The 288,358-nt window shown below is 39.6% G+C and overlaps 9 protein-coding genes and 1 long non-coding RNA gene across 17 annotated transcripts in view; 6 read left to right on the forward strand and 4 right to left on the reverse strand.

Moving 5' to 3' along the window:
- LOC110368807 (cartilage intermediate layer protein 2-like) overlaps positions 1-7,372 on the forward strand; it is a 7,543-nt gene extending 171 nt beyond the window's left edge. For both annotated transcript variants that reach the window (XM_036147331.1, XM_036147332.1), the window contains 5 exons: positions 3,468-3,497; positions 3,668-3,839; positions 4,935-5,044; positions 5,162-5,334; positions 6,942-7,372. In XM_036147331.1, the coding sequence (XP_036003224.1) occupies positions 3,468-3,497; positions 3,668-3,839; positions 4,935-5,044; positions 5,162-5,334; positions 6,942-6,974 (518 nt within the window). In that variant the 3' untranslated portion in view covers positions 6,975-7,372. The remainder of the gene's footprint in view (positions 1-3,467; positions 3,498-3,667; positions 3,840-4,934; positions 5,045-5,161; positions 5,335-6,941) is intronic.
- Positions 7,373-31,667: 24,295 nt separating this feature from the next.
- LOC105929548 (glutamate receptor ionotropic, kainate 2) lies at positions 31,668-130,574 on the forward strand. Of its 2 annotated transcripts, none has more exons than XM_012867386.3 (16): positions 31,668-32,270; positions 63,773-63,940; positions 65,518-65,781; positions 69,484-69,665; positions 71,966-72,019; positions 73,327-73,500; positions 99,159-99,302; positions 100,110-100,217; positions 100,362-100,475; positions 100,578-100,784; positions 103,426-103,649; positions 108,870-108,988; positions 111,933-112,150; positions 115,874-116,099; positions 119,464-119,714; positions 126,968-130,574. In XM_012867386.3, the coding sequence occupies exons 1-16, from the start codon at positions 32,147-32,149 to the stop codon at positions 127,130-127,132; spliced, it is 2,742 nt and encodes a 913-aa protein (XP_012722840.1). In that variant the 5' UTR covers positions 31,668-32,146; the 3' UTR covers positions 127,133-130,574. The 2 variants fall into 2 exon arrangements, with proteins under 2 accessions (XP_012722840.1, XP_012722841.1); XM_012867387.3 differs by having other exon boundaries at positions 65,518-65,775.
- An 11,248-nt stretch (positions 130,575-141,822) lies between these two features.
- On the reverse strand, positions 141,823-180,712 carry lin28b (lin-28 homolog B (C. elegans)). 2 transcript variants are annotated; one of them, XM_021318853.2, is made up of 4 exons: positions 180,146-180,712; positions 171,278-171,477; positions 153,699-153,886; positions 141,823-149,309 (listed from the first exon to the last, which is right to left on the reverse strand). In XM_021318853.2, the coding sequence occupies exons 1-4, from the start codon at positions 180,165-180,167 to the stop codon at positions 148,997-148,999; spliced, it is 723 nt and encodes a 240-aa protein (XP_021174528.2). In that variant the 5' UTR covers positions 180,168-180,712; the 3' UTR covers positions 141,823-148,996. The 2 variants fall into 2 exon arrangements, with proteins under 2 accessions (XP_021174528.2, XP_012722731.2); XM_012867277.3 differs by lacking the exon at positions 180,146-180,712 and adding an exon at positions 172,203-172,440.
- On the forward strand, positions 153,905-162,475 carry LOC118566156. 2 transcript variants are annotated; one of them, XR_004932849.1, is made up of 3 exons: positions 153,905-155,933; positions 160,715-160,860; positions 162,229-162,475. It is a non-coding gene; the product is annotated as an uncharacterized LOC118566156 (long non-coding RNA). The 2 variants fall into 2 exon arrangements; XR_004932848.1 differs by lacking the exon at positions 153,905-155,933 and having other exon boundaries at positions 160,386-160,860.
- Positions 180,713-184,252: 3,540 nt separating the features above from the next.
- LOC105929556 (prolyl endopeptidase) lies at positions 184,253-193,783 on the reverse strand. Its single transcript, XM_012867396.3, has 14 exons — positions 193,554-193,783; positions 193,187-193,261; positions 192,062-192,195; positions 191,834-191,964; positions 191,445-191,654; positions 191,135-191,256; positions 190,924-191,029; positions 190,467-190,658; positions 189,803-190,000; positions 187,695-187,798; positions 186,483-186,714; positions 186,255-186,386; positions 186,016-186,172; positions 184,253-185,217 (listed from the first exon to the last, which is right to left on the reverse strand). Exons 1-14 carry the CDS (start codon positions 193,689-193,691, stop codon positions 184,923-184,925), a joined length of 2,226 nt encoding a protein of 741 aa, XP_012722850.2. The 5' UTR covers positions 193,692-193,783; the 3' UTR covers positions 184,253-184,922.
- Positions 193,784-210,471: 16,688 nt separating this feature from the next.
- On the forward strand, positions 210,472-219,214 carry prdm1c (PR domain containing 1c, with ZNF domain). Its single transcript, XM_012867426.3, has 7 exons — positions 210,472-210,676; positions 211,955-212,212; positions 214,578-214,697; positions 215,646-215,898; positions 217,155-218,155; positions 218,288-218,416; positions 218,545-219,214. The coding sequence occupies exons 1-7, from the start codon at positions 210,650-210,652 to the stop codon at positions 219,118-219,120; spliced, it is 2,364 nt and encodes a 787-aa protein (XP_012722880.2). The 5' UTR covers positions 210,472-210,649; the 3' UTR covers positions 219,121-219,214.
- Positions 219,215-223,045: 3,831 nt separating this feature from the next.
- On the forward strand, positions 223,046-233,897 carry xkr5a (XK related 5a). The gene is made up of 7 exons (XM_012867343.3): positions 223,046-223,292; positions 224,403-224,586; positions 224,755-224,939; positions 225,031-225,243; positions 227,487-227,656; positions 227,876-227,987; positions 230,005-233,897. Exons 1-7 carry the CDS (start codon positions 223,157-223,159, stop codon positions 230,943-230,945), a joined length of 1,941 nt encoding a protein of 646 aa, XP_012722797.2. The 5' UTR covers positions 223,046-223,156; the 3' UTR covers positions 230,946-233,897.
- Positions 233,898-235,816: 1,919 nt separating this feature from the next.
- Positions 235,817-247,529, forward strand: tram2 (translocation associated membrane protein 2). Its single transcript, XM_012867344.3, has 11 exons — positions 235,817-236,025; positions 238,947-239,010; positions 239,224-239,333; positions 241,036-241,152; positions 241,297-241,355; positions 243,094-243,178; positions 243,379-243,449; positions 243,625-243,729; positions 243,844-243,987; positions 246,490-246,644; positions 246,765-247,529. The coding sequence occupies exons 1-11, from the start codon at positions 235,906-235,908 to the stop codon at positions 246,839-246,841; spliced, it is 1,107 nt and encodes a 368-aa protein (XP_012722798.1). The 5' UTR covers positions 235,817-235,905; the 3' UTR covers positions 246,842-247,529.
- Positions 247,530-247,805: 276 nt separating this feature from the next.
- On the reverse strand, positions 247,806-256,466 carry efhc1 (EF-hand domain (C-terminal) containing 1). Its single transcript, XM_036147333.1, has 11 exons — positions 256,437-256,466; positions 256,006-256,265; positions 254,054-254,275; positions 253,677-253,964; positions 253,404-253,559; positions 251,299-251,485; positions 250,970-251,187; positions 250,712-250,852; positions 248,356-248,569; positions 248,046-248,198; positions 247,806-247,864 (listed from the first exon to the last, which is right to left on the reverse strand). Exons 2-11 carry the CDS (start codon positions 256,069-256,071, stop codon positions 247,842-247,844), a joined length of 1,668 nt encoding a protein of 555 aa, XP_036003226.1. The 5' UTR covers positions 256,072-256,265; positions 256,437-256,466; the 3' UTR covers positions 247,806-247,841.
- A 147-nt stretch (positions 256,467-256,613) lies between these two features.
- LOC105929540 (protein eva-1 homolog A) overlaps positions 256,614-288,358 on the reverse strand; it is a 119,090-nt gene continuing 87,345 nt past the window's right edge. For 3 of the 4 annotated variants that reach the window (XM_036147334.1, XM_036147337.1, XM_036147336.1), the window contains 3 exons: positions 265,122-265,250; positions 261,565-261,720; positions 256,614-259,168 (listed from right to left, as the gene is read on the reverse strand). In XM_036147334.1, the coding sequence (XP_036003227.1) occupies positions 258,789-259,168; positions 261,565-261,720; positions 265,122-265,250 (665 nt within the window). In that variant the 3' untranslated portion in view covers positions 256,614-258,788. Of the gene's footprint in view, positions 259,169-261,564; positions 261,721-265,121; positions 265,251-266,652; positions 266,781-288,358 lie in introns of those variants that run through there. The other variant, XM_036147335.1, reaches the window with a different exon arrangement.

Consider the following 288,358-nt stretch of genomic DNA (forward strand, 5'->3'; position numbering starts at 1 on the left):
TAATTTAGCAATTTCTATTTTTAAATCTGTGATGAAAATATATATTTATTTGTGTGCATGATTAGATTTCATATACCCTTGATTTTGTATTAGTTTAGGATGGTAATTGTGGCTTAAACATAAATTGTAGTTGAAGGGATAGACCTTGCATGTTGAAGGTAGAGTTAATCCCAAAGTTAATCATACCTGTGGCAGATTAAGAATTTAAAAAAATGCCATTTAGCAAAGAAGTTTGTTTCTGATAAGAAGTGAGACAGGTATATCATCTGAAATATAACAACAATGCAACAGGAGTATCAATGTTCTCCTCTTTTTATTGACATTTTCATGAAAAAAGTCAAAAACTCTTTATACCGTTCAGGATAATCACTTTTTGCATGTTTTGCTGGTATCTTTAACCATTCAGATTCTGAGATTAACTTCAGGAGAAAATGGAAGGCTCCATTTGCTATCCCCCTAATCTTTGGCTGTACAATTACTGTAACAGTTTCAAGTCAAGACTTAGGACCACTCCATTATTATTTCTTCCGGTCAGAAAAAAAACGTGGATAAAATTAAAAGATTACCTGAAACCTAAATCTGCAATGAATAGTAATCATTTTGAGTTTAACTGTAGCTTTGGAAAGCAACCTCTGGGTTATAGAGTTTGACGTCCTTAGAGAGACAAAATACAGTTCCATATCAGAGACTGGAGGCATAAAGTCACTCTATACTGTACATGGTAATTTTACAGTATTTACACTTTGCTGTAGGAGAAGCAATATCCTACCTGTTGGTTTCTCTGAAAATAAGGACAATAGATGCCACTGTGTCCCGGCTGATATTTGGCTGTACTCGTTCACCAGCCTCTCTGTATGATAGCCCGTGGTTTATGACATGGACAATGATAGTGGCTCTTATTTGATCAGTTACCTTAGCTCTGGTCCTTCTTTGAGCGCCACCACACATTCTTACTCCTAACCCTCTACCTTGCCCCACTCCTCTCCCTTGTCCTGGTACTCGTCTTCCTCGCTCTCGTGCAGGCATTTCTTTCTTTCTTTCTTTCTTTCTTTCTTTCTTTCTTTCTTTCTTTCTTTTGACAAGACTCATGTTGGGCCTGTTACCTTAAGGCCCCGTCTCGTTTCACCCGGTCGATGATTTGGCCACAAGAGAAGAGACAGTGAATTCAGAGGCAAAAACAGTTTAACATATATTTATCACAATTTGGAATTCCAAAGTGGGAGACACTTACAAGTTTCATTACCGCCGCGGATACCTTAACCTTATCCCAAAATGCTCTGCCCGAGTCATAAGAAGTGTCTCAGTGCTTACACGTTTGTATCATGCTTTTTAACCCACGGGCGGCTCCAGAAGAGGGCCAGACCAACCCTCCCCTGAGCTGCCTCTCAGTTTAGTGCAGACACTACAGTTTTTTACAATTGCTATAACACATTTTTCAATACTTTTAACAATTTTTACAGTCCAAAAACTTTTAACAGTTTTTCCAAAACTCTTAACACAGTTAGCACTACATCCACATTTGTAAGCTATACGTTTAACACATTTCTTCTTGCTTTAACCCATAATGCATACAATTAACGCAAATTAAAAATGCTTAAACTCCTTTTACACACCGGCTCAAACAAGACCAAAACAATAGAATTTTACAGCCAAATTTACCAATGCTTTAACACTGTATATCAGAACAGATAACACCACGTTCTAAACCTAACCTTACAGGCTAAAGTCAAGGTGAACAACTCTTCATATTGAATTGAAACACAAATATATACTCTGTATTTTATTCTATTGCTAATGAGAAACATCTGATTGAAGTTATGCAGTTGTTGAAATCACAGATAATTCCCATCTAGGAAGCACACTCAAGTGTTGATGTTCTTTCAATCACATGATCATATGCTATAAAAGAGGACTCTTTGGGCTGGTCTTGGCTGGAAAAGGAACAATTTGGAGCAACACAACATAAGAAAGAAAGAAAGAAAGAAAGAAAGAAAGAAAGAAAGAAAGAAAGAAAGAAAGAAAGATCTCACATTGGAGAAATTCACTTGTCACATCGGCTCAATAGTCAGTCAATAGTCAGGAGTAGGAAAGGGAGCATCGATTATATACAGTGGATCAAAAAGGAAATGAGAAAAACATAAGAATATAAAAAAAAAAGAATACAAAAGAAGTCGGAGTAGGCAGAAGATGTCATGTGTACTTCCTCAAGAGTACACACACATATATATATATATATATATATATATATATATATATATATATATATATATATATATATATATATAGGTAACTGATCAAATAAGAGCCACTATCATTGACCATGTCATAAACCACGGGCTATCACACAGAGGCTGGTGAACGAGTACAGCCAAATATTAGCCAAGACACAGTGACATCTATTGTCAATATTTTCAGAGAAACCAACAGTTAGGATATTGCTTCTCCTACAGCAAAGTGTAAATACTGTAAAATTACCCTTTATAGTATTAGAGTGACTTTATGCCTCCAGTCTCTGATATGTAACTGTATTTTGTCTCTCTAAGGATTCAACGTCTACCTCCCTCAGGGGGCAGAGGAAAGCTCCTGAATGAATATATATATATATATATATATATATATATATATATATATATATATATATATATATATATATATATATATATATATATATATATATACATGCACCTGACACATCTAAAATAATGCAGTTTCTGTAATTTCAGCTGATGATAGTGTTTTTTTTTTTTGTCATTGTGTTATGATTGACTAAATGTTTCTGTTGGAAGAGAACATGTGTTAGTGTTTTGAATAATTATTTAATTTTGAAACATGTTTACAGTGTTTTGTTAGTGTATTGTTGTATTTTTAAAATTAGTTTTGGAGTTTAGTTTTCGATGTGTGAATTTGAACATGAAATTAACAGTTTCGCCAATTGTGTGTTTTAGGTGTGTTGGTGCGTTAAGAGTTTAGGAAACCTGTTAAATGTATTGAAAACTGTGTCATAGCGATTTTAAAAAACTGTAAGTCTCCAGGCTCTCATAAATTACCGTGTCATGTGGTGGCTGGTACAGCTTGCTGAAGTGCACACATTCTCATCCTTTTAGGTTACTGGGTTAAGTTGATATCTGTATTACTTTAAAATACACTATTATCATATAAGTGATTATATAGTTCCATAAATATGGAACTATATAATCTTTCTTTCTTTCTTTCTTTCTCACGTTGTGTTGCTCCAAATTGTTCCTTCTCCAGCCAAGAAAAAGAGTCCTCTTTTATAGCATATGATCATGTGTTAAAGCAAGAAGAAATGTGTTAATAGTATAGCTTACACATGTGGATGTAGTGCTAACTGTATTAAGAGTTTTGGAAAATTGTTAAAAGTATTGAAAAATCTATCATAGCAATTGAAAAAAACTGTAAATGTAGAGACTAACACTATTTGCTTTCTTTTTTTTAACTCTATTTAGGATTGCAGTGCTATCATCATACCAACTTTCGTAAGTAGATTACCTTTTTGTTTTCTGAGAAGTGCTTTAGATCTCATTTAGAGTTCTATTTTAGCGGTTTCACCATCTTTATAGGCTGCATCTCAATATGCAAGGTTAAATTAAGTTTTTCATGGCTTTGGTTTCTAAAAAATTTTTTTTATTTACACCCTTGTTTTCAGAATGCTGGACTCAATGGTTTGACATTGATAATCCCTCTGGAAATGGAGACGTAGACAATCTTAACAGACTGCAGAGAAGATATCCTGGAAAAGTCTGCCCAAACCCATCAGATATTGAAGCTAGAACTCTGTCTGGTCTGACTCCACAGAAAGCAGGGGACATCATTAAAATATAAGTTTATAAACCTTTTTCATGAAAGGAAACCATTAACAGTATGGAAAATCAACAATGCATAATTATTGTTCTCAGGAATTTAATATAGTAGCTCTAAAATGTCTCACCTTTGTTTAAATGATGGGTTTTTGTGATATAGTTTTTTTTTTTTTCTTCCTTCATGGCATGTGTCCTGTATAATTCAACAGAAAAACAAGCTATTCTGTAAGGGGGAGTGGTGGCCTAGTGGTCAGAGCAGGATGCTTGCATCCTGGAGAGGCTGTACGTTCCCTGGCTCAAATATGTGACATTTGCTCATTTGGATCCTTCAACTAAAGCCATACTTTGCAGAAAGATCATAAAATATTAAAACCTTCTCATTGCAGTCTGGAGAAGCACGCAAAATATCCACAAAAGTCATATTCAATAAATTTGAATATTATTAGAATGTTCATTTATTTCAGTAACCCAGTTCCCCATATGAAGCACATTATATAGAACAATTGTACACGAACGGATGTTTTCAAGCCCTAATTTTTGTTAATTATGATGATTTTCCGCTTGCAGCTGATGGAGACACATTTTAGATTAGAATGTTACATAAGACCAACAAAAAAAATCTTTTTGTTCCAGAAATGTGGGCCTCATGAAAAGCTTATTTCAAATATGCTTAAAGGTTACAATTTTCAAAAGGTACATGTAAAAAAATTGTCTCATCTAAAGATGTTTTCTAATGTATTAAATATGGCCATTTTCATCATGGTGCAGTAAAGATAGTCATCAGTGATACTGAGCATATACCCTATTGGACAACGGAGATATAACCTAAACTGGAGGTTTCTCCAAAATGAATGCACATAATTTATGGGCTAATTTGCGTGGATTTACTTGTATGCGTGAATTACTTGTGACTTTTCATTAAATAGGCCTAGAAACATATTTAGTGGGCAAACTCATTCACACACTCCTTTTTTATTGTTCTTTCTGTGCATTAGTCAACTTTTAGGTTTATTTTAGACTTTTCTTTTCTTTTGCATTACTTACATAATTTAAGGAGCCAATAGTGTTCCTTTCCATTTAGTTTCCATGTTAGTTTGGGTTTTATTCTTCCAGAAGTGACACAAACACAGGATTGATCTGCAGAAAGAGGGACCAACCTGACAGGCGGTGTGCAGATTATAAGGTTCGCTTCAGCTGCCCCCCTCCTTACTGTGCTGACACAGGTAACATACAATGAAATGTTATGCTGTTATTGAAAAGATTGTTTTTCTTCTTTTTCTTCTTTCACAAAACTACCATTTAGAATGGGGTGTGCGTTTTGCTTTCTTTGTTTGCTGTAGTGTGTTGGACCAGGTGGTACGACAGAGATGATCCTTCTGGAACTGGTGACTGGAAGACTCTGACGGCTCTGCGAAACCAAAACAGGGGAGACATTTGCAAACAGCCTCTGTACATCGAGGCTGTTACCGCTGACACCTTGACTCCCGCTATCAACACGGGAGAAATTCTATGCGTAAGTTGCCTTGAAAATAAGTTTTCATTTGTATACATTATGTCTTATGGATGGGTTTTACGTAGTAAGTTGTGCAGCCTTTTTTCATAGTAGTTTGGATGATCCAAAAACAAACGTAGAACCCATAGAATAACAAAACAGATGTAGGATAACTGATTCAAATAAACGCATGAATAATTATGACAAATACATTTTGGCAGAATTCTTTGAAATATCATAAGTCTGTATTAAACGAAATAGAAATTTGCTTTGGTGAAGAGTCCAGTTCTACTGCTCTGCCTACCAGTAAGTCGTCCGGGACCTTTGGAGCCAATCCAAGCTGTTACTTGCTGAACTCTGGGTTAAACTGTGAATAGATCCCCGATCCATCTCCAGCAGTCGTTGGGTGAGAGGCGGGGGGTACTCCCTGGACAGGTCACCATTCCATCACAGGGCAACACAGAGAAAAACAGGGCACACACCTAAGGACAGTCTAGATAGACCAATTTAAATAATAGCCATGTTTCTGGACTTTGGGAGGAAGCCAAAATATCTGGGTGAGAACCCATGCATGCACAGAGAGAACATGCAAACTCCATGCCGAAAGACCCCAGATAAAAGCTGGGATTCAAACCCAGGACCTTCTCGCTTCAAGGCAATAGTGCTACCAACTGTGCCACTGTGTGAAGAATTGTTCATCAAATTAAGAACATTATGGACAACCCCAAACATCCTTTTGATCAGACTGTTGTACAGCAAGTGACTTCAGTGAGAGGCTTCTCCAGATGAGCTGTAAGACAGACCGATACAACTCATTGAAGAAGCCTGCATGATATGAGTTACACGAGTATTTTATTTTTTTGTGTTGAAGTATTTTTGAATTGGAATCATATGGGGCATTTTATGAGCCACTCGAGACATCCATGTCTTGGAAATCCAAAATCAAACAAGACCGGAAATGGTTAATCCTACATGCAAATCTGAACCTGCTGCTTTTATCTTTAAAAAGGCACTTTTTTAAAGTAGACAGACATTTCTCAGTTTGGGTAACCACATTATGACACATTTGTGTGAGAAACTCTTGGTAAAAATGCGAAAGAGGAAGAGATTGTTGTCTTTTTAAAGCATGCAGGTCTGAAGGCTAGTCAGTTTACTCTTCAATACCATACCAGTGACTAACAGCATGCACTAAATATCTAATTTGAGGTGGGGGGATTCTTTTCATGTATTTTTGAATAAGTTTGGCCAATGATCATGCTTACAGCAACAGCATCATATTGATTGATGGATTTAAGCTTTATTGATCCCCCAAAGAAAGTATTTAATTTGTCCTAGCATGATAAACAACAATAAAAACAAAATAAAACCATTAAAAAACCTTAATGACACACACACACGTGACCTTTCAGCTGTGCCAAATGATCTAAAGGAAAGCAGTCCTTCAAAATCCTTTGAGAACAGGTTGCATTTCATTTCAAAATGGCTCTTTATCTGCCCTTGCTGACAAATATTTTTTCAAGTAATGATCTTTGTTTTTATTAACATACCTAACTAGACAGAAAGCCTTGTTTGTTGTTTTTCTAAGCCATCAGGTGCAATTATCACTATCTGTATCTTCTGTTTTCCAGGTACAATCCAACAAAAGGCTTTATTTGCCATAAAAAGGACCAGACGTCTAACACCTGCAAGGACTACAAAGTTCGGTTTGGATGCCCGTGTGGTTATTGAGCTACCAAAATGAGAAGGATGGAAGACAGGGAAATGGAAGTTGAAAGGAAGAAAACATGTCTGTTTGAGTCTAGTTAGAACAAATTTATGGGATAGGCGTTAATAAGCCGTGTGCTTCAGCCTACTCCTTTTTCAGATAATGATTGTAACATTTTCTGTCTGTGGTGATCTGGTTTATTTTCAAAGGTGTACTTATCTATCAGAAATACACCATTCATTCACAAGTGACTATATGTTTTGGGTTATTTTTGATTTAAGCTGAAGATTTTCCTTTGTTCAAATGATATGGGGATACAGTTTAACTGCAAATAAAATAATTGTTAAAAGCAAATCTCATGTGTGTCCGCAAGTTTCAATCCAGTTTGCTTACTAAACTAAAAATGTCTGTGATAAGTGAAAGCACACCATGCACCTTCAGGTCACACTGACACCAGCGCTCTTGAGGAAGGTGTTCAAAAACGAAGTCATTTGAAACACAAAAGAAGTAAGAAACTTGAAAAATGGATTCTCCACAGACACTTGCCACTTTCTTTCAAGGTTCTCAAACTGGGTTATTTAACTATCACTGAGGGGGTATTTTAGTGGTACTCAGAAGAAATGCTGGTATTAGCTTTTTGAAGGGTAAATGAAAACAGATTGAATGTGATATAGTTAACCAGGTGCAAAGTGCTGCTTCAATTTAACACCATTTAGGTCTGAAATCTTATCTAGGCCCTGGGTATGGTATAAATCTAGTAGAACTGTGTTCTGGAACTATGTTGGCTATCCATTGGAATTTATCAATTTATAAGCTCATTAAGTAGGCTAAATACAGTTAGCAACACAAGCTAAAAAATAGTGTACTCTTACACAGTTTTCACTTTTAAAGGTGCATAGCTGCGCAATTTGTCGTTTTACGCTTTGGTTCTGCCATACCGCCGGTACATGGTGCTATGTCTGTTTATATCTGCTCATTGTGCCCGGTGCTGGGTTTATTTTTATGCTCAAATAGGACTATCAATACACTATCAAGACGGACGCATGGTATATAAAACCTTTTTATGTCATGATCAAACGTTTTTTGGGCTTTTTTATAGGCGTATGATATGGCTATTACCTTTAAAAGCTGTAGCAACATCCTCGCTAAAGGTTTAATATACTGTGTACAAGAAAGATTTAGAGAGATAAAACTAATCGGAAATGTAATCAAACAGTAGATGTTTTTGGACTTCATCTATCACTGGCTCTTATAAGCAATGAGTGGCCAAAATAGTTTTCTGAAGTTGCCATTACTGACAATTCCTGGATTTTTTTTTCTGCATTTTCCAACTTGAGGGACCTTTCTCTTAATCCATTCTGTTATTATTTTCTGCTTAAAACTTGAAAATTTCAACTTTTGAAAAACAATGCTTAAACTGTTAACAACGCGCTAATGTCTGACAATGTTTTTTTTTCTCCCAGTTTTTTTTTTACTTTATATGAATGTAACAAGAGAGTGATTGAATCCAATTGTCAAGAACAGAATCAGAGAATCTAGAAGAGTAGGCTGAGGCGTGTATAAGTAGGTGAATGACCAGGTGACCGGACTTGAAAATGAATTAACTGCAACAGCTGGAGCTGATCTTGAGAAGGGTGGTGACTGGAAGTGGACTGAACTGATTGGTTAATAGCTGGTGGCAGAGGAGTGACAGGCTACATAAAGAAAACTCTCAAGAAGCCCAAAAACTAAAAAAAAAATGAAACCTAAACTATGACACCAAGGCCTGTTCTTTTGGTTTTAAAATGTCTGTGAAGATGATAGTGCAAAACTTAGTGTTTAGCTATGTGGTGATAGCTTTAAAATATTTTATAATCCCTGTTAACGATCTTAAACAGAGAGGGAGACAACAAGTGATAAAATAAAAGGGAAATGCTGGATCTAGTAAAGGTAACGATTCATTAACTCCGCATGGAAAACACCCTTGGTAATGTTAAGTGCTTTATCAACCATATTATATACTGCATATGCAGTGGTGGCTGGTGATAAAAAAATAATTTGGGGAGCACAAGAAGTCAGATATTATCACCCAACAGTAAACTCTACGTGAACATGAATATATCTACAGTCACTTGTATGCTCCTGGATTTTTTAGTCCAGTCTGCCCACTCCAATTTCCTTTATCTGCTTTTATTCCTCCAGCAAAAGCCTCGTGATATCACTATTTTGTAAATAAATGGCAAAATGTTCTTTTACTGCCCCATTCTCTCCTGTCTTGTGTTTATGATCTAACTCTTCTTTTTGCATCCATATGTTTGAATGACATTTGTGCATGTGCATCTAAGATGCCAAGAGTGTGACTTTGAATTACAGATATCATGAATTATTCTGATTGGATGAAGAATGACACAAAAAGCATTGCTTGACCATGGGTGCAGAAATTTGCACCCCGAGGTGCTTCTTTGAGTTTAAGTAACTACGGTAATTAGAGAACAACTTGGACACCAACAGTTTTACGATGTACTTACACATTTATAACTCCAAAATGTTCTGAGAATGCTAACACGTGAATAGTCGGATATATTTTATGAAAGCACAGATGTGATACATGTCTTAGTTTATGTTCACTGTGCCCACTTAGAGTCCAGTCCTCAGAATTTGGCCAAAGGGTGAGGTTTTGGCGGCATGGTGAAATCCAATGTCATGCCTTGGCCATCGGTTAGGCTTTAATTTCCATCCTATGATCTGTGCCAAACTGAATATGATGGATCTTAATCCAGCTCTGAACAGATACTCAGTCAAAAATGTGGTGGGCATGGCCAAATTCTTTGAGATTGCCCCTATAGGGGCGCTGAAGGTAATTTAGACGGCTTGTTAAAAGTGTCGCCCAGTGGATACATGTTTGAATGTAGAGACATGATGGCAATAAGGTGCTGGATATCCATGGTCACGTCCCAAGATAGAGCTGCACCAAGGTGCGAGAGCCGCCAAGTTCTCCTTGCAGCTTTAATTGGAGTTGTCTTTTCTTCCCCAGCTAAATTTATTTCCATTTAGAGCGTAACATAGTTTGCTTTCAGAGCAGAGTTAGTGTAATAACCTTCCCCTCTGCTCTCCAGCTTAAATAACACCACTGCTATGGTTGCAGCAAAATTGCTCCTGGCGTGAGGCTACACTCACATATGAGCTTCCAGACCCAGAATGTACTCACACAATCTCACACAAGTGCACATAAACAGTAAGGAGGGCTCGGGAACACAAGATGATTCCTGCAACCTGAGCAGCTTCAACATTTCCTCGGGAGATGAGTTGTAGCGATAGGTGCTGAGCAGAAACTCACTGTGCATTGTACAGAATGTGAAATGAGCAAAGACAACTTTTCCACTCTCTGCTTTCAGAGAAGCTTGTGTTCTTTGGGTAGCTTGCCAGGCTTGCATTGCATCAACTGTTCTGCATTTGCTGGCATTTAGCTTTCAGTATCCATGCCTGTCTTACAGTGAGCATTCACAGAACAAAGGAAATATGAAGAGATGGTGAAAGGGTAAGAAGAGTGGATGCAATCTGCTGACCTCCACCCCCCTCCCTCAGCAACTGTATACCTTTATGACAAACTTGAAGAGGCAGATTCCGACAGTGGTGGTGAAATAAAATGAAATACACGTAACTGAAGAGCAACATAAGTGTCGAAGCTTCAGAGCATTATGGCACTCTATTCTATTCCATTAATCTCCCAATATTCCATGTCTGTGAAGGCCTATTTATAGACCAGGACATGATTAAGTGGTTAAGCACTGTGCCACAAAGGGAACCAAGCTCATTTTCTCTTTTACGTCCTCTCTCTCAGTTACTTTTTCTCTACCTACATCCCCTTCTCTCTTTTTTATTCCTGTGTGACTTCAAATTCTTTTTTCTTCTCACCTTTCTCATTCTCCTTCTGTATTTGTAAACATAAACTATATTTTACTCCACATTCAAGATTGCATAGTAGCTGTCAGTGAATGTCTGTTTGTCTCAAAGGGTAGGGATAAGCTCTTAAATTCCATTTTTCCCCATTAGGCAGCAAGACAAAGGGATTAACAGAAGTGCTAATTGTGATGAGGATATGCAACGTGAGTGACAGCCTTGACTTAGGAAGATGAAGCTCCCTTCCACCAAGTTTTCATCACTCCGTCAAGCTGGATCAAGACTGAAAGGTGCCCAATGAGTTGGGTACAGAGTAGGAGAATATCCGCAGAGGGAAACCTGCTTGCAAGGTGTCCTTGAGTGGAAGTAGAGCACAGCACAGGATAAATTGTTAAGCTCATTTTAATGTGCAGAGACATGATTAATGGAGGAGTGGAGAGAAGAGGGGAAAAATGAAGAGAAAAGAGGAGTGACCTTAGCCAGCTCAAGACCGTTCTCTTTTCTTTATTTTTTCCCTTCGCACACTAGTGAGGGCATGCATGAGATGAGTCCACTTCTTTTTGTTTCTACACTCAGGCTCTATCTGTTGATCCCCACCCTTTTTTTATTTTGTAGAGGCTTACATGGCAACATATTTCTGCAGAGTGGATCTGGCACAGGGCTTAATGTAAATGCTGAAGACTTCCATAACAAGTATTTGTCTATTTTAACCACTTCAAGGATTTGTGTGAGAAAAGGAAAAAAACACACACATGAAGCCTGTGGTGTCTAAAGTGTGAAATGGAATGATCTAAATTAACCCTGAAGCTGCAGCATCAAAATGTTCATCCGTCATACAGAATTATTTTTCACACTTCACTGGTAAAAGTATCCATAGCCCCTGAAATTGTCCAAATCCAATGGCATACAATATGTCATACATTTATTTCCCACCCTCTTTATTCTAATACCCTTAACTCCACATTTGTGTAATTTAGTTTCAGAGTAAATGAAGCTGTTCTGTAAAGGCCTCAGAGGTTTGTTAGAGAACATTAGTGAACAAACAACATAAAAAAACAAAGGGGTGTTTAAAACAGGGTGAGGCTGTAAAACAACATCCCATGCTGTAAACATCTCAAAGAGTACTTTTCATCTCTAGAGATGGAAAGACTATTGTGTTATGCCATTAGGCCTGGTTTTAAGTTATTTAGTGTTTAATAAATAACTCTCGTCTGTTAGGTATTGTCCAGTAAATATCAACCCAAACAGCTGATTTTAGGACAATAATTGATAGGAACGATTTGGGCACTGGTGTTCTTTTAACAGCAAGCTGCTCTTCAAGTTCAATAATTTACTAACAGAAATAAATGAACATCCAGAGAACATCACTATAGGATGCTGTTTATCTGAATTAACACTATGTTTCAATCAAGAAATCCTCTCTACTAGGCTAGTGAAACTTAACTAAACTACTAAGCAAAATTGAGAAAAAAAAGAAAATAAGAAATTAAAGAACCAAAAAGGACAAAATAAAAATAGTTGAAAAGCATCATAAGATTTGATTCAGTGAATCCTGGTTCACCGCAGATCCAAGTTAGAGACCCAATGTTCATCTTAAAGAATATGGAATGATGTTAAATTAGTTTAACCAATTTAGAACAACATTTGGTATGTGTTTCAACCCGTTTACAGTGCAAATGTGAGTTATATAAATCCTAATTTGAAGAAATAACATTTTAAAGAATGATTTGCTCAGTAAAAATCAATAACCCAGAACACTTGCTTTTATTAATAAACTTAATGCTCCAGGAAATAATTAGACTCAACTTGGGAAGCTAGACGTTGTAGCGGACGATGACCGGAAATGATGTGTGTCATGAGCGCATCCTAGACGAGTTTACATTAGTTTAATGAGTTCACCAAAGTTACACAAACACCATTAAATCAACATTAATTTTCCCTATTAATGCTGTAATAACGCTCATAGCACTATCAAACGATGGCAGAGCTAAACAAAAACCAGCATTAGGGTTTTTTTTAAAAACATAGTTATGTTTAGTAGGAAGTAACACTAATGTTACGTGGGAAGCTAATAGCGCTAATGCTAGCGGGAGCTCGGCGCTAACTTTTAAAGACTTTTAAGACTTTGGTCGCAATGAGCGGACCGGACAACACAAACATTAATATCCCATCGGTGTATAAAACCCTTATGGAAATATTTTTTATAACCATAAAACACACTCAAACCACATCGACAAAATATTGTTTCAAGGATGCTTGCTGGTGGCTTAGAGACCAATTGCAGCGTGGCCAGGGGCTTTATACAGTGGCCCCCTGCTGTGAGAACATTTCCCTGGTGCTTATAAAAAGTCTCTTGTTTCATGTGGCTTTCAACTCACAGTCCGATCCATCCTACATGGCTGATTGAGCAACGATGGTACATCTGCAAATCTACCAAGAGAGTGTCCCCTGAAGCCAACAGCCCAGGCAAATAGACCATTAATCAGAGGAGCAGCCAAGAGACCCGTGGTAACAGTGCTGTGATCAGGTGGGAGAAGTTGTTGACAGGAAAACTATACCAAGCAATCCTTTCCACAAATCTGGCCTTTAATGAAGACTGGCAATATCAATGTCAACTTTATTTATATAGCACATTTAATACAGATTGCTTGGTCCAAATTACTGTACAGAACAATCACAGTGAAATAACAAATACACAACATGGAATAAGAATAATCAAAAATAAAAAAGTTAATGGATCAAGAAGTAAGATGTTTACTGTAAAATTAACCTAAATCATTTTAATTTGTTACCTGGGATGGAAGTAACATTCCCTATAAACAATTAGTCCTCTCTGTCAATAATGTCTTAACCCCTGTCCCGTGGGATTAGTTTTACCTATGGGCCGCATGTGATTTGTAATAATTACAGAGATTGTCTCTTTAATCCCGTTTGAATGTCCAATGTCGGTAATTTGTAAAGTAAAAGTTCTGCTGCAAATTACCTACTATATTTTGCTGAACTCTGAGGCCCTGTGATAAATGATCCAGCAAAATATAGTAGGTCATTTGGGGTGGGATTTTTACTATACATATTATTGACATGGACTGGATTAAAAATACAGACAATCTCTGTAATTATTACAAATCACATGTGGTCCTTAGGTAAAATTAATCCCATGCAAATAGGGCTTATTAAAGGCATTGTGTATGTGTTGCTCAGATTTTAACCACTAGAAGTGTCATTATTACTGATTGTTCCTTTAACAAAAGATAAAAGATAACGGGCTATCTATTAGAGCAGGGGTTCCCAAAGTGGGGGTCGGGACCCCACAGGGGATCGCCAGAATCCTTGTGCGGGTCGCGAGAGGACCCAAATGATAATGCAAAATTTCTGACTTTACAATATCAGAGATATACTTGTTTTAATATAGCAGATTTATGCCTTTAGTCATGGAAACAGATTTATTTTTTTTCAGAAGTGTATGACTTTTCGACATCAGAAGTTTTTTTTCTCACAAATATATAAGTTGTTTTGTGGAAATTTGCTCCTCCATGGAAAATTATTTTCTTTAATCAGGAATGACCATAATACGAATAATTTTCGTTTTGGGATTTATGAGAATAAAGTGATAATATTAGGTGTACAAGAATAAAAACATTATGAGAATAAAGTCATGATATTTTGAGAATAAAGTCACTCAATAATTTCAAAGTAATTTAGTATTTCTATATTTGTGAAATCGATATCAAAGTATAACTTTACATGATATTCAAACAATCCTCATTTTAACACAGGGGTAGACTGCACTTGTAAGAGTTCTCATAATATCACTATATTCTCGCAATTTTATAACTTTAATCTTGTCATTTCCAGAAAGAACAAAAAAAAAACATTGTCACCCTGCCAAAAGGGTGTCTCTGGCGCTGTTATTTTGGGGTTGCAGGTAGAGAAGTTTGTGAACCCCTGATTTTGCGGTTGTTAAAGGCTGTAGAAGAAAGTTTCACCTTACAGCAGGTCAATCACCATAAATACAAATTCACAGTAAACGTTTCATATTTTTACTGGCAAAAAATAGAAATCATTCTCTCATTTTCCTTCCACTAAACAGTTAAGTGCTGTGAAAATTTCAGACAGATCCATACGTTTTCAGCCATAGTTATTTGCAACATCCTAATTGCCACGTTTCACACTATTTAGATGTTTCTTTTTGTCAGTCCAACACCTTTTGGTGCACCTACATCCTTGGCAGCTGATAAAAAAAGACCCTCCGCTGCAGCAGCCAGTACATGTTCCTTGAGCTATTTTAAATAAATCCCTCACCTGGTACTTTTGATCATTCTTAAATCCATGCGTCAAACACAGTTTTAATCTAAAGACACACATTTATCGTTTTTATGACGTTGTAAATTTGATTCATGCTGGATTACGTCCAAAACGAATGCTTTTCCTTCTATCATTGAGCAGTGGAAAACCAACTTTAAATCCCTCTTACCAGAGCGATAAGAGCCTAAAAAGCTATTAGAGCATGACTCCTGAGAGATGAACAAGACAAAAGGCGTGATGCCTTTACCTTTATGGAAGGTGGGAACGGTACCAGGCTATTTTCACTCCAACAAGTCATATTAGTTGTGCCAGCTTCTGCCTTTCAGCTTCTCCTGTGCTCTATCTCTTGGGCACATTTTGTTTCTTGTCACACTAGCTGATCCCTCGATTAAAAACATTGAATGCTGAGAGGGTGTTATCCCTGTTCAGAGTTTTTGATCCTCGGTGTCTGGGGTAACTGCTGGGCCCTCTTATCCCTAGCTGAAACAGTTGATCCCTGGATCTTTGTGGAAATGATTGCAAGACTGAAATGGGTGCTTAAACATGCCAAGTATGTTTGCCTTGCCTACAACCTCATGGAGAAAAGCAATTTGAGGTTCACATATTAAATGACTGTAAGGCACGATTCTAGCCAAATATTCCCCGCTGACTATGTGGAACATCAATCTAAATTCAATTCAGAACTGTTTATAAATGCAGTTCACAACCGATCCAGTTAATATCAAGTTCTATAGAATACAATTCAGCCTAGATTCAACTGTGATGCAATACCACCGTTTAGTTGGATGCAGATCCAAATAAATATAATCTCTGGTAGAAGCCTGGGAGCTTGAGCTGTGTCTTTGCTGTTAGGAGTCCACTCTTTGAGACGGAAATCTTCTGTGTTTCTCCAGGTGCCTGTTGGACCTATCTCCTGGTTGGGGATCACAGCTCTTAGTGCTCCATTGACTACGAGCACTGCTGTTGCCTTCACCCACCATAACTAACTCTTTCCTGAGTTCTTGATATTTCCCCAGTTTCTTGTGTTCTCTTTTCCATATGCTTCCATCATTAGTGCAGTATTTTCCCATGCCTAATCTTCATGTTATGACCTTATTCTGTTTCCTGGATTTCCCTGCCTTGCCCTTGTCAGACTTCTACCAAGCTTTTGATCTCTGGACCGCATCCTTGTTTTTGCACCCTGACCTATGAGCTTTGCCTTACGTTTCAGATTTGTCTGGCTACTTCTGATCTTATATGCCCTGGATGCTTAGCAAGACTCTGCCCTTTTACCTGACAGGCCTGCTTTTGCCACTGCCTGGACAAAAACAGCTTGCTTCTGCAGAGGTTCCATTATTGTTACGTCTATCAATACCTTTAAAGTAAATGTAGCTCAAGTCTTTTTTTTTTTTTTTTCAAACTTTTCTTTGGTAGAAATTACAGAAATCTCTAGTTATGTAAATGTCTTAGCACTGACATTCTCTTTCCTAGAAGAATAAAAATGATATGATACAAAGGTCTATTTCTTTAGGCCACTGGCCATTAGGCCAAATGAGGATTAACATTTTTACAGATAATGATGGTAATGGTGGAAATAAATCTCCAAAACTCTAAGTTACTCAACTGACATAATGAGTGGCAACTTGGGGTCTCTGAGCAACAACCATATATAGTTGTATTGGAGTGATCCCAGGGAGAAGTATTTCCTGTCTAATCATTACAGATGTGAATGTTTGGAAGATGCAAAACTTAATTTTAACTGGAACAACATGGTTTGGTTGAATGAGATTAACTAAGAACAAAAGGTCTAAGGAAATGATCAGAATCAGAATCAAGTTTAATCGCCAAGTAGGTTTGCACATACAAGAAATTTGACTTGGTGATGATGGTGCAGACAGAAATAAGAATACAATAAAATAAAGTAAAATTGAATAAAATCAATATATATACAGAAATAATATACATTCAGTAGACTGTGCGTCAATGTAACGCAGAAGCTTGTAAGTCCTGAACGGGGGAGAGAGACAGTGTCCAGAGTCACAGGCGGCTTTTGGCCTTGTTCATAAGACCGGTAGCAGACGGGAAGAAACTGTTCTTGTGGCATGAGGTTCTGGTCCTGATGGACCGCAGCCTCCAGCCAGAGGGAAGTGACTGAAATAGTCCATGACTGGGGTGCGAGGGATCAGCCACAATCTTCCCTGCACGCCTCAGAGTCCTGGAGGCGTACAGGTCCTGGAGAGATGGAAGATTGCAGCCAATCACCTTCTCTGCAGACCTGATGACACGCTGCAGTCTGCTCTTGTCCTTAGCAGTGGCACCAGCGTACCAGATGGTGATGGAGGAGGTGAGGATGGACTCAATGATGGAGGAGTAGAACTGCACCATCATTGTCCTTGGCAGGTTGAATTTATTCAGCTGCCGCAGGAAGTACATCCTCTGCTGGGCTTTTTTGGTGAGGGAGTTGATGTTCAGCTCCCACTTTAGGTCCTGGGAGATGATGGTTCCCAGGAAGCAGAAAGACTCCACAGTATCAATGGTGGAGTGACAGAGGGTGATGGAGGTAGCTGGGGCTGAGTTCTTCCTGAAGTACACAACCATCTCCAATATTTTTACAGCGTTGAGCTCCAGGTTGTTCTCCCTGCACCAGGTCACCAGATGGTCAGCCTCGCACCTGTAGGCGGACTCGTCACCATCAGAGATGAGTCCGATGAGAGTGGTGTCGTCCGCGAACTTCAGGAGCTTGACAGACTGGTGACTGGAGGTGCAGCTGTTGGTGTACAGGGAGAAGAGCAGAGGAGAAATAACACAGCCCTGGGGGGAACCGGTGCTGATGAGCTGTGAGTCAGAGTCATGTTTTGAAATGATGCAAAACAGAAAGATGAATTGTGGAATAACCCCCTCTGTTCCCAACATTGTGGACTGTTATTGCAAGTCCAAGGTGGTCGTGTTGTTAAAAAAAGGATTGTAATCCATATTAACCATGGGGTTTCTGACAATTGTGCCACCAGTGATTTATGGGAAATATTTGTCTTGATGTGGGTTTCAATTCAATTCAATTCAATTCAGCTCAATTCAAAACTGTATTGATCCCAAAGGAAAATTAAATGTTTGTGTAACTCATAGGGGTTTCTTCAACAGGTTGTAGTAGATGCTGATTGCTGCGGGCAGGATGGATCTCCTGTTGCGGCCTTTTTTTCAGCGGATCTGAAGAAGCCTCTGACCGAAGACACTCTGATGTTGTACTACAGTCTGATGAAGAGGATGCTAAGGGTTGTTCATTATGTTCTATTTTATGAAGAATCCTTCTTTGCAAAGTTTTCTCCAGAGGTTCTAGAAGGGTCCCTGGAACATCCCTGGCCTTCTTTATAAGCTTGTTGAGATTCTTTAAGTCAATTGCTCTGATGCTGCTACCTCAACAGCTGATGGCAGAGGAGATCACACTCTCCACAACAAACTTATAGAAGATATGCAGCATCTTGCTGCAAACCCTGAAGAACCTAAACTTCTTCTCGAAGTACAGTCTACCACGTCCCTTCTTGTAGACAGCTTCACAGTTGCATCTCCAGTCCAGTCTGTTGTCCAGATGAACACTGAGGTATCTAAACTCCTCCACCACCTCCACTTCTTCTCCAAGGATCGTAATTGTGTTGGTCCTATTCCTATTTCTCCTGAAATCTGTTACCATCTCCTTTGTTTTATCCACATTCAAGATTGTTTTGTTGATGATTCTTTCCACACCATGCCATAAAGCGGTCCACCAGCTCCCTGTTCTCCCTGTATTCTGTCCATCTCTGATGCATCCAACGACTGCAGTCATCTGACTATTTCTGACGATGACAGGAGTCTGTCTGTTATTGGAACCTGAGGTGTAAAGAGTAAAAAGGAATGGTCAGAGTACAGTCCCTCATGGTGCTACTGGGCTACTGACTACCTGGTTAGATACTCAACCCTTCAATCTCACAAACTGAGGTGTGTTTGTCAGATGGTCTCCGATCCAGGCCATTTTTAAGGCCTCCACCTGAGTCTTCTGGAGTTTCTGACAAAGCAAGTCAGGCTGATTTCTGTGAAATGCACTGGAGAAATCAAAGAGCGAGATCCTCACAGTCTGCCTTGTCTAAATGACAAGGCAGACAGCCTTGGATAACCCCCCCCCCCCCCCCCCCCCCCCCCCACACACACACACACACACACACACACTGAAGAAATGTACACATATATAAGGTTTGTTTTTTTCTGTTTGTTCCTGTGTGAAGTCCTGATTGTGCAATAAAAGATTAATAAAAAAATTAAGAAGGTATTAATTATAAAATAATTGATACACTCCTAATCATTGCCATTATATCTTGCACTATACACAACATGCACAAACATGTAGAGTAAACACTTAATTTCAACAATAAGAAACCTTCAGCAGAACCAGGCTCCATATGAAAGACTTTCTGCCACATCCAGTTGGGTTTTCTGTTTCAAACATCCAAATGAGCTAATAGTCAGCCTCAGGAGACTTTATCAACAAAGTTTCAGATCTACACGCCTCAGATCTGTTTGTCACTCCAATTCCACTTATTATGAACGTCAGAGATGGAGATATTTGGCAGAAATAAAAGTTTATTGGAGGCGTTTCTGCAACAAAATCCAAAGCCTAGAGAGTTTTTGCAGTTATTTTCCAATTTGTTTCTCTGCAGGAAAACCTTTGGCACGCACCAATCCAATGGGGAAAGTCATTTTTTGCAAGCATTGCCAAGATTTCGGCTTGAAGGCCGAACCATGAAGGCAGACAGATGCATTCGTCCACATTCTGTCTGCTCCTGTCTTGCAAATGCTTGCTCTCTCTCTCTCTCTCTCTCTCTCTCTCTCTCTCTCTCTCTCTCTCTCTCTCTCACACACACACACACACACACACACGCATGCATACACACATACAAACACACACTGGGGGTTGCTTCCTCATCGTTCACACAGAGAAATGCCCTGTAAGGACATCCTTATCCAGCAAACCAGGCTCTGCTGGATGCTCTGCAATAACAACTCCAGCCGTCCACCATCCAATCAGTCGGGCTCACTGCTGTGTGTGTGTGTGTGTGTGTGTGTGTGTGTGTGTGTGTGTGTGTGTGTGTGTGTGTGTGTGTGTGTGTGTGTGTGTGTGTGTGTGTAAGTGTGTGTGTGTTTGTTTGTGCGCGCGTGCGTGCATGCGTGCTTGTGTTTGTGTTTGTATGTGTGTGTGTGTGTGTGTGTGTGTGTGTGTGTGTGTGTGTAATGTCTTTTTCCAAAGATCTGAAACCAGAAAGCACAGAGAGTATTTATTTCCCCAACAAGAACAGAGACATAAACAACTCATCCAAAAGGACTTTTGAAAATGAAAATAGAATTGAATATAACTTATTTGTGGTCAGACGGGTTGGGGGTTCTGATAGGAGAATCCCAGCATCTCATTCAAATAGAAATTCTTCTGTTGAAGTTGGAATACATATACTGAGAGTCATAAACAGAATGAAAACTGATGTGAACAATTTCTGTGTAATGACAATTGACAGTGGCGGATTATGTTGCTGAAAACGTTTAAAAGTTTCTGTGGATATTTACACTAGGCTTGAGAAATGGGTCAGTCTTTCAGTCCATTAAAAGTTTCAACTGTTTGGAACTCAATCTAAAACTTAAACCACCACAAACTTTTTCAGGCATCAATTTGAAACATAATGATGTTGTAATTTGCTTTTTGAATTAATTATATTTCCGTTTGCAGAAACTTGGACCCAAAACTTTGTGAAAGTGAAAAAGATTCAAAAGTCTAGATCCATAAAAAAATTATAACATGTAATTGTTGGTTATGTTTCCTTTAACTTTTTTTAACTTTAAATTATAATGCTTTAATGACATCCCTGGTATATATGTCTAGGCAAAATACCTAACTAGCAGTCAGAATATATATAGGGAATATTTTCTTGAAATTTAATTTTGAACTCTTAATGATTGCGCATTACAGACACCTTAAAATCAGCTTAAATATGACTCCAGCATATTCATAGTTATCCCCTGCAAATAATAGCTTGACTTCACCATATATTTTCTGTGATTAAGGTGTTTATAAGGTATACTACTGCTACAACTACTGCAATACTTTTTATTATTATTATTATTATTATTATTATTATTAGTAGTAGTAGTAGTAGTAGTAGTAGTAGTAGTAGTAGTAGTAGTATGTAAATGGAATTGAAAATATAATGGAAAACATAGAAAAAACAGAACAAAACTATCAGAATTAAGTAAAAGCAATAAAAATCACCAAGTAACCCCAAGTTCATCTAAAATGGCTGCTGTGAATTAAAAACCTAGTAAAGCTTTAGGAATAAACTGTTTATTTGCGCTTCTGATAGTTTGTGTCTCAGTAAACCGGCAGCGCTAATGGAACTATACAAACTCTATTAGTGAACAAATGCTAACTATTGTGGTAATGGCTAATCAAGGTCTGGGTAAACTTTATTATCCCTGAGGGGGAGCAGTCACATAAAAACAAGCACAGAACAACAGCATTAAAAAAGAAAAGGTTTGTGTTCATCCCCACAATGTGAAGTTCATTATTCCGAAAGCACAGCAGCAGAAATAAAAGATTTCCTCAGTCTGTTTGCTCTACATCATGGCATCCTGTACCTCCTTCCTTAAAGTAGCAGAGAAAATTATTTCCATAAAGGATGGCTGAAATTAAGATGATTTAGCTGAGATAGAAGCTAGCACAACAACAGCTGGCAGATCTCAAAGGTTTCCTGATTTGCATCTGGAACCAGGGTTGCCAAGTTTTGAGTGAAGCATGTAGTAGGAGGGGGTTCTTGGTGGGGTCAATGATAGAAAAACAGTATGAACAAATTTCATACAGTATCACATAGCAACAACCAAAAAAATAAAAATAAACACCAAATGTTTCATTTTTATTTTTGCAATAGGTATTAAGGCTGCTAAAATACTCTCAACGTCAACATAAGCACTGGATCAGAAGCCACTCATAAGCTTTTATGAGCAGTGCAGCATGTTTATTTTTTTCTTCTATGTGTACTATACATGTCAAAGGGTTTTATATATGGTATAGATGTCTGTTTTTCAGATGGAATTCAAAGCACAATATTTTGATCACGGCTTTTTTCTTGTGATTAGCGCTTGTAAATAGATAATTTTTACTTAAAGGTAGAGTCAGCTGTTTTTCAGGAGGTTACTCCAAGTCCCTTTTTTAATATCTGCACATGCTCAAGACCGTCTTACCTAGCTCTTACGCTCCACAGGTGTATCGTGTGAAAAAATCTCCCAAATCCACTCTGGTCTTATTTCTTCATGCTTAAGCCTTTCTCTTCTTCCCGTAGATGACAACTCTCAGCCATATTCAAATTATATAGTGTGAGCAGCGGAGCTACAATAAACGGCGAACACAGAAGCTAACGTCTAACCTAACCGGATACGTGAACGCTAGATATGCGCAGCCAGCAAGCGGAAATTAGCAAGGAACGTGCATACACACTGGCTTTAAGTGAGCGCGTCATAATTGTTAGCAGGTGAGACAAACAATGCAGAAGGCGATATGGGTGAGAGCAGGAGCAAAACTCTGACCAACCCCTGCCCTTCGGTGGGAACAGCGGTGATTGGTCAGATAGATAGATAGATAGATAGATAGATAGATAGATAGATAGATAGATAGATAGATAGATAGATAGATAGATAGATAGATAGATAGATAGATAGATAGATAGATAGATAGATAGATAGATAGATAGATAGATAGATAGATAGATAGAAGTTTACATTTAGTGGTTATCTACCTTTAGATATCTGCTGTCCATGGACCCTGCTCAGTTTTGGTGACATGTCTTCCAGTTCTGACTTGCGATGCAGCTTGAACACAGCATTATTCTAGTTTATTAGAAAGCAATTTACTTTCTTAAGTAACTTTTCTTCAATGAAAAATGTGCATAGGAAATACTGACAAGATCTATCTGTAGGATGCAGCACACATTAAATGTTTCTTATAATCACTGAAAGCCTGAGTAAAACATTCTCTAAGGATAAAAAAATAAAACATTTGATTTTTCTCCACAACAGTGTACCACTGATTCTACAAAATTTCTGCCCATTAGGCAGATGCCAGATAGCAAGCTCACTCAGCATGGTGATTAGGCCTACCTTTCTCAGTGTCATCTTGCCAATCTGTTCCTACTCTAATCAGAGTTTGTCTTCCCTTCCTCCAAGAACCAGTTGCATGCTTATGTCCCGGTTCCCACGATCCGGTGCTCTGCTTTCCTGCTCCTTGGATCTGAGGAAGAATTCCTCTGAGGTCACTGTATTTAATCTCCTCACAGCTCCTCAGATCATACTCCTGAAAACTGATGCTCTCACCACTAAGTAACTTACCACACGCTTACCTGCCTGTCCACCCTCTAATGCCATCTGTTCCATCGCACATCTTGTCCTGGAAATAAAATAAAAGGGACACTGCATTACTGAGCTACCAAAAGCCACCGCCTGTCGATCTTAGATTCGGTGGGTCTGCTCACTTCCTTCTGGACTTCTTCATTCATCGTCAACAGTATGGTCTTGTTGTCCTCTCTAAATTCATTATCTGCCGCCAACCACCCAGAGAATAATCACTTGCCTCTCCTCTTCAGTGTCCAGTCACAGCGTCAGCAGGAACGCGCAACATCCATAACCTGACCAGTCATTTGCAATAAACCTGTTAAACATTCATGCTGTGCCAGTAATTGTTGTCCTCACCAGAGTCGAACCTAAAACAAACACGACAGCTTGTCATTGTGTTTGAGAACAACGCATTGAATATTATCATACCTCTCACTTTTGTAATGATGCCATAAGCGTTTCTGTTGTAGTTAGAAGTTACAGATGGAACTTCGAGTGCAGTACCAGATATAAGTCTGCCCCACTGCAGTCGCTAGCAGCAGGGATCTGTGGGCATTCGTCAGCACTAAGTGGAAGTGACAGTGTGCAGAGAGGTCCTAATTACTGTCTCACTTGACTAATTGTCGTCTCTGAAGAATGTATTCCCACTGAGGACCCTGGGATTTTTTTGAGAGCTCCGCTCAAGACGTATAGACCTTCACCACACTGTGTTCAAAGGCATTTCCACAAGTGGTAGATGTAAATACATCAAACTCAGAACCGCTGGAGTGAGGCACACACACTGCAGTGCACTTGCTTGAGGACCATCCAGAGTTGGTACAGCAGGAAACAGGAACAGGGTTATACATTTTGCATGTGTGGAGAAAGTGTGTGTATTTCTGTGGGGTCTCACCAATTTGTTAAAACGTCCTTAGCCACACTCATCCTGACAAGATGAAATGAAGCCATCTCTGGCTTCCGCAAGCCAAGGATGTTAAAATAACCTGTGGCATTCAGAATAATGCAGAGATGAGCCTTTAGTGCAGGCGCAACAAAATTGAATGAATCTCTTCTTTTTCAGGGTCTTACCATTCAAAGTGCATCAGCTTTTCGTTTCCATGGTTTCCTTCTCTGTGCCAGTGCTATCTATCCACCAGTCTGCCTCTGAGAGAGCGAGGGAGGGAGTGTAGTGCAGACAGAAGGAGAGAGAACACTTTTCGCAGTGGATATCTCTCCTTTGCATAAAGTCCCCTTTGCATTAACTTCTCTGTGAATGGAGTTGGAATAAATGCACCAGCCAGCTCACACAGATGTCTCTGTAGGTTACAAGTGAGTGGGTGTGTATGAACTCCTCTAATTTGTGCTCTCCTTCAAAACTGACACAGTCTGATCGTGGATGCAAATAAAAGATCATCCGTCAAATGGCACAGGGGTATTTTCCTATTAGCAACAACAATCTAAAGGAGAGGGATTCATCTCAGCATCTCAATGAGGCAATTTGCCATTCCCATATCCCCATCTTGTCTAAACATTTTACACAGTTATCACATCCACATTGGCGTTTATAGAAATAAAAGGTTTGTAGCTTTTAAATGGCAATAAAGATTTTCTGACACAACTGTGAAGAAATCATGTATATGATAATAAATTATATTTTTACTGGGCAAAACCATACAGATTTTGATTTATTGGACATTGTGACCAAAATCAATATAAAAGTGTTTATTCTTAAGCTTAAACTTATCCTTATCATTTCAATTTGATTAAAGCAGTATTTAAAATGTCCGATGGGATCATTCTTAAAGAAGTTAATGAAGCATTGGATGTTACCGAGTCCTTCCAAACATGTGCGTTACATCAAAATCCAAATAAATATGACAAGTTATCAATCCTACAGCAAAACTTTGCTGTAGGATTTTATGCTTGCTAAGGGAGAATGTCCAGAACCAGGGTAAACCTTCTTTATGTTTATTGACAAGAGTTTTGTCTACTTTATTGTAAAAAACCATGACGGTACCCCAGTTTAATGACTTGTTAATAAAAAAGTGACTCAGCCGTCACAGGACAGCAACTCTATGCATTTAAGCTGTGGTTAATGACGTGTTGAGGTACGAAGCATCAGGCTTGGAAAGAAAGGGGACTTAAGTGTATCTGAATGTGGCATAATTGTGCCACTCAGGCTGGTCTGAATATTTTTAGATAACTGCTGATCAGATGATAATTCAATTCAATTTGATTTTATTTATATAGCGCCATTTCACAACACCTCATCTCAAGGCACTTTACAAAGTCAAATTCAATCAAATCATACAGATTGATGAAAATGTTTCCTATCTAAGAAAATCCAGCAGGTTGCATCAAGTCTTGACAAGCAGCATTCACTCCTCATGAAAGAGCGTAGAGCCACAGGGAAAGTCATCTGCATTGTCGATGGCTTTGCAGCATTCCTTTATACTGAGCATGCATGAAGCGACAGTGGAGAGGAAAACCCCCCTTTAATGGGAAGGAAAACTTCCAGCAGAACCAGGCTCAGTGTGAACGGTCATCTGCCTCGACCTACTGGGGGTTAAAGACAGAGCAGAGACACAACGAGCACAGAAGCACACATTCATCCAGGAACCCTTTATACGTTAGATGGTAATAGCATGTGATCTGCCTCCACTGGATGGCGTCACAGCTAACGGAAGGCCAGACCAGGTGTACCCACTATGAATAAAAAAATTACAGAGAACAAAAAGTTAAAAGTTGAAATAACAACAAACAATGAAAATTGGAGAACAGTAGGGGAACTCAGCAGAGTGAGAAAAATAGACCCTGATGTCCTCCAGCAGCATAACTACAGTAATAGCTCAGGGTAACTTAAGCCTCTGTAAGCTTTGTCGAAAAGGAAGGTTTTAAGCCTGATATTAAAAGTAGACAGGGTGTCTGCCTCATGGACCAATACTGGGAGTTGTTTCCTCAGGTACCTCTCTTGGATTTAATCTCTTGAATTTACAGACAATCATCTGGAAAAAGGGAAATTATCAAGGGAGCTGTATTTGTCTGGATGAAAATGCCCCCTTGGTATCAGAGGTCAGAGGAGAATGAGCAGACTGCATCAAGATCATGGACGAGATGAACAGTAGCTCTACAGCAGCATTGAAATAATTGAATGCATAACACGTTGCACTTTAAGATAGATGGACCACAGCTGCAGGAGACTAGACTAGGTGGCACTGCTTTCAGTAAAGAACAGAAGAATACAAAGCCTTTAATTCACACAATCTTACCATAATTACACAGTTACACAATGTCATTAGAATGTGTTGCCTTGTCTGATGAGTTCTGATGTCAGCTGGGACATTCAGACACTATGGCCAGGATTTGATATCCACGTTGCCTTTTGTAAATGCTGCTGCTGGTGTACATGTAGGGGGATAAGTTCTGGCACATTTTGGGCCCCTTAACACTAATTGAGCTTTGTTTAAATACCATGAGCACTCTGTAATACCTTATAACCATAGCGACCCCATCTTTTACAAGGGCTAGGTAAGAGATGTTTTATATTGTGATACACCCTCTATCAGTTCATTAAAACTTTTTTCTCTCTCGCTTTGTGAACAACATTTATGTTAATTCTTAATTATTTGTTAAATCAAAACCAACGCTGGCTTTCCCACTTACACCTGAGGGCAGTTTAATACCTCAAGTCAATTTATCTTGCATATTTTCGCACTGTCGATAGAATCTGTAGTACCCGGGGAGAAGCAGATATGTTAAGATATCCCATAATGCTGGGTAAACCTTTTTTTTCTGGGGAATACATGATTGCACCCACATTAATCATTGAACAAATGCTATGATATTACTAAATTCAATTCAAATGAATTCAGTGCATTTATGTTATATTTCACGTTAATAATAAATATAAATGAATTCATCAAATATTAAATGCAAATGACAAACATCTACTTTGAATACAGATCTATATACAGATCTATATAAATAACAAAAATCCAATAATATACACCAATTTTATTCAGTTACATCCATACCAATTTAATCCGAGTTATAACACATTACAATAAATGATTTTTTTTGCAATTAAAAATGTTGGGTTCAAAGTTGCTAGAGTGGTTAACTTTACTACAATTCCCTAACCTAAGCAGTCATGTGGTGTGTACCTTTCCAACATGGTTGTTGTAAAGGAAATACTCCCATTTAACAGGAAAAGACCTCCAGCAGGACCCAGCTCAGTGTGAGCTCCAATCTGCTACACCTGACTCAGGGTTTAAGAGGACAGAGCAGACACACCAAAAACACAGACAATATAGTTCAGGAAAACTTTCTAGGCAAAAAAAAAAAGACAGATTTTATGGGAGCAATGTATCTATCAATGGCTTCTTTTTTTCAGAGGGAAACACAGCTAAACAGATTAACTAGTCAGTAGTTTAATCTATGAGATGAGAGCCGGAGTACTTATAGTAGGTGGCAGCAATAGGCCCTCAAAGGCCTTTTGACAACAAAAGAGACAAGGTGCATCAGTAGAGAAAGTAAAATTAAGGATATTGACAGCAATATCTCAGCCAATAGCCCCATCCACAGCTAAAGACAGAAACACTTGGCCAGGAGTACTTTCTATAGAGAGCAGTTTGTCACCACAATAATTGATGACAGGGCATAATTGAAGATTAGTAGGAGAAAGAAGCAAAGTCTGGAGAAGTGGTAATTACATTCAGCAACATGTGTCTATAACATCATAACTATTGATAGAGCTCAGATTAACCCAAGATGCTCTAACTAAAAAATGCTTGCTCAAAAAGGAAAAAGTCTAAGTCTTGAAAGTGGAAGAGGTGTCTGCCTCATGATGAGCTATAAGAGCAAGACAGGGATGTGTAACTGTTGCTAGAGGACTTCTACTCAGAAAAGTCTGAAAATGCAAACCTGTTATGTTGAGATAACATGAATGAACTGTTGTTACTTCAAAATGAGCCTCCGTACCACAACATAGGGACATAAATATGTTGTTGTTTGAAATATAGCCAGAAAAGTAGATTTTTTTTTTTTAAGTATTGCTTTTCTTGGCTTTGTGGATGTGTTTTCTCTAAGCTCAATAAGGATTCCTTTCATGCTGTCTAAGGCTCTGCTGACTTATATGAAAACCCCAAATTTCTCCATAATTATGCTAATGGTCCAGATGGTAGCATGATGAGTGCCATTCTCTTTGATATTCACACACTTCAGAGTGCTGGTGTGCAGACCCACGCACCCCGACACAGGTTCAAAGTCAATGTTCACACCACCTACTTGATTCCATGTAATTACTTCGTTTTTCCTTTAGTTCATACAAGCGCCCTCTCCACTGTTAAATGCATTTGCTGGTATTTGTTAGGGGGATTTGACAGATCATGTGAAGTACAGCGCACTAGCACTTCAGCAAAAAAAAAAAAAAAAGCAATGATGACGAGTTTATTCACATACTGTATTTGCATTATAATTGGAATTCAGCAGGGAAATAAATGCAAACAAGTGGCCAGAATAACCACTGCATAAACCTACTTTAGTTACATCTTAGTGGATATTTTATATCAGCAGAGATTAAGTCTCCAAAGATGATTTAAATACAACGCTGACCATCCATAAATACTAATAGTTTTTTTTTTGAGTGTTTCTTCACCCACAGGCAAGTCATTCACACTTGAACCTCACAATGACTGTGTTCATCCACGCTTGGACTGTGGTGGCGCCGATCAAAGAGCTTCTTTCACATCCCCGCAGGGATTAAATAGCCATCCATCCACTCAGGGCGGAGGTGCGCCGCTGTACCTTTGCCTCCAGCTGATGCGCTGGCCTATGAAGAGCTGGTCATGGGGGCGGACACTGATAAGGTGCATCCAGATGGCCTGCACAAGAGTGACAGATATGCATCTTCTCAGTGCAAAGACATGCCATAGAATGCAGCCTGTTTGAAAGAGCATTAATCAGATAGAATGTGAGAAAGGCTCCAAAGATGCTGGTGAAAATCAGACAGCTTTTCAATGTCACAAATAGCTTTTCATACAGGAAAAATGCCACATTCTAAAGAACTCAAGTTTGTTGCCTGGGAGGGTTTTAAGTCTAAGTGGAGATATTTGCATATGTTAAATATTCAATCCTTCCAGCAGCTTCTGTCGACATGACAGATTTGTGGTTCTGCCAATTTTAACTGGTCTCATTCCACTCCTCCCACACTGCTGGGTAGAAGGATTGGTTATTGAAGTTCCATAAAGGAGGTTTTGACAGGGAATTTCTGAATGGCAGCAACATAAAGTAGGCCTACAAAGTTGAGTTGCTGACATCTATAGCCTGCAGTGCGGTTATTCTGCACCACACCTTTTGTATAGGCTGCTTCATCTTTCCCAGATGTGAACCTAAGCTAAGACAATTATAGGGTATTGTTTGCTTGCTTCAGCATAAAGCATTGCAATGCCTCTTTCCATGGTGCTGAATGGTTAACAAACAATTGAAAATACCATTATAGTGCCTTGCAAGCAAATGTATACCTTTAAAACTGTTTTTCATTTTGTCATGTAAGGAATAATAAACTTCAGTGTATTTCATAGGGATATTATGCAACAGAAAAATCAAAAGTAGTACAAAAAAAATTAAGTGGAAAGAAACAACCAGAATGTAGCATGTATTTGTGGTGTGTCCCTTGAATCTGATACAATTAAATAAATAAAGACAATGCAATCAACTGCTGTCTGATGTTATCTGACTAGGAAATAGAGTCTGGCCGTGTGTAATCCAAAGCCAATATAAACACAGCTGTTCTGTGAAAGCCTCGAGGTTTGTAGAGTCCAAGGAACACACCGGGCATGTCAGGGATAAAGTTGTAGAGAAGAGTAAAGCTTGGTTGGGTGTTAAAACACAATCCCAGGTCAATCCATCAGGTTGAGCTCAGGTCAATCCATCATTCAAAAGTCTAGAGAGTATGGCACAATTCCAAACTTGTGGCTGTCCTCCTAAAGTGAGAGATTGGACAATGAGACCATTAATCAGAGAAACAGCCAAGAGGCCCACTGTAACTATGAATGACCAACAAAGATCCAAAGCTCCGATTGGAGACTGTTGACATGACTATTAGTCACCCATGCCACAAACCTGGTGTTCATGGAAGGGTTGAAAAAAAAAGACATAAGAGGTGATGTTTACAGTTTGCCAGAACCTAGGCAGATGACTGAGCAAACATGTAAATTGTGCTCTGGTCAGAATAAACCAGGTTAGGTAGGTAGAAACCAAGCAGTATACATCATCTCTAACACACCATCCACCCCATGCAACGTGTGTCAAAATTGATGCTCACAGAAACTCACCTAGAGGTGTTTGGCAAAGAAGATTCAACTTTTTGTTTTTGCTAGATGTGCAAAGCCGGATAAAACTTATTGAAGAAAAGCATTGAAGTGTACTAAGTACTAAGGAGGGTTAAATACATGTGCACGCCACACTTTTCAGTTTTATATTGTTTTAAAAATTAAGAGCATGGAGATAGACACTAGGAATGTCACAGGTATAGAATATTGGATGGATGGATGTTTCCTTTGTCTTCCACTTCCACGAAGGGCCATTTTGCACTGAAGCTCGTGGTTTTAACATCGTAACATTTTGAAACAGTTTAATGGATAAAGTAAAATAAAATAAAAAGTGTTTGCAAAGCAAAAGTTGGAACAGCAACCACAGAAGAACGGCCACTTCAGAAAAAAAAAATTGGTGAGCATATCTTTTGATCACCCCACCGTATTTCGCGTGAAGGATTTTCTTATTTCATGGAAAAGACTCAGATGGTAGCTTTGGAATCATTTCAGAAGCTTTGCTGTCAAAGGGCCATGTGCGTACTTTGCATATTCACCCAGCTCACCAACAGTTCAAGTGCCAAGTTGTAGGAGGGCTGTATATGTAGAATTAATTAGGTTTTCCACTCTATCCCCACTCTTCACTGATACTCCATCACTCTCTCTGTCTCTCCCTCTCTTTTCGCGTCTTTGCATTTTTCTCTGAGGATAGTCTTCTCTCTCTCGCTCGCTCTCTTTCTCTCTCGCTCGCTCGCTCTCTTCCTCTCTCCCTCTCTCTCTCTCTTCTGCCCTCTCGCTCACTCGCGCTTTCCGTCTTTGTGGCGCTCGTTCACAGCACCAACCTTGGCTCGACGTCAGAGCCTGTGCAGCAGTGCAGTATAATGGGAGAGCAAGCAACACAGAGAGCCTCATAGGGGGGCTGCATAACGCTGCTGTATCCTCTGCTTGGCGCTCTCCTGTAGCCTCTCATAAAGCCCGTGCTCGGGCATCCCCTCCTCTCTGCCGGATCCGTACCCTTCGACATGGATGTCCCATCATCCCTCGACCCCGAGGATACCTGTTTCTTGGCGCAGTGAAGAGCGAGACGGACGAAAGGAGGAAGGAATCATGCCGGGATCGCGAATGGATTTGGGGAAAGCGCGAGTGACCATGCCGTGATCTTGCACATCCAGGGCCGCCGCTACCCCTGCTTTTGCCCAACAGCCGTAGACGAATCACGGGGAATCAAGCCCGCCGCGCACCGGGGAGGAATTATCCACTGTGCATTTGCTTTGAAAACATCATGAAGATTACCTCCCATCATCTGATGATAACCGGTCTCGCTATCAGGTTCAACCTCAGGCTGATCCCGCTTCTGCTGCTGTTTCTTGGATACACTCGCGGGATGCCGCACGTTCTCAGATTTGGTGAGAAAACGTATAATCTGTGTTGCCAAGTCTACTGGTCACAACGATAAGCACGATCAGATATCTTGTCTGATGCTCGTATTTAGACTGTGGGTTTGAGGAAGGAAAATATGCGACGCGCTCTGTAAAATGTTACGTTTTAATGATGTGCTTTGCAACTTGACTTTATAATATAATGTTTCGGGGGTGCACAGAGTTTTGTCACGGGCAGAACTCCGTGTTTGGGTTTTCCATGAAACTTGAAATCACTGTCACGCTAACTCGGAGAGACGGTACAGTAAATCCGAATGAGTATGCAACAGTTCCTGGCTACGGACTGCAAACGAAACTCGAGAAGCAGCGCTTTGAGGCTTATATTTCCTAACAGGTATCCAACCGGGCATCTCTGCATCCCCGTGGCCCTTTAAAGCCCCGACTCCACAGCATGCCCGCTGCATTGAAGGTTCCACATGTAAACATCACCCCCGGGGCTCAGAGAAGATGCAATATGTGCGCCTTGCGGACGCTCTTCAGGTTTAATTCCATTAACGCGCCTTGCATAAATTCCCGCGGTTTTGCGTGTACTACTGACATAAGCATTTAAACTGACTTCAGATAATTTGACTTCAGTTTGTTTTGAACTTAATGGAAACTGACAGCTTGTAAATAATATCGATTGCAGTCGCCGCTGGAACGTTCGTAACTTCAACGTAGTAAAGCATGTGCGCATAAAGCAGAAATCAGACCTCTCCAGGCTTCTCCTGGTGCCTAATTAGATCCTTATCTCCCAGGATGGAAATTGGAGAGGGCTCCTTGTCTCCATCCAGTCGCTTTATTTACAGAAAACATCTCGGAGTAACAGATAAAGCGGATGTCATGTAGTGTTGACAACGCATCCTTTAACAAACACCCCCAATATCCTCCCCCACATCCCCCCCGTGGGGGTCCTGCTTAAGAATCAGGTTGCGTCCACTATAGTCGCCGCTATGGCAACGGGAAGTGCTTATCTTCCTGCTGTATTCGCATCCCGATGAGTGACTTCCAGTCTCACACTTTGTCTGACGGATGCCGGTCATTTATTTTAGATCGTTTTAAAGCAGTCCGTTTTATTGCAGATATGGTGGGATATATGAGACACATCAAGTATTTTACGCTTTAAAGCGAAAAATACCACTTAGACCATACCTTGCCTACACTAATCAAACAAACTGAGCATTGTATCAGTGAAATTGGTGTAACATATTGCACACTTTTTATTCGTGTACATTTAAATCTGTATTATTTATTTATAACAGTTAAAAGGTATATTTATTTACAGAAATTAATGAGTTTCCAATTATTCTGTTTTATACTGAATTAAACTTTAGACACAAAAGTCAACATTAGCAGTTTTTTATTTTACTAAGCAAATGAAAGTACACATAATCTTCATAATCAGTAATTCATAAACACCAATTTATTCAGTCATATCACAATGCATTACTCAGTCCAGAACAATGTTTTCCTTTACATACATTTGAAACCCACAAACTCAGATTAACCAAATACACCATAAAAAGGGAATTTGAGAGGTATTAAACATATGCAATTAAAATTATTTAAATATTGACCACATATTTTGTTTGTAAATGTAATTTTCAATGTACTGCATGAGGTACTATATCTTGGTAATAAATACTACCTAAACGTTTTGATTAAAATTTAACTGCAGATGTTGGTTCAGCTGATTAGTATTCTAATTTGGGTGGTGTCAAGCAGAGAACAGTAAGTTCTCTGCTTGACATGTTTAAATGTGTAAAAAATTAATATGTTTAAATGTGTAAATTAATGTAACTTTTAAAAGTTCAGAACTGTTGTAACACATGTGTTTGAGGAAGTTTCTGTGCTTTTCAGTTGGTATCCAACTATAAATAGTTTCCTAATGGTGCTAATGCATAGCTAAAGTTAATCTTTAGTTTGACAACTTTTCTTTTGCTTTTCCACAAACCAGTTTTCATGTTTTGTTTTATTTTACAATGCTGTGGATAAACCAGATGAGATAAATGCTGAAAATAATTATCATGTAGCATTTACCTAATTTGTTTGAATAAGTGCATTTGTTAAATTTGTTAAATTTTAATTATTTTATTTAGTTGTCTTATTGTCTTATTGAATGAAACCAATTATATTGGTTTCATTCTATCTGTCTCACCAGTGGATGCCTGATTAATAATGATAGAGTTATCCAGTTGTAGTCATCAGTCTACAGGATCTAGACAGATCCCACCCATCCTTGCAATGCACTATTTGTCACACTTCCATCAGGAAAACTATTCAGAAACAATAAATCAAAAACTACCTGACTGACTTAAAAACTTAAAAACTGACTTAAAAATGTCTTCTTTCCCAAAGCTGTAAGGGCTATCATCCCCTGCTGAGGTGGCGATTAATAACCAACAAGCCAAGTTCATAATCTGTTACCTGTTAAAAACTCACGTCTGGTTACACAGGTTTCTGATCAGACAAGAATAATTTACACTATCTCTTACTTGCAAATGTGTATTCTCACACTTCAATCTCCCAGGGACTGTCGGGTTAGACATCCATGCAAATTGCACAATTCTCCAACTAAGTTGTAGACCTCTGTCTGACTTTTCACTTGAAAATGAGTCCATTAGCTGCTAAGGGCTATTTGCGCACTTAATTCCCACAGGAAGTGTTGTTGGCCAGAACAATCAACTGTTAAAAAATGGAAAGATCAAATCTTGTGTGTCTGTTGTGTGTAATTATGTGCATTTTGAATGGGTTTCTGCCTCATCAAAAAATTGCATTATAGTAACACATAATGACAATAAAGATTCTTGATTCTTGATCAGTGCACACGGATAAGCTTTATGGAAGACAATTATTCCCCTCTTTCTTAACGTAAAACATCTCTGTTGGGTTCTTCTTAGTAGTGGAATCATGACTAACAAGCACATTCACAAAGTCACATGACGTCTCCTCCATGTTAAAAAGAAATAAAAAAAGGATATTTTTTTTTTATTAACTAAATTACGGTATTACTGAAAAAGTCATACAATTTTAACTACACTTACAAGGTTGCAAGCAAACATTTTATCTGACAATCACAGCTAAGAGCTGCCATTTATTGGCCATGAGTGCATCACAGTTAAGAAGCTCAGCTTGTTAGCAAGTTTCACTTTGGCATTAGCACTGTTACTAAATTAGTGAAAACTGGAATTGTTGCTCTGACAGAAACTTTCTCAAAGACAAGTTTTATGACAGTTTCTGTCTTTTGAGTGTGTATTCACTGATTAAACATCCCACATGCTTATATTAAGCTTATTGTTCTCTGCTGGACACCACACAACCAATGAGGATTGAGTGAACCATCATCCCGAGGTTAATTATAAATAAGATTTTAGTGTATTAATTGTTCCCATTTTAATGTAGTGTGTTTAGAAATGAACCATTTCTTAACATTGCATCTACAAAACATCATAGGAATGTGTGTCATTATGTAATTTTGATGCCTTGAATTTAAACCCTACAAAAATAATTTTGTAGTGTATGAATCAAAGATTTCATAAAGTTAAACTTTATTTAAATTTATGATTATGCTGTCAGTACCTGCTGTACCAAACTTGTCGCATCCGCTTAGGTTAAAGAAAAAAATCCGCAGGGCATCTAGCATCAGTTGTCACAGACGTGACCAAGTGAGATAAGATTATTATTCATGCCACTGATATCTTTTGCACCAAGGTTAAGGCTAATGCTTGATTTCTCCTCCCCTGGAGCAGTTGTAGTTTGCGGTTGGAACACATCTAAAACCTGGGTTTGTCTCTGTCCATGGTTCTGAAAGAAAGGGGGAAAAAAATCCCAAAGCTGCTTGTTCAGAACCATGGACAGACCCCGTATTTTCAGCACGACTATTGCTGAACAGAGCTTTCAGTCACATTTTGTTGTGTTTGTGTTTTTGTGGGAACCACTCTCTTTAGAAAAATATGATGCTGTTTGTGCTTGCTGGTCCAATATCTAGTTTTAGGAAGAGACTGATGTTTTGAATAGCTGTGTGTATATGTGTATGTAAACAACTTCAGTCAAAAACTAAAATGCACATGTCAAAATGAGAAGAAATGCAAAAAAAAAAAAAAGAAAAAAAAGAAAACCAGGTGAAGCAGCAGTCATTTCCAGAGCCTTTTGTTGTCCTGCAAGACGTGCTTACTCAGCAGGATAATTCCAGCTGCTCCTACAGGAGGCCAGCTGAACGAGGAGGTCAGCTCCCCCGAGTCTGCCTGTTTCCTTCCTTGCCCCCGTGCTACATTCTGTCCAGACAGGCAGCTTGCATTGTGCAACTGCTGTTCTCTTGTCAGACTGAAACCTTTACACACTGTAACACCACAGCACAGTCAGGCTTTTGTATTCGCAGCATCTGGCTCACCAGGGTAGAGTGACAAGTGTCAGAGCAAAAAAAGAGAAAGGGGGAAAAAATGGCGTTTGGGCCACCAGCTGCAGGCAAGGTAGCTGAGCCTATTCCCAAACAGAATTGGATTTTTTGTTTGTTTAATGTTTAAAACATGGAAGATACTTAGTGTGTAAAGGGCTTACAGAAAATTTAATCAAACACCTTGTAAGAGTCGATTCTCTCTTTGACAGACTCACGCCAACCAAATAACACTTTGCAGTGCTGCTAAGGGTCTCCTGGATCCAGAAGAAAATATCCTGTTCCACCTGAACAGTCACCACAATCAGAAATTTAGCTTCTTACTCTCACAGACAGCTGAACATGGATGTGAATTGGATTAATTTGCAAGCTAAGCTGTATGAATGATTTGTTTTCTCTGTTCACTATCTTCCTGAAATAATTACTGAAGTATTTCATGTGGAGCAAAATCTTTCTCGGTTGTTGAACTTTACCTTTGAGATTTATAAAAAAAAAAAAAAAGGAAATTAAGTGGTGAAGTTGAGGTAAAGTTTGTAACATTAGAATCGTTGAAAGTATTTGGAAAACAAACTGACTCGTTATTTGCTTCTTCTTTTTTTCACAGCCACTTTGTGCAAGGAAACTTTATCTCAGTACACTTAATACACTTGCATTATTCAGGCTACACATTTTCTATGTGTTAATAGCTCCATACCTTTAACTTTTAAAACTATGGAGGTACACATTTTTAATCACAACCTAATGTCTTATTGTGTTTTGCTACATGTTTCTAGTTGACTATTAATTTGCTGCTGATACACCAAAACTTCACAGCTATCCTATCCTATTACAAATTGTTCTATTCTGTTTTACTTATGTTCTAGTCTTACATTTTCTATTCTAATCTGTATTGTCCTATCACATTCTTATTATGACATTCTGTTCTATTTGTGAAACAAAAGTAACATCTGGTGTTCAACAGAGTATTGAGTAATCGTGATACTCATGTCTCTTAATTGTGATATAGAGGAAACATACCTTACCCAAAAACCTAACTGTTGTGTGTTTTTTTTTTTTTTTTTTTTTTTTTAATCGTATGGCCCTCGGCTTGCCAGTGACTGTGACGTTGAGTGATAGTATTATCGCTACCATCTGCAAACACCATTGGCAAAACCAATTTGTCTCTGGGCTGTCAGCTGCTGGTGAAATCATTGTTGACTCATAAATGCTCTTTTTTCTCTTCTTCATCTTCTTCTTCTGTTTACATTTTCTCTGTATAGACATATGCTGGATATATTTCAGACAGAAATGCAATCATTATTTTTCATTTTGAAGAAAGGAAAAAAATCAATTATTTTCTTTCAGTCAACTGCCAAAAGACAAAAATCCCCTCTGGTGAAAAGGGAGGGGGGTTCTGACTTTCCTCACAATGCCTGCACCATGATATGGGATCTTTTATTGCATTTCTAATAATAAAGATGCTTCATCCTGTGAACTAAGCTGTGGTGCGGTAAAATTATAAGGCTGTGAAAGAGTGGTGGACACAAAATCAAGAGGTGCTGGTCGCTAATTGACTTTATTTGCTTTCGGTTTCTGCCAGTCTGAATTATCGGCAGGCTAGAGTTCAGTTGAGGATTGTAAGAATTATGGATAACACCCAGCGCCCTGGCCCACTGCCAGCATGTTCACAGCAAACCCATTTAAATACGCACAAAGCTGCTTAAAATATTCATGTGTCACTTGGCCTCGCTGTGGCTTATAGAAATGTGAAACTATCTCTGCTGGCAAATGATTTCCATGGTTTAAAAATACCCACTGTGGGTTTCAAGAACAAAGAGGAGATCTGTCTCACATTAGCATGCAGCACCACACGTGGACCCGAAGCACAGAACTATCTAGATGGATTTTTAAAACATGTTTACAGTCCCGACTCTTTGAAGGTCTCGCTGTCATGCCTCGGTTACGAAAAAGCTCGACGCTGATTAATTCTAGGGTGCGGATTGTTACAGTTCTGGAATGGCAAACATCCGTGAGGTATGAAATTAGTTTTCTTGCTGTGCTAAGAATTAAGCCATTTTTGCAGATTTACTAGCGTCATTTTTAAAAGATTATTTACATAGGAGCTGGCTTTAGCTGATTGACCTTGTCTGCGGCATAACATCCTCCTTTTTTTTGAGAATCAACTAGAATACACATGAGACCCGTGACTCCCCCATGTTGTTGGCTTGACTTCTGTGTTGGATTTTGCTTTTAACAGCCTTTCACTCACTGTCATCATCGCTCATGAATTCCTGTGCTAGGGTTAAGGGTTACATGCGCAATTGTTCTGTGAACTGTCCCTTGAGAAGAGCGCCTTTCTGCCTGTTTGTCCCGCTTTCACCTAACTGAAGGGCAGAGCTGAAAGAGCTAACAAGGAAATATTCCATGTTTTTTTTGTTGTTTTCGTTGCTTATTTCAATACATGCAGAGCTGTCCTTCTCCTTGTCTTTCAAAGGGAAGTGATGGCGAACACCAATGTCATGGATAGGTGTAAAAAAACAAGAGTTTTTGTTGGAAGGGGGGTTTGTGTAGAGTGTGAATGAAAAGAAAAGCAGTGAGTGTTGAGGCCAGCAGATACAGAGTAAAGATAGATTAGTTTGCCTCAGAGCAGTCCACTCTCAGCCCACTCTCAGTTGTGGTCTGTTATTGCCGTTTTCTTATGGCTTTTTGCGAGGAGAGACAGAAAAGGAGAGAGGAGTTTGCTGTGGAAATGTGGTGGGAGGCCAGGAGTCATGCACTGCATCTCTGAATAAATGTCAGCGGAATCGTATTAGTGAGCTGAAAATTTGCCTGTGACTACAGATACAGATGAGATGACTTTAACAGAAGAGAAATACGTTGGTAACGCTAATGTCCTTGTGATTCGTTTGAAAAATTTAACTGTCGACGTGTTTTTATTAGTCTTTATTAGCAGTGTGTCCCGGACCCACTGTAAACTGTAAAATGGTGGAAATCAATACGAATCGAAACGCTGCTAAGGGGAATAATGAACAAAGTAGCGAAAGAATCAGGCAGCAAAAAAAAATAACAAAGAGGCAATGCCAATTCCCAGCTGCCGCCCCCTTTCTTGTCACACATTCCCTTCGGTGGGAAAAACATAAACAAATGTGAGAGAATCAAACATAGGTGTGTACTGTAAGTGTGTGTGATTACGCCAGAAATACATTTATCTTTAAATGACAATTAATTAAATAATTATTTGTTTTATGCAGCTATTTGATCAAGGCAAAAGCTACAGTTAACTGATTTCATTTACATTCAGGTGTTCATAATGTTCTGTCAGATGTTTAAATATGCATTTTAACAGAATAATGTACATTTGCATTCAGACCCCTTTACTCTAATACCCCAGGATAAAGAATGCCCCCAACTGAAATCAGAGGTCACTGACATAATAAGCAGAGTCCACATCAGTATGAATGTTGCTGTTTTGTGAAGTCCTCACATGTTTTTTATTGCATATGGGTGAAACAAAGAACCCAAAAATCATAAAGATCAAGGAACACACCTGAAAGATCAGAAATATATATTTTTTAGATTTATAGCATTGTTCGCTCATAAAGCAATACACCAGGCTTTGAGCCAAGGAGCACCGGTTAATCTACCATTTAAAAAACATTTAAAAATGGAAAGAGTGTGGCACAAACTCAAACCTACCTAAACGTGGTGGCCCACCTAAACTGAAGAGAGCAGCAAGGAGAGCACTAGTCAGCAAAGCACACAACAGGCCCAGGGAGTCTGTGGAGGAGCCAAAGAGCTGCACAACCTATACAGCTATAAGTCTGATCTTTCAAAATGTGTACCAAGATGATTTTTTTTATTTCATATAGTTACTCAAAATGCTACAGTGTAACATTAATAAACATGATAGAATTTTGTGAATGTCTCGAATTTAACAATTTAGCTTGTTTCCCTCTAGAGTAAGAAAGACAAGAAGATGAGAAATCCTTCATTGTCCAACAATGGGGGAATTTGGGCATGACGTGGCAAAGACACAGACAGAGTTACACACAGTTTATAGTAGTAAAAAAACAAGCTAAAGTTAGCTTTAAAGCAGCAGAGGATGCACTTTATCAAAAATGGCAAAAATAAAAGTACATGTGTAAGTAAATATTCCACAGCTATTGATAAAATGGTATACTTGGGTAAAAATAAAAGAGAAAATATTCAAGTTAACAGTGGGAAAAAAGCCTAATTACAGAACAATATTAAATAATATGAAATATGCATGATAGTACCGCAGCATTTCAAAGTAGCTAAGGCACGTGCAAGTGTACCTTAGCAACTGAGACTGTAAATGATTCATGATCAAACCAGAACCCGTGCAACCATTAGCATGTTGTAAACATTTATTAAGTATATTGTGAGCAGCAGAGATTATAGAATCTGACAGCCCGCTGGGAAGAACGACCAGCAGAAGTGCTCCTTAGAGCATCTGGGGTGCAGTAGTATGTCACTAAAAGCAAAGCAACAGCTCCATGCATGGGGTGGGAGACATTCTCCATCAGTGATGAGATTTTCCTTACTATCCTTCTGTCACCTACCACCTGCTCTGGGTCCAGGGGGCATCCAGGGGACAGAGCTGGTCCTCATCATGAGCTTATGGAACTGCTTCCTCTCAGCTACAGTTAAGGTGCTGCTCCAACAGACCACACAATAGAAGATGTCTGATGCCACTACAGAGTCAAAGACGGTCTTCAGGAGTGCCCCTTGCAGTCAAAAAGACCTCAGTCTCCTCAGGAGGTAGAATCTGCTCTGTCCCTTCTTGTAAAGAGCATCAGTATTATGACTCCAGTCCAGTTTATTATGACTCCAGTCCAGTTTATTGTTCAGGCGAACACCCAGGTGCTTATAAGAGTCCACTATCTGAACATCAGTTCCCTGGATGTTCACCTGTGTCCGTGTGGTGGGCCTGCGGCTGCGAATCTGAATGAGTATGCTGCCCAATAAAAAGGAGACATATTAAACAATAAAATATATATGCAATAGATGGAGTTTAAGACATCACCAGACCAAACAGAACAAAAAAATAAAAACACCAACAAAATAAAGGATCTAAGAAAAGCTAAGCGGTTAAAAGTGTTTGCAGTTTTGGAGTTGCCTTACACAATGTTAAAGATGAGTCTTATCATACAATATTAAGACAACTCTGTCAAATCTGGTGGTAAATCGTTCCAATATTTACAGCCTTTTACAGATAGCACATTTTGTCCAAATGACGTTCACCTATGTGGTACTAAACTGTCCCCTATAGTGGTGGTCTTTGTCCTAAAACCACCAACCAGTCCTATGTTTAAAAAAAAAACTCACATAGAGAAGAGGGAGAATCCATCCAAAGTCTTATGTGTAGAACAATCTTAAGTTAATAGAATTCTCAGAACCCAATAATTGATTTTGTGCTCCTAAATGTTACAGTAGTGAAATTGTAAAAGCTTTTAATCAAAAGCTTTCATAGTTTTCTTTAACAGTGATCCTATTATTTTTAAAAATTGTCTACTTATTGAATAAAATTGTGCCGATGCTGTCATGTTTCTGTAAAGTTTCCTGAGACACATGCAGCACCAGATTCAGAGCTCAGCATGTACCAGATAAAAGATTTATTTACAAGAAGGAAACAATGAATAGTGCACCTATGGGGTCTTTCGTTACAAAGCTTCAGTGGTGTCTGGAGGAAGAGAGGTGCAGTTAGATGAGGCGGAAGATAAGATGAGAATGGATCTTTTAACTGAATGACTGAATTGAATGGCTCACTGTGGTGCCATCGGTGGATGACACTAGGAGAAGCCGGGATCCTGGTGGTAACCTGAGGGTGCAGACTTCACTACCTGAATTCATGTTTCAGGAAGGATTCTGATATGAGCGGCGCAGGTGGCAGTTTGAGATCCAGACAGAGATGGAACAAGGAGGGATTGGAGATTGGGCAGGCAGGTGAAAGCTGGGGACACTGCAGCTGCAGTGGACGGCTGTGGGAGAAATGTGGAGAGAGATCCGTCATAGAGAGGTTTGCAGAAGAGACCTGGCTTGGCTTGGAAACCAACAGGAGGAAAAATGGGAAGCACAGAGGGCTCAAGGAAAGAGCTTGAAGAAAGGTAAGATACGGTTATCCTCGGAAAACACTCAGGCAAGTATGAAGTGGGCTTGACTCTTTCAAGAAGGCTGAGCATCAGGTAAGGTCCTGTGGTCCAACAGCACGTTAAATCCTCAGCAGCCAGATGAGGGTATTGCAGACAGGTGTGCTGTCTCCAGTCAGCAGCCACGCCCTCCAGCAGAGATCTTCTGCTCAGGAAAGAACTCAACATGCACACAAATTAACACGCTCACACCAGGTACGATACGGTAATCAAAGATAAAAGCAACTGTTAAAAAAAAAAAAACACCCTAAATGCAAACAAAGATATGTGTTACCCCTGCACATAATCCTCAACACACCTCAACATCATTATCAGCACATACTGACCCATAGCAGTGGCAGCATCACACTGGAGGACTGCTGTTCTTCCGCAGTAAAATGGAAGATGATAGAGTTGATAGGAAGATGGATTGAACTAAATAAATAAATGTGATTCTGGCAGCAGACTGAACCTGTTATAGGCTGCAAACGTTTTGAGATTTTGATAGAGTTTCACCTTCCAGCAAAGACCCCCCGAAACAGAAAGTCTTAGCTACAAGGGCATGGTTAGGATTAAAGCACATTCTAGTGTTAGGATGGACCAGTCAAAGTCCAGACCTAAGTCCAATAAAGAGTCTGTAGTAAGACTTAGACATTGCCAAACACTGCTACTGTAAGTCTGATCTGATGGAGAACGGTCAAAACGTTGAGTCTCTAGATGTTCAAAGCTGGTTAAAGGATATCACATAAGAGCTGTAATTGCTGTGAAAGGTGGTTCTGCAAAGTGTTGAGTCCGGGTGGCTGAATACAAAGGCATGTCCCCATTTTAAGATCTTATTGTGTGAAGGAAGAAAACCCTTTTCCTTCCAACTCAATTTTGTTTTCACTGCTTTGTGCTGCTCTTTCACATAAAACAACCCAAAAAAATATTAAAGTTTTTTTTGTCAAAAGTGATAAAACATTTTTTTTTAAGCCACTGTATTGTACATATCCCCAATTCTTTTAGGCTTCCGGATTGACTGTAGTAAGTCAGGGAAGGACGAAGAAAAAACCTTTTCTGTTATGAAACCCTATGAAAGTTCTAATAAATGTAAAGATAAGTTTAATTCGTACTTGCTTAGAGTAATACATTTGGCTTAATAACTGATTGCTTTTTGATAGTATCTATTAGTATAGTATACTATTGTATCGTATATAGAATATATAGAATATATATATATATATATATATATATATATATATATATATATATATATATATATATATATATATATATATACATACATAAGCTTCAGGTTTCCTGTAAATTGAGGTATCACCATGTTTATTCCAAGCACACAGCCAGGAAAAACAAATCTGAAGCCCCACACACCTCAAATGAAATCTCTGACGTCTAAACTATGCAGGATTCTAAAGTCAATCGATTACAGAAAGCCCTCTGGCTCTTTTTGCTATGATGTTAGACTCTGATCAGGTTGGGTTATCACTCTGCAGCTGAATAAAGCTCTATGAGGACGAGTGGCGCAACAGACTAAAGGCGAGAGGACATAATTCAGGCTTCGATTGATAGAAAAAGCTTGTTGGAGGTGAGAACATTTCTCTGTGTGAACCAAGGACACAGGGAGAAATATGCTCTGTGGGGGCACACACTCAGGCAGGATTTACTTAAAATTATGTTCTTTGAATCAGCGTGGTGCCCCTTTGTCTAAAACACACAAAGGCTATGCAGAATGTCTCCCTCCTTCAACCTTGAAGATATTTTTCTTTACTTTGAATTGTTTTTCTTGGAAAAGTTGTATGTGTTTTGCTCTCCAGTGTTTTTATTTCAAAGAAATTAGTAAATGGATGTGTGAAATTAGAAACGTGAGGAAACGTGTTCTTTAGACAGTTAATGCAACCATTAGAGAACATTTAAACACTTATATATATGGGTTAACAGTTTGTTAACATTATTTATGTGGATTCACAGTTTTTTGTTTAGATTTTGCATTTATCCAAACTGACCAACCAATGCATTCTGCTCAAACAAAAGCTGCTCATGACAAAAACAGGTGGAATATGTAAAAATAGCATGTGATCCCATGACAATGTGATTAACCATGTCCAATTTTCATTTGCATTTCCACATGTGAATCACATGTAAAAGAAAGAAAAAGACATGGTCTGCATATGTCTGGATTTGGAGACATTTTATTGGCATGTGTGAAGCTCGTCCAGCATAAAACCCGAGTCAGTTTAATGGGATTACATGTGCACCCCAGGAAAACTATATAAGAACATGAGGCCAACTCATGAAATCCATGGGATTGAATAAATTGCCTGTGTGAACCCCGATCTGGCATGTAATGCCCGTGGACTTGCGCGTTAGACGTTCTGATTTTTTAACACTATTCTATTTATAATGACCACCAAAAGCACTTTTATTCTCTAGATCTCATCACTGTGCTTGACTCATGACTGTTTCTACATTAGCTTAAAAATGCTCCGATTGGTGTGCAGCTTGGGGTTCAATGCCTTGCCCAAGGACACTTAGACATGAAGGAGGTAAGCTGGAATCAAACTCATAGATAGGCGATTTTTTATTGAATATTACTATGTAAAAGACACACAAAGAAACCTTCCACAGGTGATGGATCCTCCCACATGAGATTTGACATGTGGAAATTATAGTTTTAATACTGTAGGGAATGTCTGCTACATGTTAAATGTTTTCATAAATGTTTTTTTTCCATATAGACAGGTGTTTTGTGTTAACATTCATAAAGCAGCTGAGAAAACCTTCCACCTGTGAAAGGTTTTCTCACATGCCTATCATGTAGATAATATGTAGCAACATGTTAAACACCTCATACTATTGTATAGTAACATTTGAACTACATGGCAAAGCATTCCTCAAGTGAACTCTTTTCCCACATTTGCCGTGTTGAAATTATATTGTGTAGCAAAATGTGCAAAAGTAGGCTACTCCATATGTAAGACATTTATTTCACTTTTTACACGTTTTGCTATAATTATTTACATCTGTGCTTTTTGCTGTCATTGCTTGTGGAGCAGGCTATCATAAATCAATAATGAAAACGCAATATCCTTTTTTCTGGTAAACAAAATTGCTGTAGATTAAAACAGACATGGTCAGAATTTTCCTTTTGCACACAACCTTTTGATTTTCCATCAATTTCATCCCCGTTGTCTCTCTTTCCCTTACCCTAAATGATCTTTGTTTACAGAAAATAAAGTAAGCACACACATTGTTTTCTGAGGGACTTCATTATTTTGTCTGCTCTTTTGATCCATCCGCCTCTGGCTATTTTCGTTGCAAGAGTCACGCAGCAGGTCTCGTTCTTTTCTCTCACTCTGTGCTGCTTTGCAATTGCTTGTGCGTTTGTAGAACAAGCGAGGAAAAATTGACACACCTTTGCAGCTAAAGTGTACCCGCAGCTCTGATCATGAGCTAGCTTCTGAACAACATGGGAGGCTGATGAACCCAGACCAGAAGCTGACATTTTCCTGCCCTGCGGCAGAAACAACGGGGAGGGGGGGGGGTGCAGGTGTCTGTTCAGGTCTAATGGGCCATCCATTCAGTGCTTTAATTGAGTGTCTTTTATCTGCCTCTAGTGACCTCCTTTATTCTCAATTCTTCCCTCTTCGTTTCCTTCGCTAATCCATTTTTCTGGGTCCCACCCATCCTCCCACCTTTTCCTTTTTCTTTCTGTGCCTCTAAAGTCTATAATTCTTCTCCTTGCAGTTGCCACAGCCCCATCTTTTTTCAGTTTCTAGTGTCACCAAAATCCATGGTAGCTTGTTGTTTTCTAGACTCATCTGACAGCTTGAGAGGAGACAAAATGAAGACGCGGTGCACGTTCAGCATCAAAATGATGCCAGCTTTACTTTTACCCACTTCTATCCATTTGTCCTTCAGTGTCCTTTCACTCCCTTTGGCTCTCAGCTTGTCTCCTTGTCCGTCCCCTACTTTGTTCTTCCCCTTTTTACAATCAAGCCATGCTCCTGTCTGTCCTCTGGTCTCAGTGTTCTCAAAGACAATGGCACAAATCCTCATTTGACATGCACAGTGGAGACTTGATTTTTTTCCCCCCTTTAAATCTTAACACTATCCCAGCTACACACTGCAAGTTTTGCATCAGGATTACATTTATGATGGATCTAAAACATATTTGACTTTGCACATCTTTGTGTGCAAAGATGATCTTTTTTTCTTAAAACTACTTTCCCATTGCAGAAACACAGTGCTTTGGTTAAAAAAAAAAAAAAAAAAAAAAAAAACATTAAACATTTAATTATTTTCTACAACCACAAACTCCAATGTATTTCATCAAGATTTTGAGTAACAGATAAGCACATAGAGTGACATAATTAAGCCATGCAAATAAAATAAATTAAAAACAGTGTTATACCTTATAATGTGTCACAAAACAAATGTATTGCATCACCCTGAGCACCAGTAAATAAATGGCTGGCATATTTTCCAAATTTGTTGTATTTAGATTTTTGTTTTGAAAACTATGCATATTTTTCCTCCCATTTAACAACAATTGACTAATCTGACTCTGTCTATCACCTAAAATCCCCGCAAAAAATAAATTAAGTTTGATGTTGTAATATAGCAAAATGTAAAACAGTTCAAGGAGTGTGGATATATTTGCAAGGCTGTAGCTTTGATGAATAATATAAACAGCATTTCGATTAACTCTCTTAGTCACAGTTTTAATTTAGTGCATCTACAATATACTAACATCTAATATTTTTGGAGCATCATTTTTGTTTTAAATGATATTTCTTGAGCATATTAAAGGTTTTACAGCATGTGTTTCATTGCCTACATGAAAAGGGATAATTATCCCATATTCATGAATCTATATATGTATGAAGATTAAAGATTATACTAAAACGATTAATAAAACCTTTTCATTTCCCACCCCTCTCTCGCTCTCTCCTTTACCCTGTGAAAATCCTGCTGTGAGAATTAAAGAGCTGCCTCCTGAATTAATTCTTGACCTTTGGCTCTAAAGGGAGATAACATCTACCCCACTACATGGAAGAAAGTCTAATTTTACAGACATTTTGTTCCAAATTACAATGAGTGTAATACAGGGCCATTTCAACGAGCAGGAGAACAGAGAACGAGAACACGAGCGACAAAGGGAGCAAAGAGGACAATAGTCTGTCACAATTTGAGGTGGCCTAATTGCAACAGCATAATTTGAACTTTCAGCTTCACGTCACGGTCTGTTAAACATCATAAATATTAGAAACTTCTTATTACAAATTTATCCAGCTGGAATTGTGTGCCTAAAGATTCTACCTCTGTATCATACAGTAACAGCCTGAACTCCCCATGCTTAACTTTATGAGAGTTTGTTTTAAGACTCCGGGATCACTGTTAGCAGAGTCCTTATCCATATTTATTTTGCTGAGTGATGCTGCTCCAGGGTCTGAGCATCCTGGGACGCACCAGACAGTCCATCCTGCCTCGCACTTCTCATCTGCAATGCCAATGATGGTGATTTTATCGCAACAGGGGAAAGCGATAATGAACCAGCGATGCACATGCATAGTCACAGTATTCTCCAGGTTGGACTCTCCTAGCCTGCAGTGGATAATTAGCATCTCTCGCATGTGCTTAGGCTTGATTAAAACTCAGTTTACAGTGAGCAGCGCTGTGAGGTTGCCATCTGTCACCTGCAGAGGCCACCCTGTGATGTGCTCTTGCTTGAGAATGCTGGTTGGTGTGTGTGTGTGTGTGTGTGTGTGTGTGTGTGTTTGCGCGCGCGTTTTGATGAAGGATTGAAAAAGATGAGGCACAGACAGAGAAACGACAGAAACGAGCGAGGCATGAAGCCATCGGAAGCATTCTATTAAATAAGAGTTCTGGGACGCTCCCTATGGGCTCTATATTAGAGCCAATGCACATATTTTCTTTTCACAGCAAAAGCCTCTGACTGCAGTTTTGATGTGTGTATTACTATATTTACTTGAACAATATCATAAGACTGCAGCTATGGGAATACATATCTTTACCGTGTAGAGAGGTAAAAAGTGCAAAAGCTTCAAGGTTCATAGAACACGCAGTTGGGAAGCCAAACATTTTTTTTTGTTCCAAACAAATATATGTTCACTCAACCTTTTTCATTATTATAAAACAAAACATTTCATCCTGCACATGTGATAAAAAGTTAATCAAACTTTAATGCCGCATTCACATTATTTTGCGAGACATACATTTGCAGCAGCATTTAGTTTTGTTGTAAGATCCTTGAACTTGTTACATGTAAAAAAGAAAAAAAAAATCTTGTTTCCATAGTGATGTCTTCTGAATTTAATGTTTTATCAAAACATGTTAAGACAATTGAAAAGGACACATGGAGAAACGAGCCCCCATCTGTATGTCAGATATGGAGAAAGATTTCCAAAATGCCCTATGGAAAAACAACGTAGAGGAAATGTTTATTGAGGCTTGACTGATTTTCCTGAGGCACTGCTGCATTACGCCACCAACCGGAACGGTGTTGTTGTCTGCCTTTTTGTTAGATTAGAGACACTGTCTGGAATTTTCTTTTTGTCAGCTCTGTGTGCTTTTTTTGTGTGGGGGGGGGGGGGATCTCCTCTTTTGTATGAATAAGACTTTGTTTGAGAAGGTGGCTCAATCAGTAAATAAAACTTTTACTGAATAAGGGCCTTGTTTAACCAAGCAACAATATTGCCCTAACAAGAACTCTTGTTTGATGATGTATTTCTATGTTCATTGGAATCTATTATAGAGTTAAAATATTTTAATACCTTTCCCTGTGCAGTGGTTGTTATTCCTTGTTGGATCTTTTTTGCGATAAGAAATTGGCATGAGCACTTTTTGCCACTAAAGCAAGTTAAGTTAATTCACCCAGCATTAATATAATTATCTAAAAACATTATATTATCATTTTTAAAACATCTAAATGTCCTGCTCTATTATCTATAAATGCAGACTATTATATATTATAAAAAATCTAAACGTACCAAACCAGCGTTTGTGAGTGCAAATAGATCACCTTTTGCTAAACAAAAGGTAATCTATTGTGTGTGTGTGTGTGTGTGTGTGTGTGTGTGTGTGTGTGTGTGTGTGTGTGTGTGTGTGTGTGTGTGTGTGCGTGCAATGGCCAACACCAGAAAAGAAAATACGTGTTTGTGTGGAAGCTTCGATCGACTAAATGTACGATTAACAATGTTTTCTGGAAAGCCATTGTTTTATTGTTTCATAAGGTTCCACACAAAAACATAAACTCAAGCGACACATCATTCACGCCCTGCCTCTTTCGATACGGTGGCAATTTTTCCTGAAAATAAAGCAATTTCCTTAACAGCACCAAAGGCAAGCACGAACAAGGACAAACTAAAGAGCATACTTTCTATAAGTCAACTAAGTAGTTTCCTCTTTGAGCCTATGCAAGCCGAATCGATGTGTAGCACTATAGCAGATCCAGGCTTTGACATCAGGTAAAGTTTAAGATTTGTGTGCTTGTGATTCCCACATAAACCAAGGACATTGTCAGTAAGTTAGACACTTTTCAACTTTATGTGTAAAGTGTATCACCAGTATCTGCAACAAATGCATCTTAGCCTGAACAGGTATGCATCACTATGCGTCAAAGTGATGACATTCCTTAATCAAATCTCTTACTGGTGCCTGACCTTTTATCGCTTCATGTCCTGGAGGAAGTCAGATATTCCACTCAATATGAATTGAGACAAACATATTTACACAGAAGTTCTCTGAATTTATTTATTTATTTTTGTTGAGTTGTCAAGTGCTTAAACATGTCCTCTGGAACCAAAGACGAAGCACATCTGCAATAACAAGTAGCTGTAATTGATGTTTTTTGTGTCGTAGACAAATGCTAAAATTTAAAAAAGGTCAACAAGACTGTTAAAACTGCTGGACCAAACCAGAATCACTCCTCATTTGAATGCAACGTGTTTAAAAGCCTAATTTTGTCATCATCAGAGGCCTTTCCTCTCTCATTATAAATACAACCATCCTTGTGTGAGGTTTCTTTCCACATTCAGTTTTCTCCCACTTTTCTCCTTTTACTGCATCTTCTCCTTAAAACTGCTGCCTGCAGACTACAGTATAGCTGAGCTGGCAATAAGCAAATACAATGAAGTCTGCGTCCATTCCCTGGTAAATAAAATAGCACAGGCCTACTGTCAAGAATCAACAAACAATTCTGTGTCTTCGATTCGCCTTTAATTATAATGCATGGAAAGGTTTTAAATTCAAACATTTCAGCTTTTTTATCAAGCTGAGAATGCTGACGCATGATGGTAAATATAAACAGAAGCAAGACTAAACATATTTAAAAACAAACCAAAAAACAATCCTCACAAGCTGGGACAAATGTAGCATCAGAATAATAATAAATTAAAAAAAAGATATTTCCATTTTTTGTCCAACAATATTTATTACAGGGTTTTAAATATCAGTTCTAAAATTCAATTTATTTTATTTTATTGCTGCTAGCTCAGTTTTATTGCCTTCTGTAGTGTTAGGAAATGTTTAACAAAGACAAGGATAAACATGCTTAATAAAACAAAGTATGCACTATCTACTTTTTATGATTGAATTAACATGTCCAAAGTGGCTGTGTCCCTTTAAATGTAAATGTGACTTTTAAACTGCTGATTTTCTGTTAGTTTAAGCAGCAAGCTTTGCTACAATACTAATGCTAACATGCTCGCATAGCTACACAGAAATAATATAGAGCTGGTTTTAGCTGAGCTACTTTATTTTCGACAATTCTGTCTAACAGTACTGTTGCTGAAATTGTATTGTTTGGTTAAAAACATTTTTTACCCTTCCATTTTGTAGCTGGTGTGTATGGGCCCAAAACGTTGCATTTATTCCATTACTGGAACAAATATTTATCAGTGGGGAGCTGCTTAGAGTTATTTATCTTAACTCATATGTCAATAAAGTATAATACAAAGTTTTCCCAATTCATATAGATTGTGCATGAAATTTGAACATTTTAATGGGGATATTCCCCCCTCCCCCCAATTCATCAAAAATGCTTGATTGCTGAGAACTCAGACACAAGAGTTTAGGTATATAGTTACCAGTGATTTCTTAAAATGGAAAAAAGTAGGGATAAACTGAAAATGTGCAGAACTGAAATGCAATAAAACTAATTAGCAAAGGGGCGAATTGACCCCAACCCATATTTTAAACCATCTCTGCTTATGAAAACAAATTTACTATTCCTGTTTTTTATTTAATATTCTTAACTGCTACTTGGTGTGTGTGTGTGTGTGTGTGTGTGTGTGTGTGTGTGTGTGTGTGTGTGTGTGTGTGTGTGTGTGTGTGTGTGTGTGTGACACATACTGTAAGTGCTTTTTTCAATATTTAATATTTAATATTTGATATGAGGTCAATAACGGTTTTTAGCCTGAGAATTTTTCAACAATTGTTGTTTTTTATATTATATTAACTTCAAAACATTTTTCATTTGACCTTTAACAAAATATAATAAAGGCAAGTTTGTAGACTGAACACAGACCTCAAATGCACACGTACATGTAGGTGTGTCCACACAGCAACTGCCGGAAAGATAACTTACATTTTGTAACATCTCTATAGAAATGCACATGTGCACATACTGCAATTTAATATCTAGTGAACTTACATTTCTTCGTGTGTTTTGATGATGCCTCCATAACGTCATAACATTTTGACTTTGAAGAGCTCGTCTAATCTCAAGAGCGGCTTCATATTTCTGTGAAATCTGTGTTTGTCCGCCTGTTCCCGTCGCCAAGCATGTGCTCTTAGCACCCATGCAACGTATTTTCACAGCAGATAGGGTTTCTTTTCAGTCACATTTGCGATTCGAGAGCTGTGGAGGGCTTGGAAACCACCAGTGCACAGAAGTCATTTAGGAATTCAGCAATTCAAGGCCCCTGGAAGTGTGTACTCACAGTTTGGCTCAATTAGTACAAAAAAGGGGTCCCTGCTTGACAAATTAGCACACAAAATGTCAGCTGGTAGTTTAGCACATCCACAAAGAGTACTTGCAAATTAGCACATATTTTGAGGAGGGAGCTGGCACGTTATGATGAACTGAAAGAGCCCAGGAAATTAGCACATCTGTTGCCAAAGATGAGAATTAAAACACGTTACACGATCACAGGTTTCTCTCTTGGAGCCGGGTCAGGAACCACGGCCATGGCAACCATTTCTAATTGTGGATTGTGTGTGTGCTCATTATAAAAGATTGATGAAATTGATCTCGTGGCAACGAACAAGCTAATTATTACACAGAGTGCAGCGGAATTCAGGTATTCCTGAATGCTGCAGGCGTTCACTCTAAATTCCCACATCAGTCACATTTTCCCCCTGGACTCTGGCTGTTTCTTATCCGACAGATTTGTTTAGTCTCAATCATTGCTATGCGTGCTCATGTGTGTTCACACTTGCATCGTCAAGTGTGTTAGTCAGCCCGAGGCTTAGCGTCCAGCAGTGGCAGGTGACAGTCCACTCTAATGTCAAGAGGCTTTAGGTTGCCAGGATTAATTTTGTTCTGGAGGAAACACTCCCAACAAGCTAAACAAGCTGCGGTCGGATCATGCCGTGTTTAGTTTTCATAGTGTATCATTCACCCATCGGCTGTTCGATTTCAGATCTTGATTAACTGACTGATTTACTGTATTATTTATGGTGCTTTAAGTGGAAAAATAAGTGCCGGTACTCCCCCTTTTTTCTGGGGGAGTACTCTCCAGCCAGAGTAAAATCATAGTTAAAGTAATCATAAAATAAAAATGCTTAAAGCATGTTATTATATATAAGCAATATGAAAATATTAGCTCAAGAAAACAATCCACATCTCTCCAGTCTCTCAATGAGCCCAATATGTACTTTTTAGCAGAGTAATGAGGAACTTTTTTTTACTGTTGTAGACAAAAAAATTGCAAAGCATCTCTCACGTGCAGTTTTTCACCAAAGCAACAATAAACGGTAAAAATTATTAATGCAAAAGTAGCAAAGACATGAGAATTGAGCCCATGTTCAGCCTGTTATATCTGCCCTAATTCAAAAATGATTTACTCTGAACTGCAGCGTTAAAGTCGGGTAATCTAAAATAATTAGCAGAAGTTCTGCAGACTTTGAGGATGTTTGGTTTTAATGAGCTCCTCCTAATGAATGTTCCTCAGAAAAAAAAACATTATCACATTGTTCAGGTTCCTCTGGAAAATCGTGAAAACAGGAGAGAAAATAAGTCTAATCCTGAGAGCACTTTATAGGATGAGTCCTAGTTCTGTATTGCACTGCCCAATGTTGCATTTTATTTTTATATGTCATTGTCTCATTTAAATCCCACTTAAAATGTATTGTCTGTTAATTTTCCTCCTTGATAGGTAAATCAGAGTTATCCATCGTGGAAGTATATATGTGCACCATTGTTGATACAAAATTAGTTTAATGCTTTCTCAAGATTTTAATTTCTCCCCTTGAAGTTAGGGTCAGTAATTTTTCCGGAAGTTTCCACAAGTCACTTCTTTAATAACTGGCCACACTCTCCCGCTCTTCGGGGGGATCGAGTCTTAAAAATCTCCCAAATCCACTCTAGTCGTATTACTTTCTATTGAGGCTTTCCTCTTCTTCTCATAAACATTACCACGCGGTTTGCTTCATGCGACTCTCAGCAATGTTCAAAGTCTACGGTGAGAGCAGTAGAGCTACAATGAACGGCTAACCGCTAACCTAGCCGCTAACCTAACCCGATACATAAACACTAGAAGTGCACGTGTACAGGCAGCAAGCGGAAACTATGAAGGAACGAGCACGGACGCTGGTGTAGTGTGAGCGCTTCAGAATGATTGGCATGTGGGACAACTAATATATATGCCGATACCCCCGGAACTTCAGGGATAGAGGGGAATGAAAGCAAGAACAAAACTCTGTCAAATCCATGCCATTCGGACCGAGGAGCATGGATTGGTTAGAGTATTTACAGGAATGCCGCTCCTACAGAAAAAAAAAAAAATTTAACCTCCCTTTTCTGTATACATAATGTATTGACTACTTTCAGGATGGAAGGACCATTTTACCCAGTATTGAACAGGATTACCAACTATAACCTTAACATCAAAACATTAAAAGTTATATTGAAATAAAGAAAAAATAAAGAGAAACACACTGACAAATCCTGTAATATTGTTAATTTTCACGTGGAGAGCACCACACATTTGTGCTCAGGGCCCCTAAATTGCTAGCACCACCCCTGATCTTACAGAGGTGTTTGTGCAGCAGCAGGTTCCCTGTTGGATGCGCTAATGCCGGCTCTGTTTTCTTGTGTTGTGAATGATTGTTAAGAGTTATCATTCCTCTGCTGCAGTTCAGGTCTTTGAGCCCTCTTGGAGCCAGGTAAACATCACAGTCGTGATCATTTTCTTCCACTTTTTCTCTCTCAATATCTTTGGGAAGTGCCTACATCCACTTGAATGCATGCCCAGCATTGTGCACCAAGGCAATTGGTTTCTATGAGACAATTGTTTTAAATAGACAAATATAAGTGCCGGTACTGTGTACCGTTCCATACCGGCCCACTTAAAGCACTGATTATATAGCCTTACGTTTTTATTTGATAAATTGTGCAGCTGTAAGAACAAGTTCAAATATTGGTGCCTTGTATCAAACTGTAACAGATGTAACAGAAAGCCAGTGAGTACACTGACTTCCATTCATTTGTACATTTTATCATATTTCATGTAACTCTTCATCAGCCTACCACAATTTTGTGCAATTATTTGAGAAACAACCTCAATCTTATATCTCAAATTAGTCTGAATCCCATTCCCCGTAAAACCAAGGTTTCCAAGAAGGTAATCACTGTTATTTTCATGTAGATGAGGCTTTGGGCAGACAGGAATCAGTACTTACCCCCTGAAAACAAAATTTTCAGGGGCACTCTTGAAAGTGTGTTTTGCAAATTAACTTGCAATTGTAAATGTTTTCTCAATTAGCATATTTTAATAGCACAATAACCATAAAATGTCTAGTTTGAACTAGTTCAATTTACAGTTTATTGCATTTTGTATAACAATTAATTATCATTAGCAAGCAAAAAATTTGTACAAACTGAATATTTTTCATGAAAATATTTTATCATTAATATTTTTTTAGACAATTTCTTTTTTAAAAACAAGCAAAGAAAATAAATAAATAACATAATAGTTCACAATTTGAACTACACCAGTCAGCTTTGACTTAATAAACACCTCTCTGATAACATCCTGGTCCCCTTTTTGCTGTAAACATTCTGAACCCTTTCAGGCATTGCTTTTAACAGACCACTGAAGGTCTGATTGTGGTATCGGGTACCAAGAATTGACCAGCAGATCTTTTAACTCCTGTAAGTTTAAAGGTTGGGCCTCCATAGATCCGACTGGCTTGTCCAGAGCATCATGGTCATGCTTGACTGGATTGAGATCTGACGAATCCGGAGGCTAAGTCAAAGTCACAAGCTCTTTGTTGAGCACAAACTGCTACTCAAACTGTTTGTGAACCACATTTGATTTGTGACAGGTTGCATTATCCTGCTCCAAGAATCCACAGCCAGAAAATAATCTAAAGGAATGATGGACCATTGAACAAATGTCCACGGTATGCAGCAATGCGTAGATTTGTGCTAGTTGTCAAACTAACACCCACATGAATGGCAGGACCTAAGGTTTCCCAGCAAAACACTGGCCAAAGCATAATATTTCCATCAGCTCTTTTCCCCATAGTCCATTTAGGTTTCACAATCAGTCATAGTCAGTAAATTAGATTGTTGTTGAAAAGTTCATTCAGTTCAGCAAATCAATTAGTAAAGCACATTAAATAGATTACTTACACACAGACATACATTTTCAAGCCTTTATTTCTGTTAATTGAGATGATTTCCAATGTACAGCTGATGAAAGCACAAAATCTAAGTAGCAAATATTGCATCAGACCAAAAAAAAAGAAAAGAAAAAGAAAACAAGATGCAGGCTCTGTGAAAAGCCTGCTTTATGCCTGCTTGAAGGTTGTTATTTACAAAATGTACTTTTAATCTTGCAAATAAGCCTTGTTGGATTGTGTAATCTAATGTATTAAATAATGGAACAAGTCATAACAAGATCATCATTATTAAATATGACATTATAGAACCCGGAGCTGGAGTTTCCCTCTACCCCATCAATCTCTCATGAAGAGAATGTGCAATAACCTTAGTCTCTATTTCAACATTGCCTAAACTTTAAGTTATTGCATATTTTAGAAGTTATGTGGGATATCATCTGTGTTGTGTCCACCTGTGAGTCTTTTTAATATTTTTATGGTAACTATAGTTACTTGCAACCAAAATTGTGTTGTAGCAATAAAATGATAAATAAACATCCTTATGTCCTTATTATGCTTGTAACTGATGTACATGCACCTGATCATTTAATTGATTCTTTAGACTAGCCCGTCTCTTTCTGTGGTCCCGTTCTGATGATAATTGTTGGCACTTTTGGCATAAAAGCAGCAGTTTTAGAGCTGCTTTGACTTATTGTGTTTATTTAGCTATCAACGTTTCTCTTTTGGAAAACTCTAAAATCCTTCCTATTTTTCTTACGTCTGAAATATTAGTTAGTTTTGAGGACTCAATGCACACTTGCTGCCTACAATTTCCCGCCTATTAACTGGTAATATCATAATCAGTGTTATTCACTTCACGTCACTGGTCATATTATTAACCCTGGTCTGTGTACATTGTCAACAGAGGAGCATCTAAAAACTACAGTGATGTCTCGGTTTGGTGTGTGGAAATCCTGTCCTTGGGGGTAATGCCCTGTGGCTTTTAAATGTTTGCATGCTTGAGCAAACCTTTTTCAAACTAATGGGTCATTACCAGGCTCCTGCTGAACTTGGTGACAGGTTTAGGAGATTATTGGACTATTTGGACTAAGTATTTCAAGCATGCTGGATACCAGCCCCTGAAGACCAGACCTGCCCACCTCTAGTATTGGTGGACGTGTTCAGATGTTCAACATTTTTGCAATATATTTTAGTTTGTTTTCTTAACAAGCACCGAATGTTTGTGCTGGAAGATTGACGGCTGCGTACAAGACACACGCAGGGGTAATGAGTCACATATGTTTACGTACGAGGAATCTCATAAAGAAGCGATAACTGATGATGCTTCTTAGATCAGCTTCTTCAGTGTAATATTTTATCCACTTGAATAAATTTCCAGGAGATGGGTAGGCGTAGGAGAAAAAATCTGGTATGGTGTTCCCCCCTAATGTTAGCAGATTTCTTCAGATTAATGGTTCAAGTTTTATACATTTTTTTTTTATCAAATTTCAACACTTTTCATTTTGATATTGGCAAATTGTTTTTTTTTTTTCTGTACCAGCTGCATGTTTCCATTAATTTAATTTTCTCAGCTAGCTGGCTCAAATCCCTTAAAGCTGAATGATCACCAGTGACATGTTTATTACTGATCACTTAACCATTAATTATTACTTTAATAATCCTAACTTTTTTATTTATTATGTTCACCACAATTTTATTATCTCTTGCCAAGCTACCTAATTACCTACCAAACAGACCATAAAAATAGAAATGAAAGATTAAGTCATAAATAATGTGTAGTAAATGAATGTTTGATGTGATTAAAGAGAATTATCTGGAAGCTGATTTCTTTCTGCTTCTTTTTTTTCCCAAAGATATTGATGAATTGATCGTCTTGTGATAATTAAAGTCTTTAATTATTTCTGACATTTCTCCGAGTATCTAATTATATTTCAGGTAATTTCCAATTTCTTGCTGCTCATTTAGGTGGACTGAAATAGAAAAGACCATCACACCACAAAAAAAAAAGAAAAGAATTACAAATGACTATATGTGAAGCAAAGGCGCACTAAGAATGGAAGGGATAGTTTTGTCAACACTATTATTTGGTCTGTTTATATTCTGTACCAACGGCGCAGGTGAGTTTCCTGCATACCCTGTACTCTTCTCAGATACCTTGGGATGTATTTTCAGGTAGAGAGAGAGAGAGAATTGGCCCCTGTGCTGCACGGAAAGGTCACTCCACCACTGTACCAAGGGGAACATCAGATTAATGACCGGGGGTGGCAACTCTCTGCAGGCCTTCATGCATCATGTCCCATTCACCGCCAAACATGTCGGGGAGCACTCCCACTGGGAATTTCAGTGATATTTATGGAGCGTTCCCATCACTTTTGCCTCCTGCCTATTGGCTCTGGGTACTGATCCTCGCTTGTTGAAAGATGGAGGGAGACAGAAACAGGCCATGGGGGGTAGAAGGGTGGGGGTGTTGGGGTGCAGTGGGTGGGCGGAGGTCTTAGAGCCCCTAAGTGAGGGACTTCATACACATACCTGGGCCAACTGCCTCAGGTGGCCACCCTATAGCCCACCACCCTTCTGCAGCAGCACCATTAGTCACGAAGACAGTATTGTCACAATAGCCCCTTCACCAATCTACTGCTCAGAGTCAAATACTGCCAATGTCTCAGCGCCATAGCATACATGAGTCACTATGGCAACACATTTGAATCTCATTGCTCATTGCACTGAGCAACCTTGGGTGGAAGGAGCTAGCTGGATTCCTATTCATTGGTGTGTAAATAACCCTTTTCTTTTAGGAGCCATTTTCTCTGCAAGGACTCAGAGCGCACTGAAGTCAGACAAAAAAAAAAAAAAAAATAGCCTCGGCTTTAACAACTTCTCAGAACAAAATGGGAGCAGAGGAATGTTTTAAATGAATGTGGATTGCAATGTTTTGTTATGATGGCATGTGAAGGATATTTCGGTACTCAAAAAGTTACATCTAAATGGCTCATTTTCATTTAGCAAGCAAACAAGTGACAAAGGTATTTATAAGTTGTTTTTTATTTAACTAAAATGTGTTTTTTAAATGTACTGCAATATATTTTTCTTTCGACTCTCAATTTCTACATTTTTATCCGCCTCCAGACCCATACACACACGGCAAAGCAAACATTGCATACACACATGCAAGAACATCTAAACGCACCGAGACCTCGGGATCAGCTGGCCTGTTTTCTCATCCGGGTGGTTATTCAGCTCATAACTCACTCTGAGCTTTCAGTTGAGCCATAATTTACACCGGTCCCAGCGACTGTGACCGCACAGTTCACACAAACAGAAACACTATTGCAGACACGCGCGCACACACACACACACACACACACACTTGCTGATTATCCCAGCAGTAATTCACTCACCTGCAATCAGACAGACCACAGAAGCAAGCGGGAGGAGGATGGAGGAAATGATGAGAGAGGTAGTATTATTAGACTTTAATCAAGGAAAATACACAAGACGAGTGACAAGGAGGGGGGAAGTCTTGTCAGAGGTTCATGAAGTCCACTCGGGGAGAAATGTCAGATTCATCAGTCACAGCAATCAATGCGGAGACTATTTGATCTAAAAATGTTAATTAAGTATTCAGGGTAAGTGTTGCAAACAACAAAAGATTTGCAGTTTTTGTTTTCTAGCTGGTTATTCAGTGGAAGTATAACCGGTGGCAGTGGACGCACGGTTTTTCTACATCGTCTGAAAGGCATTGCAAACGTATTCATAATCCTCGACCTCTTTTACATTTTGACATTCCACGATCACCAGCTTTAGGGTATTTTCTTTTGAATTGAATGTATCAGACCAACACTGAGTAGTGCATAACTGTGAAGTGGAAGTAATAGGATGCGTGGCTTTTAAAATGTTTTACATCTAAAACTCTGACAAGGCTGGTGTTAATTCAGCTCCGGTGAGTCAACCCTTCACAAAACTACACTTTACTGCAATTACAGCTAAAAGTATTTTCAGGGTGTCATGACATCTTTCAAATCCAAATCCAGAATTTTTTATTTTATTTTTTTAGCTCCTTTCTTCTTCCTATAAACTCTGACCAGTTCCCACGTCCACATTGAAGAAAAGCTGTGCTTGCGCCATGCTTCACTATGGGGACATGGTCTTTAGGTTGAGATGCAGCATCAGATGATCTTCCACATATTATCCGTGTCCACTGTAAGACATATGGCACATTTGAGGCTGCTTAGCTCTCTTTCAACAATGGCTTTCTTCTTGCAGTGCTTCCATAACAAACAGTTCTCCTGTCGACAGTTGTAGTGGATCTCTTCAGCTCCTCCACGGCTGGGCCTCTTGGCTGCTTCTTTGATTAACATGCTCCTTGCCAGGCCTGTGACTTTAACTGGAACTCCATGTTTTGGTAGATTTGTAGCTGTACTATATTACATTTCACACACGTGGCCTCTAATTTCTCTCTATATTTTTTTTTATTATAGATATCAGAATAAAGAGGGCTAAAAAACTAAATCACACCAGACCTGTCACCTTTTAATTTGAAAACCATTCATCATGTTCCTTCCACTTTGGATTAATGTCTGCATTAAAACATGAGATTGTAAGGTGACAAACTCCAGAATGTTCAAGGGGTGTGAATAATTTTGGAAGGCACTGAATGATTTCTGTTAAATCGTGTTCCAGTCATTTAGCGACTCAAAGGAATCTGATGAGCATAATTTAATACCATTATGCTTAGCTTCACATTCAGTGAAATAGGCCTGTGGTGTTCAATGTGCTACCCCTGGGATCTCTTATAATAATATCTATTAGGTCAGATAGACATCGCTTCTCTCATCCTTTATGGTATTCAATCTATTCAAGATTAGCAAGGGAATGTCTACCACATATTGCAGCAGTCTGAAAGGGGTGCTAAAACAGGAAAACTCATTAAAATAGTTCCCTTAATTGCATGTAAAAAAAAAAAGTTCAGAAATGTACCATATTGCTTTGCAAATGTAGCCCATAGCTTCTATTCAGCACTGCAACATCTTTTTCACAGTCTGCGCAGTATATCCATTGACACAGTATAAATGAAAATACCATAAAATAGAGTAAAAGACCCTAAAGTGTGGCTTTACAGTGGTGACAGTAATAAATCTCACTTCTCCGGGTTAATGACATATTCTTTGCCCTCCTGCGCACATTTTCTATCACTCCCTGCCACAGCCACATACTATTTATAGCTACAATGTCCATTATAGTACAACTTCCCCTCTTTCATTTGACCATCTTTTGAAAATGTGTCCGTCTGTCTGTCGATTTTTCAGTCTTACTTACTCGCCACGTCATTGAACCAGTAAACAAGCTTTAAAGTTTTTCAGCTTAGATTTTGTCAATCTTTTTCTCTGCCCTCTGAGAAGACGCGAGTTGTGGATGGACTCCTGAACTCCACTCTCATTCCCAAGAGAGTTTTGCAGAGCTGCTCTGACTGGCCCCTTTCATCTTTTTACTCTCAAACATTCCCTTTTAAGTCTGAATTCCATAAGCTTTCTTAAGATTTTGGTTTACTTTCAAAGGTGTGGTAGAGTGTAGAGATGTCGTTTTTTATTCTGTTTATATTCAGGGGCGGAAATTCAGGTACATCGCACTGAATTCGAATATGCGTTCCAATTAGGCTCATTTGTCAGATTAAAAGTACCTTTTAAAGATATCAGCCTTTACGCAGGTATTAAGCACACTTTGCATTAGGATCACACTTTTGTATCAAAAATGTTTTTATTGATGTGATGTAATCTAATCTTCCTTAGAGTTTAAATGTTGCATTTAAATCTTGTGTATTCATGAGCTGTAAGCAGAAAATGTATTAATTAACAAATTTAAAAACCTGAAGACATCAGTCTGTAGTTAATCTATGATGCTGTATGTTTTACTTAGTGACTTGGTGTTACTGAATAATGTAATTTCTCAATAACATTATCATTTATAGGGATGCGCCTGTAGTTGCCTAACTCCGTTGATGCACATCTATCCCATGTGGAAATATTTTTTCATTCTTTCTAACCCAGTTTGGTTCTGAATTTATCTTTGCCCTTCTCTCTTAACTAGAGGTTTGGACATCAGATGGCAAACTAAATTCTAATCTCACTCAAGCCAAACGCGTTTTGGCTGTGACAGCGATCTACCCATATTTTTAATAATTTATTTTTACTTGTGGTATTTGCTTAATGAATTCCTCCTAAATTAGTTTTGACACGATCACAAAGTGTGCCGCATTTTTTGCTGCTCGGCTCCAAACGTTTGTTGTTTGGGATTGTAAATCACGTTGATGGAACATCTGGAGCTTTAATCATCTCTGTTCAGCCCAAAATAATTGACATGTCTGAAGGGAGCTGTTAGATGCAGACAACGCCTTACTTTGCAGAAGCAATTATTTGTCTGATGCTGAAATGCTGCTTTTCGTACCGTTTGTTGGTTTGTTTCTGTGCATTTATTGGGGTTTTAGATTATTCTGTTTTATTTAGTAAAAGCGTCAGTGTCCAAATTTTGTCTTCATTTGTGATTTGACCGACCTCCTCTTTTATCCTCTTATCCTCACTATTCATATATCAGTTCTGAATTGTTCTAATGGTTTTTCTTTCTCTCATTTATGCTGTGTCCTGATTTATATCTTGAATTTTGTCTTGTTTGGCTTTATTTGCTTGCGTTTTATTGGAAAAAATTGTTCAAATTAAAGGAACAAATGGAAAGAGCGAACCTCTGTGTCTGCACGAGCGAGTTTAGGAAGGGCATCCACCCTTGAACTTACCTCCCAATGCAGTTAATTGCCCATAATTCCACAGACTTCTCCCACAGAATGCAAATTAGCTGAAATCCAAATGTCTTTTCCTCCCAGTAAATCTGTTTTATGCCCAGGTATACCCAAATTGTGAACACAGCAGTATCAACAGTGTGGATTTAGCAGAAAAAAATGCAATGTGCTGCTTACGCTGTAATTGCCTGAATTAAATTGATCATGTTCTTCTATGAGGCCTCCCGTTAAGGAATCTATTGCAATTACAGTTATCTGAATGGACTCTTCTGCAGACTCATTATTTTTCCTCTTTATTTTCTTTTGCTCTTAGGGGGAATATTTGAATCCATTGAGAGTGGCCCCTCCGGAGCAGAGGAATTAGCCTTTAAATTTGCTTTGAACACAATCAACAGGAACCGCACATTGCTCCCAAACACCACACTGACCTATGACATCCAGAGAATAAACATCTTTGATAGCTTCGAGGCCTCCCGGAAAGGTGAGTAGAAAATCAAGAGGAAAGTGTGTGTGAAACTTAAATGTAACTCTTGAAACATGTTTTCATAGTTATTCGACTAGTTAGTATGGTCCCTTTAAATTCTATTGTTCAAAAAGAGCCAATGATTGCTTTTACTTTTATGCCTGAAATATTGAATATTTTCAAGTTACAGGAGAATTTTTAAGATGATAAAAGACAAATAATCTGCCTAAATATTAAATTAAAAGGAAAAGGCATTTGCTGGTAAAGGCAATCACCCAGGGCAGCATGGTCTAAGGGATGAAACCACTACATGAAATAAAACACATCTGTGAGCTGTTCTCTAAAGAGCTTTTCAATAACTTATTGGCATTTCTAACTAATGTGAAATTAGGCACCTCCAGTGTGAAAAAAATACTGCTAATACACTGCAGATAGCTAATGATACTGAGATACTGAGGTGATCTTATTGATAGCTTCTTTACTACCTGTATATATATATATATATATATATATATATATATATATATATATATATATATATATATATATATATATATATATATATATATATATATACAGAATAATAATAATAAAACAGAATAATCTAAAAAATACATATACTTTTTTTTTTTTTTAATTGGCATATTTGCTCATACATTTGTGACCCATTTGTGGCTATAGGACAGATAATCTTTTGCCAAGACAGAACAGTGATTAAGAGCAGTGCTTAAATGTGTTTTGAAATATGACCTTTACGAAATTATTTATGAATTTTAATACATTGTCTGAATCCATGCCACATGAAACAAATTGTCTGACATCAGAGGCACACAAAGTTGAACGGGTTGAATAAGTGATTGAAGCTGCATGTGAATCAAATTTAGGGAATTATTTTAGCACAACAGTTTCAGAGACAAATAACTACTTTAAAAACTATATTCATTTCATAATTATTACCTGCTTTGTAATCCAGGGCGGGAATCACCAGTATTTTTGTGCGTGCGAGATTCAGGTGCAAATAGAGCAGGTCATGGTTAGGTCAGCAGCAGCTGTGTTGCGCCTGTGAGACAGCACCGAGGGAAGTTGGAACTCTCATGGCAGCTCTCGCTGCTGCCTGCTGCACATAAACTCAGCATTATTACAGGAAAAAGTTGCTACACTTGTTGCTAGTCGCTTTTTTAAAGAAAGTGGCTAGAGGGGTCTGAAAAGTTGCAAAATGTAGCAACAAAGGTGCTAAATGGGAATACTGGACTGTCTCTCTAGTCTTCCTTCCTGCCTGAGAGCAGCTTAACACAGTAGCCACTAGCCAGCTTAGCAGCCAGATAGGAAGAAGAAGACGGAATTGGCTCTTCAATTAACAATTTTACTAAATATAGTGGAATTCTGGTGTGTCTGCATATACAGTATATATATATATATATATATATATATATATATATATATATATATATATATATATATATATATATATATGTATATATATATATATATATATATTGATGTTACACTGATTATAACCACTTATAACCAAACTTAGACTCTCGCTAGAAAGAGAAAACTGACACAATGTACCCTTCTGTTTACTTTCACTCCAGCATGTGACCAGCTTTCGCTTGGAGTTGCAGCCATATTTGGCCCCTCGCACAGCTCTTCTGCCAACGCAGTCCAGTCCATCTGCAACGCTTTGGGAGTGCCCCACATCCAGACCAAGTGGAAGCACCAAGTGTCTGACAACAGAGACTCATACTATGTCAGCTTGTATCCTGACTTCTCCTCCCTCAGTAGAGCCATCCTCGATCTGGTGCACTTCTTCAAGTGGAGAACCGTCACCGTAGTCTATGACGACAGCACAGGTACAGGTACAGTCGCTGTCTGTCCTTAACCTCTACATTTACACAATAAAATGTCACAGAATAAAGATAAAAACAAGGAGCAGGTGAACTGCAAAGTGCGACACTGCTCCCGAGAGTTCAGTGAACGCTTTGTAACCTGTCAAGTTAATTCAGAAATCAATAGCTTACTGTTCTGTCTTAGTCCTCCAGGTGCTGCCAATGTCAGTCTTCCAAGAGACTGAACAGCAGCACAGACAAAAAACATAGAAAAATTACCCAGAATGACCCTGCGTCTCTTCAGCTTAATGCAATGCAAAACTGTAGTATGCGGGGGCTGACAACAACCATTAATAACACACAGAGACACTTGATCTCCGAGGGTGGCTATCAAATGTGTCTGCGGACTATTCTGTCTGTGCTGTAACTTTGTGAAGTGGCTCATAATATGCATTTTAAAAGGCGAGTCATATTTTATCTAGAGTACAGTGATATTTTTATGAGGTATAGCATAATCACTCTGGAGAAGATGACAATATTCACATGCTTATCCTCAATTTATGAGCTATTTGGCGTGATGCGGCTGACAGCTAAATGTAAGTAAATTAAACAGAGACACTGTGAGAATCACACTTTAGACATATTGTCTAATGAATTCACTCCCCAGCTCACTCGGAAGGTTAGTGTCTTGTACTTGTAATTTGTAATTGTGCCACTAAATATATAAAACCCTGTTTTCTTGCTTTTGTCCATGTACAGTGCTTTGCATAACAATTCATACCCGGTGAATGTTTTCACTTTGTCATGTCAAGTGATTTATGTTTGTTTTTTTTGCAAACAAAACCAAAAAAAGTGTCCAGTGTTCAGCCCCTTTGAACTGATTGCCCTAAATACGTTTTAGAGCAAGACATTTTCTTCAGTTATCTAATTAGTTATCTAATTAGTTAATATTGTCTCATTGTGTGAACAAACAGCATCTTAAATAGCAATGAGCACAGGAGACAGGCCAGGAAAGGAGTTGTGGTGGAGTTTACTGCTCAATTCATCATCTAAGAATAGGGAGTGAAGTTGTGAGGCACAACTTCAAGCAATACCGTCCACCCAAACTGGCAGGCCATGGAAGGAGAGCATCAATTAAAAAAGCAGCCAAGAGGCACGCAGGAATCTTGGAGGAGCTGCAGAAATCCGTGCCTCAGGTGGGCTAATCTCTTGAAACATCAGTCCTGCACTCCAAAACTCTGGCCTTTATAAAAGAGCATGATAAAGAAAGGCAAAGTTGCAATACAGCAATGAGACCTATTGTTTGTAGTTTGCCACAACTCACAAGGGGACCGATGAGATCAAAAATTAACTTCTCTTTTATGATGGACTGAGCTAAATAAAAGACAACTTCTGGAAGAAACCTTTTTAGATGCTGCACCTGAGACTGGAGCAGAGGTTCATCTTCCGCCTGGAAAATAAACATACAACCAGAGCAACAAAGTAATGCTTCAGATCTAATCATGTGTGAAAATACTCCTGTTAATGCTCGATCCAAAAGCCAGTCAGCGGCAAGATTTTAAAACTATTGTACACAGAGGCTCTTTGTGTAATCTGACTAAAGTTGAGCTATTTTGCAAAGTATAATGTAAAGCTGGTAGAGACATACCGTAGTGGACTTGCAGCTGTAATTGCAGTGAAAGGTGTTTTTTTCAGGAGTCAGGGAGGCTGAATACAAATGCCTCCAGATTCTTCTGCCTTTTTTTTCTGTTAGAATTTTTGAAAACCATATATCTCTCTTCTTCAATGCCAAAATGATGAGCTACTTTGTGTTGGTAAGTCTGATAAAATATCAATATGCCGGGACTGCAGATGAAAATTTGTTAAGAAGCTACAATCTGGTGAAGTACATCTTTACTCTAATAGAGTTAATGTTTTTCTCTATATTGTCCCTCACTACACGAAATAAAATACACTGAGGTTTGTAGCTCTTAAATAGCAAAATAGGAAAAACATTGTGGGGAACGATTATTTTTGCAAGCCGTTATACTTACACGTCACTGAAATAAGTTTCAGCAAACATTTAATCCTGCTGCATTCTGGCACCGTTAAAACCTCTGAACATATCCCAGAAGCTCATCCCACTTGTCACATTATTCTGATTCATCTTCATCACTGTTCGTCACGTCGCTCCTCAGAGCTTGGCACCATTCACACCCTCAATATCCTCAAAATTGTCCCAGAGAGATGCCAACAAATGACCTCTCGCTTTTCCCTCTCTGTCAGTCAGGAGTGTCTCGGCCCTCCTGTATGGCTGGTTGCTATTGTTGTTGTTTTTTTCTTCCTGCTGTTAGACACCTGACTTTCTGAAAAGTGAGACGGTCGCGTAGCCGTGTTCCATAGCCGTGTTCCATAGCCCCGCTCCGCTTCCCGCCCGGTCCCAGTCTCAGGCTGTAATCACACAGCTTCATGCTCCAGGGCCCCGCACCGCTGATTGGAGCCTATCTGACGGCTGGCAGGAAAAACTATCGGAGGGGATAAAATATTCACACACGGCCGTTAGAAGATCCAGGGGGAAAGTCTGAAGGCATTAGCCAGAGCTCACAAACATCCACACTGACAGTGTTTCCCAAACGCTGAGCTCCCTTGACAGATTTTTTTTTTTCCTTGCTTAACACCTCCCAAAGTGTCAGCACGAACAAAAACAGAGAGAAGCAGACATGCCCCAGAGTAGGGATCTACGGGGATTACCTGAGGACAACTATCGGAGGTTTAGAATTCCTTCCTACTGTAGTTCTTTTAACAAGTAGACTTGCACGGGTCTGTTTCACAACAATTTTTCTATAGGCCTCAGGGAGACCAAGCCCTATGCACAGTGGGACCATTAAACTGCTCACACAGCACTTCGTTTAAAAAAAAATAGAAAAAAATAGGCTGAGCTAACTTAAAGTGGTTCCAAAAAAAAAAAAAAAATCCTATCTCTCTCCAGTTCCCTCTCAAACTACCCTTTCTGCTCCATCCATTTTTATGCCCATGACAAGTAATCATCTCTCCTATCAATCCAGCCCCTTTCATCCCTGGACTCTGAAGTTCTTTACCGAGGGAGAAACTCATTGTAATCTCATCACAGAGTCTCCTGGAGAGCTGTCTACCTGAGCGTGCGGTCGAGAAATGAAAGGTGAAGATTGTGGCTGAATATGTGACTGCGGCGTCGGGCTCCCCCAGGGGGGGAAAGAACAAGCTGGGCAAACAGTCTCTCTAGTCAGAACACATCTGAAGTGTGTGTGAAAAGACAGAAGAGGCAGAATTGACCGCGGCTTTCCATCAGGGTAAAATTGAACCCATTCGGCGCTTTTGTGCGGCGTCGTGGAACACAAGGAGCAAATAAACATTTTGCAGGCTGCCGTCAGATTGGAACTTAATGTAGGAGGGTGCAGTCGAGTCTTTTTTTTTTTTTTTGCGCTTTTTCTTTAAAAGCAATGTGGTGGCGTGGTGTAGCATTCTCTTGATAGGTTTGTAGCAGTCTGTTTCCTTGCCAAGCATGTGTAGGAGGATCAATAGAGTGCGGATTAGAAAGGCATGCATATGAGCCTTTTTCTGCTCAGAAACTGATTCCATTTCTTTCTTTTTTTTTCTTCTTATGGCAACCCTTGGAATCAGAGATGCTTCAAAATGGCGACAGATCAAACACAGTATGTTGCTCCATCTTTAAAATTCCTCTTTCATGCTATATGCTACCTTCTTTGTCCGCAGGTCTCATTCGACTGCAGGAGCTGATCAAGGCCCCGTCACGATACAACATTCGTTTGAAGATCCGACAGCTGCCCACGGAGACCAAGGACGCCAAGCCACTTTTGAAGGAGATGAAGAAGGCGAAGGAGTTTCATGTCATCTTCGATTGTGGACACGAGATGGCTGCCTGGATCCTGAAACAGGTGGCGCCACCTCAGTGAAATGGGACACCTTTATGGGCTCGTCACAAAACTGAGGAGCTAGATTTTTTGTTTTCCCAATCATGTGATGAGTAATAATAGGAAGAATTGTGTTCAGCAAAACACTTGCAAATTATTCACCCCGCAAATTTACTATGTACGAACTGAGAGAAGCTAAATTGGTGAATAAATGAGCAATTTTATCATATTATGTTCTGCATTTAATTAAAAAGTTACCTACAGGAACAAAATTTACATAATTTCTCTCATAAAGTCAGGACTGAACACAGAAGCTCATCCCTCATTCATTATGCATAAGTGCTAAAACAATAGTGTGTTCACTTTATTACTCTTTCTCCTGTTGGATTACTCCTCTCTGCTCTGTGCACCTTTATTCCCCTTGTAGATTATGAGATCTTGAGCTCTGACCGGTCCTAACGGATACTCTCAATTACACAATAACGTTTTTTTTTCTTTTATTATTAGAATGTCCAACTCTGCTCACAGGCATCTTGAGCTAATTTAGCAGAGGGTTATTATTTATGACAGATGTGGGGGCTCTTATTGCAGCGAGGTCTTTGGTTAGGAATATTGCACTGTTACAAATCTTCAAAGACCTTTCTCATAAAAGCAAAGCTTTTTCAATACAATCACTATTACGTAATGTATTTATTTTGTGTGTTTATAGGTATCAGTCTTGGACCTGTTAGACAACACAGAAAATAACATTTCTAAGTTAAACATGTAGAGCTAATAAAAACTTAATTTTGGTTATATATTGTGGTTCACTTCATACTCCCATTTTATCTCAACCTACTTACTGATATTATAATACATCAAATTTTTATTAGCTAACTTTGCAACAATCCCTCATACTCAGCATGCATGTGGCAACAGTGGAAAGAAAGTACTCCCCTTTAACAAGAGAAACCTCCAGCAGAACCAGGCTCAGTGTTACAGGTAATCTGGCACGACTGGTAAATAATACACTAAAAACATAGTTTTAATAGATTGTGTTTCTTATCCCCATTTGGACCATTCAGCTCTTGAAATTATTCAATGAACTATGAGAGTTTTTTTATTTATTTTTTATTTTTGCATATTACATGTTTTTAAATTTATGTTAGCAATTCTGAGCAACCTCCTTCTCTAGTAGATACTATTAATGGAGACACTTAATCACATTTTCTTACAGTAAGGGTGGAATAATCAAAACTGATGAAAACAATTTTTGGACAAAAAGGCCAAAACACCCATATGAAACATCCCTAAGACAAGTACAAATTGATGCACCATCAATATAAAACGTCTTGTGGCGGGAGGCTCTTTGCCAGGTATGAAACTACCAAAGCACAAAATTGCAAACCAATGAAATGACTAGCACCCATTACATTTAAAAAAAGCGGTATGAAAGAGATCTTGTCTGCAAGGACGCTCTGTAATTGACATTCTCACATATCTTCAAGGCTTTTGTTTTAGACTAACTGCCTGTTTTTTTTGATAAAAATCTTTCTTTTAATGTGTCTGCCAAAGACGAGGTACAGCAGTTTGCAGGTACTGCATCAAGTGAGAGAGCTGTGAGATAAACACATTTTTATCAGTGCAAATAACACATTTTGTGTGAAAACTATCTACTCTAAACTGCTTTCTAAAGTAGATATTTCAATGTGGAAAGAAGGAGACAAAGAGAGATTGTTTGGTTTCATCTGAAGGCGAGTCCTATGGAGTTGTTCACGGTAAATAATAATAATAACAATAATGACAACAAACTTCAATATAAATGAACATTCAATGAGACAACTGTGCTGTAACGGTTTTAGAAAACAGCAATTTTTTTGAACCACTCAAGTATTTTTGGGGAAAGTGTTTTTTAAGATGTCAGGAATGCACTTTGGACCTGGGTCCAGTTGATCCTGCTGTCAGATTTTCCTTCTCGAAACAAGGCAGCTTTGAGCAGTGTGTACTGCAGTCAAGATACTGACAGGTGGTAACAACCCCACATAACTACATTTAAAAAAAAAATCAAACTAAGACTTGAGGTTTCTGTGAGAGTGATGTATTTTAAGGTTTTTACAGTTTTTCAGATATTTACAATTATTTCTAAGTGAACTGATTAGCAGCAGATTCTGTAGCCTGACTTTAAGTAAATATATGTATTATTTCTTCTCATTATTCCATCAGTTGCTTTATAGCAATAAATAGACAGCTGAATGAAAACATGTTATAGTCAGCATTGCATTCTCCAATGTATTCTTTTAGATGCAAATGTACCTTATACCTCCTGATTCTTTTTTCTCTTGTAGGCCCTGGCCATGGGTATGATGACTGAGTACTACCATTACATTTTTACTACCCTGGTGAGAAAACTGGCCCTTTATTTTACATTTTTTCTTGGATATTTTTCCACTTATGGTTCCACTTGGTAATCTTTCTTTGGAACATTTCCATTTTTTCCCTAGGCATAAAAAAAATGTCCTCTGTTGGAAAACAAAATTCATCTGTCAGTGAATCTGATAGGACTTTTCCGTTACTGAGAGCAAAATTCAACTTAGAGCATTCTGTAGAGGAAAGAAAAGTCACATCCCATTTTTATTGTGCGTGACTCAGTTCGAAGCTTCACTGCAAACTGATAAAGCCAGGTAGCTTCAAAAGGCTTAGTCACTTTCAACTGTGTTGTCGCTGTCACATAGCCTGTACTCTCTTTGCATGTTAAAATCGTCTGAGAAAGTTTAACAACAATGGATTTTCCTAATCCAGCACCACCTGGCCGACCAGAAACCGGGATGTGGGAGACAAAAGCAGGTGGAAACATTTTATTCTGACTCTGGGTGCCACTGATGTTCTCCAAAAAATCTTTGATCTTGCCACTACAAAGATTGCCCACCGCTATGTCCCAGATGAAAAGCAGCACATCTGCACTAAACCCAGAGAACAGAAGACTGAGAGCTCAGATAATAGCCCTGAACAGATGATAGTGTCATCCATTTGGTCCATTATAGCGCAAATGATGCACTATGTTGTTTGGAAGTCCAAGGGAAAGGCTGGAGCCTGCAGAAACCTGTCTGTATGTAATGGGAGACAGTGACAGCAGGTATGTCATTGAAATAGGAAAGAGAATAGTGGTTTTGGCTGCTGAGATGGAAACATGCCCATTTCGAAACCAGCCAATGTTTGGCAGAAAGGGGGCCACCGGGCTGGCCTCAACTACTGTACGCTGGTACCGAGCCATCCGTGCTGGTTTCGGAACAGCAAATATTGACCATGGCACCCGTGTTCCACGCCCGTCACCTGCTGTTGCTCTTTCAACTGTGTTGTTGTGTCCCAGAGACATCTGCCTGGTTAGTTGCCAGATATGCTGTATGCAGGACAGTTGGGTTGTCCTTTCACATCCACATGATAAATGGCACCTAACCAAAAGCCTGCCTCTAACCTTGAAATCCTGCCTTAATCAAGGCTGCTGCCTCAGTATGAGAAAAATATTAAATAAAATGCCCTCAGATAAGCCTCTTAGCTTTCAGTCATTAGGCCAGGACTGCCAATCAGTTGACTTCTCTTAATTATTAACATGAAAGATGTTTGAAAAACTTTTTTTTCCAGATCAAACACAACATTATGCTTTCATCTTTTTCTTTTTCTTTTTTTTTTTTTTTTGTTTTGCTTCCAGGACCTTTTTGCCCTTGATATGGAACCGTATCGCTACAGTGGAGTTAACATGACCGGGTTTCGCATTCTCAACACGGAGAACTCTCAGGTGTCATCAATCATCGAGAAGTGGTCAATGGAGCGGCTACAAGCCCCACCCAAACCAGACTCAGGCCTGCTGGATGGATTTATGACAGTAGGTTTTACCCCCCGTTTTTTTGTGCTTACACAATCCAGACAAAAATGCATTTGTGGCCACAGAATCTTTCTGTCTGAATGACCAAATCGATCGGAAAGCCATCTATAAAGTAATTGTAACTTTGAAGATTTTACGATGCAGGAAATTGTGCTTGTGAACAATCGTTTGTTTCTGTTGATATTATTTTGAAATATTCACTATTTATTTGAGTATGAAAACTGTCCGAGTGTGAGTTGTCAATCACAGGGCCAATGCTGCTGGGTTCCTGGGGTGGGAGCTGGAGCAGCATAAATGCCCTCTGCGTGGAGCTTTGGAGTTGGTGCTCCCGGGTCTAAATGCCCAGTAATGAGCCGGTGTGAATGGTAATAGGCGTTTATCTGCCCTCCTGCCTCTCACAGCACTCCTCTGGGAGCATGGCCAAAATATGACAATCTGTCAGTGTTCATGCAGGGAGAGGGAGCAAATTGGATGGAAATTATGGCCTTGGTTTTTTTAGGATGGCATCCAGAAAAACCCGGGGATAAGGTGATTTGAAAGTGAAAAAGGGAAGGGAGCTCGTCATGGACATTCAAGGTCCCTCTCTGGGTCTGTTGTTGTAAACAGTCAATTTACTCCACCTCCCTCGCAGCACCTTCCTCTGAGACAAACACCCTTTTTTTTTTCTCCAGCAATCCATTCTGTTTTTCTTGGCAGATTTAGAGTGTAGTACGTAGAAATCTGTGCATTGAAAGAAATCTCTTTTCATCAAAGGCTTTCAGACCAGCCTTTGTCTGAATCATGCACAGCTCTTAGTGTCTATTCACACATCAATAGCAACCTTAAGTCTCTTACTTATCATCAAAAATAAACTCCAGCAATGAAAACATATATTTGATGTTTTTGACATGCTTTAATCTAATATATTGCGAGGGTACTGCATCGCACATCGTTGGGGTAGCAGAAATAGATACAAATTCACTAGAGCAGATGCATAAGCTTCTGTTTTCCTCCGTAGCACTTGAATTAAAAACAAGCGATGGGTGCAGAGAGATGAAAATGACGCAAAAAGAGGTTCTTCACCGGAAACAGCATTCTGTGAATTTTAATTGGATTTATCAGCATTGTATAAATAACTAAATAAGATCTTGTGCTGCTTACTGATTTAAGCTAATCTGCTGAAAACATGGTTTAATAATAAATAATTGGTTGAAAACAATCCTGTTAAAGTATTTAGAGCATTGTTCTTTCAATACTTGAGTGGATTCTAAGGGTTCTAGGTAGCAAGCACACTGAGAAACATCTTAAAAGAGAAAGACAAAAAGAACCTGGACTATATTATTTGGCTGATGTTGTTTTCATAACACCAAGACAAAAAAAATGGAACAAAAATTATAAAAGCAATTAGTTCTGTGTTTTTGGTGGAAGGCCGGTGTTTAATTGTGGATTTAATTTTAATTAAAAAGTCAAATTGCAGAGATGTAAGTTGGACACAAGAACAAATATGTCTCATTAAGTAAAAAAAGAAACACAACAATTACTCAACAACACTGACTTCAAAATCCATTATGGCTGCCCGGATGTTGAAATTGTAGCTGCAGACGTACACTGTTTAAGTATTGAATATTTGTTACACAGAATCTCCTGTGTTGGTCGCCATTTTCCTATAGGGTTTCATTACAGGAAATACAAAAAAAAATTGCTTTTATTGGCTTGTATTACTATCAGCAGTTTGTCACATAGCACAGCACTTGCTTATCCCAATGGTTCAATGATAAAGTTAGAGATGATGTCATTCCGAGATCCTAGACTTCAGTTATAAATCAGTGGTGAACAAGATTTTTTTTTTCTTGGTTCAGTGTTCCCCTTTAATATTTAAAAGGAGAAACATTTGTAGAAAAAAAAGACTTTTGATTTACTGGCCCATGTACGTTTCGACTACAGTCATGAGGGTCATGATCGAAGGAACGATATCCCGGCTACAAGTGGCCAAAATGATCTTTCTCTTGAGGGTGGCTGGCTCCACGACCTTCTTGGAGATCACTCCAGGAAAGACCCAGAATTCACTGAAAGGAACTACTGGAGGATGTTGCTGGGGAGACAAGTTTTTATAATCATGTAATTACAATAAGCGAAAAGATATGTTCTTGTACACATAGCAAACATACTTTTTTTGTATTTTATTGCCATATAAACATTTTTATGCAATTATTTTTTTTTTATAAGAAGGTTTAAAATATGATTTATAACACCTTCATGTGACATAGTAGACTTTTGAGGGCTAACTTTATTAAAGGGGTATATATCTTTTCACATATTATTATCAGAAAATATGCTTTTTTTTCGTCACAGAGAAAAGTTTTTTGTTGTTGTTGTTGTTGTTGTTGTTTTTTACTTTAATAACTTTTGGTTTTGCCTGCAGACTAACAGCTCTACATCAGATATAATTAGCAATTTATTTACCTTGTATAGGGACAATGTCAACATTTTTCCACAGTTTGAGAATCCTCACTTTCTGACCATTTAGGATGACCCCATATCACAATTGAACAAAGATACTTCAGGATAAATGTAAAGGAAAAGCACTTCCAAGGATACAATAAATGTATAGCACATTCTAAAAAAAAACATATATAGCTTTTGCCTTTAGTGTAACACTGATTTCTTTATTTTCCTAGCAGATTGCTTGATATTTGTGCTGTAGCACTTTGGCTGAAGAACCTAAGGTTAATGGCGTCATTATATTAAATAGAGGGTGGACAGCAGCAGCCAGCAGGTGACCCTATGTGCCCCTGAACCTTCCTCCAGCCTTTTATTGCTTCTCCTCGATGCCTTGTTCAACGTTTGTGCTGCTCCGGACCCTTGCTGCGCTCGAGGCTTGTTTGCTCTCGTTGGCCAGGCAACGGTTGTGTAGCAATGGTTACCAGGACAACCCTGTACATGTCACCTTGTGATTTCATGAGGGGATTGATTGACTGAGACAGGAGGAGGGAGGGAGGAGTGCGGAGGAAGGTGATAGAGATTGCGGGCAAAGAGGGCTTTGATGACAAGAAAGGCAGAGAATAATGAGCAGGCAGAACAATGTGAGCGTTTTTTTTTTTGTTTTTTTTTTGGGGTGGGGGGGTTGTTGTCTTTTTTTACAACTATTGAAAGTTGCACGCAATGTTTTCTCACATCACAAGGCGTGTGTAAATGTGGGCCTGAGTAAAATCACAGTGACACTCAGTGCCTTTTGGGTGAGGCCCGGGTTTTGTCTCAGGCAAACATACATTCTGAGAAGTCCATCCTCAGACGAGGCAAGCTTGCAGCTAAACAAAACATGCCCAGTGCCTGCCTTCTAAATGTGTTTGAAAGAAATGCTTCTGACATGTTGGAACATATAATGAGAGTGTGGATACTAATTAGTACAATTAGTTTTTTTATATACTGAATGTGTTGCTGGTCTCAGGATAATTGTAGCTTCCAAAAGTGAAACTATAGCTATTCAAGAGTTGCTTTATACAGACAAACTAGAACAAAATGGCACATGAAAGGTTTCGGCATCCTGTTGTCACCCAACCGTTGTTGCTCTTACATTTGTATCACCATCACTAAATGGTGTCTTCGTGATAAAGAAGCATACACAATACTTGCGGAGCAGAAAATTGTAAATGCCCAACTCTTGATCACAATACACATGCACTATCAAGAACAGGAGTACTTCAGAATGTGCCAAGTTTCACAAAATGATTCACCCACATAACAAGTTTTTCAATATGACAGCATATATTTAAAAATATCATTGTGGATTAGGAGACATTTTGTTTCTGTTTACTTAATATGTTCTCATTATTGTATGAAACAACTCTGTGATTAAAACTGATTCTGATTCTGATTTTGAATAATCAGCCATGTTAAAGACATTGTGCTGTTTACACAACAAGGCTAAAGCAATAACACGTTGTCATTCATTAAGGATGAAAGTTTTATTTTTGTTCAGTTTCAGGCTACATACATTTTCCCAGTTCAGTTAACAGATTTTTTAGCATTTCATGTATGGGGCTAGCTTGATTCTAGGGCTAGCTAGACTAACAAGAAAGTTTTGTTCTGTTCTGCTCATCGGTAAAGGTCAAATTTCTGTCACTGTGGCACATTTGAACATCGCAGCTGCTCTAGTGTCATTCGCAAAAACTTCCAAGAAGCTTTCTGCAGCTAAACAATGGGTTTGACTATCTTGCAATCCTACAGGCAATTCTCCCTAAAGGATTACTATCCACTTAAAAATGTAACCTCAGCCACTCCTGCTACCTACTATTTATTATCTACATTATAATAAGTGAGGGGGGGGGTATACGCTCAAACATGGTCTTTTAACCCTTGTTTAAGTTGTATGTTCACCATTGTAATGCTTAGCAATGATTCTGAAGACTGCGTGGCATTTTTAGAAAAATGTTTGAGCAGTCTGAGTGTTTATGCACTATCAAAATTAGCATCACTTATCCATGTTAGCAATAACTGTTAGATCTCTGGGTTATGAGAGCTTATGGGTTGTACAGTGTTTATTCAATATAAAATTATGCAAATAAAAATACACCTGCCATGCATAAAATGAAAATAATAATTCATCTTGAATATCAAGGTATCATTGCCTAACAGCAAGGTTTCTGGTTCAAAGAGCATAGGTATCGCTCACACTGCAAACCACAAATGTCAGAAATTAATTGACAGTCTTAGAATTATCTTAGGAGTGAGTAAATGCATGCAGACTTGTTTGTAAGCTGTTTGTCTTTAAGGTGATTGGACTGGTGATAGATTCAGATTGTGTTGCATGTCTTGCCTGACAACATCTGTGAAATAATGAACATGAAAACAGAGGCAATTCCCCCTTGGGATTAATAAAGCATTTGGAACTGAACTGCTCTGTATTGAGCACCACTCAACCTGGCTGGTGTCAAAAATCTACCAATTTTACCACAATTAGCATGAATCAGTGATCGATTAAACAGATACTCAATAATGGGAATTTATCGCCTGCATCAAACTTGAAAACTCCTGCTGTTTGCAGTCGGTAAACATGCCATGGAGCGGAACCCTTTGTTATTGGACCTTGTCTTGAGCCCACAAAAATCAGATAAAGGTTAAGGACATATTTATTTAGTGGATTAATGTGGACAATCCTATATTTACTTTAATTCCCATTGGATTTAAAACTACTACCTCTATCAAGAACCCTGATGCACACATTTTTCTTTTTATGTTTTAATGTTTTACATTAAATTTTTGTATTAAAGCAATGTTTACATATCAGTTTGCATGCACAATAGCTCTTAGAAGAACATCACATCCAGCCTCTGGTAGAATCGGCATGTCTAACCTCAAAGACAAACACAGCATTGGTATAGGCCATAAATAGCATGATACTAATGGATGTATGAATGTGCAGGGTTACCGCAATGAAGAGGATCCCATCCAAAAATAATTACTTCCTACAAATTTAATGAGATAATTTGTTGGGTTGGTTTACTTTAATTTAAATTCAATAATCCTGATTAAATGAATTAAGAATACACTTACATTTAACTAAGGGGATAGGAAATTGATCATCTTTCCCTTTATGAAGCCTTAGGCACAGTTATTTTCTACCTCAGAATAATTTCACTGATGTCTGCATTTCACTGAGCTGTAATTACCTCCAGAGAGAGCTGGATGTTCTCTAGTGTCATCAACACAATTGAAATTTCTGCTGTAATAGCTCATAATAATGACTTTTATTAATAGTAAGTACACATGGCGGGGACTTCCTTTGGGTCATATGGGGGAATGGGAGAAACATGTTAGATTCAAATGGCATAATGAACTGAAAACACAACAAGCACTTGGGAAAACATGAACATTCACCAAGCTTATTAAGTATTCTACTGTAAAGAATAATCAAACTGGTTTGGGAAAAATACATTTTATTTGTACCACATTGAATAATGAAGCTAATTCATCAAGAGGTTTCATTAGATTAACAGCCTTTTTTGGATTGCTTGTACATATACAAATGTTTCCTATCTGTAAGAGCCTTCTTGTATAACTCTTTGTAGCAAAGTGCCATTTCCCCAGTGGGAAATAAACGGCATGCTGGAGTGAACCTGAAACTATGTTTGCACACACGTACTGCAAGCAGGTTTACCAAATTTGCAGTATGCTGTTTAGCAACATATAAATCCCAATTTATGTTCACACAATGCACTGACCAAGACACAGTCTGCATGTGTGACTGGAGCTCGAGCATCATTCATTTCATATGGGGTTTAATTTCTTTTGGAGCATTGGACGAAAGAGGAAGACAAATAAGAAGAAAGCGGGTTTACTGGGATACTTAGGAGCACAGAGATTGGGATGGGGGTGGGACGACACATCGCTGCATTAATAAGCACTGCTGGGAGAAGAGTGAATGATACCCACAGTGAGTGCTAGAGGAAAGTGCAAGGTGGCAGCTATACACTCCAATTAGGAACTGTTTATCACGCATGTTTAAATACATGTTTGTGCTGTCCTGCAGGCAAACCTTAAATATGCTGAACACATGCTGAAAAAAACGTCTGATTCATTTCCCCATTTGATTGCGTCCCCAAAGGGGAGGACTTGGCTGTAGATTGTTGTAGCATGCAATTGTCTCAAATCTGGCAACTGAAGACACACAAGTCCCCGGATGCTTCATTTAAGCAACATTTCAACCAAATCAGGGCCCTCAGTGAGGGTGTTGAGCCAAATTAGGTACTCCCCAGTCAGTCTGATATTGAACAGAAGATGCAGACAGTAGTTTTGCCTGATATGAATCACTGCACAGATAAACTTAGTACAAAATAAAATTAAGCACTTGGGAAATCTTTTTATCTGCACAAACTGGTTTCAGTTTCTATCCTGCAGCTTACATAAGCTTAACTTCTGGGAAAATATTCACACAGTTAATAGAACTGAGCAGTAGGCTTCGTCATTCTGTTTGATGCAGTGTTTAAGAGAAGCATTAGCATGAACAGGCTAAGCAAGGGAAGGTAGGAGACGGAAAAAAAATACCAGTTTCACGTCCTGCTGTAATAAAATAGATTAAAAAGCCTATCAGATGATCTAACAAAAATATTACATTTTACTGCTGCTTCTAGAATAGCATCCATCTTCAGGGTAATATTTTACTATAAAAAGGTATTTATCACTATGTTAATACTTAGAATAGAATTTATAGTTAATTGATTTCTCATAGCACATATTCAAACAAGGGAAGAAAGCACTAGTGATTTTTTGGGGGGTTAACATTGTTCCCTAATTAAAATAACACTTCAGCCAGACTTAATGTGTTTTTCAAAATAAATTTGGATGGTGGTCTTAAGGATCACATGTCAGAAGGATCACTGCGGAACTAAACGGCTCCACTTAAAGTTGTAGTCAGTGAAATATTGCAAACCTATTTTTTGAGGTTTCATATGTCATTGATGCGTTTAGCCTGCTAGGTGACGGAGTTTATTAGCCACATTTTCTGCTTTGGTGACTAGCCTGCAGTAGGCTGTTTATTTTTCTGACAGACATGCTAAGGCTTAATTCATTCCACACAATCCACTCTGCTATCGCATTGACCGCAAAACCTGTCAGATGTAAATTTAGTAATCTTCACCTATTCATTAGGGTGCGCCATGACTCTCCACAGACATCTGAAGCAATCTCTGGATATTTGTGACTGAACAAATTAATTGAAGTTTTAATCTAAGGGACAATAACGAGCCGTTTCCTTTTGCATTTTCAAGCCAATTTAAAACAACGCAGGGCTTTACAGATGTATTTTATACATTAACGATGGAGCAGCAACAACAACAACAACAAAAATACATCAAAATAAAAATGAGTTCCACACAGGTTCAAAGGTTGATTGCGTCCATCACAGCAGTGTGATCTGCCTCTCTCTGATCCCACTTGGCAGAGAGAAGAATCTTTTTAAGACAGCGACTGGGGAGAGCAGACACTCGATGCCCTGTGCCGGGCATCACCAGCTGGGCTTGGCACGGCATCAACATTATTAGCACCACTGCTGTCTAGGTCCATAGACGCTATTTGTGGGTGGGTGAAAACAGACGAGGGGAAGAAAAGGAATTTGAAATGAAGATTTATGATCCATTTTCTCTTTTTCTTCCCTTTTGCTTCTTTGCAGTTTGCTGCAGAGGTTTGTCCAATTGTTGGCATTACATAGAACTGCTTAATAAACATGGAATAAGAAAATTCAGTGCAACACAAATAGATCAAAAAGATGGGACAAAGTCAAATAGATACTCGAGCAATAATATCAAGTAAATCATAGATGCCTACCCACATGCTCATGTACACTATACATTCCTCAAAAGTAATGGAAGCAAGAACCTGCTGATGTTATGGAGCAATAAAAGCCTTTGCAATCAGGGACTACAACTATCATCAGATCAGTATTGTGCAATCAGCCCCTGGAGGTTAATGCTGTCGGCAGTAGGGGATGAGTGTTATATGCTCACCCTTGGACTTGAGGATATTGGATGGCCTTAGGACCCTGTGGCATGTTATTATCTTTTTCAGGGTTGATAGGCTGACCCTTATGGTTTAGGTTAGGAGTTTAATGCACAACGGGGTGGCTATATAAGTTTACGGTAATAGTCAAAAGAAAATACACACTCTTGGACTTCTAGAGTGGTATAAATAAGCTGGACTTTACTTGATTATATGATTATTTAAATCTAACACAAATGCAAAACTGCCACGCAGATCTCTTCATCAATTACGTTGCAAGCAAACATGAAGCCAAAAATAAAGCTGTATCTGAAAATTCAGTATGACTCAGCAACACTAAATATGTCAAAAACCACATAAAACCCTTAATAATGTTCAGTCTTAATGAGTCAAACATGTTGATGGTCAACATGATGACTAGGCTGTCAATTATTTTACATTAGATCAAGCTTGCCAAGGTGTTATGAAGCAGTTAAAACTAGCAACGTAAAGTTGCAATGAGAAATGTAGTTTTATAAGGGTGCAACAATAAACCTAGCTAATAATAATAATAATAATAATAATAATAATAATAATAATAATAATAATAATGCATTTTATTTAGGAAAGCACCTTTTAGAATACCGAAGGACGCTGTACAGAACATTAATGATAAAACAGTAAACAATAAAAGTTACAGTGAACTTGCAATCACAGAGAGTCTGCACTTTTAAACAGATGGGTTTTGAATTTGGGCTTGAACTGGTAGAGGATGGTGTCAGTATTGCAGATGTCTGGAGGGAGGGAATTCCTGAGTTTGGGAGCAGAGCGGGTGAAAGCTCTGCTCCCCATGGTGCTGAAGCGGGAAGGAGAACAGTGAAGTGAACAGAAGAGGAGGATCTAAGGGTGTGGGTGATGTGAAGAAGATCAAAAAGGTAGGGGGAGTGAGGTTCTGATAGCCTTGAATGTGCAGAGAAGGATTTTGAATTCTATTCTGAATCTAACCGGGAGCCAGTGGAGCTGCTGTAGGACTAGGGTGATGTGATGAAATGAGGGGGTTAAAGATAATGATGATAACTCTGAGGAGGTTCAAATGCAAAAAAGCTATTAAAAATTCACTGTGTTTTCACAAGGTTAATCACAATAGTTTCATAAATTCCAAACTGGAACCAGTTATGTATAGAATTATGCAGTTTAGGTTTTGATTCAAACTGCAAACCAGAGTAGAGAATTGAGATTTGTGGATTAGTGATAATGTCTCGCAACCAAAGCTTACTCACCACAGCCGTCTATCAAATAAAATATTGGGTACAATACTAGCACTTCATTTGTAAAATGAATAATAATATTGCATCTAGTCAATGAAATAATCAACAGTTAAACTCTTTGCAATCACACATATGTAATATATAATGACTAACAAGAAAATAAACTGAGAGAAAATCTAAGGGCTGAAGAAAGAACATTCAGGTTTTCTTTAGCTGATAAAGATTTAAACCTGTAAAATGGTCTCATTAGAAAGGTTAACTCACAAGTTGTGCATTTAATTTGGACTTCCTAATACTTGACAGTAAGGGAATATTAAAAAAGAAACATGGAGGAAGGAAGTCCTATCAAGCCAACTTTAACTGCAGATATAAAGGGGCCTTTTTGGTCAGACGACTGGAGTGGAGCTACAATGAACAGCTAACATCGAAGCTAACCGTTAACCTAACCGGATACATAAATGCTAGAAATGTGCAGCCAGCAATCGGAAAAATGGGCGTTACGTGTTCGCGTCAGAATGATTGGCATGTGGGACGACCAATAGATAATGTGATACTCCCGGAACTTGAGGAAAAGAGGGAGGTGAGGGAAGGACCAAAACTCTGACAAATCCTTAACCTGCTGTCCAAAGGCAGGCATTGGTTAGAGTTTTTACAGGCCTGCAGGTCCCACAGAGAAAATTTTTAACTTCCTTTTTCTGAATACATAATATATTGACTAATGTCAGGATGGAAGAACCATTTCACCCAGTATAACAAAAAGTGTTTCTGAACAGGATTAACAAACTATAGCTTTAACCAAACTGTAAGCAATTCAAAAGATCATCTTGCTGAAAGATGTCAACTTGATTTGACCCAACTACTTGTAAATGGCCTGTACTCGTGTTGCACTTTATCAAGTCCTGAAGACCCCAAAGTGCTTCATACTGCAGTCAGTCACCCATTCCCTCACATATTCACATGCTGGCAGTGGTAAGCTACACTGTAGCCACACCTACCCTGGGGTACACTGACAGAAGCGAGGCTGCCATACAATCAGCACCACCATACACAACGACTGAAACTATCGGAGCGCCAGGTTGAACAGGCAACCCGCCGATTATAGGACGAACTCCCCAGTTCCTACACCACTGTCGCCCCTTCTTCTATGTTGACTAATCACTCAGTCATGGCTATCTCTATAGCTCTCCACTTAATCACTTTTGCACCACTGACTCAGCTCCCAGAAACACACAATAGTCAGAGTTGTTTTATCACATCTACATAGATAACCATGAGGAAAATAATATTTTTCCCCCCCAAAACCTTATATTAATGTTTTCAGAGATTAAACCTTTTCTTAACACCCAATAGGAATATCACCAACTGGAACAATGGGTTTTAAGTCTGAGACATGGACTCCTTCTGAAAGGGACATTTACAAAGGCTAGACGTTGAGAAAGAAAAAGACTGTTCAGTTTAAACCAAGTCTAAATTTTACTAAATCTTTTAAACATTTTAGAATACTGAACACGTCACTTTTGGACAATCTCAAGTGCACAGTCTGTGGAATTAAAAGATGATTTAATGAGACGCTTTACATCTGTGTAAGCATAAGTATGGTCAATTTGTGTTAGTTTCTTAACACTACCTTGGATTAATTAAAAGCAGTGTGATAAATATGTAACTTACTGTCTCTAGGAAGGTAAGAAATAAAAAGGGAAAATGTATCGTTATTAACAGGTAATGGTTGGTCAGTTGCTGTATTATTACAGTTCTTACAAATCTTGCTGTGGGGAGCATTAAATATGTCAGAAAATGTGGTTTCTTTATACCACTATAATTTTATTGCTATAATACACAGTGCTTTTAAAAAGTTTTTAAAAATACATTGTGCTCTATTTTTGTTCTTGTGTTGTAAACCTTGTTTCATGTTGAAGCCACTGACGTTATTGATCCTTAAATCTGGATGCTTATATCCTGGTGAATCTCTCCTTCGATCCCCTGCAAAATGGTCACGCTTTGGCTGCAACCCTGATGTAATTAAGGCTGCCTATATTGTTTACACCAGGAATTAGGTTGGGACTCCCTCCACAGATCTCACACTCCTCCCCCACCGTATTTTCGGTTGCTTCCTGTTCTCTGGCCACAGGAGCTCACCAGATGGCGAGACTCAACGAACTGTTTCGACCATTCGGCAACCCTCCTTCGCTATTTCGCTACTTTTTTTAGAGCTCATCTCTTACTCCTCGTAAGATATGACGGGTTTCAAACCTAAGTGACTCACTGTTTCATCACAGGCGACGTCCTGGCCTGTTTATTCCCAGGAGAAGCTCAAATCTACTAAAGCCTTTCAAACAAAATTTTGGCTGAGGACTGATTGGAAATGATGACAGGCTATCATGTAAAATGGCTTCCTAATCAGATGTATGTTAGGCAAGGTGGCATTTATTGGAGAGGACTCTGAACCGGACTGCACTGCCAGCTGCATGCTTTTGCCTGAGGGGTCATGTGGGACGCCACTGCTCTGAGCAATCCCAGCCTCTTTTGTCAGACCTAATAAAATAGTTAAGCACTGCTATGTATTTGATGTTTGTTGTGTGCAATCATGATTTGAGATATTTTTAACCACGCAGCCGAGTGGCTTGGCTCTAGGGACAGCTGAAGCAGTCTGTCACTTGGTCTACCACACTGTGGTTGTAAACAAAAGGAATTTGCAGATACAGACACCACAGCTTTAAATGCATTTATTGCTCTAATCACCTGACCTTTAGGCCAGGGCAAATTCAATTGATTCATTTTTTTATATGTATAAAATTAATCTCAGACAAAAGAAAGGTGGCGTGGGGCCTGGTTGATCCGGTGGCTAGAGGGCTGCGGGAGCTGCGCTGCACAAGTATTCCCACTGGACCTCTCTTGGGGGGCTGGGGTGGCACTTGGGCATGCAGGGCTCCTGATTCCACACCTGACTCATGCTTGGGGGACCGCGGGTCTGGGGAGGTTGGTAGGCTGTCGCCCCTGGTTCCTGTGGGGCCTCTGCTAAATGGTCGAGAGGACTCTGTCCCTGGCTCTCTTCTGCTGTCTTCTGGGTGGATGCATGGTGTCCCTGCCTCGCCTCTGTGCTCCGTAGGGTCTTGGAGTCCCCTCAGCTGGCTTCTGATGCCCAGAGGGGGGGTGGGGGAGGGGGTGGTAGTTGCCCTCTGCACCCATCACTGAGCACAATTCATTTAAGGCCTACACCAGATGTTTTGAATGTTAACCCACACCCTGATGCACTCATAATACATCAGCTGTGTTGCCCTGTAGTTCTTTCCATCAGTATCAACAGTTTTGTTCCACATCCTTGCTGTTGGTGTTGTGTTGCTCTCTTGTTTTTTGTTGTTAGTTCTGTCTCTGTGCGGTTGTCTCTCCCTGGTATCCCCGTGGTGACCATAGGAGGATTTTTATAGGCTTGAATAAAGCCTCACTTGGTAAAGCACACATGTTTGACAGAAATACGACAGCCAGATTACCATTCTGCTTGCCATGAAGCTGGATATGAATTTGGGGGGGGGATAACACAGTTACATGCAGACAATTACATGCATAACTTCCTGCCTTTCTTTGTTTTTGTTGTTTGTCACTGTTGTTGTCACTTCTCTAGCTCCACCTGCCACCTTTATCTTCTTATACTGCTTGTGTCCTGTCAACTTCTTTTCCTGACTCAGATATGATCAGTTGAATGATTGACTCAATAAATTCAGTCATACAACATGAGGGATGTTTTACTTTCCTGCTTTTTCAGAGCAAAACTTGCTGACATTGCAAAGTAGCCAGAACCTCCATACAGGCTGTCTAAGCTACCTGGACAGCACACATACACACACGCACGCACGCACACACACACACACACACACGCACGCACGCACTTAAAACTGTGATCAGAGAAGTCATTATTTAACAAAAGGGTCACTTTAGTAACATTTAGAGTACATTTCTAGGATCAAAACTGAGGTTTCACAGCTCACTTAGTTTTTGATGACAGTACAGTATTACTCAATCAATCTATGTGTGCGTACATCTAAGAGATTTCTGCTCCCACTGGATCTTTAAAAGCAAAAAAGTCTGCACTATAGTATTTTATCCCTCATTAAAGAGAGGTTAAATCTAGAGTGAAGCCATGAATGAGCTGTCAAATAAATCCATCGACTATCCTGATGAATCTATAACCAAGAGGAGCTTAATGGAGGAAAGTACGGTATATTTGACAAAATCCTTATTAGAATATAGCTGAACCCCATTGGTGCCTTAGCATATGGAAGTGTAAGTATAAAAAACATTTGCATTTCTACACAGAATAAAAAGGGGAGAAGTATTGACACATCCTGCTATTTATCCCACACTTTGTGCAATACTGACTCAGTTCTGTGAAATACTGTAGAGAGCAGCTGGCGAAGGCAAAGAATCAACAAAAGGGATGTAAGGGAGGAGGAGACCAGGCGGATGGAAGGAGGAACCCCAGCAGAACACATTCAGTAAAGAGGCAGAGATAGACAGAGTGGGAAAAGTCACAGGCAGAAAGAGAGAAAGAGAGATAGATGACATTTCTCTGAATCTCACTCCAGGGCTTTTTCTTCCCACTGAAGTGGACTGAAACTGCCTGTTCTCCTTTTTCCACTAGGAGACCCGAGACAGCTATAAAATGACCCATAAATCACATATGTCTCATTTCAGTGTTTTTCAGCCCTTATCTTTTCATTGTCCTGCTTGGACTTTGTCAATGCAGGGACTCAGTTTTCAAGGTCTTTGGCACCGGATTTATGGTGGGAAAAAAAAGAATGTGCTGAATTTCCAGATACAAAAAGAAAAGAAAGCTATTTCCATAATGATCATATCAAACACCATAAAAATCTGTTTCATCGATTCATTTCTCTGTATTTGGGGAAAGGGTAAACGTGATTATTATCAGCATTATCTTGTGGCCATCAGAGTTTTCGAAAACAGAAAAGGCATCATTAAAAACACCCCAGTAGTTAATTTCAGGTTATATTTTCTTAGGATAAACAGAAATGTGAAAGCTTTATATAAAATAGCTCATTTATAAGCTATAAAACCAACAAGGATTCTTTTTAAATGCATTTAACAGCATTGTGAGGATAATGACGCCACATAAATAATATTCAATATAAATACAGTGTTACAGCTTCTTTCCTCATTCTACTGCCTCAGACTGACACACCACCATCAGTATATGATTAATATGTTCTAAGGTTGAGAAGAAATATATTGTGTTGTATGTAGCACTAATCAGAAATAGCTACATAATACGGTTTGTTTGTTTATGCAAATCAATTTAAAATGTAAAAGATGCGTATGTAAAAGATATTATGGAAATGAGTATATATATATATATATATATATATATATATATATATATATATGTGTGTGTGTGTGTGTGTGTGTATGTGTGTATGTACATATACATATATATATATATATATATATATATATATATATATATATATATATATATAATATACACACACACATATCCATTTATATAGATACAACTGTGGCTCCCTATGAATGATAATTAAATAAGTGAATTTCCAGGTTTACCAACATGTTGAGACAATCCAATCTGTTAAACAGTCATACTGCCTGTGGGGAAGAAAAGACAACTATTGCACATTATAGATGCTTTTGCTTTTATAATATCTCTCTCTGCACTCATGTGCAGTGGAACCCATCTGGTTTCAAATAATTGAATAAAATGAAAAGCTTGCTGTTAATTCTGCAAAAGATTTTTGCAGTCACCCCCAATCTTTCAGCTGTAAGGACACAGCACGCACCACCGGAGCTGCTGTGTAATGTAACAAGTCATCATTTTAGTCGGCCAAAAGCTGTTTAAAAGAGGTAATGACCACCAGACTGTCTGCACATTTTTCCCCATGTGACAAGCCTAGAGAGGACATTTTTGCTCTACATAGATTTATAAGGCAACATTTTAGAAATAATTTTGCGGTGGAAAAAATACATCAGGTGTTGCGTGAACGAAGGCGCACTTTTATTAAACTGAAGTCAGTTTAACCAAAACATGTTTTGGATTTGGCTTCACTAGTAAGACCCAGTGACGAGGCTTCATCTTCCCAACAGCCTATGCTCTGTTTCAGTGTCTGTCCCAGTCTGACTCATGCGTGTTGAGAAGAGGCCGCCGTCGGAGCCATACCATCTGTTTACGCACTTCTTGTTTATCCTGCAGTTGACGCCAGAGCAGTTATTTATTACTCTGGCTATACGTTTATTGCCATCATGCTGAATGAATTAAGAGAGCAATCAGACACCTCCCTAAACTGTATTTCATCTCATCCTTGTTATTGCAGATAATAATGTAACAGCTGGCTCCTGATTTGTTTTTGGACAGACAGATATTGGTCTCCGTGTTTTTTTTTTTTCGAACAGATCTCTATTAGCCAAATGAATATATTTCTTCAAAAGTGTAACACATAGTAATGGGGTTTGGGACATCATAAATCTTCCTCGCTGAATTCAGCTTAACTCATTAACTTTACTTTCAATTACCTCCCTGGTCAGCAGTGATAAGGTCCAGATATTTTTCACCAGTGTCCATGATAAGCAACAGACTTTCACTCCGGCATGTTGCTCATAAACAATTCTGGGCACATGTTGTGCACTCGTGGTAAAAATGCCTAAAAGGCCAATAAATTATATAGAATGTGAGTGCTTTTTTTTTTTTTTTTTTTTTGGGGGGGGGGGGGGGTTCCAGTGTCAAGAATTAATCCTTATTTGTACCATTGTCAATTTTTGCAAAATAAATTTAACAGATTTTCTGTATACTTTCTTAGATTTATCAAAGATTTTATGAGCTTCGGATTATTAACCCATGACTTTCCAGTTCCTGAAGGGGGTAAATATCACAGAAATCCATTACTCTTAGCCACTGGCAGCTAGTCTGGAAGTTCACTCATATTGTTTCCTAGTGAGGAAGACGGTTAAGGAGGTAAAAACATGCATCCAAAAGTCACTGTAAGGGAACTACAGGAAAGAGTGGCATGCCGGGGTCACCAAACGAGTTGTTTTGGAGGGATGCTAAAAAAAAATAAAAAAAAAAATAAAAAAACACGTTCTGTTCTACAATCACAAATAAAAGCCTGCGAGTTTGCATTCTAAATGCATGCTTTGGTCAGAACAGACGACAGATGGTTTTGATGTGAAACAAAGGATGAATGTAAAGAATAGCATCCCATGTTCCTTTTTTTAAGTACGTTGGAGATGTGTAATGGTGTGGACCTGTTTCCAAAGCCTATTTGAACTTGCAATTTTTGGAAAAAGGCAGAAATCTGGTTGGCTCCTGCCTGAAAACTGTAAAGAAGTAATCATCAGAACTTACATTGGGACAGTGATGAGAAACATTTTGCTTCTTAACACAAGAATGGTTCATAAGATGCAAAATTAATTGTCTTCCGTGGCCATCTTAGAGGCCTCACCTAAATCCTAAAGAAACATCTGTGGAATATGATAAAAAGCTGAAATTATCAGAAAGGATCCAGGTCTCTGGACAAATTAGAGGAGTTGTGCAAAAGTGAGTGGTCAAAGAAGAGGAAGCGCTAAATAGAGGACAGGGATATTGGTGTTTTACATATTACTGCTAGGGGTGAAAATGCTAGGGGTGAAAATAAATGTGTATATAGCTTCCTTTTATATGCGTGCTGAAATATTTTCCTACGGACAAAAAAAAAAACATTTTTGATGGCAATGCTTTTACTGTGTGCTCGATGAAGCAGCACAAATCCATGCAAACTCTGGAATGAAATGAATAATTACCTCCCTCTTCAATCAAATCATCAAACCCCATAGGTCCATGTTTGATCTGAGGGCAGAGCGACTTCAGTGCCATTAAAACAAAGGCTTTCTCTCTCTCCCTCTGACACACTGTGACTCTGATGCTGGTGGCAGCTCTGCTGGGATGCCTCTTTTTTTTTGTTTTGTTTTTTTGTGGGTTTTTGTGTGCGTTAAATACCTCAACTTCCAGGGTCATGTGTTGCTGTAGCTCGCCTGTGCCCTGTAGCTGCAGCCCAGTGATGCATAGAGAATAATAGCCTCATCCTAATTACATTAGCATTAATCATATGTATTTGATATGTATGAACAGTGGAATTCCATTACACATTATTGCCAGCAGTAAATGCCCACCAGCAGCCAGGTAGTTCGAGAATTTATGGTTGAGAGGAAAGCCTGGAAGAGGACAGCTGTCTGGGAGGAGGTTAGAGGAGAAAGGGATTTTTTTTTTCCCAGGGTGCTGCAATATCCTATGGACTTATCCGCAGATGGAGAGGTGGTGTGAATATTTAAACAGCAAAAATGAATATATCTGTATGAACACACACACACACATACACATGCATATATGAGTTTGCTTCAGTAGAGAGAGGCTCACCTGTTCTAAATGAGGGAACAGCAAGCAACAACTACAAACGAGGTATGCCGATGGGAAGCTTGCAAGTCGGGGGTTTGTCACTTTGTCTTGGAGGGATCATGTTTTTTCATGAGTTGGCACGGTGCATACACATCGTGCTAATTGGTTTTTGCATGTGAGTTTGCATTTGCATGCTCCTCACGTATTACCTTTATGAGAGGGAGAAAATGCGAAGAAGAACAGAGAGATAAAGGGAAGGGGAGAAAGTGAGTTGTTACAGAAAGGAAAATGACTTCAGGACTGGATATCTACTTGGCCAACAGAGGTTTTGCAATTCCAGTTGGTAAGGAGGATGTCTAAAGGTGTGTGTGTGGAGGGGGGGGTAGAGAGAAGAGAAGGATTCAAAGGTTCTTGGTGTCTTCTTTCAGATGTTTTTTTCCCTTTTCTTGGTGTCCCAAAGGTACAAAATTGATTCCACTTAAAGCACTTAAAATGCCCCAGAGGAGCTTTGCTTGGCTCTGTAATAAATATCAAGATAGCTCTTGAATTGTTTTTAAATTGAATGCAATCTGCCAAAGCGGTGAGCCATCATTTCATCTTTTTCCCCCCTTGATCTTCACTTCAACTTGATTTAAGCCTCTTTTTGTTTCTGGCAAACACAGATTTGCGAGAGAATTTTCGTCTCCAAAGTGTGAAAAAAATGATTTTTGCCTTAAAAATAATTGGAAACCGGCACTCAAATGTGATGTATCACCGCCGCGTGCAGTTAAAAGATGGGGAACAGAACAATTTCTAGGAGAGAGAGAAGTCAGAATGCGTAGGAGAAAATAAAAGAATGAATTAAATCGGTCAAACAAAGAGGCCCATGGTGGAGTCAGTGGATTATTTTGGCAAACACAGATGCTTTCAGATCTGTATTTATACTTTGCAACAGCCAATATACTGTCTGCAAATAAAAGGATGCATCTGATCAATCTTTATGAGAACATAAACAAAACCCTGTCCTTTTCAGTGCACAGATAAAACATTTTAACACTGCTACTAACAAACTGTCGTTGTTGCACTTTATGAACCATTTCCAGAGTGCTCATAAAGATATGACTCCTTGCAAAGTTCCTAACTGAAGTTCCTCCATCCTTCCGTTTCCGCTTATGAGTTTGCTGAGTTTTATTTTGAACCAATTTCGCAAACAGTGCTTTGAGTTTCAGTATGATAGGAAATACTTGTAATACTCTGCATTTCCATACAGCTAAAAAAATCTTACGGTGAGATGTGGATAAAAAAAAACGTTTCAGCTGCTCACTTTCTACATATGTTGTTTTAGCTTGGTTTGACCATCCTCTACACATAATTGTTATTATTTTCTACAAAAATGCTTCCAGAGTCCAACTAAAATTTCCTACAATGCTCTCTTGTGAACACAATTGTGTTAAGCAATGTTTTGTCAGAACAAAACTGAAAATATGTGTTAAATTAATTAGTTTTAACATTTGTCTAGCATAATCTGGCTATCTTTTCCTTCTTAGCTCCATAACACCTCTATCCCTTTAAGTAGAGATGGCATATTTGCGGTATCCTTTCGCTCCGCAGACTAATGTGGGGGTGTCTATGCACCACACTAATTTCATCCTTTAGGCTCTTTGCTGAATGGATTTGGGGACCAGACTGCTACTATCAAGAAACCTTGCTGCCTTTGGAAATTTCAATAATGCCATGATGATAATACATTTGGGGTTTAATGATGTATGCATTTTACTGATGTCACTGGGGGGTACATGCTGTCAGAGGATGAATACATTAGCTACACCCTCATCCAGGAGAGGAGAAAATGAGATGATGAAGATGCTCTCCAAATGTGTCCACAATGACAGCATGCAGTAGGCTGAGCACTCACCAGCTTGTTTTTAATCAGCAGTGCGCAAAGGTTTCAGGCGGAAGCAGCTGACGGCAAGCGGCGAATATGGCAAGCCCTTGCGTCATATAGCCGTGTGCTTTGCAACAGCTAAGCGACTCTAAAGGCGTGTTTGTTGTCAGGAGTTGGGATTTCCAAATTCCAAGTGAGAAATATCCAAATAGAACTCGGACTGAATTCAAAATTTTGATGCAAGATTTTAGAAATCCCTGAGCCACCCCCAAGTTTGGTATCCAGTTTGGCTGCTGCAGGCTTGAAACGTTGTCAGACATGCTGAAATAGACAGCCAATTTTCACTTGTAACTATTTGTATCAATAAACCGGACATAGGCAACATATTTTGCATTCTATTTGCGAGCATGTTACTTCAGTGTTTAAATTATTAGAATAGGGATAAATCTTTTGTTATCAGTTTGAATCGCAAATAGCAAATGATACTGCAACAAATCCCCATGTGTTTCAACCACCAGCTGAGCAGACTGACGCCACTCTGCAGAAAAATCTAACTTAGCACATAAAACCAGTAAGTTAAATACACCACAAAGGATTTATCCCACATTAAACTAAATAAACATCACTAAGCATTAAAGCAGGCAACACCTATCCTATGGACTTGACCACAGATGGATAAAACCCAAAGCGCTTTACACTACAATCAGTCATTCATCCATTCACACCCTGACAGTGGTGAGCTATGCTATACCACAGGCAGCAGGCGATTTGGGTGAAGTGTCTTGTCCAAGGACACAATGACTGAGACGGTCGGAGCACGGGATCGAACCGGCAACCCGCCAATTGCAGGACAAACTCCTTAACTCCTTCTTATGATCAAATTCATTGGAACACAATTTTTTTTTTATCATGGATGAAAATTTCATCAAACCTTCTCTGTGACATATAGACAGAAGGATAACATGTAGGTATAATCAGATAAAAGGAAATCATCATTATTATCATTATCATTATAGAGAGCAAATGTTTCCTTCTTGCATGCCTCACATGAAAGTTAAACCTCTGGGGGGGGGGGGTTGTGATAGTGCTGGCATGCACTATGAAGAGCCTGCAGTAAGTCCCTAGATTACATCTCAGGATCTTTGGAGACTTTTTTAGCTTCTTGTGGTCTGCATTTCAGGTACACAGATGGCCATAGCTGTGGATGTTGGTAATTACTGTAAACTTCCTTCGCTGTAGACTATTTTACTTACCCTCATGGTTAAATTCAAATGCTTACAATCTTCTTTCGGAAGGGCTCATAGGGCTCTTTTGATCTTACCAGGGTGTTTACTTTCTCTTCACCATTCGAGAGCACATAAGACTAAAAGTCTGAGGTTTAAACAATGCAAATATCCTCGTAAAAAGAACAAATAACACTGTTCCTCAGAAAATGCATTGTTATGTGATATTTAACAGAAAATATGAAAGTTGTTTTCTCCATTTTATTGTTTAATTTAATTGTTTTAATTGTTTCAAACTATTGCAACTGGTATACGCTTATGTCCAAATATATCAGAGAACACAGACTTTTACCGGGTCTCCTATTATTTGCACGTGACGGTATGTGTATCGTGGCATCCCAGGTTTATCCCTACAGAAGACACAGTACCTGAACACCATCAGTGTTTTGCACCTCATACCACGGTGATTTTATTTTTGTGGCTCATTGCTTTGCTTCAATTCTGCACTCATAGCTGGTCTCAACTGGTATTTTTGTAGAATGAAAGATCTTAAAGCATAGAGTATACATCACATGTGTCAAAACTGTCCTCTGAGCACACATTGGTACATAAACCTTGAAAGTATTGTAATAGGAACACAAATAATGACCTATTTTCATAACAAAGGAATAAAAATCAAAGTCATTTATTTTCCTGGTTTTGTCATATCGAGACCCATTTGAACAGTAAAGCACTTCGTGGAGATTCACAAACAAACAAACAAACAAACAAAAAAACGGCGAAGAAGAAGTTAAAGTTGGTCTGTTAAGCTTTCATAAAATGAATTGTCAGCCTGCTGTCACATATCAAGGCTGCGCTTAAAGCGATCCAGCTGGATTTCAGACTCAGGCATATTTCAGAATCAAAAGTAAACTAAATATAAACTTCCGGGAGGAACTTTTAGACTGTATCTGTTTTTCAGTCAAACAAGCTGTCAGATATTTATTCCCAGAAGTGTTTTTTTTTTTCTTTCTCCATCTGGATAAATTTAGCGCCAGGCTGATTAACTGAAAATTCAGGTCATACAGTTGACAGTAGACGAAAGAACATTTAAACAGATTTTTTTTTTTCTGGAAGGAGAAATCAAGATTGGCTAATGAAAGCTTACTTAGAATGGTAAAATAATTAGCTAAATTAATTAAGTCTGTAAAATAAATAAACTGATGGTGAAAAGTGTATTTTTCTAATAGCCTGTCAATATTAACTGTTCTTGTTATCTTTTCAGAATTTTAGCTGGGTGGACACACACACTCACACAAAGAATTTAATCCACCAACTTGTCTTTAAATAATAATAAAAAGAATAAAAAAGATAAATGCATAACAAACTTCCCTATTAGTCCAGAAAATCTTGCTTGGTGACTGTGTTAAGCTTCCCTCAATCCAATAAATAGAGCATTGGAATGACAGACGGTTTTCATAATCAGCTTTTGTCATGATCGCCACACTGACACATTGCACGCTGGTTCTAGGAGGAAGCAGATATGGCCTCAGCCCTTTACTTTCCCTGGAAAGCAGAGGGGATTAAAGAGTGCAGCGCTGTTTCCCATTCTCTGCCGCTTTTTACATCAGCAGCCACCATCTCTAAAAGCAGAGGGGGAAAAAAATTGGAGAAATTTATCTTCTTCTTTCCTATCCAAAAATGTAATCAAATTATCATTATCTCATGCTGTGGGGTGCAAGACTAATTTCTGTGATTTCCCTGTTACCATTATTAAGGCTTGAATAAACTGTGAGTACAGTGTAATTTTATCCTGCTGGAGCCCTTTCTATATTCCTTCCCTGCTTCGTGTATAAAATAGTTACCACAGGAAACCAAAATGAGATGAGCTGCAACCCTGCACACCATCTCTTACAGCTAAAAATACACATTAGTTGTTGTCCTTAGAGGGATTTTTTATTATTTTTTTTATATTACCTTGCAAGTTAGTCATCAGGGAATTGTCAAATGTGATCCGTACAGAGTATTTGAGCCTGCGTGGGACCATGTAAAAAAAAACGACCTGAGCTGACCTGACCAGAGTAAATGTGGAGTGTCTCAAACTGAGTGGACAGAGCGCACGCAGCGAATTCATGTGTGTGGCAGCTGGAGCAGTGTAAAGAAATCCCAGCATGCCAGAGTAAGGACTTCAGGCTTGGCAAGCTACAGCTTTTATGACTTATTTCCAGAGTTGTGCAAGAGGCTATGGTGGCCAAGTCATGTTACAATCACAAGCATCCATGCGCTTTATTGGCGTCTTATATGACGATGAGAACAAAAATAGTGCATGAACGTGAAGTGGATCAAAAAGTTGTCACAAATAAACATTTGAAAGCTGTGGATGTGAATGCATGTGGATTCAGTCCCCTGTTAATCAGATTCCCCTAAAGAAAATCTGGTTTAACTAAAGGTGTTTAGAAGTCACCTAATTAGTAAATACAGTCCACTTGGGTTTAATATAATCTCATTAAAAATCAGTGGTTCATCTTCTTTTCCATTGCGCCCTATTTGAAGAAGGATAAATGTTCACCCCCCATCCCAACATAATGGGTCAAAAATTAAACTTTTAGCGTATTTTGTTTTAATGCATTAAAGCAGTCGTCCTGAAGATTACCCATGATCCCTTTTAAAATATCTATGGGTTCATTTATAACATATAAAATGGTTTCTACAAACTAAAATGATTCAACATTGTCACACTTTTTTAACTATATAGTATATTATTAATAATATAAATGGCTTTTAGCCCGACTCATATCTGCAGTCAACTTTTAACTATCTATGAACCTCATATGGCAAAAATAATATCAAGCCAGTAATATTAAAGACAAACTTCAGTTACATTAAATTTTGTACTTTTTAAGCCATTTATGAATCATATTCATCATACTACTGACCGCAGGTACAGTCCAAACCGCAGGAGGTGCTGTTGTCACATTTAGAAGGATTTATAAGGCCTGTGTCTTCTGGACAAATAATACCTTCACGCCCCCACTTAGGGGGCACGTCCCACTTCTTGATAAGCAGTGCTGTAAATCAAGCTGTTACTCAGAGGTGAAAAACATGATCACAAAGACCAATTTAACACACCAGACAAATCAAGAATAAAGTTGTGGAAAGTTTAAAGCAGGGTTACGTTATAAAAGATCTCATGGAGCACTCATGGAGAAAGTATGGCTCAACAGCAGTACAACGGAGACACAACCATCCACCTAAACTTAATAGCCTGGCCAGTAGAGCATTAAACAGAACAGCAGCCAAGAGTCTCTTGGTAACACTGGAGAAAGCCATAAATGGCCTGCTCATGGTATGCCACCAAAAAAGATTCTCTAGTTAAAAAACGCCAAAACTAAACTTTTTGACCTAAATGAAAACCATAATCTGTAGCTGAAAACTTAAAATGTATCACCCTGAACACATCATCCACCCAAGGGATACTTGGTGGTTGGCTGCATCATGTGGCAGGGAAGCGATTGTTCTTTTGATGGGAATATTGATGGGGCTAAACACAGGGCAATCCTCCAAGAGGCCTGCAGAAGGTCAACAAGCTTAAACATACAATCAATGGTATAACAGACCGGTTTAGATCTATGCATACTCGTGTGTTAGAATGGCCCATTCAAAGTTCACAAAGAAATTTTATAATTTTTTGCAAAGAACTAAAAATTGACATTGACAGATAGCCGCAATCCAGTCAATCTAATTGAGATGGAGAAGACAGTGGGCAAAACTGTCATTTAGATGTGCAAACCTGATAAGGACATTTCCTTTTATCAAAAGACCTGCAGCTTTAAAAAAAAAAATGTAATTCAAAGGGAGTGAAAAGACGAAGTAACAGCTATTTTTTATTCATAAAAAAACATCTATCCATTTCCTTCCACTCCACAGTTGTGTATTTTTTGTGTTGTTCTATTGCAAAAATGACAGTGATATATATACATTTTCTGGTTGTAGCGTGACATAAAGTGAACATTTTTGATAAGAGACACAGCACTGCATCAAGCAATTTAGTCATGCAATACAATGTGTGTCCTAGTCATTTTTCGTTTTCTGTACCTGTATGTTGAGTGAGCCTGTCTGGTCTCCACTGGTGGCAGTTTTCTCTGGGAAAATGGGCACACCCATCAGGCCCCATTAGTCTTTACACTGACAGGCCAGCCTACCACTGAAAGCCTCTGCCTGGCAGAGGTTTCTGATTGCCTCAGACACTGGTCGGATATTTTTACTAACCGGCTAAGACACAGTGCCATTTGTTCAGGGCATTTACTGCTGGTGATAATTCTGATTTAAGTTCTCCACAAGTAAAGAGAGACAAGGAAGACTTTAAATAGTTTCCCATGTTCCATCTGCAGGTGATAAAACGGAGAGAAGGAAGGTCATGGAGACGGACGTGTCAACAGGTCTTGTAAAAATGTCTGATAATATTACCTTCTTGTTTGCAGACGGACGCCGCTCTGATGTACGACGCCGTTCATGTGGTGGCTGTGGCGGTGCAGCAGTCACAGCAAATCACCGTCAGCTCTCTGCAGTGTAATCGCCACAAGCCGTGGCGCTTTGGAGGCCGTTTCATAAACCTTATCAAAGAGGTAAAATGGCCATCACCTTCAGACGGGCTAACCTCTGCAGCTCTCCCTTCATTGCATGTTTCACAGAATTTCCTTTGTGCGACGTTGTTCTCTCACTGAACAATTTCAACGTTGTTTTCCATAGAAAGCATTTTGTCTTTGTTGTCCCTAGCGGTGATCATCGTAATCTGACGGACGTAAACATCTCAAACATTTCCCAACCTTGACATTCTCAGCGATGCTTTTGAAAATAGGATCCAAAGAAAACACAGCTTTTTCTCACAATAACTACAATTATTTTAGGGATGTTTCATTCTCTTTCCCCCTACATTTTCCCTGTGCTTATCTCGTCCTGTGTTTTTATCAAAGCCTTGCTGTCTCCTTAACTCCAGTCAGGGTCAGCCATTTGCTTTGTTCTCCAAAGCTTTCATTCTGTGGATGGTATCATTGCAGGTAATTTCATGAAGAGCCATTGTTGTAGCTGGACCCCCCCATTCCCCCACCCCCACCCCCAACTCCAACACACACACACACACAAACACCTCATTCTGCTGCTGCCGTTGCTCTCAACGCCCGTCTGTTCCTCCAAACAGCTTTGATGTTAAACTTCAAGCCCAATGAACCACATGCATAATGAACTCTTACCTGTCAAATCTGTCTCTGTTCTCGCTGCTTTATTGTTTCTTGTTATGTTGCATAGACAGAAGGTGAAGGGAGAGCCGGGTGGAATTAAAAATTGGTAGAGAAAATGTTACGTTTAGAAAGGTTGGATTTCCTTCGGAAAAACTATAATGAAGCCATGGGATTTCAGTATATTTCTGCTTTCAGGCTCATTGGGATGGCTTGACGGGACGTGTTCTCTTCAACAAGACCAATGGGCTGAGAACAGATTTCGATTTAGATGTCATCAGCCTGAAGGAAGAAGGGCTGGAAAAGGTGTGTCCTTAATTGGTACTGTTTTGTTTTGTTTTGTTTTTTGGCTAAATGCTATACAAAGCTTTTTTGAACAACAAAATGTCGCTGTCGCTGCTCTGAAGTCACAAAAGGTGATGTGAACTTGACACTAAACGGTTTCAACAGATTGGAACGTGGGATCCCCCCAGCGGTCTAAATATGACAGAGACTCACAAAAGCAAGACATCTAACATCACCGACTCCTTGGCAAACAAATCCTTGCGTGTATCCACTATTCTGGTAGATGAGTAAAAAGCACACAAGCTCTACACACTTACAGTATGGAGATACTACAGTTGCAAGACACTCTGATTTTCATACCAGAGTGTGTTTCCTTGACAGGAGGAGCCATATGTGATGTTCAAGAAGTCGGACAAGCCTCTGTACGGGAACGACCGCTTTGAGGGGTACTGCATCGACCTGCTGAGGGAACTCTCTGGTATTCTGGGGTTTCGCTATGAGGTGCGATTAGTGGAAGATGGGAAGTATGGCGCACTGGACGAGGGCGCGGGCCAGTGGAATGGCATGGTGCGGGAGCTCATGGACCATGTGAGTCGATATTCGTCAGGGTAATGTCCATAGTGTGTATTTACGCCACACACTGGGATCTCTTGTTGTTGTCCCCCACCCCCTCCCCCCTTCTGGCTGGAACACATCTTTTATAAAAGGGTTTCATTTGAAAACACAGTACGTCTTTAAAATAAGATTGCACTTCACTCTTACTTTTTACGTGCTTTCCATGTGTGCCCCGAACAACTGTAATCAAAGACCAAAAAATTGCACATGTAGATGTTACCAGAGCTCTTTAAAACCCACAGGGTTGTGAAATTAGCTTTTTCTTAAGTCTCAGCTTATATTGCTCCTAATTTACATTCACCAGACACTTTATTAGGAAAACCATGCTGATGCATGTTTTGCCTACAGAACTACCTCAGTACTTCATTGCATAGATTCTGCAAGATTTACAAACCTTTCTTAAGAGATTTTGGTCCACATCGGCATGACGGCATCCCACGGTGCAACAGATTTGTCCGCTGCGCATCAGTGACGCAACTTCCCGATCCACCACATCCCAAAAGGGGCTCTATTTGATTGAGATCTGTTGACTGTGGAGATCATTGGAGTACAGGGATACTATCATGTTGAGGAATTCAAACGTTGTGAGATGAAACTTTATCCTGGTGGAACCGGCTATGACAAAAGGTTTACACTGTGGTACGAAAGGCTTGGCCATGGTCACAGTGATATTACTCATGTAGACTGTGGAGTTTAAACAGTATTAAGCTGGTATTCAGGGGGCCAAAATGTACAGAAAGTAACCCCCACATCATTATACCACCATAATAACCACTCCTGCCATTTGAATCATGAAATCAAGAATCATCAGACCAGACAGCATTTTCCAATCTCCTATTGTCCAATTTTGGTGTGCCTATGGGTACTGTAGCCTCAGTTTACTGTTCTGTACTGTTCTGTACAGATGATACAGAACAGATGATACAGCAGCGTCCGGTGCTTCAAGGTTCAACATGTGATATTCAAGCCATTGTTGTCTTTATATAATCTCAAACCAGTCTGCCATCATCTTCTCACATATCACATCAAAAAAGGCTGTTTTTGACAACACAACTCCCACTTACTGAATATTTTCTCTTTTTTGCAAAGCACTCTGCAAGTAGGATAGATGGCTGTACATTGAAATCCAGCTGTTCCTACACCAACACCCATATTGCATTCAAAGTCACACAATGTCCCTTAATTTCCATTTATTTCCCATTCTGATACTCTGTTTGAGCTTCAGCAGGTCATCTTCACCTCATTCAGATACCTAAATGGAGTTGTTGTAATTTAATTGATTAATTTGTTAATCAAACAGGTATACCAAACACAATGGCTGGTGACTATGTATTTAGGATGTCAATTATTTAAGTCTATAACATTATACATGTATTTATTAACAACATACAACAGGCAGAATCAGCCCTTGGAGTATTTACATCTGGCCTTTGATGTTCTTAAGCAAAAACAATGCATTTAATAAAATCTTAACCTTAATCCTAATTATAAACAAAGTCAAGATAAAACATCTTATATGGCTAAATCTGCTGTGTTTGAATCAAACACATCAAAAGTTGTATTTATTACAATCAGTTGGACTAATCTTTGAACTAGGAGACCCAGAATATGGCAAATGGTCTTTATAAAAGGAGAAAAAGTTTAGTGAAAGCTTGTACAAAATACAAGCTGATTTTCTATTTATTGCCTGAGCATTGATAGCCACGAGGAGAAGAAATCAGTGCCAATGACATCAGAGAAAGTCTTGAGTAGGAATTCAAACTAAATAGGTTACACACAGCTGCTGTACGAAATTAAATAATTCTAAAAGGGATTATGTAAAAATACTCAGGCGCAAGTGCTTAACAGCAGCCCAAGGGTCTAATGTTATGTTCAGAGGGGACACAAGGTTAATTTGTCACAGAATAATCTACAGCAAAGACTGTTCCCTCTGTGACTCACCTTTGGCGCAACATAAGAAGGATTAGATGTATTACATGTAATTTCCAGAAAATCTCTGTTTACCTAAAGTGCTGGCATTGCCAGTCTTTTTTCCTTCATAGGTTCTTTGAATCTTCATTGCAATTTGACAGGCCTAAATGATGGAAACCAGTTGTAAATTGCCTAATTATACGACCCGACCAACATATGTGGTTGGTCGGGTTGCTTGGATAGGGATTCATGGAGTTGCTTAGTTTATTGCTTGTCTGTTGAATTACCAATTGTTTGGTCTATCGGTCTGTGTGTTTGATTGCTTGGTTGATTGCTCTGGCGTGAGGTTGTCCATTGGGTTGATGGTTGACTGACCGGTCTGCTGTTTGAATGTTTGCCTGTCAGCTGACTGGTTGGTTGGCTGGCAAAGGTTTTGGCTGGCTGATCAGCTGTGTGATTGTTAGTTATTAGATTATGGTTAGTAATTATATATATATATATATATATATATATATATATATATATATATATATATATATATAAACTAGCATACTTCCTGTGATCTCAACTGCATTCTCTAATTTTAATTATATTTTGAATTCAATTGTATCCCCCATAAATGAAATGTGTATTCTTTATTTTTTTTCATTAATATCATTATTATTATTTCCCTCTCAAAGTTAACTCCATTATCTGATTGCAGAAAGCGGACCTTGCTGTTGCTCCTCTGGCCATCACCTACGCCAGGGAGAAGGTCATCGACTTCTCAAAGCCCTTCATGACTCTGGGGATAAGTATCCTGTACCGCAAGCCAAACGGCACCAATCCTGGCGTCTTCTCGTTCCTCAACCCGCTCTCACCGGATATCTGGATGTATATTCTGCTGGCTTGCTTGGGTGTCAGTTGTGTGCTGTTTGTCATAGCCAGGTAACATGTCAACCCCTCTGATTTCATCCCTTCCACCTATTTTCTTCCAGTCAAGCAGTCTGGCTGTTTTGTTTTGTTTTTCCCGACATATTGTTACTTCATCCTGAACAGCAAAACGGCCTCTTTGATCTATGGTTATAAACAACAATGCCTCAGGACAAATTATTCTCCTTAAATAAACTAAAACCTACACTAGCGTGGTCTCAGGATAGAGCTTGTGTTATACAAGGCAGCTTTCCACAAACACTGGAACCGTAAAACCAGCTGCCACGTCTGAAGTGCAAGAAAAGTGAGGTGTACGGTTATCACTCTATCTTGATGAAACTCTCCCCCTCAAATACCCGATGCATGGCTGATGCAGTGGGATGTGTGTTAACCCCAGGGCTCCTCTCCTTTCATTCCTAGGAGTTAGGGTTTAATGCACATCTCAGCAAATGTTACCGGCAAAATGATCACACGAGAGGAAAGCAGCAACTGTCACCTAAGTTAGTTCAGAATATGCAAATTATCAGCATTTGTTTCTGTAGTGGGTCAGGGTAAGTAATTAGCATTAAATTACTGTTAAATTGACTCTGGTTCAAATAAAACAGACCCTTTGTTGTTTTATTAAATTACAGCCTCCTTTTGTGTGCTTACGCTATGCATTATATTTATTGTGTACCACATCAATCATGCAAATAGACCTGGTCATTTCCACGAGCCTAAAAATATGCAGTCAAACCTGAAATACAAGGTTCTCTACAGTTCGCTGACTTGGTTTTCTCATAATTGTAGTATTGATTGCAGAGCTGCCAGATTGATTAAACAATCCCCCCAAAAGCAGGGTATATTATTTTCTTTAATCCCCTGCAAATAGAGTGAGTGGAGTGAGCTTATGAAGTCTCAGTTTTGCACAATAAAACACTAAACACCTCAATCTCAGCAGGGAATAGAGTCTATGACTCAATTCACTCGCACATTTTTTTCTTGACTGAATACGCTATCTCATTTCAGAGCTCTAAAATAGAAAATAGAAAAAATCAAAAATAAACGCATTTCAATCAGTGGTTTCTTCCAGCTCCGTTTGGCACTGATTGATCTCACCATTACTTACAAAATAAACAGTATTTTCTCAGATCACAAACACGCATTTCCAAGAAGTGACCTCTTCTCCCGAAGAATGGGTGGCTTAAATTGCATTATTACATGTTTACATGAATTACTGGTTGTTGCAAATTTGTAAGTGCTTCTTGGACACCTTCGCAGCGGGTTTTAGGCGCCTTCAATTTTTAATACCCCCCAACAAGACACCGTTTACACTTAGCCCGAGATGGGCAAGACAACAAATCTATAAACCCAGAATGAGAAATTGAATCCAACAAGAAGGTAATGGAGGGAGTGTGTTTTGTGCTAAGATTGTTAGGACAGGTTAAAAGAGAGGAAAAAAAAAGATGGAGAACATTTCTTTTAAAATTCTGCTTGCGATTCAACATGTCCCATGAGCTAATTCTGAGGAGGTGACCTTACGTCTGCCTGTTCCACCCCCACCCCTTTTCTGATTGGTGTGCATGATGCTGCTCTGCAGGAATACAGGCCAGCCACAGGCATAGGTCGTATGGAGCAGCAGCCGTCGGGCGCTGTGCGTACGGAATACACATGTAGGCACAAACAGACACAAACACAATCCAATCAAGGGAGCATTTTATAGATCTACACCCACAACCTTGCCGTCTGCATACATCTTACGTCGCCCTCGGTCTGCCTCGGGCTGCAGCTTCACATTATATGTAATAAATGGGAACAACCGCATAACTGTTTGACTTGGAGATGGATGTGATAGTGTCAACACAAATACACAGCGGCTTCTGCAGAATGCGCGCGAGCTATGGGGGCTCTTGCAGAAACACTCATGCACGAATGAGTGGATGAATTCAAGAATAAAAAGGAGGGAAAAGCATGTGCAAGCAAACAATCTGAAATCCACTTAGCTCCACAAGGCCATTGTGTCATTACTGTTGCCTGTGGTTCCAAGGAGACAGAGCTCATTGGCATTCCAGTAAATCAGGCATCCTGATGGTGTTGACAGGAAGAATTATAGTGTGTCATCACCGCCATTTCCTCACAGAGGATTCTCCAGGGGACAGAATTGCCAAAAGCTGCCAAGGAAGGGCAACATCTCAAAAATGTTGCTGCATTCTGACTACATCTAAAATCAAATAGTTAATGAGGCAACCATGATTAAAGAAGAGGATTAAAGTGAGATCAAATGACATCTCCATACTTATATCTACAGTTATCTCACACAATAGCCTTTCACTTTGTTTCATCACAGATTTCCAGATTCTGGATGTGCTTGTCAGATACACTATGCAACAAACAGCTTGCGGCAATATTTTGAATAATTAAGGGCTGTGAGAGTAAAAAAAGGTAAAAAAAAAAAGAACGAGACTGAAATGAATTCCCCAGCTTACATAAACATTATGGATTTGCGGTGATACTGTCCTCTAAGGGGACAAGTAAAAGCAAACCATGCCAGCATTATACTCTGAAAGCATCAAGCATTCAGTCCTCTTTCCTCCTCCCAGTGAAAGATGACTCACCGGGAATAATCACTTTTTCTTCCCTCCACATCTCTGCAGACCATCACCTGTGTGTTTTTGCACCACCGAAGTCTTAAATGTGCACTCATCTGTGTAATGAGAGGTTTATGCACTGCAACCCCTCCATAATATCCCTCACTTTGTAATTGTGGACAGACTGTTCTTGCTGACACAGTCCGGTCACGTCCTGCATTGACATTTTGATTCACCTGAGGAAGTGTTACACACTGCTTTCCCTAAATATCACACTAATGCACAAGCACTGCAGTCCTCCTGCAATGTCTTAAAAAACGTACTCACATCCATTGAACATTTTCACATTTTGCTAGGTTACAGCCCCAAATTTGAGTATATTTTCTGGTGATTCTTTTGTAATAAACCAATTAGGAGAGGCACCTATTGTTGAAAGAACAATACGTACGTGTTTTTTTTGTTCATTCAGAACAATTTGAAAAGTTGGGCATTAAATTGGGTTCATCCTCCCTTTGTCAAAGCACCTTTTATTTCAAGTTTTCATTGGGTGTGCACATCTAGAAATTAAGATTTCTGTGCCTTCTGCTTTGCAAAATAGATCACACTCGATGAAATTGGATGGAGAACATTTGAGAACAATGATTTTCAAGTCTTTCTATCAAGATGGCCCAGAATGTTGTTCTATCCCTCTTCCCATGAACACTAAACAGATTAGTTGTCCATGCCTGTCACATGCTTGTCAAACTGGTCGAGCGGCCATGGAAGTGGGACCCAAACGGCAGTCAAAAAAACAAAGCAATGTGACATTTGTGGAAGCGTCTTGATCTTTTTATTTTGTAGCCAGCAGTGTAACCAAACAGACCCACCAACACCCATCAATGAACAACAAATGACAAACAGCTTAAATAAAAATGAACCTAAATCATTGGGGTTGCAACAAATGAAAATGGAAAATTACACTATTTACACTAGACAAAGAGCAAACAAAACCATACATTTACAAACGGATGCCAACTGAAAATATTTTAAACACATTCCTATAATTTCTTGAGTACGCTTCTGTTATAATACACAGAGATACGTTCTGCATACTCCCGTTCTCCCCAAGTCCGTACTTCCTGGACGTACTTCGCGTTATCGTGAATTGAGAAACGGCCATTATGAGGTCCTTCCACTGCAGGTGAAGCCACGCCCAGAAAACAACCAAACAAAACAAATAAAAAACAATTTATATCTTGTTTAACTGTTTTCTATTAATGGATTTCTAAAACAATATGCACTCATACATGTAACATTGCCTCATTGTTACAGTGCTGAAGACAAACATGTCCCACAGCACAATTTTGCCGCCACCACTTTTGTGTCCAGGACGAAACGGAGGGTTAGTTTTAAACTATAAAAGGTGTTAGATTTCTTTTCCACTTTATAATTATGTGCTGTTTTATGTTGGTCTATCACACATATCCTTATAGTACACATTAATGTAAAAATAAAGTGAGAAGGTTCTGGCATTATGAATACTTTGCAAACCAGTTTACTTCCTGGTCACTATTTCTGAGGGTATTTTTCTGTTTTTCTTTCTTGCCCATAAATACATATGTAGATAAAAGTTCCTGTTATTTACCTTCTTCTGTTGCACTTTTAAATATCCGAGATATAGCAAAAGCCAGTTTTGAGTTATACTTCTTGATATGGCATTATCTCGTGAAATATCTTCGGCCAGAAAAGCCATCCAAACAATGTGTGTTTCCCTCTGCAGATGTAAAAAGCCACAGTTGACAAACTGGCATCACTTTTCTAAACAATCTAAGTCTTCAAGACATGACCACAGGCTTATTAGCATGCACTAAGTTGCAGAAAAAGCTCCTCAACAGCATTACCTGATGGACCCCTCAACTCTGCATAAGCAATGCTCTCTCTATCAACCACTTCAGCACAAACTCAATCAGTTCCCCATGCTTAACACTAACCCAATCACCTTGTGCTAATGCCGTGCCACTTTTGCTTAGGATAATAAATGGGAAATGTCCACAAGTGACCCGGAGACACCAACAATCTGCCAAGACAGGCAGCAGATGAATGGGGGTAAAAGGGGGAGGTTCATAGGGGAAGCGAAGCCCTGGGGGGTAAAGAGGGAAAAGGGGTTCGCTGTTCGAATGAGAATGGGGTGATAGCGTGAGGGGGGGGGGGTGAGAGAACAGGCAAAAAGCTGCTTGGAAGAATAGGAATTGTTTGTTTTGAAAAGAAGAAAGAACAGGAGCAAAAAAATGTGAGATGCATATTGTACCTGCAGCTGCAAACTGGTGATTGCCGGTGCTGAGGAAACATTTAAACGCTCCAGAATAATGATGGCCAATATCATCATGCAATGGGACATTATCAGCAGTGACGCGGTTATTTCCGCATATTAGTCTGTTCCACAATAAACTGATGGCTTTTGAATATGCCAGTCTGTTGATTTTAATGAAAACACAAACGATTATCTTTTCTTTCTGCGGCAGCTCTGATTTCAATGCCTTACAAGCTGGTTTTTCTTTTAATGAACATTTGCAATTCTTTCGTTCCGGCTTCTTCAAAGTTATGTTTTCCGCCGTGATTTACATCAAGGAATTCTGTGTTCGGCGCTATTTCTACTGACTTTAATGTCTTTCTGCTCTTTCCCCTGTAGGTTTAGCCCCTATGAGTGGTACAACCCGCACCCATGCAACCCAGACTCCGATGTAGTGGAAAACAATTTCACACTGCTCAATAGTTTCTGGTTTGGAGTTGGGGCGCTCATGCAGCAAGGTATTTGCCTCAGCCTGTGGCTACAATTGCTCTGTGGAGCTGAGGCTCTCTGTACCCCACTGTCCTTAAGGGCTGGATTTTTTTTTTGTAAATCCCACTGGCAAGAGAAAGAGATGTCCAAGGATGCTTGGCAGCTTTGTTCACAAAGGTTAAACATTCATTTCTAAATTATTATTTTTTGTCACAAAATAACTACAATCTTCAATGTCCTTTTACAATCTCTAAGAAAGACCAACACAAAGAAACTGTGATTGTGAAGTGGAAGAAAAGGTTGCACGGGTTTCAAATATATTTTTTTATTTTTTTATTTTTTTACAAATAAAAGTTTCAATAGTGTATTAGCCCCAATGCATCAATACGTTGTGGACAACCACCTTTGGCTGCAATCACAATTACACGTACATCTCCAAAACGATTGCAGATCTACAGACTGATATTTTTGCCCCTTCTTCTTTGCATAATAGCCGAGCCCAGTCTGGCTGGTGGGAGAGTCTCTCTCAACATCAGTTTTCAAATGTTGTCACAGATTCTATATGCAATTTAGGTCAGGACTTTGACTGGACCGTAATTACCCATAAATATGCTTTGAGAATAATTATTCTGTTTTCACCGTGGCTGTGTGTTTAGTGTCGTTGAACGTGCTATAAGTTGAAGCTCTGCTCCAGACTCAGGTCCTTTGCTGTGATGGTACGCAATGTTAGTTTTTCCATCACAAGTAGTGATTTACATGTAAGGCAGAAAGGTCAATTTTGGTCTCATCTAATCAGAGCAATCTCTTCCACATATTTGCTGTTTTCCCCGCATTGGCTTGCGGCAAACTCCTAACAGCACTGAAGGCTTTCTTTCTTTGCACCCTTGCATAAAGGTCATATTTGTAGCACGTATGAATTATAGTTGTCGTGTCAATACTCCCAATTGAGCTGTAGGTCGCCCAGAGCTGTTATGGGCCTAATTAGTGCTTTCCTTGCCTGGCCTGTGAGTTCAGGTGGATGGCCATGATAGGTATGTTTGCAGTTGGGCCATTCTCCAAACATTTCCGGGTGAGGGATTGAGCAGCGCACCACTATCTTTTTATGACTGTTGCAACCATTGTAAAACTCTCCACAGCTGTACCCCTTATGTCTGTGTTGCTGGTCTTCATGAGGCTGTTTGTTCGCCAATGTTGTGTAACAAACCTTTTAGACCTTCACGGGACAGCTGCATTTATGCTGAGATCAAATTACACAGAGGTGAACTCCGTCCACTAATGAGGCGACCTCTGCAGGAACCTGGGGCTTGGATTTGATTTTGGGATATTAGAGTAAAGCGGCTGGACACAAATGCATCGAACGTTTGAACATTTGACAGCCTTGTCTCATTTTCCTTCCGCTTCACCATCGGGTGCTAATTTTTGCAGGTCTGCCAAATTAAATGGATAAAATGCATGAATGATTGTGGCCGTTAACATGATGAAAGTGAAAACATCCAAGGATTTGTAAAAAATGTGCTGTAGGTCAAAATCCCACCAAATATTTGTGTGTGTGGTTGCACTGCTAATTTTAAAGCTTAACGCAGAAGAATGGAGTAGAAGTTTGCATAGAAGTCAAAATGATGTGTTGTCTCTAATGCAAAATATGGAGAAATGCAGCAAAGCGTACACTTGGTCTGTTAATATCTTTTTATTTATTTATTTATTTAATAATTTTAAGCCTGTTCAACATGGTGCATACATTCTGGCAACCTAATTACTTTTTTCTCTAAATATTTTCTGTACAAGTTTTTTTTTTTATCAATTAAAGTAATTATCGCAACATCTAAACAAGCGGCAGCTCCGTGAAAAAGCTGTGAGAAAAATACTGAGCTCTACAAACTCAATATTAGGATGTAAATAAGACTTAGTTCAACACTTCTAAGAGCCATGAAAATTATTACATTTAGACAGTAGCTAGCGGCTTCTTTAGGATAAACAAGATGCAGAGAAATAACATTAAAGTAAGACAGTAATAACACCATCTACATTAAACATCAGGTCTTCAGAAAGTAAAGCTCCAACATTAGATATTGTCATCTAGTATAACACTGACGAAACAACTGCAGACTTGGAAAGCATTGCAGCTAAAACACTAGAAAACATCTTTTATGCCCCTTGATTTTCGTAGGAGAAAATCTTTAATGTCACATCAGAGACACATCGTATCACATTTCACAAATTCTTAGAAACTGCTGTTTTTTGTGTCTTCATTTTAGACTGAATTTAAATTTCAAATGCTCTTTCCTCCAATCCTGGAAATCCTGAAGCTAAGTTCGATTGCTGTACTTTTTTTTTTCCTCCTGTCTCTGAAGTTTTGCTGAATAATTTATGCTGTGTGCTTTGGCCCAACTCAGAGGAAAACTTAAAACACACCATTTACGTGATGGCAGCACTAACCTTAATACTTTGGAGATTACAAGACCGTGATTAAGCAACTGCCAATATCTAGTCTCCTCTTCTCTTGCCAGTGGCCTATCAGCACCTTGAGCTCAGTGGGGTGTGGAGTCAGGATGTGAGGTTACCTTGGGTGCATGACTCTCTGGCTCTCACATCTCCACACTGTTCTGAACAATCGATGCCGACTGTGTTTGATTTGAAATCGTTGATTTATGCAAACACTCTCCTCCCAGCAGGCATATTAGACGGTACTTTTGAGTTTCTCTTGCATTAATTAAAGGATTCACTTCTAGATAATTTAGCTTGTTTGAAGTGTTTGAAATCATCTGGTGTTCAGAGTGTCCCTTGAGTGATACACAGTTCAAGCCAGCTGCAGATGTAATGAATCTAAAAAAGACTCAGAGTTCTCAAAGCAAGTTTAATTGACACAGTCATGTGGTGTTTTTTTACATGGTGTTAAGAAGATTAGAGCCACGATGAGAGAATATGTTAATATATTCACGTAATATCCACTCCTGCCACTTCCCCTCACCTCAGGCTCCGAGCTCATGCCCAAGGCCCTATCGACTCGGATAGTCGGAGGCATCTGGTGGTTTTTTACCCTCATCATCATTTCGTCATACACAGCCAACTTAGCTGCTTTCCTCACCGTGGAGAGGATGGAGTCACCGATAGATTCTGCTGATGACCTGGCTAAGCAAACAAAAATCCTGTATGGGGTGGTGGAGGATGGCGCCACCATGACGTTCTTCAAGGTAGCGTTGCGTTACTTTCATTGTATTGTAGTTAAGCTGTTTTAGTCAATACGGTTTTGAAAGGTCCTGGTATGATTGCATGTTTCGCCATTTTTTTCCCTTTACTGTGTCAGTGACATTTTCACTTATAAGAAAGAAACAACTGTCACTGGTTTTCTTTTTCCTACCCACATGTCATTTCATAAAAGCCTTGAAAATGTTTTGCAACCACTTTGAGAATTGACAGTTTTAGTTTTCTTTGGTTTTCTGTCACCCCCCCCCCCTTTTTTTAGTCTACTTTAAGAAAATCGAGTTACATGACATCTGCCAGCAGAAATTTACAGGCTTAAACAGGAGTCGGAAAGAAAAGAAAAAAGATAAGAGAGTCATAATAAACAAGTTTAAGAAAATATTAGACAATTGAATTAAATCACACATGAGGTTTGACTCGTGTAAAATGTGTCCATAATTCATTTAAAACACTTAACTTCCTAGAAAATTCATATGCAATGGTTTGATAACATCTATGAATCATTTAAAAGATTATGTGTATGAATTGGAATTGTTTAAGAAGAAATTCAGGCTGCATATTAAAAGAAAATCTGTTGTTTTTTTCTGAAAAACTTTGGCAGCTGTGGCTACCAGAATTTTCAGCAATAAATACAGTAAAAATGTGAGCAAGGTTACCAGCCCACTTGTATATTTTACAGTAAAAATGTAAACCAGTTTACAGAAAGACCTGTACATTTTACATGACAAAACCATGGACTGCTTATAACCTTTAAATGTAGAACAGCTATTTTCTTTCATTATTATATATTTTTTAGGATTTTTTTGTGGCACCAGTGGCCCTTTTTGTTGAAGATAGGCTGACAGGGAGGGTGGCTGAGAGAGAGAGGGGGAATACATTCGGCAAAGGACTGCAGGCTGGAATTGAACCTGGGTCAGGCAAGACAATGACTGAAGCCTCCGGACATGGGCCACATGCGCTACCCCTGCGCCACTAGCGCGCCCTAATTGTTACTTTTAAATACATAAATTATGATTTAAAAAAGGGTAGTCATGGCACTGGTCATAATCATAATTTATGTATTTCAAGGTCCTTGTAATTACTCACAATATTCGGCAAATATTTGTTTTTAATAGAGAAAGGCCTTTAACCAACATGGCTACATCTTAAAGTGTAACTCACACCAAAATCAACTTTTTTTGCAGATAAACTGGATAAACTGGGCTGGGCCTAAGAGTGCTACTTGTATGTCACTGGGCATTTTTTTTTTTTTTACATTTTTATGTGAAGTTGTTTAGCTCTACAATATTTGTCTTAGAACCATCTTAGTGCTGCCCTCTTAAGGTTGAAAAATGGCAGTTGTAGTTGAATTTTCCTATTGGTTCAAACGGTGCATGCATTCGTCACTATTGATCTGCATTTGGAGGGTAAAAGCTCCTCCATCTCAATAGAAAGCTCTGTGGCAAAACCACCAGATGTCACCCTGGTCACTTCAGATTTCAACAGGTCACTTCCCCTCGTCCTGACCGCTGCAGCAAAGAGAACTGCTTAAAACTCTCACTGCCATCCGTGTCTCTTGGAACCGACCACTTTAGTGGCAACTTCTAAAATGTGTCTGGGAGCGGGGTTATCCCTTTACATTGGGGTGAGTTACACTTGAAGGTTTTACTATGAGGTGTAAACTTTAAAAAAGCAGAGTCTGAAAAACCAACTTGAATCTTCCCTTAAAGGTATATGGCCACGTATGCTTATAAAAAAATACCAAAAACCATTTGATCAGAATAAAATAAGGTTACATACACCAAGCATCCATTTTGAAATTGTTTTGATGGTCCTTTTTGCCCCGAAAAATAATTTGCTCTCCGGCGTGATTAACCAATATAAACAGATGTGGCGACATCTAGTGGCAGTATTGCAGAACTGTCATAATGGCAATTTACTTAACTTATAAACCAATTGTAAATAATGCCGGACCGAACCTGGCCCTCTGCAATGCCTTGTAATAAAGTGGCACCTCGGTGTGATTGAAGACCATTATTAATTAAAAAAAAGCATTCTACAAAAAACTTTTACAGCCTCTTATCAGAACATTTACTCATGTCAATCATCTCTGCGGTCACATCTGAGCCGCGGCAGGTTTAGCGTCCGCTTCAGTGAACACCATCGTTCATACTGTATTCCCAGCGGCATTCCAGCCCTTTCCCTCATGGAATCATATTTTCTTTGCACTTTTTTTCCCCTTGCTATTGGACTATTCTGCATTAATTCTCATAGCCATTAGCCGCTTCCTTGTTTTTAACCCCTGCTGCACATGTGCAATATGTAATTCCGTTAATATTGTACATAAACATGGCAGGCCTTATTTACTAACAAGCTGAGCAAAAAACAAAGCATAAAACACCAAATGAACAACTAATACGGCAGCAGGTGTGATAATTTTTCATAAAAACTTTGTGTGCAACCAGAGTGAGCTACTGACGTATAAATAAAAAAAAGTCAAATAACTTTGCTATGAACCTTTAGGAAAATAGAGAAACAAAATGTTCCTGTTTGCTGCTTTTTGTGTTGCTTCTGTATTTGATTAAATGGATCGCTGAAAAATACTTGCTTATACTGCTGAGAGTAACTGTTCTGCTCAACAAGTTGTAACTCCCACTTGTTTTCCTACCTGGAACAGAAGTACATCACTCCCAGGTCTTTGTTTTTAGCTCCCACAGTAAAGACAACAAAGCATATATAATGTTTGGCTAAAATTTATGGAAAATGTCTCCACTGATTTATGTCCTCAGTAAACCTTAACCTATTCCTGACCTTTATCCCATTTATGTACAGATGCTGATGTCCATTTAGTTATTGTTGGTTCAGTTTAAAGAGAAATACATGACATAACAAAGCAAGACATAAAATATTGGGTTGTTGTTGTGGCAACTGTATTATTCCAAGGCAATAAAAAGAAGCTTAAATTAATTGCTTCAGTTGGTAACCAGTAATTGAATTTAGTGAATTAATTTACTTTATACGTTGTCAAGTTAAACCATTGTAAATAAATTAATTAAATTATTTGTTACCAATTGAAGCATTTCATTAAGGTGTTTCAGCTTTATCTTATCTTATCTCATACAGTAATATTCAATAAGGCTAATTTGTCAGATTAAAAGTACCTCTTAAAAATTACATTTAAGCTGGTATCAAAGATTCTATGAAGACTGTATTATAAAAGTTTTTTATTGGACTGTTATGATATTTTTATCTTCAATGTCATGTTTTCATTAGTTGAAAGTGGAAAATAATTATAATTAACAGAAATAAAGGATTGATAACGTCAGCACATGTGTAATTAATCAATTTAATGTATTTCGATTAGGGAATCGACTTACTGAAATAAATGAACTTCTAATTTATTGAATATGACTGTATGCTAATAATTTGCATTTATGTTCAGTGTTTCATTAAAGCAGCTGCATGTTAAAATGAATGGCATCAATACATTGAAATTAAAAGTTTGAATTTCAGCTTGATGTGTATTATTACTGTGTAGAATATTAAAGCAGGCTATAGTGTCACAATTATTTTCTAACTTTCAAGCTGGTGCCTGATAAAATGTTTTATCTAGTTTTAGCTCATAAAAGTGTGTATTTACAGTTTGTATTTCACTGCCTTTTGCATGAAAATACTTTTTTTGTCAAGTATTAAAAAAATCAGAATGTAATAAACTGCTCTCTGGTCATTTGCAGAAGACAAAGATCTCTACATATGATAAGATGTGGGAGTTCATGAACAGCAGGAGGCAATCTGTGATGGTGAAGAGTGTGGAGGAGGGCATCCAACGTGTTTTGACCTCTGATTACGCCTTCCTTATGGAGTCCACCACCATTGAGTTTGTCACCCAGCGCAACTGCAACCTCACGCAGATTGGTGGCCTCATAGACTCCAAAGCCTATGGAGTAGGAACGCCTATGGGTAAATTACCTGAGACCTTGCATCCTTTTTCTTTGGACTGATTTGTTCCCGTGATGTTATTCATAAGGGAAAGATATGGAAAACAGTACATTACAGATAAAAGTAGGTTTTTGGATAATAATCGAAGCCCCAGAAGGTTCACTTTCATTGTTTTGTTGTTGGTGCTGCTAGAATTGTGATTATACCTCTTTCAAAGTGTTGAGTGTAAATGGATAAAAGAAGAAGTACCCAGAAAGGTTTGATTTATTTATTTTTTGATAGGATTAAATCTTTGGTCTGCCCTCACTGCTATAGCAAGAGTCAGAGTTGAACCTTTGGGATCACCTAAGGCGGGGTCTGCAACATAAGAAACCTCTTGACATACAAAACGTTATACAGCATCTTCCGAAAACATTCATACCCGTTGCCCCGGTCATTGCATTTTGGATTGTAGACGAAACAGCAACAACAGGCATTGCATTATTGTGGGAGGGGAAGAAAATGACAGCCAGTTTTTCATTTCTCATTTAAATAAAAGAAATCTGAGACCCTGGAATAAAATTCAGATTTAGCAAACCATGCAAAAGAATGTGCTCTCATCAGATAAGAACAAAACTGCTTTTTCCCATGGCTTATTTTCAAAGTGCTATGTACCGTGGAAGACTAACTGTACTCACCACCCTGAGCCCGCCGTCCCCATAATGGGATGTGGTGGTGGTAGCATCATGCTGTGCGAAAGCATTTCATCAGCAGGAACAGAGAGGCTGATCAAAGTTGACGGGAAGATGGATGGTGCTAAATACAGGGTAATTTATAAGGCACTCCATTCCCTTTTGCTAATGAGAAGTTGTTTTTGATCATTAGGTACCAACTAAAAGCACTTCAGAAGAAGATTAAAATGGGCACCTGCAAATGTGTCAGCAGCTGGTTTGAGCCTGCTTGTGCCAAAACTGCCATTATGATCCTGGAATATAACAAAGGAACTAGATCGTTCAAATATACGTGTATTATTGTTACCGGGGGATATGCGCACATGTCAAAGCCATGACATACTGAGCCTGCTGGCCAGAAGCTGTAAATACTTGCAGCACCTGTATCGCAGAGGTTAAATTGGTCACGACAAGGCCACAGAGCGCACTTTTACCGGCTTTAATAGTGGCACCTATCACCTGTGATCCAAAAGCCATCAAACTAGAGAGATTAATTTCTGGCTGCCCACATCTGGGTCTGAGTTATGCCTTTGAGTGCGGGCCAGTTATGGATCTGCGGGGATGCAGTCATCGCCGTGATGATGGTGAAGCCAGAAGAGATGCAATTAAATATATCCCCATTGTGGCTGCGTGAGTGCAGCAATATTTACAGTGACGCCCTTGAGATGGACATAGAGAGCCTAAAGATGGGTTCACTGTTCTATTATGTTCTTTTTTTTTTCCATTGATGTGGTAAAACAGAATGGGATAAAATCAAATCAGTTTGTCTTAAATGCATTCAAATTATAATGTCCAATCTCAAAGCAATTACTGATCACTAACACATTTCTCTGCTACTGATTGCTCGATAGGCAAATTACAGCCATTAGAATGTTTCCTTGGAGGTTTTAAGATAGTTAATTTCCGTATTAGTTCAATGGAAGAATAGAAGTCCTGTTTTTTTTTTTTTTTTAGTTTCGTTGTTTTAACGGTGTCTATGACCTAATTTCTTTGCTCACACAACCTGAGGAAACCTCAGCTGTTACATCAACTGAAAAGCTTTTGCGGCTTTAAACCTGAAGGAGCTATGTATTAAATCTTAACCTTTTGCCGCTTCTCAGCTTTCAAACGTCTTTTTGCCCAAAAACACAAATGCGTCATCTTCTGCGCTATCGACTTAAACTGTGATCCTATTAATGCTTGAGGCCAGGCAGTGGTAAGAATGATGGATGTCCTCAGGTGCTGAATATCTGTTATGTTGCTGCGTATGCGCAGAGTGTCGGGAACGGCGCTTTTCCATTTGCCCAGATCCCGCTCTCCATATCCCCCTCTCCAAGGACCCATCCTATTAGCATTTATCCAAGGCCTGCTTTGTTAGGCCATCATTAATCATTTGAAATATGAGAGGAACCAGAACCGGGGGACTTGGAGGCTCGATGGATCTCTCATCTTTAAATGAAGTGGGGGAAATGCTCCTCGCATGCAAGCTCCCTTGCATACACACAAGAGTGTTTTGAGACCTGTACTTGCTGTGGCGTGTGTAATGCATACAAGTGAGGCTAAATATTTCAGGGAAAACAAACTACTGCATAAGAAAAACTCGTTCGCACAAGATGTTGTATTCCAACACTTTCGTGTCAGTGTAAACACACAGAGATTGAAGATGAAAGGATGATGGATGATGACGGATAAATGATAGATGAGATAACGGGGGAATTAGCAAAGAAGGAGCTGACAGGTTAAACTATATCAGGATGACAGACAAAGTGATGCTACCAGCTACCTGGAGCCATGTTTTATTAATTTCTCTCGAGTTTAGCACAGAATGTGTTCATGTTTTAAAAAGTAATCCATTTAAAAATAAAAAAAACACATTTGTTTCTAGCCAGGGCTTGTAATCCACAGAGCCAAGTGTGTAAAACGGAGATGTACAACCCTGCTTTATTATGCATGAGTTTGTAATCACACAAATAGACTAATAAGCTTTTAGGGCAGTGAAAAAGGGAAGCATGAGGGCTCAACATAAGTGTTTTTGGTTTGGTTAAGAGAGGGTGTGCGCACTAAAGCTCTGCCGTGAATAGGAGTGGGCCGCGACTCAGCCGCTGTGTGACAATTGCTCCAGCTTTGATCATGCCAGCACCCGCTGTGCCTCAATGTCACTAAAGTCTGACTCTTTCCCACTTTCCGTGGATTTGGATCCTTTTGTCCGACATGCACAAAAAAAAAAAAAAAAAAAAAAAACACTACAGTGGTGGAATCTTTATCTCCAGTACCCACATATAATCCCAAAACGCATACGTAACCGCGTGATGTTCGCCCCACGGGGCTTCTCTTTTTTTAGGCGCTATTTCTGTCGCATGAAAGTGAGTGCGAACAGCAGCTAATTTGTCAAAATCGACAGTGGTTCTGATGCACAAAAAGCCAAATTATTGTTGCCAGCTCCCTGCACGTTATAATCCGCATGCTGGAGAGATGAGTGAGAATTTTGGAATCACTCTGTGAAAATACAGCTTAGCTGGATTTGAAAAAAGGACTTACGGGAGGGGGGGGGGGGACCTCTAAGAAGCCAACAATAACATGACAGGTTTTATCATCACAAGTCTCAATGTGTTTCACACACCCACAAACAAAACAAGGACGGCACCAGACTCTTAAACATGTTCCCCAGTCTCATGTTGGGATTTTTGTGTCCGCAGGCTCCCCTTATAGAGACAAGATCACAATAGCTATTCTTCAGCTGCAAGAGGAAGGGAAGCTGCACATGATGAAGGAGAAGTGGTGGAGAGGCAACGGCTGTCCAGAGGAGGAGAGCAAAGAGGCGAGCGCTCTGGGAGTGCAGAACATCGGCGGGATCTTCATCGTTTTGGCCGCAGGGCTTGTGCTGTCAGTATTTGTTGCCGTGGGGGAGGTCCTTTACAAGTCCAAACAGAACGCACAGCTGGAAAAGGTATGGGAAACATTTTCCTCAGGATTATAGGAATTGGCCACAATGATAGCCAATGGGTAAAAACGTGCAGGGTCATTGGTCATTGGTCAAAGATGTGTTTGTGTTTCACACTCTAACAGAGCTTCAAATCTGGCAAGGTAATTGTCATGTGCACTGAGACAAAAGACATTCACACTCCAAAAAATCCGGGGGCAGGTGCTCAGCTGCAAAATGACTATTTTAAATTACCAAAATGGCTCCCACGCTGCAGGAGTCCTTTCCTGGCTCGTTTATTGCACCATTTCGTAGCACAGAGGTGACATCAAGCGATGTCCTCTTCATTAGACCCTAGTTTTGCAGTTTCAGAGACACTTTATTCTGTAAAAGTAACCATCATGCAATCAAAAACACGTTGAGGTAAAAGACGTTTTGAAATCTTTGGAAATGGTTTAAAACATACAAAGTGGGTCACTTTAAAATTCTTTAAAACCTGCTTAGCTTGGGGCAAATTGTGATGAAAGATGAATCAGATGTCTACAGAGCTTATCCAAAGCCTGTTAAAAAGCCAGGTTTTTGTGCCAACACGATAAATCATCTCATAACTGTTTATCCCTCTAATATATGATTTACTGTATGATTCAAATACAAAATAAATACAAAAAGCTGTAATGAACTGGTTGCATAAGTATAGCCCCCCCCCCCCCCCCCTCCCCCTAACTATTCATTTGTTGGAGCCTCGTTTTAGCGTTCAGTTTAAGCATTCAGTCTGCTTTAACCAATGACGGCAGTCATCAGTAATAAACAAAGAATGAACGGCCTTCTCCAAAATGGCCATAAAGTCATAGTTTACCTCCACATGTGACAACAATCACTTGTATTCTCTATAAATCTCAATATATTTTTGAAGTAGGGTTGCAAAACAGAATAAATCACCAATGAAAGCTGATACCCTCAGTGAAACATAGTGGTGGCAGCTGCACCATGTTTTTTTTGTTTGTTTGTTGTTGTTTTTTGTCAAGATGGATGAAATTATGAATTATGTTCATTTTCAGTCCTTGGGTGTCTGTTAAAAAGATGGAGATGAAGAGCTAAGTCATTTTCAGCCTCGCAGTGAATCCAACGACACATCTAAATCTACCTATGAATGGCTTCATTAGAGTCAAATTAGTTTGGGAATGGCTTAGACGAGTGCTGGACTAAATAAGATAGAAATGGGCTGTGGGTAATAGATGTCCTCGCAATCTGATACGTTTGGAGAACTTCTGCAAAATAGAGTGATCAAATATTCATAGGTAAAGACGTGGGATGCTGATAGAGTCCTACTAAAGAAGACTGAATCCTCAAATTGAGTCAAAATATGCTTTCACAAAGTATTCGCTTAAGGCTGTCCATGCTTATACAACCAGGTTATTTCCCCCTTTTACTATGTTTCCTTCAAACAGATTCATTTTAAGTTGAATTGCGCAAGGTTTATGTGACGTAAAAGGAGAAAAATTTTGAGATTAGCTATTACGATCCCATTTTTTTACCCCACTAAACCAGGGGTGTGTAAACCTTGTATCTACTCTGTATCTTTTGTTTGACAGGATTAGCTCTCAAAGGGAGCAAAGTAGAGCCAAAACTGGTAAAATAAGTGGTCAAATCATTAAAAAGACATATTTTACATTCAAATTATCTCCTGAACTGCTAAAGCATTTAGGTGAATGTTGCATCGCAGGTTTCTACACTGGCTGGCACATTTTCTTCAAAAGATATAGAGTAAGTCTCCAGGATTTAGCTAAATCCTACAGTCTGTCACACCAGACAAGTATGACTATATTTACACCGAAAGAAGTAGTAATCACTCTGGTTTTCCCAATATTCAATTGTAGGAAAAACATTTCAGCAGAAGATAAAGAACAAAGGGCCCTTTAACGAAGCACCTTGGTGTTCACGCTCTCTCTCTCACAAATTGTTCCGGGCTACAGTCACAATATCATCGGCCATGCAATCTTATATGGCCAAATCACACAAAAGATTAGAAAAGTTCATGGGCAATACACGGAGTAAGCTTCTAATGGGTAATATGTGGCAAGAGTCAATAAAAGTGACTTGCGTTCAGTAGATTTTCTTTCTGCTTTCAGGGTTTCACAAATCGTATTGGTTGAGGTTTTAGATACTTTATCCATTTATGAGAGCCCACAGAGGGCTTCTTATAGAGGAATTTCCACCTAAGCTGTTTTAGTGCTAAACCGGTATTAGTGCCTTCTCAGGACAGCTTTTTTTTTTTTTTCTGTCACTCGAGAAGCAGAAACTAGCAATATATATTGGCACCAATACCTTGCCAGGCCATAGGAAAGGATTGCTTTCCTCAGGGTCAAGTTCATGTAAAACAACAATGAGTTTAAATGCGTTAGTTTCACTTTCAGGTGCACAATTTAGACAATAGAAATTGAAGAGATATGCTTTAACAACAAGGAAAAATAGTCACAAAGGCTTTTCGTCTCTCATCTGCCATCTGTTTTATTTTTACATCGCTCGTCACGATGTGAAATAGATTTAAACTCAGCACAGCGTGGCTTTTAGCGCTACCTTTTTCAGCTAAATATATTAACACTGATTGTGACTCCATTTATAAACCCTGCTGGTGGTTTAATATCCCCTGCTGGCATTTAAAACTCTTGCTCGAAATGGTGCGTGTTACTTACTCACATGTACAGCCTGTTTACGGGCCTAAATATGAGTTGCTGGTTGGATATGCCGCAGTCGGCATTCTAAAAAGGGAGGAAACACAGTGGGGTTAAAACAATGATTATAAAATAGATTGGTGGCATTAAGACCCGGGTTTGCAGAGATGCTGAGATAAATACAGTGTTTTCTGTAGATAAACAGTCTCCCTGGCCAGTGATCCTCAGCAGAAATTGAGAATATTACAGATGGAAGCTGTTAAGACGCAGCTCTCAGTTCAGCCCTGGTGTCACACTGGAACTCGTTTGGTGGTGAAATCCTCCTTTAATTCCCTTGTAGTTCATAATGCACGTCACTTCATGTTTTTTTTTTATTGTAAATAAGACCAAAGGTAACTAAATAGCCACATACTGTACCAGGAAAGACATAAAGCGCTTACAGCTGCCATTAGTGTCAACGAGGCCAGCTGAGTAAAATCATTACCACATTTAAAGATGTCTTTTAATGAGCATTCATTGCATCATTTTTTTTTTACATTGTCTTTCTTCCCCCTCAGGTTATGTTACTAGAGACTAAAAATATTATATACTCCGTTATCCGTGCGCTATTTCAATACACGAGTGCTGATGATTCATCATGCAGAGTGGAGTATGTATTTTAGCACGGCATAATGTGTGCAATTGCATTCCCGCATAATTGCTGAAATCCCTAGATAGCCACTTTTGATTATTTACGTCTCGAGAATTAACAGTGCAGCAGTGTGTTACTTTATTGCCGTTGTAATTATTTCTATCTTGTTTTGGTTCCATTCTGCAGACTGCATATATTCCAGAGCATCTCAGCTATCATTAATCAAGAGCTTCAGGACTGGGTCACAATATTCAGATGATTTGCAAATGGCAGGATTTTCTCGGCTTCCAAGGTGCTTGTAATTTGCATACAGAAAACAAACCTATCCTTTCCCAGCCGGCAAGCCTCCGCTGCTTTTTACCCTCCTCCTTACTATTTCCACTTTCTTTTACAAACTTTTCTACTTTCCTAATCAATCTACTTCTTTATCTATTTATTTATTTATATATATATATATATTCTAGACTGTATAAAAGATTTTGTTCTTATTCCAGACGAAGATATTTATTAAGTAGGAAAAAAAATACCTGGTGCTATCCACTGATATCTATCTCAAACACCCACACACATAAACAAACCAAAAAAATAAATAAATAACAGTGTCATATTTTTATGCACTCGCTTTTCTTGTATATCTTTTCCCCTCCTACACCCTTTGAATTTGAATTACATCCTACATAATTGGGTCAGGAACGTATGAGAATTGGATTTGCCAAAGTTGGTGCAAAGGCACATTGACATTTTATAGGATTTTACAGCACATACATAATTTAGGCAAAACACAATCTCATATCACCAAAGTTACATAACTGCAAGATGTTTTAAGCCGGCTGTCAATAGTTTGGGACTTAATCTTCTCAAGTGGGTTACATGACCTCGATGTGGCGTCATTTTTTCTCTTTTTTTTTCCTTGAAGAGTTGGTTTTTGGCGAGGAGGAAACGGCTGTAAAACACTAATTAGACCTTTGTGTGACAATAACACTGACAAGTGGAATGGTTTAACACAGAATTGTGAATATATATGTTTTTTCAGATTTATTGTTGTTAAATTAGATGTTCAGGTCTTTCCTTGTTGCTACTTGAATCAATATTAGGTTTTTTTCTTGCGTTTGCAAGCAATATCTGTATTACTTTCATTGCTGTCTTTTCCGTCTTTATATTATACATAACAATTGAAGCAGCAATCGATGTCTTAACAAATATTACATCATTATATTGAGTTCTTTCTCTGAAGCAGACAAAAACCAAGTTGGTTATTCTGTTTTTGGCGCCCAAAAAGCCTTACAATGTGTTTGTTTTTTTTAGATGTCAAAAAGAAAAGAAAAAAAACTCAGCCTCTGCCACTTCAGTTTCATTTTCCATTCGTTACCACATATTTTAAGGCTGACAGTTCTGCACCCTGGCAGATTTTATTCTACTGAAAATACAGTGACTTAACTTTATACAAGCAGCAACAAAAAAAAAGAATATTATTTTTACTTACAGTAAGCTGAAATGCTGACAAAAAAAGATTACCTATAGTGCTGCAATTAGAAACCAAAACAATACACCTGAAAGCAAATCTCCTTCTGTTGATTCTGTTGGTGCAGAAACTAGCATTAGCACACAACACAGCTTGCAGCAATTTAAAACACACACGAGCCCTCAGTTGTGGGCGAATGTAGCAGCTGCTAATGTTTTTTCGATGTGGTCACCATTAAGGCAGTAACTTCTGTAACGTTAGTCTGGAGTGCATTTATTTTTTAATTTGTATGCTATGAAGCAAGACAAGTTTTTTTGTTTTTTTGAGGGACTTTTTTTTTTTTTTTTTTTTTTTTTGTGACAATTAGGACATTTGCTTTTATCCAGAAGATAATTAATTGCTTGTACAGGGAAAAATAAAAAAATCTCCATGTCAAAATGCTGGAAAGGCAACCAGCTGATGGAGTGAGGATGCATGGAGCGCAGAGTGGTTGAATATAGAGACTGGGCAGGAAACCTGTAAATCTGAACAGAACAACTATACCACTACTTTTTTAGGGGGGGGGGGTTGTTTTACACCTGTGTGTAGAGAAATGGCAATTACACCTGCAAGGAAGACACTGCTCTGTTTTTTACTTTTTCATTGCAGAGTTTAGGGAAAAAAACAGCTGGATAGATAAGCTCTGCCAGCAGCAAACTTACTTTTGTTCTAATAATGTAGTGCTAGTTTCTTTTGCATAAGCCTCCTGTTTAAGATCTGTTGTGCAACTCTGAGTTAAGACCCAAAGCCAAAATTGAAGAACTAACGATGTTCACTATCAATCAGCCAGTACAGAACATGTGTACCATAGAAACTCTGGTTGCAGGCAGGAAGACAGATATTTCTGACCAGAGGAATTGCCCCGATTTTATTGACAGAGCTTCCTTATGCTTGAAAATTTAGAGAAATTAAAGTAGCTGCTCCCCTCCCAGGTGCTATTTTGATATCCTCATTCTGCAGAAAGATACCCTCTGGACAAGAAAAAGGCAGTTATTGTTTGCATTGAGTGAGCTGGCTAAATAGTTCTCAGAATTAGCTCTTATGATAAAGACTTGTGTGCTATGTGTTAATAGTAAAAATATTAGTTTACTGTAATAGACACACACATTGAGTTTGTTATGAAAGCATTTGACGTGAGAAAAGAGTGGTACCCAATCCGCCCATAAGCAAGTTTTTGAAAAATACCATTTTAATCCAGTAGAAAACATGTTTGAAATTCTTTTGCTAAGTGGGTTATGAATTCGTTTTTTGATTAAGCGTTAAGATTTTAGCATTATTGCACCACCAAAATCCACTACCTGTGGATTTGATAACAGAAACGCCGACTTACTACAACCTGAAACACCCAGAGAATAGCACAGTGTGCTCCATGGCATCTCAACACTTACTGCAGGGTATTCTATTTCAGCCTCCAGAGCTGCTGCTACATATGCCCAACCAGTTCTGAGGCCTGCAAGGGTATGTCATGCAATGGCTGGGTCTGATGGCAAAATGTGGCTCCAGTGAGTGTTTTAATCCAGTTTATTTGCCAATTGTCTGTGTGCTCCAAAGGTACTGACATCCATTTAATCTTTGTCAGATTTTGTGACATTGAAAACCACAAGCCTGAAAGGATTTTATTGCAATTTTATGGATTAAATCAACACAATTTAGTGCTTAATTGTATAGTGGAAGGTAAACGAGAAATTATTTTCCCATTAGGTTTGATCAGCATCCCAGATGAAAAAATAAGGATCGCTGCCACCAAACCATCTCCCAGTGGGGATGGTGCGGCGTGTCCAGAGTGATGAGTAGTGCAAGCTTTCCTCCACACAAATGTTTTATGTGTAGGACTAATGGTTCAGTTTTGGTTTCACCTGACTGAAGCGCCTTCTTTCTCGTGTCGGCTGTGTCTCTGACATGATTTGTGGCTAACTTTGGATGGGATTTCACCTGGCTTTTGTCTTGCCACTCTTCAATAACACCCAGACGTCTGGGATGCACAAATAATAGTTTTCCTATAAACAAATTTGTCACCTTATTAATGTTCTTGCTGCCTGGCCTGTCAGTTCTGGTGGATAACCATGTCTCCGCGGGTTTGGAGTTGTGCCGCGCTCTTTCTGATATTGGACTGAACAGTGCTCTGTGAGACACTTAAAGCTTATGAAATAGTTTGAAAGCCTGATCTGTCATTTCACACCCTTTAAAATTTGCAGTAGAAAAAAAGGAAGTGAAAAAATATGGATTTTATTTATCTTTTCAATTCAGAAATATTGTGCTACTTTGTGTTGGCCTCTTGCGTTAAAGCCACTAAAAGGGATTCAGAGGTTTGTGGTTGTGACGTGAAAAAAAAAACAAAAAAAAACGCATTAAACGCTCTTTGCATTCCACGCCACATCGGCGTTTGGTGATGTTCACTTTGCATGGGTCTCTGCCGTGTGACGTAAAGAATAACAGCCGCTCTACCTTTGCCCGTCTACTTTGTTCCCTTCTGCAGCGATCCTTCTGCAGTGCCATGATGGATGAGCTGCGCGTCTCTCTGAAGTGCCAGCGTCGTCTCAAACAAAAGCCTCAGCCGCCTGCCATCGTCAAGACAGAGGAGGTCATTAACATGCACACGTTCAACGACAGGAGACTCCCAGGGAAGGAAACCATGGCATGAAAACTGACAACACCCCGAAACATTCCCCGCAGAAAAAATCGCTGAGGGGAGACGGGGGTCGAATTAACAAAGACTTAACCACAGGCTGAGGTTAGAAGTAACAGCAGGATTCCTTTTTGAACCACCATGTAGACAGATGTTTCCTGTGGAAATACAGATACCTGAGCAGTGTCACCTCACTGTGACAATTACTTTTTGAAAGGGAGCTGGAAACTGCGGACTCTCTCCCAGGCTGGGCGGGTCAAGTATGTAAACTGGAAATCCGATCCGAGCAGGTTTGGGGCAAAATAATCATAATAATAATATTAATAATAATAATAATAATAAAGAAAAGACGTTAGCTGGTTCACACCAGAAGTGGATTTAAACACACATGTATACACACACATACACACACACACCCATATTGTCATTTGGCACTATTTACTGCTGTGCATAAGGAAAGACTCGGTTTGGACAGTCAGTTCTAGTTTTTCTGTTGATGTCAATGCCCTTTCTCTTACTTCCATGTCTGTGGCCCCTTTCCCTTGGTGGCTTGAGTTGCTCTTAAATCATTTGAATAAACACTAATTTCACGTAAAAAAAAAAAAAAAAATTGAAAGTAGTCAACACCATCTGGTTTATAATAAATGAACTGATGTATAAAAGTGATAATTAGTTTGGAACCATCCATGCCGATCTTGCCAGATTCTGTCATTTTCTTCTATGTGTGCCAAAGTTCTGCCGTTGTGAAGAACTTCCTACCACGCCTGTTTATGTTCGACGCTTCTACACGCAATGTAATTTGTCAAGCTCCTTACTCATGTCCGCCCTTTAAACACGGTTTTCACTCTCTGTATCGGTTGTTGTTTAAAAGGTGGGATTTCTACAAAAAAGTGTCTGTTTTTGTACAAGAGCAACAAAGTTTTGTAGTACTTTGTATCATACGGTAGCCCCTCCTGTGGATAAAATATGTAGCAGATACCAACTCAGCCCTCAGACTCTTGACAACTTCAGCTTCAGGCTCCGACCTGTCGAGTCCATCGCTTTCATCGATGCGAGATTCGGTCTGTCGTCTGCCAGTCTCACGGGGACCAGCAGGACATAATGTTTGTGGACGATGTACTGGATTCTGGTGGGGTAGAGCAATGCAGTTGTAAATGAAGAGATGCTTGAAAAGAAAAAAAAAACATTCAACTCTTGTCCCATCAGACATCAGAGTGTGGGTAATTCCGAGTAGCTATGACGAGTCACCATGAAAGACATGGTAAAACATGCAAAATGTTGCTTTTGTGGAATATAAATACAACCGTAGTTTTGTAAATCTGTTGTACTAATGAGATTTTCTTTTTTTATGGTAAGTCCTAAAAGTTTTATTTTTTAAACTAGTGAAACTAGAAGGTTTCACCTATAAGTATCAGAGACTTAAACACAAAAAGTATGTTGTTTAAACAACACAAATTATATGGACAGACTTCATTAAAAACACATATTTTAAAAGCTTTTTCTTGAAAGAATAGCTCTTTTCAGTTCATACATAGTGTAAATAATGCAAATATGTCTGACTTAGTTTGAAAATTATCACTTTTAGGACTCATATTTAGTGGCATCTGAATAAATTAGAATATTATTGAAAATTAACTCATATTACAATATTTCACTTCATATATTAATAAATGTGGCTTACAGCTAAACCAAAAAATGTTCCGCTTCTAAGAAAAGTGCAATACTACATAAGACACATAAAAAACTATTAATTTTATCCTAGCACCATCCTGAAAAGTATACCGATGTGCTGTAGAGCCACGTGAACTACTCCATCAATGTGGTGTGGCATGTAGGCCATCAGCCTGTGGATCTGTGAAGAAAGCCCGTGTTGTTAATCAGTTTCCCTGCATTGTTGGCTCAGATGTCTCTTATTTTCCTCTAGGTGATCATGTTGAATTTGCTGATCAGTCAAGCTCATTGTTACCCTGGTTATTGAAGCAGGTATTGGTACTTTTGGCAGATCAGGGGCCAAACCATGATGGAACGTGCAATCAACATTTCCAGAGACCAGAAAGAAACATGAAGTGCCCTAAGCTTTCCTGGTAAATAGCTACTATGACTAAGGACCAATACAAATAGATGGCATGGCCCCCCTAAATCAAATCTGAACGGGGAAAATTCATATGAAACAACTTGGATTTTGTGCCACTCTTGATAGCCCTAGAATCGTGAGTCTATCTTTCATTCTGGTTTCCAGGCTGTGGTGTTTCCTGCTTAGTGCTCCTTTGTCTCGCTCGCTTTCTCCTTTCACTCAATTTTGCATTAATCCTCCTGGACATAGCACTGTCTGAACATCCATTAGCATTTACCTTTGCTAACTTACCCTTCTTGTGGACGGGGTCAGTGTTAGCCTGTTAGACAACCGTCAAGTCCACATATCCTCAATGATTTTGCAGCTCTTATGACACCTGTAGTATAAGATTTCTGCATTTCAAAATGAATTCTCATTTTTTATTGGTCTCATGTGATATTCATGATTTTCTAAAAAAAAAAAAAAAGACAAAACTCAATTTTGGACCTATATTAGCTGTAAGCCATAGTCGCAAAATTGCAAAACAATAAACACTTAATAAATCCGTCTCTGTGTAATGAATGCATAAGGTATGAGTGTCACTTTTGTTTTATACAATTACATAAAATTAACTTTTCAGTGATAATCTAATTTACTGAGATGCACCTGTAAATGACCTCAGAAGTGGGCTAGAATGATAGGATGGGGGTGTATTTTGAATGTTGAAACCAGTGCAGCTGCAGTAAATCTGACGGTGGGGTAATCAGGAGCTCCGAGGCGCTCATATGCTGGATAGTAAATATCCCACCTTAGCTCAAAAACCGGGTAGTGCTTCGCTCATCTTGCCTCGAGTGGGCTTCATCATCTTGAGGGCTTGATGTTGATGATAGTTTGTGGGCTGAACAAAATCATTTATCCGCTAATTGTCTCCAGATGTGTGTTCTCTTCATGATGTAATACAACCGCATTTGGTCAAACAACTCTTCCCGTCTGTTAAATCTGTTCCCTGCTGTGAAATGACAAGCACACTTGATAGGTTACTACTCCCACTGCCCCAGCCTTGACCTATTTATTCAATTCATCGCGTTTTCCAGGTGTTAGAAGACACGAACACTTACACGGGGCCCTCTAATGATTGGACATTTAAGGGGTAATTGAATGATCATATAAGAACTGACAAGAGGGATTATATATTTAAGCTTTTGGTGATCTACCAGTGTTGCTTGTCATTTTCCGTATAGCTATATCAAGTGGTGCACACAGAATGAATTCCTGAAAACGATCTTCAATCGATTCCAAAGGCTTAGCGGTAAAAAAAAAAAAAAAAAAAAACAATGTGAGCTCATGGAGTTTGACATTAATGAAAAGGTTTTACAAAAACTGTCATTAAAAATGTCACAACTGTAGCTCTGCCTCATGTTTTTCACACAATTCAAATTACTCTTTGCAAAGAGATCAAGCAGCCAATTGTACTGTTCAGAAGTCTGTGTCTGGCTTGTTTCCGCATTGTTTCCAATGAGCCTGTCTTTCTCCAAATCTTTTTTTTTTTTTTTTAAATGAAGGCTTTATGACAGACTCCAACTTGAGTTCCCAATTCAATGTGTGTTTTTTTTTCAGTTGATAATCCCTTTTGTCTTAATAATTAATTATGAGCTGTTAATTTTCAGGCATAGAAGGCCAGCTTAATGCATTTAATTACCCAGTTTTGGGTCTGTGAGAAACAACTTATCAAAGAGATCTTTCAGATGTATAGACTGAATTTTCTTAAATCAATTATGCCCATTACTAATTATCACAATTAGTCTTGTTTTAAGCAATTCCTGTACTGTATAATCAGGAATTGCTGTAGGTGTTATGACTATTACCCTTTTAAATTATCACAAAACAAATCTGGTCTCTTCTTCTTTTAAGTCTATAGACTCTTCGTAACTAGCATCCGGTGAGAAAGGCACCGTTTATTCCTATTTTATTAGTAGAATCAATAAAAAAAAGATAATGCAGTTTCGTACATAAAATATTGTGATTTTAGTGCCAGCAAAGTGGATCGCAAGAGCTAAAACAATTGCAAATTAGGAAATTATTTCTGTATGTTTTGTAGTTTTATTTTTATTTTCTTAAAGGCACATACTTTACTTTAGACTTTGTGTTTCATAGATATAATGCGTGTTCACATATGCTGTCACAATACAACCTCAAACGTTAATACACTTTATCAAGATTTCTTTTTTGTCATATGTCCAACACAAAGTGCTGCAGTTATTGAAGGTTTAAAGGTAAAGAGGACATGGAGTTCAACATTTTTACGTATAAAAAAATCTTGTCAGTAGAGAGCAGAAATGTACAGATAACACGTAACACGCTTGCTGGACCCAAACTGTCGATGGCTATAGGAAGAAGTATGCAGTTTGATCTAGGAGCCCCCGAATCGCTATATGTGGAATCTGAAAGGAGTCAGCGTTATAGAAGGACTGTAGACACACCCGGGATGACAGAGAGAAAGGAGAATGGCACTGGAGGAGAAGGCAGGCACTGGTATCAGAAGTTGTGACGTGAAAGGAACATTGTCGGAGAGAGGTGGATGGAGAACAGGTGGGTTCCCAAATCCCAAAACTGTTGCACACATTTGTGATGAGCCTCCGTGATCCAATGCTTTGTAGAACTACTTCTCGCTGCAGCTGCAGGTTTTCTGGGTATGTATCTGCCGGCTATGCACGTCTAGAGACAGAAATTGCCTCCCTTTATTGTAAAACAACTCAAGATTAATCAGACTGGATGGAAACTGTCAACATCCATGCTCCAATCTTTTCACAGATTGTCAATTGGAATTAACTCTGGACCTTAAGTGAGCCATTCTAACAGATTAATATGTTTTAAATTAAGAAAATCATTGCACTGTCTGCGTGGTTAGTCGCTACCTCCCACCCCCGGTAAGCAGGTTTTCTTCAAAGGATTCCAGAGTATTTCTATCTTCCCGCCCACTCTGACCAGTTTCAGTGTTCCCACCGAATTAAGGCATCTGCACAACATCACGCAGCCACCGCCATGTTCCACTGTGGCAAATGTGTTTCCAGGGTCTAATTTTTTAATCGTACAAAGCCCTTTGCGTGGAGGAATAAGCTTTAAAAAAGTTAATTTTGGTTCTACCCAGAGCACCTTCATCCTCATTCCACCATTCTTCCTCCTCCTTCCTGATGGTGATTTGCAAACAGTAATATTTGAGCCTTTCTTTCAACCATGGCTTTCTTCTTGCCATACTTACATAAAGTCAGAATTCTTTTAGCACACGACTCTCGTTAATGATTCGGAATAGATTAAATATAATTCTCTGACATGTCCAAAACTGAGATATTGTTTTTTAAGCCTAACACTGCTTTATACCATTTTGCAGCTTGATCCCTTACCTGTCTGGTGTGTTTCTTGGTTTTCAAGATGATGTAGCAGGAAGCGCTGAACATTTTCCTTCTACAGCACATTTACATAACTTCCTAAACGAATTACATTGTGATTGGTTATTGTGGAGTGATAAACCGTGTATTTCTTTCAGCCTGACACCTTTATCTGTCATCAAACCCTTCACGTTTCTCGTTTCTATGCACACGCTGCACAGTATTCTGTGTCAGGAAAATGAGCTTAACAAAGAAAAAAATGAATGAAAATCAGCTTAAATCCAAGAACAAGAGTAAGGAAACCCCCCAAGAACAATTGATAAAGATTACAAGAAAGCTTGGCTCCGTAGAAGCAAAATATGAAGAAAAGAGGGACAAAGCAGCCACCATGCATAACAATGAATATAACTCCTCATAAAATTCTCAAATGTCAGGGTAATTTATTAAATGCCCCATATATTTGATTTGATTCAATCTAAATGAACACATTAGATTATTGCTGATATATTTATAAGTCAAGACAGAACGAAAATTCATGTTCGACAGTGTATGTTTTTTTTTTTTTTTTTTGCACTTGTTCCCAAGCTGCTTGTACATCCACACCCCCGGCTATGCACCTTCCTCTCTGACTCAGACATGGTTCTCTGAAAGTCACAATAAAAACCTTCTCTGCAGCTGCAGCTCTGCTGCCACCACACGAATGGCCACCATGTTCGTCCTTCAAAGTGACAGGGAAGGTCGTGGCATGCTTCAGCGCGTTCAGCAGGGACCGTTTAGTCTGTCACACTTATTTCCATCATATTAAATCTTCTTCCTCCTCTTCCTAAGTGGTCATTGGGAAGGTATCCTTGGATAACATCTTGTTCATCAGACAATTAATAGCGGAGATTGCTTTGTGGACAGAATATTGCTTTCTGAATGTGACTTTGGTTTGTCATACTGATATCATAAGCAAACCAAGTCTGCCAAGAGAGTTTTTTTTTTCCAGAGACGGACCTTGGCCTCTCCGCTCATTTCCTTGTGAGTTTAATGATTCATGATCACAAATCACTGATTAATATCTTGTAAGTCTGCTTGGTTCTTCATAGTTTCCACCAAAGTACTCTTTTTACCAAGTCCCAGGATCTGCTGGGCAATGTTAGAAACCTCGACTGGAAAAATGTATTTAAAGTTGTGATTTGCAGCACTCCATTTATTTGATCTTTTTCCTGTATCAAACCAAGAAGATCTCCGCTTGCAAAGACTTTCTGTCAAAATAAGAAATCAAAATTTCATTCCAGGGTTGCAGTGGTGAGACTCTATCTGGCATACCCTAACACCTACACACACACACACACACCCCCCCTCAGAGCCCACACACAGACACAAATACACCCCCACCCTCCAAGGTTTAATAACATGAGTGTCACATTGGGGGAAAAAAGGAAGCGGGACTATATAAGCTAATAAAGGACCATATAAGTGGGCTCAAAATGGTCTTCGTCTGTGAGAACTTGTGCAATGTGCTCAGTACTGATACATTATAGTGGTGTGAATACAGCACTCCATTATATTTGCATACCTTGCTTTGTGCAAAAAGCCAGCTGCAACAAAGCAGGCTGGATCTGTGGAGCACTGTGCGGCTCATCAGGGTAGGATTCTTTTTTTCAAATGCAGTTTGTGACAGAGCAGCTTTGATTGTAGCATAATAAGAAGACAAGGCGGCAGAGAAAATTAAGAAGAAAGCTAGAAGTTAATCTGCATGATGATGGTGATGAATACGATGCTGTCTCCAGCTTTTTTTCCTTTCTGCATTGCCTTCCCGTCTGCTGGCAGGTTTCCAACATAAGATAGCTGATTCCCTCATTTATCTTAAAAAAGGTGTCTCGCATTCAAGCACAATTTGTTGTGTTTTTTGTTTTTTTTTTTACTTCTTTTTTTACGTCTGTGGCTCAATGAGAAGTTTAGTTGTCTAACAACTGGAAATGCTTTGGTTAAATTCCAGCTTTGATTGCAAGGCACTTAACCCCAAATTGGCATTGTAATCTGTGCAATGGGGTGTGGCTCCAATAAAAAAATAAAAAGTTGATTGGGGGGAATCACTAGAAAAGCAGAAAAGCTATACATGTTAATTTTGTTTCTCAATTATTTAGAAAACTACTTGAAAGCAGTATAAAATAATAGATTATGATGCCAGAGGAACATTTGCCGCATTGTTTATCACTCAGTAAAACAAGGTTTTAGGACGCTAAAGAACAAAGACTTTCATTTATTTCTTCACGTGTAGGTGATGGATCTCACTGTGATTTTCTGCAGTTCAGAAGCCCTAGAAATGACTTGGTAACTCTTTCCAGGCACATAAATGTGACTTTGCTTCTGATCAATTTTTGAAATTTGTTTTCGCTCATGAATGTGAGCCAGGGCAGTGGTCCAATTTAACTTAACATTTCCAGTTAACATATAAAAAGGTGTTTGTTTGGTAAAGCCAACAGTACCATTTACTAGGAAAAAAAAAATCACACCACAAAAAATATTTTTTATGTCTTAACTGGAAATGAAATGCTAACATAAATTGGACCACTGCCCTGGTTCACTGTTTTGAGTGTAGATCAGGGGATAATCATTCAGGTTGTTTTTAGCCTACTTCATTGTTGTCACACAGGTTCTTTTTAAGTGGTTTCTTGATTCTATGGGTCTGGCAATAATCAGGCGAATACGTTTTTCTACAGCACCACATGTTTGTTAGCATGCTAATATTAGCTTTAAAATGCTAATGCCGTTGGGCTCGATTCTAGTGGTACTCAGATGAGCACTGGTTGGTGTCACTCATTTACTATGTAGACATAAATGGAGAAACAGTGACGTACAGCTGATAAATACACACAGTTGAGTGCTGTTGTTTTAGAATGTACCTATGAATTTGGAACTTGGATTTGGGAAAGACATCATATGTAGCTTCATGTTTTCTGAGTTGGATATAATCTCTCTTTTTTTGCCAATTAAAACTGGATCTTTCTGTATTTTGTACTTTTAAACATAATGTGTTCATTGAAGGTCATTGGACTCAAATGCCCATTATTTGATTTGATGAGATTCAAATCACCAGAAGTGCAAAATAAACAAATAAAAATGTCATACTTATGTCCTTCTCACTGCTACAGCCCTGAAAGCTGCACCAGCATGCAGTCCTCTGAGTAAAAATGAAATGTGTTAATTAAATGGGTCCCTCAGCCAATCGAGTGGTGCCAGTGGATAATACCGAAGACATAAAACTAAGAGAGGTTTTGTCCTGTCTCCACGCTGTTTTAAAATGTGTGTCAATTTGTGTGTCTCGAAAAACTTATTTACTGAGATAGTACTTCTTATGCAACATTTGAGAGCCGCTGCAGAAGATAATTCTCTGTCTGTGGACATTTCAGAGCTGTAGAAATGAGGCTTTGGCTTATTCCTGTGAGCTCAGGCTGTATAATGTGAAGTACAATAATAGTGGAATGGCTAAAGGTGATTATAAGCGACACATTTGGGCATGCTCCCCACTCCTCCCTACTAGAGATGAGACAGGAGGGAGAATTCATTGCAATAAAAGCTGGTCCAACATGAAGAAATTAAACCGTCCTCTTCAAACTACACGAATGATTTTTGCATGTTTGCATGTCACCTAAATGTGGGCTTCTTCAGTTCCACACGTCCACGTGGATATAATCTCTCTTTTTATTGGGCAAATTAATTTCAATTTCAATGAATGATCTGTTGTGTCTTGCAGCAATTCCTTGGGTTGTGATTGTAAATCTGAGTGTCTTTTCTCCCAGTGGCAGATGTGTTGTGGTGGGTGGCAGCTGCAGAATGGAGGAGCACAGATTGCTAAGTGATTCACCCTGCTCCTGGCATCTCCGTTACCCCATGAGTCTTTTCACTGACAGTGTTTTCATTTCTATTGGCTTCATGTGTAACTAGCATGGCTTGGTGCTTTGACAGCTCTGTCATGAAAATGACAATTCAGGTCCCCTTGCTTGGAAGTTATTTCCTCTTCCGCGACCCGTTTTGCTGGAAAAAAAAAAAAAAACGGAAGGGGCGGCGACTGAACATGACACAGAGCCGCATGTTTGAAATGGACATGTCGATGGTGCTCAGTCTGATGAAATCCCCAGACTGACGTAACAAATTAGCTCTCCATCCGATGACATATGCTGCACTTTTATGCATACGCCAGAAATAACAGTGTTGAGTGTTGAACCTCTCACATCTCCTGAAGTGCGAATTGTATTTTGTTCGCTGCTGTCAAATCGTACCCTCAAACCCCACCCCCCACCCCCCCCCCCCCCCCCCCCAAAAAAAAAAAAAACAATTTAGTTCTCTCAAACAAATGTTCTGCCCCTACTTCTCCCTTCCATCTGCCTTTGAGTCATTCATAGTGTTGATTCCACCTCTGGAGGAATACATCAGGCATGAGGCCTGCTTCTTTCATCAAGGCATCAGCTTTAAAGTAATTTTCCTCCTCTCACAGGGAGCCAAATGGAGACGAGAAGATGTCGATTCTCTCATCTCTTTGTCTGTCCCCTTTGATCTCTTCCAACATGAATTCCCAATGCAGAAAAAGTAAATGGGATTTTTCGCCCCCCCCCCCCCCCCCCCTTCTCTTTCTCCGGAGCATGGTTGATCATACAAAATTGACCAGAAATGACTCCTAATGACCCCTGTGTTTTACTCGGAAAAGAGAATACCCCCACAACACACTCCTTGCTATCATTACGCCTAGTGCATTTTAGTGATGGATGAATTATTCAGAGCATGCTTGTAGATATAATAGCCCAAAGCGCTGATCCTGGGAACATCTTTATGAGTGTGTGCGAGAGATGAGAAGGATTTTGCGACAAAAGGATGAGGGTTTGAGCGAGAGCACGCATGCCGGCGCGTGTCGTCGACTGTTGCATTTACAGTCAGCAGCTGTGATTTATCTTGTATTCCCTGTGCAGGAGCCCCCTCTATCTCAAAGAAAAGGTTAAAGCATACAGCCTGCAGGCTGTGCTACAAAGGTCAACATGCAGTTTAGGCACGGGGAATAGAGAAAAAAGGATTGAGAAGATATGTAGTCCTTGCCTCTCTTTGGCCTCACTCTACCTCTGATACCCTCAAAAACACTCTCAGCGGTGTTCAAAGTATTTATCCTTTTGTTCTCTCTATCCTTGCCTTCTTATACATCCAGGACTTAATGCTATAAACATAGCTGACCTTGACAAAAAGCCACCTCAAGCCATTGCACTTGAGAGAAGGAGGAATACAATGACGGGTAACTGAAGGCAACCATAAACAGTGTTCACAGTATCCAACCCCTAAAGCGGTGTGCTTAAAGATGTGCTCAGGAAAGAGTCAGCGAGACAGAGCGATGATTAGAAAACACACACACACACACACACACTGTGCTAAACCATTAAAGAGGAGAAGGAGAAAAGAGCGAGGGCTGTGAAGACACACCAGTGCCTTGGTGAGTCAGATGTGTTGAGGTGATTAATCTGTTTTGGCTGTCCTTCACATGCCTGAGGGTGGGTGAATATTTAGCAGTACTAGGCTGCCCCCTTTAGGAGGATAGAGGATACTAAATTTACACAACCTATCATCCTTCACATTGTCCCTTGATTTCACCCTCAGTCTTCAGAGATTTGTTGGCCATAAATTTGATGTTTGGTTTGGAAGCAGTTGCGCATTAGGGTAATTTTTGCAATTTAGCAGTGAACAAGCTTGGTGTTATACCAAAGCATATTTTTCTGTTGGAAAAGCCTAGTCAAAGTCCAGATCTAAACCAATCAAGAATCTATTGCAAGACTTGGTCTTCATGGGTATTCTTCTTCCAATCTGACATAAATGTAACTGTTTTAAAGGATGTGCGGGCATACATTTCAGTCCCTAGATGTGCAAAACTCTTCAGAGACATATACACCACAAAGTAAAATTTTACGTACAAGGCATTTTAAACACCATGCCTCCTTTTTTCCCCCTTTACAAGCATGTACTAGTTTCTGTTTGTCTCCCACATAAAATATTAATATAGTACATTAAAGCCTACTATTTTAGCCTAAAAAATCAGAAGGTATGAATATGATTGCTAAGGAATACACAGAAGTGTGACTCAATGGGTAGAGTAGTTGCATGTGTGTGTGTTCAGTCCATTTAATATTAGAATCACAATTTTTAGATATGTTGCCTTACAGTCAGATTATTTTTAATACTTAAGCTTTAATATTCAATCTAATTAATCCTGAAATGTTACCCAAAGGAATCAGTGATCCAAGGACAAAAAAAAGTACTGCAAACCCTAAAGTTTGTGTCTGTCTGTGGTTAAATCTAATATTGTTTACCCCTGTTTGTCTGCTGTCCTCGCTCACAAAAAAAAATAAAAATAAACTTGCCATCAGCTGCCTACTATAAGCGGGGAAAAAAGCATGAAACCTCCAGAACAATTAAGTTTAAAAACAAGGTCTACAATTGTTGACTTATACTAGAAATCACATCAAAGAACAGATTTGAAAAAGAATAACTGTAATACCAAAACCTTGTTTAGTGTTGAGTAGCAAATATCAGTTTATGATGACATTAAAATGATTTAGATTTAGGAGCATTTCTTACTTCTTTTCCATCCATCGCTGAAAGCATTTAATTCCCAAAGAAGCCCCTTCAATAAAACCAAGTTGGTTGATCAGGTTTTCTCCTTGTCAAACTTAGATGTTCTAAAGGGAAAAGTGTTCATAAAGCTCTTCCCTCTTTGGTGAGATCATTTTCTAGGGGCACCAAAGACCTACAGAAACCTTTGCAGCCTATAATTAGAAAGTTCATAGATTAAGTTTCCAAAGAGAACAGGGTTATTCAGATGGGACTGCCGCAAGGATGAATGGCTCGGTATTAGTGTTCAAATGAACAGTAATGCTAAATTCTGCCTTTCCTTCAATGGAACATTGCTTCAAACCTTTAATTGTTGGAGATATTGAATGGACCTAGTGTCAGCATTAAGCACTGTCCACACTGGGTAACAGCCCTAAATGCTAGAAGAGCCTTTATCCCAGTTTTCATCAAATTGAATTTACGAAACAGAAGCAGAATTTAGGAAGACAAAGAACAAATCTTTCATTAACATCCATGCCAACTGACTTCTTGGTGACCAAAATAAATAATATCAACGACCATGTTATAATTGTATGTGTTATGGTGGAGAATGTTATGAGACTTGAAAGGAAATAGCACCCTATGTAATAGTGTAAAGTTAAAAAAATAAATAATTGACAAAAAAATTATAATTCCTACATATTTAAAAATACAATTATGTTAATGTCCCTGTTGCACATTTCTGCCTTTAAACAGCAGTTTACCCAGAATGCCTTAAAATGTTTCTAGCACGCGAAGCCTTCATTAATCATGTGTTTTGTACTTTTAAAAATAAATGTATTTATAAGTAAGTAGATCAACAGTGACTCCCTAAAGTCTACACATTCCTGCAATGTCAAGTTTTGGTGATGAAAACACCAAAATAAATAAATAAAAAATAAAAAATAATTTAAAATGTCCACTTTTGTAACATTCATCCTGTATAATTCAGTTCAAAACTGGGAAATCTGTTGGAACAACAAAACAAAACAAACAATAAAAAAAATACCTGGTTGCATAGGTAGATAGGGCCTTAAACCAACACTTTGTTAAATGGCCTTTTTATTCAGCATCTGGACTTGGCAATATTATTGCAACACACCTTAAAATAGTTCTCAAACATCTATCAGGTTGTGGGGATATTTCTTGTGCAGAGCTCTCTTAGGGTGATCCCACCCATGTTCTATCAGATTCAGCCACGGAGTATGGCTGCCACTGAAAAAACTAATTGGACACAGGCTTTGACTCACAGATATTAAAGAAAAACCAACCCCGGGGCATGAAGCTGTCCACCATGTTTCACAATCGGCACGGTGGTGTTCCTCTCCATGATGTGTGTTGCTGTTTCTGTGCTAAGCCCACCTTTTGAAGTTACAGTCAAACATGTTTTGTTAAGACAATTTTAGTCAGGCTTAAATGTCTTCTTAAGGGGAAAAAAAGCCCACTGCTTAGCCCATTTATATGGGGAATTCTGGAGATTATTATCGTATGTGAAACAAGTACAGGAATCAGCAGTACAGGCTAATTCCTGCATCACCATCAGTGTGACCTTTAGGCTTTGGCAGTCTCCCTGACTAGTTTCGGTTTTATATTAATCAGTTTTAGAGAAATATCTGATTTTTGTACTGTCCAAGTTGTCCCATACCAGGTACCAGTGACTGCCTTTGCTGTGCCATAGTCATATTCAATAAATTAGAATAATGTTTTAAAAAATAGTTTATTTCAGGAACTATATTCACCAAGTAAACATTATATAGTTTAATTAAACAGAAATTGATGTTTCCAAGTCTTTATTTCTGTTAATTACAATGATTTTCTGCTTTCAGCCAATTAAAACATGACAGTTGAGATTAGATTATTACATCAGACCACTGAACAGTTTTGCTGCAGAAATGTGAGCTTAGTGAAAAGTATGTGAAGGTAAAGTCTGAACACCAAGCCTCATATTTTGATTTAATATGATTATATAATGTGCTGTGAAATATTTTTGTGCTCTTCCTCTGACTGAAGTCTTTCTACAAAGAGGCTCTTTGTAACCTCTCTGCAAACTGCTTTAGCTCGAGGACGCAAATGTCAGGCACATCCAAGGACAACTCGATTTTCTTTACCCTAATCAGGTCTACTAGAACTGAAGGCGGATGTAAACACAGGAAGGCAGAAGAATAATGCACCTTTTTGGCAGATTTATTAACAAAAATATATGTTTTCCTCCTAATAAATGTGTTTGTTTTCCAAAGACTATAAGACACGTATATCAGAAAAATTTTTGCAATTGCTAATCAAAGTCCTCTCTCTTTACATTACAGCAACCTGGTCTATTACCAGGAGTGTGAACACTTAACCACTGAACACATAGCCAGCCCTTCTTTAACTGTTGTTTGGTTTTACATTTTTAATATAAAAAATATCAGTCTGGCTAAAAATAAGTTTGATCCTTGCAAGTTCAGGTTATTTGGAAGACAGTGACTCGTAACCACATAAATATGATCACATGTGTTCAGATTTTTTTTTTTAAATCCCCCACTGTGGGACAATAAAGGATCTTTCTACCCACTTTTGCTAATAAACACACAATTTCTCCACCATCAGTAATGTTTTGGTATAACTCCTGGATGTTTTTCTGTGGAAAAGCAATGACAAAATTCAGTCCAGTATACAGCAGGTGTTTATTTATTTTGTACATTGGGCTTTTTAAAAAAAAAAAATGCCACATTCTTCAGCACTGATTTGTTGAAATAACTATCTCCACAGCTACAATGTATCACTGAATTTGTGTAACAGCTCCTGCATAATGGATAAACTGACCTTGATGTGTGAAATCTTAAAGGTTCCTCCTTTAAAACAAGGTAGGCTTTGTTAGGCTACAGAATGATGCACAGAAGTTTTCAGTCACCGAATCTGAGATTTGTTTAATAATATCGGAGTATCTTGAAGTAATAATACATACTTTAATTATGTTATAATAGGTTTATTTTCCAAATGAAGTGAAACATTAAAGACTTTTAAAAATCTAACCCAGACTTCACAGAAATAAAAAAAAAGCACTACACGTATACTGAGAGTAACATAATGAATGATTTGCACAAAGAGGAACATTTTCCCAGTTCAAAAGCAATCAGCGCTTTAATTTAACAGAAGGAGAGCGTAAAAGACTCTCTCTGGCCACAATGTAGATATGAAAAACCTGTACAAATGTGGAAAAAGTGAGGTTATTGGTACATAAAATCATCTGCACTTAGTTGAATCGAAAGGTCCCTAAGAGGTTCAACGTTCGGCTGCGGCTTTCACACAAAAAACCTTCTGAGAACAGTTTAAATAAAATAAAAAAGGACAAAAGAAACGGCACATCGTGTCTATATAGTCGAGGCAAAACGCGGAGCAGCTGTCCAAGGCAGGAGCTGAGGTATGTGAACTCCAGTTTATCTGACCAGCCTCTGAACAGACACGAAGGAAAGCAGTGAAAGCGACGGTGATCGTTTCCCCGTCCTTCATCGCATCTTCGTACATTCTGTCTGACCAGGAGAGGCTGGTAACTCACGGCTGCGGATACTTAGATGTTCGCATTTGTCATAAAAAAAAGTGAACATTCCAAGGATTTTCAACATTTCAACTTTTGAACAGGTCTTTCAGGCACAGATAAACACGTTGGGAGAACGCATATTTACCAAGATCAACTTATATATAGATTAGCGTCGCGGCCTAGATAAATTAATACTGTTTTCTCTTTTACCTGCTCTAACTTCCTCCCACTTTAATAATTTCAGTAATAAATGTGTTAAAAACAAATACAATTAGACATAATTTAAAAGTTGAGTCAACATTTTTTTGCAGATAAGCTAAAACGCTGTGCTTTCATATATCGGTTAAGTATGATGAGGTGCTGTGGCTTAGAACACCAACAAGGGGCCAATTTGTGGCCAATTTCATCTTATTATCAACTACAATTAATCAAATAAAGACAGCCAACATCGGTGTGTTTTAGGCTACAGAAAAAGGTAGTTGACTCTCTTTGTTTTGGAAAGATGCTGATACAAAAATAAGGAAAACAAATTATGTTTTTTTTTCTCCTTTACTTTAGAAAATCTGGTGAAAAACATTAAAACTTGTAATACCGTTGGGTTTTCTGAAAGGTTCATTGCTTTGTGACATTTCCACTGGCCAGAGCAGTGTTGAGTGCTTTATAAATATAACTGCGTTAGATTTGTCTCGGGAGTCAGAACTCGTCGCTGGGAATAATGCCACACCTGAGTTGAGCTTTTTCTAGTTGTAAGTCAGAAACCCGGTGGGATTTGGTAATTGTTTTGGTTCTAATACTAGTAGCACAAGCCAATAGCAGATTTCTCTCCGTTTCATGTGTTCAAACAGAGGAGAGATATGATCAAAATAGACATTTTACAGCACTATGTATGCTACTGGTTAAATGAAATGTAAACACAATTTAAAAACTGCTGAGAAATAGCATTTCACTTCATTTTATGAACGCAGAGGCCATATTAGGGAATAAATGCAGATTTTCTCTATAAGATCTGACCATCCTAATGAAAATCCTGACTTTAAATTCCATTTTCGTTGAATTACTGACTCGCTGCCTTGAAAAATCCCATCTTGTTCCGTTGTGCCGCTAAATACATTAGTCAGTGTTTTTAGTACTTAATTTCTTTTTTTTCCCTCCTGTTGAATAATGACGACTGACTTTTATGGAGGGAAGTGGGGCCTGATGTGCTTAAGATGTCGTTCTGAGTTTTTTGTGAGCACCGTCTCTCCTCTATTTGTGGATAATGGCTTTGACGGTGATTTCCTGGAGTCAAAAAGCCTTAGAAATCGGTTCATTTAATTTCCAAACTGATAAATGTCACGACTGTGTTTCCCCATCGCTTCTTGAATTTCTTCAGATCGTGGCAGGATGTCATGATTTCCGAGATCTTTTAGCGTACTTCATGTTGTCAGACGGGTTATATTTCAGTGCTTTCTAAATCTTACAGGTCTGACATTAAATAAGATGTGGCTAGTACAAGTGAACCAAAGAAAAGTGATTAATGACAGTTAATTCATGATTTATCAGGCGGGGGGGTTACTTTTTCACACAGTTTTGGGTTGGTTTGTACAGCTCCTTTCACTTAATAAATTAAAGATTTTGAGACTTATGTTCCGATTAACTCAGGTTATTTTGTTTGGGATGATCTGAAACATTTAGATGAGACAAAAAAATAAATTCAAAACCAAGAAATCTGTAAAGGGACAGGCAGCTATTAAAAGCAGTGATAAAAAAAAGGTTAAAGCTAACAATAACACTATATAATATTTGTGTACACATCCCAAAAACTCATTTTTTTTTCATATATGCAACCTTCCTGTCCCTTGTGCAGATCCACCAGAACACAGTAATCTTCTCAGTCGATTGTGAAGCATAATACTGCTTTTGTATGCAATATTTAATCTCTTGAGTTAGTAATCTGGAACAATATTTTCTCTTCATAAACACTTTTAGGAATGTCAACTTAATGAAAACAGATCACCATTAGTACAAAATCTAGTGATTTTCAAGGTAAATGTTATCACGTGTAATACAGAAAGAAAAGAAAAAGATCAGTTTGCATGAATGTAACAATGTTATCAATTAGCATTACCTCTGAGCAATACAACCTTTGATTATCTTGAGCTGTGAAAATGCCTGACTTAGGCCATTACCATGGAGCCTGCAAACAGGTAACAACAGCTATTTGGTAACAAGTCAAAAAGATAAAAAATAAACACAGGCAATCCTTGCTCAAGTGCAAACATATTCTTCTTCTCCTTAGGCAAATCATATCAAGTGGTTACAAAAACAGTTAAGATCAAATACAAAAAGTCCCAAAATAAAAAAAAATAAAAAACAGTTGTAGTATTTTCAGAATGAGTCTCACAACCATAAAATATTTAATTTGTGTATATGTAGCCTGATAAACTGAGGTAAACTCACTGGCTTTGTGCAAAGTAATGGGTGATTTACTCATAACTCGCAGATCTGAGATCTTCTGAAATCTTTACCAATAACTACAAAGTAAAAAAAAAAGAAAAAAAGACACAAACTGTAATAAATGATGGAGAATCAATTGAGAAGCCATATCGGGGTGATTTGTTAAAACCGCATTGTGACACAAAGTAATAAACAACCGCATGGAGGAGGTAAGGAGCTTGTAGACGAATAGCGCTAATGAGGTAGGTTTTTGCTGTAAACAAAAAAAGGAATCGTTTTTCAGTAAGAAAAAAGAAATCATTAAATCTGGAAAGGAAGACCGGGAAATCTGTGGCAACACATACGACTCTAGCGCGAACACCTCGGTTTTATACAGACTTCAAATTAATAACACGGCTCGTTAAAAAACAAAAACAAAAAGAAAACAGCTATTTATAACTCAAGAGGTAGTTGCTAACATCAGTACGTGAACTGGTTATTTGTCTCTTCACCATTGCTTAAGAGTTTGTGGAGTCCGTTAGTGGATGATTCCCAAAAGAATAATATACGCTTGGGTTTTTTTTTTTGTTCTTTTTTTTGTCCATTTTTTTTTTTTTTGGTTAATTCCCTGAGACGAGTTAATCATCCTGAGAGGACCTGTGTGTAAAAATGTAAAAAATACGTCATACAAAAAGATGTTTCCATAGAGATTTAAGCATGAGCTACCTTTTTTTTTTCTTCTGTCAAGCCGCATTTGTTGTCTGATTTTCAACGCACGCACACATTCAAAGCTGTATATTATTTAGAAAACACTTTGTTGCACTTTCAGCAATAAGATGCGCTAATCCTGAAAGAGCTGGAATAGCAAGCACTTCAGCAAGTCTTAATGTTAAATGCCTTCAAGAAAAAAAAAAAAAAAAAAACATTAAAAAAGCCAAACCTCTCTGGTATAAAACTATACCAAAAAAAAAAGGTTGGTTGTCTTTATAGAGCTTTTAAAAAGCAAACATGCCAGTTTGATGTAATTGTACAAAGTTATTTGATTTGTCAGAACATTAAGATACAACTCCAAAGCGACCGTACGTGAACATTGTGAGGAGTCGACTTCAGATGAGCTCTTTTCACATTCAGTATGGTCAGAGAAAGAGTTGTCAGGGTCAGTAAGTGCCACTAAAGCCACATGCTTGGGATTCAAGTTATACCAAAAAGCAACGCAATCCATCCAGCTGTTTCTCCCTCTATCGTTTCTGAGTCTGGAGCAGCAGAGATGTCATCCCATCGTCCCCGGCTGCTGCCGACTGACAAACACTAGGCACTGACGGATGAGGAAAATATGGTTCGATTTTAGTGGAGGAACATCTAAAAAACAAACACTAAGAGAGCAGACAGTATCGACATTCGCTTCCCGAAGGAAGAAGTTGTGAGGTATTATGTAAGTAAAGCAGCTATGATAATGAGGTTATGTTAGAAAACTGCACATTCAAAGTGAGTTTTGTGCTGTGACCATGCAGTGCCTTGCAAAAGTAGTATGCTCATTCAACTTTGACTTTTTTTTTTAAGTTACAACCACGACTTCAATGAATTTTATTAGGATATTCTGTGACAAAGCGAGATCATTTACTTTATTTATTTTTTCTTCCAAATAAGAATTGAAAAACTGTACTGTGTATTAGTATTCAGCTCCCCTTACTCTGACACCCCTTGAAAAATTTATGGCAAACCATCGCCTTGACAAGTAACCTGAGGCTCAAAACTCCCATTGAAATGATATTCCATTCAATTCTAAGGGAGGGATTCTAAATACCGGGCAGTCCTGGAAGACTGGATCATATCTGGAGCAAAAACACTGGATCCTCCGGGATCGCCTTCCAGCAAGACACTCAGCATGAAGTCAGAGCGCCGATGGAACTGGCTCAGATCAATGCATGTTTCATGTGCTAGAGTGACCTATAGTCAAAAGTCAGGCTCAACTCCAGTTGAGAATCTGTGGCAAGGCTTGAAAATTGATGCTCACAGGTGCCGTCAATCCACTCTGACTAAGCCAGAGCAATTCTGCACAGAAGATTGGGGAAAAAGAAACTGCAGTCTCTTCATGTGCAAAGCTGGTGGGGACACACCACAGGGGGTGCACAATATCAGGAAAACATGCCCATACCATACCACTGCTGAATTTTGCAGTGGCAGTATTAATTACGATTAACCTACATTTTCCTGAGACTTTCCATTACAAATTTCCCAACCATTTTCTGTGAGCTTTAGCAACACGCACGGTACCTAAAATATGTTATTCAACCAAAAATTGCATTCAAGGGCTCCTTTGTGATTGAGACCTTCCAAACCCTGGTATTGCAATGGAGACTGCGATTAGATTTGCAGCCCAGACGCACCCTTAAAGACTTTCATCTGCAATGCAACAAAAAAAACTGTATCGACTCACGGAGAGCTGGATACAAATACCCACCAAACTTTTTAAAAACCACTTCTTTGCTGCGTGAATTGAAATATCCGCTACTTTGTGTCGGTTTGTCACATAAAATCCGCAATCGATGCGGTTGTTACATAATAATACACGGAAAAACCTCAAGGGGCGTGAATACTTTTGCAAGGGACCGTATGCACTGATCCGATCAAGAAAGAGGGAAGTACATTTTTTTTTAGAAAGCTGTAACTGTCTACATTGAAAACGGTTTAATAGAGGGAGAATTTTCACACACCAACCAGGATGTATCCCATGCACTTAAAAACAGGGCTGTGCACCTATTTCAGAGCTAAGTCCTTATATATGCTTACTTAACGTTAATATATTTTTAATTATATCTTGCAACTTTACATATATATTAAAAACTACTTTCAACTAAGTACGCAACAACCAAAATGGAAGTCTAATGATAAGGCCTTTACTTAAAATCTAAACTATGATCGAGACTGATTATATATTTGTCTTATATAACAGGTGTCTATCTGTGATAATAGGAAAACAGTGGAGTTAATGAGACAGGGCTCCCGTTTGACAATGGTGATTTCGTTTCCGAGTATCCACACCACACACACACACACACGCTATCTCCTCTTTGTTCTTAGACTTGCGCTTAATCACACTTCAACAATCAGTTGGTCCAGTCTGTGTCAAGAAAGAGATATGTATCGAGGGTTTTGAAATTAGAAAGAACGCACTCTAGCAGCTCGGCGGCTTTTTAAACAACCCCTCAGGAATGCATTAAGTTTCCCCAAAAGATCTGTAGAAGCCAGGCTAAAAGTCCGGTGGGTCTGGATTATTACTTAGAGGGAACCCAAGCTCTTAAGAGTTGGCCTCTAATCCGTTTTAAAATGAGCTACCACGTGTGCTGTGAAGATGCAATCAGGATTTTTTTTTTTTCTTTTTGCCTCAAATGATTCAGCTTACAGTAAAAAAAAAAAATTGTGGCTTTAAGTCTGCAACAAAAGTGGGGAGGTGGTGGTGGGGGTGGCGGCTTTTTAAAATAGCCAACCGTCAGGTCCAAAGGGGGAAACAGGAATAACACAGTCGTCGAAAACCTACACGCAAATCACATTTCACCATTGAGCTGAAAAAGTTTAGCATAAAGAATCACTCCCTGCAGTCACCTTTCCAGCAGTCGTTTCCATAGCTGCACCAGATGACTGCAAGTCAGTCACACACATTCATGCACGTCCGTACCCCGCTGATCGCTGCCACAGCTGTGCTGGTTAGAAAAATAACAATGAAAAGAAAGAAAGACCTCCCATTTTTTTTTTTTTTCACGAGTGTGAGGTAGACGAGGAGGAAGGAAGGGGGAGGAGGGGGGTGGGGGCGCGGCCTCAGGTAACCTTGATTGAGGATAGACGCGAAGGTCAGAGGCTATGCGTTGGAAACAGTTCACCTCTGTGGAACACTTTCAGGATTTCCTCCACCGTGGGGTCCATGTGCTGCGCTGTGTGTGGGGCTCCTCGGGAGACGAGGAGGAGCCCTCCAGGGGAGACGAGCCGGAGCGCTCTTCCTCCTCGGGGAGGCAGAGGTGAGGCCCGGCGCCTGGAGCGGAGGCCGAGGTAGACGCTTGTTGATCCTGAGAGCCTGCGGCGGGCGCCAGCGCCTTGTGGGGACACTGAGCTACCATGTGAGTGATGCTCTGGCAGTAGTGGCATTTCTTTGGCTGGGGGGGCAGGCCACACTCCTTGGCGTGGTGATCCAGACCTCCACAGTTATAACAGCTGCAAACGGGAGGAGAAAAGGAGGGATAGAAGAATGCGTTTTGCAGTTAAATCAGACAATGCGCAGGAATAAAATGTTTTACAACCAAACATCTGAGAAGTGGGTTTGTTATGTGTCCGTTTTCAACCTACATGAGTCTATGGTTGCTGCACATCTTCTGATGTCCCTGTCTCTGCAATGTAAACAAGCGGGGAGTCTTTTGTTGCGGCTAAAATCTTTTCTTCTAGGATTGTTTTGTATTTAGCAAATCATCTAACAATATATACCGGCTAGTTTCCCTGCCTTTTGGGGAAAAAAGCCTCCAAAAATTGGATTTTCTAAATGTTTTAAAGCCCCGATGGTTCATTATCATCAACCAGCAACAAAAGGTTTAGATTCTCTGGATTTTATTTTTGATTCATTAAGACTTCATAACTCAGCCGGATTTTTCAAATAGTTATCAATCCCACAAACATTAGATGTCACAATACCTGCTATTATCAGTGTCACCACAAGATGGCAGTGTGACGTTATTATGCTACAGCAAACCTTAGTTTGACTGAAATCATACACCTTAATGAGAAGATTTGGAGGCCTTCTTCTGGGCAGAAAAATGTCCTCAGTGTTTGCTCTAAAAGATCACAGAATTTTGTAATTTATATTTTTTTGTTCGGTTTTTATTTGTCACGTGTCCCTATTCTGTGGATGTATTGCTTTCATTGTTATTCAAGGTGTTAAAAGGTCAACATCTGTTTTTCTTATGTCAGCTGACATAAACTCTGAACATCATGTTCTTCTCATTTAAGTGGATTCCTCTGTTGAGTCTTTGCTATATCTTCATCCTTCTTAAACAACAAAGCAGCAATAAACCTGCACAGGACAGTTAACCTTCAGCAATTTCTTACAAGCATTATGGAATTCTTTCATTCGTATGGAAAATAAAACAGAGTTTTTCTATTGAATTATGTGTAGTTTTTCTTACTTTATTTGATTTTGACCTGATTCGGTTCAAGGCAAGTAAAGGCTCCAAATTCCTGCAGAATTTGGAGGTAATCCTCCTTCTTCATTATCCCATTTACTTTCTGCAAAGAACCAGTTCCACTGGCAGCAAAACATCCCCAGAGCATAATACTACCACCACCATGCTTGACAGTAGGCATGGTGTTCCTGGGATTAAAGGCCTCACCTTTTCTCCTCCAAACATATTGCTGGGTGTTGTGGCCAAACAGCTCAATTTTTGTTTCGTCTGACCAGAGAACTTTCCTCCAGAAGGTTTTATCTTTGTCCATGTGATCAGCAGCAAACTTCAGCCGAGTCATAAGGTGCCTTTTCTGGAGCAAGGGCTTCTTTCTTGCACGGCAGCCTCTCAGTCCATGCCGATGTAAAACACGCTTGACTGTGGAGACTGACACCTGTGTTCCATCAGCTTCCAAATCCTTGCAGACCTGCTTCTTGGTGATTCTTGGTTGACTCTTGACCATCCTGACCAATCTCCTCTCGGCAGCATGTGATAGCTTGCGTTTTCTTCCTGATCGTGGCAGTGACACAACTGTTCCATGCACTTTATACTTGCGTATAATTGTCTGCACAGTTGCTCTTGGGACCTGTAGCTGCTTTGAAATGGCTCCAAGTGACTTCCCTGACTTGTTCAAGTCAATAATTCGCTTTTTCAGATCCACACTGAGTTCCTTTGACTTTCCCATTGTAGCTTTTGTAGCTGAGTCTAATCACTGGGTCAAATGAGCCCTATTTAAATGGGCTCATGAGAAGTCAACAGCTGTAGTCAATCAGAATCACTTAGAAGAAGTGAAGAGGCCATGACATGAAGCTAATTTGATTGACACAACTCGCTACATCACCAAAGTTGACAAATTTTGTTGCTGTATGTATATTTTTGACCCAGCAGATTTGGTGACATTTTCAGCAGACCCATAATAAATTTATGAAAGAACCAAACTTTATGACTGTTTTTTGTGTCAAACATGTATGTGTTCCGATCACTCTATCACAGAAAAATAAGAGTTGTAGAACTTATTGAAGACTCAAGACAGCCATAACATTATGATTTTTTTACAAGTGTATGTACACTTTTGACCACAACTGTATATGAAAAACGTTGAATTTAGCCTATGGGGGATAATTATGTAGTATGTTTGTACCTGCAGGGTAATTCCTTAGCTGCCATTATTTTAAACACCTTACAGAGAAGGACAGAAGTATACGAGTCCACAAAAGAGCTTCAGAAAGCCCAAAGAGTTTTTCAAAGCGTTGTGCTTTGACTTTACATTGAATCGTCACTAATGAGCTATCAAAAAGACACCTTTTGTCATGACTTATCATTAGTAATTTATTAAATAAAAAAGCCTTTCGTTGGTCTGAAAAGTGCATCTGCCTTTAAAGAAGTAAGGATTTGCGTTTTTATCTTTTTATAGTACCTAAAAAACAGGAATAAAATAATTTTTACATTACGTCACATCATCTTTTCACAATAAACAACAACAAAGTAAATTAACATTATTTAATAAGCAAAGTTTACAGTCACAGACCAATTAGAGTTGGTCTGTGACTGAAATTGTTTTTTTTTTTTTTTGTTTGTGAAACGTATCAAAACTCACAAACGCCCACAATTTAATTATATTAAGACATTAGCAAACCGGATTTTCTTCCAAGGTCAGTAAAAAATACAGACAAATACTTAATATTCCAGGTAAATGGGGAAGATCTTGCCGTCCTTACATTTGTGCTGGATTCAAAACAATAAACACTGTCTTTTTTTCAATTATTTGTATTTCAAACGAATATTTGCTGAATTACAACATAGTTTTAACAAATTAATTTTAATCTAAAAAGAGATTCAACCATGTGGCATGTCAGGTCTAAAAAAGGGAATTTCATAGGCCTGATTAGTGCCTCTTCCTAAATGTAACATTTTCAGATAAATAAAAAGTCCTTTTAATTTTACTGCTATAGATGATTACAATGTTGAATTATAAAACTGAATGGAAAATAATGACAGAATTATCAAAACAATTTGAAATAGACAAGATTGAATGATTGATCTGAAAACTTGCAGATATTATGATTTCAGATATTAACTCGTTTCAGATCTATTATCTAAATATCCCATTAATAACACACTTAAATGTATGTATTTACTTTATTTGCAGATGTTTCACTGTCCAAATTAAATAGATACTTGAAATGTATTCATGTTTAAAAATGTAAACACATACGCGCATAACGAAGAATAATTTACATCTGACAGAGCTGCGGTAGAAGAGGGAGTGAATAGAACAGCGAAGATCTTTGATCTGAACTAAACTAACGTAGATGTTGAGATAAAGAAAAGTCTTACTTCCTCAGTTGCATTTCAAAAGGAAAATTTCCTCTTCCTGAATCAACATGGAAGATAATGTTTGTCAGAGAACGCCTGCTATTTATTTATACCCTAAAGCAGTCTGCCAGAGCAGAGATCCCTGAGTGGTTGTACAGCACAGCAGCCAGCAGGGGTCAGAGTCGCATCGCTCTTCCAAACCGCTCCAGTTACGGAGCATGCGCACTGGGAGCGATGACGTCACAGGCAGCTTACCTGCCATCTCTGAACTCAACACCGGCTCCTTCCAACCTTGCTAGAAGTTAGACACTTGACCTAACACTGGATCAATTATCGAGAATGAGCTGAATTATTCAGCTGCGTAAAACAATCAGGGAGCCTTCCTCTCAGATACGGTTTCAAGGCCTTTACAACAACAACGGCGTTTATGTTCCAAATGTTAAAAGGAGCACCACAATACTCCAGGTGCTTCCCAGTGACAAAGCGAGGCGGAGCATATTTTGTTTTTTGCGTTGTTTTTTTTATGCAAATGTAGTCTTAAAACAATACATTTGCATGTACCTGTCTCTAACTGACAGGGTTTGCTGGACATCAAATGAAAGCCTCGTCTTTCCCTCGGAGGACAGGGAACACGCGCACCTCTGAACACCAGGTGTTGTCAAGGAGCCCCACAGGGCTGCCTGTGACAGATTTTAGCATATCACCCTTCAGGCTGTTACTGGGGATACAAAAAAAAAAGAACGAGTGATTGAGCTACAGAGGCAGAGCGTATTCGTGATCACACCGTCACTAATGTAAAAGCTGGCAAATTGATTTTAAACGGCGCCTATGGCAGTCGAAGAACCCTATCCGTTTCCATTGTGTGCCACACAATAACCATGGCAACAGGCATGTACATTGGCAGGTTGAATAGACATAATCTATAATGTCAGCCCACTCAGAAAGGGCTGGATGCTGTAAGACGTACACTAATGCATATACACTAAGGTTTGGTTATACATGTTTCTGTATGGTAGTCTCATTACATCTCTACGCGTATATCAGATACGGAATAACTGAATTTTAAAATGCTCACCGATCTCCCTTTGGTTTACGTTTCTGGAGTGGGACCTTCCCTTTCGGTCTCCTCTCACTGCCTGCACACGGTCCTCCACCAGGTCCGGTCACCCGCAGGGACTCCAGGCCCTTAGAGGACTTCTTATAGGTGAACTCCACCTGCTCGCCCTCCTTTAAGCTGCGGAAACCCTCCATCACCAGTTTGCTCTGTTGGGGTGGGGGGGGGGGGGGGGATAAAAAAATAAAGAAACAAATAATTTAAAAGAGAAAAATGCTGATAGCTGCTATGTAGCACACAGGGTTCTGCCTCATATTTGTGGAATGCCTGATGTGGTGCGTGAAGAAACGCAGGCAGCCAACAGAATTGGCAGATTTCCCCTTGACCAGCTCTGATCGCTAATATTTTATATGCATCAAAGCAAAGGACTCCCACAATTTTCAGCATAAGAATAAATCAGATATCAAGTTGAATTTGATCACATTTAATAAAAAAAACAGATGCATATTATGCATTAATGCATATCAAATTTATCTTATGATCCATTCTTTCTCTGCTTCATTGAAAAGTACTAATTCTATCAACGAACCAGCAGCAGGATTTTTTTTTCACTCTTATGTGTAACAATCCTTAGAAAACAAATATTGTTTTCATTGTTATGTGTAATCTGTGTGCTTTCTGAGCCGATGTCTCATCAGAAATGTCATTATGGTAACACATAGTGACTATAAAGATTCTCGACAGAAAACCAGACATATTGGTAACAACTAGAAAAAAAAGCCTGAGAAAGTGTGTCCCCAGAAAAATAGGGGTTTTGTTTCTTCTGTTTATTAAATGCATAAAAACATCAAAACCCAACCATTTCCAGCATCAAAACATATCAGCAAACAGCATGTACCTTTTTGCACATCTTTCAAATGCAATAAAAATCAGGACGGAGACGTATGCTTTGATGCATATATTGGAGTTCTCTTGCATTTTTTTCCATTCGTATTCTTTACTACTATGTCCAGCAAATAACCTGGCAAAGGTAATTCCCTATAGGTTAGGCTACAGTTAGCCAGGTTAGGCTACAAAATCTGAATCGGTCAAAATCACAAGATCAGACCTTAAATGACACTGAACATAATTACTGGTCAGAAAAAAGGCTAATTTGGTGAATCTCTTTAAAAAAAAAAACGTGGTTAGTTAAATGCATCAAAACTAAGAACCTTCACCCTTTCAGGCTAATAAAACACATCTATCAACAGCATGTCCTTTGAGAGAGAAAAGGTCCGATTTGGAAGGTCAGACCTCAAAGAAAACTGAAAATGGGTATCAACCAGAAAAAGCCAGAGCTGCATAGCCCTAGTTGGAGGAAAACAATTTGATGATGTACAGCTGGGCAAAGATTCGGAGCTCAGTCACTTCAGTAATCCTGAACATCAATGGGATTCTCATTCAATAAAAAAAAAAAAAAAGAAAGAAGGCAATTTCAATTTCGATTCCGATTCGATGCAGCCAGGCTGAACCTGGATTTATTTTTATTTGCTTTAACCGCTTCATCTTAGAAACCTGGCAAAACCTGTTTAAGTTCAGAGAACAAATTTGTCCTTCCTATTTAAAAAAACAAACAAAAAAAAAACAACTACTAATTGCTTGGGCTTCATCTTCCATCCACTGTTGCATCTGTGTTCAACAACTCCCCACGCGTAGGGGCAAAATCAACACATATATGGTAAGCAATCACCTCATATATTATAACTGTGAACAAACAGCCCCTTAATCAACACCTCCCGAGCCCAAATAACTTTTCTTAAAACATCAGCACCTATAAAACACAAAATAAATGTTACTATGTGTGATTTTTCACACTGCGCACATAAACAAAAAGCAACATCCAGCAGCACGGGCTGAAACGCAGCAAGACAATGGCCTTTCTTTTTTTTTTTTTTTTCTAAAGCATGCTATATCGACATAACATAACGGTCTGTGTGCAGAGTGTCCTTGGTGTGCTCTCTTTATCTACGATTGCAGAGATGCCACTTCCTCTTCCTTCTGCAGCCTTAAAAGATACAAGTCGTGCTGCCGTGCCATCATTTCCCCTCGACGCATTCTCCATCCATCTTATCTACATGATCCCACTTATTGATTTAGTTACTGCACAACCCGCGGACAATGATTTATGTCTCGTTGATCGCAGGCGAAGCGGCAGCTTATAGGCACTGTATCCGTGACCTTCCCCAATCAAGGCGAGCCCTGCAGATCCCGGCGTAGGTAAACACACACACACACACCACACACACACACACACACACCCACTCAGGAGAGCAGCATGCAAGAGCAAGCCTACAACCTGCTATACATCAAGGGCTATAAATAACGAATGCGGGCAATCTGCGAAAGCAACGCCCGCTAAAGAGACAGATGTGTAGGAGACAGGAGGAATAAAGAAAATGAATAATACAAAAAAAAAAGATCTGAACGACTCGAATGTGAAACTGTAGAGGCAAGAGAGAGAAAATGCGCTCGGCAGCTATTTTCTCCCGGCTCAAGTCCACTGCAGTTACAGGAAGCCAAAGGTGATCTATAGCTGTCTTGGATTCGCAAATGAATATACTATACAGGAGGGGGAAATGGCAATGTATACAACAAAGAGGAGCGTGTACAAAATAGCTCAGCGGATGAACCCTCTGCACTTTGATTCGCCGCTGAGGACCAACCAAAGAATGGTTTAGTTTTTTACCTGTGCAGCTGCAGCAGCGGCGTAGGAGTCTTCTTCGTTTTGACCTTTGGGTTTAAACCTGACCGATTAAAAAAAGAACACTATTAAATGGGCGAAAAACTTTTCATCACAATGTTTGTTCTCCAGCGTTGCCCGAATTGTCCCGGAAGAGTCGAAGAAAACGTTTTAAATTCATGATCATTGTTGTCTGATTTAAAGAGAGTAAGCTAAATGACAACGTCTTGAAGGCCTGGAGGAACGCAAATCTTTTTGGATGTAACTTCGACAAGCATGTGAGCGTTTAACTTTAATGTTGGCTCTACAAATCATCCTGTACCCATCATTGTTTCAGTCTTACTCACACTTTATTATTTCCTTTCCCGATCACTGTACTGTTTTACATACAGACAAAGCCCGATTATTCCTGTCTCTGGCAGATTGAAAGTAATCGTTTAATTTTAGCAGCATCTCGCATTTGAATGGAAGTACTATTAATCTTTTGGTGTGGTCAGTCCGAGTCCCGACTTGAATCTGATAGAGAGCCTGTGATTTGTAAAGATTGGAGTGATTTCAAGGAGGCTTTTCAAGATAAAAACGTGAAGCTAAACACTAAAGATATAGTAATGATCAAAACACCAATGGGACTATGCAATTCTGCAATTATTACTATAATAAAAAAAACCTTTTCCATTGATTATTGAGAAGGTTGTAAATTATTCTTGCCAAATGTTTAATAAAAAGTGAATATATCAGATAAATTGTTTTTTTTTATTAATACTCCTTGTATTATCTTGTATTTGACTTGATTGAAAAAAAAAAACATTTTAAATCTAACTTTGCAAGGGGTAAGTATAATCACATACTATGTATTTTTTTTTTTGGTTTTTTTTAAAGCTTTGCCAGTGACAAGATTTTATTGTAGCTGTGGCAAGAAAACCTGAACAATGTATGTTCCTGTTAGGCAAATAAAATAAAAATATTAAACAGAAAATTACATATAACTTTCAACTCTAAATTAAACAAATAATGTTTAGAGTTAAGGTTTTGATTGCTTTTATGCAACTCAATGTTGGAAGGATTTAAAGCTTTGTTTCCAAGATTAGCTTTAATAAAAATTTATCAAACTCAAAGGAATAAGAAGGATTTTGCTTTACTCAGATATTTTTAGAATTTTTTTTCTGAATAGATAAAAAGACCAAGTGACATAAAAATAGAGACAAAAATTGTTAACAAGTACTCAAACTGTTCTAACCTATTTCTAATTAGCATAGTTGTATATTAAATATTAAAGAAAAGAAATTAAACTTTGACAGCCTATGTTTTTTATAATTCTCTTTTTGCTTATGTTATTGAGCTTAACAGGCTATAATGTTGTGCACATACAATTAAAACAGTAAAAAAGACATTCTTTTTTGTCATCTGTAAGAAATTAAATCTTTGTTTTCAAAATATGATTTACAAGTTACAGTAACAAAAGCAAAAGATAACCATTATAACTATAAAAAGCTTTGAATGTAAAAAACAGACAGTGGATTCACCCAGATACCCAGAAAAAGGTCAACTTTTGTATTATTTCATTTAACAGAACTGATCAAATTTTATTTATTTTTTACCTGCTTGGATTCTTTTAAAGCTTAAATAAAAAAGAAATAACTGTTTCTGAATGCTAATCAAGTTAAAATATCTTCCATCTTCTCGACATACACTCACATTACCACAATTTATATAAAGGCTGAAAGTCAATGGCATAAAATATTCACTAAAAGTGGCTTTGCTTAAAATAGTTATTTATTTTCCCTCAGACGTTATTCTTGAAAACTTTTGTACAGCCAAGGCCGCTTTGCGTATTTAACACAGCTCATCCATCCTAGTTGTTCAGGTATTGGATTTAGCTTTGAGGAATGGAATGAGGACCAGGGAATGGAAATGAGCGCGAGGAACAGTTTTGTAGCGCAGATGCAAGAGATGGCATAAAACAGGAGAGACAGAGCGGTGCGAGACCTCCGGGAGGGTGTAGCTTGAAATAACTGACACCGATCTAACTGGTTATTCTGATAATAATAATAATAATAATAATAATAATAATAATAATAATAATAATAATAATAATTATTATTATTATTATTATTATTATTATTATTATTATTATTATTATTATTATTATTATTATTATTATTATGAAAACTTTATTGATCCCTGGGGGATCATTCTAACAAGAAAAAGAAGAGCAATAACAGCTTTAACAATGCTAGTTGTATCAATAATAGCAATATAAATTGCTATATATATTATATTGCTATAAATTGCAATATAAAATAAAGTAGTAGTAATAACAATAATATTTTTAATTATTAAAAAGTAATAATATTAGCATTAGCTAAATATTAGTAGTAGCAGTAGCTAAATATTAGTAGTTATAATATAGCAGTAGCAATAATAAATAATAGTAGCAGTGATATATGAAGTAGCAGTTAGAAATAATAAAGTAGCAATAATAAAAGCAATAATAACAGTAGTAGCAAAAATAATAGCATTAATAACAGAAGTGGTAATACTAATAATATAACTATTAAAAGCACATAACATTCCATAAGTATGAGCACTTCTAACTTTACTTGGTTAATTTAACATGTAATACCATTGCATATAAATACATGTATTAAATAAGCTATTAAAATAAATTATTATTATCTGGAAGACATAAACAAACGTTATAATAAAAAAATAAATGAGGAAATAACCATAGATTTAAAAAAACATTAACATTACAGTTTATAATATACAGCGTATTCTTATTTCTGGGTAGCTAAAATAAAATTTGATTGATTTCCTTATTGCCTTCAATGAACCAAGCAAATGACTGAAAGGCATTCTTTCAGTGGAAATCTATAGAGAGCGGGCAAAAACTTGTGCCCATCCCCCACAAAACGCTGTGAATCATGATGAATAATCATCGACTGGTCTAAAGACCGTGGCACAAGAGTATTTCCTCTTCCTCTCCTCCCTTCGTTCACTGAGAAGGTTTTTTTTTTTTTCCTCCAGGTCAAAGTTGAGCGGTGCATCTCAGAATCCGACACCCCCACCCCCTTTCCATACTCCTAAGTTCCCACAAGACACCATTGAAGAAACCACACAACCCCCTTTGTTCTGCAGTAATGCAGGAAAACACACACACACAAACACACACACACACAGACAAATCATCATATAGGAAGTAGCATCATCTTCACGTCTCACACGAGCGCTGCAGCATGCACTTGCAAGAGCAAACGTAGTAAAGTCTTAACACTTGGACTGAGTGGGACTGTCAGCCTCCGAGCGAGAGCGTGCATACGTTAGCGAGGGCAGGGAAAAGAGGAAAAGAAAAGAATTCGGCGTAATCCGAGTTCCCTCCTCTCGCTTGACCTGTCGGGTGTCCTGACCCGTATCAGTTTACGCAAAGAGGTCAGCAGAGGGCATGACCGAGGAGAGGGAGCGAGAGAACGCCAAGGAGAACATGAAAGACAGAACCATTGGGAGGATACAGAATGTGGGAGTGGCCTGCAGGGGTCTGCAAGGGTGGTGGTGGTGGTGGGCATGGGGGGAAATACCTCCACCACATTCTGTTCAGCTCCAACGGAAGAGCGACGCCTGATCAGCGCCTGCCGTTTGATATTGGCGGGGGTTCCACGGCCAGGTCTGATCAGAAACATCAGCGGTCAGTAGCAGAAACCCTGGAGGTTAGCCATCTAAAAAAAAAAAAAAAACATCCCAGCACCGCCCCCTACCTTACCGGAGCTAACTCAACACTAAACTCTAAGCTGCCAGCTGCCACTATTCAGATATTCACCGAGCAATAAACAAGATTGAAATCTAAGGGCAACACTTTTACATGAGAAATCGGTTAGTTTATATAAAATCGTCGTGAAATACAGGGACAGACTACACCGCTTGTGGCTGTTTAGCAGGAGAAACAAACATCTGGGAGCAAAAAAAACTAACTAACAAAAAAAAAAAAAAAAAAAAAAAAACACCACAGATGCACAAGAGGAAGATGTAAAGAACTATTATTTGGGAATCATTTATATCCTATAGGATAATTAGGAATACAATATATTGCTAGATCCCCAACATAGAAGACCAATTAACAAAACAGACACAGAATGTGGAAGTGGTTCCATTAGCATGTAACAGATAAATAACACAGCAGTATATTGTTGCAGTAGGCTGCTCATTTGGGAGAAAGAAGAATGCTGAGAGCACTTGGAAAAAGACCTGATTAAAATACTGCACCCTGTTTGCTTATTATATACTTTTCTGGGTGTCTACACTTTGTTTTCGCTCTATTCGTAAGCAAACAACGCCATTTGGTGTACATCTACAATAACCAGACCACGTCACCGGAAATACGATGCTGCGCGTGCAAGCAGCGAATAAACAAGGAGGAGCAATGGAGCCGAGCGAGTCAGCAACATCCAGCGGAAGTGCAAAACGAAAGAGGTAAAGTAGCCCTAACCCTGTGGATGAGGCTGGTCTTAGGACCACACCGAGCTGTCTCTTCACTGCGAGGCATTGCAGGATGGTCTACTTACTCCTAAAGTAGCTGCGTCAATTGTCGCCGCCTTGCTTTCTGATAGCTCCCCAGTAATGCCGACAGATGGCACAACAGTGTTTATATCTGCTGATTGTGCCCACTGCAAAATGTTTCAGGCTCAAAAAGGATGAGCAATTGACGTATATTGTTTTATCTGAAGATGAATATATGAGTTTTTGCGTTTTTTCTGGTCACAGTACGTGACCTAAAACATCTTTGGAAAATATTGATTTATTGTATTACTTTATTTTATACTAAGTCCTGAAGTAGGGCCGCCATCTCACACAGGCAGCTATTTGAAGTAGATAAACTTTAGAATATATTTAACAGACGCAACAATATACATACTGTCTAGCTTAATTTGTATAGACCTAATGCATTTGGCATCATTGTACACATACATAAAGAAATCAACTATAAACCATAACAAACATTTTTTTTTTTTATTTGATGATCAGCCCTGACTGATGACCAATGAGTCGGAAGCTCAAAATCTGATCTTTTTCCTTCTCAGAGAGGAGGATGTCACTGAGCGATGAAGGCAATTATTTTCAGCACTTCTGATGTGTCTAATAAAAATTTCCAAAGCTTTAAAAAACCCTTTAAAAGGAAACCGTATTTTATTCAACATGGGGAGACCTGAAAAACAATGAATCATGGCTGCAGAGAAGCAAGAGAGAGCAAGGCTAAAAGCAGATAACGGGATGACAAAATCAGGTTTACCCTTTTTCAGCTTTCAAACTTTGGTGTTCGTATACACATTAAATAACAATTACGCTTGTAGACTTTGAGAAATGCTACTCAGGATAATTCCTTATATAAGAGACTAAAAACAGTTCCACAATCATGTTGTCTTTATTTAAAAAATAATGGTAAGATTCACCGTATATATAGATAATAAAAACTCCACAGGGCAGGAAGACCAAAACAAAATGTTAACAATGGATTTCCTGCGTCTTGTTAAATGATAGGTCTAAAAGAAAAGTCAAGACAAAATCTGCATCGGCACATCAAAGCTTCAAAACGCTGGAAAGAATAATTGGCCACAAAGTTCTTATCGGTGCGGCTCTGTGTCATATTCAGTTATTCTTAAGAAGAGAAATAGCTGAAACAGTGCGGCACAATGGCACAGAACGTATACTGCTGCCGTCATCAATGCAGAATATGTGCTTACCCTGAATGAATGCCTAATGTATGGCCGCATGTGTGTGTGTGCGCTTGTGTGTGTAGAAGGCAGCTTATGATCAATATATATACTCTGACATCCCGGATAGAAATAGCCCTCCTTTTCATCAGGCGGCCCTCGTCATCACCAGGCACAGCAATCAATACAGGAAGCTGTAACGTGAGGGGATGTGGAAACTTGGGAGAGAGGGAGACAAGGAGACCCGCCATCCTCCAACAGCCTCTCTCCAGGGCAACCGCAGCCTCTGCAATGGCTAATTACGGGATGCTTCGAGTCAGAGGTGGTCCACGAGGTGCTGCTCTCCGGATTAAGAGGACAGGGATTGCGTAAAAAAAGGTGAGAGTGAGGGAGATGGTGCTCAACGTGTGGTTTGGGTCCATTAGGCAGCTTTTTATGCACAGGAAATCCTAAGCAGACAAAGCTGGGCGAGAGCATCTGAGATGAAAATCTCACAGTATGATGTACATAAAGGCAGGAAAGAAGATGGGGAAAGGAGAAAAAAAAAAACGACACACACACACACATGAAAGCGGCAGTGAAAACCACCAACAGAGCAGCTCTCATGAAGCCGAGTCCTCCTCAACACGTTGTCATTAGCGGCCCTGACCCTTGAACCCGGCCCAACCCCCATCAAACACTTGAAAGCCTTCACGTCTCCCCGGCCTCAAATTAACAACATCCAACACCCCCTGATTATGACCGGAGCAAATATTTGATCTGGGCCAGGAAGCACTACATCATCTCGGTGCGTTTATCAGCGTGAGAGGGGGAAATGAACCTTACTGAGGTGACTGGTGATAAAACACACAAACGCTACTAACTGCACCTAATCAAACGATGCGTACCAGCCAGAGGGGGGGGGGGGGGTGGTAATATGTCCTATATCCGCTTTGATCATACAAAACAAGCAACTAGATTCTCCATTTTTAACATGTCTACGTTGGGATTATTTGAAAATCTAAAACACGTATCTGATGAGGCTGATTTCTGTTACTGCTAAACACAGTCTGAATCTGACAGATTGATGTGACTCCCCCCCATCTGTCGTGTTTTTTTTTTATATATATATTCGTCGCCATTAAAATGACTTAAAACCACATTTGGCTCGAACTTGACCAAATGTTGGTTTTCACTTGATATCGGATTATGGGAAGAGAATAGTGTAAAGCAGATAAAGAGTTTAGACGTTTTCTTTGCAAACTAATCTCTAAATGCAAACTATGTATTTGAGTCCTTATAGTGACATGTTTTCTTTAATCAAGAAGGTTAAATTACTTTTAAAAATCCCTTTCCTAAATAATCTCCATTATTTTCCTATTTTCAACCATTAATGGTGTGTTTAAAATCTAAAGATTATTGATAAAGTGATTGCATTAGATAAGTGATGTATTTGAAGCAATTACATTATCTAAAAAAATATATATATAATTTTTACTTATATCAAGGATTGCCCAGCAGGGCCGCAAATGTGTGGTAATTAAGTGATTTATTTAAATTAAATATTTTTGTCTAAGTTACATATGTAACATTTATCTTGTCAATAATATTCTGTCTCATGAAATAGCTTTATAAACTATATATATGACAAGTATTGGTCTAGTGTATTACTAAGATTATCATTTTAACAGAACATTCTCTTCTTTTCCTTTTCATTTCACAGCCACATAAGATTAAAATCAGTTTATACAATATCTTTAAAAAATTAAAGACACCCATATTTTTGAAGAATAGAGAAACTATTTTAGCTGGAAAAGAACTTGGATTTATTAAAGAAATAATATATAGAGAAAACAAAAGATGCTAGTCATTGAAGAAAGATGACATTTCGGCCAGTTGCACCTACCTTTTTTCCTTATGAATAAATTAAGCAGATTGTGATGAATATGCAGCGGATGATCAAGATTTCCTCAACCGCATCGCAATTGCACAATTAACTGCTAATTGTCACTGGCCTCATGCTAAAATAACCAAAGTTTTCCAACATTTACTAAACAACAACGCACAAGGCCAATTAACAAATCACAGAGATGCTACCTTGTGTTTGAAGATTTCTTGCCTCAGATTTGCTGTATGCAAAAAAAGTTCAAACATGACCAACATCAGGGTTGGCTCCCATAATCAGTTTAGCTGCCGTCTTTTGTGTATGAAATGAACTGTGACTCGTCTGAAGTCCCTGCACCCCCACCCCCGATGCCACTGTTCCAATTACCAATCATCTCCACTCCATGTGGCCAGCTCCTCAAAAGGAAGTCACGTGACCACTTTTTCCTTCTTCTTTTCCCTTCTTTTTTTTTTTTTAAACATAGAGAAGAGAAGGTTGGGTTGGAGCCGGTTGTGGCAGCGGGAGACATAAAGCCTGATACTGGCTATCTGAAAGGCAGAGATGGGTGGGGTCTGCATGCCAAACGGTGACACGGACCAGAGGTTAATCTCACTAGGGGCCCACTTTAACCTCACTCTCTTGAGCGCTGGAACGTCTTACACCCATTCCGCGTCTACGCATCAATAACAGAAGCGCACGTAGAAATTGAGCACACGCTCCTGGGAGATTTCAGCAAACAAACTGTTTAACATTTCAAACCGATTACAAACAAAGGGTAACACACCCCATCGCCACCCCTCCTGCCTTTTTGTCTTTAAAAAAAAAAAAAAAAAAAAAGAAGAAGAAAAATCCCTGTTTTTTTAAACAACGCCTGAGGAGAGAACACCCCCGGTGCTCCCCTAGGACCTAAGCCACACACGTTCACACACAGGAAAAGAGGTCTATCCAAACAGGGAAATTAAGTAGCACCAAATCTGAGCCATATCAGGAAGCGAAGATGCCTAATTGCTCTCTTGCCTTTCCTAAAAAAGGGAAGTGACAGGAGCGCTGATGAGGAGGCCTCCCAGGAGCAGAACCCGTGGTGGGGGCGGAGGACCCGTAGGTACACACACACACACACACACACACACACTCACACACACACACACTCACACACACACAGTGGGCCTCCCTTTCTTACCTCCCGCTCCTGCTCTCACTCATCTTTTTCCGACCTCTCACTCATGTTTTTCCTCCTCGACCCACCGCTAGCGCCCTCCCTTCCAAAGCCAGCACCGCTACCCCTCACCCACACGTAAGGTTTCCCACAGCCCTCCTCTTTCCCTCGCTGGAGGAAACTCCTCCTCTTGCTCCCCCTCTTTTCTGCCCCCCTTCACACCACTCTAAACGTAACTCTCTCACCCATCAGCCTCTCTGCTATGTATACCTACATATAGGCGGTGTTTTTGCAGTAATACATTTTTTTTTTCCTGTTGTTTCCGTTTCCTATACATTCAACCGAAACAAACCCCGCAACAAAACGATAAGAAAACCGCGTGCCCTCCGTGTCAAACTGAGATTTCTCTAGATATAACAACAGCCTCCTTGAGGACATCTGATCAATATCTCTGTTTCAGACTCTTTTTTTTTTTTTTTTGGACTAAATATAGATTTCAAATCCTGGGAAAACAAGGCCTCTGCATGAACTCCGGAGCCTACACAATAAATCAACACGGTGCAACATGTGGTGGAAGAGCAGGCCGTGGCTTCGTGTGTTTCAGTAGCAGCCTATACTCAAACACATGACACACATATACACTCACAAAACAACAACAATAACAAAACCACCAGAAAAACAACACAAACTGACATTTTTTTTTTTTTTTTTGGACCAATCTTTCTCTTCTACTTCTAGAAATCATCGAAGCACTTTAGGCTGCTGGCAGAAGAGACAGAGAGGGAGGAGTAGCAGAAGAAAATGAATGACTGTCCTAATGAGGGCGCGTTTGAATCCTTTGCAAAGAAACGGGCTGTTTTGCATTCAATATGATGATTTGCTTATGAATGCTTATTGTCTTCCTTTTGTGCCAGATGACAGATGTGTTCTTGTAAACACATAGCTAGAGACTTGGAAATACATTAGTGTGAAAGCACAAGACAAATTCGTTGAGCAGTAGTTATTTTACCAAAATAGGGGTAATTGTTTTTTGTTAATAGGTAAAAAATATATGTACCTCAACGTTGGAAAAATAAGCCCGTACAAGATCTTATATTGATAAAATGTTTCTCTTAGTGACTTTTTTATTGGTTTTGCAAGAAGGGAAGCTTTAAACCATAAAGGATTTAGCAAAAATCCTTTATAGAAACCAAAAAGAATGACTCTAAATGTCAGAAAACCTGTTTTGCTAGATTTACCAAAAACTATTATATTAAAGAATAAAAGGGCGATTTTTAATCTCAGCTCAACAAAACACCTATCACTGAAATTGATATTTTTTATAAGGGCTTTAAAATGAGTATGACACATCCTAACCAACCAATTTTCCTCCATTTCCATACCAAAGCTTTTACAGTCCTACAGTAATATGAACCGCTGATTCAGACAGAGTTTATTCAACTCCTACTCAGCTCTTAAAGCCTGGTTCCTTCACTCTTCTGCAGGCCAGATCTATCTCTAAAGCATCTCAAAACAGCAGCAAAGCAAGGAACCCACATGCATGTGGTATATTTTCTCAATACAAGCAACAAGATAAATATATTGAAGAAAAAAACACACAAGAGGGTACAGTCGTGCATTTTGAATGTTAAAAACAAAAGTGATGTAGAGATTGGCTAAACGCTTTAGATTTACTAATTCATGTTTATGCAATCAGACCCAAATCCTACATCATCACATGCACATGAACTGTAAACACATTATTTTACCTTCAATGTAACTAATGTATTATTCAGACTATAAGGCGCACTTAAAATCCTTACATATTCTCAAAAATTGAAGGTGCGCCTTATAATCTGATGTGCCTTATATATGATTAAATTTGTGCTTACTGGCCTATTTTATGTGCTACAATGCGCTCAAAAATCTGTTAAAATGTGTTAAGTACTGACTTGGTAGGCAACGAAGTCGCTCTGCTCAATGGATATTTGGAGCATTATGGTACTCTGTGTCACTACCTGATCGGAACCCTGAGCTGTCTACAAGACTGCCTGACTGTAATGTCGAAACTAGAAGTGGATTTTTGTATTTTTGCTCAGGCTTAGTTCATACTGCTGAGGCCCGCGCACAGGTACGAGCAAAGCTCAATTTTCACGACTTCTTGGCGGCAAGAACTCTTAACATCGAACTGTTTTATATGTGACACTGTGCTTAATGCACTGAGCTGCTCCAAGAAGGCGGTCGCAAGGACGCGCGGCATCACAGTCCCTCTCTGTTCTCACTGACAGGTGTGCGGTGGGAGCCTGCTGGAAAAGAAACGGCTCTAGGTGCTTAGCTAGCTAATCCCACATTTTACCATCCATTCCGTCGCTTTGTCCCACTGGCAGAAAGGGTGGGAATTGTAGGAATTTGCCACAAGAAATGTAGGCAACAGTACTCTCAACTATGAAGGGTAAAACGTCCACGGAGAGTCAGTGTGGATTCCGCCAAGCTCAAAGTATGCGCACAGTACGCCCGAGTATGTGGGAGCCTTTAGGCAGCCCGCCTCCCGGAGTACGCACTAAGCAACAATAAACCTAGTAAGTTAATTTAATATAAAAGTTACGTTTATTTTGGCTTTATGTTAGAAACGGGGCAGTGTAGTCCAATTACTCTGTCCTCCCGACAGAGACAGATAGAGAGCTGTATACGTGAAGGAGCGGAGTGATATTACACACTTGGGAAGAATATTTAGTGCGCCTTATAATCTAGTGCGCCTTATGGTCCGAAAAATACGGTATACAGGTTTTCTAACAATTGTAGTTAATGTGAATAAATTATTAAAATAACTTCTAGTTGAATCTGTTGCTTTCAGTGAGATAGCAACAAGGCAATGAGAGAAAGTCTATCCCTCACCTCCTCTTTCTGTGTTTAATGGATACATTCATTTACATTTTTCAAGGTGTTTTAATGGCTTTGATTGTTAAATGTTCCAAATATTTATCAGCTTTACTTTGATTGCAAAAGCCACTAAATCAGTGCAAGAACGTCGTCAGAAAAGCTGCAATGATAATTTGAATCCCTATTGCAGCCCCTGCATGTGGAAGCCCTGAGACCATCAGAGATGGCTGACCGTTTTAAAAGGAAACTTAAGTAGCATCTTTCCTGTTTAGCCTGACTTATTGTTGTTAAGATTATTTATTCTTAATTGAACTTTATTCATTTTTAGCTTGGGTTTCAATTATTTTACTTAATATGCTTGTTTATTTATTGATTGCTGTGATAAATTAAATAATGTCGGTTGTTTGAACTCAATTTAGAATTTAAAAGACTTTAGCTCTTTTTTGTCGAGTTCCTTTTGTGTTACTTGCTTTGTTTTTTTATTTCGTCCTGTTTTCATGTGAGGAAAAGCATTCTGTTTATCCGTCGCTGGATATGAAAAGCACTGACTTACTGAAGTGATGTTTGCTGATGCTCATTTTAACGTTATGAAAGTAGGAGCAAAAGAGCCGAGTCCATCTGCCGCTGCACGCAAAGATTCAAATCGATCATCTCTGATTAGGTAAATCTATTCCCAAAGGCTACCATCTAGTTCGTTGCCATTATATTTATTTCTTCATTTATTCATAGCCACACAATAAGAAGAACCTTAGATTGAAACAACCACAGGAAACAGAATATAAAGACTAGTCAGAACTGGATTTAAACTATTCTGTATCAAATACAGATTATTTAAAACACAGCTTAGGTAGATATTTAGAGGATCATTTTAATTTTTGTTTCTTTTGGTGGAGTCTCAACAGAGATAAAACGGATAATAAATTTTCAGTATCTAACAATTTGACCAATCCCAAAGAAAACTGAATACCATGTTAATTTCTTCATAACCGTGTCCTTCTTATAAATAAAGGAGGAACATAGTTTAGTAATAAGATTTACATAGATGGAGAGGATCACATTTATAAAACACTGTAGGTTAATAGCATCACTGTTTGACAGCAACCATTATCAGATAGAATAAATGGAAACTTGTGTTTAGATGCACTTTGAAAACACAGCAAATAACTTTTTATCAATCCACAATTTTTTCCTATTCCACAACTTCAGCAGCAAGGAGTACAATACATCTAAGCAAAAGGATTGTACAGTTTCTTATTGAATTTACATTTATTTAAAACCTCAACCTATAGACAGAAAACTTTTAAATCCTGCCGTGTGTTCCTTTAGTATAAAGTTGCTAAAAAATATGCCATTGTCTAATTCCTTATTTCTGGCAGCAGAGGTTATTACATATGGTTACCACCCAGGGCGATACCTCATTACGGGTGGCAGGAAAAAAAAGAGTTATTTAAACCCTTTATTTTATTTTATTATTGCAAAATCACATAAATCAGCATTTTAAATATGTTTTCCACATCAGGATCCCTTTACAAGCAGACAAGGATTAAAAAAAGTCAATTGGCAAACTGGACAAAATCAGATTGAAATATTTTTTAAATAATTGCATCTTAAAAAGCAAACACATTAAGTATTCACTCCTTTTGTGAAAATATAAAAAAAAACCTGATAAATGTTAAGTGGTCTTTTCGTTTGAATGTATCATAATTTGCCATAATTTTCATGTCATGGAAACCGTAAACACAAAATATGACAATCAAAATTACATTTCCTGTATGACATCGCATATCGTAGAATGTGTGTTTAAGCGTTCAAAGCTCAGTTCATGTGGGGAACTACTCCGTCAGATTTGTCCACACGACAAACTAAAACTGCAAGAAAACCGGCACATGAGCCCCTGTGCAAAGATCCATCCCAGAAGAAAGATGAGCGTTTTCTGAGCACTTGGTTCTTTGGATAATCAATAAATAAATGAATGATAAAGCTGATGTGTGCTTAACTGAAAAAGAGGAGCAGCACACTGAAGATCGTCGCTGATGAGGGAGTTAAGTAGAGTCACATTCAGACTGTAAGCCACATAAAAGTGATGAAATACTGTAAAAAAATAAAAATAAACAACTGACAAGCAAATTTTAAAAAGTGTTATAAAAACACATTAAGCCGTTCAGTTTACACATTTGGGTTGCTTTTCTATTGAACTCCTGACACTCTATTATATGTATGGAAAATGCTCACATGTACGGAATTGAAAATATTGGAAGCAATATATATATATATATATATATATATATATATATATATATATTTTTTTTTTTTTTTTTTTTTTTTTTTTTTTACTTCCAAGGGTCACGTGATTGGTTCAAAGAAGGTGGAGCTTGCCCAGGGCCCCTGATTTCTGGGTTTCCCGGATCATATATATGAGCCCGTATAGTTTTGGTGTCACTGCTAAAATCTTTACCGAGCTGAATACCTACTGGAGCCCACAATAACAACAGGCCAGGGTAAACCCGTGGGACGGCGAACATATGCCTCCCCTCACGCTCCACAGCTTTAAAACTCCTCAACGGGTAACGACACTTCTGCGGGTCTGCAGGACCGTGGAAAGGGGGGCCGGAGTTAACGGGCGAGAAGAGCGTGGAATGAGTGGGAAAACAAGGCCTCTGCATGAACTCCGGAGCCTACACAATAAATCAACACGGTGCAACATGTGGTGGAAGAGCAGGCCGTGGCTTCGTGTGTTTCAGTAGCAGCCTATACTCAAACACATGACACACACATACACTCACAAAACAACAACAATAACAAAACCACCAGCAGCAGCAGCAGCACAGATTTTAAAGAAAGCACAGAGATACATTCTCAACAACATGTTAGCTGGGTGCCAAGCGCGCCGTGCTGCGCATTAAGGGCCAAAATGGGAAACTAACCGTGTCTCAGCCACACAACAGAGAGGGAAGCCAGGAGGGGAGGAGGGAGGGAGGGAGGGGCTGGTCGCATGTGGCCCAAAGAGGAAACTTTACATGTTTTTTTTTTTTTTTTTTTTTTTTCAAGCCCGTGGACAACGTGTGATTACACAGTAACATGTTGGGCAATGCAAAACATCCGGATGATACAACGTAACAAGCAACTGGCTCTCCTGTGGACCCCCACCCTTGCGGGCATGGGTTTATAGAGGGTGTGCGTGTGTGTGCGTGTGTGTGTGTGTGTGTGTGGGGGGGGGGGGGGGGGGGGCTAGAATCAAAACGACCACAATCACAAAGCAGACGTTTGTGTAATTATTTATCTAATTGGCCTTCAACTTACTTGGTGGACGAAAACATCCAGAGGCGGATCGACGGGGCCCCCTTCGCTGTTCGTCATTGATATGAACCCAAAGCCCATGCGGACATTAAACCACTTGCAGAAGCCCGATCCGGACAGGACCTGGGCTCGAGTCTTCCCCAGCTCGGCGCACTTGGCGGGGTCTTCTCCGCCGCCGCCGCCGCCACCTTTACCCGGCCCTCCTGGAAACACGCACACAAACACACACACAGAGAAAGAGCTGCAAGGTTAGACAGGCATCTCCACTGTTTGCATACCGCTTTACACAAGTTGCTTTTTTTTTTCCACCCCTCCGATCTTAAACGTAAAAGCGGGGATTCCCCTATAACTTGCGATGCGAAGTTCACGGGCGGTGGAACATTTCGACACCGGTATTCTCTGACAACACAAACGCGGCGTTCTGTGGGGAGACCCTGGAAAAGTTGCTACTCCGTGACAGAGGAGTGCATCCACTGCTGCCTGGTTGCACAGGCATGCTCTGGAACTTGTGGAGAGGGCTTTTCTGTCCCGTCGTGCATCTCTACAACTCAGTTCCTGCAGTGGAGTTGCACACAAAAAAAGGGGGGGAGAGGAAGAGGGGAAAAAAAAAAAAAAAAAAAAAAAAACAGGCAGGTGTACACATGGGTTCATCGAGCTTTTTTTACTACACGGCTACGCTCCAACAATACGCGTATCTTAACGCAGCCAAACATGGTTAGATACGGTGCTCGGCAAGGGGCGGTTCAGTTTTTTCCTGTGTTTCTTTTTTTTTTTGTTGTTGGTTTGTAATAATCGCGCTGCTGCACCTTGCCTCCGGTCCCTTCCTCACCATCTTCGCTCCCATTAAACAGCAGGGACACACATATCTAGGGGAAGGGTTGGGGGGGTAAGAAAAACAAAAAAAAAATCATAATAATTGTAGAATAACCTTCGGCCATGTTTCCCCGCGGACCCTCTGCGCCCAAGTTGCGTTAGAGAAGCTTCCTCTGCGAAAACGGGCTGCGGTCGTCACCATTAATCCGACATCCTCGATCCCGTCGGTCGCCAGCTTGGCTCGCATGGTACAGCGTGCTTTCTGCCTTTTGATATTTTTGTCATGTCTTTCTCTCTTCCCTCCGGTCCCTTCCTCACTCACACCACCTCTGTCCTCGCTCTACTCCCCCCTCCCTCTCCTCCTCCTCCTCCTCCTCACTCCTCTCTCTCTCTTTCTCTCTTTCTCTCTCTCTCTCCCTCCTTCGCTCTCATTTGCTCTCCTGCTGGCTGTGCCTGTTCCCGTAGTGAGAACACGTGACGTTGTCAATTGCATGCTTTCTTATTGCTGATTTCTATAAAAAGACAAAAAAAAAAAAGGCAACAAGACGACATCCATAACAGTCAGCATAAAGTTATCGCATACATACCGCTATGATTAATCCTGTTTGCACCCCCCCCCCCCCCATATCATAAAATGGGCTGGTGTGGCAACCATGAACCTATTATGCACTCAGATTAGATTAGATGATTAGATGGGGATTAAATTATGCTTTGATGAATGCTGGAGGGGGGGGGGGTGTAATTGGGTGGTGATGGCAACAAGAAAAACAAGGAAAAAAACAAGGAATGAATCAGGAACACAAGCAAATGATAATGCTAATGAAATGTGGCAATTAGCCGCAGGCCGGTTACCGGTGTCATGGCTGATGAGAGGTTTGAAAATGCTATAAAAAAAAAAATACAAATAAAAATGTCCCGGGCCACACCGTTGCTACGGCTTAGAGACGTTATAAGCAAGATGTCAGATAGATAGATTTATTACAGACTCAAAGTCCAAATTATTTTCTCTGCTTTTCCAGGGATGTTGCCTACTTCCTCTGCCTGTTGCTGCACACTGAATAGTCCGCTGGCTGAAAGAGGGCTACACTTTTCCCCTTGCCCACAACAACAAAGACAAATGGGGCTTTCCGAACTTATTCCTGGCTACGAAAAACACAGTGGGGAGCTGAGGAGTGGGCAACGGAGAAGCAGAGGTCCACTCCTCTCCTATCTGTAGCTGCACACTGCCCAACCAGCTGGCTGAATATAGGCTCCTGCGTTTTTTTTATTTTTATTGAATTACACAAAGGCTAAATCGGGGGGGTTTTGAGAATAATTATTTATGCTGAAACAGCCTTTAGCGTGGAAATTAAAGTGGATCGTAGGGTAGCGAGACGCTGCCTCTCCCCCACCTGTTGCTGCACACTTCTCAGCCAGCTGGCTGACAGAAGGCTTCTACGTTTTCCTTCACGTGCAAGAAGGATGGATTTGGCTGCCTAGGGATATTCATTCCCGGTCACAGAAAATCTGGACAGGGTAAAGCGTCGGCTGATTTTAAGCTGGCACCAACAATTAAAAGGACAAATTCAGCCTTTTGGAGAAAACTGTAAAGACGTAGAAAACTTAAGGCGTTCCACCCATTAATCTTACTCCCGTTTTGAAAAAACGCTGTTGGCAAGCTACAAGCTAGTTGGTAAGCTGTTTTCTATTTTTCCTATGGTTTAAAGTCCTTTGAACAAGATGTCATAGAAAGTGCCAAAAGGACTACTTTTATTATTTTATTTTTTTTGTCTAGCTGGTTCCATGGAGCGAAAAGTGGCGCTACGTTGCCCATCCCCCACTTGTTGCTTTGCTGTGCCTGGTCAGCTGGCTGAACAAAGTTTTCTTTTAAAACTTTTTTTCCCCTGAAAGTATTATTTACAATTCATGCCTTGGGGGGAAAAAAAAGTTGGTCTATTGGAAATATCGGTGGCGGCTGAGAACCCAGACTGCCGAGATGCAGAAACTAAATGAGCCCCAATCACGGCTCTTCACTCATCGCTTCAAAACCTCACTTAGTTGCCTGTTGTTTGTCCAAAATGCAGCTGCAAAGCTTTTTGCCGAGCGATTCAGCAAAAAAAAAAAAACACCTTTTATTGATTGCCCGGCTCTGGCTCACCGCTCAGTAAAGAACTCAATTTAAGGTTCTGGTTTGGACTTTTAAAATGCTGTACGCCGACAAACCTTTGCACTTAACTGCATGTTAACCACATGGGGTCCATGAAGCCGACTGGTTAGGGCTTGTTATCACTCTCAAAATACGCCCCCAAAAAAATAAAGAAATGAATCACGGGGACAGATTGTTGGCAGTTATAGCACCTACAATCTGAGAGGCTGCATTTTTATTCACATTTTCTGGATTTGTTTTCTTGAATCGTTCAAGAAGCAGCTGAGGATTCACCTGACCTTAGTTGATTGTATTTTACTTCTTGGTTTGAGGTTATTTCCATTCCCTAAAAAAACACAACCTATCACGGTGTGGAAATCAATGGAGCACTACTTGTCGTTCCTATGAAATGTAGGCAGCTGCTTCACAATTTATGCAAAAAATAAAAGCAATTAGATCATGTTGTGCATTTCCTTTTGTTTAAAATATTTTTGCTAATATCCACCTGGTATGTTTGATCAAATTTAATCATCTCGTGAGAATCTCATACTTCCTATAATTCAGTAATTATTATATTCACACTTTGATTTTCATTTTACAGAAAACCCTCTCTTTGCTACATTTACTTCTCTTTTTAAAGAAACTTCTTTCTGAGCCACTTTTTTCTACCATGATCAGATTTAGATTTGGGTCCGATCGTCCATCCAAAACAGGTATTACCTCACAAAATGCCTCAGATGCACAGAATACACACAGTCCCACTGAAACACAGGCAGACAGCCTTCCCTCATTCGGGGAAATCTGATTTAAATCTCAAATGACGGCTTCTGTTTCGAACATTTGAACCAAAAATAAACCAAACATCCCTTTGATACCTGACGCTTTAACCTACAAAAAGATCAGAGTAATGTGAAACAAAAAGCACGGGCTCGTGTTCCCGACACTCGACGAGCAACCTCCCAGCATCCTAGTGGGCACCAGAGGAAAGCTGAACTCACAGCTTTGGAATGCGAGCAGAAAACTCTGGAAAAACAACCCCGAAAAGTGTCATTTCTGATCTCCGCTTGACAGTTTCTGGCTTCATCCCGCAGGTCGGGGGTTGCTGCGGTAAGCGAGAGATTTCTCTTGCATCATAAGGGGAGGAAAAAGGAACACGCGAAGAAAAGGTTTTTAGCTTTGACTTGAAGCTCGTGCGCTGTTGTCTCGTTCAAACCTCATGCAGGTTTCACCTTCGGTGGGTGCTAATTACAGTATATCTCAGGACTTTGAACTCCACAACAAAGTTTTGTTCTGCGTCTTCAGCGAGCTCAAAAACAGAACTCTGCAGAGAGAGAGAGGAGGAGGAGGAGGAGGAGGAGGAGGAGAAGGAGGAGGAGGAGGAGGGGATGCTTGTGGATCCTCAAGGCCGTACACCAGCTCGAAAACAACAGGCATGAAAAATAGTCTGCTCAAGAACAAACTCCCCCCCATCTTATCTCACACCTAACCCTGGTGGGACGTTTCTCAGGGGGTTATTCCCGGTTGTAAGGAGAGAGGGAAAAACATGTCGGAAGGAATGAAACAAAAACAAGCCCTCATCCCCACCCACCCAGCGCCGAAGAGCCCACCCTCCGGAATTCGCAGGCTTGGCCCCTACCCCCAGCCCAGCCCAGCCCAGTCCAAAACCCACCCCCCACCAGCCCCCTTCGCGCAAAAAGGCCCTGTTTTTGAAGATGCTTGTGGTGGAGGCCTCTGCAGTCACCACAGAATTACGGTTGGGGTCACAGGGCTAGATACCAGTGTCAGATGTTATCCACTCACTCATATCCCCGACAAGAGCTTTCTGATCAGGAGAAGTCGGGGGAGATCACCTCTGTGCTGTTTACTGGTGTGTGATAGAGAATGAGACAGCGTGCACGGGGGCCATGTGTTCCTGGTTAAAAGGAGGTCTTTTTTTTTTTTTTTTTTTTAAAAAGGGAAAGGGAGATTTATGTACATTTCAAGACACATATGTCTAATGTTAGGTTGTTTCAATGGGGGGAAAAAAATAAACAAAACCCCGTTTAAAATAAATCTAGATCCAGAAAACATTTCCTCCAGTCAAGCATTAATGAAGCCCAACAATGGTTCTTTGCTCTATAATCAAAAGCAATTACTAGGACTCGGCTGACATGATGTAACACATTATTCTTTTTAATTTGCTCTCCCAAAATTGTACACTTGTACTGAAAAGGATTTCTTTTTTAGGAACATTACTCTCAAACTTCATGCCAGCCTTTATTATTATTTTCATCATTATTATTGTTGTTGTTATTATTATTATCATTATTTTGCATTTCGGAATACCTTAGGTTTTTGTTTGACACTTGACAAAAAGATTTTAATTTTAGCCTGACTCAGTTCTCCTGAAAGGAAAGAACCAGGAAGCTAAGGTTTCTTTGCATCAGCTGTTTAAGCTAAAATATTACAAAAAATATCTATATATAAGCTTTTATTTTCATTTAAGCAAGATCGGATTGTATCCCAAGATGGTAAAAAGAAAAAAACATAAACTGAAAGATTCACAGTAAACAGATCATCCTTTCTTGATATAAATTCTTACTATTATTAAAATGCCAGACTGCAATCTTAGATTTGGTTAAAACTCAGGATTGGTTTACTAAAACACCTGAAAACAGGTGGTTTAAGCTTTCAGATACACAGATAAATGCTAAGTCAATGATCCAAATCATCTCATTGACTTGTTATGTTTAGTTCTTGTCTTTCCAAGATTTTTCTTATCGTTCCTCCGTGTCATTATGAATTTAAAAAATTAAAAGCAAGACAGCTGTTCATGGAGTTGAAGGAAGATTGGGGAGAAACGGTTAGGTATTAAAAAGCTAAAGCTTTATCCTGCTGTTGAAACATCTCAAGACATTACGTGTCCTTTTTCTATTTATTCTCTTTGATTTCATGTGTACTAAGAAAACCTAATTTCATCCGTTCAGGATTTGCAAATTAAGAAGGACAATTAAATGTCGCACAACTGCAAATAGTTTCTGTTCCAAGAAATGACTGCTGCTGAACAAGAACCAAAATTATTTCAGGTATTTTCATATCCTCTGTGATTTTTATTTGAAGTTTTATGCCCACATTATTTTTTTGCAGCATTTATCTATTTTGTAAATACCAGTCAAATGAGACTGCTGTACACACACACACACACATATATATATATATCTACATATATATAATGAATGCTCTTAGTGCTGCACAGTCAAATTCCTTCATTGTGCATCCAATCGTGGCCAATAAAGCTGATTCTCACGACACTGCTTTACCTTTAACCAATGTGCAATATGCCCTCCACTGCTATCACAGTAAAACAGCCAACAGTTGTACGATCTGTTTAACATTACGCTGCTGTATACAGCAATCTAAAATGTCAACCTAATCGGGTACGCTGCCAGCATTCCATCTTGAAATGAAAAATGCCACTTTTCTGGACTTTAGTAAATTACTTTTTTGGTTTCTATTATTATTATTTTTTATGATTTTTAAATTTGCTTAAAAATTTGCTTTCTTCAATAAATGAATTGGGTTATCCAAGAGAAACATAAAAAGTTGTAATTTATAGCAGTTTGTTCTGTATTTATGGTGCTGTTGTTTTATTTCACAGTAAAACTGTTTTACAGTTTTGCAGTGTTTATTCCCTACTGCATGTTAGGTTAACATTCATTTTACTGAAACACAAAAAATACAAGAGCTGCTGGATCATTGCTGCCAGCAGGTTACTGCTATATTGCTTTTCTCAGCAGCGCATTGTATGCCAACTCACTTCACTGAGAGTTCGTCGATTGTGGAAAAAAAAAAAAAAATCTGCTGTTAAAATGAATGATAAAAAGTAAAATGATGCATATGATGAGATTTAGAACAGACATGTGTGGGAAGATGAAGCCTGGTTGTGCTCATGGAAATTTGCCATCTTACATTTGCGCATAAGGGGCGAGCAAAAATCTCTTTTTCTTTTCAGTCTGGCCAAGAGAATTTTGTTTTATCACGTACAAAACAGCAACAATTAGTTTACACGTCGCTTAACAATAATCGCCACTTATGGTGTTTTCACTGTTAGACAAACAGACGTGAATTACAACCTGAGAAAAAATGTTTTACAATTGTGATATTTTCCCCTTGAAGGGTTTGAAATAAAAATCCGTTACTTTTGTTTTTGTCTTTTCATATTTTAGGCCAGCTGGAAATCATAATTTATTGACCAGTAATAAACAGAACTGCAAGGATAAACTCTTTGGAAGCTGTAATCTTGACTATACAACAAGGTGCAAGGATGCACCTGGAAATGGGTGATGTTTTGGGACACTTCTGCATTTAAGGGCACCTGATAAACAAAGCCAGCCTCCTGAGTTGTTTGAATACCGACCTTCTGAGCAGACTTTGCACTCTATCACCCCAGCTAACCCCACCCAACCCCCACCCCTGCACCCTGCAGGATCCCAGAGGAAATTTGCCTTTTACCCATACGCTCCTGTCAATGTAGTTCAAAGGGTTCATTGAGCCCCGTGTCTCTTTCGTCCTTTTTAGGTGAGGGGTGTTGTTTTTTGTCGTTTACTTCATGCATTCCAGCTACTAATCCCTTACTTAAAAAAAAAAAAAAAAAAAAAACTTCAGAAGGAAGTGTAAACAGTAGGGACCAAGCAGGTCATCTGCCCTTTAAGGTGGATTTTATTTCAAGTAAGTAAGTGACTGATGTGTGAAGTCATTCCCATTCAGTATAAAGTTGCTTTAATAATTACATACTTAACTTCTAAGTCATAGCTTGTGTAAATTTACCTTCATGGAATTTAAAGCAAAAACATTTCTTTGACATATTAGGGAGGAAAAAGCTGGAGTAACAGCTGTTGCATTGTAATAAACATCGCCCTTTGATACGGCAACGGATTTCGTTAATTAATATTTAGACTCAACGAAAAACAATTACTCTGAGATCATAAAAGCACCAACAAAACAAACTAACTTGGGGAACTGTAGTTTTTATGTGTATGATTTAGTTTAGCACAACCCGTCTATCATAAAACTGCACGTTTGCAATCAAATCTGTACTTTTATTTATCTAAAAATTTAGATTGAATTTATAGGTTTTTTTTTATCAGCGTCGTTTTATAAATGCATCTAATGAATCAAACCAGATTTTGCGTTTAGTACACTAACGAACTGGATTTTGTTTAACCAAAAACAAAACATAACGCAAACAACGGGAGTTTCGGCGTGTAAATAAAGGCGTTGAAGATTAGTTTTAGCCCGACGTTAAAGCAAATATGTGAATGAATTGTCGGTGACGTCACGGGGAGGGGGTGGATGGCGGATGCGGCTCTCCACAAGGTGCGCAAAAAAGTCATTTTAAATGAAGAATTCCCGCGATCGCACGAAAATACTTGCTCGCGTCTCTCCGATTGAACATTTCATTATTATTTTTTCGGCTTTTCGTCACAGGAAATGAGCGGACCGTAGGGGCTCATTGCACTTCTTTTCGCTTGCACTTTTTGACGTCATGTCTACCGCTCAACAATCCATTCAGAGTGGGTTTCGCAAAAAAATATATAAAATAAAAAAAAATCTTCCTGGTTTACTTTTTCAATTCTTTAACCTATTTGGAGGTTTTAAATGGAGACCAAATCATGATTGATAATGTTCGCATCTGCCTTATAAATCTGATCTTTGAGTGTTTTCCCATATAAGGGCATGCGGTTTGGTTAAGAAAAAAAAAAGGTTCATTCTGGGCATGTGCGCGCATCTTTGCTTTTGACTGAAAACAGAAGATCTTCTTTATAACAGCAGGTCATTTCAGGTCATTGCGCCCAACTTCACACACATTTGGTGTGCATGGGTAGTTTTTTTTTAACTCCAAAGAATAAACTAAAATAAATAAAAAACAGCTGATAAAGTATTTCTGGACTCACCTGTAGGAGAGGAAGTAGACATGCTCCGTTTTTTTTTTTTTTTCCCCAACTCTGTGGATGAATGAGATTTGTGATCCCCGGCCGGACTTCTCTTGCGCGGATGCTTCAGTTTGAATCACATGTTTAGGCTGGCATTAACCTGCGCGCTACACTGGAGACAAATGACCGAGTGAAATCAAAGAGATTTTCCATGGATGAATATTTTATAGTGAGTCTGTAACACAAGCTGCGGCTGCGCGGCTGGCCGGGCAGATTTGTTGGAAACGTGCTACATTGGACCAGGAGGTGGCTGGCGGGCTGTGGCTCAGTACTGGGAAATCAGCTCCAAGATACTCCATATTCTCATTTCACCTCCAAACTTCTCCCAGTAGGGCTGATCTTCCATGCATGCTTGGAAGGCAACGCGGCTCAGCGCATGTTGCTCCTCAAACCACGAAGAGCCCCAGCTCATGTAGGGTTGAAATTGTGCATTCAGTATCATTCAAGAAGGAAAACGTCCTTATTCGAGATGTCCGCTCAGGAGGAGAAGAAGAAAATCCCTGTCCGACATCATCTACCTTTTAAACCATGTGGAATGTGTGGCCTCCCCCAACATGCTCCCAGTCTCCCCCACCCCTCTTTTTCCCTTGTTGATCATGATCCATACTTCACATCCCCCACTCAGCTCGTCCGCAATCAGCATTCAACCTCTCAGAGGGCTGCTTTTTCCTAGCTGAAGCAAGCATTTGCTCCATAATAGCACCAACAAAATAAAAATAAAAAAAATATCATGTAAGAAATCGTCCAAAAGCAATAGTAAGTTTTTATTTTATTTTATAAAACCACAAACTTTCCCAACTGATCAGTCATCTGCTGTCCAACGACTTAAGGTTATGTCTTTAAACTGCAGCAGCAAAACTCAGCTGCTTTCAGATCAGTAATAATGAAGTGGGAGATGGTGTCAATAGCGCCACCCGTCGGTTCAGCCTGTCAGTATCTGTTAATCGGATGGACGGATGGATGGATGGATGGACGGATGGATGACGGTTCCATATAAGTAGCTACTACTCTAAAACTGCTTTGAATAAAATTGATGGAGCACATGATGAAGATGTTCCACCACGCTCTGCCTTGCGACAAATCTATGATGTTGGGGGGGGGGGTTGGTTTGGGGAGAGGCGTCCTTTGCCAGAAAAGACAATTAGGAGCTTTATGTGGCTGTTGTCATGTGGTGGGAGTGAACCCGAGGACAAAGTGGCATATAAAAGTGGCGTGTTATGAAGGACGCACAGACAGACAATACATAAATAAACAGTGTAAGTAATGAGGTCGACACAGTATAAAAGAAGTATATATTATTAGAGTGGGGGCTGGGGGTGGGCTGGTCAGCTAATAATTAATAAGGCCCCAGCCATTTCCCCCCGGAGCCCCTTGGTGGCGCTAGTGTCTTGATGATGGCATTTCAGGGCACTTTAAGCTTCCGCCGAATAACATAGCATCCTTTTAAATGGCTCCAAGCGGCGCATTATTTATTTATTTATTTATTTATTTATTTATTTATTTATTTATCTTACATTAAGCGCCCCTTCCCTTACATTAGATTTTAATCCACATTAATGAAACCATGAGAGTGTCTAAACAAATGCAACAACTTGGTTCGCAATCCTGACTTTTAGTTAGAAAAGTAATGCGGTTGCATTAATGTCTCGGACGCCACCTAGTGGTCCACGCCCACACCACCACACACGTCCCCGAGGGTACGTGCGTGTGAGCACGGAGGTCGGGCTGCGACGCTTGTATTTATTTATTTAACCTTTTAATACGCAAAAGGTCGCTCCTGCTATTGGTTTCGAGGCAATAACACACGTTTCAAGTTTTTATTATTATTATTATTACTACTGGGAGCCGACAGACCAAAAAAGTCTCACCAACAGGTTTCTACAGCTTACAATTGTTTTGGAATGTTTAGTAATTACATTACAGCTGAATACCAATTGAAAATAATTATGATTCTGTGAGCCCTGAACTGCATACAGCTAATCATGTCTCTCTCAAAAAAAATATTTTTTTTTTTACACAAATACAGATTTCTTATGAAATGTATCAAAGATGGCGTTTGCAAATTTGCTGCTCCTTTAGTAGAGTAGCCTTTCAGAAATGAACCTGATATTTAGAGACCGTCTCCACCATTAACATGTTAAACTGTTCTGATCTTGATTGGTTACATTATGTTGCTATAAGAAGAGTAAGAGTTCATTCAGTTTTAACACAACACTTGAATGCTCTATGAGAAGTGAAAACAGTTCCTTTATTTACAATCAGGTCAAGTTTGGCCATGTTTAGAGGACACGTTGTTGCGATCCAAAGTATATCTTGATCCGGAAATGTTTTTTTTTAATATGTTTCACATCCTTTTTCTGGTTTCAGATTTAAAACAGTTTTACAATTCAATAGAATCAGACAGACACCAATATGATGTGCAAAGTGTTTTCATTAAGTTAATTATTCCAGTTTTACCAGAACAATAATAGTGTGTTGCACGCACTGTACAAGCACCTTACAATAGGAACACCAGTTTTATTTATTGAACATAGTTTTATCTTATTGGAGCCCCTTCTCACAAACTAAAGTTTTATTTTCTGTCTTCTTCTGGGATTAATAAAGTATTCTGATTGAAATTGCAAAGATTTTCATTTTGCATTTAAACTAAATATTTTTTTTTAAATGATCAATTTCACCAGAACACACAAACCTTCATGATTGTAACCTTTTCAGCCCTGAGTCATGATTCAGATTTCTAAAGTCTCCTTGTTTTAATAGGCATCAGAGAAAAAAAACAAGTCTGACGTATTTCAGCTTTATCCAAACGATAAAAAAAAAGAAAAAGAAAGAAATAGCTTTACAGTAGTTGCTTATCCTGGTTTAGCAAAGAAATCACCATTTTATAGAGGGGAGAATAAAATCACCAAGATGAGGAATTTTCTCATATCTTTTCCACTCCTTTTTAGGCCCAACTGTTTTTTACCCAGCTACTTTTCTCACTGACTGAAATGTTGGATAATAAAATAAAACATTTCATATAAACAATCTAAATTCTAACAGTAATTTCAGCGTTAAAAACATTAGAGTAGTAAACAGTTTAGTCTTTTTTGTTGTCGTTTTTAAATGTAACAATTGTGGCTAACCCCAACCAATTGTATATTGACACTGGGATGGTGCAGAGAAGTAAAACTGAAGGTTGTGAATTACAAAATAACCTAAAAGCAAGAATTCTCCAAATGTTTGTTTAACTCTGCAATTTACTTATTTAATGTGTAAATGGGATTTTCCTTTTCAGATCTCAGTGCAGAAACAAATGAAAAGGGTGTGTCGGTTTCATAAGAAATCTAAAAATAAGACTCTTTGCTTTGCCAAGCCTTTTTTCCCCCCCACCCACGTGAAAGTAGGACAAAAGCGTTGTCGTGAACATTAAGCATGTATGATCAGGAATCCTCAAGGGGGACCCTGTGTCGGACCACCCTCATGTGGTGCTCCTCCTCCACGTGTGGGGCTGGTTAAAAGGGCGGCTGGTGCCCCCTGCTGGTGGGTTAAATCATCGCAGGAGCAACAGGTGTACATGCTGCTCATGTCCTCGCCACCATGAAACCGTTGACTGAAAGGCTATGTGCAAACCCAGAGCACTTTGAAAAACATGAAAGGAGGGAGGAATGCGAGTTTTCTTCATTAATAGTTCAAAATGTCTGAATTTTGGATTATTTTTTTTAACCGCTCAGGTTATAGCACATGTGGACACCTTTCAGTAAATGAGATCCCCTGAAAAGATGATTTATTTCAGCAGCTTGATTGAATAAAAAAAAAAAAAAAAAACTCATATAGATTGATTAAACAAATAACGATTTCTATTGTGTCTGAAAATGTTTTTTATGGCTTACACCTAATTAACACCCCAAATAACAGCCTTATAAAAAGGGATTTTCAACCAAAACTATCAGTAATAAATACTTAAAATAAAACACATTGAATACAATGAATGTACGAGCTTCTTTCTGACTCGAATCACTGAAATTAATGAATCTTTTTCTAACCAAGATGCACCTGCATGTTCTCTACAGAATAAAAGAATATCAATCAGTCCTTAAAAAGTTTATTGTAGATCTGGCATTGTGTTTTGTTCCCTTTAACAGGGTAAACAATCAGCACAAGTCAAGAGGTAGAAAACTTTAGTTTGCAAAAAAAAAAAAAGAAGTTTGTAACCGATCTTTACACACACACCCAAACACACACACACACACACACAATCACATGGACACAAACACAAAATGTTATATCAGTAAATCTTCACACAAACATCAGCTTCGCTGTCTACTTGCAGTACACTCTCCCACACAACACTAAAGAACAGGGATATCATTCAGCACCCAGTGGGCTCCATCCTGTGCACAGAGATTTAAATAATACGCATCAGCTATGAAGCTCCTGGAGGACGTACAAACACACCTTAAATAAACATCTTACCTCAAGACTGCAATGGCTGACTGGAAATTCCTGGCCATAATGGCAGTAAAGAACTACAAATATGGCCCACGACCTAGAAGCTGTGTGAGCTGTTTGTTGTATAGGTTTTGTGCTGTTAAAACACTGACGGGCTTATGGTAAGAAACAAAAATATATATAACGGAGCTTGGGTAAACACTTTGGATTCATTAAACATCTCGTTTAAGATCATTTCAATAGTTGATAGAAACAGTCTTCTGAATTAGAGCAAAGGGAAACAAAGCAAACCGACATCAGGCTCATGTTATTTCACCCAGGACAGGTTGAGACAGCGGGCGATGAAGGCGTAGGTGTCAGCCACCTCCTGGATGACTTTGCTGGTGGGCTTGCCGGCTCCGTGGCCCGACTTCGTGTCCACCAGGATGAACAGAGGGTTGGTCTGCTTGGCGCTGCGGCCGACGAGGTGCTGCAGGGTGGCGATGTATTTGAGCGAGTGCAGGGGCACGACCCGGTCGTCGTGGTCTCCTGTCAGCAAAAGCACCGCAGGGTACTGGACGCCGTCGCCCTCTGGGACACGGATGTTATGTAAAGGGGAGTATCTGGGGAGTTGGAAAGGACTGGTTTTTAATAACTGGAAAGAACTACTTGGAGTATCATCAGTAAAAGCAGTAAAAGTCAAAACTATCTATCACTATATTGCAATAACAGAAGGAAATGTATTCAATCATCACAAGAGGTAAGACTGTAAAGTAACAAAAGGACTCCTACTACAAAAATAGCTTAATTATTAACCATTGTTTTTTAGGGATCTTCATAGTTTTACATGTTGGATACATTTCACAAAACCGTCTACCCAAAAACCCGAAGGAGAGAAGAACACAATAAAAAAAGAAGATGGAAGGACATGAAGGAGGGATACAAGGAAGGTAGAAAGGAAGGAGGACAAAAAGGGGTGATGGGTAACAAGTGAATAAGAAAGAATGTGAGGAAAGCAATAAAGATACTATAAAGTAAGGAAGGAAAGAAGGAAGCAAGGATGGATTGGAGGAATAAAGGAAGCAAGGAAGGAGAGAAGAAAAAGGGTTAAATAGGAAGGAAAGGAATCATGTGCACACTGGCAAATGGCGAACAAAATGAAAATAAAGGTTGCATGAAAAAAAAAAAAAAGGAAAGAACACCTTTAACACCTTCATTTTAATCAAAATACTTGTGTTTCCAGCTACAGCAGCATTAAAGTCTAGGGTTCTATGTAGTTTCTATGTGTTTAAAGGTATATAGCCATGTTATATGCCTATACCAAAAAGACCAAATTGCAGCTGATTATGATAAAATAACGCCATATACTCCATGTGTCCGTCTAGAAAGACGGATGGAGAACGCCGGCCGGGAGCACTTACTTAATGAGCCACTCAAACTGCTCTTTTTCTTCTGAACAGCCGAAATCTGTGGTCCACGCGTGGCCGATGGTGAACTTGTGGAACTTCAGCATGTCCATGACGCCCACCTGGGCGACGGCGCAGCCGAACAGCTCGGGCCGCTGGTTCACGCAGGCCGCTGAGGGAGAACGGGCTCCGTTAAACAAGTCCTTCACTGCCAAAGTCTACCAAAAACCCCGTCCGGTCTGGAGCATACGCACCAACAAGCAAGCCGCCGTTAGAGCCTCCGTTTATGGTTAGCTTGGAAGGAGACGTGTAGCCCTCCTTGATGAGATACTCAGCCGCGCACTGGAAGTCTGTGAAGCAGTTCTGCTTGTGTGCCAGCATGCCAGCTGAAGAGGAAGCCCGAATGCGTCACCGTGATTTTAAACATCTACACCAACAGGTTGGAAGATATTAAACCGCCAGGCCACCTTTGTGCTACCCACCTTTGTGCCAGGTCTCCCCGTACTCCCCGCCTCCTCTGATGTTGGCGACAGCCAGAACACCTCCCAGGTGCCTGACGAAGATGAGTCGGGAGACGCTGTAGCTTGGCGTGATGGAGATGTTAAAGCCGCCGTAGCCGTACAGAAAACCTGGATGGGAGCCGTCCAGTTTGATTCCTTTCTTGTGCACGATGAACATGGGGATCTGCGTGCCGTCCTTGGAGGGATAGAAGATCTAACAAAATACAGGAAATGAAACTGTGAGGTGGTGGAGGAGAAGAAGAAGGAAAAAAAAAGCAGCCCCAAGGAGGGCACGGTGTTCTGTGTCCTATTCTGGGCCCGTCCCAAGCCCGGATAAATGCAGAGGGTTGCTTCAGGTACGACATCCCGAGAGATGATGCACCTTGTTTTAGACATTATGTTAACCAACTAAAACGTAATTTGACCATTGATATAAACTAATTTGTCTTATTTTTATTAAGTATATATATAAAAAACATACATACATACACTGTAATGCATAAAAGAGGTCAGCATACAGCTTTTTTTCAACAAACTTTGAAGTTTAACAGGGCAGGTTTTGAACTGATGAACTTAAAGTGTGGCTCAAACCTGAGTGAATGCACCGTAGCAGCTTGCTGCTCTTGAACAGGAAATTAGATTTTCAACAGGTAACTGGAAAACTGAGTGTATGATAGAATGGTTGCTGTTTTATCTTTTCGGAAATACTACGCAGCCTTTGGAAAACCCAGAGTTAAGGTATGGACCTACATTCCCAAAGAAATAAACAAAGAAAACCATTTACAGTATCTAATGCCGAACAACGCTAATCACTAATAAAACGGTGCTGTAATATTTGTCTTCTTTGTAAAATAGCATAATCTGTAAGTTACGGTTCTTTATCATGAAACAGAAACACTTAATTTGTTAACAATAGTTCAAAGCTTTACTAAAAAATGTGAAATCACATCTCGAATTACTTCAGTCTTAATTGGCATGACCTGAAATTCTGTTGATTTAAGAAATTAAAGCAGCTATTTAAGACAGAACTTAAAAAAAAAAGAGAAACATAAGAAACATGGTTGTAAGTTTAGCAGTCTAAAAACAGTGGGGCTGTTTGATGTTATATTTGATCAACTAATAATTAAGATTACATTTTGGACTTTCAATATGTATCCAGATCTAAATAAAGACAACCTCCTTAAATAACGTTACCTGGGTTGTTTGGTAGTCCGCAGGGGTGAAGCCTTTGACGGTGACCTCTCTGAAGACGTGTGGCTGCAGTGGCTCCTTAGTTAGGTCACAATGGTAGATGATAGCTGGGTGAGGAGGGAAAAGCAGCACTTAATGCGTTTCTGAATTACTAGCAAAGCAAGTGGGAAGATTATTTCTATTTGTGGTTTAAATTATCAAGTAATTTGTTTGATGTCTAAATGAGCTATTTTTATAGGAACTACAGGTTTCTAATTTTTTTTTTCTTCCTCTTTTGGTGATATGTGGAAATATAAATAACAAACAATTTTATTTTATTTTTAGAGACAGTCAAGGCTAATAAGACGACTATTATAATGGCTGGGACTGAGGTAAATTGGACGTGCTGCGCTCTTCGGCAACACGTTTGCCATAATCGCCTCACTAATATCCACTGTCCGTGGTGCTGAATATATAAATATAACTCAATTCTAAACAATCGAGTCTTGGGTTACTACTGTAAAGCTTTAATTTATCAAAACACCAAAGCATGCCAAACCAGTACAATAATTACACAAGCAGAGTAGAGTGGCAAACATGCACATTAGTTCACCAGTTATATTTAATTTTATAAACAACACAGTTACAACTGTGTTGAAGAACTAATGTGCATATTTGCCACCCTGCTCACTATTACACTCCTTTTTAATTGAGTAATTTGGTCTTTATGGAAATGGTGCAGCCCATCTTTTAATCTAGATCAGTTCAGCTGAGAACTTCTGCTTCATATCGATATGCACAAATTGGCCAATCTGACCTTTACATTTAAGCTGGGCATACACTGTACGATGTTTTGCCCTTTTTGGGCCGATTCTTTAGTGGTGCGAGAATTTTTTTGGATCTGGCCGAGTTTCAGCTGCATAGTGCGTCCTGTAGTATATAGGGGGTAACGGGGGGCGATTAGCCTCTCACGATCACCTCCTGGACAGGAGTCGTACGGTCGGATGAAAATCAAACATGTTTGAAATACAGTCGTGAGTGATTGTGATCGCATCCTGCTGTTGAAGCAGAGCTACAAGCGTCTACGAGCCAATTTCCCCCAAGCTCGCGCACTGCACATGTGCAAACTGGGGAATAATTCTTCTTCCTCTCAGACAAAAACATAGGAGTGGATACAAGCACGGCAGCGGTACGACGTAGGGTTGCACAATTAATCGCATTTGCAATAAAATCGCAATTAAAAAAAACAAAAAAAAAAAACACACACAATTTCCAAATCACAGATGTCTGCAATTTTTTGCTATGTAACAATGGAAAAAACGCGTCCTTTAGGTGTCGGTAATATGTTTAAAGTGGATTTGCCTCCACATGGAAGGGAAGATAGTTGCAGCAGTGAGATAATCTAATTTTATTACATGTTTTAGAGTTTATATAATCATACTTTTTTTTACCAGAAACTTTCAGGAATCTCACCATGACATTAAATACTGGTCAATCAGTTTAATACATAGACTTGCTTGTTGGTTGCACTTTATGTTCAACCAGGATTGATGTCCAAATCAATTAAAAGCTGTTCTCTTGAATAATATTCTGATTAATAAAAACATTAAAAGTTCTTCTTTTAAATAGTCCTTGTTTACAAACATCTTTATCTAGAGGGCATTTTTGTTGCTTCTGGTTAATGCAGAGAAAAGTCAAAATCAAATTGCAATTTTGGTTGAAATATATCGTAGGCAGAACGCAATCATTTCTGCTCCGCACAGCGATGAAACAGATTCATTTATTGTTGTATATATTTAAAAAGACCTGATAAATTAAACTGGAAAAAAAATGATCACATTAAACTGCAATCGCAATATTAAATTAAAGAAATCGCAATGAGATTATTTTTTCAAAATCGTTCAGCCCTAGTCCGACATGCGGTTTTTGGACGTACAGTGTGAGCAGTCAGATCGCATCAGAGCATCGGGCTCTACAGTGTAAGAGCAGAAATGGTGAGCTGTGAACTTTTAAACCCGGTGGTTTCGTCGTACAGCTTGAGCTGTATCTGAGTACAATGATTGAAAATGTTCAGCCAACTGGCTGCTAGAAGTATACAATGTGATCATTGATAACATCATGGCGTCCTGTACCTGGAGATAGAAAAGAGGTGAAATAGTAGAAGATCTCAGAATCTCTCTTCCGTCCTGTAAAGCCCACTATAGAGCCAACATCCAGAGGGAAGGTCCGCAGCTCCTCGCCTGAGCTCAGACGGTACATCTTTAACACATTCTTCACATCGTGGAGGAAACACACAAACAGATAGCTGGAGTGTGTGCAGGTGGCAAATACTGCGGGAAAACAAGCACAAGAAGGGTCTTAGCATCTCGGGATTAGTTTATATCAACCTTTCAGTGCCTCGCATAACGAGTCACATCATTTATCACATTTGTCAACAGCCAACTTCAGTGTATTTTATTGGGATCATGTGTGATAGATCAACACAAAGTAATGCAGAACTGAGTGGTACAAACAGGACACATTGTTTTTAAAATGTACAAAAAAGTCTGAACTGTGGAGGGTGGGTTTGTATTCTGTACTCTTTACTCTGGTACCCCTAAATAAAATCTAGTTCAACTAAACCAAAGGCCTTCAGATCCAACTGAATGTTACTTTTATTTTATTTTTTATTTATTCTTATTGACTTCCTCCGACTTGAGAGTTATGCACAGCTTGATGCTGGTCTATGACAACAATCCTAGTAAAACACGCTGAAGTGTGTGGCTGTGATGAGGCAGCAGCGCTCCAAAAGCTCACCAATAACATCTTTGTCATGTTGAGGGATAAGCTCCTTCCACTTTCTCTGATCAGGGGCGGCAAAGTCGATGTTGATGAGTCGGTAGCGTGGGGCGTCTAAATTGGTCTTAAAAGTAAACAACGTTCCCTCATTGGTCACGTATTCGTACTCCGCGTCAAAGTTGTCAATTAACTTTATCCATGGCAAAAGTCCTAAACATACAAGGTTTATTTTAAGTGCTGCACAAAATGCAAAACCATAAAACAAATGCAACGGTTGTCATTCAAGCAGACAAAACTGGGCAAACGTTTTCTAATATGACGTCTCTTTGCTGTTTAAAAACATTAGAATAGCTCAAGGAAAAGAGTTTGATCAAGCAAGAGTTACAGACTGTTTTTCTTGACCAAAAAGAAACAAAGGAAACATTCTTGGATAGTATTTTAACTATTGATTAAAATAAAAAAAAACAAGACGTACCTGTGATGCCCTGAGGAGTCGTCTGCAGGTCACAGTACCACAGTCTATTGACCGGATCGCAGCCTTCTCTGATGGACAGCAACACGTAGCGCCCATCATCCGATACCTGCAAATATTCCCCCATCACTGAGCGCCGCCTTCAACATCAATCAGCACTGCTAATCTGTTGAAGTAATTTTTCTTGCTCGCACGAGGGGAACTGGAGGCCTACCTCGGCCCCACACATCCATTTGGGGTGGTCGGGAAATTCGGCACACAGCACGTCCTCAGACTGCGGAGTCCCCAGGATGTGATAGTAAAGCTTCTGATGCAGATTTGTGGAGGTCTCGGTGCCTGGGATGTACAATACGACATTACCCAGAAGTAACAGGACCGAACGGTGGAACATGTTATTAAAAACCTATCAGACTAAAACAACAACAGGCCAAATTAGCTACTAAAGTCTCTTTAAAGTTTCATTCCTAAACCACCCATCTCAGATGGTGTCAGTAAATCGGTGCCAACTAATTTCCCCCCCTCACCGTCACTTTTGCCTTCCTGGTCAGGGTATGAATTGTAGAAAAGCCCCTTCCCGTCATGAGTCCAGGACATGCAGCTAAACTTGACTTGCTCCAGGCGGTCATCCAGAAGCACGGCGCCCTCCACCCGCAAGAAGTGGATCTCTACCCAGTCGGAGCCGCTGGCGCTGGTGCCGTAGGCCAGGAACTCTCCATCCTCCGAAAACGCATAGCCTTGGTCACGTCAGAGGTGGAACACAGAGAATTTGAACAGGCTGGTTCATTTCAAGCTTCAACTAAACGAAAAGCAATGCCATTCCAGACGAACAAAACAGCCATTTTCGTTTTATTACTAACAAAAGACACGCCGGATTAACCCGTCTGAATCAAGTGAGACAATTTTCAATGAATACCTCGGAGAGCAACGGTCCCGTCGTCCGAAAACGTGTTTGGATCTAAGAACACCGTGGGTTCGGCATCCAAACTCTCCTGCACGTACATCACGCTCTGGTTCTGGAGGCCCGTGTTGTAAAAGTGAAAGTACCTAAAAACACGGAGGGTGGGGAAAAGCGTCATGGGACCCGTCCCGTCAGAGTGAAGATTTATACATTTTGTTGAATATCGTCGCAGATTTTCGTCACCTGTCTCCCCTCTTAAACGGACAGCTATACTTTGGGTAGTCGTACAGCTCAGTCATGCGCTCCTTGAAGAGATCCCGCACCTCGCACTGTTCTAAAAACGGCAACGTCAGCTGGTTCTGAGCGTTGACAAAGGCCTGGTGAGAGAGAAAGGGGTTCACACATTGACGATTTATTCATATATCAGTTAAAGCAACCTAAACAGGTTTTTTTTTTTTTTTTTGGAAGACAAAAGGGACAAAGCATAAGGTTTTAATTGCTGACATCAACAAACTGTAAAGATAAAGCTTTTAATAAACCATCGGACTTAACGTTTAATTTCCCTTCCCCCTTGAAGGCTGGATTTATGGAAAAGACTCACAAATGAGCTGAAAGAACATAAAATATTAAAGAGATTGTATAAAAGTGTGAAGAAGAAAAGGGTTTGAAAAATAAAACAAAAAGAGAACTAGTGTCCGTAACCATTTTGTTCATCTTTTACTTGAATCTTGCTAATTATGAATACTTTTATTTATTTTATTTACTGATGATGACCAGTGAGAAGGCTGTTAAGAATTTATAGCTCAACGCTTCTGTATTCGCCCTGTTTTATTTGTCTATCTGGATTTCTTGCATATTAGAGATTCTTGTTTTTGAGTATTTGCTGTTTTTATGGATCCCTGTCATCATCACTGTTGGGTTGCATTTTATTTCTCTTTCTAGTAGGTAGGAATAGGAAAATCTTAAAAACAGGAAAGAAATCTAAAACAAACAGCTTTGTAGAAACCTGAGTTGGCCAAGAGAGCTGCAGTCAGTCTTGCATCTTTATTAGCAGCTAGTTTTAAATAATGATAAAATGAAAAAAAAATACTTTATATTTTATAAAGTGGAAACTTGATCTCAGTCAGCCTGACTTCTGACAAACTGACGACCACAGGTTTGCGGCACCTGTTCTGACTTGATCAGCAAATCTCGCGATGGCTACTATTTAAAGAAATGTTAAAGCCCACTTAAAGGAAATCGCGTGTGATGACTTAAAATGTTACTAACACTTTAATGTGTGAAAGTGGCAGCTCGTTGCTTTTTTTTTTTTTTTTTTTTTTTAAAGCACTTCCTGTGACTGACTGGGGGCGCCAGGACTAAATGTACCTGCGTCTTCTCACTGTCGGGATCTTCCAGCCAGCTGTACGGATCCGGCACTTTGCAGCCATGGTAGTCATCCACCTGAACACAGCAACAATAAAGACACAGCTAGCTAGTAGTCAGGTGCGGGGCATCATAGAAAATAATGTGCTCATTCGATAAAAATAATTATTATCCCGTCTAAGTAAATGTGCAAGTTGTTTACTTTATTATCAACTTATATTTTATTCATCAGCTCCGGAAGCCTGGTTTCAGTCGCCTGGCTAAGCTAGCTAGCATGCTAACAAAGCGACCGCCAACTGGAATGAATGAACCCCCACAGTGATTTAGCTAGTCGGGCTAATGGCTCATAGCGGACCCCCCTTCTACTTACGACAGCCTCGTCGCGGTAAGCCTGGGGATACTGGAAGGGCATTTTGGAGGTCAGTTTTCGACAATGACGCAGCACACAGGGGAGACGCAGAGACTGTATCAGAGGCTTCGAGATGACTATGCGGAGCCTGTGAATCATCCACTCGTACCGGGGGGACCGTTTGCCGGAGATGCGCCGCCGTTCGCACACAGTCAACGAGCCGCGCGGTCGGTTGCTGCGCCGTCACCTCACGTTTGACATCGCCCCCTAGCGGCAGGAAATATAAACACAACTGCTAAGATATTTATTTATTTATTTATTTATTTATTTATTTATTTATTTATTTATTTATTTATTTATTTATTTATTTATTTCAACCTGTGTGTGGTTGGTGTAAAGTACAATCATATATATCTATTTTGTCTCTTGATTAAGAACATTTTAAAATTACACACGAGCACTGGTGAGGACCGTGATCTCTCCTTCAGAAATACTCTGATGACTTTAGTGATGACGAGGCACGTCACCGCGCAGGGTGCAGGGAACTGACGGAACACCTTTTGCATTCTTTTACTTCTGTATCTCGAACATCGAGAAGATGAGAGACAACGAGGGAGGCAACGCGACGCTGGATCTTAACTAAAAGCAACGTTAGAAGGGTTATTCGACCTGATAACAACTCACGTTTCAGTCTTTCAACGTGAAAACCAAGCACGTAATTTTTCTATATCATCAACCTTCTAGGGACTGCAGATGGATATTAGGGACTAATTCTGATACATTTACATGATGGACCAAAGTACTGAAATCGATTAATATGCGTTCTCCCTTTAATAAAGATAATAACAGTAATAATATTAATGACAAAACTACTATTACTAATTCTACTACTATCGCTAATAACTTGGTCTTAGCCAAATCTTTTAAAATGTAAATAAAGATAAATAAAGATAATAACGGTAATAATAACAACAACAATAATAATAATAATAATAATAATAATAATAATAATAATAATAATAATAATAATAATAATAATGACAAAACTACTATTACTACTACTATTACTAATAACTTTTCTTAGCCAGGTATTTTCAAATGCAAACAAAGCAGTAAAACAGGTTGCTGTGATCCACACAACTGTGATAGTGAGATACCCAAATCACTGAGTTTCAGGTCTTTTGAATCAGATTTGAAAAGGAACTTATTCATCTCCAGTCTATGCAAATTGACAAATCATTTAAATATTTAATTCCTCTGATGGAGCAGTTGACGAGTTTGAACAGTGAACATGGAGTGTTTTAAGCCTATCCACATTTGAGCCGGATACCCATTTTTGTTACAAATGGATAAAATATTTCACAAATCGAGACTTAACACTTAAGTAAAAATATAAAACCAAAACTTAAGAATAACAGACTGTATAGTACAGGCAAATTGACAAGACATGAAACAATACTGGTCTACATTATGCAGTTTTCTGTCTCAATCTGGAACTAATATTAAAAAATAACATACAATCTTCTACTTCATAATATGTACTGTATATTTTGGACCAGAGAAGATCAAAGCGGTGTCCCACCATGATTTCCTCCAGTGCTGATACTGTACCACTAGGGGGCACCAATTCCTTTTTGACTACATATTCAAAGAACCAAACAGAAAACGTGTTTCTACTTTCTGAGTACATTTTTTATTTTATGTAATGTATTTATTTTTTGAGGGGACATTCATTTGAGCGCTTGTGCCGCTCCCAGGTCTAACGACACCCTTTGCAGTGAGCCACATTGCCTCTATCAAAAGCTACAAACAGTGGAAATTGCTTTTGCTTCCCTTCTCTACAGCCATCAGTTAGTGCAGCTGCCTCAGGACCCGATGACTCAGAGAAACTAAACAAACTGGATAGCTATCTGTGCTCGGAACTATAATAGAACTCTCAAACCACTTCATGGTAAAAAAAAAAAAAAGTAGAAAGTTACTCAATCTTCTCAACACAACAAGCAACACCTCTGACTGAACATCACTATGAACCAGCCGGGTTTTCTCAGTAAGACCTTTTATGCTTGTTCTAGGTTGCTTTCTTTCTAGGAACGGTACAAAAGTTCTTTCCTGCCCTCCGAACTGGCCTAATGTCACATAGGCTTTTATAGTGACAACTTGCCTTTATGCCCTATGCCCTTTAAGCCCTCGTGTATTTACATGACAACATCAGGTTGTCAAGTAAGTGACTTAATAGGAAGACACAAATGAAAACTGATTATTGAAAGCAAGCCAACCTACGGATGGGACAGTGGATGTTGTGCCCTTTCGGGGTTAAAAGTTTTAAAAATGTTGCAGGGTATCCGTAATGTTGACAGGTCACCCGGGTCCACTGAGAATCTCCATCACTGCTCTTATCTGTCTGACAAGTGCAGTGCAGGAGAGAGGTCAGCCCCTCAACTCCTCTTTCTTTCTGCTCATCATCCTCCCCTCCCTTCCTTCCTCCGCTTCTTGCTTAATCAATCAGTGCTGAATTGGCCGTCATTATCTCCGGCAGCTGCTCTCGCACAATAAAACGTAGGAGAGCAGGGGCGGTTCTAGACCAAATTTACCAGGGGGGCCAAGGTGGGGCCAGTGTTTTTTCACAGGGGCACAGAACAAAAAAAATTAAAAACAATAAAACGGCAATATTTAACTGTGTAATAATATTAAGTGAGTCACTTGTGGCTCTGGAACTGCAGGTTTCAGACCCCTGATCTAGCAGTTGAAAACTTTGCCCCCTGCTCAATACGGCTAAAGCTAAATGTGAAACATTTTAAGTTTTAAATTCTTTTTAGAGTAAAGCTGTATAGGTAAAAAATAATATTGGTCAAAGTGACCAATCAGTTATGGTTTCTTTGCCATTGCAAATAATTATGAGAAGTTTATTTAACATCATGCTTTTAGTACAGGAGCCATAACAGAGGCCAGGGCCATTTCTACAGGGGCATGGGCCCCTGTTGGCCCCTGTCTAGAACCGCCCCTGTAGGAGAGAATACGGCGTACAGCACACATAACTTTGAGAAGGTAAAGGCCTCCTTTACCCTGAATGCTCAGGCCATTTATCTGCGTGTGCACGGTTCAGTAAAAAAAAACTTTATTTGGATGTCACGTTGCATCGGAAAGCTTGTTTCCGTGTCCTGGTGTCACATTTTTTTTATTTTTTTTTACCGTTTGTCGTTCTGAAGAAACGCAGATAAGAGCCCCCATTCAAGTAAAATTGCACAGCAGTGTTTCCGCCAAAGAAAGGCGAGCACATTGTTCGAATGCCGCTGATCAGACAGTCAGATGTTTTTTTTTTTGGTTTTTTTTTTCTACAGAATTCCAGAGTCTTTTTACTTTCACATTCAGGCTCGGAGCGTGTCGGATCCTTCACGCCCTCTAGGCAGTGGCAGTACTGTGCGAAGTTCAGAGGAAGCGACGGTGAGATTCTCAAGTGGCGACATATACTCCTTTGTGATTGCGCGATAAAAAAAGAGAGAGAGAACGAAAGGAGCAGGAACCATAATTAAAAATGAATCACCAATGCCTTTTCTTTTGAAACTAACATTGTGCTGAATGCATTGCCGACTCAAAGCGAAATGAAGGAAGGTAGTTTTAGGGATGACTGTTGGCCCCGGTGTTTCCCCCCCTCGACTCCAGGAACACATTTCCAAAGGCAAAGGGACTCTCATCCAGTTTGCTCATTAGCTGCAGTGCGTCTAAAGGGCCTTTTGTGCTCCGATGCCTCTGTTTTCCTTCACAACCTGAGGGGAGAACAACGCTGAAGTTCTGAATGAGAGTGTTTGAGTTGGCCCGCAGCCTTTTCATGCTCATAGAGGGGGTGGGTTCATGCACTTGTATATTTAACACAGAGCTGGACTGCGCTGGAGGTGTCCACGCGTGAATTACATCTCCTTTTCCCTTTGTTTTCCCCCCATTGTCCAGGGTTACTGGTGATCTGCCCCCCCCACTGGTCGGAAGCACCTGTCTCCGTTGCAGCAGACAAAGAGGGATGGCCACCTGTTGTGTTTCGATGCGAAGGGTTACTACGAGGTTAGGCCAGTCAGAAATCTCTCCGACCGGCCCCTTTGTGGAGTCGCCATCGTTTTGGTTTAAGCACCTGATTAAACATCAACGAGCTAATGATGACTAGCTGATATGAGTAATTGATCAATGAACCAACTCACCAACACGTTTACACAGGCTCTTTCCCATCCGGTACCACAGGTTTACACACCTTGGGGGATCGTACGTGTAGGCAAAACTGGTGATATTCCAGTCGTTTTGTTTTTTTCTGAGTCATGCTCCCAGAGGTCCGCCTCGTTTTTCCGGACACTTCTTAACGTTTCCATATACGTTAAACCGACTGAAACGACCACAGATCTGTGATGTGCAAGGTAAATCATGCATGGCCTTAACAGTTTTATTTTCTGTCTTTCTTTTTTTTTTTTTTTTTTTTTTTTACAGATAACTTCTGCAAAGTGTAGAAGATTTGTATTTCGCAGAGTTAAGGCCTTGTAGAACCATGCTTTGCTGCAGATGTCTCTACCAGCTTTTCACAGTTTATCAGTAGGCCAAAAAGTTTAATTTTGGTCTAATCTGACCCGTTCTCCAATTCCCACATATGCATTTTAAAGCTGTGTTCCCCAAACAGCTTTTGCAAATTGCGCACAGGAATTTTTATGGCATTCTGAAAACGACTTTCTTATTTGCCACTCCTCTGTAACAGCCAGGTTTGAACATTGCACAACTAACAACAACAGCTATCTTGTTGACAGATTGTCTCACCTGAGCTCTGGATCTGTGCAGCTCCCCAAGAGTTACCATTGGCCACTTCAGTGATCAATGCTCTAATTTCCTGGTCTTTCAGTTTAAGTGGACAGCTTTGCATCAGTGCTCAGTTATCTGTGGGACGTTTTAAGACTAGGGTATTGTTTTATTGCCCAGCTCTCCGATGTTCTCTGGCAGACCCCTGAGGCCTTCAGAACAACTAGATTTTTACAGAGATTACATTTCAAACAGGCAGATCATATTTACTAATAATAAGACTTATGTTAGCATGTGGTTTCACTGAATTTTAAGGGTATCTGAGAAAAAGGGGTTGAAAGAATCTGCACGTCACATTTTTTACATGCGATTTTGGTGAAGCTCAAAATCGCAAATAATCAATTACGCGGTGCTTTCTTTTTTTTTTTTTTTTAAAGAGACAGCAAATATGGTGAACTTTTTACAATAATGTTTACTTCTCATGATAAATGTTGTCATCTGAACATGCAGTCTATCACAGACTGTTCCAGAGCTCAGCCTCTCGGCTAATGATAGCAGTCCCAGGGATGTGAACGCGACAAAACAAGTGATAATAGGGACGTTTTTAAACGCAGAGATGACAGGGGACTGCTTCCTGCCTGGCTGTCATTAGCCAGGGCCTGAATAACAGTGTGGGAGAGGGTCAGTACACCCCCCCCCACCCCCCAAACACACACACAAATAAAGAAACACTCAACAGACTAAAGGATGTTACTGTAGCTCCAGGATGATTACAGCCCCCTTTTAAGATGGAGGCAATTGCCTCATGGATGCTCGGACATACTGAATCTGTTTTGTCTGTGCCATCGGGTAAAATACCAAGAATAAGATGCAGTGCTGATCTTTTTGAAACGCAACCGTTCGAGATGTATGGACAGAGCCGGTGTTGTCACCTCCGGATCACGCCGACGAAACGGTGAATGAGGTTCTGTCTGTTCCTACTAAGACACACATTCCTGATTTCATTTGGCAGGAGAACGCATTTAGGAGACACAATGCGGTGAAGCCAGACGGCCCCGATGAGGACAGAAGTTTGGTATTGTTTGCACTGATCATGTTGAAAAAGGAAAGAGCGCACTCGGGTTACTCAAAGCCGCCTCGCTGAAAGAGCTAAGCATAAAAAGACAGTAACAAAAAAAAAAAAAAAAAAAAAAAGACTTCAGGTGTTGAGTGCCTTTGATTGCTCGTGCATGCACTTTGGTCATATTTACACCGTCGAAAGTAACCCAGATGAAAAACTAAACAGCGCTGTCTGAAAACAGATCCTTATCTTTCTGTCAGGGACAGTTTGTTTTCCTCCTCGTCAGACTCGTCAGTGCACTCTTTTCTAATAGCAGTGAGGCCTGACGTCTTGACAAATGTGCATTTCCATATCAGGACACTATTGACACACATGGGGCACTGCCTTTCTTCTCCGTTTTACAAGAACCTGCTAAGTGGGAGAACAAAGCCGAGATGCCACTGAGCTGGAGACGTGGTTTGTAATCATTGAGGTTGAAGTCTGTGGAGACCAAAGACGCAGCGTAGGAATGATAAGTTTCCCCTTGTCATTACACAAACCCCCCCCCCCCAACCACCAGCAAGTGGTCATCTTCTGCTCCGTCTTTGAACCTGACCAGCTTTGCTTTTCTTGGTCTGTCAAAGAACGAAGGGGAGAAGCGACCAGGCCGAGAAATTAATGTATAGCTTGCGTGCAGACAGATATTACCCTTTTAAAATACAAAACAAATACATGTGGGTGCGTCCCCTGTAATTTTGCAGTTGACACCGGGGCTCAGAGACTCTGGTAATGACTGGGGGCAGGTAAGGCTGGAGACAGGTGGAGGACGGAGCCGTCTGACTTGTCCTATGAGGAAGAGTGTGTGTTTTTGTGTGACAGATGCAGACCTAGATGAGCGGACAGACACAGAGGCACCTGGTGATGTCACAGATGTCGTTGAATGATGGTAAATTCCTGCGTTTACGACAGGCAGCACTCCCGCGCTTATTCTCTAACAGGTGCTTTGTTGGGCTTCTTTTATAGGCTCAGGGCTGAATAATGCAGAGAGAATCGTGTGAGATGAGCTCACTTTGTCACAGGGAGTGCATATAAGTCACGCGTTTAGAGAAATGTTGCAGCTACACAAAATGGCGGATTACCAAGAAAGCAGTGGTTGAACATACGTCTTAGCTTTGGCCTCAAAATGGCTCAAGTGAGACCCAGCTAGTGCATAGATAAAAAAATAAACATACTAGCCACCATCGTGAAAATGTGTCAAGTAATTGGATTTCTGGAAATTAATCCTTTAACCCTCTTCCTGATGTTTCATGGCTCACAGTGGAGTTTCTGACTTGAGCCTTTCACTGCAAAAACGGATCTAAAAATAAGTTAAATATTCTTAAAATTAGTGTATTTATCCTTGATTTGAGCAGGTAAATAAGATTATCTGCCAATGGAATGAGTATTTTGACCCCTAAAATAAGATAATTAGACATACTGCACTTGAAATAAGATGATTGAGATGAATTGTTCCTATTTTAAGTGCAAAATTCTTATTCCATTGGCAAATCATCTTATTTACCTGCTCAAATCAAGGACAAATACACACATTTTAAGAACATTTTACTTATTTCTAGTTCCGTTTTTGCAGCGTTGGAACTACTCACCTTCGAAAAAAGCATGAGCTGGTTATCCTGAAAATAAAACATTTCAACATGCAGCAGACCACATGTACTACACAACTACATCAGGCCAAATATGTTAAATGACCAGAAGAGAGGAAATAAAATGCAGCAGGACCGGGAACCAAGTCATGCATTTTTTGGTGGAAAAGAGGGAAGTCTTTGTTTTTTGTGTTTTTTTTTTTTTGTTTTGGTTTTTTTGGTGCAATTCTCTTTGGTATGCTTTCCCAATGAATCTGTGATGTTTGAGGTGGGATCACTGCAAATCTATTTGCAACTTAAAATTATTGACGACTGAAAAGAAAAGAAAATCTTTCACCCCTGACAGATTATTTCCAACAAATTCCTACTTGCAGTGTAGAAATACAACAGAACTGCAACTTATTTCTGTTTTATCTTTAACTCAATCAATGACTAAATGGTCATCTTGTTCACTTCAGACATTTTAGAGAGAGGAAAGCCAAGAAGGAGGAACTTATCTACTATATGTCTATAAATGGCATCAAGTACATCCAAAAGACAATGGCATGTGTTTGCATTTAGCACCCTTTATTTAGCATCCTTTTTTTCTATTCCAAAAAATATTATCCAGTACAACCAAAGGCCTTCAGAAGCCATCTGATTGACAAAAATAATCCATCTGTGTATAATTTAATTTTATATATAAAAAAACAGCTGTTTTTAAGGGTTCAGAGGTATGTTAGTGAACATCAGTGTCCAAACAGCATCACGAAGAGTAAGGAACACAGCAGACAGGTAAGAGATAAAGTTGCAGAGAAGTATAAAGCAGGGTTGGGTAAGAATCAATGTCCTACTCTTTGAACATCTCAGAGAGAATTGTTAAAATCTTAAAAGAGAAAAACAGCAAAACTGCCAGCCTAGATAAACAGAGAAAGGCTAGGAGGCCCATGGTCATTGGCAGGGCTGCAGAGATCCATGGCTCAGGTGGGAGGACCAACATCAATTGTCCACTCCACCAGTCATGCCACCTTTCCTGAATTAAGGAGTGGCTGACAAGACCTTTAGTGTGTCACAAGATATTTTATTAGTTACACAGCCCTTTGGTCAACTGTTGTTTTAAAATCAGCTTTAGAATAAGCTGACTTGACCAAACAGAATTTTCTGGCTTATCTGAAAAAATGTCATGTGCAGGACAACGACCGTACAAATCAAGCCAGAGCTGCAATGGAATAGTTTAGATCAAAGCATACTCACGCTTTAGAATGGCTCAGTCAAAGTCTTGACCGCAATGCAATTGTGATTAAGGGGCAAGTTCCTTTCTAGAGCTGCTGATACAGTGTGCAAAAACAGATGTTTCAGTCTTCAGGTACAGTCACCGGCACTCACGTACTCCAAAAGGCTTGCAGCTATAAATGCAAGAAATGATGGTTCTGCAAATTATTAACTCAGAGGGAGCGGAACAGAAATTTATTTCAGATTTTTCTTTGTCAAAGTATTTACAAAACTATGCATCGCTTTGCTGCTGCACAACCGTGTTGCACCTTTATTTCTGCATCGCATGAAATCCCAGTATGACACAACGATATCTGTGGTTGTATCATAACCTCATGTGAAACTCTTTAAGAAGTATTTATACCTTTTCAGAGCACTGCAAGCTCCTCTGCCAGTCGACAAAAACTCAAAAGCAAAACAAAATCCGGAAAATCTTTGTTAGCAAATTATTAAAGCCGTTTCAGCGCTATGATGTCGCACTTTTCCGTTGTAGCTTAACGGAAAAGCAAGGGACTTGAATATGGGTGAGTCAAAAGAACACAAACATCTGTATTCACTTACTTCCTGGTAATTACTTCCTGGTAATTAAAGTCCTCCCTATACCAGAATTAGTTGCCACAACACGAGTTGCCAGTAAAACAAGATACAAGAAAAGTAACAAGCTTGAATCAACACAAGCTCAAGCTTATTGTGCTAGCTGTTGTGTCAGCTAGCAGGTTGAATGAACTCATTCGACCTGTCTATCACTTTTTAGAATACAATAGAGGAAGCTGTGGCTGTATGCATGCAGGTGTTAGAGTGTAACAACTTTGAGAAGGTTCAAGTCTGTACGGTGTGGATCCAGAAGTTGAGCTTGGATCTGAGAGCGGTGAATGAGATATACGTTGTGGGTCTGCTCTTCAGGGAGACAGGGAGAGGTGAATGGTAGAGACCCAAACAACTAGATAAACACACTGAAACTAACAATGTTTGTGGTTTTGGAGTAGGACTTAGGCTCAGACAGGAACATTGGACCAGTGTGGTGAGTTGAAAGATTTTAATTGAAAACAAAAGGGAAAACACCTACATTAAGACGAAGAAAGAAACAGGATATAGAACATGAGCTGAAAAACAGGCAGCAATCCTGGAAGAGAACATTTCTGAGGCTGAAAAATACTTCGGACTGGAGTGGAGGTTCCCTTTCCAGCCAGACAACAACCCTAAACGTTCAGCCAGAGTTTAAATGGAAATGTTTAGGTCAGAGAAACATCCGGGTATTAGAATTATCCAGTCAGAGCCCAGAACTAAATCCAATTAAGAATGTTGGCGAGACTTGAAAATTTGTGATCCCAGCTGCTTCCCCATCCAATATGAGGAGAAGTATCAGCATATCTAAATGTGCAAAGCTGGTTTATACACACAGCAAAAGGTGACATTTCACCACTCAGTAGGCTGTTTAGCAATGTCTGTAGACCAAAACAGTCTGTTTGACAAGCTACGCCTCTCTCTGCCCCCGGAGTTCCTTGGAAACGTGAGGCCAGTGTTATTCCTCGTTTTGTTTCTTTCCTTATATGACAACTTCTTTGCCAAAGACCATCGTTGTTGTTTTTGTGCTAATAATGGGTCCTGATTGTCTTCAGGTGAACACGGCGGTGGCATTTTAAGGGCAAGGAGGGGCTAAGCCCTGAGTGGCAGCTGTTTACATGGACTTAGAAGCCTGTGCTGCCAGGCCAGGTTGTGAGCAAGACACTGGAGAACAACACAGAGAGATGAGGTGTGACATCATACCATATTCCGTCTAAAAAGTTGCCTTTAGTTCTTCACAAAACCATTTTTTTCATTCTTTCTATCTGAAATAAGGATTTTTTTCATTATTGCGCCTTTAAAGTTATAACTGCTGCAAAAGGTAGTTCTACAAGATATTGACTCGAGGGGACTTAAAGGTGACCTATTATGAAAAAATTCACTGTTTGGACATTTTGTACTTCCGTTTAGGTCACTGCTGCTTGTAGAAACATTGCAATTGCAAGACACAAACAAACAAGCAAACAGCTGTTTTAGACAATAAGCAAACTTTTTGTTGGTGTCTAGAAAACAAGCTGTTAGAAAAACCTGATTATTATGTCACAATGCATCCTTGCAGGAATGGGCTACTTACTTACCATTCAGAAACCACTTGCTGCATCTTTGCTCGTTGTGCAGGAGGCTTCACTCCTTCAGCATCTGGGTCTGCCTCAGGGTCAAAGATGTCCTCTTGTACTATTGTGCATCTGTTAGCAGCCGTTTTAACTTGCATAAAGCACATTGAGTTGTGGGGCACGGTCAGCCCTAGCTTATTTGCATAAAATTAACCCTAACCCTAAAAAACAGCTCATTCTGAAAGGAGCTGAAAAGATGTGAAACCGGGGAGGTGAGATCTCATTATCTGAGTATGATTTTTTTTTTTTTTTTTTTTTTTGCAAATAAATGCAATGAACATGTTTTGCATAGCCCATAGATCTATCCTGAATGTTTTAAAAGAAGTATTAATCGGTCACCTTTAGTGCAAAAGCCACACTTTTCAGCTTTTTTTTTTTTAAATATTGAAAAATTTGTGCCATATCTTGCTGTTCCAAATTACACATTACTTTATGCTGCTGGTCAGTTAGAAATCCAGTAAAATACTATAAAGTTTTTTAATGTATAAAATTTACTATTACTATTACTAAAGCAGAAGACGTTTGCAAAGGTACTGTAACTTGCTGAGAAGCCGGTCCCATTCGTGCTGTGATGTCTGTGCTGTCCATCACCTTTCAATGAACGGTTTGGAAAAGATCCCTTTTATCTGCATCAGCTGAAAGTGATGCCCGTTTCTCGTGATCTCTGTGGGTGGTTTTGGGCAGGTTTAAAAAACAAGACATCTGTGTTGAAGCACAGCAACATTCCTCGCAGCCCTGAAACCCCGATAATAACTTCGGGCCTGTCAACAAGGGATCATCCGGCAATTGAGGAGAGACGGCCGCTGCACTCGGTGGGTGGCGTCTTAGGCACAGTGCTGACATTTATTCATATCTGCACCTGAAGTGATCACAACAGCATCTAGGAGGAGGAAAAAAAAGAGTTAGCCTTGGCACATCACATTTATTTGATTCACTCTCCTCCTGTCATGACAGTGAGGTTTATCTTATCTTAATGAAACCATTACAGTCTGGAAGATTTACATCTTCAAGTAGGGGGGTTTCTCAACCACAGGCACCAAAGAATGTTAAGCAATGGAAAATAAGCAAAACATGAAGCATAACAGATTGTTAACAGCACAACACAGATGTCAGGTGATTAAAGTGTCTCCACAAGATAATCATGACAGAAATTAGAAATAGCTTTTTTTGTTCTGCTCCCCTCGAGTCAACTGCAAATTTGTAAGAAAGAAGAAGCGAAGGTGGCTGCATTTAACGTATCGCCCTTAATGGGTTATAAAACAGGCAAAGACAAAGCTCTCTCCGAGCCCAATCCCGCTGTGGAGGAGGTGAAAAGGAAGGAGCGGTTGCCTTTAGTCCTGCTTGCGAGAAATGACCCGAGGCAGGTACAGGCCAGAGCACGGGAATTACAGAGCTAAGGTAGCCTCTGCCGTTGACAGAGGGCCTGAAAGATACTCTTGGTTTGCGTAGAAACAGGTTTCTGTGTCCAACTGCCATTTATTTACTACTCACTAACAATCATGTGAGTTTTCTGAGAATTGTTCCTGTAAGAAACAAGTTTTGTTTTTACAAAATGCACTTTTGAAGCCGATTCAGTCTTATTTTTAAAAAAGAAAGAAAGAAAAAGGCAACTAGTAAAGAATTTTTTTTTTTATTAAAAGGTAAGTTAAATCTATATTGCAGTTAGTATAATGTCAAACACATATTCTTTAAAAAAAAAAAAAACAACAATCTTCAGTCAGATCAGTAATTATAGTTCCTAAAGCAAATGGAAATATACCAAATCAAGGCCAGTGGAGGACCCAAAGTTCAAAGTGAGACGGATGATAGTGGAGATACATTTTTTTTTCTTTCCAAAGTTTAATATTAAAGAATGGGCGTAAGGTGCAGCATCTTTAGGTGTCCAATTCTTCCTAACACTAAATTAATAAGTAAACAAACTATCAAAGTTTTTTTTTTTTTTTTTACCCCTCCTAACCAAGGGTATCAACAGTTGTGGAAGGCCCTGGATATATTTGGGCAAGAGGGTGGATAAAGCAAAAATCTCTGTCAACTTTCATTTAGAATAATTATAGGATGCAGTTTTAAGGAGCACACAAATGAATGAAAACTTGTTTAGAAAAATAACTTGCACACTTTTTTAGAGGCATTAAATCAAGTGAGAGAAACCATAATGGTTTTGGAGGACTACCTCGTGGAACACACAGCGGTGTCGGACTACACCGCACGTCCCTGCAGGCTACAGGTCAGACGTTAAATGAGACAGCTAACCGTCAATCAACCGGTATTTGTCATACTCAGGAATTCATTCCCCATTTCCTTATGATGTTGTTTGTTACTCTGTTTCGTTTTTTTTTTCTTTGTGCGACTCAACGTCCTGCCATTCTAAGTATGCATTTTCAGACGTCGCGCCAACAAAACCTCCTTCCAGCTAATCAGCCAGGAATACCCACCATCGAAAGCATCCAACCACACGTGGCTGAAGAATCTCTCCAGGGACTCTGAACGACTTCAACTGACGCAAACCCATGTTGTCATATTTGAGTTACCTACACAGGCCCCAAGAGTAATAGATGGAGTGGGGATAAGGTTCAGATAAAGAGGTATTAGAGAGGAAGAGGAGGAGGAGGTGGAGAAGAGATGTGTTGAATAGAAGGTGATGAATGAAATGACTGAAGGCGAAGAGAGAGAGCCAAACAGTGAGGGAGAAGTGGATTTTAAATTACACGGTCGCTCATGTCAGCAGCCGTAATTAGTAGCTTGGTCAGGTGTGGTGAATGGGACAGGAAGCCTGAAAGGAAGAACAAAACAGCATGAAAACAAAGGAGTGTGTGTGTGTGTGTGCGTGTGTGTGTACAAGGAACAGAATCCTGTGATATGAATGTTTCTACAGGGGAGAAAGTAAAAGAGAATAATACAAACGGTGAAGAGCACTCACGAAAGGAAATAAGGAAACAGATTGCCGGCTTGTTACGGTATGTCGCGTGTCAAGCGCGTGGATGACAGGTTGGAAAGTTTGAGATAATTCCTGCAGTGGCTCGCTGCCAACCAGAAACGGAAGGGACTAAAGCTGCAAGTCAGGTTACCAACAAACACAAAGCAGTGATCACGATGTGGAAGAGTTTCTGGCAGTCACCGAGGTGAGGATTTCAATGAGTCATTTCTGCAAAGTGTTTGATACACTGAAGGATTTGTTTGAGCTTTTGCATAAAATACCGCAATCGGAACCGTAGCTTGCAAACAAACTTAGAAGTGTCTCGTTGTATTAAACTGTAAGTTGATTTCTATTCCTTGACAACATCTCCTGAGGTTACTACTAATTATGTTCTGGTTACCTCGATCAAGGCATACCAAAGGTTTTAAGAGTTGCTTCCTTATAAACTGCTGTTCTGCGGACTGAAAGAAGATCATTACATTTTTGTCATGCCTGTTGAACAGATCAGTTCAGCTATTTGGAAATACAGTATAATAACAAAATTATTGTCTCATCTCTTGCCCAAAGCTTTTAAGTAGAGGGCAAGGAGGCTTTCCTTGTTCCTTAAGGAGATTTTGCCTTTAAGGATTATAATGTCCTGGATGACAGAGAATGTACACCCTCATATTGCTTGTCTACTTTTATACACACATGAATGTGAATGACATCAAAATATTAATTCATACCGTTTGATGTGACGTCGGCCCAACCTTTCCAACAAGAACAGCATCAACTCTTCTTATAGAGCTGTCCAAAAGATTTAGGAGTGTGTTTTTAGGAATCCTGGACCGATCTTCCAAAGGCGCATTTGTGAGGTCTGACACCTCCATATAGGCTGAGTAAACTCGGACTAACGTCAAAGGTGTAAAACATCTGTCGGGGATCTTGTTCGCATGCTTTGGAAATTGTGTACAGTTGCAGTCTCACTAGATTAATGTTGTCACAATAACCTCAGAGGCGTGTGGAACGTGTTTGGGCTCTGATCCTAAGATCTGGGTACTTGGAGATGTTGCATCACTCAAATTACTTCCTCTTACAGGAGATACTTTGATTGCTTGGCATTTTCTGCGACAACAAAACATCGGATTAACAAACTGTTGTCACACTGCGCTCCTAAAAAGATCCACCATTCAGTATGGGGGACATTAGCAGAGATTGGGCAGATACTGACCCCCTTTTTGAACAGTCAAACACCTCTCACTGCAAAAATGGAACCAAAAATTTTCTTAAATAAAATAAAGTGTATCTGTCCTTAATTTGAGCAGGTAAATAAGATAATCTGCCAATGGAATAAGATTTTTGCACTTAAAATAGGAACAACTCATCTCTATCATCTTATTTCAAGTGCAGGATGTCTAATTATCTTATTTTAGGGGTCAAAATACTCATTCCTTTGGCAGATGATATTATTTACCTGCTCAATTCAAGGACCAAAACACAAAGTTTAAGAACATTTTACTTATTTTTAGATCCGTTTTTGCAATGCTGGAGTCCAGGGACTGAACCTGATGTTGGCCATGCATATGGTTTCCACTCTTATTCATCAACTGTGTGCTGAAGTCAGGAATCTGAAGGCCAGTTAAGTTGCTTTCATAAAAAAAAACTTGGTCTTTCATGTCTTTATGTACCTTGCTTTACGCAAAGATGTGCAGTCATTTTAGAACAGCATGCAGCCATCTCCAAACTGTTCCCAGACAATTAGGAGCAAGAAATTCTCCAGAATATCTTCCCATGTTGAAGGATTAAGAGTTTCTTTCACTGGAACCAAGGTCCTTGCACAACACCTGAAAAACAGCCCTACATAACAATCCACGCTACATTAAATGTAGCATTTATCACCATAAAGTCAGGCACGTGTCGTAATCTTAGCAGCTGTCAAACCGAGACTCAACCACTGGATTGTGAGACAGGCTCCACTCATCACGCCATCGAACACGTCTTCGCTGCTTTGCACGCCACAGGATACGACACTTTGTGATTGAAGGCTTGGTCTCAGCGGTTCAGCCATCACAAAAACCATCACACGAGACTCTCTATGCTTTGTTCTTGAGCTAATCTGAAGGCCAAATGAAGTCTGGAGGGCTGTTGCTGTTGAGTCTACAGAAAAGTGGCCGCCTCAGCGTCCAATGACCCCACCCAGTGATTTGTGCGACCAAATTGCTGTTGTTCATGATCACTTCCTCTTTGTTTTAACAAAGCTAATATCTGGCGGTGGACTGTTTGGTAGTTAGGAAATTTCATGACTGAATTTATTGCACAGGGGGCATCCCTTTATCATATCATATTGAAATGTATTAAAATCCTGAAATTTTTGTTCAGACTCCAGTTACTTTCTTCCTCATCTTCAATCCAGTCGTGCCTGGTCGTGACAGCATACAGCACAGTGTGTTGTTAACAAAAAAAACAATTTTTTTGTGACAGGTTGCTGGTGACAAATGGCCCAAGGTCTACATTTAATGTAGATTGTTTGCTAAGTTTCCTGTTATGATGGACACGGCACTGGTCCGTCCTTTGAGATTAGGAGACCTTTTTATTTCAGAATGATTAATAGGGAAGAGATATATGAGCATCTTACCAAACACACATTCTACTGAAAATACTGAATGAAAATGGGTAAAAAAAAAAAAAAAAAAAAGCTGCTACAACCTAAAAAAAAAACATTTTGAAAGAACTCCAGAAAGCCTGACGAAATGTTAATCCGGAGCACTTTAAAAGATTACAAGAAATTCCTGGTTCTTTAAAGAAATGACCGAAGACAACTGCACAATGAGTGTCACACGTGAAATGTTTACGTTATTCCAACTAACATTTCAGACAAAGGAAGCAACGCCTCCAAAAAAAAAAAAAAAAAAAAAAAAAAAAAAGATTAAAAAAATCTTGCTGAACTTTTTAAAATCTCATCTGCCCACAGACAGACAGGGCAATTTCAGAAAATGAAGATGCATCTGTGTGATCTGGACATAGCGCACCCTCCTGGAGAAAGCCTTATGCCTCAGGGCAATACAATGACACACACACACACACGCACACACACAACCAGTCCAAGGAGGAGTCATCATGGGGTAAAAAAAAAAAAAAAAAGGAGGGAGGAGGGGGAGGGTGCACAGCAGGAAAAGGTAGTGTATTTCTCTACTAAACTCACACACCTTTAGGTTACTCCTCCAGACTCAAGGGTTTGACTGCGCAGTCAGCCACGCTTAGGTACACCGTGGTCGGCTGAGCGACGGGAGAGAAGAGACGCAGCGAAGAGAAACTTGACATCTAGGAAAGCACAGACAGCCTGCCCTATGTGTGGCTCCTCTCAAGGCTTTAAGGTAAGTCTGCAACATCTGCAAAGCCCCTGATATCAGAATCTGACAGACTGTCTTCTAAGTTGCTTTCTAATTTGGTTATTTTCCTGTAACTGACCGACACATCTCTGTCTCCCAGGAAGACGTGTCTGTCAGAGTTTATTTCAGCTTTCTAAGAGTCAAACAGATACAGCTCTTGACTCATGTCTTGATTTTCGAAAATATATTTTCTGCTGTGTCACTGGGTTGGATGGTTTCAAAGTGAGCTGTCACACTTGTGACTGTCATTCCGAGTCAGCTGTGGCGACACACTTCAGAGGGAAAAAAGGCTGAAACGTCCTTCATAAATATCATCACTCTGCAATTTTATTTGCATCCATTCTCTTTTTTTCTCCCAGAAAAAAAAAATCTGTGGTCTAAGCTTCTCTGAGTTTACATTAGAGGCTGAATTCTTCAAAAAGTTTTAGGTTTTGCCCTGAATTTAGTCTTTTATCAGAGGAGAACTTGCATCACATTGCTGCTTACCAATATTGTGGCTCCTTAACCACTATCTGAGCTGCAAAGTTCGGCGGTTAAGAAAAGCACAAGCTCAGCCCTTTTTGTTTAAGACATCAACCCTCCATCATCTTTTCACTCCTATATATCACCCTGTCATGTAGGGTGCATTTCTTTTTGCGAGGGCTGATCTACTTGACCACATCTTGTTGAGAAGCGCGCGGCAATCAGACAGAAAGAGAAAGAGGAGAACTCTGGTCTGGCGGAGAGAGCGGAGTCAGTGCGGAGGAAGTCGGGTTGATTCGCTGAGCTTGTTTTCTTGTGAAAGTGGTCCTGTTTCAGGGCTGACGTGCAAAAGGAACCTCCACCGTAGCCTCGGGGGTGTTGACTCAGAGAGTCACAGGATGTAAGCTATGGGACAGTGGGGCCAATGGGGCAGAATCCACTTTGAAGTTTGTTTGTCCGGTAGTAGCCGATGGGAAGGAGTCTCATTGTCAGATCTAGGACCGCCTCCTCTATGATATTTCTCACTTCACACACTAGACACTACATCGATGTCAGCTCAAAACTTGGCTTTTCGTGCCACAACTGTTGTGTTCTTGAACTGAAAACGAAAAGGAAATGTGACAGTTGTGTTGTCAGGGAAACCTGCTTTTGTTTGCAATAAGAACCCGCATCATTTGTGGTAGCTGAAAAATTCCTCAATCATGTCTGCGATCCGACAGCCAGCGTGTTTTTAATGATCCTGTCGGAGAACAATTCACAGAGAAATTTTCGCCTTTTTTTTTTTTTTTCATTCTTCCCTAGGCCTCCTCTTCTGAATGCCCCGCAGACATGCTAACCTCAGAGAGGTCACCGCAGAGCATAGAAGCCGCCCCCGTGGCCATTACAGGTACGCAGGATGTAGATATGAGATCATGGAGCGAGGCCGACTTTGAGGAGAAGTGCACCTACATTGTGAAGGATCAGCCTCTGGAGGAAGAGTCCAAAAGCAATGGCAAGACAAGAGCGGAGATATCCTTACCAAGAAACCTGGCCCTGAAACGCAACCACAGCTCTAAAGAAGTAAGTAAAACTTTCCTCCTCAATCTTATCACCGTATGTGGAGATTTAACAAAAAAAAAAAAAAAAAAAGCACGGGACGTTAGCCTCACTGTAAAAACATCTGCGCATAAACGCAGGAGTTGTTTATGTTTTTACAGACTTTCTTTGCGTCACTCCAACATCCTTCCGTCCACTCATCCATCCTCAGGCGGGATGTACTTGACATGTTGTTGTCTAATTTGAGCCTTTCCTCTCTCCTGCGTGTGCGCCGAGGCACAGACGGAGACAATGGCCGAGCCCCCCGGCACTCAGACAGAGGACACTGTGATTAGCAGCTAACGTAGATTCTGATCCTTTTGTTCCAGCGGAAAATTAGAGCCTAGAGCAAAACCGGCGCACGGGGATGGGAAATACCTTCAACGGTCTTTTGAACTGACCAAAAGTTTGTGTCTAGCCTCAGTGGACGACGTTAGGCAGATCAAGAGTTGTGTGGCTGAATCTGTCGACAAAAAGATGTTTCTCAAATGTAGTCAGAGGAAGTAGACCTTGTGTCTATGGCTGAATACCTGCCGTCCCACTTTGACCTTTTAATGAGGCTTTTATCTGGAGTCTTTCAGCACAGACGACTAGTGATGATGTGCAACGCAAGCGCAACTGAAAAAAAAAAGGTATCAAGAACAAAACTAGGAAGATGAAACAGAGTTACACTCATCCAGCCGCACACACAATACGAGAATCCGTCAAAGATGAAAGAGGGAATACATTATCAGTGCTTTTATGCTTTAGCTTTGACAAAACTGTAACCCGGTGCAGATCACCAGTCGGGGGGGTGTGACCGTGACACCTTATCCTTTCTTCCTCAGCCTGATGGTTTGAGACAGAGGAGTGAGTTTCACACCTGGAGGTCACAGAACAACAGCAGTGGTGAAATTTTAATGTGGTAGAGAAGCTAAAGAGAACTCCGCTGACTGGCTTGTTAAATATGCAGCATATTTGGAGAAGAAATACATTGTGGCACCTTGTTCCTCCGCTGTGGAAAATCTGACGAGAAAATCTGTTGCTTTGCCAAAATAAGGCGGGCAGGGGAGTTATGTAAGACGATATAGACTTCTGTTTTGGCTGTTTTGTCACTCTTGTGTGTTTCAGATGGTAAAACCATCTTTAATATCAGACTAAGACTGCCTGAGCAAATACAAAAACTGTTTTTAAATGATGATATAATAATCTGGTATTAATAGACGAAAGATATCGGAACCGACCTGAAATTATTTGAACCTGTAATTGCCCCAAAAACAAAAAAAATGGTGGCGCTCTTGTTTTTGTGAAATGCTTTTAGTTATTCAGCAAATGTAACAAGACACACCAAAATCTTCAACTTTTCCATTAGTCAGTCCGCATAATATTTTCCAAAAATTCAACAAACTACTTTCTGGTAAATATCAGATGGGCCTTTGTCTTCTTTTGGGACAGTCATGGGTTTCGGTCTACGGACTCTACTTTTAGATGCCATTGTTTCTTTCTTATCACTGAATCATGAACTTCAGTCTAAACTGAGGTAAGTGAAGCCTGAAGTGCTTGACGCAATGGTCTTAGTTCTTTTGTTTCTTCTTGGATGAGTTTTTGAAGCGCTTTTAGAGAACTTTTTGACTTCCTGGGAAGGTTCCCTGCTGTTCCCTGTTTTCGCTGCTTGTGGACGATGACTCTGCCTGTGGTTCTCTGGAGTCACAAACCCTTACAAATGGCCTTGTCAATCTTTTCGGATCAAGGAATGTAAATGACTTTGTTTCTCATCTGTTTTGGAATTTCTTTAGATCGGGGTATGACGTGTTACATTTTGAGATCTTTTAGCCAACTCGATATTTTCAGATTGGTCCTTTTTCAGTGATTTCCTGACTCTGCAGGCCAGGCAGTGATCAGCCCTGGGTGTGGTTAGGGAAATTTAATTCAGCTGTCTAAAATAAGTTGGTTAAACACAGTTAAATCGTGATTTAAAAAAGGATGATAATTATATTTTCACAGAGGGCCAAGTTGGTGTTAATGGCATTTTTCCCTCATTTGAAAACAGTTTTTTATTTACTCAGGATGTCATTTTCTGATATTAAAATTTGTTGTTCTAGTTGCTTGCTGATCTGAAAATGTAATTGTGATAAAAACTAATACAAGAACTATGCCAGGAAGCAGTTTGTTCTATACTGTACTCTATTCTTTTATTGAATCTCAGAGAAGCTGGATTGGAAATCCTAACTTTGATCAATCTGACCGTTTTTAAGACTCTGCCGTTTGTAATTATATGTTCATTATTTGATGAAATCAGAGTAGCTGCTCATCTCTCCATTTGTGAACTAATATTTTGTGTGATGCCTCTGCATCCTTCTTTGCTGAACAGGTGCTTGGGGTGTGCAGTAAGGAGTTGATTCCGAAGGGTACCCGTTTTGGCCCTCTCGTTGGCGAAAGCTACACCAGCAAAACGCTGCCAAAAGACGCTGACAGCCGGTACTTCTGGAGGGTAAGTTAGCAACACGTGAGGTTCTGGATTTGGGTGCATGAATGTGAAACGCAAAAGTGTACGTTTCAGAACCGTTCACATCCTGTCGCTCCAGCTGGAGATGTTTCTATAGCGGTGGGGCTGCGCTGGTTTGCAGTTGTGGTCAAGGACAGGCATCCTGTAAAAAGAAAGAGTCTGCTTGCCAATTCTTGGGTATTGCATTAGATGGAGCATTAACTAAGTGTGTGCCACGTATGCAAAAGCGATTGCCGGTACTCAGCACGGCTGTCTGAGGCCACATGCACACATAGGCACACACAGCTGTTTGGTTTCAGTGACGCAGTGGTTCTTCACTCTCTGCTTCTCTCAGCAGTGGTATCACTGCCAGTAAATACACCGTACACATGTCCGCACTTCTCCAGACTCACACATTCTCACACTGACTAAGCGAGGAAGTGGCTTTGAGCCTGAGAACTGTGATGTTACAAATCAGCAACACCCGAGCGTCTTCCGTTACACACACACACACACAGACGCGCACGCTTCGTTGCAATTCAGCAGGACAGGATTGATAGCCATGAAATAATGTCAGGCTGATCAAACCTTTAAAAAACGTTTAACAGAGATGGTCTGCTAACCATAAATTATTCAGAAGCGCTACATCAAAGCGTCAGACAGCAGGAGGCAAAGGAAAACTCCTCGACAACTGTCATAACTCATGGTGGCAGTAGGCGAGATGTTGTACTACAGTCCAGTCATACAGAGAATGTGTTATTCGGTATATCTCCAAGTCATTTACAACACCACAACCAGTCCTGAGCTGCTTCTTCCGCTGAACAAAAATATAACACTTACCAAAAAGAGGCTAGGAAACTCTGACATCCTGATTTTGCAGCGCTTGTGACAGTGTTTCTGGCTCATTGTTACCAGAATTACCTTACATGTTTTTCTTACTCTTTTGTGTTCTAGGTCTTCTCAGAGGGTCAACTTCACCATATTCTGGATGGTTTAAACGAGGATCAAAGCAACTGGATGCGCTACGTCAACCCAGCACGATCGTTAGAGGAGCAGAATCTGGTTGCTTGCCAGACTGGCTTGGACATCTTCTTTTACACAATTAAACCACTTCAGCCAGGTCAGGAGCTTCTGGTCTGGTACAGCCCTGAATTCGCCCAGCGTTGTAACTACCCCCATCTCGGACAACTAGCTGTTGAGAAAAATGGTAGGTGCTTGCGTGGAATCAATTTAGGAAGGACGTTGGAGTAAAATTCAATGGAACTGATTAGAAACCACCCCACTGCCTATACTTTGGCACATATCGGGGTTAGATTGTCACAGCAAAGGGCTCCCTGTCAAACAGCTGACCAGCTGACGCAGCCTTTGTATGGGTGTTAAAAAAGTAACTCAGTCACACCCATGGCCCCTTTGTTGAAACAGAGCACAAAAGGTGATAGAAGAGTCCTGAAAACAGAGAGGGGATTATCTAAAGAGGCAGAACTTACGTAAAATGAGACCGTTTGTAGGATTTTAGGGCTTTTAGTCCTTATTGCTTTATTTAAACACTTTGGTGCTCCCACGGTAGTTGTGACTTCAGGTATTGAAGTTATTCAGTCACAACTTCCTATATTTATTTAGCTCTTAAAAGAAGAGACTTAAGAGGGCTACTTCAACTTTCTGACAAGGTGACCTGCTGTAAGATTGATATCTTACTCAGCGTTAGTTGTTTGTTTGCTAAGAGGTGGAGGGGTAGGGTAAGACGTGAGTGAACAAAAGATAAGGCTTCCTCTGCTGTGCATGGGTTGATGTTAACTGTGTCCAAAGTAGATTAAATGGACAAGTATACCCGGTATTTTGTCTTTCTTTGTTTGCCACTTTGAGTACTTTGTCTAGTCTGCAGCAAGCCATAAAAGCTTCACCCTCAAGCCTTCCTAGCTATTCTCTTGTTCACATGTGAAACTGTAGAAGTCTGGACATTGTAAGCTTACCATCCGTATAGAATTCAGTCAAAATGTCTGTCTTAGTGCTGAAAGTCTTGATTTGTCAAACATTTTTGGAGAAAACCCCCCATCTTTTTCTTAAATCTTCTTTCATGTCTGTCTTGCTTGGATATAAAAAGAAACACATGTATAAATGACTATGTCTCTGAAGCTGTAATCAGGGACTGTATACTATCTGAATTCAGATCAGACCTGTGGTGTTTCACGTCTGGTGCCGCATTTCACAAAGTTCTGTGATGAGATGAGAAACACTGATAGTCACACCAGATACAGCTAATACTGAAACGGTAAAAAAAAAGGTTGAACCAATCCCCATACTCGTGAAAAAGATCATATTGATTTAAACATATGTTTTATGCATATTAATGTGAAAACTTTACAGGTCACTTTCTAGAATCAAATAAAAGTTTGAGCTCTAGAATGTCTAAACTAATTTAATCTGCGTCTAATGACGTCTCTCCATTTTCTATTTGTCTAATAGAGCAGATCCAGCCTCGCGAGAGGACGAAAGGAAAACGAGGGCACACTGTTTCTGAGATTCTCCGAGATGAACCTCCCAAACCAAAGTCTATCTGTCTCAGACCCCAGGACGGTCAGGTGTTTCAGCCAAGGGTCTCAGTTTTTCCCTTTTGTCCCAATATTGTCTACCCAATGCAGGCCAACTTGGAGTCTGCTCATGGCTACAGATATGCTCCTTTGTCATCTTTGGCACCCTACAGCCCAGCTACTGCCAAAAGGCCAGCATTGAACCCGCCCATACCCACTAGTTTGCACTTTGCCCTGCAACCCACTCAACATCCTGGCAAACCTGAACCTCTCCAAGAAGCCTTTGTGTCTAATGATGTTTACTCAACTCTCAGGCACAGTCCTTATCTACTGCCTCACTACTCACTGGGTCCTCTGCCACATTCATTACCATTCTACAGTGAACCACTGAAACCACACTTGAACACAGCATCTGGTTTCCTACCTTTCAACAACCATGCACACTTCCTACATCCCTCAGGCAGTGGATCCAAAGACTTTTCACTTCCATCACCCAATTCCAAACAAGATATCATTCTTCCACAAAAAAGTGAGCACAAAGATACTAATGACCTCTACTCCAAAAAGGTAAACTACCTCAAGAATACCTCAAATGACCTCAGAGACTTCAAATACTCTGCTCCCACCAACGTCTATGCAGACGTCACAGTATCTACCACGGCCAGCTCTCCACCCACTGACATCAATCTCCTTAGAAAACATCGGGAATGCTCACCCCCTGTTGGAATGGCCGTCTCCTCAAATCACCCTCCTTCCAAACCTACCTCTGCCACTCAGGGCAATACTGAAGATGCACTGGACCTTAGGAGGGAAAAGAGAGGACAGCCGGTCATTGGCTACAAGACCCTGTCTTACCCTCTCACAAGGCAAAACGGAAAGATCCGGTATGACTGCAACATCTGTGGAAAGGTCTTCGGGCAGCTGTCGAATCTCAAGGTCAGTATCTTGTCATGTTACCAAGGTTGGAGAACTTAGCCAGCCGTAAACATAAGTGAGTGACAATACTGTGTTTTTGTAGAGTTTACTGAATCTAAAAGAGCAAATATTGATCTCGCCTGCTGTTTTCAGGTTCATCTGCGAGTACACAGTGGTGAACGTCCGTTTAAATGTCAGACCTGCAGCAAGAACTTCACTCAGCTGGCACACTTGCAAAAACACTATCTGGTTCACACAGGAGAGAAGCCTTACGTGTGCAAGGTAAGTGTGTAACTTACAGAGCAATTATTTCACAGCTTGAGTTTGTTTATTGAATGAAGCTAAAGGTTTTAGCTATCATGTTATCTGATCTTGAAGACCAGAAGCTAAATTGAATGCTTCGTTTTCAGGTGTGCCATAAGCGATTTAGCAGCACTAGCAACCTGAAGACCCACCAGCGGTTACACTCGGGCGAGAGGCCTTATCAATGCAAGCTCTGCCCATCACGATTTACTCAATTTATCCACCTCAAGCTTCACAAACGGCTGCATACAGGAGAGGAGACCCACCGCTGTCCTCGCTGCCCTTGTACTTATCTTCACTACTGCAGCCTACAAGTGCACCTCCAAGGCTTCTGCCCTCTGTCCCCCTCAGCATCCCTTAGGCTGTCACCGGAGGAGCTACAGCGGGTGAACTCTGAGATAGAGAGGTTCGACATGAGTGAGGACGCAGACCGGCTCGAAGTTATGGCCACTGAGGCCGAGATGGACAAAGGGAATGTCATTGATCTCATACAAAAGATAGAGAATATTGCCTTAAGCCTCCAGGATGTTGCCAGAGGGAGAGCTAAGCTGAGCATCTCAAGATCAGCAACCGGTGCTCAGATGCGTTATCACAGTCCCGTCGTTTTGAAACCAACAAGCATCAAGCTGGAGTCAGGCTGCATTTCCGAGACTGACGTGCTAATCCAACCCAATGATCCTTAAAGGCCAACTCTGTCACTGTCCTATTTGAAGTAAAGCTTTATCTCAATCACGGATTGCCTGTATACTCTAAAGGGATTTGAGCTCATGAAGAGTCAAGACAGCATGACCTGAGGAAAAAAAAAAAGACTTTAATGATTTAATATCCTTGTGTTTTATATAATTTATTCAATTACTGATTTAAATATAATATGTATCAAGCAGACACTTGCTATATTTTTGTTAAGCGTTTTTAAAACAATAATAAATTATCATCAAAATGTATTTGTGGTTTGACTCTGTAACACTGAATGCTCCTGTTTGTGTGCACATGACAGTACTAATGTTGCATGATTAAAGTGAAAATGACTGTAGAAACATGACTCTAGTGTCAGTGGGCTAAGGGCTGCAATGACGACACGGAGGAAACCTCAATTGTTTGCGCACAGTATACACGCTTGCCTTTGTGAGAGTGCACTCGGCTGATGTGGGGAGTCAGAGATGCAGATAAACATCCTGTTATGAGTCTCTGGATATTCACCAGTAAGTATCACCGCTTCAGCCTGGGAAAAAAAAGAAAAAAAAAATTATATATACCATGAAAGAACACTAGTCTCACTATCAGTAAGGTCTTACTGCACGTTTTAAATCCATATGTTTAAACCATGATCTCAATATTAGTCAGGTGGTAGACGTTTTACCCACAAGTTTAAACCTGAAACTGAACAAATATATGTAATATCATGAATAATCAAACAGATTCAATCTTTCAGAGTAACCTTTCCATATGCACATCTGTCACAAACTTAAATTTCAATAACTGCACCATGTAATAGGATTGCACAATAACCCAGAAACATATTGTCAATGCAATGTAGGTGTTTGCAATAACAAATATGATTGTTTTTGAGAAGTAAGGAAAATGTGTGGTGGCAATGTTTAACAATGTCGTTATCACAGCAATTTCTAATAACTGCAAGCCTAATACTGTGAGATTAAGAAACCTAGGAATATTTGTATGAAAGAAAATAAGTCTTAAAACAGTTTTTTGGGCCACCAGATAGTAAAGTATAAACCAGAGAAGAGTCTACAAAGGATGGGTTTACTTTAGATGTTCATGTGGTCTAATGAATCAATTATGCTTATTATCAACAAATGTCACACACTTTTAAACATGGTTCAAATATTTTAAGAACAATTAAGGTCATGGCACTCCAGAAGTTTAACACAAGCGTCCTTTATCCAGTCAAAACCCTACTTTGATTTTGTTTGGGATAATGATCCTGTTAGAACACGCAACTGTGTCCAAGGTTCAACAATATAACAGTTGATTGGAGATGAATTTAAGGAATTTGGAGGTAGTCATCCTTGATTATTGTTCTATCCACATTGTGCATTGCACCACTGGCAGCAAAACAGCTTCACAAAACAATGCTTACCATCCAACTGACAGTTTGCACTGTGCATGACAGCCTTGGCTCGGAATATAATTCTTGTTGTTGTGGCGAAATAATTCAATAATTTTCTTGCCTGACCTTAACACCTTTCTCTAGAAGGCAGTTGGTTGGTATGTGTGGGCAAATTTCAGTCCAGTTTCAATGGGTTAATTTTGAAGAAGGGGCTTATATTTTGCCCTGACCAACAAACAATTCAGCACAAAAAGGCTACCAAATTACGCTGGTTGTAAGTCTACAAATAGCTCGAGAAAGAACCAAATTTAAATGGGATTTCTGAACAGTTTGCTGCACACAACCAGTCTTAATGATAGACGTGGTTTTCCAAGGGTGCACAGCGCAACAGGATGTCATGGATACAGAAAGTGGAAAGTAAATATGTAAAGATAAAAAAAACCCAAAAAAAACAAGTGTTCCTTTTTTTTTTAAGTTTTTAAACAAAAGATTGCAGGGGAGATTTATTCTAAGTGCCATACTGCCAACATATTGGTTTTTAAGACAATGTCAAAATTAATGTGTAACAAAGTTACAGAGTTAATTGGCACTTCCAAGCCATGTAATGAAGATGCTTTGTGCATTATGGGATTCATAAGAGCAATAATACAAAAAATTAGACTTATATCCTGAGCAGAGAAAAACAAGATTGCGATCCAAGATTCTGATGTCAAGACAAGGTCTTGCTTTAGAGATGTATGAGTCCTTGACATTTGCCCAAAACAAGTCCAGAGTTTTGTTTTCTCTAGTAGAGAAGGTGGCAAACTGTTGAAAAGTTGGAAGTGTAGCAGAAAATGGAGCATGATTAAACTCAACAGATATTGCCACAAACACATTGCGGTATTGTGTCTGTAGCTTAGCAACAACTGCGCAGATGACATCACATGCAGTGTGGGCAACAGCAGTGGAATGTAAGTGGTTGCCAAAATAAATCTGGTCTGGGTAAATAATAATGACGAAAGCTCATTGCTAAAACTTCAATAACCGGGCTGCAGAGACGAAACTTGACAGTATCATGACCTGGATGACACCATCTGTTGTTCACCTATTTAATTTCTGCAACTAGGTACTCAAGATGTTTGACGCAAGACTTACATTCAAGCTCACTATTACTCTTTGTTACCTGTCATTAGACAAAATTTTATACGTGATTTTCTACTATACTTAAAGGAGCCTAGCGCAAGTTCCTGGATTTATGCCGAAGGTTGCCCCCTCTGGCAACAAGTTGAAATGACACCAGTGTTGTACATATGCATGGGAGAAGAGGAAAAGCACCTGCCACTGCGACTGCACAGGTCTTTTGTTTAGAGGCTTGATGTCTTCTGAGTTAAGAAAGCTATAAATATTTAATTTAGCTCGTGTTCTCTTGCTAATGCATCGATTACCGTGGCGACTCAACAAAATAGCCCGGTGAACAGGAGCGCGCAGCGCGTCACACCCATGCGCATGGCCAAAGGATTCGGCCCTCATCACTCTCATAAACTGGAGCGCTATAGCTCCTCCTGGAAAAATTGTAGCAATCCCATGAAAATATTACATTATTTTCTTTTTCATCTACGTTAATATTAATTCGTTGTGATATTTTCCACACAAAACACACCCAACTTCAATATACAATGACCTATTATATTTTGAGTAAAAAAAAAAGAAAAACTATCACAACAACAGGAATTGAACTCTGCATGTGTTGATTAAAAATATTGCCTCGAAAGAAAACAGAGGTCAGACTACGCAAGCTAGCATTAGTGCATCTAACAGGGATCCTGATGCTGCACAGACGCCTGTTGCTGTCAACTTAGCCGCGGAAAGAGAACAATACATCGGATAAAATAAGCTGAGGCCAGACTGTTGGTCAACGGATCAGGTGCAGGTTGCTGCTGATGAGAGAGCTGGAAGTACCAAACCAATAGAAATGAACCCAAGACCTGCTGGAGACTTTTAAAGTAAGCTGACACCTCAATTCTAATGTAGGTCAGATGAAGACTACTGTTTTCTAAATAATTATTAATATATAACATTTTAACACAAAACTTGCTGTTATATTTCAGTTATGCAAAGTACTAAAACTGGCACTGGTAAATAACTGATGGAGTGAAATGTTGTCACAAAAATGCTTTTTGCTTTATCTTTTAGTCTCTGCTATGTATAAATAAAATGTATATCTATATATATACAATATATACTGTAGATATCTGAGTGGCAGAGGTATATATATATATATATATATATATATATATATATATATATATATATATATATATATATATATATATATATATACAGTATATACAGTGTATACTATATATATATACAGTATATACAGTATATACTATATATATATACAGTATATACTGTATATATATATATATTATGCCTTATTTATGTAATAGCGCGGTTTGAACAAATAATTATACAAATACAGTAGCTCAGTTACTGATGCCCCTTTAAAGCGGCCACTGACGTCATGTATTTTGACAGTGGGGGGGGGGGGGTGAGGGAGGGGGGGCAGCCAGCGGGAGGAGAAGAAGAAGAAGAAGGGAGCGGATACACCCGGGGAGAATGATGTCCAGGATCACGTCCGCGGCTGTTCCTCGCTCCCACACGTCGGCAGCATGATCAGCGCCGCTCCCGGAGCGCTCGCCCGCAGGATGCCGTCGGCTGCCCGGCGGAGCGGCTGCTGGATAGCGTGGTGCCAGGCGGTGCTGCTCGGCGCGTCGGCGCTGGTTATCGTGGCCGAGCGGAGCGCACGTAAGTGGGCAGCTAGCTTGGCCGGCGGAGGTCGCCCTCCGAGGGACTGTTATGTATATATATATATATATTTAAAAAAAAATAAAAAAAGCTACATATTCTACTATATAGCTACATTCATGAAAACATGGCGCGTGTCACGAAGCTTTAAAAGCAGGCAGGAGCCCAGTATAAAAGGCAAAGCTGGGACGCAGCTATTTCCAGCGTTAACAGGAATCCTGGGCATTGTTTACCCCAGCTGGAAACTGGGGGGGAACACATGAAGGCAACCCCCCCCCCCCCCCCCCAATCAGGTTCACTCAGTTAATGCTTTAACCACAAATAACATCTATAAGAAAAGTATTTGTGTCATTTCTTAAAATGTTTAATATCCCATACCAATCCTCAACATTTTAAGTCTACAATGTACAAATATTCCCGTTGATGCTGTTCTCCTCCCACCTGGAATCTGTGTCAGCTCACAGTCTCCCTGAACAAGGGGATCAATGAGCCAAGGTCAGGAGACCAGAAAGATGACTGGATCAGGTACAAAGTGGGACTTTGTGTTCTAGCAGGTATACCATTCCCTGCAGATAAAAATACCGTGCCGCTGCTCGGACTCCGAAAACCTCTGCGAATCTCTCCTTTCTGAGCAACATCCGCCTATGAAACAAATATTTGAAGTTTGCATCAAAGTCAGGAGTCAGACAGCGCGGACGTACTTGTCTGTTTGCTCTTTTCATTCTGTGCCGTTGGCAAGGTTCAATGCAATAGATTTTATTTCTGTAGCGCCAGTTTGCAGCAAATGTCGCCTCAAGAACTGCCACGAGACAAACGGATCCGTACAACTTCGGTTCAATCATAGCTGTAAAACGTCAAGAGTCAAACTTTTATAATGGCAAATGGTCAAACAAAATGCACAGGGGGCCAGAAATCTCCACAAGCATGCTTCGTGCATAATGACTTGCCTCATTTCATTCCGGCAATCTGTAATTTACATTTGCGCTTTTTTTTGAATTCCTGCACAAACCTGCATCCTGCTCGTCTTTCGTTTGTTTGTTTGTTTGTTTGTTTGTTTGTTTGTTTGTTTGTTTGTTTGTTTGTTTGTGTGCGCGTGTGTGCATGCGTCAGTGATCTACTGTATAGGATTCTACCTTTGGAACGAGGAGACGCAGTGGGCCGGCCTCACACTCGGCCTCTTCCTTCCCGGGACGGCTGTGCAGCTGCTGAGTGTCAAGTGGTACTTCGACGACGGGGATGAGAGGCGCTGCTACCTCTCCGTCATACACATACTGCACTTGGGCATCTTCAAAAGGTATGACCTTTGCAACTCCGGCATGTCGGGATTTGTTGCATGCGGCATGTTTGGCCGAGACACAACCATTTGCAAGAGTGCAGACAGGAAACAGGATTTTCACATCATTCTGTCATTGAGAAGGTTATCTCTGTTCGGGTATTTGTCTCTGACTCCCTCTTCTGGCAGGTTATGGGACTGCATGAGGTCTGTGCTGCGCATGCAGGGCTCCGTGGCTGAACTTGGCGCTGCTGTCATGCAGCAGGCAGATGTTGCTGCCCTTTGGCTGCTGGAGGCGCTTGTCCTCACGCTGCCCCAGAGCCTGCTGCAGGCGTATGTAGTGGTGTCTACCGATGTGGGGATAATGTCGCCAGGTAAACTGACCTTTAAGTGGATTATTGGCTCACTGTCCCGCTGGAGGCATGACTTTTAATGTCTAATGCTTTGCTTCTGTTTGACACTCAGTGGCATATTGCTGTGGCTTATGCGTGCTGTCTATTTCCTGGGCCCTGGTGCTGTACAGCCGAGCCTGCTGCCTGATTCGGCCGGGCCACTTGGCCATGCCACCAGCAGCCCTGCTGTGCCAGCTGGTCTGGAGAGCGGGCATGTTGGGCGCCAGGGTGACCTGCCTCATGTTCTTTGCCAGGGTCTTCAACTGGTGGGTCTGTGGAGTAGCAGGTGAGCACAAGGAGGGAACGTCCTCTAATGCCGTTTTTTGTCACACCGCAAACACTAGTCAAAGTGTATTTTGCCAACAAAAGCTTCTGTGTACACTTGCTGTCAAATGCTCGAGTCAATCGTTTGGTTTTCCCTTGTACAGCGAGTTTTATGGAAGGTGTTTGTAAATAAAATGTGTTATTATTCCTATTTGTAGAAACACATTTTGCTGCAGGTAGGTATCGTTAAGGATTTATCGATACTACTACTCTTAACGATACTCCTTATCGATCCGGTATTTTATCGGTGCCATTATTGATACTTTTTTAATCAAACAAAAGGGTAAAAAAATAAATAAAAAAACTCATGATCAATGGCTGGTTTATTTTTAAAATATTTGGAACAAAACAAAACAAAAGAAATAGAATATAAATAGGGTTTGTAGCAGTGAAATAGAAATATACCAATAAAAACATTATATAAAGAACTATATATATATATATATATATATATATTAGTGCTGTCAGTTAAACGCGTTATTAACGGCGTTAACGCAAACCCATTTTAACGCCGACAATTTTTTTGTCGCCGCGCATTAAAACACACACACACACCGTTCCTTAATATATATAATGTATATATGGGCTAAAACACTATCTTGAATTAAAAGTATGTTGTAGGAGAGAGAAATGTCTATATTGACAAGACAGAAAAATTATTAAAATATGCTAAAAAAAAAGCATGCTATAAAATTATTTCAAGTATTATATTCAACATTTTCCCTGAATAAAAACAACTGTTATATATATATATATATATATATATATATATATATATATATATATATATATATATATATATATTTTTTTTTTTTTTTTTTTTTTTTTTTTTTAACCAAAAGACAGCAGTGGCTCCCACAGTGCATGAGCTGAGTAAACGAGAGGCTGGCTGTGTGAATCAGACACAGAGAGGTTCCATTTAAGTGTAACAGTTTCAGAGAAACAAAAATACCATTACCCGTTAAAGTTTTATAATAGATTTACATCCTGCTTTGCAATCTAGTGGAAGCTTTGCTCACGCGTGACTCATTTTCAATGGGAAACAGACTTTAAGCTGGGTTTGCTGCCGCAGCACGGCCGTGCTGACTGACTGACTGGCCGACCGCCTGTCAGAGCTTTCAAAGCGAGAGGGGCTCACAGCCGATGGTTTGCTGAAGAGTCGATAAACTCAGAGCAATCGGTGCTTTTACTTGTTGCCAAAGTCTCAAACAACATGAAAAAATTCACTAGATCCATTGCTTGTCACTTTTGAATAAAAACGTCTCTAGAGCGGTCTGAAAAGTTGCTAAATAGTTGGCAACAGTCAGTGTTGATGAACGTAAGCGAGGCGAACATGTGAGAGCAGAGGGTTGGCCCCGCCCATTAGTCCCCTGGGCGTGTGTGTTTCTTGAGGTGGAGAAGATCGGCAAAACCATGTTGTTTCGGTTGGAGTCTTCCTGAAAAAATTGAGTTCGACCTTCAAAATACCTTTAAGAGGACCGATAAGGCTGAAGCTTGTCAGTCCACGAGGACCGTGGCCCCGGGGCCATTTAATACCGGTTTTCAATACCCCCCCCCCCCCCCCCCCCTTCTCCTTCGGATAGCTCAAGCTCATTCCGACTGGCTGGAAATGTTTGTGAACAGGCGATTCTGAGCCTTACCACAGATTTTCAGTTAGATTTAGATCTAGACTTTCCTGGGGCCCTTCTGACACACGGATGTGCTTTGATTGAAACCATGCCATTCCAGCTCTGGTTGCACGTTTGGTGTTGTTGTCCAGCCGAAGAGTGAAGCTCCACCCCAGGCCTCAAAACCTTTGCAGTCCGAAGCAGGTTTTCTTCTTCTGTCCTGTAAAGGAACCGGCGGTCTTCCCATCAGCTCCGACCAGCTTCCCTTTCCCTGCTGAAAAAAAGTGGCCCCGCAGCATGATGATGCCATCACCATGCTTCACTGTGGCCTGTTTTTTCATGCTGATGAGCAGTGTACAAATGCTTCATATAAAATTCAGAAAACTATGTATCCTTTTTTAGCCACTTCACATTCACGCTCTACATTTTGTTGATTCATCTTCTAAGATCTTGGAAAAAAATTGCAAGGCGCTATGTACTTACAGATGAAATTCTAACATTGCTCATGACTTCTCTCTTTTTTTTTTTTTGCATCTTCTGTGCCTCATTCTACTGTACTGAGAATAGGTGATGATTGAGTTTTTGCTCTGCTCTCCAGGTTTTCACTGGCTCACAGCCTCCTTCTGGCTAGTGTCGCAGCAGCCCGACATTTGCACCGGTCACTGGTGTTGGCGTGCCTTTAACGGCGTCCTGGGCCTCATCCACGTCTTCCTCTTCCTCAACGTCAAAGATGGACCCTCACGCTTCCGCATGGCCAGCTTCTACGCTGTAAGAAATTAAGTCGTTTGACAGAAAGCCGCTCCACGTGCTGTATACAGTAGTGTGTCCGGCCATCCCGCTGATCGAGCTGCAAGGACACACGCGCTTATATAAAGCGAAAAAAAAGTCTGCACCGTCATCCTCACCTCGGTGTCCTCAGCTTGCAGTGACGTAAGGCTGTCTTCACATGAGTGATGGTGTGACCTTCTCCTCCTCCTCCTCCCTTAGTTCATGCTCGTAGAGAATGCCACTCTGCTGCTGGCCGCCTCCGACTTCCTGAGCGAGGCATCGTGGGAAAGCATGACCCTTCCCACCTCGGTGCTGTGCAGCTTTTTCCTTGGTGAGTCATTCTGTCTGCAGCGTCTGCCCAGAAGCAGGAATTACGAATGTATCAGGGTCTGCAGAGAGGATCACCAGGGCTGCTAAACTTGCCTCCGTTCAGGACTTGTACGGGTCCGGTGTCAGGGGAAAGGGCCAGTTAGCATCTCTGCAGACCCCACACATCCTGTTGAGACTTTTACTTTCATGTCGACAAGCGCTATTTGCTTTGGGCATGAAGCTAATGTCTCTGTGGGTTTGCTGTACCCACAGAGACATTAGCTTCCCCCAGTCTGTCAATCTGATGAGCAGTAAACAGAGTACCGAGGTCGATACCATGCCTACGTGAAACTATCCTACCGCGTCTTCCTCTTTTGTAAAAACATTTTCATTTTTTTTTTTTGCCCATTTTTATGTATTTATTTTCTAAATGTCACGCGGGGCTCATGTCTAACTCGTCGTTTGTGTGCTCACTTGTCGCATAAAGCTGATTCTGACCAAGATAAGGTTCTTTCTGCAGCTTTTCAGGGCAATTTAGCTGACGTACCCTGATAAAAAAAAATGACAGCAACTTTTAGAATAAGCTTTGTTGCAGTGGCAGTTAATGAAACCCATTGAGAAAAGAAAAAAAAATCCAGACTTTTATTTGAATACATTTATTAAATGTGGAGAAAGTTTCGCTTTCTGGGGCTGATTAGAGATTAGCAATGCACGGGCCATTTTTCTAGGCCTCTCTCTTTAAAACGAGAAAGAAGAAAGAACATGGCATCAAAGCAGGAAAGGGGTGTGTCTCTGTTTACCGATCACAAGCTAGTTGGTGGCGGTGAGGCATTTATACACTGGTTGCCACCCATCAAAACAGCAGACAAAAGAAGATGACGGACCTTTAACGTGTCCTGCAGGCTTCCTTCTCACACGCGATGGGTCGTCAGCAGAGGCGCCGCATAGGGGGTAAAAGTTAGGACAATTCTATAAATACACATGAGCTTTTGGGGATGATTTTGATTGATTTTTTTTCACGGGGCCAAAATGTATGACAGCACCCCTGGTGGTCAGGCCCCACCGCTTTTCGGCATTTCTTTGTTTGAATATGTCCTATTGCCTACACATATCCCCAACCTTAATGCTAAACACCAAGAATATTGATAGGTTATTGAGATGCATGTTGTTGTTTCTTTTATCCCATGTGCAGTTATGAACTGTAAATAACTTGGACAGGCTTTTTTTTTTTTTTTTTACTTCGCACATCTCCTAAATTAAAGCAGAAAAGGTTTCCTTGTCATGTTGGAGCAATAGATGGTTTTTAGCTGCACACTACTGCCTTTGACTAGTAATCAGGACTTCTTGTCACCATGAAAGATGAATATGATGTGACATATAAGCCCAATTTTCCTAGACAATCTTCAACATGGGAAATACAAGAGAGCAGTACATTCAAGAATATTCAAGTATTGGTTGTTCACAGGCGGTGGCATGGCTACAAGAAGTTTGCCACCCACCTAAAGTTGTTTATATCTGCGGTCAGAGATATAATGACAAGGTTCTCACAGTGGAGGCTGGACGAGGAAACAGGTTTATCTTGACGGCACGTGCAGTGAGGAAGATAACGTACACTCCAGGGGCATGAACCCAAGATTGAGCAAGGAGAAAACTCCCACTGCTTAGTATGATAGAGGACCTGTGACTGCTTTTTATTTTCTAAAAGGCCCCTGGCAACATTGTTTGACTGAAGATCTGGTGGCCCATTGCAACAACCTGCATATTGGTAATACTAGGTCCTGGAGCAGGACAATGATCCTAAATGGCACATGTCGCCAAATCGGCACTCAAATCATTCAGCATTTTGTTTCATTATGGTGAAATTAAAAGTAGGATATTTTTTTTTTCTCTTCTGCGATTAAGAATGAACTCTTTTAAGGCTTATTAATCGTTTTATGGCTGCCAATAAAATGGCGGGCACTGTGTTTGAACCGCTGCTTAACACAGGACAAAAAACAGGCACTAAACTTAAACTCTTTCCACTCTCTTTTGCTTCCAAGGAGTCGCCTCTTTGGTTCTGTACTACCGGTTCCTCCATCCCAAGTCCACGGAGATCTCCCAAGGTACAAACCGGCATCAGATGGGCAGCACGTGCATTGAGCAAGGGGAGTCCTCCTTCTCTCTGGGAGACAAAAGCCTGCCCGCTTCTTCGGTGCAGAATCACGGCAGCTTCTCCCTGTCCGGCGTGGCCGGCTCCCTGCTGGAGCACCCGGGAGACTGTCAGGGCCACAGCTCCTGCCCGTGCTTCCACCACCACTGGCTCCTGATCCGCCTGGCCCTAAAGACGGGCGATCTCTGTAAAATCAACAGGGCGTATGGCGCCGGCGGACCGGCGGCCATACTGGACATGGGGGAGTATAACCAGGAGTTTAAAAGCAACGAGGGCATGACCTTCACAGCCGGAGGCAGCTGTGAGGGGCTCTCCACCTCCGAGTCCCAGGGCAAGGGCCCGGCACCGCTCTCAGACTGCAAAGACGAGTTCCAGAGCATGAGCGAGCACACGTCGACCGAGCGACCCGAGGAAGAGGACGACAGCCTGGAGATGGAGAGCCCCATGGGGTCCCCGGCGTCGGATTTCAAGCGCAGCTCCCCGGAGGGCAAGTCCGTTTTCGGAGACAGCCCGGAGCCTTATTACTGCCCCACCGAATCAAGTTCCACCCTATACTTCAGCGCTGACCCGCAGTCGCCCAGCAGCGCCAGCAACCCCCGTTTGGACCGGGACGTCGGGGGTCTGGAGCAGGGCGTCCGGCTCAGCTCCATCCCCAGCGACCCGGCCCTGCACAGAGACGTGCGTGGACTCATGGGCCGGGTCGGACCGCGCTGCACTTCCACCCCCAAGCTGGACAGCGGGGCGTCAGACTCTCCCCCCAGCGTGCCCCATCTCACAGGTCCGAGGAGGCAGCTCATACTGTCCCGCAGAGACGAAGACGACACCTTCTAGCCGTCCGGTGGCGCAGTCAGGGAACTGGTTAAGACCACCCGCTGGTCCGACATCAATAGAGCACACCGGTTTTATCATCTTCTGGGTGTCGTAGGATGAAAGCTGCCGTTCCACCTCTCTATGTCAGTATATTGGTTATTTAAAGCACTACACGCAATAGGGAGCAATCCTACAATAACATCTATTTTTCTCATAACATTAACTATTCTTACAAATGCATTGCTTCCAAATGTCGGAAAGACTGAAACTATCTATGTTTTTTTTTTTTCAAAAGGAAGATTTGATGTCCTGCTGACAGGTATCGTGTATGAGCAGACCTCCCGCTCCACTTCCAATATTTAAGCTATTTTTTGGCAGCTAAACTTCAGTCTTAACGTTTTAACTAATTATACTGTGCAAAAAAAAAAAAGAGAGAGAAAGATAAACTGCTTCCACACGACTGTGAATACTTAATAGGGAAGTACAGTGCCTTGCAAAGGAATAGATGCCCCTTGAAATGTTTTACATTATGTCAGGTTACAGCCACAAACTCCTGCATTTTAGTGGAATTGTGACGTGATAGTAGATTTGTAAAGTCAAAGGAAAGTTATTGATGGTTTTTCACCGCTAAAAATCAGAAAAGTGTGACTTGAATTTGCACATCTGGAGATTGTATTTTTTTTCCTATATGTTTCCCCCCAAAATATAAGATCTTGAATCAGGTTGAATGGAAAGCATCTGTAAGCATCGATTTGAAAGCCTTGCTACAGATTCTCAATCAGTTAAGATCTAGGCCTTGATTGGAGCGTTCTAACACATGAATATGCTTTGATCTGAACCATTTCATTGCAGCTCAGGCTTCAATCATAAAATTGTTTTCCTGCTGGACGGTGAACCTTTGCAGCTTCTAAAGGGTTTCCTTTCTCAGATCCACCTTATTTAGTTCCACCGATGCTTCCATCAATTCTTACTGGAACAAATCAAAGCATCCCCACAGCATGACGCTGGTAGTACCATGATGCCAGTACCAGTACAGCCGAGAGTGCAGTGATGATTTTATGTCACACAAAGCATGTTGGTCGAACTGGCATTCTTCCATATATTTGCAGTGTCGCCCACGTACCTTGAAAGCTGCAATCGAAACTTCTAGCTTTTTCTCAACAACGGATTACTACGGGCCACTCTACAGGACCATATTTGTGGAGAGCACGAGGAATAGTGGACCTGTTAGATTCTCCCACCTGACAGACGGATATCTGCAGATTGTCCAGAGTTACCATAACCAGTTGGTTGCTTCTCTGGTTGATGCTCTGCTGGCCTGGCGTCTTGTCAATTTAGGATAACCGTCTTGAGGCGTTTGCAGCTGTGCCGTACTCGTACTTCGTCCGTATTTCATTGAGTCGTCTGGGCCTATATGCAAATGATGGATTGAAGAGCGTTTTGTGAGATGTTTTAAGTTTGGAAAATCGTTTATAACGTGACCCTGCTTTACACCTGTCCTCTTTTTGGTCTCCCAAGATGCTTTGCGGTCCCTTATGCTCTCCAACAAACCTCTGAGACCTTCACGGAAACAGCTGTTTTTATGCTGAGATGTAATTCAGATACAGATTGAGACAGATTGTCTCAACGGAACTATACCTGAATTTATTTTTGTCTGTTTAAGAAAAAAATGCTTTTTTACGCAATGTATTAAGGGTTGATAATAGCTAATAATAGTTCACTAATTGATTGTGCAATTGAGCAAGTCCAGGCACTCTTTAGTAGGAATAAGCAGCAAACTGGGGAGAACCCGTGACGACTTTCTCTGGCAATGGCACAACGAGGTGCGAAGCCGTTGCTAAACAGCAGCTCTTCCAGAGTGTACGAGACAGGTTACGTACGTCGAGGGCATGTCCAGGGTTTCCCATTGGGAAAAAAACTGTTGGGGGCGGGGCTTACAGTTCAAACTAATCTGTTCTCCTCACTCACGTTTCGAAATTGTGCCGAATCAGGTATAGTTTCTTTAACTAATTAACTGACTTCTGAAGGATAGATTTAGGGGTTTCAGAGTAAAAGGGGGCAAACATAAATGAACAACATAATTTATGTTTTTAGTTGCAGCAAAGCTCAAAAACTGGGGTAGACTTTCACTTTGCAACTATGCACTATTTTATGTGATCTATCACGTAAATAAAACTAAATACATTCAATGAAATACATTGGAATTTGTGGCTGCAACATGAAAAAATGTGAGGAGGTTCAAGGGCTGTGAGCACTTGTTCCAAGCACTGTATGCTTTAGTTGCATTTAAAACCTTTTCAAATATGCAGCATCTCTACCCTCTCGAACAATGGAGGGTTTCAGTAAAACATGCTGAAACGTTCATATCACTGCAGTCCTTGCAGAGCATATAAATCTAACAGCGAGCGGAGCGTCTGACCTCGGAAACTATCTCAGTGTAAGCCATGGCTTTATGGCTTTTTAAAAGCACAAGTATCTTCAATCTATATCCTCTGTTTTTGCTGTGATGCTGTGATTTTTTTAAAAAAAGTTATTGAACTTAAAATGTAAGACGTCACTACATCCATCTGATATAAACATGATGCGTTTCTCATATGGTGTTAAATGGCATTGCTTTGAGCAGAGCTAGTGTTTTATCGAAAGAAAACTGTGAAGTTTTTATATCTTTTATTTTGTTTTCGTTACATGTTGACCATGTAATTGCTGTGTAACTTATAGAACTAACATGTTGGAAAACAACAATAATATCTCAGGCACAAACTCATCTACTGTGAGACTAAATGAGCCACGTGCTTATGAGAACTTTGTGGTGACTTTTTTTATTTGCTCTTGGTTGCTATTTGACAGACTTTTATTTGACGCACTGTTCTGAAAGAGGAAAGCAGTGTTAACGATGCCCATGTGGTATTTTGAACTATGGTGTCTGAGGCCACTGGTGGCTTGAAATAAGCAATAAACAGCCTACATGTTTGAGTGAGTGTGGATTTTTGCATTTCTTGACTTTATTTCATGTCTTATTATCTACAGAATCCATCAGGATATACTGTACTGAAAGGTGCCATTAATTAACAGGGAAATTTGGTCATCATTGTTAAAAAATTGGCAAATAAAAGCAAAGAAACTAAAATTTTGGGCATGGAAACACATGGAATTTTGACATGAGGAATATGTGGGAAGTCCTAATTGTGTTGTTTCCTACTGTGGGATTTGTTTCCCCAATTCATTTATATTTTTTTTACTGTGAGGTCATGTTACTGCAATACAAGTTGAATTCATTTTAAGGCCTTTTACCCATATAAATGATGCAGGTGTTGTGGCCTTGGAAGTAACTGTAATAATGACACAGGAAGAAAATAACTGAAGGTAGTACTTAAAATGCTCATAGCAGAACTTTTAGAAAATATTATTATAGTAAGTAAATGTTATTGATATAGCACCTCTCAGGCAGCAGTCACAGTGGGCTTCACGGTAAAATACAAATAAAATAAGTTACTTTTTTTTAATAAAAATATAACTATGTCATATCAGTGCCTTGAAAAATATATTTACACCCCTTGAGGTTTTTCACATTTTGTTATTCATGACGAACAGCATCAGTGCATTTTATCGTAAATGTATGCTTTAGAGCAACACACACATATTTTTGTCTGGCTATATGTAGTGAGGAAGGTGTGTTGACTCCCATGTCGACACGTGTTGACGCCTTTCTATGCTTCGCACCAACACATAAACAATGGCAATAATCTAGTTGGGAGTTAATAAAAAGCTGGAATCACGCATTTAAAAATCAAGATAAAAGATAAAAAAACATTTTACTTTGGATAAAAGTCTCAGTTTAAAAAAGGTTCATTTTACAACAGAACTAATGTTTCCCAAGATTAAGACTAGAATCAAACTGCTCGAGGCTATCGAGATTAGAAGGGGACGTGCTGTGATTTCCACTAGATCCAAAACTCATGACTTCAGTTTTATTTTCATTGAAGTTCAGAAAATTTGAAGCCACCCATATATATGTACCTGTTTAATATGATAAGCTAAATCAAATTCTGTGGAAAAAGTTGCTTTCAGAAACAGCTTTCAGAATTAGAAAAAGAAAAGCCCATCTGTGTAGCCATGTGGGAGCCATGTAGTTTTCTGCTATTGACCCACAATAGTACAAAACTAAAAACCTGATCACAGCATTCCCCTGATGAAACATGGTGGTGGCTGCTTCATGTGGGAATGCTTTGCTTTTGCTCTGAATGGTAATCCTGGAGCTGCAAGACTCGACTAAAAGGGACAGGACACAAATGCACTGTTGCATTTCAAAAACATTTCTATGTTAAATGGTATTGTCCTTCAACTTCCCAGTTATGTACTACTTTCTGTCATATGAAATCATACCATGGCAACATGTAAAAAAGGGCCTGAATGTGTTTAGAAGACACTGTTTGCAGCTGCTGGATATTTTATCTATCGATTCCCCAAATTGTTATTATTATTATTTAATTTATTTCTAATGGATTGTTGGCTTTGAAGAAATTGCTTTATTCCTGTTTTACCCATTTAGCAGAAGTAAACATTGTTCAAAGGAGGGGGTGTGTATCTACATTTTTGTACTTTAATCAATTATATACAATAATCCTCTTCATTCATCACGTTTGTTACCTCTATTTTTTATATATATATATATATATATATATATATATATATATATATATATATATATATATATATATATATATATATATATATATAATTGCTTAGGTGAAATAAATGTCGATTTGTTAGTACCGCCTCAGTTTTGTGCTAAAGGAGAAGAGAGTTGTGTAAAAAGGGCCTCGTTACCTTTCCCCGGAGGCTGTGGAACCTGAATGGCCTTAAAGGTATTTACGGCACTCGCCCTTTAAGACGACGCGCATGCGCAAACCGCCGCCAAAGTTAACTCCTGAACTTCACAGAGCCGAAACATTTCTTAGATTTATAAAATCAGCGCGCTGACATGGCATTCCGCCGGAGAAACAAGAGCTACCCGTTCTTCAGCCAGGAGTTCCTCATCCAGAACCACGCCGACATCGTGTTCAGCCTGGTGATTTTCATTCTGATCGGGCTGATGTTCGAGGTGAGATGGACTCTGATTCTTTCTCTTTTCTTCCCTCAGCTGTTTTAAGAATGCAGGTCTGCGTCTTTCCTCTCCTGCACCGATGCGAGCTGGAAGCCTCTCCGTCTCTGTGCGGGCTGCAGCAGAGCTTCGGTGACCAGTAACACAGAGAAGATCGCTTTTTTTTTCTGGTGTACTTTTTTTTTTTTTCTTTTTCTTTTTTCCCCTCCACAAGTTTTGTCAGCAATAAGCGGCTGCTCTCCTCGTCGAGGTGGCACTTAGATTGCACCAGCCTTAGAGAAATGCAAAACAAAACACTGAGGCATAGCATGAGAACTTTTTTTTTAAGATAGTGAAATACTTCGCATTTTTCTGTGTTGCGTATGTTTTAACAACACGTTAGATATTTTTTGGACACTAACGAAATTTCTCCGCACTTACCCGCTTTGTTTTCTGTGACGATACATGTATTTTATTTTTTTCCCCCCGTTTTACGAAAGCTTTTCAGTAAACATTGTGTTGTAACAAACTTTATGAGCTGCAACATAAAAAACACAAAATACACAGGAAATGAATATGCTGCCGCTATCAAAATAAAAGCACGGCGCTCGCTTTTTTGCTCTAACTGAACGCGCTTCTGTTTTATTTTGAAAAGGCTGGAGCGGAAGTTGCGCGCTAGTCCGTGTCGCTAGCTTGACGTGTGAAGTTAACTGCCACGTCTCACTGTGATCCGCTGCTTTCTGGCCAGTCTGGCTTGCAGCAGCTCCAAAGACCGCTCGGACCAGACGCGATTTCACCGCTGGCGTCCAGTTGGATGGTTCATGTTGAAACTGGCTCTCCTACAACACCATCCACCCCCCCCCCCCCCCCAAAAAAAAAACACCCTGGGGTATTTAAAGTTTCTGTCCGGAACTCTGCTTCTGATCACACAACTGGTTGAGTTGACAATAACTTAAAAGGGGATTTCCATATTTTTTTTCTGGTTTCAGACGAAAAAGGGGAACTGTGCATTGCAAGAGAACTGGATTTTTAGATTTTGTTCCCACAGCTCATGTACCCTCAGCAAAAAAAAAAAAAAAAGAACAAAATCTGTGACTTGTGATGGCCAGTTCACTGGCAGGGCATCACATCTTCCTCAACAGGCCATGTATGATTTGCAGCTTGGCCTAAAAACGGAGGCAGGCAATTAGTCAAACTGCTGTTTGGACAATTTGATTTCCAGCCTCCTGATGTGAGCAATGGCTACCTGACGAGATGAGAGAACAATCAGAACTTTTTGGCCTACCTGCAAAGCTCTTTTGTGGTGGAAAACGTAATGCAGCACCTCACCCAAAATACAGAATGCATGAGTGCAAATTCTTTTCGGTGAAACTTATAAAATCCTATCGTCTGAAAACTAAACTAAGACACATCCGTCGACATGCTGGTGGATTTCAACGAGCAGTATCAGCAAAACGCCGAAACTCATAGATTCGATGGCGTGAAATATATCACAAAAGCTTCTTTCTATTAGTTTTGATTGTGGCTTACAGCTAATGGAAATTTCAATATAAGAGAAATTACTTTTGAGAGAATAGATAAAGGTCTACGACTGGCTGTGCGAGCGCTGGCAGGGTTCAGGATCACTCCATCCCTGGAGGAGGATGTCAGAGGACGTTTTATGGGGCCCTGCTTTCCTCATGAAGGTCCCTCCTCGGTTCAGATTCAGTCGTGTCATTTATTTCTGACAAAAAAATAAATAAATAAAATAAAAGTCCCATATGCAGTTTGCCACAATTCATGTTGGGGACAGATCAGGACCTGTGAAAGAAGGTGCTCTGAGGTAACAACAAAACCTTTTAGCCCACAAGCAAACCGCTATCTGCCGCAGCAGCCTGACGCTGCACATCGGCGTCTAAAGTGAGAGGCGCGGCAGTGGCGTCGTCACGATGTTGGGTTGGTTCTCTTCAGTGGAGATTTACAGTTGGGTCCAAGTTCAGTTCATATCAGTCGAGTTAATTGCCATGTACAATGCAGACGACTTTCCCTGTAGCTCTACGCTTCCCCAGGAGTGAATGCTGCTTGTTGAGACTTTGATGCAATCAACTGGTTCCTTTTATATAGGAACTTTTTGACCAATCTGTATAATCTGACCCAATCTGTATAATATGATTGAACTTGACTTTGTAAAGTGCCTTGAGATGACATGTTTCATGATTTGGCGCTATATAAATAAAATTGAATTGAATTAATTCTTATCCAGACAGTCCTGTCACGTAAACGGATTTAGATCCAGCTACACCACTTATTTGTGTTTTTTTTTTTTTTTTTTTCTTAAAATGCAAGTATAAAGACATTCTGTTTGTAGTTTGCCACAGGCCATGTAGGGAACATCGCAAACGTGTGGAAGAAGGTGCTCTTGTCACATTTCTTTTTTCTTCCTCATATGCATACGACCGCATGTGGCTGAAAACCGTAACGGCGCTTCGCCGCGATCCGAGCGTCCCCATGTCAGTAGCAGCATCATACTGTGGGAATGTATTTCTTTAGCTGAGAAAATGTGTACTGCATCCTTTTTTACAATCACAAAACCCAAACAAGGTTAGAAAAATGTCTAGACCCCTATTACCGGTTCAGAACTGTAATCACCTTCATTATTTAAGAAGAAGAAAAAATAAAGTATCTGGTCTATGCTGTCTATTGCCCATGAATACATCTTTTGTTGGTGAAGATTCTCATTCTCATTTCATTTTTTTTAACCTTTTTTTGGATTGATTTCATCTTTTACATCCAGTGGATCTGTAGGAATCTAGTTCCTGTTACTTCTTTATGTCCCCCCACCGATGCACACTAGCTTTATCTAATCTCCTTCATGATCCTCTGAAGATCAGTTTGTTTGAGCCGGCTTTGTGAGAAATTCACTCATCTGGTTTTTTCTTTTGTCTTCCTCATTTCCTTTCTAGGCAACAGCAAAGACGGCCATACTCTTCATTCAGCCTCAGTACAACATCACCACATTATCACTAGGTATGAGGCACCAACGCGATGCTCAAGCATTTAAACACACTTTGTGTTTAAATGTGACTGTCACCGCTGACAGATGCTTACTTCTGCTTTTTTTCCTGTAAATAAACACATTATTATAGTCACTGGATTGTGTGTTAAAGCAGGCTGCTTCTCCAGGATGTTTTAACAGACCTGTGGTGCTTTGTGTGTTTCCCTCCTCCTGTGTGTACCTAGAGGGAGAGGTGACTACGTATCAATATGGGTGGAAGGACTGCGCCACCATCCTCTTCTACTTCTTCATCGCTATCATCCTCCATGCTGTAGTGCAGGAGTATCTTCTGGATGTAAGTGCCTTAATTGCTTAGCACAACGTATTAGAACATCAGCACCAAACGGCGTTAATTACTATTTCAAATCTTCTCGTAAGAAGCCTCTTCTTTTATTACTTGCCATTGTTTGCCATTATACAGTAGATTTTCCTCCAGGTTGGATAAACGAGATGCTGGGCTGGACGATAATTCAATAACAATATATATCGATCGATAGACGTATATTGATGAAAAAAAAGTGTCAAAAAAAACTTCAATAGAATAACAGTTTTCCTTCCTTTTGCATTCTAGCCATGTAGGCTAATAGTACAGTCATTACATTCTTCCAACCAATCACAAGCTCAGACCCAGGAAGCTCAACCCCTTCAAAGGGTTTAGAGAGCACGCATTCTTTTTTTTCTTTCTTAAAAAGTTGGTTGAATAAAGGGTTGAGTTTGAATTCAGTGTTCCGTATCTAAAAAAAAACAGGGCTTTAAGCAACAGCTTAAAATGGCCAGGGCTGCATTTAAAATATATGTTTTGAATTTGCTGATAATTATTTATATCGATCAATATGATTTCTATTTTATCGGTATGCATTTTTTTTTCTATATCGTCCAGCCCTTCTGAACATCAAACATCTTATTCAGAATATTCCGATAGCAACAGGGCCTTGCAAAGTTTTTTTCTGTGTATTTTATTTGGATTTTATGTGACAGACCAACACAATCTGCATAATAGAGCAGAGAAGAGTGAAGGTTTATCTTTTTTGGGCTACAAAAATAGGCAGCATTGGGGGAACACTTGTAAAGCACCGCCTCCACTGTGAAACAGGGCAGTGGCAGAATTATGCTGGTCACAGCTGTCAGGAAGATGAAATGGGCTAAATGCATAAGAAACTGGGACGGAGTTTCACTCTCGAGCAGGAAAACGACCCCAAAAGAATGCGGGCCGAGCTACAATGCAACGGCGCAGTCAAAGTCTAGATCCAAATCACACGCCTTGAAAACTGATTCTCACAGACTCCATCCAGTCTGACAGAGTTGGGCATTTCTAGATGTGCAAAGCTGGGAGAGACGTATCCTAAAAAGACTCTTTTTAGGTGCGCTAAGTACAAACGCATGGGCACACTATTCTCGCTTATATTTGTAAATAAAATTCTGAAAACCACGTATAGTTATGCAGCAGTTCATTTTGCCCTATAACATAAAACCCCCCATAACAACATAAAGGTTTGCAGCTGTAAAAATGGCAAAATGTTAAAAAGAAAAGTTCTGGGGAGACTGTAATACAAGTCCATTGTGAAAAAGTGGAAACAATCTGTTTGACCTCATTTGCATTCAAAAGCGCATAACGCGTCAAATGTTTTCCAGCCCATTCTGAACGCAGGCAAAGGCTGCTTGTGCGGACCAAAGTCACGCGGGTTGTACCTGATCCGTCTTAAAATACAACCCTGGTTGACATTATTGAGAAACGAGTCGCTGAGGAGGAATGCATTTTTTTTTTTTTTTTTCCATCAGCTTTCCAAAGCGTCTTGAAAGGAATACGCCTTTAGAGGAGTGTTTCTGAGCCGCAGCAGCCATAAATAGTATCAGCTGTCTCTCCTTGCCCTACTTTTTTTTTTTTTTTTTTTTCCTTTTGTACCACAGTGACACTTCCTTGTGTATGACGGTGACAGTGACGGCCATTATGACAGGATCCAGTGTCACATGATCTGCTGCTTTGTTCTCTTTCACAGAAGGTGAACCGCCGCCTTCACCTGTCCAAGAGCAAAAACACCAAGTTCAATGAGTCGGGTCAGCTGTGCGTGTTTCACTTGGTGTCGAGCGTGTGGAGTTTCTACATCCTCATTACAGTGAGTGAATTTATTATTATTATTATTATTATTTTTTTTTTTTACTCTTCTCACTTCTCCATAAATATTGTCGAACCTTAAGATACAGATATGAGGCAGTGAGAAGGTTTCATGTGTGTTCTTTGGTCCGGTCTTCTCTCAAAGGAAGGATATCTCCTGCATCCCAGCAGCCTTTGGGAGAACTACCCTCATTCCCATCTCAGGTGGGTGTTTATCGCGTTTGCTCTTTTTTTGCGAAGAAACCGAAAGCTGCTTGTTTTCGCGGTAGAGCAGCAGAAAAATTCATAAGAAGTTATGAAAAAAACATTGACATAGAAGTAAAAAAAAAAAAAAAAAAAAGTGCATTTCATTGAGTGAAATAAACGTAATCCTGCTGCAAAACCTGCTTTTTGATTTTATTTGATAGTGGGCCGCATAGGCTGCACCAGAGGTGTACTGAGCAACAGGACGCTCAATATTTTGACCTTTTTCCGAACTGAGTGCTACTGGGTCACGCTGGCAACAACATTCTTCGGTGTGGATGCTGTTACTGAATGAAGAGGGTTCAAAGCTATTAGCTTAGCTAATTTTAGTATCAGTGATGAGCTTTTTTTCTTTCTTTTGTTTTAAGGAAATGGTATTTTCTAAAACATCTTAAGACGTGTCTAGTTTATTCACGCTGCAAAACGCAAAAGAGACTTTAACAGATAGCAGGAAGGTTTTTCGTAGTACTGCAAAGGTCTCTGTATTATCCTTTAATCTTTTCAGTTTCTCTGTCTAGAAAACGCTGAGCTTTAAAATTTTAACAGCATTTTGGAAATCTCAAGATTTCAAGCTCACAACCACCCCAGTTTGATTAGTTATGGGTTAATAATCCTCCGGCTTTCTCACATTCATCCTCACCCCATGAGGCAAGATGCTGCTTGAAGGTCAGAGGCGAGGCTGACGGTGAATGTGTGTCTCTACTATTTTACAAAATCTGCGCCAACGGTTGTCACTGTCTCATCAGACTTCTTTTGGATTGCATTCTTTGCTCGTGTAGATTTACTGCCGTCCCCTTGATGTCCTTTGACAGCTCTTCGGTTCTGTCCGTGGTCGCCCAAAAGCTGGAAGGAGGAGTTACAGTTACTGATTTGAGTGGTTGATAAGCAAGCTGTGGGAGGGAAAGTGTGGCCCGTTGGCAGGGCGTTAAAAAGTCTTATTTCACTCAATTATATGCAAATGACCTCGTTTCTCTCAACAATAAAATAAAACTAACTCAAAAATGAAAGGGTGAGCATGCCTTCAGAAAATCAGCAGGTGTTTTAAATAAATTTATTTGCTGTATGAACAGAACAAATAGCGTGTCTAACTTATTTAGTTGCAGATTATTACTTTTTTTTTCCAGTGTGAAAGGGGGCATATTTGGGTAGTTTTAGATGACGTAGAAACCGGCAGACACAAAACGTTTGAGAGCAAAACGTTCATTTCGAACCATGATGTGTCTTTTTTTTTTATTCATTAATTTTTTTAAAGTGTTTTCATGAAAACATACATAAAAAATGATAAGGGATTTTGTTTAAGTCCAAAGGAAATCTTAAGGTTTAGGTGTACCCGTTTTTATGAGTGAACAATTAATGGTCGTTTTCGTGACATTCCAGATAAAAAAAACGTAATTCCTCTGTGAAAAGTTTATTCAGGAAACAATTTAAATTACCTGGAATTAGAGGCAAAGAGAATATATTAAGAACTACTTGTTAAAACACCTTTTTAAAAAAACACAACAGTTTCAGGTTCCTTGAAGCAAAATATAAGCAGAACCAAGCAGCTAACCCTACCGTCCTCTAACCTTTTGAATACATTTTTTTTGTTTTGTTTCCATGATTGCAGTCTAGTTCCAATTTTTTAAAAAGAAACACATGCAACCTCCCCCCCTTTCTAATTTCCCTGACATTCATCCCTGTCTGCGTGTTTGCTCTCAAGGTTTCAGGTGAAGTTTTTCTACCTCACTCAACTGGCCTACTGGCTCCACGCTCTGCCGGAGCTCTACTTCCAGAAAGTACGCAAGGTCAGTGGAGGGGAGGCCCTGGGAACAGGAGGAGTTCTGCACTCTGACTAGATAATCTGTGTTTAGAATTCCTTCCTTGGAGGTCTTGTATAATTTCCCTGCAGATGCATTAAGCAGAATGCGGGGTTAGTGTCATAGAAGATTTGAGACTCTGGCGTGTTTTCTAAAAAGAACACTTTGCATTTTTTTTTTTGCTTCAGGAGGAGATGCCTCGTCAGCTGCAGTACATCTGCCTTTATCTGCTGCACATCTCTGCAGCGTATCTGTTGAAGTAAGTGTCTGGGAGGAGGAGCGTTTCTTGATGTGGTCATAAAGTTGATACCTTGTGAAGAAGTTTCCATTTGATGAGAGTGGGTTTGCAGATAACCGACTCGGTTGGTTTGTGGTCTCGCCTGTATGTCTTTGAATTAACCTTTATTTATTTTTTGTCGTCTGTTTATGTGTAGTTTGAATCGTGTGGGACTGGTGCTCCTCTTTCTCCAGTACGTGTCAGAACTGGGCTTCCACATTGCAAGACTCTTGTACTTTACCGATGAGAATCATCAAAAGATGTAAGGGGTTTCCTTACTGAATACGCTCTAATTGATTCAGCTGTAAAATGTGAATATGCACAAATGCAGCCGCATGCAAAGTAAAGCTGACTGCGCGTTGCTGTCTTGGCTCAGGTTTGATCTGTGGGCGGTGAGCTTCGTCTTTACACGGATGGCCACTCTGACCCTGATGTTCCTCGCTGTGGGCTTTGGGCTGGCCCGTTCTGAGAATCAGGGGCTCAACCTGGAGATGGGAGACTTCAACACTGTCCTGATAAGGTGAGGCCCCCGACGATCTACATGCACGTTGCACATCTTTAACTGAAACAGGTGCGCAGGACAAGAACGGCTGAAAGTAGATGACTCACCGTTTGAGTGAGACTGTCTGGCAACCACGCTCTACTGATTTGAAACTCTTAAATAGGAAGTGGATCTTAGTGCATAACCGATCACATCCAGTCTTAAAAATCTGTCGAAAAAACTGAGAAAATATATTTTTTGGGGACATGGGTGAATGATGAGACTTCCTTATTTCCCTAATCAACTGATGAAAAAGCGTACCGTAAGGGACCACTTAAAAATGGTGTTCAAGATTTTATTAGCCAGCTTTGAAATAAGTTCTTACCGGTTTACTTAAAGGTTTATTGTTATAGGTTTGCTCACTTGTAGGTCCGCTCTGCCACTCAATTTTTTAAGAAGCATGGGCATTTCTGAACCTGAATTGTGGTTTTCAAAGACCACCCCCCCCCCCCCCTTTAATCATACATTTAAAAAGAACAAAGAACCAAAGATATTCTTGTTCAACGTAGAAAAGAAAATTGCTGATCAAATACAAACACACTTGGCTCCCCTCTGTAACTGCAACTATTAATGTGGTAACTGTGCACATTGAAACAAAACCATGAAAGCCAAATATTTATTTACATATTTATTTTGTATGCTGGGAAAACTACAAGATGACTTAAATGATTGGTAAGCACAAATATGGAGAAAAGTGACCAAGATTATTCTGTTGCTGTGCCTTATTATATCTCCTCTTTGCGGTTTTGGTGTTTTAAGCAGGGTCCTCTGCCACCTAGAGGCGGTGATTTGAATAACTTAAATAATGTGAGGCATATTTGGTTTATAACTTTTTAAACCTTATCATATAAATTGTCCATAACTTAACATGATGACCTATAGGCCTTTGTAGATGTTTATTTCTAACTCCAAGATACTGTGCAGTGAAATATTATTTTAAAAGGAGTCAGTGTTACTTTTGATGTTGCAGTGTTTTGTAAGCCTTTTGACAACATCAGCTCTAGAGGAGCTGCAGAGACCCTGAGCTCAGGTGAGATAGTTTGTCCACAGGACAGCTATTAGTCTTAGGCTTCACCTGAAAACATCCAATTATAGCTCCTACTTCTTGACGTTTCATTGGGTCAACAGTAAGAACACTATCGCAGGCAGGAAAGGAGATTCAGACTACTGCGCCGATTTCTGACAGCCTTTAACGGCGACGTCATTATGCGATGGAAGCATACATCGATGATGCAAATCATATCCGGGCCTACAGCCTTCTGAAAATGAACTACAAAGTGCATAATCTCTTCCCTCCGGACACTTTTGTTAATTTCCATGAGATGGGCTGTGCTTACACGTCATAGGATTGTTGGATTCCTCATTTCTCCCTAGCAGCAGTAAGGGACATCGCAAGGTTCCTATGCTAAAGGAGCTACGAGAGGAAGCATGCAGGCTCCTTTTCCTACCTCCTTCCTTACTGACTGCACTATTCAGACAGCACTTTTCATGGCAACCGCTGACACACATCCGCTTTGGCTAAAAAGTCCTTATCCAAAAGACGTTTTCGGATGCAGCCATACACTCCACCAATCTGGTCTTTAAAGATGAGCGGAGGGAAGATATCCGTTTTTAAAAAGGAAGCCAAACAAAGTCTCATTTGCAGTTTTCCACAAGACAGCAAACGTATGGAAGGAGGAGCTCTGGTCAGATGAGACCAAAACTGAACGCTCTGGTCCACGTGTAAAAACGCTATGTGTGTGGGAAAACTAACGACGCACATCACCCTAACTGCACCGTCGCCATGATTAAAAAATGGTGATGGCACCATGATGCTGTGGAGAAACTGTTCTCTAGAAATTGGGATGGAGCTAAATACACGGCGATGTTGGAAGAAAACCTGCTAGACACTGTGAAACACTGGGGGCGGATGTTCAACTTCTAGGAGGAAGCAAACAACCAAAACATAAAAGGCAAAGCTACTATAAAATAGCTTACATCGGATCATTTCCGTGTGTTTTAAAACGTTCAGACCTAAATCCAGTTGAAAATCTGTGTCAGGACTGCAAAATAGCTGTTTAGATGCTCCCCATCCATCTTCAGCTATTATGCAAAAACGATAAATGTCACACTTTTTTGTCAGCTTTAAAAATCATGTACTACCAGTAAATTGCATTGTAATGTGTATTTGTAATGATGTTTAAATGTTTTTCCAACATTATAATAGCTGTATTATTTTACAGCTATTTAAAAGTTACTTCAATTATCGTTTCGTTTTTGAAGATGAAGAATTTCCTGCCTTTTTAATATTCCTGTAGTGTTTTTTTTTTGACAACCGCATGACCACAAACACGACATCTGACTTTTCAAAGAGCCTGACTTGTTGTCCGAGCTTAAAACTCTCAGCAAGGACAGAAAGGGATTTAATTATTTTGGCCCAAACTGGACAAAAGAAAAGTCAGAATTAATGGTAGCACTTTCTTTCTCTTGGTCCTGGCTCAGGATGACTGTTCTCCTGGTGGTGTGTTTGACCCAATCTTGGCTCCTCTGGAAGTTTATCCGCTTCCAGCTGAGGCGCTGGCGGGAGTTCAGACACGAACAGGCGTTCCGCAAGAAGGCCGCGAAACAACCCCTACGGCAATTAAAGAGGGACTCACGTGAGTTTTGAAAAAAAAAAAATATTCCTAAAAAGCTTTTTTTTACTCAGCTTGTCTCGCTCTGACACCTTAGTGACGCGTTGGGGGACGTGCTAACTTTCTCCACTGTCTCCCTGCTAGTCGGCCATCATGAAAACGGCGTCCTTAAAGCCGAGAACGGACTCTCGCCTCGGACAAAGAAGCTCAAGTCCCCCTGAGGTGGCACGCCTCCTGGCTTCAGTGGTGGCTTTCTCCCTAGCTAAGGTTTCTCATCGGCGCAGCAGTGAAGCCAGGGGAGGAGTACTGGTGGTCACAAAGTTTTGGCTGAGAACGGCCTGTGATGATACAGGGACTCGGTTACTGCGGACTTTGGCTTGAATGCTGGAAACAAAAATGAAAATCCAAGGACATCCTTTGAGCCCAAACAGGCATTTATTCCTTTCATCATATCAGTATTTTTTATTTTTTTTTATTTTATACATCCACACAGCCTGCAATCCAACACTAAGGCACACCGTTGCAGAGTGATTTATAAAGAAAGAGTAAAGTGAGCATTGTATGCTGCACATGTTATCGTTGTGTCCATGTTGAATGTGTTTTTTTTTTTTTTGCATACTCTCGAACATAAGTACTGTACTGCAGCTCGTACTATTGAGCCAGCTTTGCTTGTTTTCCATTCTGCTCCACTGGTGCGGAAAAGCGTTGCTGATGACATGGTATGATATGAACTAACTGGCAAAAAGAATAAAAAATAAAAAATCGTGCATTTCTCACTGGTCACTTAACAGATTTGTATCAATTTATGTATTGCAGATGTTACTGCATGACAATTCATGTTCTTTTATTTTTTTTCCCCTCCTCCCTATTGTTATGTTAATTACTTTATTAAAAAATACATTGGTCTGATACAGTTTTTTATTTATTTATTTATATAGCTATTATTTCTATGAACTGTTGGCATGAACCCTAATACGATTTCAACACTTATCTGTATTCAGGAAACATGTTTAGCAGTAGGGTTATGGCTTCTCTATGCATCTAGCTGAGATACTGCAGTTCTTAAGTGTGTCAGTGAAAACATGTACAATGTAAATAATCACAATACTAATATTTCGTCTAAATTGCACAGGGTTGATATTTAAGAATACGTTTTGCAAACACCTTTTATTTATTTATTTTTTTACTTTAAGGGGGGGAAAATCCAGGATGTCCTTTAGGTCATGAAGCCGATCCTGTTTCACCTGGCAAACAAAGAGGGAAAGCACAAGTCTAAACTTCTGCATTGGTTTGTAATCGTTTTGTGCAAAGAGTGACATCTGCTGTAGGTAAGGAAGCCACAACAAGCAGGCAGTCGTAGAAACTGAGGTGAATTTAAATTATGGAGAAAAAAAAAAAAAAAAAAGAGGCAGATCAGATGGTTACCGTTTTGTTCCACCGGCTTGTCCGTTGCCATCTCCACTCCTAGCTTCTGTCTCAATGATTCCAGAGTCTGAGAAGGGATCTGGTTTGAGATGGACTCCATATATTTAAGCACGTAGAGGTCTGCGTTGGTCAGAACGAAGCGATGGCTGAAAACTGATAAGTACAACGAGCTCTGCATTAAACCTTTGTAATTGACTGTTGTGGGACAAAGCTCACTGTCCATGTATTATACAACTGTAGAACTGTTCTAGCAAGACTAGTAACATATACAGCTGTTGATAAGAAACTTGAAGACTGAAATTAGGATTACTCTCGATAGTGGCTCCGATAGCAAGGTCTGCAGGTGAGTAGAACTCAGGATTATCCACACTAGAGCCTGGCTTGGGAACACGGGTCTTTTCCAGGAACTTCCCGCCAATGATGCCGGAGTTGCGTGTTTGCTTTTCATAAATACTGATCATGTCGTCAGACAGGTAGTAGGAGAGTATGAAGCACCGGCCTTCATCTGAAGGAGATGAGGAGTCCTAAGGGATAGCAGAGGAAAGCTCAGGTGAGGAGGGACTGCCAGTATTAAAGGTCTACCTACTTTATCATATCAAATAAGCATAGTTTATTTTATATATAGTCAGAGAATATTGGATAGGAGCATCTTGAACAATTTCATGTTAATCAGGTTTTTAATTTAGCTTTTCAACCATTCTTTTTTCAAGGTGATACAATGAGAAACTTACAAAAAGAAGACCGAGGTACACAAGTTTGAATATAATGAGAAAACTTGTCTAATCCACATAGGGATAAAATGATGCATACAGGCATACAATGTATATGTACACCCCCACAAAAATGCCCCTGATGAAGTTATAGAAACAACACACTTTTCTCTAAAGCACAAACACGATTTTAACAAAATTGGTGCAGAATATTGACCATATCAGATTTGGTAAAGTTTATTTCATTTTAATATATATATATATATATTTTTTTTTTTTTTGTCACAGAGTGGCCCTTTAAACATGAAACACATATTTTATGATAGGGCTTATTACAGAAGTTAATGGAAGCCTGCTTTAAGCCAGTTTACAGCCTTTGCTGGGCCCATCATAAGATCCTCTAAAATGGACCCCCAGTTCTGTAACTGGATTTTTTTTTTTTTTACATTTTCAAGACATGCTTAATATTGTTTTCAATTGCCTTCTACCAAATCACTAAATGTGCTCCACAATTATTTTTTTAGCATTGCTGCTTAGAACAGTTTCTAGATGATCTTCCTGTCGTAGAAAGTGACAGTGACACAATTATAATTAGTTATTACATTGTTATATGTAAAAATACAGATTAAATAAGAATATATATATATATATATATATATATATATATATATATATATATATATTCTTATTTAATCTGTATTTTTACATATAACAATGTGATTTATATATATATATATATATATATATATATATATATATATATATATATATATATATATATATACATATATATATATATATATATATATATATATATATATATATATTTGATATATATAATATCAAATAAGTAAATGACTTTGTTAATATAATTTGTAAGGTTGCAGTTTATTACTAAATTCAGTAATTTAATTGGGAAATCTAATCAAAATGTAATTCAAACGCATGGTAAAATAAAAACTAAAAACATACATAAAAATGTTATTTTTTATTACTTTATACTTCCCATGCTTGAAATACATCTTTACCTGCACAGCGACTCAGGTGCAGACTATCTTATAACTGAAAATCCTTCTTGCTACCTGAGAGTCAGTAATAGTGGTTTAGATTTGTAAGGCGGAGACATACATTCTTGATGTTTTCAACGCAGGGCCATGCAGTGAAAATATTTAATAATTATTTACCAATATTTTAAAGAAAAAAGTAATAATTCATTATTTTATGATACAGATGGATCAATTAATTTGATGCATGCATGTAAATTTGCATAAGAAAATCTTTATGTATAAATATCAATGTTGGGAATTTGTAATTGTAGCCCTTTTGGCTTCCCATACCTGCTGAGGGCCAAAATGCTTGTATTTAGACTTCTACTCCTTATGCGACCTTTAGATTTAAACTCAAAATGCCATGGGTCAAAACTTCCTTTAACAGCTTAGGCTCTACAGCAGTGGGACCGCAAGCAGTGACCCAATTCTGCCACACACACCATGGGCCCGGGACATCAGACCCGGTTGTTCCCCTCCTGTCAGCGGCGGTGGCCTGCTCAATCCATTCCAAAACCAGTTTGGATGTGTGTTTTGGGATCAACCTTCAAATATTCGATTGTGTGAAACTTTGACGGCTTAAATATGTGTATGGCTATAAAATGAGTCGAAGTTTCCTCAACCTGCTAAAGTAAATTTAAGAATATGTTAGCGGAAGTCTGAGCCTCTATGTACAATTTTGAACCTGTGAAGGTTAGAGAAAAAATAATTCTAAGGAAATACAAGTTTTAAGTTACATTATTGTTTCACTCTGATAAAGAAAGTCATTCATCAAAAGCTCACACATTAATATGGCAGTGATGTGAATGATGAGCGTATGTGAAACTCCGAACAGCACTGGATGTTAAGCTGATTTCAGTCACCACTGCCGCAGACTTTATCACTCATTATCTCTCAAATGATATCTCACCAGTTGGGCCGTGTAGCGGAGCACTTTGTGGTCGTTCTCTAAGTTTTTCAAGAATTTCACTTTGGGAGGCCTGGGTGTTACATAAAGGCAATTCTGGAGAGAGTTTTCAAGAGAGCCAAATCCATTGTAGGGTGGAATCTCCTGTGTATTTGGACAGTAGCAAACACAGTTATCATATCATCTAAAAAGGTGTATGATCTATGATAAGCAAAAGCAACAAGATTTTCTTTGTCCTTCAGAAAGTCAGCAAATACATACCTTTTTCTTCACCTCCTCCGTCTTTGGTATCTCTACAGCTTCCATGACCATGTCTGGGTAGTTCTCCTTGTAATATTCCCTAGTGAAGCCGTCACAGTTGAGCAACAAGAACTGGTGGTTCTGGAGCTTCACGGTTTGACCCAGCTCAAAGTCTTTGGGGGAATAATACTCATCCACATACTCCTTGGAGACCTCCATCACACAGCTTGGGAAAATCTCTGAAAGGATGAAAATGTAATTAATGATATATACCTTATTGGCATATTCCGTACCTCCTGAAGACCTAGTTTAAACTAAAGAAATTGCTTTCAAATTTAAAAGCCTCCAACCTGGTTTGAGTTTTTTAGGTATCCTCCGTCTGTGCATGAAAAGAGGGAAAGGATCCCGACCATTGTTGCGTTCGTGGACCTCTCTGATCTTCACTGTGTCGTCCACTAGGTAATAGTAAATGATAACAGGCCAGGTATCCTTGTACACATCGTCAGATGTGACGTATAAGGCATAGAATCGGAGCACCTGACCAAAAAATCAGAAAGAACAGGGAGTCAAGAGATAAGCAAGAATTAAGATATTTCACCCTGAACGGAATTTGACTGGTTACACCTGAAATTCGTGGTTGCCATTTACAGATGGAGAATCGAATCACTATTTGTGAGTCTGAATATAAAACAGGTTTTTGTTAGACTTAGACAACTTTAGTGTCATTTTGTATGTACAGAGTGCATACAGAACGAAATTTCGTTGCATACAGCTTTCGACAGTGTAATGGGATTGTAGGTGGAATAAGACAACATTACAATATAAAGTGCAGCATTGATCAGATGTAACAATGCTGGAGAAAAACAGTGTGCAAGAACAGTGTGCAGAAGAATGTTCAGTCTATGTGCAAAAATAATGGTGCAAAAAGGCATTTGTAGGTAAAAGTATGGTGCACAACCTAGTGGACCTGCAGCGGATGCTGCAGAACCTTTTCCCAGAGGGAAGCAGGGAGAACAGTTCATGGTGGGGGGCGTGTGGGGGTTCTCTGATGATGTTATGGGCTTGGGCTCAAAGGAAATGCTTGTTGTTTTTTTTTAATTGACTTGTTTTGTATAGAGCTGAAATATGAAAAACTGAACTGTATTTTAAACAGAACTGTATTCAAGCTATTTTACACTTGTTTTCTTAGAAATTATTTTGTGTGCTTAGTTGGGGCTTATAATGCAGCACAGGAGCAGACCTTGAGCACCAGAGCAATAGAGGCCCAGATCTACCATGCCAGCCAAAATTCCAGGTGCAGGCTATGCAGCGAGGCCACAGAAACCATTCAGCATCTCACAGCAGGGTGTAAGATACTAGCAGAGAAGGAATACATGGACGCCATAACCAAGTGGCTGGTATAGTGTACAGAAACATCTGTTCAGAATACCAACCGGAGATCCCCAGGTCAAAATGGGAAGCACCTCCCAAGGTGGTGGAGAAAGACCGAGCTAAGATCCTGTGAGACTTCCAGATACAACCAGACCAAATGGCAATTGCCAACCAACCGGACATTGTGATCATTGATAAGTAGCAGAGGACAGCCGTTGTGATTGATGTGGCCTGCCTAAGTGATGGAAATATCAGGAAAAAAAGACCATGCGAAACTGGAGAAATACCAAGGGCTCAGGGAAGAACTAGAAAAAGCCTGGAAGGCGAACACGACAGTAGTGCCCGTGGCCATTGGAGCACTTGGGGCAGTAACCCCCACTATGGAGAAGTGACTCCAACAGATACCTGGAGAAACATCAGACATCTCAGTCCAAAAGAGCACAATCTTAGAAACAGCTAAGATCCTAAGAAGAACCCTCAGGCTCCTAGGCCTCTGGTAGAGGACCCGAGCTAATTTGTTAAATCTCCTGTTCCACAGCATTCCTCTATTGGGTGGAGATCTGTGACTGCAGAGGACATTGAAGTTATTGCCATGTTCAACAGGTCCATTTAAAATGAGCTGAGCTTTGTCACGTGGTGCATTATCCTGCTGGAGTTACCCACAAGATGATAGATAGGTACATTGTGGCCATAAAGGGATGAACCTCGGTTAGCAGCAATACCAAGGGTATAGCTGTTGGAGTTTTCTGTTTAGTGTTTTGTGTGAAAATCCCAGCTGATCAGCGGTTTCTTGTATAAAATCTTCAACCAAGATTGTTTTTTCCCCTTGATTTCATTAGCTTTGTAGGCTTTTTTTTTCCCCCATTAGACTTAAAAACCTGATCACAGTTAAACATTATAAAAACAAAGTAACTAGTTTAAATTGACTAGACTTTTTGTAGAAATAATAGAAATCGTAACAGTAAAAGTAGAAACTAAAATAATCCTTAGGAATATAAATTGCGCATACTCTGACATTATTGCAGTATAGAGGGGCATTTTGTACCGTCGTTAAATAACTTAAAATGAAGAAAGCTGAGTTTACCTTGCGGTCCATATTAAGAAAGTAGTGCAGTTTGTCAAACGTGGAAGGGGTGGTGTGGGAGAGTTGTAGGTTTGGCTTTTTACGACGTCTGCTGTAAGGATCTTCCGGAATCGGTTCTGGCTCATTCAAAACTATGCCCTCACTCTCCATGAAATCCTGCTCAGTAGACGTGAGACAGAGGCAGAAGGCGTATTCATGACAGCGGACCTCTACGTACCGTGGCGTTATGTTGTGTGAGGCATGCAGAGGGAAAAACTGTGATAAGTGCTGGACCTTAGTGAAGGGATCACACTGCGTGATGTGGTACTTGAACCCATACACCTCCAGGTCCATTCCAATGTTGAGGTCTTTCCACTGGTAATGCTCCCCGCGCTCATTCTTTGGGAAACGCTGACGTTTGAGCCGCTTCCCTTGTAGAATCCCAGAGTTCTCCACTGCTGGCTCCATGATGCACATGCTGTCATCCTCAAGGTAGTAATAAATGACCACGGGGCGAACACGGTGCTCCTCTTCAGGGGAGTACGCGATTTCCTCCAAGAAGTAGCCATCGAACCGAAGGATCTAAAACAATGTATACAACTAAGAGGCATTAATAGGAAAAAGGTCAACGCTATATTTCATCAGTGTTTTTTTTCTATGTGATGCCAGACCTTCTTATGGAGTGCCACGTGAGCTGGGACGAATTCCTCATATTGTGGCTGGTCGTCTGTGGCATATGCAATGTCTGGAGTCTCAAAGGACAGTTCATTGAAGTCCTGTTGATTCAGTTGCTCTGATAGAAGAGGCTCCTTCCCAATGCCCACAGTGGGGCGTTGAGGCAGAATATAGCCATTGTTGTAGCTGAGTGTTTGGGGCCGGTGGAAGGCGGACTTCTGGACACACAAAGCACTTAGAAGTCAATGAATAAGCCCCAACTGGATCACAACATAAATCTGTACTGATAATACACGTCTACACTGATAACCTGCAAAAGGAAAAGGTGTGAGCTACTGTCTCTAAAAATAGGTCAGATGCAGTATCGAAAGTCCATACAGGCAGGAAGGTAAGAATTTAAAGTTTACATCCAACTGAGAATATTACAACAGATCCATAAACAAAATGTATAAACTAGTATGATTAGTATTGTTCTAAGTGTATTTGTTTTTATTTATTGAGGCTATTTTGAAGGTGGGACTGGCAGAGCTGCACATCACTTGGTTTACCACACAGACCTCATATCAATCTGTTGTACTGGTTGCCTAACATTTGACTCCAGAATACAAAGTTTTATCAGGGCTTAATCAAGAACTTTACTGTATGATCTGTCTAGTAAGAGCTGGTTAGTTTCAAATCCAGTGTTTGGTTGTTGGTTTTTAAATATTTCTGATAAGATTCCTTCTTCAGACCTTGGAGTGAATTTGATAATAGTGAGTTTTAAATGAGCAAACTGGCGTGTTACTTCAATCTTATTTACCCTATGTTCTTTCTCACTACAGACAACTTTAAATATTGAACATCCAGTTCTATCCTCTTTCTTTTAGTCTTTTCTTTGTTGGCAATTTCAAATCACGCTGGTTTGGACATTTTGTCAACCACAAACAAGCTTTAAAACCAATCTAGATGTATTTTTAGACCCCTTAGTGTAGATGTATTTTCACATTTCACTTTTTAATTTGCATGTTGTTTAAGAGGCAAGGTGATACCATCTTCTCTATGTGTTGTCGACAAACCTTTGATCAAACAGATGTACGGGGAGCAAGTTGCCTCCCTTAGGTAATTGCAGATCTTTTTGCACCTTGATGTTTCGTTAAGCTCCTCTGTATCCCCCAGATCACCAAACGGTGTCCTTACACATTCTTCCTACTAAATGACATCCTTTTCTAGAATTGTACATATATGCCTGTGTTTTTAAATCCAGCTCAAAGCAGAAGTATCCGAGTACTACAGCAGTGGTCAGAATAATAATATATAAATAAAAAAATATGATATATAAATAAAGGGATGATTGGCAAATAACTTACATGGATAGATGGAAATACAAAGAGATAGGATACTGCATATATATATATGGATGGGTGCCTGCAGCCATCAGCTTTTACAACAGCTCGTTGAAGAAATCTCTCTTATATGAGTTAAAACAACATTTAATGTCCTCTTTGGAGTAATAAACTATTTTTGAATTGAAATGGATGGATGGATGGATGGTTAAGTTACTGCTGGACAAATAGATGGAAGGAAATGCAAATATTTTCTATATTGTTTCCCCCCCCCTACTAATCCAGTCTCAACAAATACCCAAATACTGTCCCTAACCCTGCAACAGCAGGGACACTTTTACTGTTAGATGTTGTATTCACCCTAACACACAAAACAGGCCTAAAAATCACAACATATAAAATTTCTTGCATATTTTGATGCAAAATGTGTTGACTACTCGAAATTCACTCATTGTTGGGACCTTTTATTTCAAATTCCTCCAGTCACTTCCTGACTAGAGGAATGCAGTAGCTGTATTTGCATTGCTGGCAGACAACATTTAGTTGTTTTACGCTTAAAAAAATATTACTTTACATGAGAGAAAAATAAAAGAGGTTTATTTTTGATTTTGAACAGCTAACCTTACCGTTACATCCCGAAATGTGTATCCAGGTAAAAATGGCAACCCGTGGTTATTCCACGCCGAGGACATTTTCTGTATCGACTTTTGTGTCTTCTTCCTGACGTTTCCTTAAATTAACCGTCAAAAAAGCCCGTCAATTAATCGTTTTAGGACATTAAAAAGGCTTTCGTTGACGTTGGAAGCCGCATAACAGCTCCACAGTTCAGTTTATGGTATCCATGGAAACGGCGAGTCAAAACAAACTGCAGAACGTTCTCACAACACTGCGAGAAATGACAGAAAAAATATACATTTATGCGGATGATTCAATTATATACTTTTTCTTTAAGCATCATAATCTAAATTGATCGCAAATTGACTTTCGTTTCGTTACTACACAAGATGCACAACCCTTAGGCAACCAACAGGTGGCGACAAAAGCCAACGAATCTTACCGACTGGAGCGGTTATGGACTTGTGCTGGTACCGACAAGTGTTGCCGTGAAGATTGGACTAAGTTAACAGTTTTCCACCTTTCTAGTAAATAAAAGTGCATGTTTTAACTGTTTTCTTTTTTTTTTTTTTTTGGGGGGGGGGGGGGGGGGGTAATAAAGGGAACATATCCGGATTTTTGCTTAATTTGAACACAGTTTATTTCAGGCACAGATCAATTTTAGTCTTACAGAATGCAAAGCTTAATTTATTTCCCACATAGCAACAATAGTCCAGATAAAAAAATGTTCCTTTACAAGAATGATTCTGAAATGTTCTGTGTTCTGTGACTAAGATCTTTCAAAAGATTACAAAGCCCTAATGAATCTGGCAGTAGCTTATGTTATCAAACTGGCAATGTTATTGGAAAACAAAAGCACTATCACATGTCAGCTGGGTAAAGGTGCATTTCAATAAATTAGAATATCAACAACAGTTAATTTATTACAGTAATTCAATTCAAAATCAAAGGGTTATGCTTGTTAAGCTTGTTCCCTAAACTGTAAAAAGGGCTTCGCTTCAAGGTTCTCTTAAGGCTGCGGCTACCCACTTTGGTTGCGCCCCTTTTTCTAACACACCTTTTCCCTCCACAGAGGTTTGTATCAGTATGACGGGACACAACAGTAACTGGACACAACAGTAACTGCACAGTCATTCCCACAATTGTATAAGCCATTGCATGAAAAAAAGAGTCGGATTTTATTAGCCTCATCTGTTCTGAAAATTTTCTGAGGAAATGGAATTTTCTGTTTCTATCTGCTGTAAATCATAATAATCCAAATTAACAGAGATAAATGTTTGAAAAAAGTTGTTCTTTGTGTAATTAATCTACATAAATTATAAGTTTCCCTTTTTGAATGGGATGACTTAAATAAATTAACTTTTCTATGGCATTCTAATTTACTCCCATGCACCTGTACTTGTTTATTGTGCGGAGCTGGTTCCTTCTTCAGATAGCACTGAGTGGGCCACAAACATCTGAATAGGACCCCTAGCTTTAAAATAAGGCCCTGATTGGCAGTAGCCCTGCAGTCCACACAATCTTTGAGGAGTGAGGACTAAAAGCAAGAAACTAAAAAAACAAACAAAAAAAAACAAAAAAACAACAACAACATTTCAGGCAAAACCACTGGAACAAAACTGGCATATTCTTGTAATGTCTATTTCCATCAGAGTACATGGCAAGTGCAATATTTTATAGAAACATTAAAATTTGACACTAGCTTTAGTTTACCATTGCAATTGTATTGTGAAAGTGGAATGCAGATGCAGTATTTCCAATTAATTAGCTTACCTGGATAAAACATTGAACAACTTCGACCAACTGTTTCTTTAATGGGTAAAAAAAAATGCCACGGCACTCTGAATTACTGTATCAAAAATAAGGTTATAAATCACTAAAAACCTCTTGGAGGCTCTTTGCATCATATTTCTATTTCTTTGTTTTCAATGCCTTGAAAAAAGAATTTATTTGGTCTGCCGATGACCCCCCTCTGAGGAAGAAAGCAAATCAGCCAAACACAGAAACACTAGGATTGCATCCCTGAGGTGTGCCAGACAACTTTTGCCGAGTAAAAAAATATTTCAAAATAAACCATACTTGTGAACAAAATGTACGCAACGTCAATATCTATTAAATATTATAAAATATATTTCATAAGGATCGAGATGAATCCCCTGCACACACACAGACGCACACAAAATCTTTTGGTTTTAAGAAGCTCAAAGGCAGCAATGGTTCACGGTGGAAAGATTGTCTCAATTCATCTCATTGTCAAGCGCACCGTTGTTGTTGTGTGTTAAAAAATCCTACTGAATACTGGAGAGTACAGAGCATAAAGCTCGACGTTTCACAGTCTCCTCCAGCTGCCGTGTGTTTTTCTGCGTAGAAAAGACCCCTCTGAGGCTGTGGTCCTTCAGTCTCCATGTAGTCTCTGCAGGCCTGCGTATGTCCAAGGCAGCTAACCACTGCCCATAAATTGCCACTTCAAAAGGGCCTGCTGAGGTCAACGGAGAGTCAGTGTAGTCATTTACCCCTCGCTTCCCGCAGGAGGATGAGCTGTGAGGTAAGCTTGCCATGCAGAGTGCAAGCTTATTGTTTGATTGAAGGGGGTACAGCTTATGATACTTAGTGGAATATGCCTGCAAGCTTGCAAAACGTTCCTCTGTTCTCAGAGTCCATAGCTGCTTTTGTATGCTTGCTTCCAAAGCTGCATGTGGGGCTTGCCTGCTCCCTATCCTCTTTACCAAGTGCATCCTGGATTTAGTTCAATTGAGCAAAGCCTTCGACAAAAAAAACAACCCAAGCCGGGCGCTCAGTAGTAGCGATTGAGGCTCCGTGTCCCTGGGATGTCCGGCTGCCCGTTCATCCAGATCTCCCGTATGATTCGCTCCCTTTCTTCGAGCCTCTGGGCTCTCTCCAGCTCCTCCGCTGACGTGAACACGTTCATGTTGAGCGTGCGCTCAAAGCGCCGGTGCCGCCGGGCCGACAGGTCCGACGTGGTGTCCCAGTCCGAGTCCGAGTCGCTGGAGTCCGAGGACGAGTGGGCGGGGCGCGGCGGCTTCTTGACGGCCGGTCGCTGGCGAGAACGGCAGTCCGTGCGACAGGAGATCTGGACCACCAGGGCAAAGAGGGTGAGGAAGAGGCCCAAACACACGCCGCAGACGAAGAACAGTGCGGCCCTTTCTGGATGGTCTGTTTTTGAGGAGAAAGAACATGGAAGTCAGGCAAGAAAGGGTGGAATTTAGTTAATTCATGACTGGTAAAAGGTATTCAATTGGATCTTTCTTACGGTTCAACAGTTTATTATGTTTATCTGACCTGTTGAGGCAGTCATATTTCTCCTGATAGGGAACTGATAGTGCACACTTTGGTCTATTGGTTTACACTAATCAAATGGCATCCAGTGTTTCGGTTATTCTAGTTGCTCTCTACCTTATACCTTTTCTATCCCTTTTATCTTTGTTGTATTGCTCTTACACGGGAAAACAATTAACTCCCAGCATCTGAAACCTGTTTTGGGAGAAGAACTTAATCGAGTTGATCATTACTATGATAAATAAAAGCTATTGGAGAAGAATTAAACACAAAAGATGGTAACTTTTGATTTGGGTTGACTTCTGAAAGGCATTGCAATGGGAAGAATAAGGAAGATGCGTGAAAACCTTACTTATTACTGTTCTTTTACTTAATCCCTTGTTTTTGTGCTTTGCCAACAGAATAGCATTTAGCCCTAATCTGTTTTAACACTGCATAAGGTTGGAACGTACAAAGATGGAAATCTTGGACCATTTGTTTTTGTCCAATTTAGATCGTCTGGAGTCTCCAGTCCTCTCTGGTGCATTCTGCTCCACAGCTTACCAGGTTTTATACAGGTCTTATATCTGAGGGACGTTCATAGCCAAGTTAAACACCGATTTGACCAAAGCTTTGGATCGTTATTGTGTCAAAAGATCAAACAATGATTTCTATCAATTATGGCAGATGTTACCAGATTTTCTTTCATCTCCTGTAATTTCAGAAGGTCTGTGATGCCATACACTTAAAAAAAGATTCCCCATGTCTTTAAAACATAAGCAGGCCCACAGAATTACGGTGGACATCAGGTGGTTTTCCACATATTTATAATTAGTTTCATGCCTAACTGGAATGTTTGTTACCCAAAAAAAGCGTTAGTCTCTTCTGACCAAAGCAAATAGGTCCAGTTAAAGGCCCACAAGTGCTTAACAAACACCACCTGTTCATATTTGTGATTGTAGGACAGAAGCGGTTTTTCCTGGATTCTGCTCCAGCCATAGTAGCCAGTGGCTAATTTTGGGTCTTGGTCTTATGTATGTCAAATTTATACCCAGGGTAATGAGGAGCCTTGGATTCCTATATACAAATTCTCACATAAAGGCAATTTTTGAAATAGGCAACAAATGGTAAATAGCTTCTACTTGTATAGCGCCTTATCAAGTTTGGCGCTTTACACTACAGTCAGTCATTCACCCATTCACATCCTGACGGTGGTGAGCTATGTTTGTAGCCACCGCTGCCCTGGGGCAGACCGACAGAGGCGAGGCAGCCGTACATCGGCGTCAACGGACCCTCTGACCACCGTCAACAGGCAACTATAGATCCAAATAAAGTGATAGTGACTTGTGCAAGAACAGTGCAAAGAATGAATAAATGTTAAAAACGCTTAAACTGGTAAAACCAATCGTAAAACTAGTTTTATATTTGTGCATCTTTATTCTATATTTCTGAAAAACAGAGAGCATGAAAGATTACGGTTTTAACTAAAGGCTATATTTTTCTAAAAGACAACAACATCAACAACAAACAAACAAAAAAAAAACAGTTCAATATTAATCTACACCAAAACAAGAATAATTTACTTTTGTGTGGAGTGTGTTGTAACTATTTACTAAATCTGCACATTTCTAAAGACCAGGGCCATGTCAGACATCTTCATCTCTTATGAACCAAACAAAATCATTCAGACACAAAAAAATGTCATAGATGAACAACAAATCCCTAATGCTCATTTGCAGAAATGTTCTCCAGATTCAATGACTCTTGTTTGTGCTGAAGGAAAGAATCCCACATTACAATCATCCCAGTGGTTTGGCTCCCGCTTGCTGTTTACATTTAGCTCTGCTGCAGCACCATCAATGCATTCACGAGATCTTTTCACAATACTAAAAAAAATAATAATCTCAATACATATTTTTCCAGCTGCATCATTACACTCTCTTACACATTTGAAGTGTTGGTAGAGGTTGCTTCATTAAATAGTTATTAATCATAAAATACAATCAGGACTACATATGGAAGAAAACGTTTAGAGCTCTTTAAGCAACAACCTTGGCTAACGTTCAGCACATGCTTTGGAGGTTTATTTGATTCCATGCACAATGCATTTCACTATGAACAGTTTATTACATTCGCAGAGAGGCAGATAATAAAGCAGGAAATAAACAATCTGATAAAGTCTGTTTCTTGAAGCAGATAAGCTTAAATCAATCGCAGATATATACAAACTATTACAGCTTTAAGCGTGGATTTGCTGCGATGCCTGCGATTAGATTTCACAAACACTCTCCTACCTGATATGTAGGTGTACACCGCCAGGGCATTGCTGATGAGGGCCATGTTGGCTCTGGAAGTGGAGTTGATCACAGGATCCATGCCTGGTGGCTCTGACGGACTGTTTCCTCTGCCTGTTCTGGTTTCAGATGGTTTCTTCTTGTTGGGGCTCCGAGCTAAACGGAAAGGTTACAGCTTTAAGAGTGGTACGCCACCGTGAGGCTTCGACTTCTGGACCATTACATTCAGAGGGACTAATTCATCACTACTAGAGTAATTTACAGTAAAACAGGAGTGCATTGTGAAAACATCAGTCAGGAAACTGAGTCACCTAAAGTCTCAAAGGAGGTTTTTACACACACACACGTACACACACACATACATGAAAAATATACGATTTAGAAGATAACCCAACATCTGCTTCTGTTTGATTTACTCTGACTCAAAAAACTTTAGGCGACAGAGAAGCACATGGAAATAGTTTGCACTTTGGCAACATTTCAGAAGTTCCCCAAGATCTCAGGAGATTCCGTTTATAAAAAGAAACAACTGTTTGCTCCTCTGGATTTTCGTCATTTCTGTTTGTGTTGGCTTTGGTCATATATGTCACAGCCTAATCATTGTGTTCAGATGCTTTTATTTAATCTTGAGGAGATGCTTTCTAGGCCACAGCATTAGCTCCATGAATGAACAATGAACTGCTGGAAAAAGCAACCTAAAAACAGATGTAAGATACACTAATATCTCAGTGTGGGTACACAGTCATATTTCTAAGTTTGGACTTTTTTGTTCAGTGAAGGCGAGCACGCTCTGTTAAACTGTCTTACCTCTAATTGCAGGTATCTTAAGGTGTGTCAGACTTTTTGTTACCTGATAAATACAGTTTAGATTGGGATTGCTCACTGTGGAGTTAAGTGGTTCCTATGTGGCGAGCGCCTCAGGACAAAATACAACCAGAATATCTCTCTCTCTATATATACACAACAGAAGATTATTACAGAAGTATCTGTTGCTTCGATAAAAAATATCTTAAAATATTAAAATGTTTCAGAGTATGCAATTATAATCACATTATATTAATAATGAATATTTTATCAGCACAGTGTAACTTTGTTCAGTTACAGTTTGTCTTATGTGAGAATGTTTTAAATACAAGAGTAGATAGGATTAAAGAGAGCCCTTTGGATCAAAGAAAGGAGATTTTTGTTGAAAGAAATGTGCAACGATGATACAGAACAAAAACGGACATACTAATAAGAGGATTATTTTCTATAAATATATCCGTAAGCAACTGGATTCAAAGACAACGACAATGAAAGGTAAAATCTGTTGGTTGCTATGTTAGTTTTCTGTTGAAATGTTCAAATTTCTATGTGAAGACGGGCCATGAGAACATTAATGGAATGAAAAATGCAATTAAAAAGTTAAACAGTTGGAAGAAAGCTAAAAGGATAGTTAACTTTTTGTTGGGTTCCTTTAAAGGAGTATTACGCAAGTATAAATGTTAAATACTGTTTGTTTACCCCATACATGCACTTGCACTTGCCTGACAAGTAAAATGAGTTTTCCTCTATCTACCAAAGTTGTCTTTATAGGCTGGATTAGTCCGTCCATGAGAGAGTTATTCAGGTTGTATTCTCTGAGCATGCTCGTGACGTGCTCACACTCTCATTCACCTGGCTACTTTGTTGAGTCTCCGCTGTAATCAATGCATTAGCTAGAGAATACAGGCAAAGTTCAATATTTATAACGTTCTTACCTCTGAAGACATCAAGCACCTTCACAAAAGACCTGTGAGTTTTTTGTTACGGTCTGGGCATTTATGAAGGAAGAACTCTGCCACATGACCAGCCAGAAAAGACAACGTGTTGCATCAGAACCCTTGACTCAACTCTTGATACTTGTTGCCAGTGAATGTATGTCAGCCACACCCAACAAATCGGGATACAAAGTTTTCCCTCTGCTGTTTGCAGTAAAAGAGGGACTGTATAGGCTGCTGCAGCTCCTTGTCTTTGTCATGTCATGAGTTGTGCTTAATATATCTCCAAACAGCTGTCCATGTCAACTAGTCGTTCACTTCAGAAAGCTTCCTCAACACATAATTAATCAGCCCTTCATTGAAATATAGGCTATCACCTGCTCAATCATCAATGAGTCATATCACAACAGAGTAAACATGCTAACATTAGCAAACTATTCTGCAAGAAAAAGTCATCAGCAGGACATTTATTGATGACTTTGGTTGTATCTGTTGAGTTAGAAACTAATTGTAAAGCTGTGTGGGATTCAGGTGACACGTCTGTTGCAACATGATTGCTGGAGCATCTTCAATCTAATTTAGGAGGGAGGTAAATAGAAGAAAATCATGTTGTTAATATAGACTCTTTGTCTCTAATGGAATTAGATGTGAATATTTTATTGAACTTTAAATCTGCTAAGCTTTGAAGAATATCTCTCTCTCTCGCTCTCTCTCTCTCCCTATATATATATATATATATATATATATGAACATTATTAGTGAAATGAACATTATTAGTGAGCCTTTATTTGTAATTTTATGTCTAAAAATGTATTTATCTGTTTGATTTAACATTGATAAAATAGGTGTTGAGTTTTTGTGCCCTACTTAACTTAACACATACACATACATTACTTTTACTTTATCTTCTAATACATTTCTACTGGCCTTGGCAGTCAGGCAGCGGAAATTTTAACAACCACCACAATACCTTCTTTGTTTAATTCTAATAAAAACATTTCATTTTCAGAGGGTATTTTTTTGTTGTTGATTTTTTTTTATCATAACAGAAAGCAAAAAAGCTTTTATAAGATCAGATCAGTTTCCTTTCACTACTTTAAACTAAAATCGACCAAGTAAGCAGGAAGTCAATCTATGTACCTCTAGCTGCTTTCATTCTACAAAAGAGTGATGTACCATCACACCGAGTAGAGATGAAAACAGGTTTTTACCGATAAACCACAACAGGATTTCTCAAAGTTGTGCAGTGAATCCATTCATGCGTCAGAGACTGCCAGTGCTGCATCATGCTTTCCCGGTCCCCCCCCCCCCCCCCCCCCCTTTTCTTGTTCCCTCTTTTGACTCCTTATTCATTCAAGCATCCTCCTAATCAGGACTGTGCCGGTAGCTGAGCAGAGTAATGAGTGTTGGATGTAAGCCAGTGTCCCTAAAGAATGAAGCTTTGTTTATTGCTGGGTTCTCTTCTTTTTCATTACTTCATTTTATCAGCCCTGTTCTGTCTTTTTTTTCCTTGCCTGTTCGACATTATAAGATGGGCCTGGGCTATGCTTACATGTAGTCTAATCAGTGTATTCTTAAAAGCATAATGTTTGAAGGACAACTGATTATAACCTGAACTGGACACATATGGAAACAGTTACATGCATGTGACTTTTAGTGAACACCCCCCCCCCCCCCCACCACCACCACCCCACCCAAACTTGACCCATAAATTATGATTGCTCTCGATTCCTGGAAGGCTTCGAGACTGTTAGCTGTTCTCTTTATGAGGCTGAAAGCTCAAATCTGGATGTACCAGCTTGTGTGTTTTTTGCTTACTTGGAACAGTGCTTTGGACTGAGCTTCCCCCAGAAGGGCCGTCTCCCACTACATTGGGGTCACGGGTGGCAGGGGATGGGTGGTACACCGGTGGTCTGTGGCTTGGCTCCTGGAACAGCCTCTTTGGCACTTCAACGAAAGGGAAAAGGTAAGGCAAAAGAGTTTAAGGAGCAGATAACAAAAGAAGAATAACAGCATATTCAGACAGCCAGCCATTTACTTACCAAAACAGACCTAACCAATCTATCACTTGGGTTATATTATTTGTTTTGGATGTATCTATCAATATTAGCAATATTGTTTGCAGGCATTAAAAAAAAATAAACTCCTTAAATGTTTACCAATTTCCCTATATATTTACTTTGATTTTAGACACAAGATTAAGTGGAATATACAGGTTTTTTACAGCTTGATATGAACACAAACCCCAGCTTCAAACCACAAAAATGAAAGTAATGGGCACTTTTTCTTTCATACCATTTCCAAGGTTAAAAGCCATTTGAATAACATGTCAGAGAAAGTACACATATTGATTACACTTTTATCCTGCAGTGCTGAACATAGAGCAATGCCGTGCCACCCCTCCCCCACCTGTTTCTTAGGCTGCTGCATTTTCTCTTGCTTACAAGAAAGACAAAAGTATTTTTTTTTTACGGTAACACTATTGTAACCATAATAGGGAAAGCACAAGTGGCACGTTTGTCAAGTAGATGGCTGCAGATTTGCTGCTCAGGCAGATAGCCTGAGCAGCAACTAATAAGTGCTAATAAGAGCAGATTAACCGGCTTTTATTAGCGTGTTATACTTGTGTTACTCTGTAATTTAATATTCTGTGCGAAAAGCACCACCAAACTACAGCTAAATTTAGCCTTTTGCTTGTTCTTCCTGACTGACCGCCAGCAGCCACAAACTTGGGGAATATAGCTGATTCTGATTCTGTTTTTGCTTCAGTATTTGTGTCAAAAACAAAACACTAATAAATAAATAAATGTTCTATTCATCTACACATTTTTATTACTGTGATAACCAATATGTTATATTCACCTAACAGCAGTTATTTTTGCTCCTCTGTTTGAAACAAAAGCATTTGGATCACATTATATATTTTATTTTTAAAATTACTACAGTACTACAGAGAGTACCATACCAGACTTTCACTGTTGCTAAGTATATTAACAGATGCCTGACAGATGTTGTGAATGAAGCCTGAGAGTTTATCTAGTATGATTCATTACAGCTAAAAGACAGAAAAAAACAATCATTAAGTAGCTACTGTATGACGGAGACAGATTTAGAGGGCATACTGGCCATGACTCACACTCCTCTTTATGACACACACTGATTCCCAAAAGTTAAGCTTTCTCTATCTCCATTTCCCCTTCGAGCGCCCCCACCGCCCAACCACGCTCCAACTCAAGACCCCTACTCAAACCCCCACATCCTAACAGCACCCTGTGAATCAGAGAGTCGCCACTCTTTCCCTCAGACACAAACCCACAATGCAGTGGGCTATACATTCCAGTCCACTCACATGCGGTTTCTGCAGGCCGGGCCATGATCCGGTCACCGTGGTTTTCTACCCCAGTGGATCAGCAATGATTTGTAGCTTGACAGATGACTGACTGTCTGGCTTTCTGATGTTCTCGCATGGTCATTACTCTTGACAAAAAAAGGGACGATGAAGAAAGATTTGCTTTGTGTCTCAGCAGGCATCAGCTCTTCTAATACTTCGCGTCTGACACGTGATTGAGGATAAAAATGTCCAGTTTGTTTAAAAGCTGAGAAAATAAATATACTCTCCAGGGTTATATTTTGGCTATAATCCAAAAGCCCATCAAAACTAAGGATGGAGCTGAGCAGACCACACTCCCTCCGTTCACTGGATACTTATCCCCTGGACGCATTACAAGGCTTTTCCAATTGTAAGCAATAATGAAAATATAACCACTGACATTTAAAACTTTTACTCTAGAGGAATTCTATTTGGCAGAGTTATGCACTTGTCTTTAGAGCACTGTGGAACAGCTGGGGAGTCCTTCACTGCCTGTCCAAAAATTACATTTACATCATATTACAGGTAACAAAAGTCTAAATTTGAAACCCATTGCAATTGTCACGAGTGACCTTCAAAAAACAGCCATATTGCTTGTTTAATTGTGTCCAGAGGAAACTACCTTATATTTAAAGTGTAACTCACACCAAGGGAAAGCATAACCCTGCCCTGAAACACATTTTGAAAAATGCCACCAAAGGGGGTAGTGTCAAGAGACTCTGAGGGGCAGGGGTAAGTGTACGGATAAATGGAGGGGGTTAAACACGGCTGTGGTCAGGATGAGGGAAAGTGACATGCTGAGACATTAAGAGTGACCAGGTTGACACTGGTGGTGTCACTATGGATTGGTCTTTTGAGGTGACCCTAGTCACCAGAGGTTGAGGGAGGCTTTGTGGAGCCCAGCAGGCCTGAGTATTATCAGTCTGAGCAGCTGGTTCAAGGCACTGACTCAGCGATGCCTGAAGCCGGCGCTGCCAAAGAATGGGTGCAGTTTCTAAGTGGTAAAGTGATGTTAGCAGCATCATTGCTAACATGGTCTAATGCTAAAGGCAATTGATCAAATGCTCCCAATGCTCGTGATTCCAAATCCTGAATTTGATTTGCCACTCTGTGGTGTTTCTTACTGACATGCATATATACACAAATGCGGGTCCTTATTAACGAAGGCATGTACCAGTAAGGAAAGCATGTACCTTTTGAACCAATAGGAAAATTCTACTACACTAGCCACTGTTCAACCCTAAGAGGGCAGCATTTAGATGGTTTTAAAACAAATATTACAGAACTTAACAAATTCACATCAAAAATGAAAAAAAGAAAATGCACAGTAACATTAAAGTAGCCTCCTTACATCTAATTTATACAGTTTATCATTTAAAAAAAAAACCCCAAAAAAATCAACTTTGATTTTGGGGCGAGTTATACTTTAAGGGTCTTGAAATAGCTAAGAGTAACTGGGTTTCTCCTACTGGATACAGAGAAGATCAGATTAAGATCATGCAAAATGTAAATGGAAGATATAATTGTCTATCATTTGTAAAGCAAGAAAGGGGGATTTTATTTTAACCGTACATAGACTCAGGAGGCAGTATATACAAAATAAATAATGGAGGGCCCAAGATGGATCCCTGATGAACTCTACAAGCAAGAGGAGCTGGAGAAGAACAAACTCCTAACTGTACTGAAAAAAGGGTTTGAATTCTCAACATTCTCCACAAAGGTTCAGTTTCAGAAATAATGTGTACCTTCATACCCATTTAGATTTAGTGAATTTCAAACAATTTCCATACTTTTCCTGCCAAACAGAAATATTTAGGTGAAAATTCTCGAAATCCCACATTGGGATTGGGGATGTTTTCTTCGTGCACATTATAGGATGCTTTTAAAAAAAAATGCTTTTATTGAATAGTGATTCTGCCATTTGTCAAATTTATAAATCTTCAAAATTACCTTTTCTTGACTGGACTGCAAATGAATAAAATATATGACTCAGTCACAGTGGTTTAACCAGTGGAAACACTGGTTGTTTAAATTTAGAACAAAGGAATTTGAAAGGTCACAAACTAGAATACTTTGAAGTTCTGACCTTCAGATGAACCTGTTAACTCAATAAGGAAATAAAGCCTGGATAAATGTACTTGTAAACACATGGTTACAAGTATTGAAAATTTAGTTACTGACTTCTTGCATTTGTCTCACTCAAATTCAGTCAAACACAATAAGATTTTAACCATGTTGCCAAAACAGAAGCATATATCCGTCCCTGTAATTGCATTAGTTTGTGTCACAAACCAAAGCAATATATCAGCAAAATCTTTTAATGATATTTCTTATCACGTCTATGCAGATGACATTCAACTGTGTATGCCATTTGAGCCTACTGAGCTGGACAAGCTATTCATATTAGTCCGCTGTTTATCCAAGATCAATGATTGGCTTTCCAGCAATTGCCTCATTTTAAACACACACACACACACACACACACACACACAACTGAGACAATGATTGTAGTGCCTCCTGCACTTCATTCTACTTCATATTGTTTCATTTTGTCCAACTCCGACATCCAGCATCCAAAATCTTGGTGCAGTTTTCAATTGTTCTTTGGGCCTTAACTCACATGTGAAATTTCTGTCTCCCTCCAGCTTCTTTCATTTAAAGAAAATTTCTAAACTACGACAAGTGGTCTCCTTAGCTGAAGAGCAAAAATTAATTAATGCATTTGTGTCATCGCGCTTAGATTATTGTAATGCTCTCTTTAGTGGCTTGGATAAGTCTTTACTCTCGTGCCTCCAAAACAATACAAAATGCTGCAGCCAGACTTTTGACTCATGCAAGAAAGCGAGATCATATCACCCCCATTTATACTCTTCACACTGGCAATAGAGTCCAGGATCCATTTTAAAATTCTTACACTAACATATAGGCCCCATATTACTTATGTAATCTTCTTACAAAATCTACTGCTGCTCGTTCCCTTTGTTTTGAAACTCAGGTTTTGTTAGGTGTTCCATGTACCAGATTGAAAACAAAGGGGACTGCGGCTTTCAGTCTGTGGTACCACGGCTGTGGAACAGTCTACCTCTGGATAACTGTTTAGCAGACCCAGTGGTCTCTTTTAAGAAGCGGTTAAACACTTTCTTTTTTTAAACAGGCCTTTTATTTATCTTTATCTTTATTATTTGATTTAAATTGTTGTTTTATTGGTTTTGCTGTACTGTGCTTCGTGATTGTTTTATCGGTGAAAGGCGCTTAGTAAAAACACTTTACTTAGTAAAAACACTTTACACACTCTCATTTTATCCAGAATCCTCATTTTATCCAGATCTTTTTGACTCAAACTAAAGTGAATACAGCCCCGAACTTGAACGCAAAATTGAGATATGGGGTTTGACCTCAAAAGCTACCCCTGTTCTTCCTCATCAATCTGACCTACTAATCACAAGTCCTAAAATGCCCTTGATGGCACACCACCATCCTCCCCATGGCCCGCCTTGATTACAGCTTTCTGATTGGTCCTAATTAACTGCATATGTGGCCCAGGATCACAGCTAAGAGAAGCCATTGTGCGACACACACGCAAACGCTTTTTAACATGAGATGCAGTCGGATTACCTTTAACAAAAACATTCTTCCGTGCAATATATTGCATTGACCGCTGCTCTTTTAAAAATACCTAAAAAAGTCGAAAAAAGCTAAAATTGCTTGAACTAAACGGCCGCAAACCACACCTCAGCTGCCAGGCAGTTAGCCCGAACCAGTAAAGCAGGGGAAAAAGGGGGTGAAAGGGAGCAAAACCGAGCACATAAATCACACCCCCAAGCTTGCATTATAATGACACGCTCACATAAGTGAAGGGCAAACCATTCCTCGAGATTCTTAAAATAACTTTGCCGAACGATGCCTCTCCGCTGAAGCCTTTTCTCAGAGGCCGGGATCGCCACAGGGTGCAAAGATATGAGGCGGGAAAGAGCCCTCATAACAATGACCCTTGTTTACACTGGCAGAATACAGCTATGTTTTCACTAGGCTCTGTAGACCAGTGTGTGTGTGTGTGTGCGCACTGTTAGTGTTTTTGGATCATGCGCTGACCAACGCAGAACATATTTGTGGCAAAACCGTGAAAGCCGAAGGGGATATAATGAAATATTAGGGCCTAATTATCTGAGGTGGGATCAAAACTGTACCGATTACTAATGTAGCCCTTGAGAACAACTAAGGGCAGGGAAGGGGGTTGGGGGGGCTATGTGAGATGAACATTTACAGCATTGCTTTAAATTCCTTAAAGTTTGGCTCTGAAACCGAATATACATAGTGTGTTTAAGGGGGGGGAAAAACCCCACTGAGACAATGTGCTGGCATCTCTTTGGAAGTCTGAGCATAAACTGTCTGGTTTTAATTAGCACACCGCCAATGCCCACTTAATCTACATCAATAAAGTGCTGATTAAAGCTCAAAACTCAACTCATGCACACCAAAAGGTAAATGATTCAGTCAATCTGTTCAATGTTTATTAACACATGGAAAGAAGAAAATGTCTTATCCTCTCTTGGGTCTTTCGCCTGCCTCCCACAGACATGCAGACAGACATCACCATGCACACACATTCATGAACTCATCCACAAACCTAAACACGCACATACACCCAGAGCCATTTTTCACTCGGGTAATGGCATTCCTGCGGAATAACAAGCGAGGTGAACAGGGCAGAAGCTGAAGGTGTCAGGAAAGCTTCCCTATTCTCCCTCCCCCAGTGTGACGCTATAACAGTATCCAGATGGCAGCGGCCTTATTGAGCTTCAGTGGGAATATGTGTCAATTCTGACAACGGATAAGAGACGCTGTGCACTGCATGGAGACAACGCAATATAAAGATGTGAGTGGGTAGGAGTATCTGATGCCAAATAAATGAAGAAACTAAATCTCAGTTGATCCGAATTAAGGGTTTAAAAAAATTAAAACCTGTTTAAAATATTTTTTATTTGTTTCTTTAGCTTAGGGCCTGTGTGTCAGAGGGCATGATTTACCTACTCATTCTTGTCTTGTGTATACTAACTGGATCGAGTTTACCAGCAGTAATGTGAAAACTATCAAGGGTCTGGTGGTCTGCACTGAGGCCTTTTTCTGGTTCTGCTCCAATTGTATGATAGCTTAAGCCATGCAAATTACTTTATTGCTTTATTAGGTTTAGAGTTCAGCGTGTGCAAGTTCTAGGAGTCACATCCCATTACCATTGTGGTAACCTTAGAGGTGTCCTGAAGGAAAACAACAGTTGTTTTGACTGTTTTACTTTTGCACCGTCCACAATTTTTGGCATCCCTGGAGCACAAAAGCCTGTAAAACACAAAGGGCTGGATTACAAGTTACAATATACTCGTACCAACCTAAGATACGAAAAAAGTAAAATAAAACAAAAATGTGTCAGTAACTTTTGTTTATAGTTGTTAGGGGAGCCACTGACTGTGATATCCGTGAATATGTGAAAGAAAAATAGACAAAGATGGATCCACCTGTCGGCTGTTGACCAGCGTTTTTAGTTGCCTACCTCGAGTGATTGGCTGGTCAGAAAAACAGAGACTGGGCCGCTGTACTTCGGCAGGACTACGTTGCGCTGGCCTACTCAAATGTTTGGTGTGGATGCTTTTACTGGTTACTAGAACAGCATCCATACCAACATCCGCACCAGTGAGGTGTTTGAAAACGACAGCAAGGGAAGCAAATAGACGACAAAACCGTTAGAGAGGAAACTCCGTTTTGTACAACATGTTGAGACATATTTGCCGTGAGAGAGAGAGAGAGAGAGAGAGTGATCATTCATGCAGACAACTATTCCAGTAGCTCTTCTTTGTCCCTTTGACCTTTCAACTCCATGTTTCATCAGCCTTTAGGTGATTATCTAGGGATTCTAGGGAATACATAGATTACTGTTTTAGTAATGCTAGTAGTGCTAACTGTGGAAATCGCTAAAATAAAGACAGTTTAAAGTTTCATCCGATATTATTTTTTCCATTAAAGCCCTGTTTTACAGCAACTGTCCCCCCCCCCCACACACACACACATAATGTGACAGATAAGATAAGAAATTCCTTTAATGTCTATAGTCTAATCTAAAGAAACGGCAGAAATAAAAAGTAAAAAATAATACCAGAGTAAAGATTGGGCATTCACATGGCCTTAACTAATAATAATAATTATCGTAACTGCAGCCCAAAACAGGAAATCTAGACAAATTATATTAAATGTTATTCTTAGACCAGCCTATATAATAGGTTTTGAAACAATATTCATATCAACTAGACTCTAACATTGCAAGTAAAAGCATTATGATAATTTGAAATTGGCCACAAAACTCAGTTTGTAAAAAAAAAAAAAAAAAAAAAAAAAAAAAAAAAATAGAGTGAAAAGTTATTTCATAACATTGTTTTTCCCCTTGGTTAAATACACTCAATTTAAAGTCTTAATTTTTATGATATTATTAATTGAAGATTATGCTACAGCAATAAAATTAATTTCAAATGCTTTTTACTCATATATTTTTTGGCTTACTTATAGTTCTGGAGAACTCTGTACATCAATCAGAACCTTTTTTTTTTTTTGCAGTGCATATAATACCACATTATGCTACAGATGCTAGTTCAGATTCAAACAAAGAAAACAAACATTTTCAACTTATTTAAACAAATTAGTCCATAAAACATGTACATGTGTGGTCTAAAGTCCAATATGTGTGCAAGTAGGAAAATAATTGGATTCCATAAGCTGACACCAATACATTTTGTTTTTCCAGAGGTATCTCCTAAAGCTGCATTCTTTTAAAAACAATATAGGCTTGTGGAGTGACAGTACGTTAAAAAAAAAAAGACATACCTGGATGGTGACACAATCTAAAAACAGAGAGAAAAACAGCTTCTTCTCAGCCTCACTTTGCCCTCTGGCATAAATTCAGCTCCAAAGTAGAGAATGTTCCCCCCCATTTACAACTTTAATGTGTAACGCACATCCTGCCTTCTGTGGGAGACACATGAATATAAATGTATTCATGCGCACACATACACACACACACACACACACACACACACACACACACACACACACACACACACACACACACACACACACACACACACACACGCGAGGCAAAGACTTCAGCCACTGGACTCCATATAGTGATCACTCTCAACTCTGTTTCACTCCACAGCCCCAGCTGTTTTAACTATTTAAGTGATCCTCATTCCGAAAACAAGCCCACGCACACACAGGGTATCATAAATATGCATGCAGTGACAGAAATAGACAAAACAACAACATTGTTCAACAACATGTAATTTGTCTTAAGTCTTTGATGCAAATAACTTTGAAGAAATTAAAATGTACTAATATCTTAAATGTTGTTTGCTTCTTTGTTTTATTGTTAAAAATAGAAATAAAATAAAATGTGATAGAAGTTTTGACGCTGCAAGCAGATTAGATCTCTGGTGCCAACACGGGAGTCTTTACCCGCCGAAAGTGGGAGAGACTCGTCTGACGCTGAAATCAGCAGAGCTGGTCATTATCTGGTGTCCATCTATGGGTCAACAAGGATGTGCACAACGCTGACTCATCAAACCGAGGCCACCCGCCTAAACCCACTCCTTCGTATCATGATTATGAGCTCACGGGGGCTGTGGAGTTTTCATAGACCCACACAGCAGCTGAGGTCACCAAATGACGGCATCTTTTGCAAACCACCGAGACAGAGACGCGTCGTTTTATTCTCGCTGATACGGAGCGGAGGAGGAACAGAACGTTGCAGGATGTGTTTTTGGCACCATGGGACGTAAAGGCGACGTGCAACAAGCGTGTCCCGACATCTGTCAAGGTTGTTCTGAACAAAAGGTGCTATCTTTAGCTGAGGACAACAACTGCTTGAGCAAAGCAGATAATAATGTCAGCGACTGAAAGAACTCCACTGGGACCAGAGGAATGCACGATGCATCAGTCAAAGATTAGTTACATTTATTACCCTTAATGCCACACGCAAAGCTGAAATACAGCGTTTGCAATTAAACAAACGAATGAACTAATTAATTAGAAGAGATTGCAATCTTAGAATGCCAACAAGACTTCACAGGTCTCAATCTCAAGGTGCATGTAAGCTAATTGTTGCTTTTGATAGCTACATATGTAGAAAAAAAAAGTGCAATCACAGCTTTTGCAACATATCATGATAGCAGCATGAAGCAATAGCACCCAACTGTAACATCTGACATGGAGGCTTAACTCAACATGCATTTAAATTGTTCCTATGTCCAAGATAACTTGACAGTTATCTTACTTTTTAAATAAATTTAGCTTTTGTTATTTCAAAAATCTGTTTTACCTCTCTACCTTATGGAGTCCTGATTTATTTTTGCTCCATCACATGCTAAGCTGAGGTTGTGCAGGAATGATCGGCTGCATAGCCAAACTGCAAACATAGGGGTGGGACAGGTATATAAAGTAAAGAAACCTACAAATCGGTCATCTGAATGATTTGGTCATTTAAAAAAAATGGTGTGCACAATATTAAGTAAACAGGCAGTACTCATTGTTCTAAATCTTGTAATGATGATATGATTTGCAACAAACAACCACAAAATTCCCTTAGTCATGGCTTTCCGAGCGAAAAGAGAGGAGTTGCCGTTTTGCATCTTTAGGAGTCTTTCTAATATGCTACCCTGAACCGTTATAACCTGATTTCATCCAGTTATTTTCTCTTCAGCATAAATTTCTCTTGGTCTTGTCAGTTTTTTTTAACAAGATACTATAGCTGTCACCTGAATGTTTCTAAGTGGAGTTCTTGTGTTTGCTTCCATTAGATTTTTATTTCTGTAATGGGCTTTCAGGCCTTTTGTTAGTCATAAAAATTGTACTTGCAAAAATCTTGCCAAACTCCCTCCTGCATACTTCCTTGTCATTTTGACTGCATTTGGGCCATCATATTGACATAAGGCTTGAAAGACTTAAGAGCCTCTCTACGCAAAGTAGCCATTTAATAGGTCAAATTTCTGTCGCGGAAACCATTTTTTGCCCTGGTAGATGCAGTGGGAACATCATGGGGTAAATAATGGCCCACTCTGACCTCCCCAGATCATGGGGGTCTACTTAGGTTCATGTAGAAACTTCCTAAACTGTATCACAGCAATCTAAATTGGGTGTGGGTTACTCTGGCAGTGAAAGTCTGCCTCAATTTATTCTATAAATAAAATTATTCTATAAATACTTACAAGTCATCATCACCCATTTGTTATCTTGGAAAAACCACATTGAACTAATCTCTAAAAAGACAAAAAAAGGATATATTCCTTCTTTGCATGAGGTACTTGAGGGCAAGTAAGGAAGTTCTTCTTTTATTTTATACCTCAGGGATAATGAGCGCTTTGTAGTACTGTATTGCTGTAATGTTGGAAAATCTAAACTGCTTCATCAAATGAAAATTTGATGAAGCTTGTAGGCCACCCAGTTGAAAAACTGTATGAATAATATAGAGAGATTAGTTAATAACATCACCTCTGACTTGAATTCTGTTCGTAATCATGAATACAGATGGTTACCATCAGGTTGAAGACACATAACCTGACAACAGCCAGCTGCATGTATCGCTCCGCCTAGCTCCACTCACATACATCTGGGACACGGCCATAGGAATTGCCTTTACTGAAGGCTGGGCCTTATCAAAACTCCTTGCATATGATTGGATAAGCCACTTGTCTGTCATCTTTATCGACGTGCTATTTCAACCACTCACACCGAAGCTAACCCGTGACGCTGATGAGACCGACGCCTGCTCTAGTGCAGGGTTTCCCGCAGCGCTATCTTGGCGAGGCGGCCGCGGAAAACGTGTCGTCCAACCCCCCCCCCCCCCCGCGTCCGCGTCCGCGCCCCGGAAAACAAAACCTGCCAAATCCGGTCGGGAGAAGGGCGAAAACATGGTTTCCACCAACAAAAGCCTTCAGAGCCGTTCTCTGATGTTCTTTTAATGAAACAATATCAGATAGATTGGACAACACGGAAGAAATAGCAGCATCAACGTTAACGCTGGCTTCCTCGATGCGAGCCGCCATTGTTGTTGGAATCTCACGGTGGCTTCTCCACTACGTCACATCCATGAAACACCCGCCCTGCGTCCTGATTGGCCAGACCAAAAATTTGGTTGGGGAAATCATTTTCAATGAGCCGTGTCCCAGATGTATGTGAGTGGAGCTAGGCGGAGCGATACATGCAGCTGGCTGTTGTCAGGTTAGAAGACACAGGGTTCCACAGTTTAATAAGGTTAAACTAAAAAATGCTTTTGTACCTCAGTCCATCCTGAAACTAAACATGGAGCATTAACCAACGTGGGATGCCATTATCTGCTCATCTTACAGTGTGTACTTTTTGATTCTGTCTGTGTATATATGTCTGTAAACAATAGTGCTGTGATGCAAGGCAAATTTCAGACTTGTTCCGACAGTAAAGGAATATCGTATCTTGCACCCTTCCGCTGAGCAGAATTGGGTTTACCTGTGCTTACTACCGGATGGTATATACTGTAAAACCTGGTTAATGAATATCTTCGATTGAACTAACTACATCAAAGAACCCAACGGAGCAGGGAAAAGCAGAGGGGTGCTTAAACAAAGGCCTGCTTTCTTTGTTTCCATCTTGAAGTATTTAATCACATGCACCCAAAGTATTTGATGAACAACATCATTGCAAACATTCAAGGAGAATGTTCTTTGCCTGTCAAGCTGTCCTTAGGGGAAATTCAAAAAGTAGATCTTACTCTGCCTTTGCTGCAAGTTAAGATAGAGAAAGCAGCAACATTAAGATGGAACAGTGTCACGTGCATTGTTTAGGAGATTCCCCACAGCTAACCAGCTTTTTCATAAACACCCAAAATAAAGGAAATAAATTACAAGCGGCTGTCCTAGACAAGGCAGGACAAAATTATAGCAGCATCATAAAGCAGCTTCCCTCAGCGTCTGTGCATCATTATGTGCCCTATGATTTGATGCCGAACATCTCCCTCTATTCGTTATCATTCAGGTAAAAACACCACCGCCTGCGTCACGTGTAAACTGTATATCACAGTAGCTCCGGTGCTCTGTCATCGTCGAGCAATTATACAAACCATAAGTGAGAGGGATTACAGCTCTCAGATAAGTAATACCTTACTGTATTCCACAAACAGAGAATCAGTGATAACTATAGCATCATCACATTAAAACTGCTGTGTGGGAGTCGACTCCTTCCCGTGTGTGTCTAAATGGGAGGCATGTTTTTTTTTTCTCCATGTGTTGACAGAGTGCTGGGCTATATTAGAGGTCAGCTCTGGGAAGAGATAATGATAGTGAGGTCTGGATCAGTCTAAGTTTGTCAACAGTCTAATCATAAAACATAAGATTACGTAAGGGGAAAGCGGCCAAACTTTTCGTTTAGTCTACTGCTACACCGCTCTACAGGAGTTTTAACTGGGTTAAATATGCTGTCCAAAAAGGGTCATTAACTAGTAATGGAAAAGAAAAGGCTAAATTAGACCAGATAACATGATAAAGGAGGTAGAATTTTGTCCAAAAAATTGAGACAAGCATGTAAAAGAAAACAAATGGTGGATATAAAAATAGAGAAAGAAAATACTCACACAAAGCAGGACTACGAATTGGTAAATAATTACTAGGAGCAAAAACCTAAATGATACAGATTATAAAAATGAAGTTACTTCAATGTTGAACAACTAAGGAAACCGATCAACACACAATAGGAGACAAACCAAACTATACCCAAAAATCTGAAGACACACTGTTACACATCTCTCATGCAATACCATATGAGTTCAGCAGCTTAAGACAAATAAAGGTTTACTTTCCCTTTTATACAAATTTTATATTTTAGCATTTACAATGGGATCGCTGGCTAAGCCATGATGGAACCACCACATATGCCCCACGGATGTCAGATTATGCAAATGCTGCACAAACATTGGAGCGACGATCTAATAATGACATTGCAATTTCTCATGCTGCAGTACGCAATGTTCCGTCTGCACTGATGAAGACTAACCTACCTCAGCATTCTGAATGCTGAAAATGGCCAGTATGGCACGGGAGATGAGAAAGTCTGGGGACTGATGATTAAGGGTAGGGCTGCACGATATTCGAAAATCTTGCGGTGGCTATAACTTGGGTGAATATTGTGATGTCATAAGTTAAATATGTATCTTTTCTCTTTCCTCTCTATCTCATCAGTGCTTCCTTTACTCTTTGACCTTTCGGGAGTTCGGGCAATGTCATTTGTGTCTGGTGTGAGCATTTGCTGCCAAGAGACTTTCCAACGGACTAAGTAGCATGAAAAACGCAATTTCATCACACTTCTCACAATCTGAAAAACTCACAGAGAAAGAAATGGCAATTAGAAGGATTTTATTGATACAGTATTTTAAGTCTTTGGCGCTCAGACCTCGGCAGGAACATTAATGCTGAATTATACTTTAATATGCATAAGTAGATGTATGAGAACAGGGATGTTCCCCCCCCAGGTCTGAAACTGGTGGTGGAGTGGAGATAGAAGAAGTTTGTTCAGTCCATATGGTGATCTGTTTAAGATAGATGTCCAACTTGATAAACACAGGTTTGCATGAACTGTCCATGATGAGCAAGCTTGAAGCGACTGTGGAGAGGAAAAACTCCACTTTGGGAAGAAACCTCTGGCAGAACCGGGCCCAACATGGTGGTCTTCTGCCGGACCAATAACGAGGTGATGGGGAGTGCTGAAGACTGAAGGGAGAAAACACTCTGATGGGTTGAGGATGGAGGAACGTCTTGGAAGCTAGATGAACTCAGCTATGATGGTGGAGAAGGGGTTGGGGGTGGGTTGAATCGGACATCTGATTCGAAATCCAACATGCAATCCGTTTGCGCTTGCTGGTTAGCAGGCTGAGACGTGGATTTGAAGTTGCTTTTAAGATGAGCGTGGGATGCTGATTGGCTTCATGGAGGTGCGGTTCGTAGCTGATTGGCTCACATCAGAGGACTCTGAATGGAGGCAGGCGATGAGTTTCTTCGATTGAACTTGCGCCTCAGCTTCATTAGTCAACAATTCTTGTTATCCAGTTAGTGTTTTGCAATATAAATATTGGAAATATTGATATTGTGATGATTATATATTTGATATATTGTGAAGTATTTATTAAGTGACCACCTAGGGATATACTTAGACTGCATTAAGAGCACATAAGGCCTGGTTCACATGGCAAGATTGTAAAATAATTGTCATACTTGATGATAACAAATGATACCAAATACTGGTTTCCTCGTACAGCCCCAACAGGGGCTCTGTGTTTGCTACAGTATGATATTGAGGTGAGTTGTGCCCCCCCCCCCTTTCTGAGTTTCCATCACCTTGCTTTCTCATTTGTTTCCTCACATTGAACAGGCGGTCAGCTCGTTTGTCCTCGGGGAACACCACACACGCTGGGATATCAGGCCAAGACAATCCAAAATATTCAATATCCCTGATTTGAGGTCAGAGCGGTCCCGACGTCCATCTGAGCAGAGAAAATCACTCTTAAACACACCAAACAAGTCTGAAAAATCTCATAAGTGTATCTTAAGAGCCACCCCAATAAACGGGGCATCTTTAAGATTGTTGGAAGGGGAAGATCAGGGCAAAAATAGGGCTAATTGTCTTGTAGTGTGAATCTGGCATAAAGCGTTGCATAGTGCATTGAACCTTCAGCCCAAAATGGTCAAATGATTATTACATGTGGGAAGAAAAACTACAACTCCCCTGCAAAAGGTAACGTGCGATGCCTCAATGCAATAGCACATTTAACACGCTTCATGCCAATGGATTTCCTTACATTTGGGTTCGCATAAGACAGGAATCCGCATCAGAGCAACTCAACAATCACATCCACAGACTGGCACTCTGGGCAAAACCAATGTATCGTACAAGCCACCTAATGCATTCGGACCACATACCGAGTGCAATTACCAGACTAATCCGTTCCCAGCAGAGCAGTTTTAACATGATTCTACTGTCAGCTATTATTAGAACCAGATCCAAAGTTAGACAGTAGTAAGCAGGTGTTACTACAGAACATGCTCCGCAGCTGTTTGTGATCAACAGACAGGGAGGACAGATGAGACAGGAAAAGAGAGGAGGACAGCCTCTATAAACATCCCTCATCTTAATTTAATTTTTTTTGGCAAAGGTGAAGATATACAACAGAGATTTTTTAAACATACCTGCAATGCATACAGACCCCACAATGAGTCTGGGGTCAACCGATCAAGGTAAAGGCTCAGATTTATGTCCAATGTGTGTTTCCAATCACGCTGTAGAGATATTCTGAATACAGCCCGTTGTCTGTCTCTGACACAGTCTATATTTCCTGAGACAACCAATACATGCACTGCTGTCTCCTGTGACTCCAGCCGACTCAGCCGTGGCTTTAAAACAACTTGAGCCCAAACAGATGTGGAGGCATGTCCTCGGGGTTAGGAGAGCAGAACGACAGATCACAGGATATCAGCCGAGAGAGGAAAGCTAGACTCAGAAACAGCCGCAGACACTTTTACAACGGTCTTTAAAATAAACACCTGCTGCTGCAGCTGAAGTGCCCAGCACAGATCAGAAAACCTACAAATGTAGCCACACACTAGCAGTGAAAAAAATTAAGCTAAGCCTTCCAGCAATCTTTATGACCATTTTCAAATTAATATTAGATTTGTACAGCTTTTAGTGAGAAGCATCAAGTATTTTAACCACTGTTAATGGAGGTGTCTTAAGAACTGCAGAAACCCGAGGGCCAGCTGTGGCTGACAGAGGCAGCAATCTGATCTGCAAGGCTTTGCTTTTCTTACAATACCTCATAGTGATTTGACATAAGCCAGACTCGTGTGAGCATATACATACACTCAGATGTATAGCGCAGAGTAAATCTCCAGCACTCAGCCGCAAGACTGAGACGACGGAAGACAGGAAGTAAGAGTGGGGGAACAAAAACAACTTTGACTTTCTCAGCGGATTGATGGAAGTAAGATGGCTGTAAACTGTTTTTAATATCTGTAGATGTAGATGAATGGCTGTCTGCAGATGCACAGAAATAGCACCAGGAAAAAAAAAAGAAAACTTGATCCACAGAAGCATATTTCTAGAGGTCTCAGTTAAGATTTTATCTGAGATTTCTTGGTAGAATTTTGTTCATTTCCCACAGAAACCTATTGCAACTATATGCAGCCAGCAGACATGTTGTTTCCTCTCTAATCCAAACACTTAGCACACATTATTGCCCAAATGGAAGATATATGAGCATCAAAAAGTTTTTTTTTCAATTTATCAAAATGAGTAAAAATACTTTTTGCGGCCTTCAGAGGATCATTTAATAAAAGGAAATTTCAAATAAAGGTTGCACTGATTTAGATTAAACAGGCTCTTAGATAGGACAAGGCCACTCATGAAAACACAAAGTATGTGGTTGTTGGGCTCTAAGAGGATATTGGAGTCATAAAAAATAAAAACAGTAGAAATGTAAAAAAAAAAAAAAAAAAAGCACACGACTTCTGTTTCTTGATTTTGTTTGTTTTATTGCCTCAATTACATTTCATCAAGCACTATTAAAGATATATGTACTCTGCTGACACTAAACAAATGGCTTATTTTCTTAAAAAGGCTACATTAGCTCTATGTGATGTACTGCCGACTTGTCCGTGACATGACCCATCAATATTCCACTGACCGGAACAGAGATAAACGTCTGTTCCGGTTTTATAATGATGTAGAAAATAAATAGAAGGATGTACCACATTAGTTTGACTTTAATGAGATTTAATCAATATGCATAATCACAGACGCATTTTGGTTCAGAATCTCTTGGGAAGAAAAGGAGAAATATGCCCGGACTGTGTTTAGTTACCCTTTCTTTAATCTCTGTATGTGGACACATTTATTACCACATCTGGTAAAGGTGTTCAAAAGGTCAACCCTACCATGGTTATTTTGCTGCTGAAAATCTTTGCCTAGTCTAATCAAAGGTCATGGTTCCATTTAACTTCCAGTGGAGTTTGTTAAACGTGTACATGTTTTCCTTGGCATTAATCCTAAAAACCATTGGGTAGAGAGCATGTAATCCTTGTTATAAACTCTTTAGATTCTTCTCAATTTTTTAGAGGGAGAGTATGCTGCTGTAACTAATTGTGAATTTATTTTGAGGTGTTTTACACAGCTTTACCAATGATAATATCTAAATATTGTATATATGTATTACACAACACATGATAGTTCTCATTAACCTGCAGTATTTTCCTTCACCTTGTTGAAGGACATCCTCCTTTAGAGTTAAGGAGGCAGGACACGGCAGTAGGTGTCATAGAAAAAATAATCTTCCGTATTGGCACAGAAGATCAGTTGCCTGAGCTCCAAACTAATGTTTCAGACATTTGCATTCTCGCATATAGGATCACTAGTTAATGCAAAGAACTGCTCAGGGAGGCGGTGCATGCACGAAATTTAGCTAAAAACAAAAAAATTGGAATTTAGCTAAAAGACAAACAAACAAAAACATATTCATTGCATATCAACTTTCATTTTCCACCAGGGAGATCCCAAAATCTTTCAAATGTAAAAAAATAAATAAATAGAAAACACCATCTCAATATCCAGATAGTTTGGCAGAAGCTAAAATCAGCCCCATGGAGCCATGGGAGCACTTTCGACATGCCAAGTACAACTTGGAAAGCTGGCTGAGCTTTAGCTGACGGTGTATTTATGCACATTGATAAAAAAACAAACACAACGTGAGAGAAGCGTCCAGCTTTTCAGTGTGGGCCTGTGGGTGGAAAATTCCCCACGGGACAAGAGTCAGAAAAGTTAAAGATAACTGAAGCTGCTTATGGCAGACAGACAATCCGGTTTTATTTGATTGTTGGACTATTCAAGACCCAAAGCTGGTGGAATGGAGATTTTAGAAAAGTGAAATGTAATTTTCTAAACCAAAAACCAGTTCTTAATTGTCTATCTTAAAAAAAAGACACAGACACTCCCAAATATTGCTCCGTGATTGCGTTTATGAAAACGAGCAAAATAGAGCATTTCTATGATAAAAACAGTTGACACATAAAATTCCACATTGCTAAATCAAATGTGTAAAATTGCAATGCTCCATACGAATCAGTGCTGCAGACCTAAGGGGTTCCCACACAGTTTGGCGGAACCACATTTTCTATCACACCCGAATCACATGCAGCCACATGGGCCGCTCCGTACCAACATAAGTGACTGCCTGCATTAGAATAGCAGCTAATCATAAACCCCACAACAGCGCACACAGCCCAAAAGTAGCAGAACCCAATCTGGGCACTGGGTGTCATGTTGCAGGCAGGAAACAGATGGCCAACTGAGGGAAAAACGCAGAAAAAAAATTATGCCAAAGAAGGACACAGAAACAGCTTTCCCTCCCTCTTTTTCTCTTGCCATTCCTTCTTCCATCATCGCTTGCATCTCTGTTGAAGGGAAAAGGAAGGGAGTCCGACCGCTACGGTGCTTAGAGGGCAGATCAGTGGGCTCTGGCCCGAGATCAGAGTGATGGATGTTCTCTGGGAGATTTTATAAATATCAACTCTGCAGGATTGTACTGTACTGAGCCACACTGGAGCTCTGAGCCTGCAGGCTATTTAAGATAGACTCCGGGACTAATACCAGAAGGGGGGGAAATATATTTTAAGCCTTTAGCAAATATTATTATCCAGAGACATCTGTGACATTCATACTGAAGATTAAAAACTCACTTCAGCTTTCAGTGCCTTGTAAAAGTATTCACATCCCTTGAAAATCTTCTAATTCTGTCATGTAAATTGCAGCCACAAATACCAATATAGATTACTGGGAATCATTGCAAAGAAAATTAGGCCTGGTTTTCACATTTCGATTTGCAAATAAAATTCTGAAAAAGTGTGCTTTTCTATTCATCCCGCATTGGTCTGATACCCCGATAGTCGGTAAATAGAGTCCACCTGTGTGTAATCTAAAATCTGTAACAAACCACTCTTTAATCCATCTGAAAATGGTGAGAGTATGGCACAACTGCAGTCTGGCACGACATGGCGGCCCACCCACACTGACAGACCAAGGTGGACATTAACCAGAGAAGCAGTCAAAAGGCTCATGGCAACTCTGGGAGAGCCACAGAAAATCAACAGCACACGTGGGTGAATCTGCTGACCGGGCAACGATCAGTTGTGCGCTTTGCCAATCTGTTCGTTTTAAGAAGGAAACCCGTTTGAGGGCTCACAGCAAGCATGTGGAAGAGGGTTCTCTGGTCCGGTGAGACCAAAATTTAGCATTTTGGCCTATATGTTGAATACCACCAACACCAAGCATCACCTTGAATACACTACCACTATGGTGAAACATGGTGGTGGCGGCATCATGCTGTTTGATGCGTTAGATTGGTCCATCCAAAGTTCAGACCTGAATCAGGAATATTTGGGAAAACTTCAAAAAGGGATTTTCACAGATGATCTCCATCCACTTTGACTGAGCTTAAACTATTTTGGAGAAAAAGAAATCCTTTTTGAAAGAAAATGATTAGCCACGCATCTTCTCCCCTCCACTTTAGAGTTATCCACGTTAATAAGAGACTTCTTACAACGTTGGGCAGTATCAGTAAAGATACAGACTCAGTAGTAGAGACCGATAACTAAACACAATCTGTTAGGTTTACTTCCTCCTGCTCGACCCCGCATGGCCTTTGCCTGGAACGCAGAGGAGACCTATAAGCGACTGAATGCAGATAACCTTTGACCCGCTAAACAACAATTACAAATCAATACTGTCTGAAAAAGAGCCTCCCCTCCACCGAGGACACGTGATAAGTGGACTGACCTCGGTTGTTCCAGGCCAACATCCATCACATGTTTACTTTAGCTCCGCGTCCTGTGTCCCCCCCCCCCCCCAAATTGCCATTGTCAGATCTTTATCAACAAAAAAAAGAGCTATCACGCCAAAACCATCTCAGATCATGTGACACTTAGGAAGTTTCCGGTCATCAGTCAAGGACTTTGACAGATTCAGGCTGTTATCAGCTAACTGCGGGGCTTCAAATGTCGCTTAACAAGTTTAAGATGAAGTCAAGTTTCTAAACAGTTCCAAATATCTTTTGCATGTTAAAGTTGAAAACAAAAGGATTAAGTGATCATAACATTCTGGGCACTCTGATTTGATTAAGGAATAAATAAATACCGACGATACAAAGATGTGCAGAGACGTTTAACACCTCATTACCTCATACCCTTAGTTGTAAGAATTTACAGACATCTTTAAAAGATTTCTAAGACCCGAAAACCAGCACGGGGAAAACTACTGAAGCAACGCAACCCAAAACACATGTTTACTGTGTAAAAAAAAAAACCTGCTTCATGTGGCCTGGCTTAAACAACATGTTAAGATGGAAGCCTCTCCTCAAATAAATGTTCATTAAATTTGCACCCTGTAATCCTGCTTCAAAACATTTCAACCTTTATTGGAGGTCTTGAAGGATGGGTGAGGAGTGTTTGGGCTTTTTGAAAGTCTCCAGACTTCTAATAAACAATCAGGCAAGCTGAAATATAAAGGAGAAAAAAAACACATTACCTCTTCCTCTATCACCGTTCTTTCTTTTGCTCCATTTTTTTAAGCAATAAAAAGCAGTAAGTAAAAAGCGTAAACGTCAACATGTGAGCGCGGCTTGACATCCGTTCATTTATTTAGACTACAAGTTGACAACAAGCTCCATGAGAATAAAGCAGTAAATGTCTCTACTTTCTTATTTAGTGCTTCACTTTTTCTTTTTCACCCACACCTCGATTCGTTATTTTTTTTTTTCTAAAACAAGTTTCTGCTTATTTCTGCTCAGGCAGCGAGTGTTTTTTTGGCTCACAGCAATCTCCGTCCCTCAGAACAAATTGAGCTTAATGGGGGTGAGTCAGGGTGAGGTGACAGAGGAGAGAGGAGATGGGGTAAGCAAAACGAGGATTGTAAAAACACGCCACATGCTATTCCAAGCCAGCTCTCAGGTTGAGAGCAGCAGAATGAACGGTTTTCCACAATGGCATTACTGCAAGCACCGCATCCAACTAAAACATGTACACAGTAATGCAATTTAAACATGCCAGTGAGAGGATTATCTGAGCTTTATCTTTTATTCAAACTTTTTTTTTAATCTTAAACTCTATTCCAGTTGGACGTATTGTGTGTGACCATGCGTTCTTTTGTCTGTAAAGGTCCTGGAAACCTTTTCTAGCTAAACTTATTTCAGTACCGCACGGTGAGGGCGAAGGCTAAAGCCCTTTTTGCAAAAGAATAAATGTGTTGGCAGTAGAAGACCCTTAACAGTCGAGCGAGTAATTAAACCAGAGCTGTGGAGCATGAGGTAAATTTGGAAAAGTCTAGTGTTGAGGCACATACCTCCTTTGTGTGTACATGTCAGACTTTAGCTGAAGGTGTGTATGTTTGCTCACTTCCCCGTCTGGCCAGGTTTGTGTATCCTGGCCGCTGGTCAACTGGTATCTGGCCGTTACTGCTCACATTCAATTAAACGGGGGCTATTTGACACCGGCTTCTTTACAGAAATGATGCCTTTGAATTCTAGTTTCAGAAAGCGTAAACAAGCGACACGATAATTTGTTGTCTGTGGCGATTTAGCCCCACAGTACTGCAAACAAGTCAAGTGCATTTGTTAGCCCCACACTGTGGGCTAGAAATGCAACACTTGTGAGATAACAATCAAAACATGCACTCCATGCATCTAAATGAAACAACACATTACCAACGGTATATATTTTGTGTTTGTTTGTATTCAGATAGTTTTAAAGGGTGCATCTTTTTGAAAATGTAATTTTTCACCCTGGCCCTGATAGAACTAAATAAAATCAATTGTGTTAGAAAAGTTCTCCTTTGTAAACCTTAGTGTTGGGTATTTAACCCTTTAACCCTTGAGTAACCTAGAGGGCCAGTTTGATGGTAGAAACCTTCCAGATTAAAGCTTTTCAAGAGGTTATCTGGCTTGCTGTCAAAAGGCACATATCTTTTAGCCTTCAGCAGTAATATTTGAATATATTTTTAACATACTTTATGAAACACTTCCTATGTACTTGTAGTCAGAGGGATGTTCTATATAAAACTGCAACCAAACATTAAGTTCATTTGAGAAAAAGAAAAATCAAAAATTCAGTCTTTTGGTGAACTGTGAATGCTCCATATGCCAGCCACAAGGTGCAAGTGGCAAAGTTTGCTATTTACTGTATCAGTGAGGTGTTTCAAATTAAAGTCAAAGAAAGAAAAAAAAACATGAATATTTAAAAGGAAACCATATTTTCTACAGATACATGTTCATTCAGGCTGCTACAACACTTCTTTGGGTGTTGGTGATTTTACTCCTTGGCCATTTCATACCTTTGCAGTTTTGAGCACTTCATGCATGACGTTTTCAGGTATGAAAGTCCCCCAAAGGACATTGATTCAAGACCGCCTTGGAGACGTTTGAGGAAGTGTCCAACATCAGAAGATAAAAGCAAGACGTGATGCTTTTAATGTCTGTATTTCATGGACAACTACATACTTGCAAAGTTTTATTAACATCTCAAAATTAAGCTAAGAATCTACTTTTGGGAACACAACCATAGGAAGCAGGCATGCTAACTGCGCTAAT

Source organism: Fundulus heteroclitus, chromosome 15 (assembly GCF_011125445.2).
Source record: "Fundulus heteroclitus isolate FHET01 chromosome 15, MU-UCD_Fhet_4.1, whole genome shotgun sequence".
In the NCBI taxonomy this organism is placed as follows: domain Eukaryota; kingdom Metazoa; phylum Chordata; class Actinopteri; order Cyprinodontiformes; family Fundulidae; genus Fundulus; species Fundulus heteroclitus.

Excerpts from the sequence above, each read along its gene's own strand:
- LOC105929548 (XM_012867386.3), top strand. The coding sequence starts at position 32,147 with ATGAAGATTACCTCCCATCATCTGATGATAACCGGTCTCGCTATCAGG. Across the intron at positions 100,218-100,361 it reads AGGAAGAAGGGCTGGAAAAG|ATTGGAACGTGGGATCCCCC; the intron begins GTGTGTCCTTAA and ends CGGTTTCAACAG. Across the intron at positions 103,650-108,869 it reads GTGCTGTTTGTCATAGCCAG|GTTTAGCCCCTATGAGTGGT; the intron begins GTAACATGTCAA and ends TTTCCCCTGTAG.
- lin28b (XM_021318853.2), bottom strand. The coding sequence starts at position 180,167 with ATGTCTACTTCCTCTCCTACAG. Across the intron at positions 171,478-180,145 it reads GTCTACTTCCTCTCCTACAG|GAGGGCCGGGTAAAGGTGGC; the intron begins GTGAGTCCAGAA and ends GCGTGTTTCCAG. Across the intron at positions 153,887-171,277 it reads TGGATGTTTTCGTCCACCAA|AGCAAACTGGTGATGGAGGG; the intron begins GTAAGTTGAAGG and ends CCACCCCAACAG.
- LOC105929556 (XM_012867396.3), bottom strand. The coding sequence starts at position 193,691 with ATGATTCACAGGCTCCGCATAGTCATCTCGAAGCCTCTGATACAGTCT. Across the intron at positions 191,655-191,833 it reads CGGGACCGTTGCTCTCCGAG|GCTATGCGTTTTCGGAGGAT; the intron begins GTATTCATTGAA and ends GACGTGACCAAG. Across the intron at positions 190,001-190,466 it reads ACATGACAAAGATGTTATTG|TATTTGCCACCTGCACACAC; the intron begins GTGAGCTTTTGG and ends GTTTTCCCGCAG.
- prdm1c (XM_012867426.3), top strand. The coding sequence starts at position 210,650 with ATGTGTGGCTCCTCTCAAGGCTTTAAG. Across the intron at positions 215,899-217,154 it reads ACTAGCTGTTGAGAAAAATG|AGCAGATCCAGCCTCGCGAG; the intron begins GTAGGTGCTTGC and ends TTTGTCTAATAG. Across the intron at positions 218,156-218,287 it reads GGCAGCTGTCGAATCTCAAG|GTTCATCTGCGAGTACACAG; the intron begins GTCAGTATCTTG and ends TGCTGTTTTCAG.
- xkr5a (XM_012867343.3), top strand. The coding sequence starts at position 223,157 with ATGATCAGCGCCGCTCCCGGAGCGCTCGCCCGCAGGATGCCGTCGGCT. Across the intron at positions 223,293-224,402 it reads CGTGGCCGAGCGGAGCGCAC|TGATCTACTGTATAGGATTC; the intron begins GTAAGTGGGCAG and ends TGCATGCGTCAG. Across the intron at positions 225,244-227,486 it reads GTGGGTCTGTGGAGTAGCAG|GTTTTCACTGGCTCACAGCC; the intron begins GTGAGCACAAGG and ends TCTGCTCTCCAG.
- tram2 (XM_012867344.3), top strand. The coding sequence starts at position 235,906 with ATGGCATTCCGCCGGAGAAACAAGAGCTACCCGTTCTTCAGCCAGGAG. Across the intron at positions 243,179-243,378 it reads ACTTCCAGAAAGTACGCAAG|GAGGAGATGCCTCGTCAGCT; the intron begins GTCAGTGGAGGG and ends TTTTTGCTTCAG. Across the intron at positions 243,988-246,489 it reads TTCAACACTGTCCTGATAAG|GATGACTGTTCTCCTGGTGG; the intron begins GTGAGGCCCCCG and ends GTCCTGGCTCAG.
- efhc1 (XM_036147333.1), bottom strand. The coding sequence starts at position 256,071 with ATGTCCTCGGCGTGGAATAACCACGGGTTGCCATTTTTACCTGGATAC. Across the intron at positions 254,276-256,005 it reads ACACATTTCGGGATGTAACG|AAGTCCGCCTTCCACCGGCC; the intron begins GTAAGGTTAGCT and ends TTGTGTGTCCAG. Across the intron at positions 250,853-250,969 it reads CGGAGGAGGTGAAGAAAAAG|GAGATTCCACCCTACAATGG; the intron begins GTATGTATTTGC and ends CCAAATACACAG.